The following is a 277880-nucleotide window of genomic DNA, read 5'->3' as shown; positions in this document are numbered from 1 at the left end:
GCTCAACCTCCCCATCTTTAAAATGGGCATGAAGAAAAAAGGGGCATGATAGGGACTTCCCTGGCGGCCCAGTGCTTAGGACTCTGCTTCCACTGCAAGGAGCATGGGTTTGATCCCCGGTCAGGGAGCTAAGATCCCTCAAGCCGTGCGGTGCAGCCAAAAAAAAAAAAAAAAAAAAAAAAGCCATGATAATGGCTTTGTCAGGTGCCCAGTGTGGCAAGGGAAGAGGGCAGATGACTCAGAAGCCCAAGGAGGTACATCCACCATGCTTTCTGCACTCCATGCTCCAGCTTGGGGTGGGGGGTGAGGGGAGCAGGAAGTCCAGGCTCCAATTTCAATGCTTGCTCCAACCTGTTTTCCTTGGATTTTCTCTGGGAAGTAGGTGAGGAGGCTGGTGTGGTCTAACATGACCTTGGGGGAGAGGGGACATGAGGAGCTGGAGCCTCAGGGGAAGAGAAGGAGAGGAGCCTAGGAGGAACTCCTGCTGGAGCGAGGGTGTGCAGGGGGAAGTGTGTCATGGCGCCGCCCACGCGTGCATCTGCCCCTGTGGGCCTCTGCGTTTGCAGGTAGGCATGGATGGGGCGGGAAGCTGTGTGTGATGTATGGTGTGATCTGTCTGCTCTGTGTGTGTTGGAGTGGGGTGTGTGCACATCTGTATATGCTAGTCTGCTTGTGCAGGTTTTTGCCTCCAGCTCTGGGTTGCTGTAAAAGGCAAAATCTGCTCTGTTTTTTTTTTTTTAATTTTTATTTATTTATATTTATTTTTGGCTGTGTTGGGTCTTCGTTTCTGTGCGAGGGCTTTCTCTAGTTGTGGCAAGCGGGGGCCACTCTTCATCGCGGTGCGCGGGCCTCTCACTGTCGCGGCCTCTCTTGTTGCGGAGCACAAGCTCCAGACGCACAGGCTCAGTAGTTGTGGCTCACGGGCCTAGTTGCTCCGCGGCATGTGGGATCTTCCCAGACCAGGGCTCGAACCCGTGTCCCCTGCATTGGCAGGCGGATTCTCAATCGCTGCGCCACCAGGGAAGCCCTGCTCTGTTTTTAAAGAGCAAGTCAGGAGGAAAAGCTCTCAGGAGGCAGGAACTCTGGATTCCTTCCTGTAAATTTAAATGGCTGTAAATAAAGGCTTCCCCTTTTTGGGGCTTCAGTTTCCCCAGTTCTGTCAGACCTCCCAAGCCTCTCTATGTAGTCACATTCAGTGAATTCTCAAAGGGTCCTCTCTTCGGGCTATGCTATCTGACAACCTCCTCTAAACCAGAATCCTTTTAGCTGAAGACCCTGTTTTCCTCTGCCCAGCTCCTTACTTTGGAGAAAAAGAGCAAGACCCCAAAGCCCAGGGGTCCTTGCAGCAGGTTACATTCAGTGAAATCCTGAGGGCTGCTCCGTCCCTGACCTAGTAAGTCAGATTGGGCTAGTCTGAGGCCCACCACTTCCACCCCAATAAATATGCACCTAACCCCCTCAACATCTGGTACTCGCTTTGTGAGTTACAGATTAATCTAGGTGAGCGATAAAGATAAAGGGGAGGGGAAGCCTGGGGCACGTGAGTCACCCCCACCTTCCTCGGGAAAGGCCAGCCTGCCCATCTCTCTGCTGCAGAGAGAAGGTGACATCTTGGGCTGCCCTGGGGAACTAAGGGGGACAAGAGTGTTCCAAACCCAGAGGGAGACTCACTTCCCTCTCCCACTTCAGTTTCTGGAAGAGGGATGGAGAGGATAATTTTTCTGGTTTGCAAGAGGCCCAGAGAGGTGTAGGAACTTGTCTAGGGTCACACAGGGAGTTACAGAGAATCTATGTATCCTGGCTGCAGGCCTTGCTTCTGAGCCTGGGCTTTCCCAGGGGTCGGGTGATGAGGAATAAAAGAGCAGAGAGGCCGGAGCTCTGGATCTCTCCAGTGAGGCGGGGAGGAGTGAAAAGCCGGGCCCCGCCCCTGTCCTGGGCTGCCTGCCAGTCTTGCCCCTTCCCTTATGCGCAAGGCAGCAGAATGAAGCTGTTATTAGACCCAGGGGAGCAAGGTCAAGGATAGGGGTAGCGGGTGGGAGCAGGAGCACTCTGGTCCACCGCAAGCCTATGTCTCTGTTTCCCTGTCTGGGAGCTCTCCTCTGTTCTCCCAGACTAGAAACCTCCACAGAACAGAGCTGGGGTCTCCTAGAGACTGACGAGGCCAAGGTTGGACCCTGACTGAGGGGTCACTGAGGGGCATTGAGACCCAGCTCCTGTTCCACCTGATGACCAAATGGTTTGGATGAAAAAGATAGATATGACATCCTGGCCTTTCCCTAGTCTCCCTCTCCACTGCCCCAAGGTCTAGAGAACCTCAGGAAGTCATTCCTGAAGTCTGACTGCAGAATCTCCTGCTGCGGGCTGTCCTCTCCTCTCGATCCTTCCCCTGAGACTTCTCTCCCTTAGGGCCAGCAGTGGGTGGCTGCCCTGTAATTAGCACCCAGACTGGGCTTGGATGAGGGGAGAGTATATTGGGGGGTCATACATACCCGTCACCTTTCTGGAACACCAGATGCAGAGCCTTCCACCACCTGTCCTCCCACGGCCACCTTCAGACCGCAGGCCTCTCAGAGAGCAGTTGTCCTGGGCCCCACCCAGGTTCAGGTTCCTGTCTACGCAATTCTGCCTGCCTTCAACTTCAGCTTCTTGCCTACCTGCCCTGCCCATTCTGCCTCCTAAATCCCAAATCCAAACCCTCTCATCATGTTGTACCAGGTCACTTTGTCTCCAGACTCCTCAACAGATCCCCACCTCCTATCTCTGGCTTTTATAAATACTGAACCCAGACCCACAGCCAAGCCCAGACAGGGATACACACAGATATGCACACAGAACCCCAGGGTCGCCCACATGTACACACAGACCTCCATGGGTACACGCATACACAGAGCCAAGAACGCACATGGATGCACACGACATTCGTATGGGAGGAAACGTGACTCATTAACGAGGCAGCTTCTGGAATGAACCTTTCCTTCTACATTGACTGTAATACAGTTTTCAAAGCCTGAAACATCTGTAATCTTGTCTGATTCTTTCAGGGGCCCTGGGTGTGTGTGTGTTGGGGGGACTCCACCTGAAACCTGCAGGAGACTGATGAGGAAACTGAAACTGAGGGGCGGGGAAAGGGAGCTGGCTCGGCCACCTGACTGGTCAGTGGCCAAGCGAGGCTTGGAGCTGAGCTTCTGGGTCTACAGGAGGGCTCTGCCCCCATCAGCCCAGCCCCTGTGGCTCTGGGCTCTTCCTCAGCACAGGGCCTAGGCCTCCCGTCCCATTCCTCTGCCTCCTCTCTGTGACCCTCTGCTGTCCTCAAAGGGTGCCGAGGGCAGCTCAGGGTGACACCAGAAGGTGAACACAGAGTCCCCAGGATATGGGTCAAAAGGTAGATTTTTCTCAAGTTCCAGCGGGACATCTGGCCGGAGGTGCCCCGGGGTGTGGTTTGTGTTCACAGGCTCTCCTCCATCTCGTCTGCCTGGAGACAGGGGGTGACTGTTGGTGCAGCAGGAGGAACTGCTTGCCCATCCCCCAGTCTGGGGACACTCATAAGAGGGTGATTCATCTCTGCTCTCCACTCCCCGTTCCTGTCCAGAGCCAGCCCCCGACTCTCAAGGCCCAGAAACAGGAATAGCATCCAGCAGTGGCCTAAGAGTGGGGGACACTCTAGACAGGGTGCTGAAGCATGGAGGGACCTGTGGCTCCCTGGCTTCCCTGCCCTCTTCACATCTCCTCCATATCCGCATGGCGTTTGAATCCAGCTCAACACTTAACGGGGGGGCTTCCCTGATGGCGCAGTGGTTAAGAATCAGCCTGCCAATGCAGGGCACATGGGTTCGAGCCCTGGTCCGGGAAGACCCCACATGCCGCGGAGCAACTAAGCCCGTGCGCCACAACTACTGAGACTGCGCGCCACAGCTACGGAAGTCTGCGTGCCTAGAGCCTGTGCTCCACAACAACAGAAGCCACTGCAGTGAGAAGCCCACGCACTGTAACGAAGAGTAGCCCCGCTCGCCGCAACTAGAGAAGGCCCGCACACAGCAACAAAGACCCAACGCAGCCAAAAATAATAAATAAATAAAGTAAATAAATTTATAAAAAAAAAACAAACACTTAACAGCAAGTGACTTCTCTCCAACTGTTAGTTTTATCATCTGTGAAAGGGTAAAGTATACACCCACTTCTGGGGGTTGTTTCACAAATGGGAGGAAGTACATTTTAAAAAAATAAATTTATTTATTTTTATTTTATTTACTTATTTCTTAATATAAATTTATTTATTTATTTATTTTTGGCTGCCTTGGATCTTTGTTGCTGCACGTGGGCTTTCTCCAGTTGCGGCGAGCGGGGGCTATTCTTTGTTGTGGTGTGCGGGCTCCTTCTCATTGCGGTGGCTTCTCTTGCTGCGGAGCACACGATCTAGGCACACAGGCTTCAGTAGCTGTGGCACACGGGCTCAGTAGTTGTGGCTCGCAGGCTCTAGAGCGCAGGCTCAGTGGTTGTGGCACACGGGCTTAGTTGCTCCGTGGCATGTGGGATCTTCCCGGACCAGGGCTCAAACCCGTGTCCCCTGCATTGGCAGGCGGATTCTTAACCACTGTGCCACCAGGGAAGCCCCAGGAAGTACTTTCTAAACTTGAAAAATGGGGACTCCCCTTGTGGCGCAGTGGTTAAGAATCCGCCTGCCAATGCAGGGAACACGGGTTCGAGCCCTGGTCCGGGAAGATCCCACATGCCACGGAGCAACTAAGCCCGTGCGCCACAACTACTGAGCCTGCGCTCTAGAGCCTGCGAGCTGCAACTACTGAAGCCCATGCTCCTAGAGCCCGTGCTCCGCAACAAGAGAAGTCACTGCAATGAGAAGCCCGTGCACAGCAACGAAGACCCAATGCAGCCAAAAATAAATAAATAATATTTTAAATAAATAAATAAACTTGAAAAATGTATGTCTGTTTTGGTCAGCCCCTCCCCCATCCCACTCCAATGCTCGGGAAGAGGTTAGGGGTTCAGGGAGGCCAGGGGGACTGTAGTATGACTTGTTTTCTATGTCTACACTCTTCTCCACTCCACTTGCTGACAGCAAGGCCCATGTCTCCTCCTCTGCTGGTTCAAGCTGCTCTCATTCAGGCAAAAAGAGTTTGGGGGGCAGGAAATGAAGGGCGTGCCACCACTACCCCTTACAGGGCCCCAGCCAGTCCCTCTGGTCCAACAGGCTGGCACTTGCGTCTTCAGCCCTTCCCTTGCCTGGGAACCCACTCCCCCAGCTCTGACCGCAAGGAGTCACGGCCTCCCACGGGGTGGATCGGCTGTCAGTCCCCTTCCTGGCTCAGCCCTCCTGCCCTCAGCCCTCCTGCACAGGTGAGACACAGACCTTGCTCAAGATGCGTTGGGAGGAGGTAGGGCCTCCGCTTGTGCCTCGTCCTGGAGCTCCCAGGCAGGCAGGCTGGCTTCCAGCCCGTACTCAGACTTTCCTTCCCGAAGCACAGGAGGGAGCCCAGATGGCGCTGGGTAAGCCGCGTGACTCAGGGTCAGGGCCTGCCTCACCAAGCTCAGGCTCTTCCTGTGAAGCCGAGCTTCCTTCTGTCTTTTGCTCCAGGGGGCGCCATTCACACTGACTACAATGAGAATGAGCCCCCTCACCCCAACACCTGCATCCAGTTGTGCAATGAGGTCCTGCTTCAGCCCCCCAAACTCAGGCCAGCCAGCCCAGCGCTTCTGGACAAGCATCCTCAGGCCCTGACCCCTCTTATTCCCAGATGACCCGAGGAGGGCTGACAGGAATAAGGGACCCTTGGAAAGCATTGCATCCTTCCCCCTCCTCCAGGCAGGGTCCTCTCAGGCCCACTAAGAAGCATAAAGCCCTACCCATACTTCCTCAGCTCCAACCCTAACCCATCCCAATATGCATGGTGTGTACATGTATAAACATGTGTGTACACACTAGTTATAGATAAGAACCAGTTTGGTGGGAGTATATGGGGTCATGGTCTTGAAGGTTGGACCTTGATTTGGGGTGAGGGGGCATTGGGAACTGGCTCTTGTTCCACTTGCCAAGCCATGTGCCTCATCATGGTACTGCATCCACTGGGGAAGTGGGAGGTCGCAAAGATGCTCTATGGTGAGCTGCAGTCCCAGGATTATAGGTGAGCACGTACACACATGTGCACATGTGTGAGTACATGTAAATGCACATGTGTAAATAGATGCTACTTACATAGATAGATCCACAGTTATGTGTGTGACCTGCCCCCTCAGGGTGCAACCCATGTGAACACCTATGTGAACTGAGTGCAAACACGTGTGTATATGGGGCGGGGGGGGGGGGAGGTGTGTGCTCTGCGTGCTGATGGTGGAGCTGCCCCATTTTTCTCCGGTTTCCAGGCAGGCTCGGCTGCTGGCAGGCCCAGGACCAGCAGGAGTGAGGATGGGGTTCTGTGGGCTGGGGTTCCCTACTTTCTTTCAGTGTTGAGGAACCACTTTGCCACTTCCTGTCCTGTGCAGCCCCACCTGGGGCAGTGAGGGGCTGAGAAGCATACCAGGGAGTGGGGAGAAGAGAGTGAAGCCTTGTGGGGGGCTTTCCCCCTTTCCCACAGTCTGGGCTCTGGCACCAGGAGTCCAGGGTTTTGTCCTGAGTCACAGATGGGCAGTGGGGCCTCTGGCAGGCACTCAGTGATGGCTCCCTGATTTACCCTGGGCCCTCCCAGCCCATGGGGTTCAGGGGGTACGGTGCTTCTTCCTGGGCCAAGGGTCACGGGTGACCTCTTGTGTGGGGATTACATATATATGTGAGCCTATGGCTACGCTCTCATGGGCAATGGGATCCCAGGAGCACGTGAACAAAGCTCAGGGTCTATAGGCAAGTATGGCTGCCAGCCTCGGGGGGTAGTGTGTGTGCGTGCACACCTGCATGTGCACCTGTGAATCTACCTATGTGTGTTGCCAAACCCTATCTCTTTGGGCATGAGTCGCCTCTGGAGCCCTCATTTGTGACAGCCATTCCTCAAGGGACAAGTCCCCTGGGCCCTTAGCCCACCTGGATTACGTCCCTTTGGAAAATGTGCTCTTCCCTGGCAAAGCTACCTTTAGAGACTGGGGTGAGGGCATATTTGCTCCCAGTCCTGTGGGAGTAAGGCCCAGGCTACCAGACCTCAGTTTCCCAATTATCAGATGCAGCATACGGAACAGGGTTGCCCCATGCCTCCCCTCAGATGGGACTGACACACCCACAGTTCAGCCAGCTCAATCTCTTAAAGGGACAGACTTGCCCCTGGCCAGGGATCAGCCAGAGGGGGAGAGGAGAGGGTTAAAAGCAGCTGGAACTCAGGACTTCCCCGGTGGTCCAGGGGTTAAGACTCCGCCCTCCCAATGCAGGGGGCCCGGGGTTTGATCCCCGGTCAGGGAACTAGATCCCACGTGTGCAGCCAAGTAAATATTAAAAACCAAAAAACAAATCGGCTGGAACTCACCTTGCTGGCAAGCATGTGGCCTGTGGCATGCCAGGACAACTGCAGCTCAGCCTCTGGAGCCATGTGCAAGATGCACGCAGGTACAAGTGTGACAGCTCTGTTAACCCAGCCATGTTCAACAGGCATGAGCAAAGCCATGAAAAATGCCCAGAAAGTGCGATCAGGCACATAGGACAGATGTCATGTGTGGACACAGCTGAGAACGGAGCGGGTCAAGACATGCAACATGTGACATGTACTAATTGCACAAGAAGCAAGGGCCGGTGTACTCTGGCTGGAACTCAGCACCTGTGTTCCTGAGTCCACCTGGGTCTGGACTCTGAGAGGGTCTCTTCTCCCTTGGGGCCCACAGCCTCCTCCCTCCAGGCCCCTGACTGAGGACACGCCAGGTCCAGCCATCGTGTAGAGCTGGGGCTAGTTCCTTTCCTTTCTCTCTTTAAAAAAAAAAAAAAATTTTTTTATTAGCTGATTTTTATTGGAGTATAGTTGCTTTACAATGCTGTATTAGCTTCTACTGTACAGCAAAATGAATCAGCCATACCTATACATATATCCCCTCCCTTTTGGATTTCTCTCCCACTTAGGACACCACAGTGCGTTAAGCAGAGTTCCTTTCCTTTCTGACATGTCTCCTCTCCCCTCCACCGTGGTGAGGATGGCCGCGAGGCTCACCGCGAGTGGTCCAAGGAGGTCTCTTTGGCGGCTCCTTTTCCCCCCTGAGCCCCCCTCCTGCGCGTGCCTACACCCCACCATCGGCTCTCAGACTCCACAATCCCGCAGTCTGGTCTCAGCCCCCAGACACCTCCTCCCCGGGCCAACACCAGCCCTAAAGGCTCCTCACACCACACACCCCTACCTTCCTTATCAGCGTCGCCCCAACCCAGCGTCCCCTCCAGCCTCCCTAGGCGAGCAGTGCGGGGTGGCCGCCCACTCCCGAGGCCGGCACCCGACTCGGCGGGCGGCGTTGCCAGCGGGCGGGGCGCGTGCCTCCGGCTCCTATAAAGGGCGCCACTCGGCGCTGACGGCCACTGCTGCTGCGTCCGCCGCCCGCCCGCCCGCCCGCCAGCACCGCCGCCTGCCCCAGCCATGGGTCGACAGAAGGAGCTGGTGTCCCGCTGCGGGGAGATGCTCCACATCCGCTACCGGCTGCTTCGCCAGGCGCTGGCTGAGTGCCTGGGGACCCTCATCCTCGTGGTGAGTGGAGGGAGAAGTCTCTCTCCAGCCCCACACTCCCCAGTGCCTCTGTTCACCGGAGGGTCTGTGTTTTTAAAGACAGCCTTGACCCCTCTCCCAGCTCTGATCCCTCGCCCCCAACTTGACCCCTTCCGGAGCACTCTTCGCCCATAGCGCTAACCCCCTCAGTGACTGACAGCTCCGACTCTTGCCAGGACGACAGCTGTTATGCCCCAGTGACAGCTCTGATCCTTTACCCTCTCACCAGTGACCCAGCCCACAGGCTGGGGACAGCAGTCACCTGTGCAGTCTGGGACCTCCAGCCCTTTCTGGCTTCCACAGCTCCCCAGGTTCCTAGAGTCCCAGCCCTGAGAGGCAGTGGAGGCAGTGGCAAATGGGCCCCTCTTGGGTTATTTGGGTCTTGGATGCCTGGCCCCTAATGAATAATTAAGCCTCAGAAAGTCCAAAAGTTGTCCTGCCGTAAGGACAGTTTGCCACAGGTTGGGGCAGAGGGCGGAGGCTACACAGCAAACAGCAAGCGGGAAAGAAGAAGGATCCTGAAGATAGGAGGCTGTGGAAGGCAGCTGTGCCCCAGGCACAAAGGACGTGGTGTCACTAAAGTTCCTCCCCTAGTGCTGAGCAACTCCCAGACAGATGCTGTCAGCTTCCATGCAGAAGCACTGAGTTACTCCCCGGGGCCTGAGTTACTGTACAGGTTCTCTGAGGGGGACGCTTCCCCGCCTGGGTTACTCCCCAGTCCCAGTTATTCCCTGGTTTTGCCAGTTTGGGTCTGGGTTGTTCCTGGGTGACTCTGCCCTTCTTGGGTCTGGCAGACACACCAGTTATGGGCTCCATTTCCTATCCCAGTTACTCTCAGATTTTCGGCCACTCTTGTGGTTACACCTGTTTCCCTCTGGGTTACGTCTGGGTTCATTTGCTCCGTTGCAGGGGATGGGGTACTCTGTGTCCCAGTTCCAGCCCTAGGTAACATAGACCAGCCGGCCCCCTGAGGACTAGCAAGATTAACTAGGGGCAAGTAGGGCTGGATGGCCCACCCGATGGGTGGTGGTGGTGGAGAAGATTCTACAGGGAGAGGAAAGCTGGACTCACCTCTGGCTTCCAGGAGCAGGAAGCGGGGAAGCCAGCTCCTGCCCCCGAGCCTTGTGTCTGATTTTTAGTGCAGCCCCCTGTTTGAGAGCAGCCAGGACAGAGCAAGTTGTCTTCCCTTCACAGAGGGGCCTCCCTATCTCCTCCCTAGTCTCAGTTTGCCTTCCCCCAAAGGAGCAGTCAGGCCTCCCGCTGAGCCCCAGGATCATTTGGTTTCTCCCTGACCACAGAAGGAGGGTGTTATGTCTGTGAAGGCTTTCAGGCTCAGGTGGCTGAGAGGCATTTTGTGTCAGTGCCCGAAGAGGAGAGGCCAGACCCGGGAGATGCCCAAGTGGTCGGTGAGGGCTTACCTGCATACCTCTGTGGGTTGGGGACCGAGAGCCTGCAGTGGCAGAATCAAGGCTGGCTTTCGGGCGAGGGAAGCCCCTTTCTCTGAGGCACCTAGTAAGGTGAGGAGAGGGAGAAGGAGCCGGGAGGAAGAGGAAGATTAGTCTCAAGGTGGTGGAACTGGCTCTGACAGCTTCTCCCTCCAAGGCCTCCTGGGATGGAGCCAGGTTTGGGCCTCAGGCAGGCAAGGAGCTGAGGCCAGGGCCGGCCAAGCCGGGCAGGGTGCCCCAGACCCTCACGTGCCTGTTCCAACACACATACAAACTTACACTCTCTGACCTTTGCTCTCACCTGCCTGCACACCTTTGCCCTGAATCACTGCTGCTGGCTTCCCCACTATCTCTTGGGCCTCGTGAAGGATGATAATCAAAATGCTTCACCACCCAGTACAGCAGGACACTGACCCTTTAGAAGGGACGAGGGCCCTTAGTGCAGGTTTTGGAAAATTTCTGCTGGATAGGCATACAAACTTTAGTTATGGAGAGGTGGGAGAGGAGAGCTGGGGCAGGGCTGGAGCAGCTTCGGGGGACACTTTGGGGGCTCAGGGCAATGGCTCTTTACAGAGGAGCTAGTACAGAAACATTTTTACATTTGAACAAGGGGAACCGACAAATAGCACATTCTGTACTTGCAGGACATCAGGGATTTTAGTCCTCTTGAATCCCCCCCGCCTAATTTCCGGCAGAAAGCTTAGAACCAATCTCCCCACTTCCACTGCTCTGGGGGTCCTGGACTACGGCTAGTGAGACTAGACAGATGGCTGTCTTTAGGACCTCCAAATCTGAGTGGGGAACCTGGACCTCGGAGGGCAGGGAGGTCAGGGCGAGTGGGGAGGGGAGGCTCTGGGTCAGGAACAGGTCAAGGAGGCTGAAGATCCTGAGAGGGAGAACAGGGAGAGGCAGGAGCTCTGACACCCCAGATTCAGGAGAAATGGACTCAAACTAACTTCTGGCTTCCTCCCTTTCTTTGCGCCCTCCCCCCCTCAGCTCTTCTTTGGGGCAGAGAGGGAGGCAATTGCAGGTGGGGGATGAGTGAGAGCCTTCCCACCCCTATGGACCAGGCCTGAAGGGCTGGGGGAGGAACTGCTCAGGTGAGAGTGTCCCCTTCCACCCACTCCTACTGAGAGTCAAGAAAAATCAGTGGAGATGGTTCAGCCATCTTCTGGGCTCAAAGTTGCAAACTTTGCTTCCAGTGCCTTCCATCGGACTCTGTTATTAGTAGAGTTGGGACATTGGGGCTAAGAGGGCATGTCTGCTTCTTCTGCAGGGTATAATTTCAGCAGGAGGAGGAGGGGTTCGATTCCAGGAAAGGGCTTCTCGCCCTCCCGTCCTCCCCATGAAGGCAGGGGGAGGTTGTTGGCTTCATCCCTGTCCTCTGGAGTGAGACTCACTGGTCCTCACCCTCCCTGCTTTGTTCTGTTTCCTGACACAGCTGTTTGGCTGTGGCTCTGTGGCCCAGGTCGTGCTCAGCCGGGGCACCCACGGTGGTTTCCTCACCATCAACCTGGCCTTTGGCTTCGCCGTCACCCTAGGCATCCTTATCGCTGGCCAGGTCTCTGGTAAGGCCTTACCCCACCCTCAGCCATCACCCCTCCACAGCATTCCCACAAGGTGTCCCGCTGGAGAATAGGGTGGGAGTGGAGGTCGTCTCAGAACAGGGCATAGCCAGGCCTTAGCTTTGGGTCCTTGGAAGAGAAGAGTGGTGAAGGAACTTGATACTTGGAAATTTCAACTCTCACCTTGGAATCAGAGATTAGTCGAGTTGGTCTGTTACATAGTCCAACACACCATTCTGTACAAGAAACCCTTCTCTGCATCCCTGCTCACCAGGGCCAGAGAGGGGGAGTATGGGGCGGGGGAGTCCTGGCCTCCCCACTGTGGCAGGCGGGGGCTAATAGGTTCCATCTCCCCTCTGCCCAGGGGCCCACCTGAACCCTGCCGTGACCTTTGCTATGTGCTTCCTGGCTCGTGAGCCCTGGATCAAGCTGCCCATCTACGCCATGGCTCAGACTCTGGGAGCCTTCCTGGGTGCCGGGATCGTTTTTGGGCTGTATTATGGTGAGCCTTCCCACCCTGCCTTCCTCCACTACCCCCTCCCTCTGGCACCAGGCCTTTCGATGACAGATAGCTGGGGCCTGCCCAGGCCCCGGGCTTATGACTCATTCACGCACAGGCCCCAGGAGGGGGTCATGAGGGGAAAGAAATGAGTCTGGCAACAATGGAGTCAGGCCCTCCACCCCTCCACTTTCCCACCCCTGACTCCAGGGTAATAAAGCAGCGATTACACTCACCTGTGACACTTGGGAGGGTGAGCCCAGCCTGAGAGGGGAGATGGGGCTCAGGCCTCTGCTCTCACCCACTTGGTATCTAATCTGTGACCAGATGCAATCTGGGCCTTCGCCAACAACGAGCTTATAGTTTCGGGCCCCAATGGCACAGCCGGCATCTTTGCCACCTACCCCTCTGGACATTTGGACATGGTCAATGGCTTCTTCGACCAGGTACGGGCTGGGGGTGAGTGAGGGGAACTCGGGGAGGAGGATCAGGCTGCCTCGGGTTGCTCATGGGCTGGCTGGGGGACAGGACTCTTCGTCTAGAGCAGATTCCTAGGAATCTGCAAATTTAACCAGCAAAAGTCTTAGCACCACTGCTCTGGAGAGCAGAGCACGGGAGATGCCAAGACTCTGAGAGTGGAGGGAAGTTGGACGATGGAAGGAGGGGCCGGAAGGTGGATGGGGGCTCTTCTCACCCTGTTCTCCCCACTCCCCAGTTCATTGGCACAGCCTCCCTCATCGTGTGTGTGCTGGCCATTGTGGACCCCTACAATAACCCTGTCCCGCGTGGCCTGGAGGCCTTCACTGTGGGCCTGGTGGTCCTGGTCATCGGCACCTCCATGGGCTTCAACTCTGGCTACGCCGTCAACCCCGCCCGGGACTTCGGCCCTCGCATTTTCACAGCCATTGCCGGCTGGGGCTCGGAAGTCTTCACGTGAGTGCAGTCCCCGCCAGCGTGCGCCAGCCCGTCTCCCCTCTGCCCTGCCCCACGCGTCCCTGACCACATCTGTCTGCCCCCAGGACCGGCAACCACTGGTGGTGGGTGCCCATCGTCTCCCCGCTCCTGGGTTCCATTGCGGGTGTCCTCGTATATCAGCTCATGATCGGCTGCCACCTGGAACCGCCTCCACCCTCCACCGATGAGGAGAATGTGAAGCTGTCCCACGTGAAGCACAAGGGGCAGATGTGAATGGGCAGGGGGCCTCCCGCCCACCCCCTCTCATGAGCATCCTTTGACTGTGCAGGGGCTGCTTCCTAGAAGCCCTCTTCATGACCCCGCTCCCAGGCTAAGAAGCTCCTTGTCTACCACCGCCCCTCTAGACAGCCCCCTTCAGGATTTTCCATCCTGAAGGAAATAGGACCCAATTGGACCGCTGGCCACTGCCTGGAAGCTGGTGGCACAGGGAGTAGGGCCAATCTAGTCCTTTGTCTCCCAAAGAGAGAGAATGGGCAGCAGATGTGTGCATGTGCGTGTGTGTGGTTTTCCAGATATTCAGGGCAAAGGACCAAGTGGAAAGGATTCTATCTGTGGGCGTGCGGGGGAGGCCCGGAGGGAGGGAGGGTGTCGTGTCCATCTATGAGTGAGGAAAGCACCAGGGGTCTGCGTGTTTCAGGGGCTCCGTGTGGAGGAGGGTCCAGGTACATGTGTTTCTTAGTATGTGTGTGTCTGCTGTTTTTTCTACATAGGGGGCTTCTATAGGCTTTGGGAGAGGTAGGGTGGGAATATGAGTAGGGCTAGGAGGAGGGGACCACAGCCCAGATGAGGAGCTCTGGCTATTCATACATAAGTAGGAGCAGAGTGATGTGTTTCTGTCACAATGGAGGCATGAGGCGGGTGGGGTGAAGTCCAGGTCATAAGTTTCACATCTGCTCTTTAAAAAAAGAAAAAAAGAAGTGTATATATATATATATATATATATATATGTGTGTGTGTGTGTGTGTGTGTGTGTGTGTGTGTTTGTGTATATATATATATATATATATATATATATATATATATATATATATATATATATATAAAAGATGTTACAGTTTTAGGGATGGGGGTTGGGAGACTCTAAATAGGCTCTTCATTTCTTTTTTTTTTTTTTCTTCACTCCTTTAATCCTCAACGCATGTACTCTTTTGCCTTTTATAAAAAAAATAATAAAATATATGCCAATTATGTAAATATCTCTCTGCTTGCTCTGCTGTTTTTCTGGCACCAGCTAAAGAGCTTCTGCTGAGTTTGGCCACAGATAGCCAGAGCACCCTGAGGGTAGTACTCAAACCTGCCCTAGGGGCAGGGGTCAGTCACACAGAGAGGTCAGAGAGCTCCTTCAGCTCAGCTTGAACTCGGCGTCCCACACTTTTCCCCAAGCTTCCATCTTCCTGGGAGCCCCCAGTACAATGAATCACATCTTCCCAACCCCTGCACCCACCCACTACCCCAGGAAGGCAGGCTGAAGCCTGGCCTAGGGAAGAACTTTCTCCCAGGCAGAGCTGCCCAAAGGACAGGACTGCTACCCAAGAAATAGTGAGCTCCCTGTTGCTGGAAGAGACCAATCAGACCGGGAACCTGTTATTGCCTTCTATACCTCGCAGCTGTTTGGGCTCTATCACCTTCAACTAGACCTTGGCCACAGCCCCCTGAGCAGCCTCTCTGACTCGTTTGCCCTGGTCAGTCCACACAGCAACCAGAGGGATCTTTCTGAAAACCCCTGCTGAAAGTGCGCCTCTTTCTACGGCTCTCCCCGCTACCCAGAGACAATTCAAATCCCTCCATCCTGCAGTCAGGCCCTCCAGGACCTGGCCCTGGTCCCTACACCTCCCCTCACAGTGCTCCATCCACCCCAGACTACTTTGTGTGCTCCTGTGCCTTCCTACCTCACTGCCCACTCACTGAAATCCTCCTGATCTGCTCCATCACCTCCTCCAGGAAGTCATCCCTGCCCTTACCCATTCTTTCACCATCTCTACAGTCAGTTGTCTGAACCCAGAGACCACAGCTGCATTCATTCGTGCCTCCTGTGCTTCAGTTCTTCAGTTCTTCAGTCTGAGGCACCCCTGTGTCCTGTAAGGCTGGGATCTGGGATTGGACTGACTCTGGTGCCCTGACTGAAGCCTGGGAAGCTCTGTTGGGAGATTACGTGCCCCTTCCCACCTCCTTCTCCTTCCTTACCGAATCCTCCTCAAATTTCACTGGGAATAAAAGGGAAGGCGGCCCCAACCCAAGCTCTCCTGCAGAGTTAACCACGTTGGGATGCCTGGGTCTGGAGGAGAACTGTGGTTTTTAGAGGATAAGCCAACTCTTGCTCCCCAGAGACGATGGCCCAGAGGGGGTGGGTGGTAAATGCATGGTCGCACAGCCTGGACCCTGGGCGGGTGGGGCTGGGGGGAAGGCAGTTCCATCTCAGGTCTCCACCCACTCGTCCCCAGCTCCCAGGAGGCGTGTCTGGAATGTTGAAGGGACCTGAGCCAGAGGGAGTGTCCCCTTCTCAGGCCCTCGGGGGAGAAAGGGCAAACCAAGGGAGGAGAATGTGTGCTTCAGAGTTTCACTGCAGCCACACCTGTCCCGCTTTGGGTACCCTCACTCTGCTATCCTCCCCAGCATGCCCCATGCCCTTTGTCTTCTCTTACTCTCAAATCCTGCAGTTGACCCTGACCAGTCAGCCCAGGGGGTGGTGGGAGGGCTTCTGGCCCAGTGGTGAACAAGTAGTCAGACCTGGATTCCAAGCCCAGCTTGGCCTCTCTCTAGCTGTGTGATACTGGGGTGGTCATTTTCTTTCCCTGAACCTCAGTTTCCTCATCTGTGAATTGGGAAACATAGAGAGGAGGAGGTAATGGAAGATAATAGTCAATAAATGTCAAAAAAATGATTTTTTTCTGCAGAACAGGGGAGGGGGGATGGTGGTGGTGGAGAGATCTGAAGGCTGTTTTTTAAAGGTCATTGAATTTAATATCCTCTTCCGCCTCAGATTCCTTCCACGAATCTGAAGTTCCTGAGAGGGGGGAGGAAGAACGGCGGGATGGCTTGCCGTGCCCTAACTTGAGGAGGGTTTTGGGAGGAATAGAAGGGAGACACAAGAGGGGGCCACCATGGGTGTAGAGAGCAGAGGAGCATGCAGCCTAGGGAACACGATGGGTGGAAGGTCAGACCGAGTGAGGAAGAGGAAGGCCTGGCCGAGAAAGAGGAAGGCCTGGCCGCCCAGTGACAGAAGCCAAGTAGCAGCATGACCCCTGGGGGCAGGAGCGATGCTTCCCACCTCCCCTACTCCCTTCTAAGATATGCCTCCTACCAGCAGTTCTGTCTGATAGCAAGTTCTAGAAAGAAACCTCTTCATCTCCTTCAGGAAAGTAGCTTAATCCGTTTTCCAGGGTGGACTTAGAGAGAGAATCAAGATCCCACGTCTCATCTCTGTCCCTTCTTCCTGAGCTAGTCCTCTCCACAGCTATCTTTGGAGGAGCTCATGGTTCCTTAAAGCTCTGACTTGCTTGCATTGAAATCCACCTCCCTGAAACCTGAGCTTGGTTTCCGTTTCCTTGTGTGCCTGCTTGTGTGTGCACACACGCAGCTGTGCACCTCTTAGTGCTGCAGGGTGAACCTATCTTCCTCTCAGTCTGTCTGGTATGGATCTGGGTCTGTGCCCCTGGCTGACCATGTCTCTGTCTCTTTCTGTGTCTCTATCCCTGCCTGACTCTTTGTGTCTGGGTCTTTCTATGTGTACTTCTAAGTGAACATCTCATGTACCTAAGTACCTAAGAGAGTCTGAGTGACCAGTCCCACTCATCTTACCCCAGGGCATACTTCCTCCTTAATTCCTGGTAATGAGCTCCCTCCTTCTTGCTAACTCTTTCCCCTTGATTTTGTTTGTCTAAAAGCCTGGGTGGGGCCCCCCCAGGCTTGGGGAAGCGTGGGTGGGGTAGAATTGGGTGGGGTGGGAAGGGGAGAGGAGGGACTACTCCACCTTGTACAGAGACCCCAGAGGCCAGAGACACCCTTGGTCCCCCACAGGAGGGTCTGTGAAGGTACTGGCCTCCTCATTGGGAGGAGGGAGCCTGTCCTGAGGTGGGGACACCTGGGAATGCTGGCAGTGCAAAGGAAGGAGAAAGTCAGGTGGGGAGCCTCCTTCACCTGCAACTTTACCGAATTCATCAATTCATTCATCAATGAATTTGGTAAAGTTGCAGGATACAAAATTAATATACAGAAATCTGTTGCATTTCTATAGACTAACAATGAACTAACAGAAAGAGAAACTAAGGAAATAATCCTATTTACCATCGCATCAAAAAGAATAAGATACCTAGGGAAAACCGTACCTAAGGAGGGAAAAGACCTGTACTTGGAAAACTATAAGACACTGATGAAAGAAATTGAAGACAGCACAAACAGATAGAAAGATATACCATGTTCTTGGACTGGAATAATTAATATTGTTAAAATGGCTATACTACCTGAGGCCATCTACAGATTCAATGCAATCCCTATCAAAATACCAAGGATATTTTTCACAGAACTAGAACAAATAATCTTAAAACTTGTATGGACCCTGAGTAGCCAAAACAATCTTGAGAAAGAAGAACAGAGCTGGAGGAATCACGTCCCACCTGACTTTCAGACTATACTAGAAAGCTACAGTAATCAAAACACTATGGTACTGGCACAAAAACAGACACATAGATCGATGGAACAGAATAGAGAGCCCAGAAATAAACTCATGCACTTTTTGTCAATTAATCTATGACAAAGGAGGCAAGAATAGACAATGGAGAAAAGACAGTCTCTTCAATAAGTGGTGCTGGGAAAACTGGACAACTACATGTAAACTAATGAAATTAGAACATTCTCTAACACTATATACAAAAATAAACTAAAAATGGATTAAAGACCTAAATGTAAGACCAGAGACTGTGGGCTTCCCTGGTGGCGCAGTGGTTAAGAATCCGCCTGCCAATTCAGGGGACACGGTTCAAGCCCTGGTCCAGGAAGATCCCACATGCCGCGGAGCAGCTAAGCCCACGAGCCACAATTACTGAGCCCACATGCCACAACTACTGAAGCCCATGCGCCTAGAGCCCATGCTCCGCAATAAGAGAAGCCACTGCAATGAGAAGCCTGAGCACCACAATGAAGAGTAGCCCCCGCTCGCCGCAACTAGAGAAAGCCCGCGCGCAGCAATGAAGACCCAACACAGCCAAAAAAAAAAAAGACCAGAGACCATAAAACTCCTAGAGGAAAACAGGCAGAACACTCTTTGACATAAATAGTAGCAATATTTTTTTTTGGATCAGTCTCCTAAAGCAAAGGAAATAAAACAAAAATAAGCAAATGGGACCTAATTAAACGTAAAGCTTTTGCACAGCAAAGGAAACCACTGACAAAACGAAAAGACACCTACTGAATGGGAGAAAATATTTGCAAATGATATGACTGATAAGGAGTTAATACCCAACATATATAAACAGCTCATAAAACTCAACATCAAAAAAATAAACAACCTGATTAAAACATGGGCAGAAGACCTGGATAGACATTTCTCCAAAGAGAACATGCAGATAGCCAAGCAGCACGTGAAAAGATGCTCAACATCACTAATCATCAGGGAAATGCAAATCAAAACCACAATGAGCTATCACCTCATACCTGTCAGAATGGCTATCATCAAAAATAACACAAGTAACAAACATCGGTGAGGATGTGGAGAAAAGGGAACCCTTGGGACTGGTGGTCCAGTGGCTAAGAGTCTGAGCTCCCAATGCAGGGGGCGGGCTGGGTTCAATCCCTGGTCAGGGAACTAGATCCCACGTGCATGCCGCAACTAAGAATTCGCATGCTGCAACTAAATATCCCGCATGCTGCAACTGAGCCTAAATAAATAAATATGTTTTTCCCAAAAAGAAAGGGAACCCTCATACACTGTTGGTGGGAATATAAATTGGTGCAGTCACTGTGGAAACAGTATGGAGGTTTCTCAAAAAACTAAAAATAGAACTATTATATGACCCAGAAATACCACTCCTGGATATATATCTGAAAAAACCAAAAACACTAATTCTAAAAGATACATGCACTCCAATATTCATAGTAGCATTGTTTATAATTGATATGGAAAAAGATATGGAAACAACCTAAATGTCCATCAACAGATGAATGGATTAAGATGTGGTATATATATTATCCATTCATCTGTTAATCTTAATCCATTCATCTGCTGAATAATATTCCATTATATACATATAATGGATACTACTTATACTATATGTATATATATAGATATAGATATAGATATATATACAATGGAATACTATTCAGCCATAAAAAAGAATGAAAATTTGTCCTTTGCAACAAAATGGATAGACTTGGAGGGTATTATGCTAAGTGAAATAAGTCAGACAGAGAAAAATACTGTATGATATCACTTTTTGTGTGTGTGTATGTGATGTGACTGTAGCAGTCTTTTATATTTGAAACTCAAGGAGGAAACAACTGTGTTCCAAAACACCTGAATAAGCAGGTCCAAAAAATGAAGGCATTTCATTTTAACTGCCACATTCACTCCGAAGCCCATTCATCTCCTTCAGCATCCCAAAGATTAAGCACATGTTCTGCTTAGCTATATAGTAAAGTGGCAAACACGCTGCACCACTGACATCACAGGACAGTTGCCTATAAAACTAGACTTCTGACGCTGGGGTCCAGCTTCACTTTCTCTTCATCTGGGAGGGCAGTTGTCTGAGCAACCTCTAGATCCTGCTCGAACTGCGCTGCCAACACTGAGTCCATGACCACCTCTGGCGGGGCGAGAGCAGGCATGGCGAAGAACTCCAAGTTAGGGTCTCCCACCAGTTTTCTAGCAAGCCAGAGGAAGGGCTTTTCAAAGTTGTAGTTACTTTTGGCAGAAATGTCATAGTACTGAAGATTCTTCTTTCGGTGGAAGACAATTGACTTTGCCTTAACCTTTCTGTCCTTAATACCCACTTTGTTGCCACCCAACATGATGGGGATGTTCTCACACACTGGTACCAGATCTCTATGCCAGTTAGGCACGTTCTTGTAAGTAACTCTCGATGTTACATCAAACACTGTAATGGCACATCAAACATTGTAATGGCACACTGAGCTTGGATATAATAGCCATCTCTCAGTCCACCAAATTTCTCCTGACCAGCTGCATCCCATACATTGAACTTAATAGGTCCTCTGTTGGTATGGAACACAAGGCGATGGACCTCAACACCCAATGTAGCTACATACTTCTTCTCAAATTCACCAGATGACGTTTCACAAATGTAGTTTTTCCAGTACCACCATCACCAACCAGTACAAGTTTGAACTGAACTTCGGGTTCTCCTTGGGCAGCCATCGTGATGTTACTTCTAGAAGCGTCTCCGCGCCTGTCTGACTGAGGGCTGGAAAGATGGCAGAAGCCTGTATGATATCATTTATATGTGGAATCTAAAAAATATAACAAACTAGTGAATATAACAAAAAAGAAACAGACTCATAGATACAGAGAACAAACTGGTGGTTACCAGATGGGAGATGGAAGATGGGGGAGGGGTAATATAGGGGTAGGGGATTAAGAGGTACAAACCATTATATATAAAATAAGCTACAAGGATATATCGTACAAACCAGGGAGGGACTTCCCTGGTGGTCCAGTAGTTAAGACTTCACCCTCCCAATGCAGGGAGCACGGGTTTGATCCCTGGTGGGGGAACTAAGATCCCACCTACTGCACGGCGTGGCCAAAACAAACAAAAAAAACCACACAAAAAAAGCACAGGGAGGGCTTCCCTGGTGGCGCAGTGGTTGAGAATCTGCCTGCCAATGCAGGGGACACGGGTTCGAGCCCTGGTCTGGGAAGATCCCACATGCCGCGGAGCAGCTAGGCCCGTGGGCCACAACTACTGAGCCTGCGCGTCTGGAGCCTGTGCTCCGCAACAAGAGAGGCCGCGATAGCGAGAGACCCGCACACCGCGATGAAGAGTGGTCCCCACTTGCCGCAACTAGAGAAAGCCCTCGCACAGAAACGAAGACCCAACACAGCCAAAAATAAATATAAAAAAATAAATTAATTTTTTAATTTAAAAAAAAAGCACAGGGAATATAGCCAATATTTTATAGTAACTATAAATGGAGTATAACCTTTAAAAATTGTGAATTACTATACTGTATACCTGTAACTTATATAATGTACATCAACTATACTTCAATTAAAAAAATAAAATAAAAACTAAACTAAACTATAAAAATTTTTTTAAATCAGAAGGAGGAACTGAGGCCCTCAAGGGGCTCACCTTGGGACACTGAGTAGAACGTCTGAGTCCTAAGCAGGCAGAGGAGTGGGTGTGTCCGCCCAGCAGCTGGGGGTGGCCTCCTCAGGCACTCAGTGTCTCCACACCTGGGGCCTTGGCCTTTGGTGCCAGGCTTATTTGCGGTAAGAAGGAGGATGGCAGTGGGAACAGAGACTCTGCCTGGTCTGGGCACTGTGGCTGTCCCAGAGAGGCACCCACCTTGCATAAAGGGGAAACTGAGGCCCAGAGTCTCACTCAGGGTCACAGAGCAGTGCAACAAAGCCTGGATTAGAACTCAGCTTACTGTCCCCAACCTGGTTGCCCTGAACCCCTTTCCCAGGCAGCACTTAGCAACATCTCAGGGAGCAGGGCGCCCGGGCCAGATCACCTGTGTTCCAAACAAGCCCTTCCCAGACATGGGCCCTTGGGCGTGTGGTCTCATTTCCTCCAGATCCAATCTCCGCCTGCTCTGTGCCCAGGGAGGTTGACACCTGTGGGCTGTGTCACCTGGGCCCTCTTGCCCTCTGGCTTCCAGGTGGGTTTGGTAAGTGCGAGGCACAGCTAGGAAATCAGAAGGCAGGACGGGTGTGAGGGGGTCGGGAAGAAAGTCTGGGTACCCACGCCTTTTCCAGGACTTTCACTGCATCCAGTAACACTGCTCTCTCCTCTCGCCTCCTCTGGCTGAGGACGGAATGGCTGCCCACTCTTAGTGCTTGGGCCATCCCTTGACCCTGCCCTGCCTCTGTAAATAGTCCCTTCCTAAACTCTCTTCAGTGAAGCCCTCTGACAATATACTGTTCCTGCTGGATTCCTGACAGGTTCCACCTCTCTACTCTTTAGTTTCTTCATCTGTAAAATGGGGATAATAGATAGTTCTACTTACCTCATTAAGTTGCACAAGGTGAGGATTGAATGAGTTAACACGTGTATGGAACAACGCCAGATGTAGCAGTGAGTGCTGTAGAATATAAAATAATAATAATACTATCACTGTCATGCTTCCTTCCTTGTGAGCTCCCAGTGTACTGTGAGGAGAGAAAGTGTGAAGCCAGGCTTGGAGAGAGATACCTGACTGTCCAAGGCCATCTCCTCCAGCTCCAGGCTGCTTGGCACTTCCATGGGACCTTTGTCAGCCTGGTTGTTTAGCCTCAATCCCTCCAACTCAAGTGGAACCAACTTTCCCTAGGAAGACTGGAGTCAGGCGAGATGAAACCAGAGCCCCATTCCTATCCTGGCTCTTCTCCAGAAAACTCAGGTTCCTGAGAAACGGAGAGGTAGGCACCCCACCATTTCGTGGGGCTCTGGGGATCTGGTAGAGGTTGAGAATGGTTGCGGTGATACATTAGGGGTGTAGAGGGAGAGGGTTGATCTCAGGGCGGCTGAAGACAGAAGCAAAAATCCCAATCTGTGTTTCCAAACCTTGTTTCTTTGCTACTCAGGAAATCCTTCCTCAGGGCTCACTGCCATCCTGCTTCAGCTCCCAGGACAATTACCATGACACTGGGGGTCTTTTCCAGCTCTCACCAATGCACCGGGAGTTCCAGTAGCTTTGGGAGGAGGAAGAGGGTCTGTGTGCCCCTACCCAATTCTGCATATGACCGAAAGACGGGAGGTCTGGGGGTCACTAATGGGGGGTCTTATGGACAGCTGAGGTTGCCAGTGGGGTGAGGTTATGAAGAGGCTGAAAACTGACTAATAACCTGACACCTCCCTGGACTGCCTTGGTCATACCTTCAGGTCAGATGTGATGTGGTGTGGAGAAGGGGTGGGTGCTACTCTTCTCTGTCTCCAGAGCTCTCTGGGGATAAAGGCTTAAACCAGATGCAGTCATCTCAACCAACTTCTCTGATCCTTGCTCTGGGAAGTCTTCTTGGCCCACTCCCAGGAACCTTAGCCCCTGTCTCTTCTCTGGACCCCCTTTGAGGAGTGATGGACTTTTGCCAGGCTTCCTCACTGTGCTCAGAGCCAAGGAGGCCTGACTGGGTGAGGGAAGGGAGGACTCTGGGAGTCCTGATAACCATCTGGACATGGTCCACCGCTCATCTCCATGGAGACACCCCACCCCCACCCCATAGCCAAGGAAGTACCTGGAATGTCCTGCCTCCCACCCTCATCCTTTGCCTCTCTGCTCAGGGTCACTGCCAGGGCCTGGCTGGAAACAGATGAGATGGGGGGAGTAGGGAGGAGACTGGCTTAAGCGGGGAGGCAGGCTGCAGGCTCTGGTCTGAGGGAGCTCCTTCCTAGGAGAGGTAGCCTTTAGCTACCCAGGGAAGTCAGCTCCCCAGTTCCAAGTCAGGGGTGGAGAAGGGAAACTGACCCCGGCCTGTGGACAAAGTCTCCCCTTTATTGGACTAAAGGTTTATAGCTTGAGCCACCTTTGGCCCTAAGAGGTGCGGGTGTGCCCACATACATGTGAGGCTGTGTCTGCTGTAACTGGTGAAGGACTGGAGGGGTTGTGCATTTTTTCTTAGTTCCCCAACCAAGGATTGAACCGGCCTTCAGCAGTGAAAGCTCGGAGTCCTAACCACTGGACCACCAGGGAATTCTGGGGGCTGGGGGTGTGTGTGCCTATTCACACAAGTGCATTTACACGCTCACTCACTCACCAACACACCCAGGCACACTCACTTCACATTCAACCCACCTATATTCATACATGCACACTCATACTCTGACAGTGACTCACACTCACCCATACTCTGGTGCTCAAACACACTTAGATACATTCCTGTACACCCAGTACTTCCACATTCAAACTCTGACGTGCACCTCCACTCCATGGCCTTACACACACATACTCTTACAGCCATGCACGCTTAAGTACACGTCAACACACTCACTCACAGTTGAATACACACTTACCCAGCTCGAAGGCACTCCTCCTTGCAGGTCGCCAGAAGCCACACATCTGTGCAATGAGTCTGATGTGTGTGTGTGGGTGAGTGCAGAGACCGGAGGTAAAGAGGTAGGCATCACAGGGGTCAGGATGTGGGCTTGGGAAGCCTTTAGGTGTTGAGGTCACAACCCAGATTTTCAGGGCAAAGGGTCAGGAAGCAGGAGGTTTAGAGAATGTGAATGAGAGTCCCAGTGGCTGGGCAGGGCACATAGTAACTGTTGACAAATACTTGCTGAATAAGAGAACAGCAGGATTGACTAAAACTCCCCATTTCCAGTTGGTAGAGCTGCCTGTCTGTGACACAGAAGTTTAGAATCCTAGGCAACCAAAGAATCAGGGCCATCTCACCCTCTGAAGTCAACGGCTCTCCATTCTCACTGCCATCCCCCAGAGCAGGAGGCTGAGTCTCAGATGCAGGTGACTTCAGACATAGAGAACAGACTTCTGGTTTCCAAGGGGGAGGGAGGTGGGGAAGGGATGGAGTGGGAGTTTGGGATTAAAAGATGCAAAGTATTATATATAGGATGGATAAACAACAAGATCCTACTGTATAACACAGGGAACCATATCCAATATCCCATAATAAACCATAATGGAAAAGAATTTTTTAAAAATCTTGTATTCCCCAGCCTTCAGAACTATGAGAAATAAATGTTTAAGCCAATAAATAAATAAATAAATAAATAAATAAATACAGGTGACTTACATGAAGCTACTAGGTCAGGCAGTGCCAGTCCAGACCTAGGGCCCAGTCTCAGGGGAAGCTTCTAAGCCCAGTGACACTTGAATGAAGACAGAAGCCACAGCAGGCCCAGCTGCTTGGGGATGAACAGAAAGTGACTAAGCTCTGGCCTGTCCCAGGGATTTGGGCCCTAGCCAGGAAAGATGGAGACCTGTTGGGGTCCCTTAAGGTATACAGGATCAAGAAGACCAGCAGAAACTCTGCAGAAAAGCCCCTGGAAAGGTCTCATGTATAAAGTAGTACCTCTGGTCTTTCTGCCAGAGGGCTTGGGTTTAATTCATTTGTTTGCTTATTATTTCATCAAATATTTATTGAGGATCTTTTTCATGCCAGGTTGTGGTAGATACCAGGATTACTATAATGAGCAAGATATATACAAGATCATATAGGATGCATCTGGGTGCACAAAAGAGGAAATCTGACTCGACCTGATTTGGGGAGCAGTGGTAATTCATTGGCTCAGAAAACTGAAAAATCAGAGGAAAACTTCAAGTGAGGCTTGATCCAGCACTCATTTCCATTCTGTTTTTCCTCTCCTCCTTCCATGAGGCGTCAGCCTCATCCTGAGCCTGTATTCTCTTATGGTTCCAAGATACCTGGCTCCAGGCTACATGCTTCTTGTTAATGTCCAGCAGGGAAGAGGGAGCATCACTGTCACCACAGTTCCAGAAAATACCCAGAGGCACACTCTGATTGGACCAGCTTGGTTTCATGCCCAGCCCTGTGTCACAAGCATGGCCCAACTATTTGGATTAGCTTAAGTCACATGTTCCATCTCTGGCCCCAAGAGAGATGTCAGCTGCATCCGAACAAAATGAATTACCAAATGGAAATGAGGACTGTTAGGAAAAGGGAAACCAGAGCCTACCAAATAGTTCCTGTCTTCATGGAACTTAAAGATGAATTAGTGGAGGAGACTACAAATACAATCAAACAGGTGAAATTGGGAATTGGGACATTTTACCAGAACAAAACATTTCTACGGGACTGGATACATAATTTGTGGGGCTTAGTGTAAAATGAAAATGCAGGGCCCTTTATTCAAAAATTATTTAGAATTTCAAGACAGCAACAGTATTAAATCAAGTCTAGGGCCCTTTTAAGGCCCAGGTCACCTGTCCATAAAGCCAGCCCTGTACCTCTCTATTGAGACCTGGAGGAGGAGAAGGAATCAGCCAGATGGGGTACTCCAGGTAGCAGTAACAGTTTGTGCAAAAGCCTGGTGGCAGGAGATCAGGTTCCCTGGAAAAGCTGGAGGGAATTCAGTTGCGGCTGGAGCTTAGAGTACTAGATGAGACTGGAAAGTGGGTGTGGCCATGTCGCGTAGGATACCGGTCATGGAGTATCTGGGAAACTGAAGCTTCCTAAGTCTCCTGCTTAGTGGCCCCGTGAGCCCATCCGTCACCAAGCTAACGGGCAGGGAGGAGCCAGCTGGGGGCCAGACCCTGCCTTGGAAGGAGATCAGATGCACAGTGAACAGATCAGAGAGGTAAGCGGAGTATGATGAGAGGCCTGGGTGTCAGGAGCACCAGGCTGCTCTGAGACCCAAAGCAAGTTCCAGCACAGAAGCTCTGTGATTCTCTTCCGGGGTTCCTAACAGTCTTAGATTCAGATGATGGAAGGAAGGAAGGAAAGAAGGAAAGGAGGGAGGGAGAGAGGAGGGAGGGAGGGAAGGAGGAAGGAAGGAAGGAAGGAGGGAAGGGAGGAGAGAAAGAAAAAGAAAGAGAAAGAAATTCCCTTTTTATAGCAGGTCTTAACGTTAGTAACAAACTGCTGAAGGCTTGGGGAGATGGAGGGAGTTTACTTTGCACAAACCCAACACATTCAAGTTGAGTATCGGGCACTCCTGTTCTTGGAAACCACGTTGGTGGTGATTTCTCACAGGCCCTTTATCCTACTTAGCATCCTAGCCTCTGGCCACATCACAGGTTTTTTTTCTCTTCTTACTTCCCCTCCTCACTTTCTCCCTCTGGATTGCTCACTATACTCTAAACTTTTTTGGTAAAGTATTCAGCTGAGCAAAAGTGTCACTAACACAGGTCCTGAGATTTCCTTTAATGGGACCCACTCTCCTCAGGTTTTAAAAAGCAGTCAGCCCTCCTCCGTTACAAGGGAATAGAACTCTCTCCCCATGGTGACTGCCATTTACTTGTCTGTCCCCGAGACTGAGCTTCATGGAGACAGGGAAACACAGGTCTGATTGCAAAAGCTAGCACCTCATATGATGCAAGGGGTTCAGTAAATATTTGCATAATGAATGAATGGGATTATTCAGATCTCCCCTCGAAGCCCACGTTTTTTCTCTCTCCTTCCAGGGAATGGTTATGACAAAGCATTAGAAGAATCAGCTGTGGAAGAAGCTGGTGGAATAGACAAATCCCCAGCTAGGACAGTTGTGGAAGCTGTATTCTCCAAGGAGAGGGAATTTAGGGGTTCTTGGTGGACCTCAGATTGGGGTGGATGTGTGCCCAGGACAGAAGAGGCAGAGGCAACACTAAGGTTTCTTGATGGGCCTGGACGTAGCCAAGAAAGGCACCCAGCCAGCCCCTCTGGCTGTGGCTACACCCAGAGATCTTATCTGGGGGCCGGCTGATGGATGGTCCTGAGTCATGAGACCTGCAGCCTAGAAAACAGTTCTGATGTTGAAACAGGCCCAGGGAGGGGGCACGGTGGGTGTCTCTACAGCACAGACATCTTCACCTCCCATATTTCGTGTCAACCCCGAGTCACCTTTTTTTTTTTTTTTTAATTAATTAATTAATTAATTTATGGCTGTGTTGGGTCTTCGTTTCTGTGCGAGGGCTTTCTCTAGTTGTGGCAAGTGGGGGCCACTCTTCATCGCGGTGCGCGGGCCTCTCACTATCGCGGCCTCTCTTGTTGCAGAGCACAGGCTCCAGACGCACAGGCTCAGTAATTGTGGCTCACGGGCCCAGTTGCTCCGCGGCATGTGGGATCTTCCCAGACCAGGGCTCAAACCCGTGTCCCCTGCATTGGCAGGCAGATTCTCAACCACTGCGCCACCAGGGAAGCCCCCGAGTCACGTTTATTGTCATCACTCATCTCCCATCCTGTCACTCATTTGCCACCCTCATCAGCATCCCTGCATCACAACCACTGCCGCTTTCTTAACCATGCTGTCACTTGACCCAGTTCTCATCGCCGTGTTACCTTCTCCAGATTGCCACCATCCCTGTCCCAGCCCCATGCCCAAGGCTGTTGCTATCTGAACCCACACTGTCTTCTTTATTAAAGGCCTTTACCGAACCCTGCCACTGGCTAGTTCCATTCCCATCTCCCTGTCACTTATTTATTTATTTATTTATTTATTTATTTATTTATGGCTGTGCTGGGTCTTTGTTGCTGCGCACGGGCTTTCTCTAGTTACAGCGAGCGGGGGCTACTCTTTGTTGTGGTGCACAGGCTTCTCATCGCAGTGGCTTCTCTTGTTGCAGAGCTCGGGCTTTAGGTGCCCAGGCTTTAGTAGCTGTAGCACACGGGCTCAGTAGTTGTGGCACGTGGGCTCAGTAGTTGTGGCTCACGGGCTCTAGAGCGCAGGCTCAGTAGTTGTTGTGCATGGGCTTAGTTGCTCCGCGGCATGTGGGATCATCCTGGACCAGGGCTCAAACCCGTGTCCCCTGCATTGGCAGGCGGATTCTGCGCCACCAGGGAAGCCCCTCCCTGTCACTTTCACTGTTACCACCTGTGCCTGTCATCCTCGTCATCCTAGTCACTGCAGCCCTTACCACCTGTCCCAGTCTCTATCACCTCTAAGTCCTCTGGACCGTCACCACCTTTCCCGGGTTAGTTCACCAGCACTGCCCATCTCCGCCACCGCCATCGCTGTCATCAACATCTTCCTGTCTCCAGCCCCTCATCTAGGTCTCTAAATGGGCTTTCCCCTCTGGGTAGACATTCTCAACATGGGCCCACCTCTGAGCCTTTGCTCCTGCCTTTCCAGCCTCTGGCCTCCTCTGGGTTTCTGTATCTGGAATTGCCAAGCTCTTTACCTTTGCTCTCTGCTCTGGCCAGGGTGCTTCATTTCACCATGTTGTCTGGACCCTGGGGCCATGCACTTATTCCCAGAGTATTGAAACAGTACTAGGTAGAGGCCTTACCAGGAAGCCCTGAATCTTCTCTGCCTATACCTGTGACATCTGGCAGTTCCTTCCACCCAAGCGAGACCTAAAATTTCCAGTTATTAAATTGACTATTGGGAATTCCCTGGCGGTCCAATGTTTAGGACTTTGTGCTTTCACTGCCGCGGGCCTGGGTTCGATCCCTGGTTGGGAACTAAGATCCCGCAAGCCCCGTGGCATGGCCAATAAATAAATAAATAGACTATTAGTTCCCTTTTTAAAATTCCTTGATGTTCCCTCCCTCAGACTATTACCTAACCCCCTGTGATACACTCTCAGAGCCCCCCAGTACCTTGACACCTAACACTTGTGATCAGCTACTTATTCATATAATCATGTGTTTAGGATCGTCTTGCCCACCAGATGGGACACTCTGGGAGGATGGTAGCTGTGTTCATCTTGGTCACTGTCAGGTCCCCAGAGCCTAGCACAGTGCCTGGCTTCTGGTAGGGACTCAGTGAATGTCTGTTGAGCACTTAACAGTGCCAGGCACTGTGCTAAGCACTATACTCATACTAACTTGTTCATTCCCTGTTGTATTTTGGTGTCCCTTTTCATTTTATTTACGTTTGAGCATCTCAAGGGCTTTTTAGCTGATTTGGCACTAGCACTTCTGACAAAGTTCAAGCAGAGAAGCACATTTCCAGTTACTCATCAGAAAGTGAGGACACTTAGAGAAAGTCAGCTACTCACAGAACAAGGAAAAGCACTGCTGTGATTAAGGCAAAGAAAATGGCGGCTTGTAATGTCACCTCTTGATTTCATCTTTCCGCTCTGCAAGGGAGGTGGAAGAAGCCAGGGGCTGATGGGAAGCGGGAGGGGCTAACACAGGAGGAGCACTTCTTCTGATCTCTGGAAAGCAATGATTAGATCCTTTCCTCACACCATAAAACTGGTGGTTTTGAGAGGTAAATAATATATAAAGGGTTAAAATAAACCTGGATTTTTTGGTATTATTTGTCCCCATTATTTCACTTTTGGGAATTTATCCTTGGGAAAATAATTGGAGATGTAGACAAAGCCTTTGCCCAAAGATCTTCATTGCCTTCTTCTTCAAGGTTATTTATGCCATTAAAACATTGAAATACAAATGTATATTTACCTATGAAAAAAATGAAATAGAAAATTTTAAAAGCTGGCAACAAACTGAATACCCAATGATAGAGGAGGATAGATTAAATAAAGTATGGTTTACCTCTTTGTTATTAAAATCATGGTTCTGAAGAGTTGATAATTATTCTATAATCATGGCATTAGGTGAAAAGGGCATTATACAAATAAGCTTATACAGAATTATTTTCAATTATGTCAACAGAGTACTGTACTTAGAAAGATGAAAGGATAAAAAAGTGAAAGGATTAATAGGCATTTTGTTGTTTCTGAATTGCGAGAATTTATTTTTATGATGGGCATTATTATTTTTATAATAAAAGCTCTGCATTTGTGAAGAAAAAAACAACAGAGAGGCAAAAATAATGTTTTATGTGAAAGTGTTAGTATTTTATAACCCTAGATTACTTTTTCTTTTAGAACTTTCTGTTTTTTAAAATATTTATTTATTTATTTTATTATTTATTTTGGCTAGGCTGGATCTTAGTTGCGGCACACAGGATCTTCGTTGCGGCATGTGGGCTCTTTAGTTGCGGCATGTGGACTCTTAATTGCAGCATGAGGGCTTCTTAGTTGCAGCATGCAGACTCTCAGCTGCGGCTTGCATGCAGGATCTAGTTCCCCGACCAGGGATTGAACCCAGGCCCCCTGCATTGCAAACACGGAGTCTTACCCACTGGACCACTAGGAAAGTCCCCTAGATTACTTTTTAAAAAATTTTTATTTATTTATTTATTTGTGTATTTATTTTTGGCTGTGTTGGGTCTTCGTTGCTGTGCACGGGCTTTCTCTAGTTGCGGTGAGCAGGGGCTACTCTTCGTTGCAGTGCACGGGCTTCTCATTGCAGTGGCTTCTCTTGTTGCAGAGCATGGGCTCTAGGCACGCGGGCTTCAGTAGTTGTGGCTCGTGGGCTCTAGAGCACAGGCTTAGTAGTTGTGACACACAGGCTTAGTTGCTCCGCGGCATGTGGGATCTTCCTGGACCAGGGCTTGAACCCGTGTCCCCTGCATTGGCAGGTGGATTCTTAACCACTGCGCCACCAGGGAAGCCTCTGCTTCTGTTTTATGTTTTGTTTTTTTGGCCCTGAGGCATGTGGAATCTTACCTCCCTAAGCAGGGATGTAATCCACACCCCCTGCATTGGAAGGCGAAGTCTTAACCACTGGACTGCCAGGGAAGTCCCTAAAGCATCTTCTGGTGGGACTCTGATATCAAGCTGTCTTGGTGAAAAGTTACTTGAGTATCTAGTTTACAGAAGAGATCTCGGTCCAGGAGGGGCATAGGGCATTCTGGAATGTACAAGAAAATATGTTTTAATGTCAGGGCTCCCTCCCCCTTGGCAACCACAAGTCTATTTTCTATGTCCCTGATTCTGTTTCTGCTTCATAGATAGGTTCATTTGTGTCATATGTTAGATTCCACATATAAGTGATATCATATGGTATTTGTCTTTCTGACTTACTTCATTTAGTATGATAATCTCTAGTTGCATCCATGTTGCTGCAAATGGCATTATTTTGTTCTTTTTTGTGGCTGAGTAGTATTCCATTGTATATACGTACCACATCTTCTTTATCCATTCATCTGTTGATGGATGGATGGATGGATGGATGGATGAATCCTTTTTACTGTTTTTGTTCTCTGCTGTTGAATACCTTAAAAGCAATGTCTACCAACTGAGAAGGATTCATTCCAAATGTGCCATCTAATTTTTGCAATTTTCTCCTGGTATCTGGGGCGCTTTGCCCAATGAAGGTCATATTTATCATTCTAGCACTTTCAGGGGCCTCAGGATCTGCATCTGTATAATGTCTGTAGGCCTGATAAATCCTTTCCAAAAATTCAGAGGGGTCTTCATTTGTTTTTTGCTGAATTTGTTGAATTTTGTTCAAATTCTTTTGCTTTGGTACTACTTTTTGAAGGGAAGCTCTGCCAAGACGCACTTATGGCAGTGGTCTAATAAGGGCATTCCTCCCTCAGTGGGGTTCCAGTCTGGTTCAGCTGTGGGTACTGTCAAGTGGGCTTCAGGTGTACCATTTGGGTCTGTTAGGTGGGGCTAGTACGCTTCTTCCCTGGCCTTATCAATGACCATTCTCCTTTCATCTCCTGTAAGCATTATATTGAGAAGAATGCACACGTCTGCCCATGAAGGGTGGTAGGTAGCAAAAATAGAAGTGAGGATCCTCCCTATAAGGAAGGTTGTGATCTTTCTCATTAAACAAGTCTGAGGTGGAGAAAGGACCATGCATCCATAGAAACCCAGCCAGCTGGCCATTTGCATTTAGACTTCCTACAGGATAACTGCGTAAGGGAAATTGCCCTGCCCCCGGGAGTGGCTCCTGGCCCTAATTGGGTGCCCTGTCATGTTTAGATGAGCAATACCAGACCAGGTCCATGTGCCTCAGGAACAAACACAAGATTTTCTCTTTCTTTTTCCTTTTTTTCCCCAAATATTTATTTATTTATTATTTATTTATTTGGCTGTGTCAAGTTTTAGTTGCGGCACGTGGGATCTTTAGTTGTGGCATGCAGGATCTAGTTCCCTGACCAAAGATCAAACCCAGGTCCCCTGCATTGGAAGCGCAGAGCCTTACCCACTGGACCACCAGGGAAGTCCTCACAGGATATTCTTTCTTTTTTTAAATTTTATTTTATTTATTTATTTTTGGCTGCATTGGGTCTTCGTTGCTACCCACGGGCTTTCTCTAGTCGTGGCGAGCGGGGGTTACTCTTTGTTGTGGTGCACAGGCTTCTCATTGTGGTGGCTTCTCTTATTGCGGATCATGGGCTCTAGGCACGCGGGCCTCAGTAGTTGTGGCACATGGGCTCAGTAGTTGTGACCCGCGGGCTCTAGAGCGCAGGATCAGTAGTTGTGGCGCAAGGGCTTAGTTGCTCTGCAGCATGTGGGATCTTCCCGGACCAGGGCTCGAACCCATGTCCCCTGCATTGGCAGGCGGATTCTTAACCACTGCGTCACCAGGGAAGTCCCCCGTAGGATTTTCTAATTGATGCCTATAAGGATGGGGAGTCAGTCTGACCACTTTCTGAGCCCCAGTGTTAGGAACTGGGTATAGGAATGGGAGGCTGTGGAAGGAGAGGATATCTTGGCATAGCGGCTGGAGTGCCTGGAACAGCCATCTCAGCCAGTAAGGCAACAAATCCTCACTCTCATCTCCTTCCTTTTTTAATTTTAATCACAGAATAGTTCTAATTGCAGGATTGTATAGAGCCATTCAAAGGCTACCATTCCTCAGTGTTTTATTGTAAAGCAATTGATCTTCTCTAACCATTAAAAGAATGCCTTTTTTTGCCTTGCCATCAACCAACCGGGCTGAGTTCTGGGCTGGAGCTTATTGATGATTTTAGGAACCAAGTGTAACCTTTCTTTTCTCCATGGGAATGTGCCTCTTTCAGAAAAGAACAGACAGGGTTTGGGTTTTTTTTTTTTTTTTCTGTTCCTTTCCTCTATTTGACATTAGTAAAAGTTTTAAACATCACAAAGGATTTGGCTATAAGTGGAGAAATGGTACCAAAACAAAATGAAATGAAAAACCCAAAGGACAAAGAGAAAACCCTAAATAAACCCTCAAGTTTGGTCTTGGGCTTTTACCTATCACAAGAACCATCAAATCAAACCCCATGCAATGTGACTCCTTGGAGAGCTGTTGGTTCCAGACCAATGACACAGGAGACCGCAAACAACATAATTAACATGGCAAGGGTGACAGTACACGGTACACAGGGTCCCAAGATAATCCTGCATAAATCCCTTGTGAAGATCCTTATAGGTACTATGGTCACACATTGTTCATCTTCCTCTTAGTTATGGGTTCATAGCTGTAATCAGACTACTTATCCAAAATGCACCCCAGAGGACTTTCTTTAGGGATAAATGAAACATTCCCCATCTTTTAAAGACAGAAATACAAGACAAACAAAACAAAAATGGCACACACAAATGCTAGCATCTAAAGAAACAAACGAACAAGTTCACATATCGGGTAAAAGTCCAGCAACTATTTCCTCTCTCCAACAGGGTACCCCACTCAACTTCAAAATAGCTTGGCTTATTCCAGAGAAAAAAGCCCCAAACAGAGAGTAATAAAGTTTCCGGCTGTACACAGTGGAGTGACTTACCCTACTGTATGGAGCCCATCAGCTTCCAGATGTTGATTCCTTGTTCCACCTGTCAAGTGCTGGGGCAGCTAGAGCTCCTTCAGAGAATTTTGAAGGGAAGATCCTTAGGACAAGTGATCCCAGCAGCTGCTTGGGCCTTACTTGAAAATTCCCCAACTGGGGCTGGCTGGCCGAGAGCAGCAGGGGTCCTGTCTGGCTTCTCCAAAATTTGTTACCAAGTCCAAGGTCGTACTGCTCACCACATGACAGGCCAATCAATTGAGAGACAAGTAGCGACTCCATTTGGAAAGCCCGCAAACTGAGAAGGTGGTGGACTAGTGTCCCAAAGAACCATATTGCCTGGGTTTGGATGCCAGTTTCTTTTATAGAGCAAAGAGGAGAAGGTGAGGAGGTAAAGTGAAAAAAGGGGAGAAGTTGTTGCAAATATTTCCTGGTTCCACCAGACTCTGGAGGGGATGTGTTAATTTCTTCTTTCCTGCAGCCATTCACAGGTGGGTCTGGTCAGGATGTTTCCTGTGAGCTAAACAAAGGACTATTTTTTGTTGTTTGTTTTTTTAAATTTTATTTATTTATTGGCTGAACTGCGTGGCATGTGGGATTTTAGTTCTCCGACCAGGGATCGAACCTATACCCCCTGCAGTGGAAGCATGGAGTCTTAACCACTGGACCGCTAGGGAAGTCCCTAAACAAAGGTATTTTAGCCTAAACTCAGGAATGGAAGGCGGGATTCCCAGAGATTGGCCATTATGTATACGTTCAGCTATAGGCAACATCCCTTTAGTGATTAACTTGTAGCAAAAGCAACAGAATACAAAGGTTAAAGTAAAATAAACAGATCCAATATGGACTCAGATTTGTTCTTCCGTGTTACATCCCTGATTTTCAGTTTAATTCTTCAGAGTAACCCCTCCTTACACAAAAAGAGTGTTTTGGGGGATGCCTTGATCTATAAAACCAAAAACCCTCACACACTTGATGGTATGTTTAAGAAATGAGGGAATTTGAGAAAATCTTATCAGAAATATGAAAATAGGGGCTTCCCTGGTGGCACAGTGGTTAAGAATCTGCCTGCCAATGCAGGGAACGTGGGTTCAAGCCCTGGTCCGGGAAGATCCCACATGCTGCAGAACAACTAAGCCCGTGAGCCACAACTACTGAGCCTGAGCTCTAGCCTGCGAGCCACAACTACTGAAGCCCGTGTGCCTAGAGCCCGTGCTCCGCAACAAGAGAAGCCACTGCAATGAGAAGCCCACGCACCGCAACGAAGAGTAGCTCCCGCTCGCCGCTACTAGAGAAAGCCCGCGCACAGCAACAAAGACCCAACGCAGCCAAAAATAAAAACAAATAAATAAATTTATATCAAAAAAAAAGATTACTGAGGTCTTGTTAAAATGACACTGGAACCAACTTGAAGACACTTCCAGTGGCCAAAGATGGGAAAATTTGAGCACCAAAATAATACTGAGTGTAATAGGTTGAAACACGACAAATGTATAAAATCAGTACATCATAAAGATGCTAATAAAAAAGCAAACTTCATTAAAAAAAAAAAACAATATGAAAATAAAACCTGATGATACACTAAGCCTGTGCCTCCTCCTTTGTACCCATCTCAGAGAGGAGCACCGCCCTAGCCAGAAACCTGAAAGTCATTCCACATCAGGCTCCTATACCCCCATAGTCAGTCATTCACAAGCCCAACCCCCTTTTCCTCCCTTTGTTCCAGCCACTACCATCTCTTGCCTTCACTACTGCAGCTGCCTCCTAACCAGTTTCTCTGCTCTACTCTTACTCTTCCCACCCCAAATTCATGCCTTCTGTGCTACAGCCATGCTGAGCTTTCTAATACACTAACCTACCCCTGCCACTCCCCTGTTTACAGCCCTTCAGTGGCTCCCCATTGCTCTCAAGAGCAAGGAGAAAACAGTCCATGATCTGGCTCAGGCTGACCTCTCTACCATCACCACACTCCCACCGTACTCCAGCCACACAGAATTTTGCTCTTGGCATTTCCCAGGCTCCCTCTGGGCCTTTGCATGAGTTGTTTCCTCTCCAGGGGGAACAATCCTTTCTGCTCCACACTCCTTTGCCTGGCTAACTAACTCTTTCTCACATCTCAGCTGTTAAAGTGAATGTCCCTTCCTCCAGGAAAGCTTCCCTGGTGACCCCGTCTGCCCAGCTTGGTTAGGTGCCCCTCCTCTCAACTCCTACAGGCCCTTGTGCTTATTACCTCTGATCTCTGCATTGTGACTTATTTGCTCACCAGCTTCCCTACATGCCTTGTAAACTCTCCAGTGCTGGGCCTATGACTTGTTCTTCATGGCATGTCCGGCAACCAGCACTTGGTAGGTCTTCCAAGGCTGATGAATGAATGAATGAATGAATGAGTAATTAATGAATCAAGTACACTTGTAGGAACTGATGAATACTTCTTAAGATGCTCAGAAGTAGACATTCAGAAAAAAGATGCCCTTGAAGGATCCATAAATTCTCCAAAGGGGATGAAATTGTCTTATGATCTAAGAAATAATGTGAATTTGATAGGCAAGAATTTGGGAGTGAATGTGTAGTTAGGAACAGTGGTGTAGTAAGTGAGGGGCAACGTGAGTGATCTACTCTTTCTGAAAGAAGTATTTTATTATTGACATTGTTTAGGATTGCTGCTGCTGCTGATAATAAGCAGACTGACTTTTAGTCAGTTCGGTTGTTTTTCAGTTCTCTGCAGGTCATGCACCCCCTATTGTTTGTCCCCAGGGAGGACTGCTCCCACCCCACCCCCATGTAGTATGCCACTGGTAAGGAACCCTGATTACTGGGTGAGCTGGTCTGTTTTCTTCCCCTCAGCACTGAGCTGGGAGTGATGTCAAATGTATCCAACTTCTCAAAATTCTGCAGGGCAAGGTTGTCCTCTGCTAGAATTGACACTGGCCTCTGACTCCTCTGGTACCCCCAGCTTCCTCCGGGGAGCCCTCTGAGTCTCCTGGCTCGTGGCTGTCCATGGCAAGGAGGCCATCCTGTGCAGGGATGGGAGACTATGCATAGGATCCAGCCCTGGATCTAGTCTTGTCCCTGCCACTGACCCACCCTGAGGCCTTGGGCTGGCTCTCAGGGTCCACACACTCAAGGCCCTCTGGGGGCCTCATTTTGCCCACTCATAAAACTGGGGCTTTTGGTGACCTGCTCCTCTCACTGACCTGAGTGAGACAGTCTACCACAGGGGACTAGCTAGGTTGGGTGTGTCAGCCAGCAGGACAGAAGGCGAGTCTGGACAGGTGGACAGTGGAGCCTGGGCCCCAGGATGGGGTGTGTGTGTATGTGTCGTGGAGAGGGGGTAGGCGAGGGCGGATCCCAGGCAAAGGTCAAAGATGGGAGAGGTGGCTCCAGCAGGTCAGCCGACCTGGCCTGGTGACGGCCTTCAGGAACTGCAGAGATACAAGCTGGGTTGGGCTAGGTCCTGGCTCTGCCGTGGGGTTGGGGAAGGGCTGGGGCATGGAGAACTACCCCTTGGTGAGATCACTTCTAAGGTGGGAGCCAAGGTCCCTTTCTGGGAAGGAAAGGTGGTGTCATGAAAGCAGGAAGGATTTAGGTGAGACTGCAGTGGGGGCAGGTGATGGTGGATCAGGGGGGATGAGGTGCCTCTTCTTGGACTGCTTCCCAGGAGGGTGGGGAAAAGTCATTCCACCCAGCCCCAGTGGGAGAGAGCTGTCTTGTTAGAAGGCAGGGCAGATAGACAGGATGACCTGGGGAACAAAGTAGCCTGTAGCTCTGAGCCAGGGTTTAGGGGATTCACAGTTGAAGAGGAAGCCCTGGGATATCTAAGGCTTGGTTCAGGCACCTGCCAGCCCTGGACCTTGGTTGTTTCTCTGTGAAATGGGGAGAATCTCCTTGGTCTTCGTCTACCAAAGACAAAATGTTTCCTGATCTGGTCACCAAAGACCAGGGAGTCTCCCTTATAAATTCCTTCTGAAGTGTTGGGGAGCTAAAACTCTGTTGAAATTTGGGCTGAGTGAGGTGGAGAGTGGAGAGCCTGGACCTGTTGGGGGCAGAGTGGTGCTTTAGGATATAAGTAGCCTGACCAGATATCCCCACCCAAAGGGGCCCACAGCAACTAGGCAACATTCTGACCCTGCCTTCCCAGACATTCTGGACCCCTGGATTAGGCCCCTCTCATCAGCCCACTTCCCTAATCCTGTTTCTTTGCTGCAGGATCCTTCCTCAAGGCTCCTCAGCCCTTCCCTGCTTCATTCCACAAATATTTGTCCAGCCCCTGTTATTTGCCAGGTATTTTCTAAGCCCTAGGGATTCAGAGGTGAACAAGATTGTTGGTTCTTGTGTCCAGTCCCCCCTCAGGGGAAAACAGGCAGGAAGGTAAGTGAGGTAGCTTTGCTTTTACTGGCTACTTGAGAGAGGCCACATGGCTGTGGGAACTCAGAGAAGCCCAGGGGAGGTCAGGGCCAAGGTAATGTAGACCCTGAGCCTGGAAGGGTCAGTGGGAGTTTGCCAGGGAGGCCATGGGGGACAGCCTCGTTCAGAGACAGAGGCAAAGGTTCTGAAGCCACTCCAATAGGCTTACAAGGGCCAATTGTTACGTTTTCAGGAATTTGGCAAACCACTTGTTAAACACAGCCATTATTAAAACGTAAACTGTATAAATGTATAATCACAGAAATTATTTTTAAAACAAAGGTAATAATTAATGAAACTTATTACTTCCTAATTGTTATTACATTTTATGCTCTTGAAGTTATTTATATCTACTGAATCTTTGGGTGGAGGAACTACCTAATGGTGTCCTGCTGCTCATCTCTATGTTGATAGTTTATAATCAGTCATGGTGGTAGTATTTGCATCATTGAAAAAAAAATTTTTTTTTTTCTGGCCGCACCACGCAGCTTGTGGGATCTTAGTTCCCCGACCAGGGACTGAACCTGGGCCCTCGGTAGTGAGAGTACAGAGTCCTAACCACTGGACCGCCAGGGCATTCCCTGCATCATTGAAATGGACTAACACTACATACAAATCAGGGCTTAATTTATGGTTTTGTTGATTGCATGGACCAGGGGTTAACAGACTACAGCTTGCAGGTCAAATCCAGCCTGTGAGCTAATAATGGTTTTTATATTGTTTAATAGTTAAGATACTTTGTGACACGAGGAAATTCAAAATTCAGCAATCGCAAATGAGGTTGTATTGGAACACAGTCTCGTGCATTTGTTTACGTACTGTCTGTGGCTGCTTTCACGCGGCCACGGCAGAGCTGAGTGGTTGAACAGGGACTGTATGCCCTACAAAACCTAAAATATTTACCGTTTGACCCTTAACAAAAATGTTTATTGACCCCTGTTCTAGACTTAAGAAAGCGATGGAGAAAACATTAACGCAGATGAAACATAAAAGTTTGTCATGTCTATGGCCATTACGTTGTGAATAGCACAAAACCTTGAGGAAACATTCTTCCAATATTTGAAGACCATCATCCATTTCAGCAAAAAAAGTCACATATCTTTGGTGAATGACTGATGTTTCAAATATGTGTCTTTGTTCTTTTACTTTTGTTTTACTCTTTAATGTAAATGAAAATATCAGCCAACATTAAGGTCAGAACTATGCTCGTTAGTCAATGATGTGAATGACTTTTTGCAGAATTGAATAGTAATCAAGCATTTGTTCATGATCTGATTTTGTCAGATCTTGGATAAATTGCAACCATAGATTGGCTACAGATATAAGGGTTGGCAAAAATCAAAGAGAGCATTCCATAGAGCAATTGATGCTGTAGAATTTACAATAAAGAACACTGTATATTTTAGTAGTATTTGTAAATTGTGTGCTATTTTACAGCTTTGTACCAATAAAATTTATGATAAATTTGTGTACGTATATAGAAGTACACATTATTTCTAGAAAGCCAGGTGTTAAGCATTTCCCAGCACACCGTGGAACAGAGGGTTCAGGCAGAAAGGGTCCAGGGGAGTCCAGGTATTCAGGGCAGAGTGAGAGGGGAGATGGTGAGGCTGGAGCACTGGAACAGGTGTGAAGGGCCTGTGAGCAGGGCTCAGGAGCCAGATACCATCCTGAGGGCTATGAGGAGCCACAAAAGGATTTTGAGTACAGGAGAGACCCCATTGGATCTGTGTTTAGATCATGTTGGCAAGTTGTGCGAAGACTGGATTGTTAGGGACACCTTATAAGGCACTGGATTAGTGGAGGGAGGGAGAACAGTCGCAGCAAACTCAGCACTTACCCTAGGCCAGGCCCTCTCCCAAGCATTTCATATGTGTTATTGCCTCCCTTTTACTGATGAGGAAACTGAGGCCCAAAGAGATTAAATAACTAGTAAGCGGCAGAGTTGAGATTTGAACCCAGGAGTCTGGCTTCAGAGACAACGCTCTTAACCATGACATATTTTCAGATGTGAAAGACAACGAGACTTGGAGTGATGTTTCTTAATATTAATGCATGTACAAAGTTGATCAATGTTTACAGATATGCTTGGCAGATAGCAGGAGCTTGAGGACATTCTTCAGACCCAGCAGGACTTGCCTTGCTGATAATGGTGTATGAGGAGCCAGGGTAGGTGGGCTTTACCAGCTTCCTTCATCTGGTGGACAGTACACTCACCTGGGCTACTCTGGCCTCCTGGTTCTCCCTCTGCCCTCAGCGAGCTCCCCGTCTCAGGGACAGACTCCTGAACAGGCATATACAGGTGGGACAGAGCCTGTCTGGGCCCAGAGTAGGGCTCTTGGCTCAAGTGTACGCAAGTTAAGAGGAGAAAGAGATGTGAATTATCATCAATAGGAAGGGCTTCCGTGGAGGAGGCATAGATAGGAGGCTTGGGTTTGGATGGGGAGAGGAAAGAGGATGGGTCCTGCTGGATTCGTGGTTTTTCTCCTTGGGCATCTGTATTTAACAGCAGAAGTTTGATGGGAGCCCTTGAGGCACAGTGACAGACAGCTAGCTCAGCTGCAGATATATATATATATATATATATATATATATATATATATATATATATATATATATATATTTGAAAGGACTAGAGGTGCCTTTCTGGCATGAGTTCTGGCTGAGGGTGTGGGCAGGAGATAATAAGGGTGGAAGCGGAGTGTTAGGGGGGCACTGTGGGTTGGTGGCAGGGCGGGCCCCACAAGGGGTGTTGGTCCCTCAAGGCCACAGCCGTCAGCTTGGGGCTTCCCATCCTGCTGGCTCAGCAGGTCCCACAGGTTGGCAGGTGACTCACCCCTCACCTTCACGTGACCGTGGTCCAGGTAGGGGCAGCGGGGGTATGTAGAATGGAACTGTGTATTCTTCCATATGGGGGTACACGCTGTGTCACATGCCCGAGTGTGAGATGTGTGCTCATGTCTGACTGTGCCTACAGGCCGTGTGGGATGTCCAAAGATGTGGGCCACAGGTGTGGAGGGTGCCCCACGAAGACTGGGGGTGGTGGTGAACACATAGCTCTTCGAGGGCACGTGTGCACGGGTTCAGGTGTCTCCCTGAAAGAGGGATGCGGCTCTGGAGCGTGGTGAGCCGTCAGCGAAGGAAGCCTGGGTGGGAAGCGGGTGAGGAATCTCCCTGATGATGCTCATTCTCCCCAAGGAAGGCTTGGCTGGACCAGCTGACAATGCCAGGCACTCTAAGCCCGTGCTGATGGCAGCGGCTTCCCTGAGCTCATCCCTTAAGCCCCCGGCTACAGGCCAGGATGGCCCCCCATCCTAACCCTGAGAGGGCAGGCACGCTCCACAGACCACAGGCAGGCCAGGAGCAGTGAGTGTGGGCATCCAGCCAGAGCTTCCTCTCACTCCCTCTGTGGGTGGGAAGGACATAAGGGTCCGAGTGGTGTCTGGTCTGCTGGGATACGGGGAGAGCACGGCGGGCTCAGGTTGCCCATGCCCCTGGTATGTGTGCTGGCATGCAGTGTGCGTGCGTACCCATGTCTGGGTGTGCTGGCCCCTGACCCAGCCCCCGGGGCTTGGTGCCACCTTCCCATCGTGCTCCATGATCTGAGAGATGCTTGACGTGGGGCAAAGAGCTTGGGCTGGGAGCCAGGAAGCCTGAGTTCTACCCCAAGCTCTCTTATTGACTTTGGAGAGGTCCCTTTACCCTCTCTGAGGCTCAAGTTTCCCTTTGTAAAATGTGGAGGGGCGGCAATCCCTGTGGTGCCACCTCACAGGCTGTTGGGTAACAGAGTCTCACGGAGGTGTTGAAAAGTCAGGAAGGCTTGGTTCTGGGGGCTTCACAAGGGGAATGTTTGGTTGAAGGACTAGGGGTTGAAAGCAGGGAACAACTTCCAGAGAACCTGCCCTCTTCCCTACAAGGGGTATTCAAACCTCCTGGAGAAATGAGGTGTTTAGAGTTCTGGGGCTGAACTTCAAAACAACTTAACATTACAAGCCAAGACCTGCCTGCAGTGAGCCTGGGAAAGTCTGTCCACCCATCCTTGCCCCTCCCAACCCTGCTTGCCTTGTAGGGGGGTGAACAGCAGATTCCCCCAGACCAAGGCTGGGAACCAGCTCACAGCTCTCCCTCTCTCATTCACCCCCACCCCACTCCCAGCTTGCTGTCTTTCAGGCTCAAATGCCCTGAGTTCAGACTTCTCATCCTGGGGCTGTAGGCTTAGCCAGAGCAGACAGCAAAAAGTCAACAAAACAAGAAAGGAAGCAGCACAGGTGACGTGGAACAGAAAACTTGGAGGCCACAGTGAAGGTGTGTGGGTTGAGCTGGATGGAGCCGTGCGTCCCTCCTAAGAGCAGGACCCTGGGACTAAGGCTGGCCCAGCCAGTCCCTCGTTCGGTGGGGGAGGAGGGGGCTCCTGGGGGGGGGGGTGCCTCCAGTGGACTCTCGCCAAAGGCGTCAGCTTAGGCCGCCAGCAGGGGTCGCTAGTGCCGCCTCATGAGTCTTGCAAAAAGGGTGTGATTGGGAGGGGGACGGGGTTCAACATCCCCTCCCCCTCAACCGCCCCCGTGAAGCCTAGGCTAGGTTGCCTCAGCTGCTGTGGAAAGCAGTTGAGAGGCTAACTGGGGGCCAGGGTTGTAGGTGCAGCAGGAGTGGAACAGGCTGGAACTAGAGCCGGAGCGAGGATCTCCCGGCTGTACGCCCTCCTCAGCTGTTCGCCCCAGGGCTCAGGGTCTCGGAGCCATGAATTCCTGGGGATACCCAAGACTTCCCCTCACCCCACCCCACCCCACCCACAGGCATAGCTGCCCTCCCTGACAGCCTATTTCTCTCCCACTCAGGGCAGGCGGAGCTCAGTTCTCTTAACATACATTTATTGTGCACCTGCTCTGCACAACATCCTGTGCAGGCCGGGGCATCCCCAGGAGGCTGCCTGCTCAAGGCCCTGTCACCCCTGGACCTGACTGCCTGTTGACTGAGCTGGCGATTGCCAGGTGCCTGGGGCAAGCCCCGCCCCCAGACCCTGGGTTGGGGGGCGGCAACCGGGAAGTCAAGTCCAAGAGCTGAGCGGGCCGAGCTGTAATGGGAAGCGCTGGAGACCAGATGCGCCCAGCTGGCTGGAGCGTCTTGAGATCTGGGTGGAAGTCTGTGGGCTTTGGTTTTGCTGTCTGCCTGTGGAATGAGCACGGTATCCTTCCCTACCCCATTCCCAGGCCCCACAGCCCTTCTAGCTTTGGCCCTGGAGTCAGGCAAGAGTCATTCAGGGCAGAAGGGATGGGGTGCAGGGTTCCTTTCCTCAAAGAGGCATCCTCTTGGGAGATTGGATTGACATATATACACTAATATGTAAAAAATGGATAACTAATAAGAAAAAAAAAAAAGAGGCATCCTCTCCACCACAGAGTGTTTACTCCCCACCAGGCACTCACCACCAACTCATTCTCCCAAAACACTGCGAGGTGAGGATTAGTATTTCCATCATACAGATGAAGACACCCAATTGAATATCTTGCTCAAAGGCACCCAGCACCAATTAAGAAGCCAAACTGGATTCAAGCTCAGGTCTGCTGGCTATAAAGTCTGAGTTAGGAACCACAGCTCACTACCTGGATGGGCGGAACCATCCCTGAACAGCCAAACCCCAAAACAGCCCCACACTCAGGCTCCCAGCCAGGAGGTCCCTGGGTTTTTCACTGCTCCTTTCTGCTACCACCTCACTCTTTCGTCTTCTCATGAAGCATCCCTGATCTGGACTCCCCTCTTTGCTCTGATTAACTCAGTACCTGAGATGCCACCACTATTAGACTCTTGCTTTCTTTTTTATTTTTTTTAAATAAATTTATTTATTTTATTTATTTTTGGCTATGTTGGGTCTTCGTTGCTGCACGCGGGCTTTCTATAGTTGCGGTGAGCGGGGGCTACTCTTCATTGCGGTGCACGGGCTTCTCATTGCGGTGGCTTCTCTTGTTGTGGAGCACAGGCTCTAGGTGTGCGGGCTTCAGTAGTTGTGGCACACGGGCTCAGTAGTTGTGGCTCACACGCTCTAGAGTGCAGGCTCAGTAGTTGTGGCACACAGGCTTAGTTGCTCCACGGCATGTGGGATCTTCCCAGACCAGGGCTCGAACCCGTGTCCCCTGCATTGGCAGGCAGATTCTTAACCACTGCGCCACCAGGGAAGCCCTGACTCTTGTTTTCTTGTGGGTTAAGAAATTGCTGCTCAGAGCTTCTCCTTTAAAATGTTTTACTGTAGAAGGATTTTTTGATATTGATTTAGGCAGAAATCAAAGGATGAAACCAGAAGGTGAATGGCTGATGGGGAACTTGACAGTGGTGGGATCAGGCTGCCACCCTCTGAACCCACTGACTGGTCAGCATCACTAAGCTTGGGGCAACTAGACATTATGTGTCTCTGGATGAAGTACAGTAGGAAGCACACAGCACTGTCCACAAAGGATTCCCTAACCCCCAAATTGATCCTATATAAAATTACACGATTAGAGCTAACTTCCTATATATTCTAAGAAATACAGGGGAGGGAGGAAAAGTTAAATGACACCACAAGGAAGCAAACACAAACCCAGAACTGTGACTTCCTATGGAACCACATTTACTCAACAGTGACAGTGACAGGAACAGAATGTGAACAGAACAGAAAGGGGAACTGGTCATGTTTAAGACAACATTTAACCCAGTGCAATGTGTTTGGATCCTGACTGGAACAAACCAACAAATTAAGATATTTGGAAACAATGTGAGTACTTGGTAATTCCATGGAATTGTTCATTTTGTTAGGCATGGGATTGTCATTATGTAAGTAAATGTTCATAGATTTTAGAGATGAATACTGAAGAATGCAGGAGTGAAATGCCATAATGGCTGGAATTTGTTTTAAAATACTTCATAAAAAAAAAAAACCCCAAAACATCTGTGACACCAGAATGCCAAAAGGTTGATGATTTTATTGGGTGAAGGTTATATGGACGTTCGTACACTACTTTGGTGCATGTTAGAAATTTTCATTTAAAAATGCTTTAAAGGGGTATGGAGCCTGCTTCCAGGCGTTGGGCCTGGGCATCTGAGCTGGCCTGACTGCTGGGAACTCATCTCTGTCCAGTCACGGCCTCCATCTCAGCTCCTCTGACATCCGTGTAGCTGGTGGGAATCCTTGTTTGGAACTGAAACATAGCGTATCGTCCCCAAGACGGGGCAGGCCCTCTGGGTCAGCCCAGGCAGACATAGGCAGCCCTTCTTCCAACTCCACTTACTCTGTAATCAGTCAAGCCTTCCTGCCCTCCATCCTCGTCTCTCCTGCCATGGAAACCTGACCAAAGATGCCCAGTCTTTGGGCTGAGGGACATCAAGAGGAGAGCTCAGAGTTGTAGGCAGAGGAAGGCCTCTGGCCCTGATACGGAGGGTGGGGGGAGAGATGAGGGCCGAGCTAGTGCCCCCAGCCAGATGAGATGGGAAGGGGCCAGAAGGCAAGACCAGCTCTCTGGATACCCTCCTTGGTGTGGGACAGGGCAATGGAGGCACCTAGACCATCACCAGAGCTGAACAAGTTGTAGTCTGTCTCGGGAGGGTCTCTCCCCCAACCTCTGCTGACTCTTCTAAATTCACTCAGCAACATGTCCTCATTTCCTTCCTGCAATTCCATCCGATTACAATGTCAACCACCGTCATATTAAACCACCCCTTCTGCAGTCACTGCTGCTAATTCTGCACCGTGGGAAACAACACTGCTGGGGTGGTCCTCCTCCCTGTACGCTCCATCCTTGTCTCTCCCATGCAGAGATGCATTAGGGCATCCTCAGGCCGGGCTAGGAGCCAGGACACCTGGGCTTGACTCACGCTGGACCTTCGGCTATGCCGAGAGCAGAAGAGACTGTGTCTACCTGCTCAGTCCAATCTGGCTCAGCTGGTACTGCAGGGGGCCAGCCTGGGCGTGGGAGGAACCTCCATTGATACTGGGAGAGGCCCGGGAACTGGGAAGGCCCCACCTCACCTTGGGCCCCTGTGTTCTACCAAGCCTTCCTGGGCTCAATGCCTGTGGGTGCCTGGGCCCAAGTCCCTGCCCACACAGACCTCTGAACAGTCCCCTGGGCAATCACTGTGTTCCTGGAATGCTGTAAATCAAATCCCACCTTCCCGCAGGCTAGCACGGTCATTTCAGAGCTGCTTTCCTGCTGAAGGGGGGCACATTGTGAGCGTTTCCTCGGGGTCTCTATTCCCTCTTTGTCCTCAGGGGAACATATATATGTGTGGAGAGGCCTCCAGATTTGGGCAGAGATGACAGGTGGGGAAGGTATCTCAGGGAGTAGCTGACCTTGCCCACCTGGGAGGAGGTAGGGAGACCGCTCCACTCGGGGAGTCGCCAGTGTGTTTGGGGAGATGGCGTAGTCACATCACACCCCGGTAGCCAGGCCCTCTGGGCGTGCCTCCTTTTTCAGGCTGAGCAGGAGAGTGGAGAGAGAGTAGCTTGCCTGGGGTTGCTGAGATAGGCTCTCTGCCCACACTGAGCCCCCTGTTCCAGATCAGATAGGGCACGTTTCTGCAGTGAGTTGCCCGCTGACGGGCACCGTGCTGACGCAGGCAGGAAAATATTAACCCAGAGGAATGGGCGCATGCTCGTGTGTGTACGACTCTGTGTGTTTGTGTGTGTGTGTGTGTGTGAGAGAGACAGTGAGTCCACAGAGAGGTTTTCACACTCAAGACCAGACATAGACATGCACATATACACACACACCTACTCATTCACACATATGTTCACATACAGATATATACAAAGATACAAATGTTTCTCACACATGCAAATTTCTTCAGTGTCATCTCCCAACTTCTTCTGTCAATGAGACCCCCTCCTTTAGGAAGCCTTCCCTGATAGCTCCAGCTCATACTAAAAAGTGACAGGCCTGAGCTCTATGCCTGGATTCTGATGCCAAATTAGGTAGCTTGATGAGGACTTTAGAGAGGAGCAGGCGGGGTTTGAATTCTGGTTCCATGACTTATAGGATGTTTGTCCTTGGGCAAGTGGTGGTGCCTCCTGACCCTGTCTGCCTCAGCCTCTGTCCACTCTTTCCTGGAGGCCCACGTATGACTCTGAGAAGGAAGGATGAGAACCTGGGCTCGGGGGAGGGTCTGGTCATTGAAGAGTGTCAGGGTTAAAGACCATCCTGGGTCCTGCCTGTGCCCCCAGCCCTTGCCAGCCTAGCCACCTAGCCCCCAGTTCTCCTAGCTTGGGTCCCTGGCCTCCTGGGCAGATCTGGATGTTCTAGTTCTGGGTGATCTTGGGTAAGTTGCTACCTTGCTCTGAATCTCAGTTTCCCTCCTTGAGTTTGAAAGGGGACACTTACCTGGGTGAGGATTAAGGGTCTTTTCTTTTTTGAGCAGTCTGAGAATTTTCAAGGCGTCAGGTGATTTCAGAGAGACCAGGGTTTGTTGAGGTACAGGCACTGCTCTCCCACCCCGCTCCCTGCTCCTTCAACCAGAGCTGCTCATTTCTTACTGATTGATACCACAGTGCCTGAGTTACATGGACTCTGTGGCTCCATGCTTCCACTGCAGGGGACATGGGTTCGATCCCTGGTCGGGGAACTAAGATCCTGTATGTTGCGTGGCACGGCCAAAAAAAAAAGTTCTTAAAAAAAAAAAAGTCTGGAAAATCCCAAGTGGAAAACAATTTGATTGAAAGCCAGTTTACATGATAAATAAGTTAATCAACTGGCATGTTAGTGGAAATAAATAGTTGAAATGATTCATTTTTTACACATTGATACTTTGGGGGACATTTGAGGGAAGTTCAGAGAAGTTTTAGTGTATCTGGGCATTTTTCTTTATTCTGATTTTTTAACATTTCTATTTGCATTTTTATTCCTAACCGGGTTTCAGCCAACTGTGTCTGCCCCATGCTATTCATAATAGAAAAGAGTTGGATACATTTAAAATTGGAGACAATTCTGTGCTGTACAGCCACATATATGACATGGATGTGGACCTACTGGCATGGAAAAGATATTCTTAATGTTTGAGTGAAAAAAGTACTTTACAAAACTTTATATAAGTTTCATTCTACTTATTGTTGACAAAGTGCGGGGCGGGGGAGGAGAATGTGTGTATGTGTATACATTAAAAAAAAGGATTAGAAAGAAACCTACCAGAATTTTTGTAGTTGTTGTCATGGAGGGAAAATGCTCTTTTCGCTTATTTCTATTTTAGGTAATAGAAGAATTAAAAGAAAAGAATCTGAGATTTTTTTTTCCATTTTTTAAAACTTTCCACTCCAATGATGGACAATTATACCTGCTTGACTTGTTTGGCTATGTGTTCATAAACATTTAAATTTTCAGTTAGGTTGAACATTAATGTCCCCAATCACTAGATCACATTAAAAGATATTTAGTGTAGTGAGTAAGAAAGGGGAGGTTGATGAGCACTGGGTTATTTCCAACCTATTTACTAGCAAAAGTAGTGTATTGCAGGCAAAATTAAAATAAGAAAACTGAATGACTTCTGAAAGAGGGACCAAATGCCTAAAGATACATCAGAGTCTGCAAAAATTGCCCTGTAGCACACTAATATTACCAATTCATTTCAACTGATTTATCATTTCAACCAAATTAGTTTTTGAGTTCATGGTCTGCTGCTGCCTTTGTAAACCTTTTCCTGGATCCTTTCTGGATGCCAAAAGTAGTGGGATGAGAGGACTGCATACCCTCCAACCCCATTTCACAGATAGGGAAACAGAGGCTCAGGGGCAGGGACTGAGCCAGGGTTGGGCAGTGAATCTGATGCCCAGCTGGGACTCAAACCCAGGTAAATGTGCAAGGGATCTGGCGGGGTCTTCACTGAAGCCAGAGCTAGGATACTTGGTTAAATTTGAATTTCAGAGAAACTATGGGTAATATTTTGTTTGTTTTTTCTTTTTTGTTTGTAAACAATGGGTAATTTTTTAGCATAAGTATGTCCCAAATATTGCATATATTGTTTCTCTGAAATTCAAATTCAAGACTGAACGTCTTGCGTTTTATTTGGCGGCCCTACTCAGAGCCCACCCTATGCAGACAGGACCCTGGGTATTCCCTGTCTGCCTGCACCATCCCCATTGGCCCTGGAGATCCCCCCAGGCTCTGTCTAGACCCACCTCTGACCCTAGTGCCCAGCCTCGCAGACCCTTTTGCTGCCTGTCTTCTCTCCATGGTTGAACTTTCTGCCACCTCAGCCTCCACTTCTTCAGCGCTGTGACCGTCCTCCATCCCGCCAGTTCACCAAGGCTGGCACCTCAGCACGCACCTCTGGGGCCACGGCCTCCCCGAGCTTCCAGTGTCCTCTTGGCAGCCTGGTGTCTGGGTTTCTATCTCCCTCCTCACCTGCTCCTTCTCAGTCCCCCTCCTGTCCCCAGAATCCTGGCCCTATCCCTTGCCCCACACCCTCGTGCTTCCCGGCGATCCCATCGACTCCTGTGGCAGATGCCCAGAGGCTGACATCTGTTCTCTTTCTCCAGCCTGAGCCTGGGCCCAATCATGCCCTGCCTGCTGGACACTCTGAGGCCTCAAGGACCCCAGACTGACTACTTCACTCTTCTCTTTGCTTAGCACCTTTCAAGGGCTCCTCAGGCCCTTGGTATAAATTCTGCCTCTGTGTCCTGGCAGACAAAGCTCTTCATGGTCTGTCCCTGCCCATTTCTCCAGCCCTCTGCAAACCACTGACAGTTCCCAGAACATAATTAGGTTTTCTCACAATCCCACTGGGCTTCAAATGACTTAAAATAACCACTACCGGGGCTTCCCTGGTGGCTCAGTGGTTAAGAATCCGCCTGCCAATGCAGGGGACACGGGTTTGAGCCCTGGCCCTGGAAGATCCCACATGCCACGGAGCAACTAAGCCCGTGCACTACAACTACTGAGCCTGCGTGCCACAACTACTGAAGCCCGTGTGCCTAGAGCCCGTGCTCCGCAACAAGAGAAGCCACCGCAATGAGAAGCCAGCGCACTGCAACAGAGTAGTCCCCTCTCTCCGCAACCAAAGAAAAGCCCGCATGCAGCAACGAAGACCCAACGCAGCCAAAAATAAAATAAATAAAATAAAAAACAAAACAAAACAAAAAAACCACTACAACCCCATCCTCCCTCTCTCATTTTAGAGGACTCAGTGCCCATCTCATCTCTTCTGGAGGATTCTTGCCCACCTCCAGGCTGGCTTAGCTGTTCCTGTATCCCCCTCTACCTTAACACAGTGTATCCTAAGTCACCTGCCGTTTTTTTTTTTTTTTTGAAGGTTGATTTTAATGAACGAAAATCTCTGTATAAAAACATTTAAACTTTATCAAATGCTTTAAAAATACACACACACACAGATCCAAATCCAATACAGAATCTTTTGAACATTATCGTTTTTCACCTCAGCATAACATGTAGAGGGATTTCTGGATAAAACTTTACATGTGAAAAAAGACCCATAGTCTTACACATGCACACACACAAGAGCACACAATCACAATCAGGAAGAACTAAAGTATATGGTAAGAATGCAAACAGGATGGGAATGAATTTCTTGTAAAGCTTATATAAAAGAACACTACATGAGTAAAAGAACTTTCTATACCAAGAGAAGATGCAGAGAGGGGAAAGAGAAAGCAGAGGTTAGTCTAACTCATTAATAAATAGTTTGAGAAGTTCCTTCAAGAACAGTGAATTTGGAGAGTTACAGATAATCCCTAGTTTTCACCACCTCAAATTCTGTGAATCTGATAACTGATGATGCTTTGAAAGTGTCTATGTTTTCATTTTTTTGTAGGTCTTGATTTGTTCATCGTTATTTAGGTGTGGTTTGTCCTTTTTGGTGTTAATTCCTCAGTTCTCACTCAGTGTTACATCCAATTCACCAGAAGAGCCACAGTAAGAAACGATGGCAAGCACAGAGGACTGCAAGGGTGGCAGTTATGGATGGCAGTTAATAAGAGCCAGACGGCCTGGGTTTGCGTTTCAGTGTCACTAGCTGCCAGCTGCCTGTTACTCAGCAAGCTCCCCGGCCACTCTATGTCTCCATTTCCTCATCTTCAGTTAGGGATCATTATTACCTACTTCATATAGGGCTATTGAGAGGATTTAAACAAGATAATCCATTTAAAGAATTTATCACACTGCCTGACACAACTAAATGTGCAATAAATGTTACCTAAAATTACTATTAGTCATAGAATTACAGGGGAATCAAAAGAAGAATTTTCTTCTTTCTCCGTATTTCTCTTTAATGAGGTTTTCAGAGGCAAAAAAGATCGAGGATCTAGTCTTATGAATATAGATGTTTGCTTTTATGTTAGAAAAAAAATTGACATGGCTCCATATCACAAAATTTAATTTAACATCTTTCCATTAAACATCACACAATTCTCATCATCATTACGCCCTACACACACCCTAAATGATGTGGAGTTTCTATTGATATTCAACAACAATAGGGTCCAGAAATTTTAAATGAGAAATAGCTGCAGAAACGCATGTTGGGCAGTAATCTGTGGGTGCCCTAAGAGCTTGGGCCAACACAGATGCCTGGGATTCTGCCTCCAAGGCCTGGACCCGCCCACACACAGTCAGATGGGTCAGGTTCCTGCAGCCCTTCAAAGCTCCATTTGCGACCCCCTTCAAGAGGGGAGTTCCCAATAGGTGAAAGCAGCAGCAGCCACTGAGGATGGAATGCCCCACACCTACTTCAGTATGATATGATAGCTATCACTGGTTTCTTTCATTGTGTCCAGAATAAAACAGGCTTCTTCCTGAAAGTTCTGTATCATCTCATCACGAAAGAGCACACGGATTCCTGTGGGCCCCGCTTGTAGATGTGGCTGATCTGGCAAAGGGGAAATGCTGAAAAGCCGAGCAATTTTTTCTGTCCGTTCAACAGCTGTCAGTTCTGCTAGGCAGACGGCACGGTAAACGAAGAAAGTACCATGTGAGTCTCCACCCGCACGCTTCTGCTGCTGTTGCTGCTTCCTCAGGTGCAAGGACTCCTGACAAACACAAATGGTTAGCCTTGGGCGCACCATCCGGCCTTTTAATGCATTAAAAAACCTGATTCCGGGCTTCCCGGGTGGCGCAGTGGTTGAGAGTCTGCCTGCCAATGCAGGGGACACGGGTTCGAGCCCTGGTCTGGGAAGATCCCACATGCCGCGGAGCAACTAGGCCCGTGAGCCACAACTACTGAGCCTGCGCATCTGGAGCCTGTGCTCCGCAACGGGAGAGGCTGCGATAGTGAGAGGCCCGCGCACCGCGATGAAGAGTGGCCCCCACTTGCCGCAACTAGAGAAAGCCCTCGCACAGAAACGAAGACCCAACACAGCCATAAATAAATTAAAAAAAAAAAAAAAAAAAGCCTGATTCCATCTGCAGGGCCACAGATTTGAATCACATCATCTCTAGTTAGTTTCAATAAATCTGCTCCTGAGAAGTTTGTAAAAAGCCTCGTGAATGTGGAAAAACGGTTTCGATGCAACCACTGCTGAGCCTCCTGAGGTGTGGTTGTCGGCAAGAGGTTGTCTGTGACTGGAGGGGGTGGCTCTGGCTGGTGATTTGGTGAACCATTTCCTTCCCCAAGAGAAAGACTGCTATGGGAACTGCTGAAGCCAGGTGATGGGGAATTATTGACATATGTGATCTCGGGCCATGGAGAACACTCTGTGAGTATAGTTGTCTTATGGGAAGGTTGATATTTCTCCTTCTCATGAGGCGTTCGTTTCTCCATTTTCTCCCTGTCTGTTTTGTGTTTTCTGTCTGCACCTTTGGGCTTGAAGACTTTGATCTGGCAGCTGGCTGAGTGTAAGTGCTCAGTATATTCCCCGTTCTCATTCTCCTTGAAGGTACTGATTTGTACTCGAAATGGCACTCCCTTCTCTCCACCATGTTTCCTCATAGTGAACTCTGTGCTAATACAATGCACCTGAATAAACACAGATGTCCTCTTTGCAGGGTCCCACAGGAACTCCACTGTATTTAGTTGGTTTGGATTAGCCCTAGGATCGATTATACCCACAGACATTGGGATATCTATGTCAAGAATTCTATCTCCATGTTGGTTCCACCTCCAGCCCTCCAGCTGCTGATGTTCCGTGTATTGTAGCCGTCTGTCATGGAACACGACACGGAATATACTCTTCACCATCTTGCCATTAATTTCTGGAAGTTCTCCAAGTTTCCTATTGTTTAGCATTCGGATTTCATAAGACTGGCCTTGATTGAGATATGTCAGGGTTTCATCATGGAGTTTCACTGTTGGGGAGGTGGCAGCACAAAGCACGTATTGAAAAGGGAGGATTTTATTCTCATTATCTGGAGGCAAACTTGACTCTTCTTGCTTAAAAATGGGCAATGCTAGGACATCACCTGTGCTCCCACGCCGCTTCTGCACCTTTTCCCCGCCCCTTTCTGTGGGAACCACCTGCCGTTTATCTGTCTGTCCCAAGACACAGGCAGGAGGGTGTCTGCTCTACCTCTGGGTCCTCAGCGTACAGCCCAGTAAATGAGCCCAGGGCTGGATCCCTGACTCCAACATGGATCCCATTTCCCTCCGTCACCAGCCTGATCCCAGCCCAATCCAGCTCTGCTCAAGTTCTGACCACATCCAAGACCCCAGCTTCACTTTTGACTCATACCTCGCCATGGCCTCAACAGCACACAAAGGAAAGGAATAAAGGCAGGTGCCCCTCACTACCAGGGGTACATCCCTACCTCCCTGAAGAAGGACTCAGCGTCCTGAGCCCTCTTCGAGTCTGCAGAGGGGAATGAGGGGCAGAGCCTCAGCCAAGGTGCTGCAGTGGAAGAGTTCGTTCCTTCAGGATGGTCTCTGACTGGGCAGCCTACCTCTGTCTCTCCTTACAGAGGGACCTGCTGCGTAAGTAGGCTTGGGGACCTGGGCAAGTAGGGGTGGGAACCTGGGCAATGCAAGTTCCAGACCTGACCCGGTCTATTGGCACCCTCTAGAGGAAAGTTCTATTACCAGAGCTGGCTTTGCAGCCAGATCCTATACCACCTCTCCACAAAGAGGGGCTGCAGGCCTCAGAAGCTTCTGGACCCACTGCCCACCATCCACTACTCCACTTGGCTGGTCTCCTTACAGTCTGCAGACCAGCAACCCCTCCCTTGTTTCTCAGCACCAGGTCACCTGCTCAAATCCCAAACTGGCCCATCTTTGGAGGCTCAGCTATTCCCTGGCTCCAGAAGTCCTCTCAGATGGCAGCTGGTGCTCTGGTTTGCTCCTGACCCCTCCTTGGTCACCCCATCTGCAGCCTTACATTCTGGTCCAGCTTGGCTCCTTCCCAGAGGCCTTGCTTGCTGCTTCCAAGGGAGGCGTCTTCCTGCGGGCAGGGCCTAGGGTTCCCCTTCCCCCACTCAGACGGGGGCTCCCAGAGGATGAGGCCCAGGCTCTGTCTCCTCCCCAACAGACTAAGAACCTCCAGAGAACCAGGCCTGGCTTTCTACCTCCCCTCTTAGACTGAGGTTTTCCTGCAAATATGGCTTATGTCTCTTCCTTCCCCTCAGACTGGGAGGCCCCTGAGTCCAGGGCGTGAGTGTCCCCTTCTTCCTTCGGGACGGGCGCTTCCTTAGGTCTGACCCAGGGTCTTCTCCCCAACCCTTCCACCTGGCTGTTGATCTCCAGACTTTTCCACCTCCAATCCCCTTTCTGTGCAGTTCTGACCACCGCGGGGGCACTCAGGAGCCTCTGGAGCCTCCCCCAGGTCTGGGGCCCTGGGAGGGCTTCCTTTGGCCCTGGGCTGGACCCTTGGCTTGGAGCACAGGTCCTTCCTCTGGGACCATGAGGCCCAGAGCACCCACCCCGAGCTCCACCTCTGACCTCACAAAGGCTGCCTCAGAACCTGGTCTCCGTGGCGCTGCTGGCAGGAGAAGGGATGTTATTTTGGGCAGTGCATCTGGACTTGGCTCAAGTGACAGGGGCCAAACCCCTGCCCCACTGACCTCTTCCCTGGAGCAGCAGAGCAGAGCAGTGCTCGGGCCACCCCGAGGAGGGCCGAGAGGCGGGCTCTAGCCTGGGGACGCAGGGACAGCGGAGCCCTCGCAGGGGCTGCAGCCAGAGCCTGAGACAGTCACGGAGGAACAAGTTCAAGGCCTGCTGTAACTGAGAGGCCCCCAAGGCAGACGCTGGGAAGCATAAGGCACTTTGGCAGAGTGAGTCGGGTTCCAGGCAGGGCTGGGACAGGGGGCCTCCCCTGGGACCCAGGCCTGGGAGTGCCACTCATGGGGACCACATGGGGAGGAGGTGACCGTGGGACTGTCTGGGGCAGGAACCCCAGCTGGGAGTTGAAGGCCTGGATATCCGTTTTGGTTTAGTCCTGAGTTGCTGCGTCATGTGGGCGCGTCACACTTCCTCTCTGGGCTTCGGTTTCCTTACCTGTAAATTGACCGCTGGGAGGCCCAGTGGTGCAGCAGAGACTGGGAGGATGTGTGGGGCTGGGCTGCCAGCAGAGCCTGGGGGGGTGGGAGTGGGGGGGTGAGTAGAGACTGGCGACACGGGACCAAAGCAGAAGGGATGCAGATCAGAGTAATGGGTGGATTTCTGGCTTTGCTGGAGTGGTTCCTCCCTCTGGAGTCCCCTCCTGAGAGGCTGGGGCTAGAGGGTTTCTGCCATCAGGGCTAGGGATGTGAACTTAGGCTACAGTTAGAGGGAAGCGGGCTAGAGAACAAGGGAGCATGCAGGATGGGGAAACTCCAGGGTTACCTTTGTGCTGTCGTTTGTGAGGAAAATGGGGATTAAAAGGGGGAATTTTCAGGAAAGGTGAGAGGGTAGATTTCGTTCTGAGGTGGGGGTTAGGACTAAATGAACTTTCAGGACCTCATCCTGTGTGTGTGTGAGTGTGTGTGTGTGTGTGAGAGTGTGTGTGTGTGTGTGTGTGAGTGTTTGTGTGTGCAAGGGGAGGCAGACAAGGCCCTGGAAAGTCACAGTTTAAGTCAGCAGCAAGAGAGCTTGAGGTTAGACTGAAGACAATAATACCCGCATATGTGAGGGTGGAGCTGCTGGGGGGAGGCTGTGGGCATCTCCACTGTCCAAAGCTGGGCTGCAGACTTGGGAAGGTCAGGAGGACCTCCGCAGGGCCTGGTCCGGGGGCCACGAGTCCGGGGGCCACGAGGCCGGGGACCAGCAGGGGTGAGGGGGTGGGGCTTCAGTGCCACTCCCCATTGGCTGAAGACACCGACCCCTCCTTCTCCCTCCCTGCCAGCTCGGCTGGGTTGAGGGGTTGGCCCTGGCAGGAGCTGTCCCTGTGGCTTCTCCCGTGGGGGAGCTGAGGTCTGATGGGAATGAGGGGCGAAGTTCTGAGCCCCCCAGCCCTAGTGACCTCTCTCTGGCTCCACAGCATCTAAAAATCTCAAAGACAGAATATGACTCAGGCCGACAGGAGGAAGCGGTAAGTATCCCACCCATTCCCCTACCCCAGCCCTCCCGTCCTGCACCCAGCACACCCCCAGGGCCCTCCCTGCCCCTCTCTCAGCCTCTCCCTCATGGTAGCTGATCCTCCCAGACTCCTTCCTTCCCACCCCGTACCAGCCCATGGGGCCCAGAAGAAGGGTCTCTCCCACCTGTGCCCATAGCCAAGCATGGGCTGGGCCCTGGGCTGAGGGGAGGCTCAGAAAGACCCAGATGAGGGTCAAGGAGTTGGGCAGTGGGTTCCAGCTGCCCCTGTGTAGGTTGTGTTCAATTGAACTGAACTCACTACCTCTCACCCGGTCAGGCTCAGGTCTCTTTGGGGTGAAATAAAAGCCAAAGTCCTTGCAATGGCCAAGGCCCTGCCTATCTCGTGCCCGTTTCCTCTCTGACCTTCCCCCACCCCACTCTCCCCTCCTTTCCTTTCCTTCAGACATGCTCAGAGTCCTTCAGTGACCATCCCCCCTGCCTGAAACGTTCTTTCCGCAGTTCCCCACAGGGCTCGCTCCCCTCCTCCCTGTCTTTTTTGTTTTTTAAATAAATTTATTTATTTATTTATTGGCTTCGTTGGGTCTTCGTTGCTGCGCGCGGGCTTTCTCTAGTTGGGGCTACTCTTCCTCGCGGTGCGTGGGCTTCTCACTGCGGCGGCTTCTCTTGTTGCGGAGCACGGGCTCTAGGTGCGCGGGCTTGAGTAGTTGCGGGTGCGCGGGCTTGAGTAGTTGCGGCGCACAGGCTCAGTAGTTGTGGTTCACGGGCTCTAGAGCGCAGGCTCAGTAGCTGTGGCGCACAGGCTTAGTTGCTCCGCGGCATGTGGGATCTTCCCGGACCAGGGCTCGAACCCGTGTCCCCTGCATTGGTAGGCGGATTCTTAACCACTGTGCCACCTGGGAAGCCCCCTCCTCCCTGTCTTTGCTCAAATGCCACCTTCTCAGTGAAGCTCACCCTGACTGCCCTACTCAGTCACTGCCCACCCCCTTTACCTTGCTCTACATTTTCCCGTAGGATGTACTACATTCTACCACACAGATGACCTACTTAGGACATTTCATCTCTGCCTGTCAGCTCCACATGAGCATGGATGTTGGTCTGCCTATGTGCTCTTGGATAGAGAGAATGAATGGGTCCCCTCTGTGCCGATGACATCGCTGTCTCTGCCCAGGACTCTCAGAGGGCTTTAGACCCTTTTTCCAAAGACCCACTGGTCCTGCAGGCAGCTCAGTCCCAGCTGAAAACAGCCTTCTCCACTCCTCTCCCGCCACTTCCTGTGGTCTCAGCTCAGTCAAGGATCCCCTTCTCCTCCAATGCTCAAGCCAGAAGTCAAGGCCTTGTCCTTGATATTCTGTCCCCCACGCCTCACATCTAACCACCAATCTGCTAAAATATGAAAGATATCCTCACTCCCACATCCCTACTCCCTCACAGCCACTTTAGGACACCACCTGCCCATTCTTCAAGTCTCTTCAGGCCTTGCCTCCCACCCGGGGGCTTCTTGCTCTGATGGTGTTATCCACCTCCTCCACTGGATGAAGCCATCCAAGGGCAGAGACTGGATTTTTACTTTTACCCCTTGTGCCTGACTTATAAGTAGCTGCTCAACAAACATTTGTTAAATGGATAAATATTGGTTAGCTGGTTAAATGGTTGGCTTGAGGTTAGTTGGATAGTTTGCAGCTGGTTGGTTGATTAGATAATTAAACGAGCTGGTTAATAGGAGAATCAGTTAGTTGGTTAAGTTGCTAGGTTGATGAGTCGAAGGGTTGGTTGGTGAGTTGTTAGATATTTAGTTCCTTGGTTAGCACATATTACTTAGGTAATTACCTCATTGGCTGTTAGTTTCTTGGTTTGTAGGCTAGTTTTCTTAGATGCCCTTTATCATTCTATACCCTTCTTTGAGCTCTCTCATCTATGCCCATGGGTCAGATGACCATCTATGATATGGTGACCTCCAAATGGGTATCTCTAAACAAGACCACATGACCAGCAGCCTCCTTACTGGTCACCTCTACTTAGCTGTCTAGTGAGCTCCCCAAACTCACCACACCCAGAAGGGGACCCCTCATTCTCCAGCCTAAGCCTGCAGCTTCTCTCATGTGCCTCACGCAGGCCATTGTGCTGCTCTAGCCAGAGCCTGGGGTCATCCCTGACTCTTCCTTCTCCGTTCTCCTCTCTAATAAGACACCAAGTCTGTCAGTTTGACTGTCTTCCTCTCACCACCGCCACTGCACCTTCTTGGCTTGGGCTGCCATCACCTCTCAGCCTGTCTGATTGCTCACCACGCCTCTACTCCTGCTGCCTTATTCCTGCCTCCAAAGAGGAGACAGTGCTTCTGCTTAAATCCTCCACCCCACGGCCCTCTGGGGCGAGGTCAGACTCCCTAACGTGGGCCATGAGGCCATCTGCTCCTCTCTGCCCATCTCGTGCCACTCTCCCTTCTCTCTCTGCAGCCCATTCTTATAGAATTCCTCTATACACCACACACTGTCGTAGCTGCAAGCCTTTGTCCAAGCATTAGCCCAGAACTTTCCCCAGCCTCCCTTGATGCTCCTTCATCTGGCCGGTCTTCTATTCTCGACCTAAATTTCCCTTCCTCTGGGAGAGCCTCCTACTCCCTCCTCTGGGTCATCTGCTTCCTCCCTGCAATCCCATAGTGCCCACTCTTCACTTGTGGCAACACTCTTTACACTTTTAAGTAAGTGCTTAGTTAATTGTTTGTCTTCCTAAGAGCAGGGATCATGCCAGTGTTCTTTACTACAGTCACTGAACATAGTAGGCATGCTAGGCATTCAATAAATCTTTGGTCCATTGGCTCCTTGGTGGTTGTCACTTACTGCGTCCTGCCTGCTTTGTGGTGAGGAGGAAGGGGCCAGGGCTCCAGAGCTCTCTTGGTGTCTGTGACTTCCTGCTTTGTCTGCCTCTCCTCTGCCTCTGTGGTACCTTCCCAGGACTGTTCTTGAATTCCTGCTGTCTCACTCAGGCTCTTCTTCAGGGCTGAGGAGGCATAGGGGCAAGGCGACCCTTATATGATGCTGCATGGGAGCTGCAGTTGGATGGGAGCCATTGGACCGACCATCCAGGCAACTCTACATCCCCCTCCATATGCTCAGTCCTGGGTTTGTTTCCCTGAAGTAAGGAAAGAGCAAGGACTAGGGTGGGTGAGAAATGAACATGGGGTCTCAGCCAGAAAAGCGGAAGGTGTTCTATCCATGCCTGGTTTACATTTCTCACTCCCTGTCCTTACTCTTTGCTGGTGTGAGGCTGGGGAAAGTCAGCAAGCTGAGGCAGGGTGCAGGTGATGTTGCTGACCCCAGCAGCGTGAGGAAGGTGAGGGTCACTTAGCGTGGGAGGCGGGGGAGGGTCACCAGTCTGAACAAGCACTGAGGCTGCACTTAGAGGCATCTGCACCCCTCCTCCTCCTCCTTAGCCTCCGGACACCGTCTCCTTCCTCACACTCAAGTCCTATTCCCCCACCACCAACAGAAGATAGAGCCTCTAACTCCCTTTTTCATCTGTCTATCCATCCAATCATGCACTTACTAAACAAACGTTTATCAAGCCTCTACCATGTGTCAGGCACTGTGGGAAGTTCTGGGGATCTAGTGGAGAGTAACAGATGAATTCTCAGTTTTCGTTCATTCAACAGTGTATATTGCACACCTACTATGTGCCCGGCACTGTGCAAGACAATGAGGATACACCAGGGAATAAGACACAGTCCCTCCTTTCCTCTGTCCCTCCCGTTCATTCGTTCATTCATTCACTCACTCACAAACATTCATTTGTGTTGACCTTGCTTCAGAGCCTGGTATACTCTGCTGTCCTCATCGTCTCTGGCAGAACCTGGGGCATGCTTCAGGCCTCGGTGCTGTTTCTAGAGCCCGGGAGCAGACTTTGCCACAATCTGTGCTGTTTGTAGAGCCTCACTGTTGCCAGCTCCTGCCTGATGCCTTACCTTTGTCCCCAGAGCTCTGGCCCCAGCAGACAGGCAGACAGACAGACAACTGAGCTCCACTCTCCTGCCTGCTCTCTCCCACCTGCTTCTCCCCTGAGGCTCTTTGGCAGCACAGATGGCGCGTACTGGCTTCCCAGCTGCCCCCTCTGCAACCTGGCCTCATTAGTGCGCCCTTCCCAATGGTCCAGTCCCCATCAGGAGGAAGAAGGGGCATGATCTGGATACCCCCAGTCCCTCTCCACATCCCTGGGACTCTCACATGCCTCTGATCCCAGCAGTACCAGCTGCCCTGGGCAAGAGGAGGTGTGTGGAGAGGCCACTGGGTTACCCATTAACTCAGCCATGAGTTGAAAACCCGATGGACTGTAAGTGCGCCTGATCTCATTTCTGCCCATGGGCTCGGGCTGCTGCTTCAGGTCTACCCGCATGTCCAAGATGGTCACACGGTCTGCAGTAACAAGGATGCAAGCAGTACTGCAGAAGGAGATGGTGCGTGAGTTCCTGGCCGAGTTCCTGAGCACGTTTGTCATGATGGTGAGTGGGTGGGTGGCACAGGGTGAGCAGGCTCTGAGGAAGGGGCCTCAGGAAGGTAGGGCAATCCATGACCCCCTCCCCACCGCTGGGCCCTGAGTCACACTGTCCATCCCCCGGCCTCTGAGCTACGAGCCTGAGGGAGAAGCATGGGAAAACAAGGAGAGAGCTCTGTCTTTCTCACCAAGTCTTTTTGGGAGAGAAAGGGCTCATGGTACGTTGGAGCAGAATGAAATCCTGGGCTGCTTGGGGGTGGGTGGGTCGGGGGGCATGCCTGGAAGTGGGGAGAAGGGAAGCGAAGAGCAAAGAGATTGGAGAGGACATTGAGGCTTTGAGAATCAATCCTGGGGGCAATGGGGAGGCGTCGAAGGTTTTCAAGCAGGGGAATGATATGACCAGATTTGGATTTTAGAAGGAAATTCTGGGCGCAGTGTGGAGCCTAAGCCGAATGGGCAAAGCTGGAGGGAGGGGAACCGAAGAGGCTGTGGCAATGACCTAGGATAGAGAGAGGGTGTGACCGGTCCAGGGATGGAGAAGAAAGCACACATCTGAGAGAGTTATGGAAGATGGAACCTGCGAGCAACAGATGTGGGCTAAGTGCTTAGGGGGCCGTTCCGCGGAGCCTGCGGCCCAGCGCAGGGCGAGGCGTGAGGTCAGTGTTAATGTGACCAGGTGAGGTGCCGGGGAGAAATCTCGGGGGTGCTTGGTTATAGAGGTCTGGAACTCTAGAGAGTGGCTTGGGCTGGAAGTAAAGAGTTAGACTACATCAGAATATGAATTGTGGTTATAAAAACTGTCCAGTGAGAATGTATAGAAAGAGAAAAAAACTGAGTTGAGGACAGAGCCTGAAGAATGAAGAGGAGCACACAAAGGGGCCTGAGAAGGAGTGACTGGAGGGGTGAGAGGAGAAGGGGGGGGACCCGGTTACAGAAGTGGCGGGGTCCACAAGGAGGGAGTGGTCAGCAGGGTGGGAGGCTGCAGACAGGCCAGAGAAGTGAGTGCTGATGCCTTCTTGTAGAGTATGGCAACCTGGAGGTCCCGGGGCACCTTGGTGAGGGCTCTTTTAGTGGATGATGGGACAGAAACCATATGCAAGTGGGATGTGGATTTTCTTGGAAACTCCCTGTCCCTCCACCTGCGTCGGCCCTGCCACTTATCCCATCCAGCCTCTGCCCTTAAGCTGTGGCCATGCTTGTTTGCACCTTACGAAGGCCCAGGTCCATGAAAAGAAGGGCTAGCCTCTGGGAAGGGAAGCGAAGGCGTCAGGAGCACGCCAGAGGCGGCAGGGGGCTGGGAGTCGGGGGGAGAGGATGAGTGTGGTTGTGTGTGCGTGTGTGAGTGTCTGTGCGTTGAGTCACGGGGTAGGAGACAGTGGGATCCACAGAGCCCAGGAGACTCTGGACACCTAGGTTCTTATCCTGATCATCCTGCCACTGAGTCACCAGCTGGCCTGGGGCAGGTCTCTCTGTGGCTCAGAGCCTGTCTTCTCAGACATTATTAAGTGTGTTGAATCAGGCCTCCATGGGCTTTGGAGCTGGGTTTGAATTCTGGCTCTGCTATCTTCTAGCTCTGTGATCTTACATAAGCATCTTAACTGGTCAGAACATTACTAATATCGAGCTGGCCAACTTGTGTGAAGAAGGTCAAGAGCCCGACACCCAGCGCACACATAGGACATATGTGTTGGTTGCTTGTCAAACTGACAAGCGCTCTCAGCTGCTCTCCCCTCCCTGCCTCTCGCTGTCTCCCCCTCCTCCATTACCTGCCCTCCTGAGCTGTGACGACAGCATCTGGATCCGCTCTTGCCTTAATCCAGGGCAAAGTAATTCATTTATGACAAGACATTCCAGCCCCATGAGGGCTGTTAAACCTTGGAACTGTGGAGACGGGAGGGTGCTTCCTCAGAGAGCTCTTAGGGAAAGCAAGCACTGACCACATGCATTCATGCCTGCCCACTGCCCACGTTTGCGTTTTTCTTCCTTTTATTGAGATTATTATTGAGCACTTACTGCATACCAGGCACTATAATGTTAAGCCCTTATGTGCAGCATCTTCCCAAATCCTCACAACAGCCCTGTAAGGGAGGTACTATTATTATCCCCATTTCACAGGTGGGGAGACTGAGGCTCCGTGAGACAAAGTCACTTGCCCAAGGTCACATTTTAAGTTAAGATGAAATCCAGTCCAGTCTAATATCCCCGTCTTGACCCTTCATCGCTATGCTCTGTCCCTTAGCTTAGCTGTGGATTTCTGACTGTCCCCCAGCTGAGGTAAGGCCCTCACTTTGGGTAGTTCAAGACCACTCTCCAGGCCTCGGTTTCCCTTGGGAGCAGAAACATTTGCCATTCAGTTGTTGTGAGGATCGAAGGGAAGTTACCCCCTTGTAAAAGAACTTTGTGAGGTTCATGCTCACAGAGGACATTGTGTTGTTGTTATTTTTAGGTGTCGGGCCTGTGTGCCAAGACGTGATGGCTTTTTCAGTTGATAGGAAGCTCAGTGAGTCACCAGCGCAAAGATTTCCTCAGAAAAGCTAGAGTGACCTTGGGCCCCATTTATTGCTGACAAGATAAGGGAAGCAGACTGTTCCACTCGGTTCCACTCTGTAACCTCCGGGGCTGTTGTCCTCCAGGCTGGGCCCGTGGCTATTGGAGGGACCGGGACAGGCTGGGCCACGTTCACTGACCAGAGAGGGTGGGCGCTGGGCTATCAGGGCCCTGGCAAACCAGCTGTAGTTGTCAGTAGTAGGGCTGGGGTTGCAAACTCGTGCTGTGGGGGGCCAGAGAGAGTCACCTGAGGGTGGTGGAGATGGTGGCTAACGGCAGAGTGCGGACCTATGCGAAGACGTGACTGCCACCACTCCAGCCGACCGTTGCCATGCCACGTAGAATGCGGGCCACTGTTGCAGAGCTTCTGATTTTGCGAGAGAAGCTGAAACTTCTGTGCGTGTGTCAAAACCAGATTATCCAAACAAAACGTGTGCTGGACAGCTTAGGTCCAGGGGCTGGTAGTTGGCAACCTTGACACAGGAGATCACGTGGGGTTTATTCACTCATTCATTATTTTTAGTAAATGGTTTTGAGCTCCTACTTGGAAATGGGGACCCTTGGTCTTCAGACCCTCCATGCCTGCTCCAACCCCTGCACCTCCTGACCCCCCAAGCCTGCCAGCCTGGCCTGGCCTTGCTCCCCGCCCCCAGCGCTACTCAGACACTTTGCTCGTCCTTTCCTCTCTCCTTTATCTTCAGCCCCTCCCTTTCTCAACCTTAACACACTCAGGTCTCTCGCCTAAAACAGCAGAACACAGAACATCCCTCCCTTCACCCCGTGACCCCCTTCATTTATCACACTCGCTCTCCCTCCCTTCTCAGGTAGGTTCTCAAAGGCATGTCTACCCTGGTCCTTTCAACTGTTCACCACCTACCTCCCTCACGCTTTCTGGGACCTGGCTTCTGACCCCATGGCCTGATGATACAGTGCTCACCACGCTACTCATGACCACTGGACAGTCACATCCAAAGGGGTGCTTTCCAGGCCTTCTCGCCCTTGACCCAGAGTCTGCACATGACCGTGTGGGCCACACCCTTCTTGGGGAACTCTGCTTCTCCCTGGGGTCCAGGGCACATTCTCTTTGTTCTTCCATTTCAACAGCTGCTCCAGCTGGGGTTTCTAACGCCCACCCCTGAGGGCTGACGTTCGGCCCTAGGTTCAGCCCTCAGCTGCCCACTCACCCTGCGCCCTCTCCCCGGGGGTCTTCATCCTCCCCGACGGCTTCAACTGCAGCCCTTGTGTCCACAATTCTTCAGGTTTTCTTTTTTCAAAAACTCTAGAACTGTTCAAAGGAAATACAATATGAGCTACATATGTAATCTAAAATTTTCTAGTAGCCACATTAAAAAGGTAAAAAGTGACAGATGAAATTAATTTTAATAGTTATTGTATTTAACCCATATACCCAGAATGTTACCAGTTCAACATGTAATCAATATACAATTATGAATAAGATCTTCTACATTTTCCTTTTCCTACTAAGCCTTTGAAATCTGGTGTGTGCCTTACACATACAGTAGATCTCAATTTGGACTAGCCACATTTCAAGTACATAATAGCCACATGTGGCTCATGGCCATCATATTGGATGACACGGGTCTAGACTCTGATTTCCAGCAGTTTGGACATCTAGAGGTCCCTCAAAGACAACATATCCAAAACACATAGACTTTTCAGAGGAGGTGCAGCCTGAATGTGGTCTTTTTAAAAAATTTTTAATAATTAATTAATTTTTTGGGCTGCATCGGGTCTTAGTTGCGGTGCGCGGGCTTCTCTCTAGTTGTGGTGCACGGGCTCCAGAGTGTGTGGGCTCTGTAGTTTCTGGTGTGCAGGCTCTCTAGTTGAGGCACGTGGGCTCAGTGGTTGTGGAGCACGCGGGCTGAGTTGCCCCGCAGCATGTGGGATCTTAGTACCCCGACCAGGGATTGAACCTGTGTCCCCTGCATTGGAAGGTGGATTCTTAACCACTGGACCACCAGGGAAGTCTCTGAACATGATCTTAGAGTGTCAATTTTTCAGGATCTAGGATCAGGTAGGTATTCCAGAGGGAGGGAGTGGCGTATGCAAAAACACAGAGGCATGAGAAAGCAAGGCATGCAGGGAGCAGTGTGCTTGTTTGCTCTGAGACTGGTATAGGTGACTGCTTACATTCAAAAACTGGTTCACCATGTGCAAGATTTGTACTTTGGACAAGCCACTCAACATCTCTTAGCCTCTGGTTGCCCATCTGTCAAATGGGGAGAATAATAGTACCTAATGCATAAGTTGGTTTAAGGGTTAAAGGAGGTGACAGATAGAACTTGCTGTCATATAGTAAGTGTTCAATAAATGGTTATTTTTCTTAATAATAGTAGTAATGCTATTATTAGTAACACTAGTGCTCAACATAGAGAACACTGGAGCAGATAAGAAACTGAGAGGCAGAAGGCATGAAATCAAGGGTCTTAAATGGTGGCTTACTGAGTTTGGACTTCATCCTAGAAATGGAAGGGAACCAGTGAACCTTTGAACAAAAGGCAGACATGGTCAGATTTTTGTGTTAGGTCACTCTGGCTGCAAGAAGGAGACTGAGTAAGATCTGGGAGAATGTAAGCTGAGCTGATTGTGTGTGGGGGAGGAGGGAGAGGACATCCAAGTTTCTGGCTTGGCCAACTGGGATGGGGGAGCATGGGATGAAGATCACACTTTCTGAGAGATGGTGAGCTTTCAAAATAGAGCTGGAGACGCTTGTGAAGCACCCCGGAGACTTCCAGTGGGTATCTGGAAATAGGGATCTGGCTCCCAGGTGGAGGTTTTGGGAATTAGTGCATCAGGCATATCTGAAGCTCTAGCCCTGGTAAGAAAACGCAGGAGTGACTGGGGTGAGATATGAAAAGGGCCAGGGTTAGAACCCTGGGATCATCTGTATTTTATGAGGCAGATGAAGGAAGAAGAATGTGGGAAGGAACTGTGGACCGGGGGAGGCTACAGAGGGAAAAGGAAAGGGGAGAGGGATGGAAGCCAAAGAGGAGGTACTTTCCAGAAGCACAGTGTGTTTAAGGGGGTGAAAGTCAGCACAGTCAAGTGAGACGATGCCTGAAGGGAGCTTTGGGCAATCCGGAGGTTGGAGCCCTCAGACAGAGCGCCGGTGTCCGTGACAGTTGGAAGCAGAAGCCGGGCTGAGGAGGGAGGGCAAGGGAAGGGATAAAGGAGCCAGCCAGCGGGTCCTTCCTGGAGCCTGACTGACATGGGAGGGGGCGTCCAGGAGTCCACAGGTGGACAGGGAGGCTGGCCTGAGGCGGGAGGCTTTACTTTCAGGAAGGAAGAGACCCGAGTGTGTGGCAGCCAGTCAAGGGGAGTGTGGAGGATACAGGCCAGGGGGAGGTCTCTGCAGAAGGAGAGAGAGGTGGGAGCAGGAGCCAGAGCTGAAGGGAAGGTGGATATAGAGGCAGGTGGGTGTTGTTGAGTGAGGGCCTCCTTTTAGGTCTCTAACCTCCCTGTGAAGGAGGTCAGTGGGCAGTGTCACCTGCTGAGATCTGGTGCTTGGGGATGGGCAAGAAGTTCAGGAGTGACGCCCGAGGGCAATGGGAACGAGGCTGGCTCCAGGGCTCAGTGTGTGGGGCTCTTGATGGTTGGAGGTTCCTGGCAGAGTCCAGATGTGAGGCTTGGAGATTCCTTGAAGAAACTCCCTTCGGGCTAGGCTGAAGTGTGAGAAGCTCTGAGGGGTCGAATCCACACCAGCCCTGCCCTCCCGGAAGCCCTGCCTCCTCCAGGACCTTCAGGTGCGCCTGGAGTCTAGGGACCCGGACATGCCCTTAAGAGCCCCTCACTCCACTGCCTCACTCCGGCTCCTTGCACAGCCCTCACCCAGCTCTCACTGGTCATGTCTGAGAGGCCTTGGCAGGGGCAAGGGGGAGAGGTCACGAGGAGGGAAGTCTCTGGAGGAGGGGGCGGGCAGAGGGTCCCCAAGGGCAATGCTGGGGAGGTCTAGCACGGGAGGGGCGGGGCCCCAGCTGAGCTCCGAGCGCCTCTCTGAGATTGGGGTTTCTGGGTGGGCAGCCCCCTCAGAGGCCCTCTCCTACAGGTGTTTGGTCTCGGCTCCATAGCCCACATGGTTCTAGGAGACAAGATGGGGAGCTACCTCGGTGTCAACTTGGGTTTTGGCTTCGGAGTCACCATGGGAGTGCACATGGCAGGGAACATCTCCGGTGAGTGGGCTGGGCCCCGCCTTGTAGGCATGGCCAGGTGTCCCCTGCGGGATCCGCCTGCCCCCTGCCGGCCGTCCCCTTCTCCAAGTCAGCCAGCGCCTTGCCCTCACGGGCCACGTGGAGGGAGAACACCCTGAGCCCTTTTCCTCTGCCCAGACGCTTCACGAGCCCACTTGTCCCCTCGTTTTTACTAGCTGGGTCAACTTAGGCAAGCGATTGAACCTCTCCATCCCTCACTTTCCGTAATGGCTAAATGGAGATGGTGGTGCCTGCCTCGCGGGGTCCTTGTTCGTGGAGTGGGTACGCTGCACGAACGCTAGCCGTTATTATTGTTGCTCTCAGTATTACTGATTAGTGTTGTTTGTTTCTACGCCGACACACTTGACCCTCCCTGCAGGGGCCCATATGAACGCGGCCTTGACCTTCACCAACTGTGCACTAGGCCGCATGTCCTGGAAGAAGTTTCCCGTGTATGTTCTGGGTCAGTTCCTGGGTTCCTTCCTGGCTGCTGCCACCATCTACTGCCTCTTCTACAGTGAGTGTCCCGCCCTGGGTTGTCCATCTCTGGCCTCAGCCTCCTCCCCTGAAATATGAGCTGATCCAACCAAGTGTCCTAGCCTGTGAAAATGTCTGGGAGAGAAAAGTCTTGGAGCTGCTCCCTGCCCTCCATCCTACAACCTCATCTCTGAGACTGCAGTGGGGTTTGGCTGGGGGCAGGTTTATACTCAATCTGTGTTTCCACAGCTGCCATCATCGACTACTCAGGGGGAAGGCTGACAGTGACTGGTCCCACAGCCACTGCTAACATTTTTGCCACCTACCTTCCTGACCACATGACCTTGTGGAGAGGCTTCCTGGATGAGGTCAGTGGTCCAGGGTGGGTGCCCCTCCTCAAGCCCTCCCCCACTCAGGAGGGGGCCAGCAGGCAGCCCCTCGTGGTGAAGAGGACAAGAACTCTGGATGGGGACTTGTCCTTGTACCAGGACATGTCTCTGCCAACGGGTTTGGGCTGGGGGCACTGCTGAGGCCCTATGGCTTGGCTAGGGACCCCAGGTGGCTGTCACGGTGTCGGCTGCCACGGTGTCTGCTCCCCAGGTGTTAGTGACAGGGATGCTTCAGCTGTGTCTCTTAGCCATCACGGACAAGGGGAACAACCCAGCACTGCAAGGGACACAGGCCTTGGTGATCGGCATCCTTGTTGTCATCATTGGAGCGTCCATGGGCATGAACTCAGGATATGCCATCAACCCCTCCCGGGACCTGCCTCCACGCTTCTTCACCTTCATTGCTGGCTGGGGCACAGAGGTCTTCAGGTACTGCCTAGTCCAGCCCACTCCTGTGAGTTTTCTGTGGGTTCCCTACATGTGGAGGGGTGGAGTGGCCCGGGAGCATCCTGCAGAGCTCCCAGTGGCCTGGGGAGGCAAGAGTGGGTCCTGACTTTCCTCCAGACCCTGCTCCTGGACTGAATGTCAACCCTGCCCCAGACCCGCCTCTGTCCCTGAATCAGGCTGAAGCTGGTCGGTGCCCCAGGCTCAGGGGCAACTCCCAGGTTAAGGTGGGGTTTCTCCTCTACTCTCAGGCCCTACTCTCTGTCTCGGCCTGAGGTAGATGCAGGTGCCATGCTGGGCATCGGCCCCCTAAGCAGGCCTCTGCCTCTTGCCTGCAGCACCAAGGACTGGTGGTGGGTGCCAGTGGTGGCCCCACCCCTGGGTGCCTACTTAGGTGCCATCATCTACTTGATCTTCATTGGCTCCAGCATCCAACGGGAGCCCCAGATACTGGAGACTCCCTCGACGTATGAAGACCGCAGAACACCTGTGTTGCCCAAGACCATGTCTCACCCACCCATGACCTCTTCCCTCACCCCTGTCTCTGTGTCCCCCGACAACAGACCTTCAGTCCTGTCCCACCCTTAAGTGACTCCATCTGCCTAGAGCACCTCTAAGTAAGACCATTTGTGACCCCATCCCCATCCCAATAAAGAAAGCCTTGTCTCACAGTGGCACCCCCGGTTCCTGGGTGCCTCCTGTAGTTGGGCTTCCCTCCTGGATTCTTCCAGGAGCCCCAGGGTTATGCCGTAGCCCAAGGCTGAGCATAGAGCTGAGAGGCCTCCGACTCCTTCCGGCCCTGGGAGCTGGGTTGCCCCTGGGGAAGAAAGTGGAAGGGCCAACCTGTGGCCTCGGTAAGAACGGGATCAGATCACAGGACACCGGACACAGAACAATGGACTTTCAGGCACAGGGTAGGAGGGGATAGCTTGGGGGAAGGGACACCAGCTAGCAGGTGGGGGTCAGTTCTGGATATACCTTGAGTGCCCTGGGATAGGACTCTACACTCTCCCTCAGTTCTGGCCAGTCCTTGGACCAGGCAAGGCAAGTCCCAAGTGTGTAGGTCAGAGTTTCTCAATCTTGTTTTCATTATCGCCCCCTCAGGAGCCTTTTAGACATTTCTTCCTTAATCACACAGTATTTTAATACCACAGATATACTGTATATCTGTTTATGTACTGTACATATATCTTTGCTTTATACAAAAAAAAGTAAGATTAAAAAAAATCTCTCCCTTCCAAGGATCCATTTTTTCTCCCATGGGAGCAAAATCTCCCCCACCCTTGAAAATGCCTGATGAAGACTGAAAGGAGGTAAGAGACTGGGCTCCTCTTCCTTCTTCCTGAGGCCAGAGCTCTCCCACAGTAAGGAGTTCCAGAGTTGGAGAGGAAGATGCAGAGAGGAAAATCCTTCCAAAGGGCACAGGAAATGGTCTCGTGGGGTGCAGGGGGACAGGTGCAGAGGTTGGGTGGCGGTGGGGCAGCCAGAGTCCACTGACCCTGGGGTGCAGAATCATCTGCGTTCTGGGACTCAGAAGGCAGCATCACCCATGGCTCCTGTCACTGATTGTGCATTTAGCCTTCCAACAATCATGGAGCTCCTCCTGGGTGCAGGCCCTGGGGATGAGGCTGGGTCTCTGCCTTCGAGGGGGGCAGCCCCTACTGGGGACAGGCAATCACAAGGAAGGAGCTAAGTGGTGAAGAGGGGGCTTGTAGCCCAGCCTCAGGAGGAGACAGAGCAGAATGGGGGCTGGGGGGGTGTCCTTCCTGGGGCTGGTTGCCACACTTTAAGGTAGGAGACAGCGGGCAGAGGAGGCTGGGCTTTCTTCTGGAAGTGTGGGCATGGCAAGATGAGGTTTAGAAAGTCCACCTGAGCTGCAGTGTGCAGGATGCTGGAAAACGGGGAGACTGGGGCCTGCAAGGGAGTGTGGTGTGAGGCTGCTCCAGAGGAGTGGCAGGGCAGCTAACAGGTCAGCGCTGGTGGGCGGAGAGGAGAGAAGGGATTCGCCTAATACCAAGGAGGTAAAACCTGCAGAACCTGGGCTTGGACTGGAGGAAGGAGTGGGTGAGGAAGAGGCGGGGGCCAGGGCTCACTTCCAGTTTCTGGCTTGGGCCCGGGGTGTTGGAGATGTCCCCACTGAGCGTGGGGCGTGGGAGAGGAACTGGTTTGAAGAGGAAGATGGTAAGTTGTATCGTGGACACATTGACTTTGAGGTGCCTATGGGACTTGGGCAAGAGGTGTGTAGTCTTGGGCAAGTTACTCAGCCTCTCTGGGCCTCGGTTTTCTCATTTGTAAAATGGGTCTAATAATATTACCTGCCATTTGGGTTGATGTGAATATCCAATGAAATAAAACATGTACAATGCTGAGGATAGTGCTTGGCACAGAGTAAGTGCTCAATAAACCATTGTGCCTTTTGTGTGGTCTGGAGCTCAGAAGAGAGTTGAAGCAAGAGATTGGGGAAACTGTGGTTGTGTGGATATAGCTGGGGCCGAGGAAGGGTGAAAGAAGGGTCAGTGAGCAGGGTCCTGGGAGCACAGCCAAGAGGCAGCTGTGAGGTGGAGTGGGCCTCTCAAGAGGTTTGGTTGACGAGGGGCACAAGCTGGGTGGTCAGGGGACACTGGAAACATCCCAGATGTCCATCAACAGAGGAACAGATACATTGCAGTCTAGTCACATTTAGTGGAATACGATACATCAGTGAAAACTAAGGCACAACAGCTACCTGCAACAACACGGGGAAAGTTTGGAGGCATAAAAAGCAAGGGAGTACGACACCTTATACCATTAAAAAACAAGCAGAAAGGAATATATTCTTTGGGTGTATGTATGTGATAAAACTACTTAAAAAAACAAAGAAGGGATGCTTCCTCCATGGAGATAGAGATGGGTGATAAGGTGGGGAGGAGCATGGTGGGCAAGCTATTAATAATTTTCTAGTTCTGGAGTTGGGGTAAATTTTTGGGTTTATTATGTGATTGTGCTTATAACATACAACTGTGATATATATTCATTCGTAGGTATCATGTATTCTAAAAGATGAAGAAGAAATAGCAATGGCATGAAAACAGGTGGTGGGAAGAGTGACAGGTATGGGACCCACTGAGATTAGGGGGCTGGGGGTGCAGGGAGGAAGGAGAGACTTGAGTGTGTATGACATCCCACGGTGGGAGGAGCTGAGCCAGGGAACCAGGGCTGGGAGTGGCTAGGGAGGGGCCCACAGCTGGAAATGCCAGCCAGCTGTCTCCCTCCGTGACCTTGGACGGGTCTCTTCCCCTCTCAGCCTCAGTGACCCTGTGAACACAGGGTGGGTGGCCACTCTCATTCCTGGTGTTCCAGAGCAGTGTGACCCTAAGGCCTCAGTCACAGACGGGAGGAGCATATACAGGCCCCAGGGTTCTGCTTCCTACCCGCCTCTGCCCCACTGACCACTTCAGCCTTCTGGCATCCTCATGTTCCCGGGAGGCGGCTTTGGAGGCAGGCCAGCCAGGGGGGTCTGTCCAGAACCCCTCCTCCTGTCCACTGCTCTGCTACAGATCTACACTAGGCCCATTGCCCATAACCTCCTGCAGACTCTCATCCCAGTGTCAGGCTCAGATGAACCCTGACCCTGGTCACAGAGCATTTCTGTGCACAGGGCACACACCCCTTTTGTTCTCTTGGCAGACTTTGGTTGACAGCCTACAAACGTGCCAGACACCGTTCCAGAGCCGAGGATGTAGGCACAATTAAGATGGAAAATGTCCTTGTTCTCACGGAGCTGACATTCTGTGCAAAATATGTGGTGTGTTTGTGATACACACTAAGCAGGAAAAGCAGGAAAGGAGGATAGGAATTGTGTGTGGGAGTGAAGACTGGAGAGCTGAGGAGGTAAATGAGTAAAGAACTGGAGGGGGTGAGGCAGTGAGCCATGTGGACATGTGGGGGAAGAGCATGCCAGGCTGAGGGAATAGCCAGTGCAAGGAACCTGAGGTTTGAGCATGGACGGACCATTGCTGGAATGGAAAGAGTGGGGTAGTGGAAGAAGACAAGGTCAGAGAAGTGGCGGGGGGGGGGGGGTAGGGTGAACCCAGCCCAAGCCTGTGGAGAGGTGAGGCCAAGGCTTGGGGCAGAGGTGAGGGAGGTCTCTGGAGGAGAGAGGGAGGTGCCACTGCAGGAGGGAGGGAACGAAGGAAGGAAAGAAGGAAGGGAGGGAGGGAGGGAGGAAGGGAGAGAGGAAGGGAGGGAGGGAGGGAGAGAGGAAAGGACGGAGGGAGGGAAGGAGGGAAGGAGGGGAGGAGGGAAGGAAGGAAGGAAGGAGGGAAGGAATGAAGGAAGGAAAGAAGGGAGGGAGGGAGGGAGGGAAGGAGGGAAGGAGGGGTGGAGGGGAGGAGGGGAGGAGGGAAGGAGGGGTGGAGGGGTGGAGGGGAGGAGGGGAGGAGGGAAGGAGGGGTGGAGGGGTGGAGGGGAGGAGGGGAGGAGGGGAGGAGGGAAGGAAGGAAGGAGGGGAGGAGGGGAGGAGGGGAGGAGGGGAGGAGGGGAGGAGGGGAGGAGGGGAGGAAGGAGGGAAGGAGGGAAGGAGGGAAGGAGGGAAGGAGGGAAGGAGGGAGGAGGTGGGGCGGGTGTCGTGGCGCCTTATGGGTCCCTGATCTGAGTTCTGCTCACACACACAGTCCCTCCTGTAACCACTCCCTGGCTGGACTCAGGAGGGACATTTGTGCAGCTCAGGGGGGCAGGCTGGGATGTAAGCTATAGGAGCTCTGGCTCCTCTCCCACTCTCCTAGTCCCAGACCAGCATGGACTGGCTGTGTGACCCAGACAGGACCCTTCCCTTCTCGGGGCCTCAGTTTCCCTATCTGTACAATGAGACTTGGATCTGTTGGTGTCTGGGGAGCCTCCCAGCTCTGACTTCTTCCAGCACTTCGAAGCCTCATGTCATGACCCCATTACTGTCCCCTGCCCCTATGCCAGCTGAGGCTGTGTTTGAGATGGGGACAGGGATGGGACAAGAATGATCCCCCAGGCCCAGGCCAAGCCCCTCCAGGGCTTTGCCGATGAAGGTTGGGTCCTCAGCTCGGTGGTCCTGGCCTTGGGAAGAGCCCCTAACTCCCTGTCCAGCCTGCTGCTCTCCCACTCAGGGCCTCTGAGGGACAGACACACACAGGCAGCACCTCAGTCTGGCTGGCCTCATTGTCCCTCCCTCAGATGAGGTCTTGCAGCCCAGGAAGAAGTGGGAGAAGCCATCTCGGGCTGGACCTTGGTGTTGGCACCCTCAGAGGGAGAAGGCTGTGGCCACTTAGAGCCATGCAGCCTGAGCTTGGCTCTGCACCCACCCCTGTGCTTAACCCAGAGTGGGAATAGGTGTGACGCCACCCTCCCATGTGCTGCAGGGCTCATAACCGTGGCAACTAAGAGCACAATGAGGCCAGCCCGCCCGGATCCAAATACCCGCTCTGCCACTCACTAGCTGTATGACCTTAGGCAGGACAGAAGAATAATAGCTCCCACCTCCCAGGGCTGCTGGGATGATGAAATGAGTTATGCCTGGCACATGGGGAGGGTGCGTACTGTTATCACTCTACACCGTCTCTTGGTCCTCATGTCACCACGCCCACCTGACACCCAAGGAATCTGGGAGCTGGGGAGGCTGGCTCAGTAAGGGGTACAGAGTAGGGATTCCAGTCCTTTGTTGATATGATCTCTGCCGGGTTTTGTTTGGTCTTTAAATTGTGAAATATATTCTGTAAACATATGTATAAAACATACAGGTACAGTTAAAATAACAGGAAAACATTAAAAAACAAAAACAAAATCTCTAAATAAACAAAAGAGCCCAAACACTCAAGTGCCCCCTACCGAGCTCTGGCAGGTTATTGAACCTCTCTGGGCCTCAGTTTCCTCATCTGCAAAATGGGGGTCACGTGGCCCAGGGAATGAGGTGCTTCAGGTTTCAGTTTTGCCATCAGCATTCCACTATGATGGAACAAGTTTACCAGAGTTCACGGTCTCCCCTTGGGTCTGTGTTCAGGAGCCAAGGTGGTGGGGGGAGGTGCTGGAGGGTGTGTGCAGGGGATGCTCTGGGCTCAGTTGGGGGCCTGAGTGAGTGATGGAGCTCAGAGGCTGAGAGATGAGACACACGGTTCAGAGCCAGGTACGCCCAGGCACACAGATGAGGTCATACATCTAGGGCTGAGCCTTTGAGTCCTCCAGGGACCCAACAGAACCCTTGTTGGCTGATAAAGAGGATTCCTCAGATGAGGGTTCCAACAGGCCCCTGGAACAGCCCTGCCAGGGCCAGCAAGTGTGTGTTCCTGCCCTCACTGCCCCGCCACATTCTTCCACCTATGCCCTGGCCTCTGGCCCCCGGTCAGGGTACATTAGACTGAAGATAAATTCCTGACGGAGGCCCAGTGCCAGGGCAGGGAAGACTGGATGGGGGAGACTGGTTGGAGACACAGGAGACAGTCTAGAGGTTGGATGTGCTGAATTAGAGGGACTTGTGGGACATCGTGGGAAAGGCACGGGCCTGGGCTAGAGAAAGAGCTTTGAAGCCCAGGGTGGCAGCTGAAGGCTTGCAGTTGGATGAGGTGCCCAGGGAGAAACGATGGAGCCCTGGGGAGCACCCATGTTTTAGAGACGGCTAAAGAGGAGGAAACAGCCAAGGCCCATGATCTCCCCAGGCCCCGGGAGCCCAAACACTCTGGGGCCTTAACTGACCTGTACCTTGGGGCCGGTTCCTTCCCTCAGGTGGTTCAGACGGTCAGGACAAGTGAGGGAAGCTCATGCCCTCCTGGGCAACATGGAAAAAAGCCCTAGAGACCCTCACTCCACAGCACTTCCCCGTATCACTGAGTCCTGCAGCTTCAGGCCCCAGCTCTGGCTCTGGCAATTTCTGATTCCTGCCCTGTCCTCAGCTCCCTGCCCTCTGGATGACAGAGTGCCCAGGGCAAAATCCTTGGACCTCTTCTCTTTCACCCTCCCTCCCAAAATGATTTCACCAGCCTTTAAATACCATTATATGCCAACAGCTCCCCAAATGAGATCTCCAGCTCAATCCTGTCTCCAGGCTTCAGACTCCCACAGACAACCGCCTACTGGACAGATTTTCGTCCTGCAAGCCTGCTCCTCCCACACTCTTTCCTATCCCAGTAAATGGCAAATTCAATCTTCCCGTTGCTCAGGCCCAAAACTTTGAAGTTTTGCTCCTCTCACACGCCACATCCCAGCCGTCAGCAAATCCTATAGGTGTTATCTGCAAATCGCACCTAGAATCCAACCACCTCTCAGCATTACAGCAGTGGTCTTCTGACTGCTCTCCCAGCCTCTCCGCTTGCTCTGACTCAGCCCTACAGTCTAGTCTCAATACAGCAGCTGGGATGATCCTTTCCAAAAATGAGCCAGATCTTAGCATTCACTCCTCTGCCCGAAGCCCTCCAATGACCTCAAGGCCCCTGCTGCTCTCTCCTTTATTCACCCCTTTTTGGCCTGGTGGCTTTGCTGTTCCTTGAAGGTGCATGGCATGTTTCTACCACTGAGCCTTCACCATGGCTGCTCCCTCTGCCTGGGATGTTTTTCCTCCTGTGCCTATACTGTGTCTATCAATAAGCAGAGAAAAAACAGTATTAAAAAAGATGAAAAGGTGATAAACTTAAAAGATATTGGTTATAAACTCATCTAAAAAGTTTTAAAGAGTGTTTTCCTGAGGCAAAGTCTAAGTACTTCCCTCGCCCCATGCCCAGGCTCCTGGTTTGGGGATACACACTGCCCCCTCGTGGCCACCGTAGGAAAAGGTCTCATCTTCTCGGGGTCTTCTCTACACTGGGACATGGTATAGGCTTCCCTCCCACTTGTCCTGACCTGCTGGGCCGCGCAGTCTTAGGGACTCCAGGATGAGCTGTGTGAGCTGCCACTGCTCTGCCCAGGGAGTGGGGAGGACACAGGTCTTGGGGTCAGACCTGGTAGGAATTTCAGATCCCCAACTCACTGAGTGGTCTTGGGCAAGTGATCTAACTTCTCCAACCTTCGGTTTCCTCATCGGGAAAATAAGGATACATACTTTATGGGGCTTTGAGGAGTAAAAGAGATGAGCACAGTGCTTGGTGTATCAAAAGTGCTCAAAAGCTATTAGAAGCTATTCTTCTATTAGAAATTCTTGGGAAAGTGTGGGTAGGTGAAGACCCCTCACTCCCTCACCCATGTGGCAGGCTTGGGGTAGGCGGGGGACGGGTGGGGGGTAACGGGGGAGGTGACTGAATGCCCCAGCCCTTGCCAGAGCAGCTTCACGACTGCTCTGTTCCTTCCCTCCCTACGCCCTGAGAGACAGTCCTGGGACAGGCTCCGGAGGCTTGACCATGCTGAGATGCCACATGACACTGGGAGACCCTCCCTACCCACTATCCTCCCAAAGGCTCGCGGCAGGAGGCAGCAACTATCACCCAGCTGACAGGTGGGAAAATCAATGCCCGGACACTGGAAGCAAACTGCTCAGGCACAGAGCAAGTTGAGGCAGCCAATCGGGGGTCCCGGCAGTTCAGCCGGGTTCTCTGCAGCAGGGTCTCCCAAGAGGCTGTGTGCATGAAACCAGGGGCTGAGGGCAGCCTAAGGCACTGGGAAGGACTCCAAGGGAACTGTGTGGGGAAGACAGCTCCCCCTTTCCTGAGGACGCAGCCCCTCCTGGCCTAGGTTGGGAAACCCAAGGCCTGGATTCTAGTTCTGGCCTGACACACAGCCCTTAGAGCCCTGTCCCTTCTGGCTAGGCCTTTCTAGACTGGGGTTGGTCTGGCTTAGAGAATGCCCTGGGGATCTGTGAGCTCTCAAAGGCCACTGGAGATGGTATGGGACACCTGTGCTGAGGCCACGTGGGGAGTTTGGGAGGTAGAACTTTCCCGATGGCTGTGGCAGGTGTGTGAGTGAGGGGACTGATGAAGAAGGCAGGTCTGTGAAGGGGAAGGAGCTCTGGCCTGGCCTGGCCATCCCTCCCCAGTTCTGGAAGAGGAGGCACACTGGCAGGTTTTCCTTAGAGAACAAGATCTCCAGGCTCTCAGGCATGAAGCAAGGCCGGCGCCACATGGGAAGGACTCCCCCAGACCTAAACCTCAGGACCCACTGTTTGAGACTCTGCACCTCCCCCACAAGACTGACATTCCTTCTTCCCCTCCCCTGGCCTCTTCCCCGGCCTGGCCAGGCCCTGTCCAGGACAGGATCCAGAGCGGCTTCACACAGACCCTGCAATTAGGAGGGCTGCTTTCATCTCCTTCCTGCACACAACCTCCCACCACACGCCAGACTGTACCACTGTTGAGAGGAGCCAGCCCTGCTAGACAAGCCAGAGGGAACTCCAGAGTTAAGAACTTGGCCTCTGGAAAGCTCTGGCCCCATGAAGAAACTCCTGTTGGAGGAGACTGTGGGGCTGGAAGGGTAGGAAGATACCACCAGATTCTTAGGGAGCAAAAGTGGGGTCCTGATGCCCACTGGCTCCCTCCACGTAAGGGGTGGAGGTGTCTTTTCCTTTAGCCCACACTAAATGTAATTTACTTTGATGTGTAAAATTTTGCCTAAGGTCACTGCTTAGTGAAGAATCCACCAAACACATGAGAAACAGCTTCCCTTTGCTGAGGGGTCTGAGGTCCCTTTGGTGATCCAAGGGGGGCTAGCTCCCTGCTGAACCCTGGCAGCCTATCCTACCTCCTGGATCTCCTGAACCTCTTCCCTCTTTGCAGCACCAACTCCCACCACCCTCTTCCTCTCACTTGGATCACTCTGGCAGCTCTTGGCTGCGTCTCTTGCCTCAAAGTTAGCCCTCCAATCCCTTTTACACACTCTGCCTGAGTAACAGCTCTAGGAACAGGGTGGGCAAACTAAGGTCATGGCCAAATCTAGCCTGTTTTTGAACAACCCACAAGCTAAGAATGTTTTTTTTTTTAATTTCTAAAAGGTTGGAAAAAAATAAAATTATTTTGGGACATGTAAAAGTTCAATGAAATTTTGATTTGGTGTCTATAAAGTGTTATTACAACAGTCATGCTCATCCCCTCAGCTACTGTCTGGGGCTGTGTGCACACGACGGTGGCAGAGTTGGGTAGCCACAACAGAAAGTCTAAAGTATCTGGTCCTTTACAGAAAACCCTTGCCAACTCCTGTCCTAGGTCATCAATCCAGCCATGCTGCTCTCTGCTTAGGATCCTTCAGTGGCTCCCTGTGGCTCTCTACAAACTGACCCCTGTCTACCTCTCCAGCTTAACAACTGTCTCTCCAGTTGTCTGCCCACTCTGGACAACTAATCCTTCCTCAAACCTCCCACAAACCACAGCCCCGGGCTTCATGCCTTTTACCTTTACTCAGCATGCCTCTCTCCTCCAAATGGCAGTCTACCATCTCAAGACTCAGCTCAAATGCTTCCTTCTGTTTTTGTTCCCCATCCAGGCGTCCTTCCCCTAAGCATGAGGGCTAATCCGTTCCTAGCATGCCACAAAAAACTCCTGGTACAGCCCTTCAGCTTTTAATAAACAGACTAATGACCTATTCGTGTCAGTCCAAACCATTTCATTTTATTTGTTCAGGTATGTGTCCCCCACTGGATTACTAACTAAAAGAACAGGCCATGTCTGTTTCCCACAGCCCTAGCACATGCTGGCATGGGTAGGGACGCAAGCATTCACCAGAAGTGCCCTGCTTAGCATTCTAATTTTTCACTTGGCTGGTATTATGGAGAAAGAAGATGCCTATATATTTTCCAGCTACTATAAACTTTCAGCACCTATAACAGACCAGGCACCTCCATGTACATTATCTCATTTAATCCTCACAACCCTGGTGAGTTAGGTGATATCTCCACTCCACCAAGCAGCCGCAAGCTGTTACGTGGCAGAGCTGGAATGTGAGATCAGGTCTCCTGCTTTCTGCTGATTTTGAGATGCTCTCAATGTACAGTTCACCCACTGAACTCACTGCTTGAAAGAAGTAACAGATGCTCATGAGCTTCCTGTTGGGTGTGGTGCCACTGACCCTCTGCTAAATGGGCTCAGGTAGAGGTGGTTTTGTAGTTCTCCATCTCTTCCCTCCAGTCACCTGTTCCCATTGCTGTACATCATGTCCTTGAAGGCAGATCATCTGGGTCAGGACCAAAGGGCAGCCCTGCTCTTCCTAGTAAAATTAAGTGCCAGGTTTGTGATGTCACTTCTCAATTCTCCTTCTGTTGCTCTGGGGCTTGTAGCTTGTTCTGGAGCAGAAGGAAGTTGTTGGAAGTCTGGCCTCCATGCTGGAGAGGTGCCAATGCAAAGAGAGCCAAACTAATGTAACTACTGATGTACCTGCCTTAAAAGGAGCCTGAAGAATGCCTCCAGTGGGCTGCTGGCATAAGCCCTGGACTGTCCACATGGTTTTTTGAATATTCAAACAGAGGTCCAGAGCTCAGAGACAGGGAAAGCCAATACGGCTGCTGCAGGCCTGGGAGAAAGCAACAGAGGAAAGGTAAGTGTCCCAGAGACTCTTTCTCAACCAGAGAGGCGGAGTTCGGGCTGCACTGGTCAGTACGCAGAGGCTGCAGTGCGAACCTGGGGGAAGGAGGAGCTCGCTCTGTGTCCTCCACCGCCACAATGGATAGGCTAACCTGTCTGTCACCACACAGGCTCAGCGATGTGCTATGAGAGGCCCTCCCCTGGACTCCAGAAGACGGAATTCTGTAAAGTCTCCCGACCGCTCTCCTAGGTCTGGAACTGATGGTACTGAGGACCACTAAAATAAGTTCAGTTAGGTAGACCTACGAGAATTTTGGACAAAAGACTCAGCTAAGACAGCTGGGTTTAACCACATGCGTGATTCCAGCTGTGGTGTACCAATTCAATGTTTGGTATTTTGGATTGAGAAGTTAGCCTATGTCTTTCCAAAGATAGTGATCACTTTGGATTAAAAAAACGAGGTGCACCTGATGCTGCAGGCATTTTCAGGAGGAGGATGGATAACTGGGACAACTGAGACCATGACTAAGGGACATTTTCAGGCTAAAATTCTGGTTTGACTAAATCAAGCCCAATGTTCCCCCAACCATCAGAGCGATCACGGTGGTGGTGTGAGGAGCCTCTGCAAATACGACTGAATCACTAGTGACCGTCCAGTCAGAGACATACTGAAACACTTTATACAGACAGAAGAGAGGACAAGGGGATTTCTGACACACTCATGCTTTGGATGTATCAGTTCAAGACAGTATGTGAGCTCTGAGTCCACCAGGCAGTTGGGAACAAGCATGATTTATCTGCTGGCAAACGAGTCTCCACCCCACCTAATCATTCTTTTTTCTAAGTGCATCTTGATCGCCTCAGTCCTGGACATCAAAGTAGTCAATTACTGGCTCCTTGGCTATCTTCTGTAAATTACTGCTCCCAGGATTCCTGAAAAGCAAACACAGAATGATCAATCTTTTCTTGTTTGGGGGAAACAGATTCAGGTCTTGGAAAGTTCAGGATCAGCTGATTTACCATGTGTGAAGCTTTGATAAGACAGTGGGGTCCACATGAGCTGGTAACTGTTGAAATTTGGTGATGGGCACACAGGGGTTTATATTAATATATTATATTAATACCATTCTCTCTACTCTAAAAATTTTCCACAATTAAGTCTTATAAAAAAAAAAATACAGCAAGCAAAGGAAAAAAAGAGATAGCATGTCATAAACAGGCCAGTAACGTTACGTCCCCCAGGTGGTACTGGACACAGCTGTGGAGTAACATGAGGAAACGCAGCCTGTGCTCCTGGGAGTCCAGGCCGCCTGCTTCCAGGGCTAGAGCGGGGCTGGTGCTGGGGAGCTACATGGCCCCAGGTGCTCCCGGCTGAGGCTGTGCCCAATGGGCAACACCTAGTTGTCCCGTCCAGTTCCAGGGGAACACAGATGGCTAGGACGCTCATGGTGATCTGGCAAACTTCCCTACCCAGAGGTTCTGTGTAGGAGGTACTGCTAGGCTTCTGTGTGGAAGGCCAGAACAGGAGGAGAGACCCCACTGTGTTTCCCAGCAACTTCCAGCAGTGTGGCCTTGTCACAGCAGGGCAGCCGGCCCCCTCCTGGGAAGGGAGAGGAAAGGAAGGAGGGATGAAGACCCCTCTCTGCTCCTGTCTGAGAAAACACCTGCCAGATTTGCTGCTTGCCAATGTGGTTTTCTTTTCTCTTTAAATCACGAACATATGTTTTTGTTGTAAAAATGCTTCAAACCATATATAAGCAGACAGAGCAAAACATGAAAGTTCCCCCCTTCACTGTCAACTCCCCCCTAGAATCCCACTTCCATCCCCAGAGTAACTGTTGTGGACCACATGAGGTTCCTAAATCATCTGGTGTGACAGACTGAATCCATTTCCCAGTGTCACCACCTACACCGCGGAAATTATGGCCAGTGACTGCGCTCCCTGGAGGGGGAAGTGGGCATTACAAACATCAAACTTGGGACCCCTCTGGAATGAACATATGTGTCCGACATCTCAGTCAAACCTTATATATCTGAACACAGCACCCCAAAGCCAGGCCCAAGGAGGCCGCCAATGGCTGGTACAGCCCAGGGCAGTTCAGCCCCTGCTGGCTTCTCTGCACAGACAGGGTTCTTTGGAAAGCAGCTGAAGAATCCTTACTTGTCTGTCTGATGTCTGTGATGAGGAATCGGTGGAGGAGGCCGTGACTGTGTCTCCTTTTCAAGTACACCTGTCAGCGTGGTAGGAGGACAAATAGACTTCCCTCTGATAAAAGTAAGAACACAAAGTATTGAAAAGTTAGAACTGTCTGTGGAGAGAGGCAGATAGCTGGAAATCCAGTCCGAGACTTTCACTGTGACGCTGCAGAGCACTCTCTGATATGACCCGTCTCCTCTCAGGCATGGTCAACTTTGTTTAACCCTTGTCCCTTTCACCCACCTCTGCTGGGCCTGCTACCTGCTTCCTCTCGTCTCACACTTGAGTTTTCTTTGTTGGGAGGTTCTTCCGACTCCCCCTGGTTCTGACAGTGATCTTAGGTCCTACTGTCCCCTCCTGGCCCACACTACTGCCTTGGTTTCCTCTAATGGCAAACACTGTTTACAGAGGATGCCTTGAGTCACAGGTCAGCATTCTTTCTGTTTCCATCACGCCAGGAGGACACAAGGGAAAAAGGGACAGATGTGATGGGCAGGTACCCACTCCAGGCCCTCAGGGTCTGACGTGGATTGTATCCTTTAGGTGTGTCTGGCCTGAGGACTGAGGCATGGGCTTTACTTTCTGGTTTGGACCTTTAGATCAGTCAGAATGGCTGGCCCAGAGGCAGACCTTCCACTTCATCTTCCAAGGAAGGAAGTAAGGAAAGCAAATATTGACCAGCCCTGTTTCCCAGGTCCAGCTTGCTCCACCGAGCAGTTCCTTCTGTAATGGCAAGATTCACCCACCTGACCGCAGTGACCACGACGTTGCGCTTCGGTTCACTGTCATAGCTCACGCTCTCCAGGCCGTACACTTGGGCCAGATCGTGGATGATCCGGCGGTGGTCTCTGTTCATGGGAGGGAAGCAGTGGCTCTTCTTACTATTCTTTCCCTGTATTGAGGGAAAAGATGACTGATTGATAAAAATCATCTTGAAAACAGGATATGTCCACAGAGGTCCTTCCCACCATCTCAGAACAGCCTGGGTCAATACAGAGACAGCTGAGTTTTGAAGGCCCACAGCACACAGCATTTCACTGACTGCTAAGCAAGCCGAGGGTGTGGGAGGATGAGGGCTGATGCATTTCCTTCATCTCCTCTGTGAGCCACATGGTAGCAGTTGGCCGGGGTTAGAGGAACAGAGGGCAAGTAAACTGAGACTTACACGGACAGTGCAATGGTTCCTCCTGTGGGGCCCGTAACTGGGGACTGAGTGATGTTCCCAAGAAATGACTAAATAAATTGAAGACTTATAAACAAGAAAATCTCACTTCCTATAAAAAGTACATTTACGCTAAAAATCATGAGTGTACAGATACAGACACGCAAGCACAGAAATACATTTGCTCAGGCTTCCTAATTAGGAGGGGAACAATGATTCCATTTTCTCCTTTGTGTTAGTATCCTGCTGGGAAGTGGGAACAGAAGGGAAGGGGATGAGGAGATGGCGGGAAGGAAACCCATCTTCACAAGATGTGGAGCTGAAGTAGCCACCTCACCCTCACCCACAGGCCCCTGAATGAAGAGGGAGCCACCGAGGGGCAGGCTGCCTCCAGGACAGCTTCACTCTCTTGAAGGAGTCTGTGCCACTACCCATTCAACTTTTTTTCCTCGCCCAAAGGTTTCTCTCCTGCCTCTGGGGTACTAAGAACCAGTGTGTCCCATTATACAATAGCCCTTCAGAGATCTGAGGACCGAGCATGTCTTCCTAAGTATCCCTACTGAATCCCCTTCATCCAGAGTTTCTTCACCCATTCTTAGGCACGGAGCTAGGATTTTTATTTACATTTAATATTATTGCAGGTATCTTTTCTGAACCAGGACAGGGTTTCCATGGATGTTATAATGTATGGACTTTTGGGAGAGATAAGGATCCTCAAGGCAGCTGTGACTCTTTCCTATAACTACTTTATACCGACAGTGTTTCCGGGACTTGACTTTTTTATCAAGCTGGCCTTAGAGACATGTACAACTGGATGTTTTCACTTCAACCTTATTCACAGCCTCCACAAGGGCTTCCATTTCCTTCTCAACGTCGCTGACAAACTTTAAGTCCTTCCTGAAATGAGAAATAACCACAGTTAATTTCATTTGTTTCTGATCTTCTGAGAATCCCTTCTACCCACCCTCTGCCTGTAAAGTGCAGGCAGTGGACAATGTGGGCAGAAAACCTGCAGAGGTCAGGAACTGTCAGATAACAGAAGGTTGAATGTGATGGAACAAAGGAAGAGAAAGTAAGAAAACAAATATGAGAAAAGGGAAGATGGAAGGAGAACTAGCCACCAGAGGGCCAGGAGACTGGAGGAAAATAAGACTTTTTACCACCCAAGTGAGGACCACCCATGTGATTAAGACCTGGGCAGACAGAGGTGGAATGCAGCCAGAGATCCTTCAATTCAGGCTAGTCCAGCCCTTGGGGGGTCCCGACTCCTACCACAGGGCCCAAACACACACACACACACTCTTTCTCCCCAAGTTCAATTCTTCAATGGGACAGTTTTGAGAGACCAAGAGAAGGATTTTTATTAAACATCATATAATCCCTTATAGATATATAAACTGGCTCAATCACAGAGGACTGCATATTAGTTACTACATCTTAAAAGATCAAACACTTTGGTAAGTCACAATTAAGAAAGTAGGTAACAACTTACATACCTAGCATCTTCTTTCAAACTATCACTGAATTTTGACCCTGAAGAACGTACGTTGAAAGGATCAGAATCATCACTGATATGAAATGCCTCTGCTAACCGCCTGAAAGTGAGAGAGAAGTAAGTAAATGAAAGGAAAGGAGGGGGAGGAAAACTATCTCATAGTAACAGAGTGCCCACCAGGTCCTAAATTCTTTATACGTTAATGATCTCATTTCAATAAACTTAATTATTAAGGAGAATAAGAACAACTTGGGACAAGATATTGAATTGTCTTCAAAGAACAAAAAAAATAAGACAGATCTAGATGGTTCTGAGCAAGCTGTAGGCTGATACTGGGGACTTAGATTGTTAGGTGAAGAGAAGGCTGAGGGAGGGAAAGCACTGGGGATGGTCAGTGGGGGATGACTTCCTCTGAGGTTTCACCTAAACATCAGATACATAGACAGATAATATTAAAATTAATATCACTTTAGAAAATAAAGAATTGCATTTACAACACAAGCTCTGCATTATTTTTAATGTATTTCCTTTCAGATTTTTCCTCTGTAATTTTAAGTAGTTGCAATCAGTGTATATAAAACTTTGAATCTTTTTTCACCTTATTATTATGTGATTAGCATTTCTCATATTACTATTTGATTTTCACACTCCCTGTATTAATAGCTGCATAATCTTCTAATTATATATATCACACATTTTACTTAAACAGTCCCCATTTAGGTTTCTTTTGTTCATTTGTTTTTTCTTGTTTTGTTCTTTTTCTTTTTCCGTTTTTTTTAAATTTATTAAAAAAATTTTTTTATATCCCATTTAGGTTTCTTCAACAGTTCTCCAGTTTCTCAATATTATAAGTAACACAATATCTCTGAACAAAAAGCTTTTGAGATTATTTTTCTGGAAAATGTTTCCAAGGTATGGGATAACTAGGTTAAATGGTATGGACATCAGACCCTTGATCATCGTGGTCTAAGGGCTCCACAGTGCTGCTTCTGTTTTGACCAGCAGTATGTGAGCTTTGTGTCACCTCACCAACATCCAGGTATGTATGTCATTTTTTTGTTTGTTTGTTTGTTTGTTTTTAAAGATAGATAAAATTCAGCTTAGCACTTAGTACAATTTTCTTTTACACAGAGATAGGGTTCTCTTACATGCTTCATGCCCATAAGAATTTGGTTTACTGTTGCTAGATTTTCTAATTTTTTAATAGAGGTTTAATTTTCAAATTTTTAAGAGAATTCCTAGGGGGGAGATATTTCGATGTTTTGATTAGCTGGACACTAATTCAAACACAAACACCAATAAAACATGTCTGTGGGATGAATATGGCCAGCCAGTTTTTCATTTTTGCAATGGAGCATATATTTGCAACTTTATTTTTTATTTATCTATCTATTTTTTATTTTGGCTGTGCTGGGTCTTCGTTGTTGGATTCTCTCTAGTTGCAGTGCGCAGGCTCCAGAGCGCGCGGGCTCAGTAGTTGCAGTGCATGGGCTTCTCTCTAGCTGCGGCATGCGGGTTTAGTTGCCCCACGGCGTGTGCGAATCTTAGTTCCCCGACCAGGGATTGAACCCATGTTCCCTGGATTGGAAGGCGGATTCTTAACCACAGGACTACCTGGGAGGTCCCTATTTGCAAGTTTAGATGGCATTTTCCCTTTCAAATTCACACTTCTTTTTTTTTTCTTAGGTCTGTGAGTATTTAAGAAAGAATCCTTACATAAAGGGTCATTATGTGATCATTCAAAGATCGAGGAGAAATTCAAAAGGCTTTCAGAAATGGCTAGTTCTAATCAATAACTGACATTTGCCGAGCATCTACTATGGTTTAGGCTTGTGCCAAGAGTTTTATGTATATCTTCCTTAATTTTAATGTATAATCCTCATAACAACTCAGGGAGGTAGATACTATTATTGTCACCATTTCCCCAAATATTTAAGAAAATTAAGGCTTGGAGAGATAATGTGATTTGCCCATGGTCACATTGCTAATTGATTTGTGAAGCTAGGATTCAAATCTGGGCAATCTAAGCTAGAGCTCTGGCTGGCTCTAACTACCATGCAATACTGTCTCAACTACACAAAGGTGCATTTCCATGTTTTTGAGACCTTCTGTGTATTCATCACAGCATTTCTGAATATTCAGGACTCTTAGTTCACATTTTGGAGTAGAGAACAATGTTACAGTTCTTAAGGGACAAGAGTTTTGAATAGCAGTTATTACAAAGTTACCATAAGGGTCAAACCAAGGGAAATTTGGGCAGTGCTATTAATCATCATTTTACCTTCTATACATTTAGCCACCTAAAGAAGTATTGTTAACAACTGTTGAAAGTCAAACTTCTAGGTAAAACAAAACTGCACTTTGACTGCATTTGTCTGTTTCTGCTTCACTTTTTATCTTGAAAAATTTTCAAAGAAAGATAAGTTACAAGAATATTACAATGAACTCCTACATACTCTTCAGCTAAATTCTCCAAATGTTAACATTTTCACAGAGCTATACCTTTAATCTTTGTTGGAACCAGAAAGTTTGCCAGTCATTGAATAAACGCCCCTTAATCTGATAAGGAGTATACTCAAATAACTTACAGCAAACATCATACATAGTGGTGAAATACTTAAAACTTTCCCTATGAGATTGGAGATAAGTTAGAAATACCTATTATCACCACCCTTCATTCAACACTGTACTGGAGGACTGCCGTGGTGGCACAGTGGTTAAGAATCCGCCTGCCAATGCAGGGAACACGGGTTCGAGCCCTGGTCCGGGAAGATCCCACATGCCACGGAGCAACTAAACCCGTGCGCCGCAACTACTGAGCCTGCGCTCTAGAGCCCCTGAGCCACAAGTACTGAGCCCGCGTGCCACAAGTACTGAAGGCCACACGCCTAGAGCCCGTGCTCCACAAGAGAAGCCACCACAATGAGAAGCCCGTGTACCGCAATGAAGGGTAGCCCCCGCTCGCCACAACTAGAGAAAGCCTGCGCGCAGCAATGAAGACCCAATGCAGCCAAAAAAAATAAAAATAAAATTAATTAATTAACAAACAAACAAACAAAAAAACACTGTACTGGAGGCCTAGCCAGTATAATAAGGCAAGAAAAAGATAAAAGTTAAGAATTAGAAAGAAATTAGAAGAGGACATGATTGTGTACATGCAAAATCTAAAAGAAGCTAAAGATAAGCTATTAGAAATAAGTAATTTAGCAAGGTTGTGAATACAGGTCAACAAATATCCACTGTATTCCTATATGCCAGCAACAAGCAATTAGAGAATTAAATTTTAAAAGTGATACAAGAAAAAATACCAGTTATAAGAGCATCAAAATACATCAAATAGCAAGGAACAAAATCTACTGAAAGATGTACAAAATCTATATAAAGAAAACTATAAAATATCATTGAGAGAAAACATGACTAAATAGAAGGATATACTTTGCTCATGGATTAGAGGCCTCAATATTATAAAGATGTCAAATCTCTCCAAACTGATCTATAAATTAAATACCAGCTCAATCAAAATCCCAGTAGTTTTTTTTTTTTTTTGCAAATATTGATAAGCTATTTCTAAAATTTAAATGGACATGCAAATGGCCAAGAACAGCCAAGACAATCTTGGAGAAAGACCATGTTTGAAGAGATATGCTACCAGTTATAAAGGTACAGTAATCAAGATAATGTGATACTAGCGCAATGGAATAGAATGAGTTCAGAAATAACCCATACATAATATGAATACTTGATTTAAGACAAAGGTGGCACTGCAGAGCACTGGGAAAAGGATTTCTTGATAAATGATGTTGGTCAAATGAATATTTGTACAGAAAAAAATGGAATCATCAACCCTCCTTATACCATGCTTAGAAAAAAAAAAAAAAAATTGTTCCAGGTCAACTGTAGATCTAAACATGCAAGGTAAAATAAGGCTCCTAGATAATAACACAGAATATCATCATGACCTCAGGATAGGCAAATATTTCTTAAACGACATAAAAAGTACTATTCACTAAGGAAAAGACTGATAAACTGGACTACATTAAAATTAGAAACTTCCGTTTATCAAGACACCAGTTAGAGAGTGAAAAGTGAAGGCACGGAGTGTGAGGAAAACATATATAAAACAAAGGACTCATATCCAAAATATATACAGAATTCCTAGTAATCAATATGAAAAAGACAGATGATACAATTCAAAAAATAAGCAAAGACTTGAATAGGTACTTCACAAAAGAGGATATCCAAATGGCCAACAAACATATGAAGAGGTGCTCAACCTCACCAGTCGTCAGGCAAATATAAATTAGAAGCTTAATGACATCCAGTTATACATCTACAAAAATGGATTAAAATGAAAAAGACTGACAATTCCAAGGGCTGACACAAACAGAGAGCAACGGAAAATACGACCCTGCTCGTGGGAGCGTAACTGGTACAACCATTTTGAACACTGTTCGGCAGAATCAATTAAAGCTGAAAATATGCATACCCTATTAATCAGCAATTCTACCCCTGAGCTTATATCCAACAGAGATGAGTACATATATACAGCCAGGCAAGTATAAGGATATTCTTAAAAGAGCATTACTTGTAATAGCCCAACACTGATAACAACACATATATCTATAAGCTATAGAATAGATAAATGATGATAAATTAATATAATAAAATATCATGCAGAAATGAAAATTAACAAAATGCTGCTACATGTAGCAACAGGAATGAACGTCACAAATGTAATGAAAGAAACCAGACAAAAATAATACAACAATATGATTTCATCATTTACATAAAGTCCAAAAGCAGACAAAAATAATCTAAACTGTTAGAAGTCAGGATAGAGGCTATATCTCGGTGGAGTGTAAGAGTGGGTTCTCGTAGTTTTCTATCTCTTGACCTTGGTGCTGATTACACCACTGTATTCCCTTTGTGATGACTATACATCAGTATAGAACTATACATCAGTATAGTTCTGATCTATATGAAGTATATTATACTTCAACATAAAAGTTCATTAAAAGAATTTTAAGCCTCTTGTCTCCATTGGAATCAGGAAGTCTGCCAGTCCCTGAATTAGTATGCTTTGGAGCATGTGATGTTTACACTTGCCTGAAACCACACAAGCTCATGTTTCAGAAATATGCTGAAATCACCTAACTGGTTTATCCTCAGACACTTCGATTCTTGATGATTGAATTTCTCCTGCTCCCCAATAGCAGCAAAAGACTCAGAGCAGGTGCTGAATGAATGCTTGAAGGGTTGCTCCCTCCCACTAATTTCACAGAGCTCAAGGACAATTAGATAAACAGCAGTTGAAACTACTTACTTTCTCCTTTCCAAGGCTGAACACTCCTCATCACACTCCAGCCTTGAGAAGCAAATGAAAAAAAAATTAAGTCAGGGTACAAGTTTCACAGCTCCTACTCAGCAATAAGTTCTTAGATGGTCAACCTGGAGACAGAACAGACTGGCCAAAACAATGGCTGAATGAGGTCCTTCTCAAGGACAGGTGCACAGGCCTCTGAGTTACGGGAGACTAGGAGTCCTCAGAAGGGCTTCAGAGTGTCCCCTGGCCGCTCAGCCCCCAAAATGTTCCTGCCGCCCCCGCGACAGCCCCACCTCCCTCTCTCGACACAGCAAACCACTCTGTTCTCTGTTCTCCTGTGGGCTGGAATGGACACGTCAAGGTCTCTGCTTCCTCTGGCTACTGTCTGCAGTGAGGCCCAGAAAAGCCTCCTCTGGTCTTAGCTGTATCCCGAGTAGGACTCACTGCATTGGAGTGGGTGTGGTCTCTTAATATCAGATGTCTGTTGAACACCTACTGTGTGTGTAAGGCTTTCCTGTTGCAGACTGACACAAATGAATGGTTCCTGCCCTTTGGAAATTAAGTCTAATGGGAGAAAGAAGGCACAGCTACACATTTAAAAAATTACCTGGCTTGGTGAATTTCCTTCTTAGTAATTAACTTGCTGATCTCCACTGAATCTCCAAGCTGCATGTCTGTTATTTTGGAGGCCATGGAAATAGCAGCTATTCTGAAGTATAAAAAAGAAAGGGAAGAAAGGTGCTGCAGTTTCACAAGAACCTCCCCATACCAGGCACACAGAACACTTCTTTCAAGGCAAATCGACCACTCGACAATCTGCGTGGCCTTGGAAGCCCATCTATTATGAACTATCCACATGTTTATGTGGTATCTCCTCGATTAGATGCTAAGCAGCTCCATAGGAAATGAGGTAATCCATTCCTCAGTACCCCCTTGAGCATCCGGGCCAATGCCAGGCACTCAGTGTGTATTCAAACACAGTCAATCTGATGTCTGCATACTCCTAGAGTCCCATCTCCATGGTGCATCTCTGCATCTATTCATCCATCCATCCCTAAACACCTCCACTTCTGTACGGTGTGACCACACAGGTCCCAAGATTTCAGGAGGCTGCAAAGACAACTCACAGAACAGTCAGAACCCCCCAGACCACAGCCGGAGCGCAGGACCTGGTCCTGGCTGTGCCCCAAGCGGTGGGACGCTGAAGCAATGCACGCAACTTCAGGACATCTTCCCTTCTGATCTCATGGTGTCATAAGACCAAAAGGGAGAGAGAGAGAGGAAGGAGGAGGAGAGAAACAAAAAGGTTATTTTACAAATTAAAGTTAGGGAAGGTAAGGTACATAAAGCAGTACTTTTTCTTTTAACCAGAAAAACTAGACTCAAGAAAATTTATTTAAAAAACCTTCCTTAAAAGTTGCAAAGATCCTACAATAAACTCCTGTATACCCTTTACCTAGACCCACCAATTGTTAACATTTAAGTAGCACTAACCTTTGATAAGTACTGGATGCTTCAGAGCAAATCATGATTTCTTTTCTTCGTCCACATTCACACTGCAGCTCTATCTGAAATAAGATTAACATGTAGCAACTTTCAGCCCACGGTAAATATGTGAATGGGCAGGTTTCACTTTTAAAGCCTCTCTCAAATCAAACCACGGCAGAGAATAGAGAGACAGTGAGTGGCTACCCTCCAAGATGGAGGAGCTAACCACACATGCAAACTGACAACGTGGTGGCTGACATGCTAGGAGGGAAGTGTCCAGTCGACAGCGCCCCTTACTGGGAATGACTTCTGTCCTTAATCCTGCCTGAAGGGGCAGGCCTAGAATGAAGTTTTTACCACTGAACCAGAGGTAGACACTTGACCCAGGACCAGCCAAGGTCTAATCGACTCCACTTCATCCCTCTGCTTTCACCTCCTTGGGGGGGAGACCTTGCTTAATCCCTCAAACCAGCTAAGTCCCTCACTCACATGTTCTTGTGGCACCCCCTACAAGGGGGTAACTACTCCTTCACAACATTACCAAAGTCACAGTTAATTATCTGAGTAATTAATTAGTATCTGTCCCTCAAATTAAAGGAACCACGTGTCCACTGTTCACTGGTGGAGCCCCAGCACCTACCACAGCATTACATCTTATACAAAATAGACACTTATGTATTTGTTGAATAAATGGAGTGGACAATCAGAGGCTCTCTTGAGAATCTGATCGAAGGGAGACAGAAACTGGTCAGGTGGCAGTGGGTACTTTCTGAATTAAAAGACCATCTCAAGCTTGGCAGATAGAAGTCTGTACAATTTACTCCACCCTTCTCTTGTTAACTTAACTTGCAGTTCCTTGCAACCAAAGACCCCTGGTAAGGATGTGTGCCCAGGTGCCACTGTAGGCAGTTCTGAACTCATCAGCAGCCCCAGAACCACAGTCAGTGCCCCACCAGGAGCCAGGATTACTCACCTTGGCTTTGCAAGCAGTCACAGGGCAGGGTGAGCTGAGGTGGCAAGGTGCCATACATGGGTGGCCACAGTCAGCTCTGGAGATGGTGCAGGGCTGCTTGCAGACCTCATCCACAAGACACTCTCCTTTGTGACAGAGTCTCTGACACCTGTGCATCCCACACGGTAGCGTGGCACCGCAGGGTAATCCGCAAGAGATATCAACCAGGTGACAGGGGATGTTGCTTCGTAACTAGGAGAGACAGAAGTAGCCAGATTCTCATCTCCATGTAGGATTTGGGGTGGATTTTAACTTCCTACTTAAACATTTCTGAACTTTCAAAAAGAGCATGTTTTTAAAAAAGTTATTTTTATCTGAAACAAAAATCAGGCTGTTTTTCAAAGTCTGAAAGGTTAGTTTGAAAAGAAAACAAACCTGAACCTTATTTAATAATGCTTGTTATGGGACTTCCCTGGTGGCGCAGTGGTTAAGAATCCGCCTGCCAATGCAGGGAATATGGGTTTGATCCCTGGTCTGGGAAGATCCCACATGCCGCGGAGCAACTAAGCCCGTGCGCCACAACTACTGAGCCTGCGCTCTAGAGCCCCTGAGCCACAACTACTGAACCCACGTGCCACAACTACTGAAGCCCGCGCACCTAGAGCCCGTGCTCCGCAACAAGAGAAGCCACCGCAGTGAGAAGCCCGCGCACCACAACGAAGAGTAGCCCCCGCTCGACACAACTAGAGAAAGCCTGTGAGCAGCAACAAAAACCCAATGCAGCCAAAAAAAACAATTAAAAAAAAAATGCTTGTTATGATCTAAAAGGATTTGTTTTAGCAGCCGAGTGTGACTTGCAACATAAACTTCCCAAGATGGGTAACAAGCATGTGAAACCAGATAACTAGGGAGTTTCCGAAAATTTTATGACTAACTGGGAGGATCAGGTGATCTTTTCCCTCTGCAAACAGCTAGGGCACTGAGTTCACAGAAACCCTGGGGGTGGGGGCACCCTTGGCTCATGGTTTCAAGACTGCTTGCAGGGCTGTTTTATGTAATTAATTACTCAACTCTCCTCACATCTCCCAACCCATGATCTCCATAGTTTTAGACAGCTCTGTCATTAAAAAAATTAAGAGGCAACAGACCGTGGACCAACCAAATCATTTTTTTTTCTTGAGAAATTGCCTCCATTCAGGATTCTTCACTCCAGGAAAAAGATGCTGGAATTTTATTCCTGTGGAACCAAAGGTTACTCTTACGTATTCACTCAAATTCTTTTAAGAACCCTCAAAATGAGGAATATACTTCGACTCTGGTGACACATAACTTGTACTCTTGAAGAGGCCCCCAAAGTCTAGGACGTACATGCTTTGGAATCAGTATTTTGGTAGAATGTAGTTCCCAGTCATTAAACACTCACCTACTCCACCACTGGAATAATTTGTGCACATGCTATGCCTTCTGTTGTCCCCTCCCCACATTACTTGCCTATCTTCTCACTGTCCTTTAGGATGTTACTTATGCTACTTCCTCCAGAAACACCTTCCCTGGGTAAGGGCCCCTTCTATCCCCTTCAGTACTCTGTACTTCCCACATTACTGTACTTTTTTTTTTTAGTATTTATTTATTTATTTGGCTGTGCCAGGTCTTAGTTGCGGCATGCAGGATCTTTTAGTTGTGTCATGCAGGATCTAGTTCCCCGACCAGGGATTGAACCCGAGCCCCCTGCATTGGGAGCACAGAGTCTTAACCACTGGACCACCAGGGAAGTCCCATACACTACTGTACTTACAATCGACTGTTTACACGTCTGCTTCCCGCCCCAGAGTGAAGGCTCCACAAGGGCAGAGGCGGCACCTGTCTTGTTCATTTCTGAATCACCCAAACCTAGCCTGTTACCTAGTACATAGCAGGTATGCAGTAAGTATTTGTTGACTGAAGTCCATCAACACTAAGATGACACATGGATGTCTTAGAATAGTTACTCTCAGAGGAAGTGAGATTTTTAGACGAAGAATAAATACCAAGGATTATGACTTGCGAACCACTGACAGGAAATAAGTGGAGAAAAATGTGTCCATCAAGATAAGAATACTGAAAGCATATTGTCATAGTTGTCAAGAGTTTCAAGAAATGTTGGCCAACATGTTACAAAGTAAAAAAAGCAGGTTACAAAACAGTATAATCTTCATAGAGTAGGGGAAAGAGTGTATCATACATGCCTGAAGTCTATACACCAGGATGTTAAGAGTATTTCTTTCTGCGTAGCAAAACTGTACTATCTTAACTGTCTACAATGAATATGCATTTTTAAGATAAACAAATCTTTTTAAAGTGTTTCAAAGTGTCTATAGTCAGCGGTGCCAAATATAGCTTAGACACTAAGAATAAGGATGAAAGTCCTTCATGGTAATGGCAGCAAGGAGGGGTAGGTTAGCCTGGAGCAAGGTGTACAGCCGATCACTCAGGATGGAAAGCTGTGTAGGGAGTAGAGAGAAGGAACGGTGGCAACTGGTGGAGAGCCCACTCTCACTCTTGGGATATTCTCACTGTAACACCTTTCCCCAGACTAGCAACCCCTCCCCATGCTGGCTAACCTAGAAGTTGTCTCTGAACACGGCTCATGCTCTCAAGGCCAACTGGCTGAGTTTCATTTGATTGTAACCAGATTAAAAATGAGAGCAGGGACTTCCCTGGTGGCACAGTGGTTAAGAATCCGCCTGCCAATGCAGGGGACACGGCAGGTTTAAGCCCTGGTCCAGGAAGATCCCACATGCCGCGGAGCAACTAAGCCTGTGCGCCACAACTACTGAGCCTGCACTCTAGAGCCCACGAGCCACAACCACTGAGCCCGTGCGCCACAACTACCGAAGCCCGCATGCCTAGAGCCCGTGCTCCGCAACAAGAGATGCCACCGCAATGAGAAGCCCGCGCACCGCAATGAATAGTAGCCCCTACTCTCGCCGCAAGTAGAGAAAGCCCGCGTGCAGCAACGAAGCAGCCAAATAAATAAATTTATTAAAAAATAAATAAATAAAATAAAAATGAGAGCAGAATAGACTCAGAATGCTACCTACTGTATGATTCCATTTATGTGATATTCTGAAAAGGCAAAACTACAGGGGCAGACAACAGATCATTGGTTGCCAGGGCCTGGGGGAAAGGGGAGAGTAACTATGAAGTGGCCCAAAGGAATGTCTGGGGGTGAATGAATGTTCCACATCTTGACTGTGGTGGTGGTTACATGACTGTACGAATGCTTTTGTCAAAACTCATAGACTTGTACACTCAAAAGGGTACATTTCATTTTATGCAAACTATACCTTAATGAAAAGAAAAAGAAAAGAAAAAAAGTGGCAACAGCAAATCTCTGCTCCTTGGAGTATATTTATTTTGAGAAACAATGAGGCTAACCCTCTTAACGAAATCCAATCATAAATCTCTGGTTGGAACAATGAACACTTGAGAGAGAAAACTTACCTCATGTTTGCCCATGCACCATTTCTGAGTTAGAAAAGTACAAGGGGGACACTTGTCCTCACTATGACAAGAATGATACACTGTAGAAAGAGAAAGGTAAAACTAGGAGTAATGTTTAAAATTAGGAATAATGTTTAAACATAGACTATTACACATATTATAATGGCATATGACATGGAACTTTTAAATTTCAGAGCTGAGTACTTTTTAAAATGGTCACTGGAAAGTAAAAGTAGTTGGCTTTATATTAAAGTGCTGAAAGATGAGCATGAGTGAGAAAAAGAAACCCAACTGAGGGGCGAGAGACACAGAAGCAGAGAAGGAGGCAGTTTTTCTACTCCGTCTCCTGTGGCACTGCCACATGGTCTGTCCACATTACTCAGCCATTCTTTTGGTCCTACCTTACACAGCAACTGCTCCCTTCTGTTCAGACATCTTTGTTATCTCATCTAACATGCTTCCTCTGACTCCTTTCAATTTCCTTACTGCCTGGAAGAGGCAGTTCATTCAAACTCACCTCCTACAGCAAAGTCTTCCTTGGCTGACCACACCCTGCCCTGAGCGCTCTTGCTCTCCCTGACGTCTTAGTTCTTACACAGATGGCTTGCTGCCATGCCATCTGGCCCTTCTTCATGTATTGGCTGGTTGTGTCAAATGTACTCAACTACCATCTTCTTCCTCTCAGAAACAACAGAACAACCTCAAGGTCATGAGGTTATTTTGACCTTCCTTCCTCTGACCCTCCCTCTATGTCTGACACCATGCTGGATATACAAGAAACACTGAAGAAAAGTTAAGTGAACGCTGAACGAAAGCAGGCTAAAACAAAACAACTCACAAATAGTTAAGTTCTCACTATGGACATCAATCAGCAGGATTTGGACTTCCTTTGTAACATCTGCAAGTGACTACAAAGGAAGTGAGTACAAGTGAGTGGGTGGGTATCTGCTTGGACATTAACTTCATGCTGCTGTGAACACCACAGCAAGGGCTTGCAAACTAAGCTGCGAGGGCCGCCTTAAGGTCTCCAGGAAAGGAGGGACTTTTCACTTCAGGAGGAATTTACTTAATTCTTTTTCACTCTATTAACTTAAAAAATTGAGAACTGCTTGTCTATTTGTCAGACTAAATCATATGGCCAGATTTATTGTAAGTATCAAATCCAGTGACTTAAATTATATCAGGTTTGCCTCTGGGACTTGGTAAAATGAAATGATAGGGCCAATATGGTCCTAGAGGAAAGCCAGTGACTAGACTGGACAGAAAATGGGTGATGTCAAGTAGCTATTTATCTGGTGTCTACAGCAGCCTATCACAGAAAAACTGGAAACAAATGTCCAGCAACATGAAACTGACTGAATCAGTTATGGCCCATCCATGTAACAGGACACTCCACTACCATCTAGAAAAATATTCACTGATAAGGAGATAGATTAAAATTACAATAATAAGAGGGAAAAAAATCCAGTTAAAATAAATTCATTAGGATCCCACTTTTATTTTAGGAAAAAAAAATGCAAATATATATTTTTGCCCATGGAAAAAGGCCCTGAAAAATACACACTAGGGCGTAATTCCTAAAAGGTAACATAAGAGATTATTTAATTTCAATCTTTTGACTTTATCTCTATTTTCTTTCTTTCTCTCTTCCTTTTTATGTAATAAACATATATTGCGTCTACAACAACAACAAAACCGAATTACTTTTAACTTTACAAAAAGATGCTTAACTTTGAAATATGCACCAGAAGTGGAGGCCACAAAGAAAGAAGACAAGACCAGCTGGGGATTCTCCCAACCCTTTGGGTGTGTTTGACATCCACAGAGTAAAGCAATGGAAGGCACTGTGATTCCCATCTGTGGCCCAGATCTCAGACCCATCTTTACAGAAGCAGCCCCTGAGCACAGGGAACAAGGAGGGGCTACCACAGTGTAATCTCAGAGCAGTGAAGACCATCATGCAACATCCTAAATGACACAGTGTGAGCAGGCTGTGAGGTGTGGAGGCAAGGAGACAGGACCCACCTGGATGGTCACATTCATGGACTCTGGCACAGGTCTGGGTACACTCAGGGGGCCTGGTACCACAGGGAACTGGAGGGTAGATCACTGACGCGCCACAGTGGCAGGTTAATTCATCGAAACCTGGTGAAACAACAGGTGAAACAAAACAACCCTTCATGAATTTGAGATGCGCACAAGATAATTACACACACACTTTTTTTTTTTTTGGCTTGTATTTTTAGAGGAGAATTTTTTGGGGGGCTGCTCTTTTAAAAAAGGTTTTTATTTCATTAAAGTTGAGCTGCCGGCAAAGTGTTCAATTTTTACTTGCAACAAACTTTAAGTCCATGAGTATCCCAAGACATTTTTACATGTATTTTATAAACAAAAGATCTACAGACCATCTCTTTTGACAGAACAGGAGACTTCCACTAAAGAAACAGATTCTTTTTTTTTTTAACTTTTTAGTTAGGAAAATGGATAGAGATTATAAAAGTCACAGGTAGTTAACAAACACAGAAAAATATGCTTTTGAATATAAACCTCAGAGAGCCACTGAAGCCATTAAAAAAAAATTCTTATAAGTATAACCAACATCTATCATGATAAAAATATGAAGTTCAGATGAAGCCAAGAGCTACATCTGAGTTCACTAGGCACAGTTCACAAGCCCAATCAAAATGAGAACTCACATGGGGCCTCCAACAAGCGGCCCACTTTGTCAAGAGCTCTCCTAACCCTCAGACCCAAAGGGGAGCTAGTTCTTCAATCCTGGTCCTCGGTAGAGGCTGGGTCTTTGGCCATGGTTCTCAACTAGGGACCAAGAGTCAGAAAGCCCAGGCCCTCCAGGATTCCTCTACCCACTGTTCTTCTCCAGTCAGCACTCTCCAGAAAACTCTTCAGAGGCTACACAACGTGGTGGAAAGAGCCCTGTAAATATAGCAGGAGACTTAGGCTTCTAGTCCTGGACCTACTTCCCACTTGTGCGGTGACTGTCGGCAGGTAACTTAACGACTCTGAGATTGCTTCCTTTTGGCCAAATGGGGATACCAAACTTTGACCTGTCCACTCAAAAGTTTATTGTGGGGGTGGGCTAATGTATGTGAAACAGCTAGGTAAAGAGTAAGAGGCTACATAACTTGTTTCTACAGAACTCCATATGTGTGATTTATAACAAAGCACTTAACTCCGTTTTGAAATATGGTAGGCCTAGTATTCCACAGAAGGTATGTTGGGAAACCCTGATCTAGGCTAATCTTTTAATGTAGCAGTTCTCAAACAGTGCTCAGTTGACCCCTAGGACTCCCTGATCCTTTCAGGGAGTCCACAAGGTCAAAATTATTTTCATAATAATACTTAGATACTATTTGCTTTTTTCACTATGTTGACATTTGCACTGATGGTGAAAAAGCAACAGCTGGTAATACTGCCAGGGCATTAGCGCAAATAAGGCAGTAGTGCCAAACTGTAACTGTTGTATTTTTCACTGCCACGTACTTAGAGTAGATAAAAAATGACAATTTCACTTAAGAAAGTCCTTGATGAAGAAGTAAAAAAAAATCTTGACCCTTAAATACATGTCTTTCTAATATTCTGTGGAACAAAATAGGGTATCTGCTTCAAGCACTTTTGTTGCACACAAAAATACAGTTGTCCCTCAGTATCCTGGCGGGAAGGGATTGGTTCCAGGACCCCCATGGGTACCAAAATCCAAGAATGCTCAAGTCCCTTATATAATATGCTGTAGTATTTGCATACAACCTACGCACATCCTCCTGTATACTTTACATCATCTCTAGGTTACTTATAATACCCAATGCAATGTAAATGCTATAAAAATAGTTGCCAGCACAAAACAAATTCAAGTTTTGTTTTTGGAACTTTCTAGAATTTTTCCCCTTGAACGTTTTCAACCCACGGTTGGTCGAATCTATGGATGTGGAATCCATGGATGTGGAACCCTCAGATATGGACGGCTGTCTGACCTCTGGTCATTTTAAAGAACTGCACTTTTCTGAGTCGTGAGCTGAATTGCTGAATTAACTTCTTTTTTCATAACACACCGTTTTCCTTGAAAAAGTGACCGAAAAACTATGATTATTCAGACTTGGGTATTTTGGCAGACATTGTATCAAAAATTAGCAGTGAGCCCATCACTTTAAGAAAACTGAATTTGCTGCCAACGATAACATTCAAGCTTTCAAGTGAAGATAGAATTTTGGAAAATATGCGTTTATCACTATGAGCTTGACAACTTCCTAATACTTTTCCCCAGAGTTTTCTGATGGGATTGGTAGTGTTATAATGAATGTGAGTTTTTAATATTATAACACAAGCAGACCCCATCTTAGGATCACTGCTTACATCCCAAGTTTCATACATTCAGGGACAACAGAAGAATAACCTTTTTAAAAGTCTCAATAGCTTTTCTGCTGTGGACGCTGCCGAGTAAGCAATCGTGGAAGCCTCCCCCCTCTACTGCCATCGTGTCTAAGTCAGTCTCCCAAAGAGCCCGAACAGCTGCAGAAGCTCTTCATCAGACGTTTGACTTTGAAACAACCGATGAGAGTCTGAGGAGCCACTCTGAGCAATGGGGAACGCTCACAGACTGTATGGTAACGAGGGATCCAAACACCAGGTGTTCCAGAGGTTTCAGGTTTGTCACGTATGCCACTGTGGAGGAGGTGGATGCGGCCATGGATGCAGGGCCACACGAGGTGGATGGAAGAGTTGGGGAACCAAAGAGGGCCGTCTCAAGAGAAGATTCTCAAAGACCTGGCGCCCACTTAACCGTGAAAAAGATTTTTGTTGGTGGCATTAAAGAAGACACTGAAGAACATCACCTAAGAGATTATTTTGAACAGTGTGGGAAAACTGAAGTGATTGAAATCATGACTGAGGCAGTGGCAAAAACAGAGGCTTTGCTTTCATAAGCTTTGATGACCATGACTCCGCAGACAAGATTGTCATTCAGAAATACCACACTGTGAATGGCCACAACTGTGAAGTAAGGAAAGCCCTACCTAAGTAACAGATGGCTAGTGCTTCATCCAGCCAAAGAGGAGAAAGTGGTTCTGGAAACTTTGGTGGTGGTCATGGAGGTGGTTTTGGTGGGAATGACAACTCTGGTGGTGGAGGAAACTTCAGTGGTCGAGATGCCTTTGGTGGCAGCCATGGTGGTGGGGGATATGGTGGCAGTGGGGATGGCAATAATGGATTTGGTAATGACGGAAGCCATTTTGGAGGTGGCGGAAGCTACAATAATTTCGGCAATTACAACAATCAATTTTCAAATTTTGGACCCATGAAAGGAGGAAACTTTGGAGGCAGAAGTTCTGGCTCCTATGGTGGTGGAGGCCAATACTTTGCCAAACCACGAAACCAAGGTGGCTATGGTTCCAGCAGCAGCAGTAGCTATGGCAGTGGCAGAAGGTTTTAATTACTGCCAGGAAACAAAGCTTAGCAGGAAAGGAGAGCCAGAGAAGTGACAGGGAAGCTACAGGTTACAACAGACTTATGAACTCGGCCAAGCACAGCGCTGGCAGGGCCTAGCTGCTACAAAGAAGACATGTTTTTGACAATACTCATGTGTATGGGCAAAAAAACTCGAGGACTGTATTTGTGACTAATTGTATAACAAGTTATTTTAGTTTCTGTTCTGTAGAAAGTGTAAAGCATTCCAACAAAGGGTTTTAATGTAGATTTTTTTTTGCACCCATGCTGTTGATTGCTAAATGTTAACAGTCCACGCATGAAGCTGAATAAATGTGTCTTTTAAAAAAATGTGCTGTGTAAAGTTAGTCTACTCTGAAGTCATTTTGGTAAACTTCACCCCAACAATGTGAAGTTAGAATTCCTTCAGGGTGATGCCAGGGCCCATTCGAAATTTATTTACAACCCGCTTGGGTGGAGAAGCCATTGTCTTCAGCTGAACTGACAGTTACTGTGTTGTGACCTGGAGTTTACTGTTAAAAGAGTCACCCAAGCAAAGTTATGGAGTTTTCTGGTTATTAATATGATTGTTGGCACATCCTATGCAATATATCTAAACTGAATTATGGTACCAGATAAAGTTATAGATGGGAATGAGGCTTGTGTATCATCCATTATCACGTGTAATCAATAAATGATTTAATACCCTCTTTTAAAAAAAAGTCTCAATATATCTGAAATACTAAGGCTTATTAATTCAGTAATCCATACCAACCTAAGAAAATCAATCACTCAGAATATATCATTTCTGACTTTCTAGAAAACTCTATATAATAAAGTATACAGTGAAGACACTCACTAGCTTGCCAGCATGTTTGGCAGTTCCCACGATGACAAGGTTCTTCACATCTATGAAGGCCACAGCGGAGTTTCCTCCCACAAATCAAAGGACACTTGTGCTCCTTATCCTAGGAGGAGAGATATTGATTGATTGATTGATTGCATGCAGGATCTTAGTTCCCCGACCAGACATCGAACCTGTGCCTCCGGCAGTGGAAGCACAGAATCCTAACCACTGGACTGCCAGGGAATTCCTGAGAGATTTATATATGTTTACAAAATTATCTCCATTTTATATTTTCCATAAACAAGATTAATAAAGAAGCTCTCCACAATTATAGATCGCATGATATCTGGAATTAGCTTCAAAATAATCAAAGGAGGGGGAGTAGGTGGGGATGTGAATGAAACAGGATTAGTCATGACCTGATCACTACTGAAGCTAGATGTTGGGCATATGGGACTCATACTTGTCTCTGCTTTTACATATGTTTGAAATATTCAGTAAGAAGAGGAAGTCTTTAAACTTTCAAACACAGGTTTATAAGTAAGTCTTGATACACAGAACAATTTCATCACTCTTCACACTGTCAACATAAATGCTAAAAATAACAATTGTGTATTATATATGTGTGTGTTTATATGTACTACTTAACTATTGGTACTGTGTTACCTTGTTTACACACACACACACGATAACACAGTACCCACTGCCAGGTAGTGCTTCCTTTACTTAGTTCCACAGAAGTGAATATTTCAGATAACTGAAACTTGTTCTTTAAAAAATGCCACACTCGGGACTTCCCTGGTGGTCCAGTGGTAAAGAATCCTCCTTCCAATGCAGGGGACGCGGGTTCGATCCCTGGTCGGGGAAATAAGATCCCACATGCCGCGGGGCAACTAAGCCCATGTGCCACAACTACTGAGCTCGTGCACCTCAACTAGAGAGCCCGTGTGCTGCAAACTACAGAGCCCACAAGCTCTGGAACCTGTGCGCCACAACTAGAGAGAGAAAACCTGCATGCCACGACTAGAGAGAAGCCCACGCGCCGCAACAAAAAGATCCCGCATGCCTCAACAAAGAACCCATGTGCCACAACTAAAACCCGACGCAGCCAAAAAAAAAAAGAAAAGCATATCCAAGAATGGAGGCCCCTCTTCTGGAAAAAAAAAAAAGCCACACTCATTTTGCCTACTGATCTGACCCATGGAATATATGAAACTTGAAGCCTGAGTTGCTAAGGCCAAGCCAGTCTGTGTGCTGGGACAGCATACAGTCTCCTGCAGATGACTACATGCTCATCCAGTGGTCTTGAGCTCTGGGGCCTGAGGCCTTCTGTCTTTCTTCTTTCCCTTCCTCCATGTTGCCATCAGCTGACTTCTTGACCTGGCTGAGGCCTAAAAAGACCCAGTCTGTCTCTCTGGGTAGCATTCTGACTGCTGCTCAGGGGCCTCTCCCAGTGATTTCCAAATCTGGGCTGCATTCTAGATGGCTGAGGCTTCCAGAAGCCCAGCCCCTAGATGAATGCAATCTGATAGTGCTTAACGATAGGTCCACTTACCACACAGCATATCTCGTTACATTTATGCCGTCCACATAACCGTTTCTTGTTACACCTCTTGTCACACATAAATGTAGCATCTGCTATGAACAATTAAGAAGAAAAAAAAGTCAGAGGATATGAACATTCATTCAACAAATATTTGTGTGACTACAGGCTGAAGAAATACAAACGTAATAATGTAAATAAATTAGTTATGGTGAAAATGCATACTACTTAAATATCACTTTTCACTTGCCAGTCAAAAAATAGAAAAGAAAATAGGAAGACTACCCAAGTGCCCACTGATAGATGAATGGATAAAGAAGATGTGGAATATATACAATGGAATATTACTCAGCCATTAAAAAAAGGAAAGAAATCTTGCCATTTGTGACAACATGGATGGGCCTAAAGGATATTATGCTAAGAGAAATAAGACAGACAGAGAAAGACAAATACTGTATGATTTCACTTATATGTGGAATCTAAGAAACAAAACAAATGAACAAACAAAACAGAAGCAGTGTAGATACAGAGAACAAACAGGTGGTTGCCAGAGGAGAGGGGGGTGGGGGGAAAAAAGAAACAGGTGAGAGGTACAAACTTCCAGTTGCAAAACCTATGATTCATGGGTATGAAATGCACAGTGTGGGGAATATAGTCAATAACTGAATAATATCTTTGTATGGTGACATAATGTAACTAGACTTATTGTGGTGATCATTTTGAAATGTATAGAAAAAAACACTATGCTGTGTAATAGGAACTAACATAGTGTTGTAGGTCAACTATACTTCAAAAACAAACAAACTCATAAAAAAGACATCATATTTGTGGTTATCAGAGGCGGGGGGTGGGGAGAGGGGGAATTGGAGGAGGGCAGTCAAAGGCACAAACTTCCAGTTACAAGATAAATAAGTATTAGGGATGTAATGTACAACATGATAAATATAATTAACATTGTTGTGTGTTATGTATGAAAGTTGTTAGGAGAGTGAAGTAAGAGTTCTCATCACAGACAAAAATTTTTTTTCTATTTCTTTCATTTTCCATCTATATGAGATGATGAATGTTCACTAAACTTATTGTAATAATCATTTCATGATGTATGTAAGTCAAATTATTATGCTGGGACAGGAATAAAGACGCAGACGTAGAAAATGGACTTGAGGACATGAGGAGGGGGAAGGGTAAGCTGGGACGAAGTGAGAGAGTGGCATGGACATATACACACTACCAAATGTAAAATAGCTAGTGGGAAGCAGCTGCATAGCACAGGGAGATCAGGTGTTTTGTGACCACCTAGAGGGGTGGGATAGGGAGGGTGGGAGGGAGACACAAGAGGGAGGACATATGGGGATGTATGTATATGTAGAGCTGATTCACTTTGTTATCCAGCAGAAACTAACAAACCATGGTAAAGTAATTATACCCCAATAAAGATGTTAAAAACAAACAAAAAATTATTATGCTGTACACTTTAAGCTTATATAGTGCTGTATGTCAATTATATCTCAATAAAACTGGAAGACGAGGGGGCTTCCCTGGTGGTGCAGGGGTTAAGAACCTGCATGCCAATGCAGGGGACACGGGTTCGAGCCCTGGTCCGGGAAGATCCCACATGCTGCGGAGCGACTAAGCCCGTGCACCACAACTACTGAGCCTGTGTGCCACAACTACTGAAGCCCACGCGCCTAGAGCCCATGCTCCGCAACAAGAGAAGCCACCGCAACGAGAAGCCTGCGCACTGCAACGAAGAGTAGCCCCCACTCACCTCAACTAGAGAAGGCCCGCGCATAGCAACAAAGACCCAACGCAGCCAAAAAAAAACAAAAAAAAAACAAAAAAAAAACTGCAAGAAGAAAAGGAAATAGGAAGACTGATTAATGTATGGAACAGGTGAAGGTGTGGAGAAAAAGGCACACACACTTAGTGAATGGGAGAATAAACTTTTGGAGTACATATGTATCTATCAAAAATTTAAGTGGTAATTCCATTTTAAGTAATGCTTCCTACAGATACACTTTCAAAAGTAGCTAGGACACCAAAAGCACAAGCAACAAAAGAAAAATAAATTAAATTTGATCAAAATTAAAAGCTTTTGTGCATCAAAGGACACCATCAAGAAAAGGCAACAACATAATGGGAGAAAATATTTGCAGATCAGTTATCTCGTAAGTGTCTAGGATCCAAAATTTATAAAGAACTCTTTCAACTCAGTAACAAAACAACAACCCAATTAAAAAATGGTAAAGGAATAGACTTTTCCAAAGAAGATATACAAATGGCCAAGTACATGAAAAAATGCCCAACATCATTAGTTATTAGGGAATGCAAATCAAAACCACAATGATTTATCATTTCATACCCACTGAGGATGGCAATAACAGTAATAATAATAACAGTAGTAATAAAAAACAGAAAATAACAAGTGTTGGAGAGGATGTGGAGAAAATGAAACCCTCATACATTACTGGTGGGACTGTAAAATAGTGTAGCTACTGTAGAAAACAATGTGGCAGTTCTTTTAAAAAAATTCTACCTATAACCAACATATAATCCAGCAATTCCATTTCTAGGTACATAACCAAAAGAATTTACAACAGGTTCTCAGATAAAAGCTTGTGTACAAATGTTCATAGTAGCACTGGTTGCAACAGTCAAAAGAAGGAGACAAACCAAATGTCCATCAACAGATGAATGGATAAACAAACTGTGGTATATATATACAACAGAATATTATTCAGTCATAAAGAGGAATGAAGAGTACTGATGCGTGCTACAAGGTGGATGAACCTTAAAAACATGCTAAATGAAAGAAGCCAGAGACAAAAGGTTACATATTATATGATTTCATTTATATGAAATACTCAGAATAATTAAATCCACAGAGACAGGAAGCAGATTAGTGGTTGCCAGGGCTGGTGGGGAGGGGTGAGTGGGGAGTGAAAACTTAGTAAACAAAGGGTTTCCTTTTGGGATGATGAACCCATTTTACAATTGATAGAGGTGATGGTTTTACAACACTGTGAAGGTACTAAATGCCACTGAATTGTACACTTTAAAATGCTTCACTGGGGACTTCCCTGGTGGTGCAGTGGTTGGGAATCCACCTGCCAACGCAGGGGACACGGGTTCGAGCCCTGGTCTGGGAAGATCCCACATGCCACGGAGCAACTAAGCCTGTGCGCCAGAACTACTGAGCCTGCGCTCTAGAGCCCGCGAGCCACAACTACTGAGCCTGCATGCCACAACTACTGCAGCCTGTGTGCCTAGAGCCTGTGCTCTCCAACAAAGAGAGGCCACCACAATGAGAAGCCTGCACACCGCAACAAAGAGTAGCCCCCGCTCGCCGCAACTAGAGAAAGCCCGCGCACAGCAACAAAGACACAACGCAGCCAAAAAGTAAATAAATTTATTAAAAAAAAGAAAAAACAAAACAAAACAAAAAAATGTTTCATTGTATGTTCTGTGAATATTATCTCAATAAAGGTGCTGAAGGCGCTGAAGTGTTTACGGGTGAAATAACGTTTGGGATTTGTTTTCAAAGTACTTCAGTGAAAATTAAAAATAGGAAGAAGAGGGATGGATGAAGAAAGAAGATGGGCAAAATGCTGATAACTGTTGATGACTGGTGATAGGTACATAGGGATTCACTATACTAGTCTCTCTACTTTCACATATGATTGAAAATTTTCATCGTAAGCTAAAAAAGTAACAAGATGGTTACAGCGTTCTCTGTAATGGGGAAAAATTGGAGACAACTTAAATGACCAACAAAAGAGCAATGGTGAACTATACTATGGCATATCCACATAAAGAATGTTCTCAAGAGGGAGAGCTATACACACTGACATGGAAAAATGTCTTTGATATATTACTGAGGGGAAAAAAACAAGTTCCAGAAAGTATGTTTAGTAAGAACCTAAGTTTAGCAGAAAAACAAAACCATACTAGCACATGTATACACCTGTATGAATATAGAAAAAGATCTGGACCCATACCCAACAAACTAATGATGTGGTTTTATCAGGGGAGTGGAACTAGGAGGGGAAAATGGGGTGAGGGTGTATTTCTACTTTTTACGTTATATTATTTTATCAATTTTTTAATTATTAAAAATTATGTATTAATATAGTAAGTTTTCCAAATTATATTTTTTAATTACCAAAATTTTGACTGTGGTTTTGAGGAAGATATTTCTGGTTATGTCAAATATTCAGATATTTGAGGCAGATACTCAGCCATTCTCCACCCTCCTCAGGCTAACAGAGCCTTAATTTTGTTCAGAAACTGGGCACCCACGTGTTCCTCCATTACAGGAGTGAATGCTAAATAGTGTAGCCTGTCATGGTAATTCCATTCCCCTTGTTAGTGAAGGGTTTGGGCAGGAACATGTGATAAAAAGCATACTGAGGGTCTTTCAGAACTGTCTTCCTTGTTCTCAAGAAGGAAGAGAAGAATCTCTCCTTCTTTTCTTTAGATGTTGCTAGGAGATGACTCAATGCGTGAAATTGCTGTAGCTAACTAATACCCATGAGGGGAAAACCAAGAAAATCACAGGAAGCTGGACTGGAGTCCTAGAATCACTGGGTTTGTAATTAACCAACCTTGGACTTGTTCTGCCTCCAGATTTCCTGTTATGAGAGACAGTAAACCTCCTCAGAGCTAAAGTCATTTTTCCTTGGGTTTTTTGATACCTGTAGCCAGAAGCACCTTAACCAATACAGCTTTCTTTCTGACCAGAATAAGAGCTTTTATTTTGTATAAGTTTATCTTCTATCACTTTTCCAAAACAGTTTTAAGGTGGTTTAAACAAAGACTATGTGACGGTTGGTAAAACAAGGACAGAACCATAATAAAGTGGAGTATCAGGATCAAGGACAAAGGAAGAAACAATATTCTAGGCCTAAACATTAAGAAGGCTGCTGGCTGAGTCCCCCTGTTCTAGGTATCCAACAGTCCCATCAAGCCATAAGGGGATCAAGCATCAGAGTCAGTTTTTACAAAGTTTGCTTCATTAGATATTATTTTCCTTCCCTTCCCATACCAACATTTTATTATGAAAAATTTCAAACATATAAAAAAGTTGAAACAAGTTTATAGTGAACACCTATATATGCCCACTACCTAGACTCTACCAGTAGTTGCTTTTTCTCATAACTCTCTATTCTTCCATCCAACTATCAGTTTATCTTAATTTTGGATGCTTTTCAAAGTAAGCTGCATACATGAATACACTTCCCCTGTATTTTACAGCATTTCATTAACTAGAATTCAATTTATGGTTCTTTTTTTTTCTTTTGAGGTAAAAGTTACATACAGTTAAATGCACAAAGTACCTTCACTGAATTCTGACATATAACCCATCCCCCTGTCAAGATGTGAAAAATTACCTTCACCCCCAGAAAGTTACCTCATGCCCCTTCCCAGTCATACCTTCGCTTTTGAGACTGGTACATGGAAGCTCCTATGGAGAAAGAAAAGGGAATAGTAACTACTTTAGGAATAAATGAAACAACACAACTGCAGCATAATGCTAAATGTAACATGCATATCCCAAATACCCAGTACTTCTCTGGCAGTCGCTTATTCACCAACTTCACCTATCGGGAGCTACGTTTACCCAGTCCCTGTAAGCTTTACTCCCAACAGGGCCCCAGGTCTAATGACTTTTCATGCAAATATAACATTCTTTGTGGTCTGACCTCTAAACTCACAGCAGATTACGTATTATAAAATCTGAATGAAAGAAGGACTGACTGCTAAAGGTATGCAAAGCAAAGAGAAATAACTGTCTGGCAAGGGTACAGACAGAAAAAGCCATAAAAAGCAGATATAAGAATTGAAAATATGTAACAATCAGTACCATCTGATGCAGGGACAAACAGCTCTACATACTCAAGAGTATCCCTGGCAATGCAGCTGAACTGTAGCAGAGTGGAATACAGAAGTCCTTTGCCATTCAAAGTTTTGCTACCCTGGTTTCAATCATGTGTGAATGGCCTCAAAGGTCTATCACATGTAATTCTGCTGATACATGTTCCTGAGTAACATGTGTGGGGAGGCTGCTGTGTGAAGGGCCAGTCACTTGGGAGAGAGTGAGCCTGGATGGCTGCCCAGCATCTACATCTGAATTTGGCTTTGATGTCACGGACAGGTTGCTATGTACTCAGAAATAAGCAAAATGATAAAAACATTTCTTCTCAGTGAAAATGACCCTTAAAAAGGGGGGCAGCTGCTGGAGTTGATAACAGACGTGAAGATGTCTAAGAAATTGAAGCTTCTTGGCTAGAAAAATGTTTTCGGTAAATCAATGAGTTGGCTCGGTTCTATGACATGAAAAAATTCCCCATATGCTCTCTAGAGATACAAAGCAAAAGTGACTCATGAAATTGCTTGAGTGAGTGCTCCAGTTAATACAAACACTGGATTGTACACAGGAAATGCTGGGAGTTTGGGGGTTTTGAGCACAAGCCACCATTCTCCTTGCTTGGCCCTACGATAAACCTTTCTCTGCTCCAAACCCTGAAGTTTTATTCGTTTGGCCTCACTGTGCGTCAGGCGCATGAACTTGTGTTCGGTAACAATTTTGGCGAAGCCAGCCCAGGGGTCTGTGCTCGTGCCGGGTCGACCCTGGCCAGAGGCAGCCCCTTCCCTGAGTGCCCAGCAGCTAGCTGCCGGAGCGCATTCATTCCAGGGAACTGGAAGGGACTCTCCCTGACAGGCGCCAGCCACCCCACAACATGAGGCTGTTTGGAGTTGAGAAAAAAAAAAAGAAAAAGAAAAAGAAATGACATGCTGGCGTGGTATGTACACCTGCAGGGAAAGACAGAACTCCCATAAATCCCTATACTAAATATGAATTACCAATAAAAACTTAAATACAGGGTTCTTTGTTAATAGGTAGTAAGATACAGCAAACATTTCTCAGACTCCTTCCAAAGTGATTAAAAGAGAAGAACTTCTGAAGCTTTAAGAAATAAGTTTCTATTTATCTAAAAAACTCACTTCCATGGAAAAGCCCATTCCATTACAAAAGATATTTCAGGAAAAATCTGGCTGAAAAATGAGGTAATTATCAGTGTTTCAAAGAGATCTTTCACTTTGTCAAATTGTTTAACAGAATTCATATTGATAGTGAGCTCCTCCAGCAATTTTAGAATAAGATTTTATTTGCAAAAAAAATTCAATTTACAAATAGCTTTTCAAGAATACACTCACTGCCATGGGATCCACTATTAGGGGAAGTGAGGAAAGAGAGTGAATGACAAGCAAAAAAGCACAGAGACAGAGAAAGGGATTGTTGGGGAGAAAGAAGCAAACTGACAGTTGTGTATCCCAACCCTGTTTGTAATTCTTGGTCACAAAGAGCACCTCCAGGCATTACTAAATTTATGATTACTAAATCAGAGTATCTTACAGTCTTCAAGCTGGTATTTACAAAGCATAAAATGGTCCTGTACCTGACATTCAAAATACCTTTACTGTCCTATGTATTCTGTGATTTCATTCAGAAAAAAACCCCACACATCCTCATACAACTTTTGTCACATGTAAATTGCACTACTTTGACAATTTTTTCTTTAATTCTGAAGCTTACTTATTAAGCTAGCTCCCAATTTATGGACAATATCCTCAGAATCATTTGCAAGTCAGCTGCTACCCAGACCTTGGGCTGTATTTAACAAACAGAATCAACTACTCAGAATTCTGTCTCTACCCAGGCCTGTGTTCTGCTGGGACAGGTGCCGATATGCACTGAAATGACCAGAAGTACATCAGAGAGCAGGACAGATCAACATTCAGTATGTTCCCCAAGTTGGATTACCTACAGACTTCAGAGGAAAGCTTCTTGCCTCTTCTGGTTACAGACATAGAAATGGGCACTAATTCCAACATGGTAAGATGACTTTTTATAATACATAGTCCAATGAAGTTTGTCCCAGGCAGAAAGCAGAGGTTGACAAAACAGTTGTACAGTGAAAAATTAACACTATCTGAAGAGAGGTCTGGCCTTTGCCATTGGCTTCTGGGAGATAATCTTGGAATATCATGCCTAATGGGAGTGTCATTGTTTCCCTGGAGCCTTGGGTCACCAGACAGTCTAATATGATTTAGGGTGCAGGCTGGCCACACCGAAAGACCAATGATGTGATTTAGGGCATGGGCTTTGGGTCACACAGTGTTAGTAGACTTTGGAGGGACTGGAGGCTGAGATCAGCTACATGGGCAGTCAACCATGCCTACATGATGCAGCCCCAATAAAAACTGACCACCCACTCTCCGGTGGGTGAGCTTCCTTGGTTGGCAATACTCCACACATACAATCACACACTGGTGCTGAGAAAGTAACGCTGTTCCAACTCCATGGGGAGAGGACAACTGGAAGCTTCGTATTTGGTACTTTCTTGCATTCTGCCCTACATGCTTCTTCCTTTGGTTGATTTTAATCTGTATCCTTTCCCTGTAGTAAATTGTAATCAAGAGTATAACAGTTTTCAATGAGTTCTGTGAGTTCTTCTAGCGAATAATCAAATCTTGAGGGTAGCCTTGGGGACCACTGGATTGCAGTTGGTATCAGAGGTGAGGGTGGTCACGTGGACTGTTCTAATTCAGCAATTGTCTGAACTCCTACAGTGGGTGTCAGAAGTGAGGGCGATCTTGTGGACTGTGTTCTCTCTAACTTAGTGAGCTAACTGCTTGCAACGGTGCTATTGTTCTTCTCTTCTGGCATCTAGCATTATCACACTTGTATTTGGTCAAGCTACTTGTATATGTGCCCTAAGCCTATTACTGGCCTCTGAGCCTTGCGTGCCATACCCCTTCATACCTATCCTACAACTGGTCCATAGTAGATATCGGTATACATTGGCTGGATTGAATGAATCATACACAGTATTAACAGAAATAAGCCTGAGGTTATTTTGATTCCTTCCCTCCCACAATCACCAATTTAAAAGGCATTGGGTGCTTCCCCAGTGGCGCAGTGGTTAAGAATCCACCTGCCAATACAGGGGACACAAGTTCGAGCCCTGGTCAGGGAAGATCCTGCATGCTGTGGAGCAACTAAGCCCATGTGCCACAACTACTGAGCCTGAGCTCTAGAGCCCGCTTGCCACAACTACTGAGCCCGCTCGTCACAACTACCGAAGCCTACGTGCCTAGAGCCCATGCTCTGCAACAAGAGAAGCCACTGCAACGAGAAGCCCGTGCACCGCAGTGAAGAGTAGCCCCCGCTCGCCGCAACTAGAGAAAGCCCGCACACAGCAAAGAAGACCCAATGCAGCCATAAGTAAACAAACAAACAAACAAACAAATAAGTAAAAGGCATTGGTGGCAACAACTCTAGCATTTTGTAGGATTTACCTTTGTTCTGAAAGAGCATCTGCAGGAAATAACTGATGTGCGAGAGCATGGTCCACAGTCTCCTTCATGGCAGCGCTTTTCACAAGTATGAATGAAATCTTTAATAAAAATGAAAAGAGCTGGGAATGAAAATTGCAACTACTCATTTTCAGACTCCCAAATTAACTAGCCACAACGGTCTTCCACCTCTGTTCCCTGCAACTCCATCACCAGAGTTAAGGGAAGAAGGATGCTATCAATGCCTCTTCCCCTATCTTCCCTTCACCTGGCAGGCTGAGCCTTTTCCAGCAAGGACAGGCCCCAGCATTAGTCACAGCAAGATGCTCTGGAGCACAAGATGCTCTGCCTAAGTCAAAGAACAGATCTTCTGACTCTTTATTTAGACCTCAAGTCTCCAGGTTAGACTCGGATCTCCTTAAAATTGTAGCCATGGGTGACTTACTGAAGTACTCTTGACTCCGAAAATCACCTGGGGATCATAAGTAATCAGAAACCATCATCCATAATCTAAGCTCTATGAATGTTTGGTGATAGGTGGCCTGCTAGTCATTCTGCTAAGCTAGATTTTAGGACAAGTCCTGTTTCAAGGACCCCATCAGGGATCATCCATAGTCTTTCTCAATGGCTGCTGTTTACATGATGTATTTTTTCCATCCTTTTACTTTCAGCCTAACTGTACCTTTGACTCTAAAGTCTGTTTCCCAAAGATGGCATATAGTTGGATCTTTTTAAAAAATTCATTTTGACAATCTCTGGTTTTTGTTTAATTCACTGACGGTAATGTTAGTATTGATATAGTTGGATTTATGTCTGCCATTTTACTTTTAGTTTTCTTTACATCTCATGTCTTTTTTGTTAACTTAATTCTCCTTCATTGCTTTCTTTTGCATTAAGTGAATATTTTCCAGTGTAACATTTTTTCCTGGTAATGGCATGTTCCATTATGTTTTGAGTTATCTTCCTAATGCTCTAGGGCTTATCATATGCATCTTATTAGAATCTATTTCAGATTTGTACCAACCTAATTCCAGTGAGATACAGAAGCCTTACACCCATATAGCTCTATTTTCTCTTCTCTTTTGTGCTTGTATTGTTATACATATTACATTTATATGTGTTACAAATTCAACAGTACAATGTTCAAATTATTGCTTTATATTATGCCTATTAAAGAAGTTGACAAAAGAAAGGAGAGCAAGTATGCATTTATAACTTGTTATATTTATCTTATTTACCATTACTGGTTTTCTTCATTTGTTCCTACAGATCTGAGTTACCATCTGGTATCATTTCCTTACTCCAGTAAAACTTTGATCCCACCCACCTCCTTTGTGCTGTTATTGTCAGATACATTTCTATATACTGTAGGCCTAACAATACAATTATATGCATATTTTATACAATCACTTTTTAAGTCAGTTGCAAGAAGAAATATGCACTTATACTTTCTTTTATAATTATGTAATTACCTTTACTCTTTGCTTTTTCTTGTGGATTTAAATTTACGTCTGGGTTTACTTGGTATCAGCCTGAAGACCTCCCTTTAGTATTTACTGTAAAGTACATCTGCTAGCAGAGAACTCTGTTTTTCTCTTTTTTGAAAGACTTTTCCTGGATATAAGATTCTTGGTTGGTAATTTTTTTCTTTCAGCACTTTGAATAGGTCATCCCACTGCCTTCCTGTTGTGATGCAGTGTTCTCCACTGTTTTTGATGAAGAGTCAGCTGTGAATCTTACAGTGGTTCCCTAGTATGTAATGTGTCATTTTTCTCTTGCTGCTTTCAAGATTTTCTCCTTGTCTTTGGCTTTCAGCATTTTTACTATGTGCCTAGGCGTGGATCTCTTTGAATTTATCCTACTGGAATTTGCTGAGTTTCTTGGATGTGTAGATTAATGTCTTTCAATAAATCTGAAGTTTCCCACCATTATTTCTTTGAATATTTGTCTGCTCCTTTCTCCTCTCCTGGTGTTCCCATTACACGTTTGTGTGCTTAAAGGTGTCCCACATTTCTCTTGAGGTGCTGTTCATTTTTATTCACTTCATTTTCGCTATGTTCTTTGAATTATATAATCTCTATAGATCTATCTTCACATTTATTGATCCTTTCTTCTGCCAGCTCAAACTTACTGTTGAGTCCCTTTAATGAATTTAAAATTTTAATTACTGGAAAACTCCAGATTTTCCATTTGGTTCTTTTTTAAAATTTCTATCTCTTTACTGATATTCTCTATTTGATGAAACACTGCCTTTATACCTTCCTTCCTTTACCTCTTCAGGCACGGTTTCCTTTAGTTCTTTGAATATATTCATAACGGCTACCTTGAAGTCTCTGTTAAATTTGACATTGGTCACTCTCACAGAAAACTGAAACAGAAAGTTTCTGTTACCTGTGGGGTTTTTTTTTCTGTTTGCATACTTTGTAGTTTTTTGTTGGAAACTGAACATTTTTGGTAATACATTGTTTGCAGCAACTCTGGATACTGCTTCCTCTTTCCACAGCTTGTTTTTTGTTGTTGTTGTCTACTTGTTTATTTGTTTTGTGACTTGGCTAAGCTATTTTAGGGAAGTCTATGTCTATTATAGTATGAAGCCATTGGTGGTGTTCTTTAGATGGCACAGCCTTGGGCATGTGCATGGTCACCCTGGGATGACAATGGTTTTAGCAGGGCTCTCTTTGACTGTCTCTTTCCCTGATCTCTCTGTTAAGCTGTCTGCCTCATTTGGTATTATACTCAGTCCTGAGGCTCCACTAATTGCTGGCTGATTGCTCTATTATTTTCAACAATGTCCTGGGGCATAAACTGCTCAGCAGTCTGATCCAATAAAATTTGGGCAGAGGTATCTTTGAGGCAAATCTGTGAGGTTTGTTCTGACCCCAGGATGGTTCCTCTTAGTTATTTCCTTCCCTGGGTCTCTCTGGTGAACCAGTTGGCCTATAGTTTAGCTGTTGCTCTTAATTAAGAGGAGCTATTGTTTTCTAAAGGGCCCTTAGGCCTGAACTTCCCCACACTCTCTTTCAAATTAAAGTCAGTTCCTTTGGGGAATATTTTGGAACTCTTTCCTTATGGACTGCTTCTCCCCCCACCCCGTCACTCAGTCACTACTATGGGTGCTGGGTGAGATAGCAGCCTCTAGTTTTCTTAGCTTTCTTCTCTCACTGTGAAACCTCTCTCCTACAAGTGAGCTGGGGTGAGGGTGACTGATGCCCCAGTACTCCTGCCTGTTGTGACTAGAGTAGAGCCTCCAATCTATGGGTGGGCTGTGCGGAGGAAGGGAGTCCCCAACCTGTCAGCTCTGCTTACCAGAAATTTAGCCTTTTCAACTTGGAGTTGGCTGGGTTGGGGGGAGGGGGGGTGAGAAAAGCTGGTGGTCCACTCCTCCTAGCAAGTAACCCTTGACTGGGAGCTGAGGGTAGATGAAGCCCCAATTTCTTGGGCACACCAATCCTGAGTGGAGCTTTTGTTGAGCTGAGCTGGGAAGGGGTGGGGAAGGAGAAAGTAGGTTGTGATTCAAATGACACACACTCTTGCTGTTCTTACTCAGTTTTAGTAGATTTTCTTCAATAAAAATTTCTTCATTTGATGTATGCCCACAGGACAATTTCCAGAGACTTTAAATGGTTGCTTTTTTATAGTTTTCCCCAGCTTTGCTTGTTTTGCTCCTCATGCTACCATCCTGAAAGCAGAACTCCACCTAGTCTTTTGTACTAAAGCTATGTGTCTAGGACGGAAATTTCCTACTGGGTGAGATACTAAGACCTAACAAGCTTTCTATAGATAAGCCAGGTCTGAATAAACATGAGAGCCACTGTTACCACTAGCCATGGGCTTTTCTTTGAGATTCTCAATCCAACTCACCTTAGTTCCTTAAAAGTGCTCCATGATTAAAACTCTGCTGAGGTATAGCAGTTACTCTTGAGTCCCTTGAGCTGGTCTTGTCCCACCCCCAGGTCTGTTCATACTGACAGTTACTGTCCTTCTCTTGCTCAAGTCCCTTTGTATTAACTATTTCACATTTCTTCTTTCTGTCAATGCCAACAAGCTATCTTAGCCTCTGGGTAGGATTTCTGGTCATTATATATGAAATTCTTACAAAACTGACCCATGTGCTTTCTGAAAAGGGAAGACCTTTACCATCCTTCTGGATTTGGAAGTCATCTGATCTCTATTTCACAGGGCTTATCTGAAGATACATTTTCACAGTAGACACAGAGAAGCAACAGACAACTGATTTTCCTGATGAGGTTGAAATGTATTAAAATATGAAAAGAGGGCATTTCTTCTTTACACATAATTTTAAAGTCAGATTGAGAAAAGGAATTAGGTAGGGTGCTCCTACTGGTACCTGGAAGAAATGTGAAATCTCTCTTTTTGGAAAAATGCAAACCAAACCTAAAGATTCTATCTTTATCACAGTTAGTTATAGGAACACATCTCTTATTCAGACTCACTTGCCCAATTTCATTTTTCTAAACACACAGCCTTTGAACACTCACTCAGGAGAGAAGTTGCCAAGTCACTGCAAAAATGTACACATCCATATCCCAAGGACTGCCTCAAAAAGTCTCTGTCAGAAGCTCAGACTATTACTTTATAGCTAATCCCAACAAACGTTTTCTGGTTTCTATATCCAAGTAATCAGAAGCCACAACTCAGAAGAAAGGGAGAGTCACTAAAGGTAGGCACATAGGCATACTGAAAGCATTCATAAGAAAATAAACAACCAAAAGCTTTAACAAATAAATAAAACAATTCAAACTGTACACTGCTATGGGGAAATCGCCTGAGAAACCTCAGCAAGCCCAGAGGGAATCAGTGTATTCAGCATAATACAATAACTGAGGTTCAGGGAAATGATGACTCTGGGTCAAATAAGGGGAAAGAAATTATCTTCAGTATCCTCTGTTTAAAGAAAGAAGGGAATGTAAATTTTAGAAAAATTTCCCTCCAAAATGATGCTCAGGAGGTGTTATCCTCAGCTATATGGGAAACCTAGCTGTAGAGAAAGACATTTCTTGAGTGGTTCAAATGAATGAACTTTAAGTGTACTTAAAATTTCAGTTCTTAAACACCTCACCCAGTTATTTTAAGATGTTTCTATTATACGAAAATGCTTCTAAACACTTGTTGAACCCTAAATTAGTAAAACGATACCTGGCATTCATACTAGTGTAGGCTGCTAAGAGAAATCATAAACACCCCAATGCCCACTCCCCCACAAAATAGTATCTAACCACAACTGTCCTGAGTCGGCAATAAAATACCCGAATTAGAAAGAGAGATCGTTTGGGCAAACGTGAGTTTTCAGAAGTATAATCTGAGGAGCAAAGAAAAAGTACCCACACAAACTTGATCATAATATTTAGAAAAACCTCTGATATTGTAACTGGAATTATGTACTATTTTGTTTAAGTAGCCATTGCTGCCAAATATTTACATTCATATTTTTAAAGACAACTTTATGCCTATTAATTACCTAAGGAACCACAAGGCAGAGGCTTGCCGCACACTTTTCCACATGAAGGGACAGGATCCATGCATGTTTTCCGACCGCTACTTCCAAGTTCTAGCAATTGGCTGAGAGGGGTTTGCCCACAAGGGCAACAGCGCACCAGCTGGGGGAGACGTGGGCATGGCTGGCAGGGCTGAGGGTGGCACACCTGTGAACACGTGTGGTTCCCACATTTCAAGTCCCTATTAAGAAAAACAACAGACTATTACATAATTGTTGCATAAAATACAGCTTTATTCTAACTGAGAAAAACATCAAACCTTACTTGCCACATATCTTTAAGCAGCCAAAGTCCCCAAATCCATCAGACTTTCCTATGTCTGTTCCACATAACTCGTCTCGGGAGGTGCTGCCACAGTAGCATACTTGAGGACATAATTTCAGAAACAAAAGATTAGTAATCTGTACAGGTGCTTAAAATATTCTAAACAATCTATAAGAAAACACAAAATGCTATTCACTAGTGTTGATTAGACCTGATGCAGAAATAAATGTGGCTTATACAGCAGCTCTAAGCCCCACTTAAGAGCTTCACCACAGGAAAAGAATTAAAAAGGCCTTATTAGACTCTGTCCATATCTCATGGTGCCCCAGCAGCACACCTCAACATGAGCATTAAAGTGAAGCAATCCTTTAAAGTAAAAGACTACTCTCTGGTCCATAAGGCCATGGTTGAAAACCATGGATTGTGAGGCTTTCTGGGGTCCTGCGGAGATGTTGCAGGAGATGGAAGCTAAACTGGTGGTATTTACGGAGGAGTTGATAACTGGATTCCATCCTCACTTCAACCAAGCAGCATAGATTTAATACTTCATATCCTGGGGTTCACATAAAATGCCTGGAAAAAGTCTCTGATGCTAAAAAGAAATTTAAAAATAGGCACAATATAAAATCCTTATTAATTTGTATTCTACTATTGTTAAATTTGAAGTAATCATGTTTGAGTACTGACAATGAGTAAAAAGTGTTTCAAATAACTTGAGACTTTTATTTACTGCATAGAGAACCCAGTCTAATATCTATAGATTTTTCTATGGGTTGAAGAAATAATGGGTTACTTTATTTCTTGAGATCAGCAATAAGTATGTGTTATATTTAAGGAGCTGGTTTCTAAAGCAAACTAAAAAAAAAAAAGTTTCTGACTAGTAAGTAACAAAGTCTGGTAAGGACTAATTTTCATCAACTTAGATAATTGGTGGAATCAACAAATTGGTAAAAAAAACCCTAGCAACTGAGAGCTTCTGCAAGCAGGCTTTTCTTTGCTAAGTTTCTGCTCAAATAGAACAGAGGCTTTTTTTCAGAGACATAAGATAGCTGTGAACTAAAGAATCAAGGGTCAGAAAACTGTGACAATAACATTCTTTTCAAGTACACATGGAACATTCTGTAGGATTGACCACATACTAAGGCACAAAACAAACCTCAACAAATTTAAGAGTATAGAAACTATTTCAAGCATCTTCTCTGACCACAATGGCATGAAACTAGAAATCAACCAAGGGAAAACAAATGAGAAAAAAACCAATTACATGAAGACTAAACAACATGCTACTAAAAAACCAATGGATCAACGAGGAAATCAAAAAGCAAACTAAAAAACAGCAAACTAAAAAATACCTCGAGGCAAAAAGTCTGCAAGTAACAAATGCTGGAGAGGGTGTGGAGAAAAGGGAACTCTCTTATACTGTTGGTGGGAATGTAAATTGGTACAGCCACTACGGAAACCGTATGGAGGTTCCTCAGAAACCTAAAAATAGAATTACCATATGATCCAGCAATCCCATTCCTGGGCAAATATCTGGACAAAACTATAATTCAAAAAGATACACGCCCCCCTATGTTCACAGTAGCACTATTCAAAATAGCTAAGACATGGAAACAAACTAAATGTCCATCCACAGATGAATGGATAAAGATGTGGCACATATATACAATGAAATACTACTCAGCCATAAAAAAGATCAAAATAATGTCATTTGCAGCAACGTGGATGCAACTAGAGATTATCATACTAAGTGAAATCAGAAACAGAAAGACAAATACCATATGATATCACTTATATGTGGAATCTAAAATGTGACACAGGGCTTCCCTGGTGGCGCAGTGGCTAAGAATCCACCTGCCAATGCAGGAGAAACGGGTTCAAGCCCTTGTCCGGGAAGATCCCACATGCCGCGGAGCAACTAAGCCTGTGTGCCACAACTACTGAGCCTGCGCTCTAGAGCCTGCGAGCCACAACTACCGAAGCCCGCGTGCCTAGAGCCTGAGCACTGCAACGAAGAGTAGCCCCCGCTCGCCGCAACTAGAGAAAGCCCGCACGTAGCAATGAAGACCCAACGCTGCCAAAAATAAAATAAAATTAAATTAAATTAAAATAAAATAAATAAAATATGACACAAATGAACTTATCTATAAAACAGAAACAGACTCACAGACATAGAGAACAGACTTGTGGTTGCCAAGAAAGGGGGGGTGGGGGAGGGATGGACTGGGAGTTTGGGGTTAGTAGATGCAAACTGTTACATATAGAATGGATGGACAAAAGGTCCTACTATATAGCACAGGGAACTATATTCAATGTCCTGAGATAAACCATAATGGAAAATATGAAAAAGAATGTATATATATGTAAAACTGAGTTACTTTGCTGTACAGCAGAAATTAACACAACATTGTAAATCAACTATACTTTAATTAAAAAAAATTAAGCATGTAGATCTCAAAAAAAAAAGAAAGAAAAGAAAAGAAAATTGTACAATAAAAACAAAAGTAGAGCCCCTGATCAATCAGGAAATAATCTGAGTACAACACTAAAAACTCTACTGTGCTTAGGCACAAGAGACAGAAATATGAGCTGATGACAGAAGAGTTGGGTGGAGTCACTGCTGGTGAAAGAGTATTAAGGAACCAAAGACAGTCTGCAGAAGGGTCTCTGTTGCCAGCCTGAACCTGCTCAGCATTTTTACCAACACGTGAATGAAGACCCAGAAGGAATGCTTATTAAATCTCCAGATAACGCTGAAAGTGATCTTAGGAGAATTACAATTCAAGAAGATAAATAAACTACACTGATGGCCAAAATGCTTTGCTAGATATTTAATATGGACAAACAAAAAGTCTTCAACTGGGTTTGAAAAATCAGCTACGTACACAAAAACAGAAAGGAAGAGACTGGGATCCATACAAATCTGACAAAAAAGTGTGATTCAGCCCAATATGTATCAAGAGCTAAAAATGGTCCAAATCAAAGGGACTCTCCCACACTACAATCTACACTGCTAAAACCAAACTGCCAATATATACTTAACTCCTGCCTTATCTCAAAATGGATTTGAGGCAGCATATAAGGATACATGAGATATATCTAGAGAACATAAGTTAAAAGATGTGAAAAGAAAAAGAAAAACAATGGTAAGGATAGAGAATGAATCACAGCTAAAAAGTACACACTATAAAGATGAACATTAGGTCAGTTATACCAGCTTCCTAAGATATAGTCTTTGAGGAAAAACAACTTCTTGGAACTAAGACCAGACAAGACTTTATTCCAAGAGGACCCATAGACAGAATACTGAATAGTACATGGCACAATTCCCTACATAAAATCCTTACAGTGCACAGCACAAAACATTTCATAGGGTTATTTCTTATTGTAAGTGCAAGCACAGATCAATAGCATCACACCAAAGTAAAATCTAATAAAATAAAACTATATAACCAATACACAGTAGCTCAGGATCCCTGAAGACTAGAGGCAGTCATAAAAACAGAGGAACTACACAATATGTGGTCCTTTGAGACTCACTTCTTTCACTTAGTATAATGTTTTGGAGGTTCATTCACTTCATAGCATGTATCATTACTTCATTCCTTTTCATGGCTGAATAATATTCCTTTTTATGGACATATCACATTTATTCCATTCATCAGTTGATAGAAATTTGTATTGTTCACACATTTTGACTATTACGAAAAATGCTGCTATGAACATATATTCACAAGTTCTGTATGGACATATATTTTCATTTCTCTTGGGTATATGCCAAGGAGTTGAATTGCTGGATCACATGGTAATTCTATGTTTAACCTTTAAAGGAACTACTGGACAGTTTTCTTTTTCTTTTTCTTTTTTGGCCACACCACACGGCTTGTGGGATCTCAATTCTCCGACCAGGGATTTAACATGAGCCATGGCAGTGAAAGCCCAGAATCCTAACCATTAGGCCACCAGGGAACTCCCCTGGACTGTTTTCTAAAGTGGTTATACTATTCTACCCTTATTGTGGTTTTAATTTACATTTTCCTAGTGTTTAAAGGTGTTAAGCACCTTTCATGTGTTTATTGACCATTAACATATTCTCTTTTGTGAAGTGCCTGTTCAAGTCTTTTGCTCACTGTGTGAGTTGTTCGTCTTTTTTTGGTTGATTTGTAGGAGTACTTTATCTTTTTCTTTTTCTTTGGTAGGAGTACTTTAAATATTCTGAATACAATCTGTGATTTATCAATTCATTTTCTTAATGTGATAAAGTTCAATTTATCAATTATTTTCTTTTACGGTTAGTATTTTTGCTGCTCTATGAAGTCTCTGCCTGATCCCAAAGTCATGAAAATATTCTCTTATAGTTTCGTCTGGAAACTATGTTTCTGGGTTTTACATTTAAGCCCATGACCCATATAGTATTAATTTTTGTGTAAAGAGTGAGACAGGGGTTGGGGGTCACTTTTTTCCCCCACATATACATCCAGCTGTTCTAGGACCATTTGTAAAAAGACTCCTTTTTCTACCGAATTAACTTAATATCTTGGTTGAAAATCAACTGACTGTATATATTGAGGTCTATTTCTGGACTCTATTGTCTTCCATTGATCTACTAGTCTACCTTTACACCAATAACCACAATGTCACAATTACTGTAACTTTGTAAGTCTTAAAATCAGGTCTTTCAACTGTTCCTTTTCAAGATTACTTTGGCCTTTCTGGGTCTTTTTCAAGTAATTACTGCAAAAAAATTTCACAAGCAGTTACTTTTAAACAGCATTAAAAAAATCTACCGTCCAAATTCTATAGGACAATGACCTATACTGGTATTATGCAACCAAAATAATGAAAACCATCTAGGGAGTTCCCTGGAGGTCCAGTGGTTAAAGACTCTGTGCTTCCACTGCAGGGGGCGTGGATTCGATCCCTGGTAGGGGAACTAAGATCCCACATGCTGCAAGGTGTGGCAGAAAAACCCCCCAAAAACAAAAAACCGTCTAATCATTCATGTATCTCCAGTTCTCTCTACCCAAGGTACCAGACCTAATAGAGTCTTTGTGACTACAGGCTTGAGACAAATCCATGTCATCAAGACAACCATAAATAAGGTTCCAGAAAAGTACCCAAGTACTGCTGGTTGGTGTGCTCACCACTTACCTTGGTTTAATATGATCCGACAAGGCTGGCATGGACCCCCATGGCACAGCTCAGCACAGTGGTGCCGACCACAATTCAAAACATTCCCACAAGGGTTAGAACAGTGGACTGAGATGGCCTGACCACAGCGAACTGTGTGCCTGTAAAAATAGATGTAAAGACAGCATTAGTCTAATGTTGGATATTGAGGTCCTATTTGACAGCTAAACTAACCTTCCCCCAAAACCTACTAAACCTTTTCTCTTTGCCCAGTTTCCCCTACTTTTCCTCTTTCCCTCTTCCAATCATTTCCTCAATTCCTCTTCCCTTCTCTACTCTTTCTTCTTTTTCCTCCTTTGCTTTCCTTATTTCCTATTCCACCTTTTTTCTCTCCCCTATTCCTCAATTCCTCTTCCCTTCTCCACTCTTTCTTCTTTTTCCTCTTTTGCTTTCCTTATCTCCTATTCTGCCTTTTTTCTCTCCCCTATTTTCTGGCCAGTGAGGAACTGAGGGCCTAAGTATTTGTTACAATGTGATTTCTTCTCTGAGTTGAAACAGCATGCAGGAGGGGAAAGAGCCTGGAGCTCCCATAGTATCTTACAGAGGTGGGTAGGGAGGTTGGGAGGTGTAGTTGTAATGAACATTCTTGGAATGAAAGCACAATGGCATTCTCCTGGGACCTGGCACTCTGGCATTTTAGGCAGTTATGATACTTAAGAACATACTGTATGTGACTTTGATTCAGGATGGGGAGATCATTCTGGCTTTGTTCTAATAAACATCCTGATTTTGCCGACTTGTCCGCTAGAAAAGGATATGAGGCCGCTGCTCTTAGACAATCATCTTCAGGTTTCTTTCCAGGGTAATGGTTTAGACCTTGGAGTCTACTCTCCCACAAAAAGTTTTATTCTATCCCCCTACTCCCACTTCAACTACATATTTTGTTTTAAGAAGTCACTGTCACATACATAGATGATCAGTTTCCAGTGCTCAGCGTCACAGCTAACACCAACCCCTTGAGGAAGACACTATTATTTCTACCATACGATAAGAAAAATGAGGCTCACCAAGAAGCAACTTGCCCAGGTCAACAACTAGTTAGTGGCAGAGCCCAAATCTGACCTGGGCTTTCTGACCCACAGCCCCTTGCATGTGACTCTCTGTAAGGCCACACTGCTACCCTTGTAAGTTCAGTAAACATTTAAAAAATGCTTATCACTGAAAATCTGCACTATCCCATCTCGTCTTGTAGTTCAGAAATCATTTTGCGGTCTTAACTGGGCCTCCGCAGCTATCAGTGATCCTTGCACTGATAAAGCAGGAAAACTTGCATTGTAACGAAAAGAGAGCGGGCTCTGGGGCTACTTATTCTTTCATTCAACAATATTCACTGAAAACCTAGACACCAGATACTATGCTAGGCACAGATAAGTGGCCCTTGCCTCCTGGACCTTAGCAGGCCTGGGTTCAATTCCTGGTTCTTTCACCCACTAGAGAGGTTAAGAAAAAAGTCCCTGTCACCTTGGCATTGCATCTGAAATGGGTAATCTCACTATTTTATAACTTCTTAATCACCTATAAGATTGCAGGATTAAGGCAGCACAGGAAATTACTATTTATGGAAAAGTACTATTTACACCTACCATTTATTAATGGTAGTAAATAAATACTATTTGCACCTACCTACTAATCTTTTATTTTAGAAATTCATACATAAACCATTAATGTGGAAACTGAAGTCTTCTTCAGAGTACAATTCTAACTTTACCTGGTCCGTCCACATTCACATGTTTTAGTCATAAATGCAGGGCAGGGTGGGCAAGGTCCAGGATGGCAGAGACTGAAAAAGAAAGGCTGTGATGAATAAATCATACCCATGTATCCAAACTTAAACAAAGCTGCCCCAGCTGGGCCCTACTATGAATATGGCAACAAATAAACTTCCTACGAAATGTTTTAGTATTTGTCTAAAGTTGATTAAACTATTTAAACAAAGATACCAACAATGTTTTTTATATAGAAAGAATCGATAGCAGTATCATCTTAGAATATTTAACGAGAAAAGTAAAGCCCAAGTCAAAATACTGGTTTTATTTGGGTCTGATAGTCAAAGATAACATTTCTAAATATGGTCTCAGCCCACTTAGTACAGTGAGTAGGGATAAAAAGAGTCTGCCACTCAGGATGGCCAATGGGGTCCTTTAGAGGATCAGAACCTGAGCAAAGTAACAGAGCTTAAATCTGCTAGATCCATGAGAAGTACAGACATTTTCTCATCAGCTGGTAAAGTGATAACCAGGTGATAGGCTAACAATGGGAACATTGAAAAGAAGGTTGCTTGGGGTGAGGGGAGGCATGTTGGTAACAAAGGGGAAAGGGACTCATGGAAAAAAACCGTGCCTAATTTTTGCTATAGGTCAGAATCAGGCCTCTGAATAGTATGCTTTTTATAGGAGCTATGCTATAAAGAGACCAAAGAAAAAATGAACAAAATGGAAATAAATTCTAATTCAAATAAATACTGCCCTCTTCAAAGCAGACACCCCTGGTAAATTACACACCTGTACAGAAATATCACTACTTAAAACATTTTGGGAACTTTGGGGGAGGGCAGGGGGGACACCTATGTGATGGCAAATCACAATCCTTTGGGAATTAAAAGCCAATCAGAGGGGACTTCCCTGGTGGCGCAGTGGTTAAGAACCCGCCTGCCAATGCAGGGGACACGGGTTCGAGCCCTGGTCTGGGAGGATCCCACATGACACGGAGCAACTAGGCCCGTGAGCCACAACTACTGAGCCTGCACTCTAGAGCTGGCGAGCCGCAACTACTGAGCCCATGTGCCACAACTACTGAAGCCTGCACGCCTAGAGCCTGTGCTCTGCAACAAAGAGAAGCCACAGCAATGAGAAGCCCGCGCACCGCAATGAAGAATAGCAACCGCTCTCCGCAACTAGAGAAAGCCCGCACGCAGCAATGAAGACCCAACGCAGCCAAAACTAAGTAATAAAATAAAATAAATAAATTTTAAAAAATAGCCAATCAGAGCCAAGTGTAATTAATCAAGTGGGCAACAGAATTTGCTATAAAAATCAGGTGTGCCTATGAAGTGGTCTGGTTGGATTTTTTATGTGACTACTAAATCAGTTATAATAATTCTTCAATGAGCTTTAAACACTGAAAACAATCCAGGAACATGTGCCCAGTCTCCTAAGATGATCCATTTTGACAGACAGAACCCACAGGAGACATAAGATTAAGCATGCTTCTTTAAGGATGAGTATCGTTATTCAACAGTTATATTTCACATGATATACCTCAACCCTTTCAGGTGAAATAATTTTCATGGCTGGACATTTAAATAACTTTATTTTTTAAAAATAAATTTATTTATTTTTGGTTGCATTGGGTCTTCGTTGCTGCATGTGGGCTTTCTCTAGTTGCCATGAGCGGGGGCTACTCTTCATTGTGGTGCGCGGGCTTCTCATTGAGGTGGCTTCTCTTGTAGAGCACAGGCTCTAAGTGCACGGGCTTCAGTAGTTGTGGCACACAGGCTCAGTAGTTGTGGCTCACAGGCTCTAGAGGGCAGGTTCAGTAGTTGTGGCACATGGGCTTAGCTGCTCCACGGCACGTGGGATCTTCCCAGACCAGGGCTCGAACCCATGTCCCCTACATTGGCAGGCGGATTCTTAACCACTGTGCCACCAGGGAAGCCCTTAAATAACTTTAGACTGATAGACAAACTGCTGGTCAAGTGTGGATGATTCCAGGTTATTTCAAATATCCCTGAGGCCTGGACTTAACCCCAGGTTCTCATAACCTTCAGAGCAGTGGTTCAGAACACTGCCTACATATTAGAATCATCTGAAAAAAACTACAATGCTTAGACCCACCCCAGGAGATTCTGATTCAATTGCTCTGAGGCAGAGACCGGGCACTGGTGTTTTAAAGTGCTCCTTAAATGACTGACCACCTGATCTGTATCACAGTGGTGTTCTCTGACAGTCATGACAGGGCCCCATTTCTGCTGAAGGCTTTCTAAAGATAATTCATGTGGAGGATTAATTTCTTGTTACTGCATTTACTAAAATGGCAACTAAGGGAAGGAATAGATGAGTCCCTGAGCTCTGACCTATGGAAGCAGTCAAAGGAAGAGGAAGGGCTGATTGTCCAGCAGATGGCAGACCATGCTGTTTAGCTCAGTCCGAATAGCTCTCCCCACAACGATATTCCCCAGCACCGTCCCTACATCTTGATCACAAGACCTGTGATCCAACCCTTGCTCCATACAATAGAAGCGAGGTACCAGTGGAAGCAAGTATAACACTCTGATGTCTGTTTTCTCTTAGATTTGGGTAATAAAAGCAAGTGTTACCATTTCTTGACCACTTACCATGTGCCAGGCTCTGTACCAAGTCTCTTTAGTGTGTTAATTAATTTAATATTCATAGAACTCTGAAACTATTTTTGATCTATCATTATTATCTTACAGGTCCAGAAACTGAGGCTCAGAGAAGTAATTTGTCCAACATCACATAACTGTTAAGAGACAAACCCAGGAATTAAACCTTTGTCTGAAGCCAAAGCCCATAGAAATTTATTTGTAACTGATCAACTGTTTATTATTGTGCATTTCTCTCCTCATCCGTAAAATGGAGATGATAAATATCTATACACCACTGGGCTGTTGTAAGGATTCAACGAGTCAGCTCTTGCAGAGTACCTGGCACAAAGCAAGTGCTCAGTAAATGATACCACACTGTCCCTCACCCAGTCCTGTTACATGGTAACCAGATATGTGTACTGAGAGCCGTAAGCAAAGCGTGTTCACCAGGAATCCCCAGGAGTCTAGTGTTCCAACTTACAGGTTACAGGAATGTGGGCAGTCCTGGCCAGGCTGTTTCTTTCTACACACCTCACCACAACTATGTGGAATTTCATTTCTGCTCCATTCAGGATTCTTTACCTTGCCTAAAACATATCAAATAGGAGAGTCAATGGTATAAACTTCAACTGCATCCTAGACTTTGATGAAATAATACAATATAGCCAGACAGCATGAAACATCAGGACGGTGTTCATTAGTTCAATAAACACATTGTCCTAAAATAAGAAGGTGAACGTAATGCTACTCATCAAAAGCTTCACTGAGTATGATAAATTCTGGATTACCTGGAAAAGACAGTCATTTTTACTGATGAAAATGTCACTTAAATTAATGGACACATTTAATCTAAGATTTAAACAAAACCTACAAGATAAGCTTTCTGTAAATGGGTCTTTGAACTGATATGGGAATATCTACTGTAAGGATCAGAAAGAGGGAATAAGGGAAGACAGCAATGCGGGGAGGGGAGAGGTAGTAAGAAATGGAAAGGACATCAGTCCCCCAGTATAGTAGGAACTCACCTATTCTAAAATTAAAATATAGGCATAAAAGGGTTGTAATTTTTAACATCTTTATTGGAGTATAACTGCTTTACAATGGTGTGTTAGTTTCTGCTTTATAACAAAGTGAATCAGTTATACATATACATATGTTCCCATATCTCTTCCCTTTTGCATCTCCCTCCCTCCCACCCTCCCTATCCCACCCCTCTAGGTGGTCACAAAGCACAGAGCTGATCTCCCTGTGCTATGCGGCTGCTTCCCACTAGCTATCTATTTTACGTTTGGTAGTGTTTATATGTTCATGCCACTCTCTCACTTTGTCACAGCTTACCCTTCCCCCTCCCCATATCCTCAAGTCCATTCTCTAGTAGGTCTGTGTCTTTATTCCTGCCTTACCACTAGGTTCTTCATGACCTTTTTTTTTCTTCCTTAGATTCCACATATATGTGTTAATATACTGTATTTGTTTTTCTCTTTCTGACTTACTTCACTCTGTATGACAGACTCTAACTCCATCCACCTCACTACAATTAACTCAATTTCGTTTCTTTTTATGGCTGAGTAATATTCCACTGTATCTATGTGCTACATCTTCTTTATCCATTCATCTGACGATGGACACTTAGGTTGCTTCCATGTCCTGGCTATCGTAAATAGAGCTGCAATGAACATTTTGGTACATGACGCTTTTTGAATTATGGTTTTCTCAGGGTATATGCCCAGTAGTGGGATTGTTGGGTCATATGGTAGTTCTATTTTTAGTTTTTTAAGGACCCTCCATACTGTTCTCCATAGTGGCTGTATCAATTCACCTTCCCACCAACAGTGCAAGAGGGTTCCCTTTTCTCCGCACCCTCTCCAGCATTTATTGTTTGTAGGTTTTTTGATGATGGCCATTCTGACCGGTGTGAGATGATATCTCATTGTAGTTTTGATTTGCATTTCTCTAATGATTAACGATGTTGAGCATTCTTTCATGTGTTTGTTGGCAATCTGTATGTCTTCTTTGGAGAAATGTCTGTTTAGGTCTTCTGCTCATTTTTGGATTGGGTTGTTTGTTTTTTTGATATTGAGCTGCATGAGCTGCTTGTAAATTTTGGAGATTAATCCTTTGTCAGTTGCTTCATTTGCAAATATTTTCTCCCATTCTGAGGGTTGTCTTTTCGTCTTGTTTGTTTTCCTTTGCTGTGCAAAAGCTTTTAAATTTCATTAGGTCCCATTTGTTTATTTTTGTTTTTATTTCCATTTCTCTAGGAGGTGGGTCAAAAAGGATCTTGCTGTGATTTATGTCATACAGTGTTCTGCCTATGTTTTCCTCTACGAGTTTGATAGTGTCTGGCCTTACATTTAGGTCTTTAATCCACTTTGAGTTTATTTTTGTGTATGGTGTTAGGGAGTGTTCTAATTTCATACTTTTACATGTACCTGTCCAGTTTTCCCAGCAGCACTTATCGAAGAGGCTGTCTTTTCTCCACTGTATATTCTTGCCTCCTTTATCAAAGATAAGGTGACCATATGTGCGTGGGTTTTTCTCTGGGCTTTCTATCCTGTTCCACTGATCTATATTTCTGTTTTTGTGCCAGTACCATAGTCTTGATTACTGTAGCTTTGTAGTATAGTCTGAAGTCAGGGAGCCTGATTCCTCCAGCTCCGTTTTTCTTTCTCAAGATTGCTTTGGCTATTCGGGGTCTTTTGTGTTTCCATACAAATTGTGACATTTTTTGTTCTAGTTCTGTGAAAAACACCAGTGGTAGTTTGATAGGGATTGCACTGAATCTGTAGATTGCTTTGGGTAACAGAGTCATTTTCACAATGTTGATTCTTCCAATCCAAGAACATGGTATATCTCTCCATCTATTTGTATCATCTTTAATTTCTTTCATCAGTGTCCTATAATTTTCTGCATACAGGTCTTTTGTCTCCTTAGGTAGGTTTATTCCTAGGTATTTTATTCTTTTTGTTGCAATGGTAAACGGGAGTGTTTTCTTAATTTCACTTTCAGATTTTTCATCATTAGTATACAGGAATGCAAGAGATTTCTGTGCATTAATTTTGTATCCTGCTACTTTACCAAATTCATTGATTAGCTCTAGTAGTTTTCTGGTAGCATCTTTTGGATTCTCTATGTATAGTATCATGTCATCTGCAAACAGTGACAGCTTTACTTCTTCTTTTCCGATTTGGATTCCTTTTATTTCTTTTTCTTCTCTGATTGCTGTGGCTAAAACTTCCAAAACTATGTTGAAGAATAGTGGTGAGAGTGGGCAACCTTGTCTTGTTCCTGATCTCAGTGGAAATGGTTTCAGTTTTTCACCACTAAGGATGATGCTGGCTGTGGGTTTGCCATATATGGCCTTTATTATGTTGAGGAAAGTTCCCTCTAGGGTTATAATTTTATAATCAACGTCACTCCACAAATTTTAGTAAGCCTATTCCATGAACTTAGTGCAGGGGCAGGATGAGTAAAACCGAGGTGCGGGACTCCTCCTTGCCCTTGAGCTATTCATCCTCACTTGGGCAATTTACACCCTAAATGAAGCCTGTTCCCAGCCCTTGGCCTCTGCTTTTCTCTCTTGTCTGTCTCTTTCAGAAATCTTATTCATGCTGTGTGGTTCAATACATCTAAAGGCTGATGAGTCCCAAATCTACATTTCTGCATTGCCCTGAATCCTCAGTTTCAGTCCTACATGTCCAACCGTCTGCTGAACATCTGGGCTTGGGGTTTCACAGTCACTTCAAATTGCCTATGTATCTATAGTCAAAGTTAGCATCTTCCCTCTTAGATCCCACCCTCTCCAGGGTTCCCTATCTGTTAGTGACACCATCACTGTCAAGAGTCACACAAACTCAAAAACTAGAGTCATCCTCCTTTTTCTTTCTATATTCTATTTAGTCACCAAATCTTGTCAATTTTCCTACATAGTGTATCTCACACCTCACCTCCCCCTCTACTCCTGCTGTTCCTCTCTACTGGCCAGAACCTCATCTCTAGACTATTAGAAAAGCTCCCCTGCCTCTGTGCTTTCTTGCTCCAATATGGTGCCCAGGTTTTCTCCTACCATCTCTCAATGGCCCAACCTCTTTTCCCTGACTCTCAATGATGTTTTTTTCCCTTCATCTGCCAGGGTTCTGCATTAGACTCCTTTTCACCCATTACCCTTTCACCTACTAGAATCTCATCTATTGCTCTCACCTGTGACTATCGCCCCTAATTCCTGATCTTTCTTCAAACATTCTAACTCCCTGGAGAACATCTTCCACTGGATGTCTTACTCCTCCAACTCAACACTTTAACTCCAACTGAACTCATTGTCCCCACCAAACCTGGTTCACTTGCCCTGCCCTTTTCTGTTCTTGGTATCACCATTTCCAAAAGCATGAAACTTTGGAGCCACATTTGGGTTCCTTCCTTTCCCACTGCTGTTAATTCCTGTTTACCTTTGAAATCTTATATCCCTTCATTTCTGTCCCACTCTAAAACTCATTGCAGACTTTTACTATTCTTCATCTGGGTTACTGTAAGTCCTCAAACTGTTTAGGTCCCAAAATACTCTACTCACTGCCACCAGACTAATCTTCATAAAGAATCAGGGAATTCCGTGGCAGTCCAGTGGTTAGGACTCTGCATTTCCACTGGAAGGGGCCCAGGTTTGATCCCTGGTTGGGGAACTAAGATCCCACATGCCTCGGCACGGCCAAAAAAAAGAAAAAAAAAATACACACACTGATGCCCTCAGTGTGGCTTCCCACCACCTGACAAATGAAGTCCCAATATCTAGGCCTGGCATGAAGAAGTCAGCCCTACCTTTCCAGTCATCTCACACTCCTCTATCTTCATAGATCCTGGGCTCCATAACTGGATGACTTCCTCTTCTCCCAGCAGATCCTAAGCCTTCCTGGTGTTAAACCTAGTTTTCAAGCCTGGTTCAATTCTACCTCCTTCAGGAAGGCTCTTAATCCTCCAGCCAGAAGTCAAACTCACCCCAAAGATCTCCCACAGACTTTGTAGTAGAACAGCAAGTTAACTGTGTCTTAAATTTTAGACTGTAAGCTCTGGGAAGTCAGTAAATAGTCTCATTCTTCTCTGTTTCTTCATGGTACCTGTTACATTAATAAGTTCTCAATAAAGTATATTAAACCAATGGTCTCCTTTTTTTATTCAGCTGCGTTGCATGGCTTGCAGAATGTGGGATCTTAGTTCCCCAACCAGGGATTGAACCCAGGCCCTTGGCAGTGAAAGCACAGAGTTGTAACCACTGGACTGCCAGGGAATTCCCGACCAGTGGTCTCCTTGAAGAGCAGAGTGGGGCAAAGTCCTCAGGTAAAATCAGGCCATTATTTGCCTTCCCACACCATTCCACCTCACTCAGATCATCGTGACCTTCATCCCCACATTCTTCTGCCTTCTTAGGGTCTCATATCCAATTTGTCAGTGAAGGCTTTAACAAGATTTTAAATTTCATTATGATGCTTCATGTTTAAAAATCCTTTAAAAATAAGGTAATTAAGCCTGGGTATTGGTCTTATTTGTCCAATTTTCGATTGATCTCTTGCATCCAGTTTCATGCTGCCTTTCCAGTAGTACATTCAAGAATATTCATTCCTTCAGCTAATACTAATTCAGTATCAGATTTTGGCAACAGAACATACAGGACCAACAGATTCTGGATAAGAGTGGCCAAAGTGGGAGAGGAGATAAGAAAGGGGAAGCTTCCTTTGGAAGCGGATGGTTGGGGTCAGATCTTAAATGACACAGTGGATGAGATTTAAAGAAAAGAAGGGGAAGAACACTGTAGATAGTTGAGTTCACAAAGTGATTGAGTCTAGAAGTGTTGATGGTCAGTGACTGACTCTTGGTGAAAGCTGGCAGTTAAGTAACAGGAAAGGAGAAATATGAGCAAATTAGTTAGAAAAATAAGGAGAGCAGGTAGAAAAGAAACAGAAAGAGCTAGTCATTTCAAGAAGTGAATGGTCAAAAGCATTAAGGGCTGCTGTGTGGACAAAAAGGTTAAGAATTTATAAATCAGCCCTGGATTTGGTCAGGAAAGGGTCATTGATGATTTCTGAATAAGTTTCAGTGAGGTAATGAGGACAGAAATAAAAATGCAATGGTTCAAGGACGGAAACAAATGGTTAAGAAATAAAATCTGAAAAATCGACAGCCAGATGGTAAAGGTTACCCATTAAAAGACAGGCAGGAAAGAGGAAAAAAAAAAAAAAAAAGACACGCAGGAAATAGGTTAGCAACAGATATGAGCATGTAGATCATGAAAAGTTTTTTTCCTAACACATGGAAGAACTGAGCTATTCAAATCCAGGAAGAAGTATTCCATAAAGAGGGAGGGCACAAGGATAGTTTGCAATGCTGGTTTACAGAAAATCTCTCTTTATTATAAAGAACAATGACTGATTTCTTGGATTAAAATAAAGTACACTTCACCAATACTCTACTCATGTTGCTCAAATCCAGAATTTCAAAGCTGTTACCGTTAGAGATGAGAAGAAGCCCATGTTTGTACCCACCTCTGCCATCTGGTCAGCTCTGATCTAAACTAAGATCAAGGAGACCTGGTGGGCATGATGAGAAGGCCCATCTCCAGAACAGTCTGCCAAGAACACAAAGGCCTGTGACTCTAGCTGTGTGACAGACCACACACATGTGATGTCTTACAAACTCCTGTAGCTCTGAAGTCTTATTAGTGACTTCTAAAACATGCCCAGCACACCGCCTCTCCTGGGCTGGGAACTGAGGTACAATAAGCAAAGTGGAAGAGACTCCAGTGTATGCAAAAAAACTCACCACAGAAACAAGTATAGTTATTAGGAACATGTGCAGAAACATTCTGACATGCAGGGCACCTCCAACCACTCTGGCCATCTGTCAAGAAAAATGAGAGGAAATCAAAATAATTTCCTTACAAAAGCACATGTAATTTAAGAATTTTTAAATCTATGGAAAGCCATAATATTGAAGCAGTAGTAGTAATTTCCATGTTAAGGATATCAGACATTTAAGAAACAAATTCACAATACTGAATTCTTTGCTTAAATATTGCATTTAGGCTTATATTTATAAGGACCTCAGATATCGCGAATACAGTGGGTATCCATTTCATTCCATTTTTTAAAATTGAGATATAATTAACATATAACATTGTGTAAGTTTAAGGTGCACAACATGTTGATTTGATACATTTATATATTACAATATGATTATTACCATAGTCTTAGTTAACACCTCCATCACTTCATAAAATTAACATTTCATTTTGTGGGACAGTGTTCTATTATTTTTAATATCAAAGTAAACATCTGAATCTTGGTTTGAAAAAAAAAGTAGGATAAAATACTTGAGTACATGCAGGAAAACTCAAATGTCTTAAATTAGAAGAGCCAAAGTTCAGAAAGCATATTTTTAATAACATTTGCATTATCCCTAAATACTAGTGTACTTTGGGAAAAGCCCACAAAATACTATGGAGAAGATCTGTTAAAGGCAAAGCAACTTCAAAATCCTAAGGGTAAATTAAACATTGTTTTCTATAAATTTTCTAAAGCAAACTATACAAGAAATGTTTTCTAATGAATAAGCTACAAGGATGTATAGTACAACACAGGGAATATAGCTAATATTTTATAATAACTATAAATGGAATATAACCTTTAAAAATGGTGAATCACTATGTTGTACACCCGAAACTGACATAATATTGTACATCAACTATAGCCCAATTAAAAAAAAATCGTTCTTTATAGTTGCTACTTGGATAAAAGCTACCATTTTCAGTAAAAGTGACTGATTTTGTTGTACCCTAAGTATATTTTAATTTGTTATGCTTAGCTGGTTTAAGATTTATAGCTTAATAATGGGCATCCAAAATATGTGATCAGGGCAACATACTCTCCCTGCAGATAAAACACTCAAGAGGAATTAAGTAGTATTTTTAAAGCTAAGTTTAAAACCTGAACATATCAAACGGGTGAGAATAACTACTCAGAAAAGAGAAATGACTGACCTGCTTGAGACGCTGGAGACCTTGCCCATTTCTTTATGCAGTTCAAATGAAACACATGGTAACAGCTCTGACAACTCCACACTGGGGCTGTGACACGAACCAATTCACAGCACACCATGCACTCATATTTTTCTGCGGTTAGCTGTTCAATTAAAGAACCTGTTTAAAAAACAAAACAGATAAACTCAAACACAGAAAAACATTCCTTAGTCAACCAAGGATCAGCAAGGCATTTGAGAGAATTCAAATGTAGAGATTTTAAGGGATGTATGATTCTGAGCAAGGTGACTGTTCAGAGTTTGAGGCCAGGAAGGGGCAGGAATATGCTGAGGTAGAGGACTTAGGAAGCAGACATTCAGGTAGAGATTCCCACAGTTGAGGAAACATTCCCAAGAAACTGCCCAGGATCCTAGCAGAATAGCCAAACGCCCCTCGTAACACACGGCTTGAGCATTCACAGGAGAAACATGCTATAGCACCTTGCCTTGCCCTCTCAATCTGGAAGGCTCTGCATCTACCACATTCATGGATTCAGGTTAGGGAGGGGCTCGTGAAGCTACAGTGGTCAGGTGCAAGAAACCTAAGCCTAGACAGGTTCCAACAACCCACGGTGGTGAGATGGTTCTAGTAGATGCCCTCAAAGTCTTTAGTTATTCACTCAAGAAAGACAGGCTTGACTCCTACCACAAGCCCCATGGTAGGATTACTAGACTGAGGGAGACACAGTCTCTGGCTCCAGAAGCTCAGCATCTATGAGAGAGACCAGCGTATAACATCCTAAGAATCCTCCCAGATTTATTCTTCAATACCTTCACCCACTTCCAGACTTTTCCTTCAAATACGATCTCAGCAAAATCTTTCTAAATCCCAAGTGTACCCAGACCTGAGAGTATGTGTGTGTGTATGTTTTTTTTTTTTGAATCCATATTTTTAGCACTTATTTCACAATACTATTTTATTTGTTATCAGGTGCAAGTAAGTTATAAGAATAAAACAACTAACCTTAAATACATCATGCCAAGTGTTGTGCTAAAGCACTTTACACATATTTAATTCTCTTAACAAGGATATAATAGAGATACCATTTTATAGATGAAGAAACTGAGGCTGAAAGTAGTTAAAGCACTTACCTAAGATCATATCACCAGAAATTTAAAAATTAAAATTCAAACTCATCGCCATCTGACTCAAAAGCTCACATTTTAGTCATTCCATAATATTAGCTCCCTAAGATTACTTTCTGTTTGTACAGTTCAGAGTCAAAAGAAATACACAACATCAAGACTGTAAGCTCTGGGAGGCAGGACCAAGGCCTCGTCTGCCTTGCTCACTGTAGTACATCCAATGCCTGGCATATACCAAACGCTCAGTAATATTTATTGAATGAATGGATGAAAGAATAAACGAGTATCATCTAGTCTGCTCCATAACCTCTCTCCTTTGAAAGTTTTAGGCTTTAGTAAAGTTTCTGGGATAGCTCTTTCCCTCTGGAGAAAGCCTGGAATAAAGACACTGCGAGTGACTGATTAAAGGGAAATCTAGCTGCTTTAGATACAGATGAACACATAATAAAATTGAATTCTATTATAAAAGCCGAGGAATCAGACTTAGATTCTTTCTTAAAAGTAGGAATACCCTACCCTGCATAGGTTAACATTTCTGAATAACAGAGTCAATTATATTTCCTACCAGTTACCATGCTACATGTGGAAGATTCTGGAGCGGTAAGTTAGGTAAGAGAGGGCTCATTAGAGAGTGAGATTAAGTTTGAGCCATCTATCTATGAGGCTGATTGGGGCAGAGGAATAGTCTGTGAGAATTACGCTTGTGGTGAATTTTATAGAAAATGCTTATTGACCATTCCAGAATAGGACTGAGTTAGAATTAAAGGACACAGAAAGGTAAGTGAAGTACGGAACACACCTGAGAACACTACAATTTTTACCCTGAAGACTGTCTTTTTATTTTACTGTTTCTCTTATTCATTAGTTTATTGCTTGTTAACTATTGTGATGTTTCTAAGTCCAGTCACAGTGAAATTTGACCACTAGGATGCACATACATTTAGTTATGTGGTGACAGTTGTCAACTTTGAACAGCCTACAAATTACTGCCTGTACAAAGCTGTCAACTTTGAATAGTCTACAAATTGCAGCCTTTCCAAAGGCTGTCTCTGTCATCCCATGTTCAGTATGTCGGCAAACCCTGCTGGCTCTACCTTCAAAATATATCCAGAATCCAACCTCTGCTGCTAACACTCTGGTCTAAGCCACTATCCACTCACCTGGATTATTACAATGGCCTCCTAACTAGTCTTCCTACTTCAGTCTATTCTCACCACAGCAGCCAGAGGGAGCCCGTCAAAATGCAAATTATTAACAGATGATACACTCCTCTGCTCAGAACTTGCCAATGGTTCCTACATCACATGCCTGTAAAAGCCAAAGTCCTTACAATGGCCTTCATTGCCTCCCGGTCCTCATCTGTGATTCCTCTTTCCCTAGGCCACCACTCTGAGACGACACTGCCTCCTTCCCAGCCCTAAACTAGGAGGCAGATTCCTGGGGGAAGGTCTTTACAACTTGCTATTCCCTCTGCCTAGAATACTGTCCCCCAGACATTTGTACAGCTCAGTCCCTCACCCGCTTCAGGTGTTTACTCAAAATGTGGTCTTCTCAATGAGGCGGTCTCTGGCCACACTTTAAAAACTGGAACCCCCCCCAAAAAAAACAAAAAAACTGTAACCCACTCCCTCAGCATTCCCTATCTCTTATCTTTCTTCACACCACTTAAATCTATCTATCATATATTTTACTTATTTTACCTTGTTTATTTCCTAACTCTACACATAGAAGGTACTCAATAATACCTGTTGTATGAATGAATGAAAATAATAAATAAAATAATAGTAAAAGGTTCTAGAAACATACTAGAAAGAGAAACAGTATAATTCTTTCACCAACATTTCAGTTTTATCTAAGCGTGTAACATATGTAAAACACGGTACTATTCTGGAATAGTTCTCTGCTAGTGAACTATCACATTTCAGGTGCAAGACTCTTGTCCATGCTGGATGCAGCCCTATCCTGACCACTGGCTCTTCTTCAATCCTAGGCCCTCTCCCACTAGGGCTTCTCCATCATTCCCCAGTCATGACTGTATCTTCTCTATACTTTTACTTTGATAGTATGTCAGTAAAGAGGGTGACAACCCACTTAAATAACCAGAAGAACAGAGACCTGTCTGGAGAATGGACTACAAACTTTTCAGATACACCAATAAATAACTGTCTTTAAAAAAACAAAACAAAACCTAAAACAATCCTGATCTGAAAAATCCAAGTGTAAAAAGACATTTTTGAGGCAAACAGGGAAATTCAATTGTGGACCAGGTATTAGATGATTTCAAGGAATTATCGCTAATTTTGTTAAGCACAATAATGGCACTGTGATTATATAAGAAAACGACCATATTTTTTTAAATAGATCTAACCTAAAAGTATATGAAGGTGAAATAACCTGATATCTGGAATTTACTTTAAAATATATCAGCAAAAAAAAAGGGGGGGAGGTAGAGATTGTTTAAATATTAATGCATATCTATTTATGGCATATTATATATTAATTTAAAATAAGGTTTACAAAGATTTCTTAATGAGTGGAAAAATTTTACATTATAATAAGCAAAAAAGAATAAAGATTATTTTTATTATATGATTTCAACTATGTAAAACTGAGCACTGAAAAATTCTTTAAGGAAACAGAATAAAAGGTTAAAGCTGATTATATCTGGATGGTGGGAATAAAGGTAAATTAACCTATCAACTTTAGTAAGCTACCTTATTTAAGGTAAGGCAGCTGTTTTTAAAAAGCTAATACAACGTAAGCATGATCAACCTGTTCAAGATGGTCTTGCTGAGTCTGAAGCATATGTCAGACATCACTTTTATTTATGTGAGTCTAAGGCCTATGGCAGAGCTTAGGGTCTGGAGGTAAAGGTTTAGAAATCAGTACAGCCCAGAGGCAGTGGTTTCAAAGTACAGAACTGGTTGTAATCTCCCAATGAAGCCTCATCAAGTAAGAAGAGAGGGCTGAGATAAAACCCTAGGAAACACCAACATTTAGGAAAGAGGTGGAGGAAGAGAAGCGTGAAGGACATAAACAAGAACAGTCAAGGAGAACAAGAAGGACCAGAAGTGTGTGGTATCAAAGGAGTCAAGGAAGTTACATTTCAGAAAAGACCCCTTTGTGTCCAACTCAAAGGGAAGTCCAGGATAATAGTAAGGACTGAGTCATTCGTGACCTTACCAGTAGCTCTGAGTCAAGTGGTGATGATGCCAGAGGACTGAGACATGAGTCAGAATAGGGAAAAGGACACAGAGTGCATGACTCTTGATGAGACTGAATGGAAGGAAAGAAACACTCCTGGGAGGTCCCGTATGGGGGAAGTTTTTCTTTTAGAGGGCAGGACAGACTCAGGAAGAGCTTCAGGTTGAGAACTTGGACTAGTAGATGTGGAAAGGTTGATGAAAGGAAATAAAAGAGATCTCAGAATGAGAGAAAAGGAGTAACAGGCACAGATGTCTCTGAGTTTGCTTAGAGAAAGCAAAAAGCTGAGAAAATTATGCCCTTTCTCAGTGATGACCTCCCCTTTCTCAGTGAAGTAGGAGGCAAGGAGGTCCACTAAGGTTGAGAGATCAATGTTAGGAAGGTTTGAATAAGTGCGGAAGAGGTTTGGAGTAGTCTTAGATGAAAATGGGAGGGACAGCTGCCCAAGGTCATATAAGGGGAAAAGGGCAGTGCTGAAAGCCAGCTGAGCTGGAGACCACTATTCAAAAATATTTACTGGGAACCGACCATGTACCAGACACTCTTTAGACACTAAGGATATACAGTGAACAAAACAGACAGAAATCTTCTGCCCTTATGAAGTTTACTATCTTGTGGTGGAAGGTAGCCAATAAACAAATAAATAATGAAAATAAGTAGTATCATCAAATAGCGGTAAGTGCTATGGAAAAAAATAAGCCAGGAAAAGAGGTTAGTGAAGGTCGGCAGTGGCGGAAGTATTATAGTTTTAAACAGGGTGATCAGGAAGGCTTTCCTCAGAGGGCGAGTGAATTTGCAGCAGTGCCAAATCTATACTGTTATACGATTTCCTGAAATGGCATTCTGTTATCCAGATAGGGTAGAAAAGCTAGACTGCAGCATCCATCCAGGGCTGGGATCCTGCCAAATGTCTTGGCAGAAGGCTAATACTTCAAATGACCTTCAATAAGGCCTAGCCTGAAGAGGGGATGAAGAAGGATGGAGACTGAACTGATAGTGGGTGGAAGAGACTGGGAGAGCCAAAAGGACAGGAGGTTATGGTCAGAAAGCAGAACACAGGACTTTAGGATTTCAGAGACGGGGCATCCCCAGGGTCATCTCCTTGGTAGTGGGTGTGGAGGTGGAATGGATATGAAGGTCACTGCAGGTGACAAGATCAAAGAACCTGAGGATGATATAACCCACATGATCACTGAAGTCACCCAGAACAACAGCAGGATTTATGGTAAATCAGTAGTTCTCAAACTTGAATGTGCATGAGAATCACCTGGAGGCTTGTTAAAAGAAGAGACTGCTGGGCCCCACACCCAGAATTTCTGTTGACTAACTCTGAGGTGAGGCCCAAGAATGTGCATTTCTAACAAGTTCCCAGGTGTTGCCGACAGCTGCTGATCTGGGACTATACCTTGAGAATCACTGGGGCAGAAAAAAGGCTAGATGCATTAATAAATGAGGCTGGGGCTGGGAGATTTGGAGGCTAATAGATGACATAGGTAAGGAGACATGGAAGGGGATGGAGAGAAGAGGTCATGCAGCATTAGCTTCAAAGGAGCAGGGATTCTGATACAAAGGTAGAAGAATAATAGTTTAGAAATGACACCGGGAAAGGAGTGTGCTCTTCCCATGTTCCAGAAACTAAGGTAAGTGGGATAAGGGAAAACAGCAGGCTCTGAGAGGCTGTAAAGGAAGTGGTGACCCGAGAGAAGGCCATAGGTCAATTAAGAGCAGGAGCAGAGCCAAAACAAATTAAGGATATAGGGGGTTTTGTTACTGCAGAATGAGGGATCCAGGCAGTCTGGGAGGACTGGGCAGTGCTAGGTTCTCTCAGTACAGAGTGAGAGTAAGCAAAGCCCACTCTCAAACAGCCACGGACACTTATATTTGGGGTAAGCCTCTCTTTCTATTCCAATCAAGCTTTCATCTCCACTACTCCACTAAAACTGCTCTTAGCAAGACCAGTAACCTTGAGGAAACTTGCTCAAGCTTCTTAGATAGCCTCATCCACCAGAGGACAGAAAGCAGAAACTGGAAGAACTACAATCCTGCAGCCTGTGGAACAAAAACCACATTCACAGAAAGACAGACAAGATGAAAAGGCAGAGGGCTATGTACCAGATGAAGGAACAAGATAAAACCCCAGAAAAACAACTAAATGAAGTGGAGATAGGCAACCTTCCAGAAAAAGAATTCAGAATAATGATAGTGAAGATGATCCAGGACCTTGGAAAAAGAATGGAGGCAAAGATCAAGAAGATGCAAGAATGTTTAACAAAGACCTAGAAGAATTAAAGAACAAACAAACAGATGAACAATACAATAACTGAAATGAAAAATACACTAGAAGGAATCAACAGCGGAATAACTGAGGCAGAAAATGGATAAGTGCCCTGGAAGTTAGAATGGTGGAATTCACTGCTGCTGAACAGAATAAAGAAAAAAGAATGAAAAGAAACGAAGACAGCGTAAGAGACCTCAGGGACAACATAAATGCAACAACATTCACATTATAGGGGTCCCAGGAGAAGAGAGACAGAAAGGACCCGAGAAAATATTTGAAGAGATAACAGTCGAAAACTTCCCTAACATGGGAAAGGAAAGAGCCACCCAAGTCCAGGAAGCGCAGAGAGCCCCATAAAGGATAAACCCAAGGAGAAACACGCTGAGACGCGTAGTAATCAAATTGGCAAAAATTAAAGACAAAGAAAAATTATTGAAAGCAGCAAGGGAAAAACGACAAATAACATACAAGGGAACTCCCATAAGGTTAACAGCTGATTTCTCAGCAGAAACTCTACAAGCCAGAAGGGAGTGGCAGGACATATTTAAAGTGATGAAAGGGAAGAAACTACAACCAACATTACTCTACCCAGCAAGGATCTCATTCAGATTCGATGGAGAAATCAAAAGCTTTACAGACAAGCAAAAGCTAAGAGAATTCAGCACCACCAAACCAGCTCTACAACAAATGCTAAAGGAACTTCTGTAAGTAGGAAATACAAGAGAAGAAAAGCACCTACAAAAGCAAACCCCAAACAATTAAGAAAATGGTCATAGGAACATACATATCTATAATTACCTTAAACGTGAATGGATTAAATGATCCAACCAAAAGACACAGGCTCGCTGAATGGATACAAAAACAAGACCCATATATATGCTGTCCACAAGAGACCCACTTCAGAGCTAGGGACACATACAGACTGAAAGTGAGGGGATGGAAAAAGATATTCCATGCAAATGGAAATCAAAAGAAAGCTGGAGTAGCAATACTCATATCAGATAAAGTAGACTTTAAAATAAAGAATGTTACAAGAGACAAGGAAGGACACTACATAATGATCAAGGAATCAATCCAAGAAGAAGGTATAACAATTATAAATATATATGCAGCCAACACAGGAGCACCTCAATACATAAGGCAACTGCAAACAGCTATAAAAGAGGAAGCGGCAGTAACACAATAATAGTGGGGAACTTTAACACCTCACTTACACCAATGGACAGATCATCCAAACAGAAAACAAATAAGGAAACACAAGCTTTAAATGACACAATAGACCAGATAGATTTAATTGATATTTATAGGACATTCCGTCTGAAAACAGCAGATTACACTTTCTTCTCAAGTGACCACGGCACATTCTCCAAGATAGATCACATCTTGGGTCACAAATCAAGCCTCAGTAATTTTAAGAAAATTGAAATCACATCAAGCATCTTTTCTGACCACAATGCTATGAGATTAGAAATGAATTACAGGGAAAAAACCATAAAAAACACAAACACATGGAGGCTAAACAATACACTACTAAATAACCAAGAGATCACTGAAGAAATCAGAGGAAATCAAAAAGTACCTAGAGACAAATGACAATGAAAACATGACGATCCAAAACCTATGGGATGCAGCAAAAGCAGTTCTAAGAGGGAAGTTTATAGCTATACAAGCCTACCTAAAGAAACAAGAAAAATCTCAAATAAACAATCTAACCTTACACCTAAAGGAACTAGAGAAAGAAGAACAAACAAAACCCAAAGTTAGCAGAAGGAAAGAAATCATAAAGATCAGAGCAGAAATAAATGAAAGAGAAACAAAGAAAACAATAGTAAAGATCAATAAAACTAAAAGCTGGTTCTTTGAGAAGATAAACAAAATTGATAAACCATTAGCCAGACTCATCAAGAAAAAGAGGGAGAGGACTCAAATCAAAATTAGAAATGAAAAAGGAGAAGTTAAAAGAGACACCGCAGAAATACAAAGCATCATAAGAGACTACTACAAGCAACTATATGCCAATAAACTGGACAACCTGGAAGAAACGGACAAATTCTTAGAAAGGTATAACCTTCCAAAACTGAACCAGGAAGAAATAGAAAATAGGAACAGACCAATCACAAGTACTGAAATTGAAACTGTGATAAAAAATCTTCCAACAAACAAAAGTCCAGGACCAGATGGCTTCATAGGTGAATTCTATCAAACATTTAGAGAAGAGCTAACACCCATCCTTCTCAAAGTCTTCCAAAAAATTGCAGAGGAAGGAACACTCCCAAACTCATTCTACGAGGTGTCCATCACCCTGATACCAAAACCAGACAAAGATACTACAAAAAAAGAAAATTACAGACCAATATCACTGATGAATATACATGCAAAAATCCTCAACAAAATACTAGCAAACAGAATCCAACAACACATTAAAAGGATCATACACCATGATCAAGTGGGATTTATCCCAGGGATGCATGGATTCTTCAATATACGCAAATCAATCAATCAGTCAATCAGTGTGATACACCATATTAACAAACTGAAGAATAAAAACCATATGATCATCTCAATAGATGCAGAAAAAGCTTCTGACAAAATTCAACACGCATTTATGATAAAAACTCTCCAGAAAGTGGGCATAGAGGGAACCTACCTCAACATAATAAAGGCCATATATGACAAACCCAAAGCAAACATCATTCTCAATGGTGAAAAACTGAAAGCATTTCCTCTAAGATCAGGAACAAGACAAGGATGTCCACTCTCACCACTATTATTCAACATAGTTTTGGAAGTCCTAGCCATGGCAATCAGAGAAGAAAAAGAAATAAAAGGAATACAAGCTGGAAAAGAAGAAGTAAAACTGTCACTGTTTGCAGATGACATGATACTATACATAGAGAATCCTAAAGATGCCACCAGAAAACTACTAGAGCTAATCAATGAATTTGGTAAAGTAGCAGGATACAAAATTAATGCACAGAAATCTCTTGCATTCCTATACACTAATGATGAAGAATCTGAAAGAGAAATTAAAGCAACACTCCCATTTACCATTGTAACAAAAAGAATAAAATACTTCGGAATAAACTTACCTAGGGAGACAAAAGACCTGTATGCAGAAAACTATAAGACATTAATGAAAGAAATTAAAGATGATACAAACAGATGGAGAGAGATACCATGTTCTTGAATTGGAAGAATCAATATTGTGAAAATGACTATACTACCCAAAGCAATCTACAGATTCAGTGCAATCCCTATCAAATTACCAATGGCATTTTTTACAGAACTAGAACAAAAAAATCTTAAAATTTGTATGGAGACACAAAAGACCCTGAATAGCCAAAGCAGTCTTGAGGGAAAAAAACGGAGCTGGAGGAATCAGACTCCCTGACTTCAGACTATACTGCAAAGCTACAGTAATCAAGACAATATGGTACTGGCACAAAAACAGAAATATAGATCAATGGAACAGGATAGAAAGCCCAGAGATAAACCCATGCACCTATGGTCAACTAATCTATGACAAAGGAGACAAGGATATACAATGGAGAAAAGAGAGTCTCTTCAATAAGTGGTGCTGGGAAAACTGGACAGCTACATGTAAAAGAATGAAATTAGAACAATCCCTATCACCATACACAAAAATAAACTCAAAATGGATTAGAAACTTAAATGTAAGACCAGATACTATAAAACTCTTAGAGGAAAACATAGGAAGAACACTCTTTGACATAAATCACAGCAAGATCTTTTTTGATCCACCTCCTAGAGTAATGGAAATAAAAACAAAAATAAACAAACGGGACCTAATGAAACTTAAAAGCTTTTGCAAAGCAAAGGAAACTACAAACAGGACATACAGACAACTCTCAGAATGGGAGAAAATACTTGCAAACGAATCAACAGACAAAGGATTAATCTCCAAAATATATAAACAGCTCATGCAGCTCAATATTAAAAAAACAAACAACCCAATCCAAGATTGGGCAGAAGACCTAAACAGACATTTCTCCAAAGAAGACATACAGATGGCCAAGAGGCACATGAAAAGCTGCTCAACATCTCTATATTAGAGAAACGTAAGTCAAAACTACAATGAGGTATCACCTCACACCAGTTAGAATGGGCATCATCAGAAAAACTGCAAACAACAAATGCTGGAGAGGGTGTGGAGAAAAGAGGACCCTCTCGCACTGTTGTTGGGAATGTAAATTGATACAGCCACCATGGAGAACAGTATGGAGGTTCCTTAAAAAACCAAAAATAGAATTACCATATGACCCAGCAATCCCACTACTGGGCATATACCCAGAGAAAACCGTAATTCAAAAAGACACATGCACCCCAATGTTCATTGCAGCACTATTTACAATAGCCAGGTCATGGAAGCAACCTAAATGCCCATCGACAAACGAATGGATGAAGAAGATGTGGTACATATATACAATGGAATATTACTCAGCCATAAAAAGGAACGAAATTGTGTCATTTGTAGAGACGTGGATGAATCTAGAGACTGTCATACAGAGTGAAGTAAGTCAGAAAGAGAAAAACAAATATCGTATATTAACGCATATGTGTGGAACCTAGAAAAATGGTACAGATGAACCGGTTTGCAGGGCAGAAATTGAGACACAGATGTAGGGAACAAACGTATGGACACCAAGTGGGGAAAGCGGCGGGGTGGGGGTGTGGTGGTGGTGCAATGAATTGGGAGATTGGGATTGACATATATACACTAATATGTATAAAATCGATAACTAATAAGAACCTGCTGTATAAAAAATAAATAAAATTCAAAAAAAAAAAAAAAAGACCAGTAACCTTCACATTGCCAAATCCAACAGTCAATGTGCAGTTATCCTTCTGTACTGATCAACAGCATTTAGCACAATTATCAGTCCCTCCTCCTTGAATTTCTTTACTTGGTGTTTAGAACATTTCACATCCTAGTTGTTTACTCTTTCTCCGTTTCCTTTATTGGATGCTCATTTTCCAGCCAAGCCTAGGTAGGCTCCATCCTCACTCTTATTTTGTCTAACTACACTCACACCTTAGGTGACCTCCTCTAGTCCACTAAACACCATCTCTACACTGACAATGCCCCAATTTAAACCTCTAGTCCAGATCTCTTCCGTGAATTTTATATCCAACTCTCTACTTAACATATCCATATGGTAGTCTAGTAGACAACTCAAATCTAATAAATTTAACCAAATTCTTTATCTTTCCTGAAGAAGGAGGAGACAAAGCAAAACATACGCAAAAACACGTTTTCCAACAAGGAAAGGCTAAGAAATTGTCACAGATTGGAGGAGAATAAGGACACATGCTGATTAAATGCAATGTGGTATCCTGGATTGGACCCTGGAGCAGAAAAAGGGTATTAGTGAGAAAACTGGTGAAATCCAACTAAAGTCCGGGGGAATTCCCTTGCGGTCCAGTGGTTAGGACTCTGTGCTTTCACTGCCAAGGGCACGAGTTCAATCCCTGGTCAAAAAACTAAGATCCCGTGCTTCCCTGGTGGCACAGTGGTTGAGAATCTGCCTGCCAATGCAGGGGACACGGGTTCGAACCCTGGTCTGGGAAGATCCCACATGCCACGGAGCAACTGGGCCCGTGAGCCACAATTACTGAGCCTGCGCGTCTGGAGCCTGTGCTCCGCGACAAGAGAGGCTGCGATAGTGAGAGGCCCGCGCACCGCGATGAAGAGTGGCCCCCGCTTGCCACAACTGGAGAAAGCCCTCGCACAGAAACGAAGACCCAACACAGCCATAAATAAAAAAAAAATAAAAAAAATAAAAAACTAAGATCCCACAAGCCTCGCTGGAAGCCTCGCGGCGTGGCCAAAAAAAAAAAAAAAAGTCTGAAGTTTAGTCAATACCATGGTACCAGTGTTAATTTCTTAGTTTTGACAAAGATGTTAACATCACAGGGAGCTGGGTGAAGGGTGTATGGGAATTCTCTGTTCTATCTTTGCAAACTTTCTATAAATCTAAAATTATTCCAAAGTGAAAAGTTTAAAAAACGAACACTGTTTTCCCCTCCCATGCGCTACCACTGCACTGTGCGGCAATTCTCGCCTTCCGCATTGCTCAGGGACAACACCCTGGCTGCATCCTGGACTCCTCTCATGCTCCCGCATCCAACATCCAGTCTATCTGTAAATTCTGTCAGCTTTACCTCCCAAATACACCCAGAGTCTAACCAATTCTTACCTCTTCCACCACTGATACCTTCATCCAAGTCTCCATCAAGTACCTGAATTACCACAACAGCCTCCTAACTCATCCCTTGCTTCCTTAGGGCCCATTCCTCACACAGCTGACTGAGTGATCATTTTAGAATGCTTGTAAGATCATCCCATGCCGTCTCCAAAAACCTCCCAGCTGCTTCTCATCTTCCTACTCGGAACCAAATCTAAGAGCCTCACGTGACCCAGCCCCTGTGATTTCTCTGACCTCCCCTAGTGCCCACCTCTTCATTGCTCACAACGCCCCCCTCCCACCCCAATCTACACTTGCTTCTCTCTCTGCCTGAAATGCCCTTCCCCAGAGAGCCACGTGGTGCACTTCTGCACTTCCTTCTGGTCTATGTTCAAATGTCTCCTTATCAAAGAGACCAACCTATGTAAACTGGCGCCCCTGTTACCCTGTCCTCTTAAACTGCTTTATGGGACCTCCCTGGTGGCGCAGTGGTTAAGAATCCACCTGCCAATGCAAGGGATACGGATTCGAGCCCTGGTCCAGGAAGATCCCACATGCCGTGGAGCAACTAAGCCCCTGTGCGCCACAACTACTGAGCCTGCGCTCTAGAACTCACGAGCCACAACTACTGAGCCCGTGTGCCACAGCTACTGAAGCCCACGCGCCTAGAGCCCGCTCTCCACAAGAGAAGCCACCGCAATGAGAAGCCTGCACACTGCAACAAAGAGTAGCCCCCGCTCGCCACAACTAGAGAAAGTCCACACGCGGCAATGAAGACCCAATGCAGCCAAAAATAAATTTTTAAAAAACCCTGCTTTATATTTTAGCTCTTATCATCACGTGACATATTAAATATTTAAGTGCTTTCTACCTGTCTTCCCTACCAGAATGTAAATCTCATTAGTGCTGTATTCCCAGTACCTAGAACAGTGCTTGGCACACGGCACCTGCTCAATAAATATGAATAAAGAGGTCTCAAGAAAATGCTGGGATGTGAAGCCAGAGAGATTTGTTAGGCAGAACTCTAAGATGGCCTCCAAGATTCCCAGCTCTGTGTGCGCATGCCCTGGATAATCCCCCCTCAAGTATGGGTGGACTTGATCTAATCAAGTGAGCCCTTTTAAAAGAGTCTAGTGATCAGAGACAGAAGTCAGAGAGATGTAAAGAATCTGTAGCAGATTCTTTCCTGTAGGCTCTGAAGAAGCAAACTACCATGCTGTGAAGAGGGCCATGTGGTAAGGAATTGCGGGTGGCCCCTCAGAGCTGAGAGTGATCCCCAGCCAGCAAGAAAATGGGGACCTCAATCCTACACCCATTAGGAACTAAATCCTCTGAACAACCAGTGAGCATCAAGAAGGACCCCACACATCAGATGAGACTGCATCCCTGGCCAAATTTCAGTCCTGTGAGACCCTGAGTAGAAAGCTCAGCTAACCCGTACCCAGACTCCTGACCCACAGAAACCATGACACAGTAAAGCTGTGTTATCTTAAGCCACTACATTTGTGGTAATTTGTTATGAATCAATAGGAAACTATTAACCAGCCTTGAGAATTCAAGAACAACTCTGGTATAACATTGCCTTTGTTCACACACAAGTCGAGATCCCAAGAAGGACTGCCTGGTGAAGCAAATGAGAACTAGAACTATAGGCCTGTGTAAAAACAGGCCTGGGCAGGTGGTGGCTCCCTGTGTTAGGCTGTATGTCACATTAAACTGGAGGGAGACCAGAATGGTGAAGGTCCATGACAAAAAGCTGGCGGAATGAAGCTATTTAGCCTGGATAAAATATATACTCAGGGTAAAATGAGAAGTGTCTTCAAATACTGCAAAGAGCTGATGTGCAATGAGTGGGAAGGAAGCTGTGAGGAGAGAGACTAGTTGCTGTGTAGTTCCAGAGGACAGAATTTGAACTAGGAGATAGGAAATATTTACAGGAAAGAAGTTTTCAGTTTAATGTAAAAAAGAACTTTCCAACAGTCAGAGCTGAGTACCTACTGTGTTCTAAGAGTTGTGTTAGACAATAGAGATACAAAACTGAAAGGAAAAATATGGTCTCTGCTTTCAAGGAGCATATAAACTAGTGGAGGGCACTGACACATAAACAAATGATGGTTTCCAGTGGTAAGTGCTATAAAGAAGCATGTGTACGTAAGGGAAGGACATATCACAGAGCTGGAAAAGATTAATGCCATCTGTGGAGGTGACAAAAGGTTTTCTGGACATGTGACTAAACTATAGCTTTTGAAGAATGAGTAAGAATTCACCAGTGAGCTGAGTAGTAGACAGTGTAGACAGAAGGAGCCACATATGCAACAGCATGGAAAGATGACAGTATAGAGTCCAGGGAGTAAAATGTGGTGGAGACTGAGGCAGCAGAAGATGAGGCTGTTGGGTTAGGCAGAAGGCAGAATCTGTAGGTGACGAGAAAAAGTGAACAGAATTAAGCAGGGGATACGTGCTTCAATACGTGTTTTAGAAAGATCACTTTCTGAGGCTGACGTAAGAGGTGAACTCAAAGAGAAAAACTGGAGATGGCAAGATTAGTTAGGAACTGTTGCAGATAAGCAGACAAGAGATGATGCAGGCTGGAACCAGGAGAGGCAGTGGAGATGTTACCACCCCCTACTTGTGCTTTCAGAATTCAAAACAAATCTTGTAACCAAACATCTATACCACCCATACTTGCAATTTTTAAATTCCTTATTTGTTAAGAAAAACGTTCCTTACCTGTTTTTGCTTATGATATATAAAAACTAAGTAAGTGGTTACCTATTGGGGAGGGGAGCAGGTGGTGGCAGGACCGAAGGAGATGATGAACAAGGATAGAAAGAGACTTTTACTATGTACCTTTTTATATTTTCTGGTTTCTAAATTGTATGAATATATTACCTATTCAGAAATTTTTTTAAAAAAAAAGAGAGAGAGAAAACATTTCCACCCATTCAGGTAGGTTTACCTGTATGTGTTTCCACATTCTTTAGCATGTGGTTCTGTTTGCCTCGGGGGAAAGATGCTACCTGAGGATCCTGCCTCCTTACAGCACATTTCTCTGGGTCAACCCTTCTCGAAGACTTGCTGGCAACTGCCAAGTTCCCATTGTCACAGGCAGATTTTGCTGGTCTTTCATTGAGATTTTCTTTTGGAACGGAGGCCATGTTGCTTCTGGATCCTGCGTTTGTTTGCCGTTGGCCCTCCTGTTTCAGTAGATTCCTGCCTGGTCGTGGCCTGGCCCCCTCCACTTCCCAGGGAGGCCTCTTCTGTGGGTATCTTCTCTGCTCGCTGCGCCTGGCCCCATACCCATCCGCTACTCCTTTTCTAGAGGATGCATCTGAAGAATCAGGGTGGATAACCCCCACAGGTTTGGTGTTTTCAGGTCCCGCCTCCTCAGGTTTGGGAGTCATTCTGTGACCCCACTCACTTTTGAGTTTCCCCTTGACTTTTGGTCCTCTACCATAGTTGTATACAAATTGGGTTGCCTTTTTGGGTTTTGCTCCCCTGGGATCTGCACCGACAATTTCCTTCTCACTCTCAGAAGGGCTGTGCTCTCTGAGGTCTGTCCCACTCTCTGACTTGGTCACACTTTCTAAGCCAGCTGCATCTGAGGTCTGGTCAGTGAGACCCTGTGCTCTCTTGACTCTGATATGCTGCTTTTCACTCCTCAATTTCTGCCAAGGTTGATTTGGAAGGCCATGGCTCTTGAGTGATTTATTAGTAGCATAGGATTGGAAAGAAGTCTGTTGACTCTTAGGCTTGCTTCCTGAAGGATAACTGTGATGAACAGCAGAGATGTCATCATAAGGGACTTGCCTGGAAAGGTGACAGGGAGGTGGTGAACTATAATTTCTTCTACCAATTTTATTAGAATCTAGTCTCCTTTGACTCCCACAGTTTAGACCAGCATTTTTTCTCTCCTGAGGAATGAACTCAGCAGCGTCCGTATTGAATTTAAAAGTACCTAGGACATAAGAAACAGACATGCAAGTAAAGAAATTAATTGGTCACTCATGAAGCCCGAAGACTGTAAGCCATATCTAAAAGTTACTTTCCTAGGGACTTTGTATAAAACAGTCTCTATACAAGGTCTATGTTTCCTGTGAAGGTGGTAGGTTCAAGGTGCTTGTGGAAGACTGATCATCTCATATCCAGCAGCCTCACCAACAGATACTGCTGAATTGCTAAGTAAAACTGCTCACCTGGGCTATCGGGTATTATTTATAAACGCGTTTATCTTTGGCGACAAATGTAAGGTCAGCAAACAGTTCAGGGGTGAGACATCAATCAGCAGGTTCAATGTGGTCTTTCAAAACTCTAAGGTAGCATTAAGTAAACAGGCTTTGGAGTCAGCCAAAATCAGTTTAAAGTCTGGCCCTCCAACTTATAGTATGAGCTTAGGGATACCACCTGATTGCTTTTAGCCTTAGTTTCCTCATACATGACAAAAGTTGATAATACAATTCCAAAGGGTCATTGTGGAATTTAAGTAAGACTTCACACAGACAGTACTTAGCAGGATGAGTACATCTCATCTCTTCCCCCCAGGAATATATTTTAGGTTTTCCATATACAATCTCTGTAATATGGTCCAGAATTCCAGAGTCTCAAAAATTAAGCATATGTCCCTTCAACCTACTCATTTTTTCTCCCTAACATGCTTCTTTATAGTCAACTCAGTCCCTGAAGTCCAAAGATGAAATGATTTGCCTAAGGATACAAAACCAGTTAGTAGCAAAGTCAGAACTATGTGTAGCACAGAATATTCTATGAATCAACAGGGCCTGGAATTTGCGTTTAAATCCCTGCCCATCACTTGTGTCTCTATGCAAGTTACTTAATCTCAATAATGGAATAGTAAGAATCCCTACTTCAGAGAGTTGCTATGAAGATTAAAGCAAGGTTAGTAACATGCATAAAGTGGTTAAAATAGTGCTTTATTATTGCCGTTAGGACTACAAACGATCTGAAACACAGACTTGACCACAGATGGGTGCAGTGCACAGTCTGCGGGTTTCAGGTTTAATAATAAGCCCTAACATTTATTAGGTACTTAACATGTGTCAGGCACTATTCTAAGCACTTTGCATATGTTAACTCATTTAATCCTTACATTCCTGATGAGAAAATTGAGACACTGTAGAGAGTAAGTAACTTGCCCAAGGCCACAGGGGTATTCCAAAGCAGATTCAGGATTCCACCCCAGGCTACATGACCCTAGAGATCACACTCTAATACTATGCTCCAATGTGAGAGGTTGGGCGGCCCATATCACAGAAACATATACTTAAGAACTGAGCGAGATCATAAAGGTCACAGGGTAACCTCTCTCTCAATCCAGGATTTGTCCTTAAAGCTTTCAATGGGCAGAATTCTGGGGGTGGGGTGGAGGGCTTTACAAAACGGCAAGAGGATTAGACAAATTCAGAAGGTGGCAGAGAAGGTGTTCCAGAAATATGAGAGATAACTTAAAGGGAGGAATGGGTAGATTAGACCAAGTGGGTATTGTGTAGTTTTCTTCTGCTTGAAGAAGCAAGGCTGTAAGAGGGGCAGAAAAACGTCAGTAAAGTTGTCCAGAATAGCCTGGTAAAGGATGGGAAGAGGGTGTTTTCATGTTAAGCTGCAAAGAGTTGATGCAACTTGAGAATCTAGACAGGGCAGCACCTATTCATATAAAGTATGTGTTCCACCAGACATGAGGCAGTGGGCAAAGCCCTCCAAAAGATCCTTAAGAGACATGAGGAAGGGGAATAGGGCACAGGAAACTGAACACAAAGATCTGAGACACCTTTATTTTTTCACTATTTTGAGCAGCTGGAAGTTAATAAATAGGCTGTCTCATCCCCAAGGCTTGGCTATAGTGCAAGTGGTGCCCAAGATAAGATAAGATCAAGATAAGATAAGGTAAGATCCAAGATAATACCATGGTAGGTGACCAACAGGTGGGTGGAGCAGACTAAGGGAAAATCCAACTGTAGATTATAGAGTCCAGAGACAAAGTTGGCACTGGAGAGTCTGCCCATGGGCAGAAAGATACCCCTTGGACTGGGCTGGTGTTCCAGGACAATAGCAGGTAAGAGAATTAAACCTTGAGTGGGGATGGAGGTGTGGGTTAGAGATGATGCTGAAATAAGAACATGGAATAGGAACTAAGGCAAAAACAAACTAAGGCACAGGAGACAGACTGGGGAGGTCTTTGGACTAGGAGACTTTGCCTCAGTAGGTGGGGCAGAGGTTGTAACCGGGGGCACAACACCATAGCCCCAAACTATGACTCACAGCTAGCCCCACTCAACTCTGCTTCAAACATTGAACGGTGTAGAAATGGGCCAGAAGTGAGCCTAACGATAGGAAGACCAACGGATCCAATTTAGAGGATCTGGGGAAAAAATGGGTGGGAGAAGAACAAAACACCAGCCTAACAAGGTCCCTACACTCCAAGATGAATTAATACCTAAATCAGGACTAGGGTACACCAATGCAGTGTGTTATCCAACTTTTTTGACCAAGACCCACAGTAGTAAATACATTTTACCTGCCACCAAGTACACAAATACACATATACTCTTCTCGGTGCCCCAACAGCTGGTAGGTAGCAGAACGAAGACTCAAATTCATGACTGTTCACAAACCTCATGCTGCAAACTGCTGCCCTGTTTTTCAGAAAGAGTGGGTCATGAAATCAAATCATGCAGTGGGTTGGGACAAGTATTTCTTCAAACGAAATATGTAGTAGAGTGTATTGCATATAGTAAGGAAAACCACTGCTTCCTGAAATTTTTGGTTCGCTTTTACATTTATGTCTGTGTGCACTGAGGTCACCATGTAAAATATTCCTTTTCGGTCACTGTCCAAAGAGTTGGGAAAACAAAGATCTAAGGTACCCTGAAGGAAGTGTTAATGGATGTTTTATTAACAGCCAAATGAGGCTGTCTCTGCACACAAAGGCAACTCCGGGAGAGGAAGTAAGCTAACAATTGTGTAACAGGTACAGCAGCGGCGGGAACCTTCACAGTAATTGACTTATTTACTCCCCAATTCACAGATGAGGAAAACGAGACTTCACACTACGAGTTCGTGGCAGGCTGACACTGGAAACCACGGGTGCTCGGCTCGCGCACGCGCCGCTGTCCCAGGACGCACGAATACATCTTAAGCGCAGCGACCAAACCCGCCGCGCGTCGAGAGCCCGACACCGTCACGGGCGGTGACCCGGCCAACGCCCGCCTGTCGGATATCACTGCCCTAGGAAGGCCGGAATGAGCCCTGGAGAGAGCGGGACACCTACATCGACTCAGCGGGACAAACCCATTTTCCTTAGAAACCAGGTGCCGGGCTTCACCACGCAGTCAAGGATGGTTAAGATCTCGGTTCGCACGACGCGCGTGGCTTGGCCCTTCCGAGCCACTATCTCCAACCCTAGTACGCGCCACTCTCGCGATACGAATGGCCGGTGCCCTAGGACTCGTCACTGACTCAATTTCCGCTCCTCGAGAGGGGCCCAGTCCCGCGCGGGCCAGGACAGTACCTGAGACAGGAGGCGCCTCCGCCATCCCGTGCCGCAACACCTAAAGCGAGCCCTGCAGCCCAGCGAGCGCTGTCACCCGGTCACGTGCCTTGGACTTCCGGCGCCGCGAGAATATTCGCTTCTGCGCGCCCGGTAGACGGCCACGGAGTTTGCGCGGCCTGAGTCAACTGTGCGGTGCGTCCGTGACGTCAGACAGGCGCGCCAGGCTCCGGGCTGAAGGAGGTTGCTAGTGGCTGTAGGTGGCTAGGATCCCAGGAGGGTAGGCGGGCCCGGACTTGCGTAATCAATAGTTTTCCTTTTGAGAGTCCCTGTGCTCTCCTGCTACCGTGCCCCACCCAACCAGCTTCACCTGGTTTTCTGGAGTCACCTCAGACAGCACCTCCTTACTAGAGTAGTTTAGGCTTAGGATGAAAACAAAAACTAAGTAGTCAAAAGGCGGTCTGGGAAAAAATACCTGCAAAACAAACGATCAAAGGCTAACATACAAATAGCTCTTATAAATCAGTTTAGAAAACGAAAAACCATTTATTAGAAATGATAAAGGACTTGAACGGGCAGATGGACACAACGTGAGGGGGGAAAAGTTTGGAGGCACTGATAATTTTTAAAGTGCAAAATGTTTTGAGTGAATGTGTGGCGTTCTATTGTTTGTGTGTTTTGTTGTTGCATTACTCACTAGAACACAACGTTTAAGTGTGAAGCATCTGCATTTGTAAAGTAATTCACCGGTCCAGGCTTCCCCAAGAACACAAAATAGTCATTCATTCACATACATTCTAATGCCTATTTTTGTCTTACGCATTGCTCTAAGTGCTGGAGGTTAATGGTGAAAAAGACAAACATGGTCTCTGCCCTCAATGAAGTGCATTGTCTAGTAGGGGAGGTTAAAACTAAGTAATTTATATTTACAAACTAATAATTTGCGTTATGAAAGAAATAAGTAGGGTAGCAGTGATAGAGACTTACTAGGATCTGCTCCAGAAAAGGTGGCCAGCTTTCTTTGAGTAGAAGGACAGATGAGAAGGGTAAGCTATGTGAAGATTCAGAGGGAATAGCATGTGCAAAAGCTATGGAGGAAGGGAAGCGCTTGAAGTGTTCAGGTTATTGAAATATTTGCTGGAGAGCAGTAAGCAAGGAGAGTGGCACAGTATGAAACTGGAGACGTAGGTAAGGAGATCACGTGGATCACCTGCAGGCCATGATAATGGATTTTATTCGAAGAGCAACAGGAAGTTAAAAGGTTCTAAGCAAAGAAGTGGTATTGTTACCTAACTGAACACGGGTCTGCTCACTCCATGCGAAGCAAAGCCAATCTACTGACACCAGGTTTTGGTGAAGAAAAGTACAGTGCTTATTGCAGGGCGCCAAGCAAAAGAGTGAGAGACAAGCCTCAGATCCACTCCAACTTGGTTTTTGAGTTAGGGTTTTTTTCGTTTTGTTTTGTTTTTTAAAGGGGAAGATAAAAGAGGCTGGGATTGATCATCATCTGGTGACATTTCTTAATCATAGTTTCGGGAGTCAGGATGTCTCTGGTTTACAAGTCTCTGGGCTGGTGGTCCATGGCTTGGGAGCTCATCTTGTCCTGAGTTTGTACGTTAATGATCTCTATAATAGCGATTTTAGTACATTAACAATGTTACTGACAACAGCAATTTTCCTCATCTGATTCTAGTTGATTAATGTTCAGTTAGCACAGGATGGAGGTCAGAGGGAACACAAGAAAGGGAATAAAGTCTTGGATAGAGAGATTAATCATAAACTCAGTAAGGGAACTTGGTTTTAGGGGCACTCAGTTTCAGTATTTGAATTACCCTTAAAGATTTCTCATGCTCCCAGGCGAAGAGTGAGTTGTGGGGGAGCAAGAATATAAGTGGGCAGAAAAGTTGCATTTTTGTATTATGTTAATACAGAAGATGGTGGCCTTGGACTAGAGTGACAGCAAATGTGATGGAGAGGAGAGGGCAGATCTAAGGTATATTTGACATATAACCATTATCCAGCTCCCAAATGTTTTTTAAACCAAAAGGTGTGATGCGATAATCTCATTGTTCTGTTAATTTGAGTTTCTCTGATTACTGAGTCTGAACATTTCTTAGTGACCTTTTGAGTTTCTCTTTTTAGATTGCTTATTCACATCCTTTGCCCATTTTTCTGTTGGGGTTGCTCAGTTTTTCTTGCTGATGGTTTCTTGTATATTGTAGATATACAAGACTTGTATATCTTGTCAGTTTTAGACATTTCAGCTGTCTTCTATTATGTCCATTAGCTTTATCCTTCATTGATAAAAGGATTAAACAGAAATCCTTAATTTTGACAGATAAGTTCATCAAACAAAAAACCTTATCGTCCCCTTTAGAAATTACCAGTTGTATCAGTCTGAGTCCAGTCAGAAGAGAGGAACCACATAGTAATTTAAACAGGGAAGGTTTTATTTATTTAAAGACTTATTAACTACAACAAGGGATTAGAGTAATAAGGGACTGACTAGTAAAGAAGTGAAAGAGAACTCTAAAAGAATACAGGATTAGCAATGTAAGGAAGAGCCACTTCCTCTAGGGCTGAGATAAAGTGTCCAGTGAAGATCACCCCAGAGCTGAGGTGCAGACTTTGTTAGAGGGGATGCGCCTATGGCTCACTAGATAGGGAAGCTGCTGTGGTGCTGCACTGGTGGAAGTTGCCAGAAATCTACCTTATATGGTGCTGGGGAAAGCCATTCTTGGGGACGTGTCTCACAAGAGGCCGTCTACTACAAACCACTTTGGGGGGGAAGGTGCCAGGAGAAATTTCTGGCTGCTGGCCATCATACACTGAAGAAACCAGGTGCTGAAGCACAGGAACCAGACGCTGGAGAAGCTGCCTACAGCACAGAAGCCTGCCCAACCCGAACACTAGAAACAGGAAAGGAAACCCTTTCCTTCTGCAGTATTTGTCTGTTGCCCTCTACTGACAAACTTTAATACCTGCCAGCTGGTAAAGGATAAGTATTTAAAGGGCCCAAATCCATTTCACAGAGCAGGCAAAAAGGATAAATTTGGAACTGAAAGTCAATAATTCATAACTGGCATACTAGGGAACCCACTCATTATTTCCAAAACTTGTCAATAAATGGAAGTAAGCAAGCGTTTATCCTGCCTTTCCTATACAAACAGTGCTTCACCCCACATACCAAAAGTTATGACAAGCAACGAAAGCAGTGCTCAGGTGGGAATTTATAGCTATATATACTTACATTAAAAAAGAAATCCAAACAATGGAATATTATTCAGACCTAAATAGAAATGAGCTATCAAGCCATGAAAAACACATGGAGGAAACTTAAATGCAAATACTAAGTGAAAGAAGCCAATGTGAAAAAGCTACATACTGTATGTTTCCAACTACTGTATATGACATTCTGGAAAAGGCAAAACTATGGAGACAGTAAAAAAAAAAATCGTGGTTTCCAGGGATTAGAGGGAAGGAAGGGATGAACAGGCAGAGCACAGAGGATGTTTAGGGAAGTGAAACAACTCTGTATGATACAATACTATAATAGTGGGTTCACTGTCAAAACCAATAGAATGTACAACACCAAAAGTAAACTCTAATGTAAACCATGGACTTCGGTGATGACGAGTCAATGCAGGTTCATGAATGGTAACGAATGTCCCACTCTGGAGCAGGACGTCTCTAGTGGGGGAGGTTGTACATGTGTGGGGACAGGGCGTGTATGGGAACTCTCTGTACGTCCTGCTCAATGCTGTTGTGAACCTAAACTGCTCTAAAAATATTTGTTTTGTTTTTAATTTTTCGGCTGCACCGCTCAGCCTGTGGGATCTTAGTTCCCCGACCAGGGATTGAACCCACACCCCCTGCAGTGGAAGCGTGGAGTCTTAACCACTGGACCGCCAGGGAAGTCCCCTTAAAAAGATTTATTAATAAAGAAGATAGATCTCAAATCAGTAGCCTAACCTTCTACCTTAAGGAACTAGAAAAAGAAGAGCAAACTAAACCAAAACAAGTAGAAGGAAAGAAATAATAAAAGTCAGAGCAGGAATTAATGAAATAAAAAATAGAAAAACAATAGAAAAAAATCAACAAAAACAAAGTTGATCCATTCACCAAATACATCAAAATTGATCAGCTTTTAGCTAGACTGACCAAGAAAAACAAAAAAAGAGAAAAATTCAAATCACTAAAATTAGAAATGAAAGAGGGGACATTACTCCCAACCTTATAAAAATAAAAAGGATCATAGGTAATACTATGAACAAGTGTATGCTAGCAAATCAGATCACCTAGATGAAATGGAAAAATTCCTAGAAATACACAGACTATCAAAACGGACTCGGAATTCCCTGGCGGTCCAGTGGTTAGGACTCTGTGCTTCCACTGCAGGAGGCCCAGGTTCGATCCCTGTTTGGGGAACTAAGATCCCACAAGCTGTGTGGCGTGGCCAAAATAAATAAATAAATAAATAAAACGGACTCAAGAAGAAATAGAAAATCTGAATAGACCTATAACAACTAGAGATTGAATTAGTAATCCAAAAAAAAAAAGCTTCCCACAAAGCCAGGCCCAGATGGCTTCACTGGTGAATTCTACCAAACGTTCAAAAAATTGGCACCAATCCTTCGAAAACTCTTCCAAAAAACAGAGGAGAAAGTAATACTTCCCAACTCATTCTCTGGATGAAAACTCTGCCTTAGGGCAATCATTGCCTATCTCTTCATTGCAGGAATTTATGGCAAGTCAGACTGCTTGTCCATGAAAACAGGTTTGTCCTGATCAGGCACCCTTGGGCAGTGGTTCTTAACGTTAGCTACACATAAGAACTACCTGGGGAGCTTTTAAAAAATCCAAGTGCCCACACTGTCTCTAGATATACTACATAAGAATCTATGGGGGTACGACTCAGGCAGCAATAAAACAAACCAACTCCCTATGTGATATAAGAATGTATAAAAGGAAAGCTAAGGGATATGGATAATAGATGTAGAAGTGCCAAACTTCTCTCTACTGGATCATTCCAGTCTCCTCCACCCTTGTTAATCTCCCAGGGCTGCTAGATTACAACCTAAGGAGACCGCCTGCACTCAATTCTGCTTCTAATGCTTAACTGACCAGTGATGCTAACTGGTGGTAGCTATAGCAGTGATCACCAGAGGGCCCCTACCACAGGATTTATCCTCTCCACTTTCCTTAAATTTGCTGGGATTGACGAAGACCAGGTCCTGGCTTTTGGTCTTTTCCCAGTATAGCAAGAATTAGCAGAATGACAAAGGTGTTAAGGAAGCTCTGAAACCGAGTACCCCTAAAACCAAGTTCCCCTACCGAGTTTATCCCCTACCTCTCTATGCAAAATTTTATTCCCTTTCTTGTCCCCTCTGACCTCAATCCTGTGCTAACTGAACGCTAATCAACCAGAGTCAGATGACTAAAATTGCTATTGTCGGTAACATCATTAAGGTAGGGACTCAGGTTGTTCCTCCAGGGCAAAATGAGCTAACAGACCCACCCAACCCTGGTCACGGACCACCAGACCAGACTCGTAAACCATAGGCGTCCTGACTCCCAAAACTACGATTAAGAAATGTCACAAAATGATGATTAACCCCAGCTTCTTTGTTCTTCTCCTTAAAAAACCCCTAACTCAAAGACCAAGCTGGAGTGGATCTGAGACTTGTCTCTCACTCCCTTGCTTGGCACCCTGCAATAAACCCTGACTTTGCTGCAAACACCCACTGTCAGTTTGGCTTTCTGTGCCGTGGGCACACGAGCGCATTGATCGGTTACAGCTCCAGGGAGGGGAAACTGTATGAGCAGAGGCAGGGAATCATGACTGTATGGCAGATGCAGGAGAACTAGAACAGGACTCTTACTAGCAAGTGACAGGAACCCAATTCCAACTAGTTTAAGCAGAAAAGGGGGTTTGTTGGCAGAATTCTCAGTTCACAGAACTAAAGGAGGAGTTGCAGAGACTTGGAGCACTCTGAGAATCTCAAAGATCAGAAGTCAGGGCTCAGTGCCATGAGGATTCTTTCGTTCTGCCTCTTGGCTGCTCTCTCGACTCAATATCTCAAACTTCTCAGACTGATAAAGAGTAAAATAAATAAATAAATAAATAAAGGAAAGCATTTCCCCTTAGAAAATTTGAGGGATGAACTTCAATAGGCACAAACCTGGTTACAAGCCCACTCCCATAGTGGAAAAGTAAAGGTAGGGCTACTCTAATTGGTATTTTTCCAATAATCACACATTTGGAATTGGGGAGGCAGTTCTCCAAATGAAAGAGAATGCTGTTCTGAAAAGACTAAGCAATAAACCATTACAGAGAGGCAGGGGCCAATAGGCAGCTTTTTAAGCCCTGCTGGAGGTGTCAGGGAACCAGGACTTGATGCAAGAAGGGAAAGCAGGTCATTTATTCGCAAAGGCTATGTGAGGGATGTCCAAGCCAAAGAGAGTTGAAAAGAGAAAAGGAGGGGCTGGATTTGAGAAACACATAGGGGTTAAAAGCAGGGTTTAATGATTAATTGAATGTGTAGGATGAAGCAAAATGTAGGCATCAAGGACAACTCAAGAGCTTTCTGTTTTGAATGATGGAGGATAATGGTTCCATTAGCTGAGGCAGGGAAAACAAGAGGTTAGGTCTGGGGGAAAGATAATGGTTGTCTTGGCCATTTGAATGTGAAGTGTTTGTGGGCTTCTGGAACATCCAGGTTACTCTTAGGCAACGAGTGGATATAAACAGGATTCTGAAACTCAGGGGCAAGACCAGGGATACAAGTATAGACGTAGAAGTCAGCAGTTAAAGCCATGAGAATAGCTGAGATTATTAAATATAAGTGAGCAGAGAAAGAAGTACTGTGGATAAAGGCTGGACTCCTGAGGAACACCAACATTATATGGTTGGAGAGACGAGAATTTCAGAAAGGAATCTTGGAGGGAATAGTCAGAAGAATAGAAGAACCACAGAGTACCATCACAAAAGCCAAGGGAAGAGAGACTGGTAGAATGATTGTTCACTGGTATCCAATGTACTAAAGAGGTCTAGCTGGAGCACTAAATATCACCCACTAAAACTGGCAATATATGGGTCACTGATTTAACACTGGCAAGATAAGAAATAAAGCAGGAACGTTGATTGAGTGTGAAGCTCAGGGTAATGAGCTTAATTTGGATATTAGATTTTAGGTAGTGGTGGGGTGTTTAATTTGGAATACCTAGAACTGAAAATAAGAATAAGGAAAGAGGTCTGGGCTAGTAACAGTTATTTTGAGGCATTAGTTCATAGGTAATAGTTAAAATCATGGGTGTGAGTTATCTCAAGGAAAGTATGAAGGGTAAGAAGTCATCCCAGATTGGAACTATAATGGAAGAAATATTAAAAGGGCTGAGTGAGAACTTGTAAGGAAGCCAAGGAAGGTTTCAAGAAGGTAATGATGAATAGTGTAATGTTTGCTCCACTGGAAGGCTTCTTTAAGGGTGAGGTTAGTGGGGGTGGGAGAGGGTTACATCCGTGTCTCATCCTCACCTATAACTAGACAGTGAAGTTTTGAAGAGAGGAGTTGTGATTGTTTTTGGTATCCCCTAGGTTGGTATAGAGACTCTACAGGGCTGGTGTTCAATAAATGTTTACTGGATTGATCTGCTGACACGTGAAAGGCTGGTGCATGTGACACTGTGAGGCAGCCAGTGAGGCTGGCAGAAGGGAGGATGGATCATTAAAGACCCTGAAATCGAGCAGGAATTTGGACTTGCTGTAGCACTCCAGGCACCTCCCAAGAAGGGAATAAAGTCCACTTTTTTTTTTTTTTTTTGCTGAGCTGCGCAGCTTGCAGGACCTTAGTTCCCCAACCAGGGACTGAACCCGAGGCCATGGCAGCGAAAGTGCCGAGTGCTAACCACTGGACTGCCAGAGAACTCCCAACCCCAGATTTTTAATTGTTAATAATCCCTCATATGAGACGTGGCAGTTAACAAAGTACTCAAGACAATCAATTATTCCTCACAAAAGCCTGTGAGGGAAGCATGATTTTACTAGTAAGGAAATAAAAATTTAGAGGTGTGAGTGGGCTACTTAGTAGTTATTAGATGCAGACCCAGGGCCCAAGCCTGGATTGCTCCTTGCTCTTTCCACTATACCACAATGTTGCCAGTTAAATTCGATTTCTGTAGTGGAGTTTTTAGGCTGAGTCGACATTAAAATTATATTAAATTTGATTTCTGTAGTGGAAGTTTCAGGCTGAGGTAATACTATTAAAATTACATCCTTTTGAAAAATATTTATTGAGTATAAATAAATGTCCTATACATTAAATATCAAGAAATATTCATTATTGATTACAAGTCCACTGTAATACTGAATGAACCACAGAATCAAAATAGCCACCCATGATACAGTAGTGATAATTCCATTCCAATATTGGACACAGTAATGATTTACTCACAAGACACAACAAAACTCACCAAAAAAGGCCATCACTTTAACCAACCTATAATACCACAAGAGAAAATGGTTTTGAATCATAATATGGACAGTCCCACTAATCTCGTCTTTGTCATCAATTTATCGGGTCAATTTGAGATTGTGGAGATATGCTGTCATAGAACTTAAAGATTCCCATTTCCTTGGTTTTATCTCAAAATTATTATTAAGGAATGAAGTTATACATACCCAATGATAATTTTAAGTAAGTTAGTCTTTCGTAAGAGAAAAGGAATAAAAATTTAGTATGAAGAAAAGCTTCCTTCAAGCAATGAGTCTCTTAACGGAAAAAAAATGAAAGCAATGTAATTAACTTTTCCTCCAAAGAAAGGAAAGAAACCTAAATCTGTTATGGCAAACTTGGAAAGATAAATATTTCCTAGTCCCAGAATATGCGTTTATTTTACATGATGTACTTGAATGATGCAAGTCTACGAAGCAGGGATCTGTGGCAATCCGAATTCATCCACCAAGACTCCGTCCTGTGAAAAGGAAGAAATGTTTAGTGCCACTATTTGCCAACTGATAAAAAAAGAAAAAGATTACAAATATTTAGTAGTCAAAACTCATTTCCAAGTGTTTAATCAATGAAAACAAAAATCCCACCGATAAGATGAGAACAAGCTGTTTTATGAAAGGTAAAGGGGGAAGTGATAAACCAGGAAAAGAAGTAGAAGGGATCAAAAGGGATGACTCTTTGCAGAGTACGGGAAGAGTACAGAGAGAAAGAGAAACCTAAGAGTAAACCTAGAAAGGGGAAAAGGGGGCTGGGACTGTCCAGGAGTGAAGGCAGAGGAGTGAGTGCTTGCCTCCAGATTCCCACTTTCACTCTGATCCCAAAGTGAACCAATACCTTTCGTAGCCTCACCAATCCTTTTATTTATTTAATTATTTTTAAAAATTTATTTAATTTATTTAGTTTTGGCTGCATTGGGTCTTTGTTACTGCACGCGGGCTTTTCTCTAGTTGCGGAGAGCGGGGGCTACTCTTCGTTGCGGTGCGTGGGCTTCTCATTGCAGTGGCTTTTCTTGTTGTGGAGCATGGGCTCTAGGCGCACGGGCTTCAGTAGTTGTGGCTCATGGGCTCCAGAACGCAGGCTCTGGAGTTGTGGCGCACAGGCTTAGTTGCTCCGCGGCATGTGGGATCTTCCTGGACCAGGGCTTGAACCTGTGTCCCCTGCATTGGCAGGCGGATTCTTAACCACTGCACCACCAGGGAAGCCCGCCTCATCAATCCCTGAAGGAGCGGTGCCCTGGGACAGGCAGTCACTTCCATACCACACTTTACTACAAACTTATATGCAGTGACACCACTATCAGTTCAGAAACCATACCTCAACAGCACATTTAAGTCAGGAATCTGTGACCTTCTAAAAGTGGAAATAACACACATCCTTCAGGGACCTGTTACCAAGGATTTGAAAAGATGGGCTATGGTAGTGTTGATAAAAATGATTTTAGGTATGCTGAGAAAAAGCAACCTCACTCCCAATGCAGGGGGCTCGGGTTTGATCCCTGGTCTGGGAACTAGATCCCACACGCATGCTGCAACTAAGAGTTCGCATGCTACAACTAAGGAGCTGGCGAGCCGCAACTAAGGAGCCCACTTGCCGCAACTAAGACCCAACGCAACCAAATAAATAAACAAATATTAAAAAAAAAATTCAGTTATAAGGGACCTGAGAAATTACCTACTTTCCCACCTGTTTGTTCCCCACATTGCACAGGTAGGAAAAACATGAGGTTCAGAGAGAAGATATGAACTTCTAATTTGCTCAAAGTCACACAGTGAATAAAGGCAGAGCTGAGACTGGCTCCCACTCTAGGATTCTGTCAACTATACTGTGCACCTCAATGTGCACGTTGGGAGTAGGTAAACACCAGGACTGTAAATGACCAGTGGCAACAGAAAAAATGACATGTGATACCAGAAACTCAGATGGGGTAAACAGGATTTTATAAGCAGCAAAATTTTATCTATTTATAATGACAAGCATGTAGATTTGAACAGGGCTTTAAGTTCGCAAAGTCCTTTTACATACAAGATCTAATTTGATCTACACAACAATTATGTGAGATAATTACAGTTATCTGCATTTTATAGATGCAAGGAACAGAAAAGTTCAAAACAGCTAAGTGATTTGCCAAGGTCTCACAGTTAGTGGTTTCAATCTCAGGCTTACACCCAGATGTCCTGATTCTTTTTCCTTGTTGAAGTAGAATCTTTCTACATTAAGTTTTATCCTTAAATTATGAATCCCTAGTTCAAAAAAAAATCCACCCTATTATTGATCATCGTGTCTGGAGTGGACCTTTATTTTATGCTGCCACCCCGCATGGTTCATGCATATGTTGCTGCTGCTTTCCCAGGAAATGTCTAAAACCCAATAGCACCCAGTCCAAGCTCACAAAAGTGATTATGTATACTATACAAATTGTCATTGAATAAAACCATCCCTGGCCCTCAGTGACACTATTTATGTAGCCTATCCACAATCCAATGTGGGAAAACTGGGCTTTCAAGGGTTCCCAAAATAATGACAGTCTTTCCTTGTTCTTACTTAAAAATACCTTTTAGATTCCCAGACCATTTTGCATAGAAAATAAAACAGAAAAAGCTTTCACCTTATTCTTTGTGTCAGTGGGAACACCTTCTGGAATTGCAGGTGCAGCTGCTGCTTCATCCAAATAAGAACTGTCTTCATCAGCCAGAAGCTCATCGCCCAGTGCATCCAACTCTGAGATTGAAATAGTCAATATTTCAAAAAAATGTAAGCAAGAAAATTGGCAGCTAATGTTAAGAAAGTTGGCCAAATTATTTGCAATAAGATGAAAACTTAGCAACAAAGAGAAGGGATTATTAATTTCTATTTTCAAAATAAAAGATGGCCATTGTAAGAAATTTTCAAGGGAACTGGTGTGGTAAAAATCCATGAAAAACAAAAATTAAAATAAAACAAACAAACAAACAAAACCATTCCCCACAGGTTTATAAGGCCCAGTCTTCATGAGAAGACTCTATAGTTATCGGTTGGCCAATTCAAATTAGAAAATCCTGATGATAACAAATGTAAAAAATCCTCTCCCATTTATTGATGAACTTGAAAGCCGGCAGTAAAAGGAGGCATGAGATTGTTGTATAGTGAGTGACCATTACATGAGATCAGGCTTTAAAAATAAGTCTATGGCAAAGTGAGTTGGAAGTGACCAGGGGAAATGGCAACAGCAGGTAGAGACTCATCAGAGGAAACTTAAGATGAGAAATAAGAAAATAAAGAAATAAACGGGGGAAAAAAGGTTCTAGGCAAAACAGAACATGGAGAGAAAGAAGAAGTAGTAATGGGACAGGGGAATCATGCAACAGAAAACCCAGTGTGGGGTGGTCCTGCCATCTACCCAGTTGCTCATGCTAGAAATTGACAAACACCTCTGACACCTCCCTCTCTCTCCACACCCAATCAATCATTAGGTCTTGTCCATTCAACCTCCTAAAATTTCTTCAATATGTCCACTTATCTCTGTTTTTGCTACCACCACCATAGTCTCAGCCACCACAATTTCTTAAATGGACTACAGGAACAGTTTCTAAACAACTCTCTGTGAGGCCACTTAACAACCCCTTCCATTTTGTCTTGCTACCCTCTGCTCATCCTTCAGGTGCAATGCCTGTCACTGACTCCCAAATAGGTTAGATTCACTGGCTATGTGCTCCTATGGTACCCCATACTTCTCCTTCCCAACAGTTTGTGCTCTTATAATTAATGAATTACTTGAAACAAGCAGTTTCTTACCCCTGCTAGAGGAGAAGCTTCATAAATGCAGGGATTGTGTTTGTTTTCTTCAAGGCTGAATCCCCAGCGTCTAATACAGTGCCTGGCATATAGTAGATGCACACTAAGTATTTGCCAACTACTGTTTCTTGATCTGCTTCACTGTTCTGAGGGAGAGGACTCCAGCAGGAAAATAAAGAGAAAAAAAATCAAAAGGAAAATGGCAGGGAATGGCAGTGTTTGGATACCAAGCACCAGGTCAGCAAAGGCCTTTGCCTAGACATTCCTTCAGAGCTTGTCCATCCCAGAGTTGATGGGGTATGCAAGTCTGATATGGCTGCCTCTCAAGCTCTTTGCCCAGAGACTATACCATAAAGTCTCAGGGAACTGCTGCAGAAATTTTCTCTAACATTTGGGAGAAAAGGTCCCAGGCAGTCGCTCCTCTCAGATGCTAAAGCTACATATACATTGCTTTTCCTATAACTTACCTGCTTCTAGGTCATCTTCATCTAATTCTGGGGTGCCGTAACTACGACTCAGTGCTTCTTGGATTTCATTTGCATCTTCCATCATATCCTCTAGCTGGTCTTGTAGATCCTACAAAAATATATGACAGGATTTTTTTTTTTTTTTTTTAAATTATTTATTTATTTATTTATGGCTGTGTTGGGTCTTCGTTTCTGTGCGAGGGCTTTCTCTAGTTGTGGCAAGTGGGGGCCACTCTTCATCGCGGTGCGCGGGCCTCTCACTGTCGCGGCCTCTCTTGTTGCGGAGCACAGGCTCCAGACGCGCAGGCTCAGTAATTGTGGCTCACGGGCCCAGCTGCTCTGCGGCATGTGGGATCTTCCCAGACCGGGGCTCGAACCCGTGTCCCCTGCATTGACAGGCAGATTCTCAACCACTGTGCCACCAGGGAAGCCCTATGACAGGATTTTTATTCATTTCTTACCATTTTTCTCTAACTACCCCCTGTCCCTATTCTCTCCCCTGAATCTCAGAAACGAGCAATGGCCCACATAATCTTCCTATTTTTGGTGGTAAAATGTAAACTTAAAAATAAAGAATAGAATTGGTAATCTTGCATTTGAATTTAAGGTGCTTCACGGAAATCCAAACTTCTATTGCAAGAATAGATGCCCAATCAGCTCTCTCATTACAGAAAGTTTGCTTGAAACATGAAATCAAGCAACATTTACACTATCAAAATTTTTCTAGTTAATAGAGAAAAAGACGTAATTGAGACAAGCAAAGTACTCTTCTTGAGTCAGCCAAAAACTGACTACGCTGTACAGGGAAAGGAAGCAGTAGCAGAAACAACTGGGTAGTACAAAAAAGTTGTACTGAGCCCACCCTGGATGGGGAAACAGAAATGTAATCAGGATAGGCTTGATACCTGAGACCAGGCTGGTGAAAAAAATTGATTGAGGGCATAAATCTTCTGGGAATTATCTATTTGTACTTAACTAGGAGACTATTACAAGGCCAGAAAGAATGTAAAACCAACCTGAGAAGTGCTATAGCATAATAAAGGGCAGTTAGTATAATGGTTAGAAGAGCAGACTCTGGAGTCAAACAAATCCAAGCTAAAATTTGGCCATTACTCAATGAAAAGTAATGTCTCTTAGCCTTAATTTCCTCCTCTGTAAAATGGGATTATTAATAGTCATTCTTCATAGGGTTATTATAAGGATTTATTACAATAATATATGTCATAATATGTGTCAAACACTAGGCACTTAATACTATATATCTTCTACTGTGTTAAGGATGTGCAAAACAATATGTTTTTCATATACTGAAAATTCCACATAGAGGGGAATGGACTAGTGTTGATAACACAGAGGGTCCAAATCAGCACCACTTATCCTTCAGAATTTCTAGAGCAATGCAAAACATTTAAAACCTCCTTCCTGGCCCCCAGATTAGGTTTGTTTTTCCATATAAAGGGTATAAAATAAAGTGGAGAAAAACATTTTTTTAAAAAGAAAATGCTTTGCTTTTCTGCATTTCCAAGTGCCAAACTACTGTACATATGTAACAGTCTGCTATACAGAGAAGCACTGGCTGAAACAATAATTAAAATAGAGTGAAAATAACATAAACTAATCAAGTTGAACTTATATTATGCTTTTACATGTCAAGACAAGTCTGCCAAAATCATCTATGGATAGGATTCCTAGCAATAGACTCTAGAATAGACACAGAAAAGAAAAAAATCATCACAAAGAATTAGCAGGTTCAGTTCTGGAAAAACAAACAAAATCAATACAAAACAAATACAAGCACTACACTTGATGTGCAGAAACTGGGAAACAAAAAAGACAGAAAAAGGGGAACATACATACATAGAGGCAAATTTTCTGAATGAGCACTATAAAACAGTGAAAATGTTTTACAAGTAAAGTATTTTAGGAAAACAAATGGAATTCAAAATATCTAGACCAGCCAAAGACACGTACCCATACACATCAAAAAGTTACAACGAAAGGGGCTTTCCACCTGTCATGCAGGCAAATCTATGAGGTGACAGGAGAAGGATAATTAGATGGGGAGAGAGCCAGACAACCATAGGTGAAAGACGAAGAAACATACAAAAAACCAGAAAGATCAAATTTCTTTTTTGTTCATTAAATAGCACTAATTAAAACATAAGGAACCCGAAAAGCAGAAAATAAAATTCAGTTTCATTGTATTTTATTATCAAATAATAATATACAAATAAGACAAGCATACTCAGAACACTTTTCTCAGTGAATCTCCTGGAAGATATCACTAAGCCTAAATTCTTGTAAGCAGAGACTGGTGTGGAGGATTAGAAAGAGGGTCCCGGGAAGTATAAGGAGGGGTGCTGGAAAAGAGCAAGATGGGAGGAATGCCTTCACTTACTAAAGACCAGAACTACCCTACCAGAGAATACGTCTGCAGAAGCAGTAAAATGCTGGGGACACAGTAAATATTCTACCAACAAATAATGCTTCAACTGGGCAGAACTGCTTTATCTCCATGAATGGCCTCTAGTTCATTTGTTCATCAATCATTAAATACTTTCTGAGCACCAACTACGGACAGGCATTGTTTGGGGCACTGGGGATACAATAGTGAACAAAACTGAGTCCATGCCCTCTTAGAAAGAGACATTCTACTCAGCGGGTAGAGGGAAAGAGAACTATCACATACGCAGAAAGGAAGCCTTTTCCTCAGGCCAGTCACAACTCCTTCTGCTAACCCTGTTTGCCATCTGTGCTGTTCAACTGAGACAGGCGAGAGGAGCCAAACTCTTAGGGCTCAATGCCCCAGCAAAAACATGATCTCAAAAAGAAATGCTAATTTTAAGGACCTAATGACATTATTATTAAAAATCTAGGGACTTCCATGGTGGGCCAGTGGGTAAGACTCTGTGCTCCCAGTGCAGGGGGCCAGGGTTCGATCCCTGGTCGGGGAACTAGATCCCATCTGCCGCAACTAAGAATCTGCATGCCGCAACTAAGAGTTCACAGGCACAACTAAGAAGCCCGTATGCAGCAACTAAGAAGCCCGCGTGCTGCAGTGAAGATCCCGTGTGCTGCAACTAAGACCCAGTGCAGCCAAAAAAAAGAAAAAAAAAAAAAAACCACTAAAGAAATGGGGGTAGGGGATCAAGAGGTACAAACTACTATGTATAAAATAAAATACATAAGCTACAAGGATATATTGTACAACACAAGGAATACAGTCAATATTTTATAATAACTATAAATGGAATATAACCTTTAAAGAAAAAGATGACTCAAGTTCTGGGGATCTAAAGTACAGCATGGTGGCTATATTTAACAATACTTGCAAGTTGCTAGGAAAGTAAACCTTAAATATTCTCACCACAAAAAAATAGTAATTATGTGAGGTTATGAAGGTGTTAACTAACTTTATTGTGGTAACCATTTCACTATATATATATATACGTATCAAATCATCATGTTGTATACCTTCAACTTACACAATGTTATATGTTAAGTGTATCTCAATAAAACTGGGGGGAAAAAATATAAAGAGAATTACTAGAAGAGGGAACCAATTCTACACCAGGAACCGTGCTAAGCACTTTATGTGTATGTCCTCATTTTACACTCGGGACAATCCTGGTAGATGAGCAGCAACATCACTACTTTACAACTGAGGCAACTGACTAAAAATCATTAAGTGAGTTAGAAGTAAAAGGAAACTGGGTGCTTATTCACTGGGTGCTTATTATGTACCAGGCATTGTGCGTTTAGATACACCAACTCATTTATTTCATCCTAATTATAACTGTATGTGGTATTAGGATCCTTAGCTTAACAATGAGGAAAGTGAGACCTCTGGTACCCTTTCCCAAAGTTACTCTATTAGTAAATGGCAGAACCCAAGATTCAATCCCTCTCCTGTGCTCTTCCTATCACATACACAATCATTTTGATTCTTTTAGAAACAAGTGTATATTCTTGGGGAAACCAGTACACATCTCACCTCAATCTGGTCGATTTTCACTTGCTTGTATGCTTTCTTCATTTCCTTTACACCCAGTTTCATAGCATCAACCTAAAAAAGGAAAGAGAAAACACCATGTCTTAAGAAGCCGTGTTGGTTAAACTGTCTTTTAAAAACCATGGGAAAAGAGCACAGAGTACAAAAATAAAATAAAACCATGGCAAAGGTGTTTTGGGAGTACCGTGGTCTTGGTGTCCTTCAATGACTGGATGGTGTAATTGGCTTGTTCCATGTTAAATGACTGTTGGGCAAGATTGTCCCGCTGCTGCTCATACCTTTTTAGAGTCAATTGAGAAGGATAAATGTGAGCCAGATAGAAATCCTCAGGAAGAAAGTGTCTCTAACACAAAATAAGAGAATTTTCTTAAAAACAATAACAAACATTAAAAAATTAAATATACAGAAAAATTGGGAAAAACAATTTAATCAATCTAACACAAACATCATTTGATGTCCCTCCAGTCTTTTTCCTCTGTATATATTTTAGTTACAACACTATTTTCCACTTAACATTATTATTATTACTGCTGCTTTCTACATTGCTAAGAAGTCTTAATACATGTCTTTATAATGTTTTAGATTATGTCCTATGCTAAATTCCCAGAAATGGAATTCTTGGGGGAAAGGGCAAGACTGTTTTTAAGGCTCTTCATACATATAGTGAAACTGTTTTTCCAGTAGACTGAACTCCTTGAGGACAGGTATGATATTTTATTAATCTCGTATCCACAAATAGGTAATCTATCCAACCTAATATAGTACCTGGCACTCCATGTTTTTTTAAAATAAAGCTTTATATCAACTTATAATACTGCCTCAAAGACTTATATCACTATTCGAAACCATCTAACCATCAACCAGAAGAAAAATGGTCAATGATGCAGGCAAATGGTGGTGGAACATTATTACCCCGTTAAAAAGTATACTGTTTGGAAAGAATATTTAGAAGAACAAAAATACTCATGATATAACATTAAGTGGAAAAGCATAACCTATATACACGCCATTTGTTATCTTCTAAAAAATTATATGCACACATACCATGTATGCACAAGCAGAGAAAGAAACTGTAAGAAATTAGCATTTTAAAGGTGGTTATTTCTGCTAGTAGCAATCTAGGTAGATTTCCTTTTCTTCTACTCATGTTTATGTACTTGCCAAGTTTCTACAATGAATAATATCCTTTTATTAAAAAAAAAGTTACCTAAAAATTGCAATGCTACCAATTAGAGAGGTAACAGTTTTATCACACTCTCTCACCACTCTAGGCATTATAATTTCTTTTTCTAATTCTGTCTAATCTAAAAGGAGTAAGATGGTGTCTGATGTCTTATAAAAAGTTAGTTTATAAATAGGAATAGAGATATCAACAATTTTTCTGGTTCTTTATTAGCTGATTACATCTGACCTCTATAACCCTGCAGAGGGTCTCATCAGCTCACAAGGGTAAGTACCAAAGATACTCTTGGGCTTCTGCTCAAACACTGGGACACAGTCACCTAAAACAAATTAAGGACCGTTAAATCTTCTGATGGGAGGGAACAAATATTCAAGATTCCCAATTTTACAGACAAACAAATAAAAATTAAAAAGGCACACTCTAATTAAATAAATGGGAGAATCAAACTCTATAGATCTGGGCAGTCCAATACAGAAGCCACTAGCCACACATGGCTATTTAAATTGTTAAAATTAAATAAAATTAAAACTTGAGTTCCTTAGTCACACTAGCTACATTTCAAGTGCTCAATAGCCACACATGGCTAATAGCTACTGTACTGAAGAGCAGAGATACAAAACACCTCCCATCAAAGCAAAAAGTTCTATTTAAATGGACAGTGCTGCAACAGATGTTGCTGAACATGCAGGGGGAGAAAAACCCAGCTAACTGTATGTGTAAATGAAATTTGCAATTAACTCAAGAATGCTTATAAAGTGGTATGAAAACCTAGAGGAATGGAAGACCATTTCCCTTTTGGTTAAACCTGCTAGAGGAAAGGAGGTTATGCTTATAACTTACATCCGCTTTTGCTTTAGAACCCGCAAGGCTTTCTGCTTGACCATATTCTAGGGAGAAAAGCAGATTTTAATGAAAGGAAGTAGAAAATATACATACGGTAAAAAAAAATCTCCCATATCCTCACATACCTACTTCCTCTCATCTTCAAAGTAGACACAGTGGCTCCTGGATTGTTCACTTCCCAAGCAGGCTTTAAGCCCCAGCTTGTCTCAGTCTTGGCATCCCACATCTCAGTGTACTGAAGTACATTTCCTTTTCCTAGTGCATATTATCTCTACTCCCAGCCCCAAGAGGGCCGATTTTGTATATCTAGGTGCCTTAGGGAGATTCCCAATTTGCACAGTCTGCTATCCACTCAAACTCAGCATGCCCAAACTCCTCAGCCTGCTCTCACCTTGGAAATGACTAATAATGGCCCTGCCAGTCTCTCACTTCTCTAGGTTGAGAACTGTTACACCAACCTTACCTTTCCTCTCTCTGTTGTGTCTTCATGCACTGCCATCTTAGATTTTCAGAACTCACTTTTAAATTGATTCCTCTCATGTCATTCTTATGACTACCACCATGGTTTAGGCTTTCATCTCCTCAAGTCTAGGTGGGCTTTCCTGCCTCTGGTCGCTCTTCATTCCATGCCATCTAACTAAGATGGCAGAGAAAATCCTCCTGTCACTTCCATTTCTATACTGTTTTATAAATCATTTTATTTGTCTCCTCCAATGAAGAAGGAAAAGCAGGTATTATTACTTCCCAGATGATAATAATACCTAACATTTACTGAATGCGTCTATGTACTAGACACAGTGTTATGTAGGTCACATGAATTACCTCATTTAATCTCACACTTTAAAGTAGATATCATCCCCATTTTACAGATGGGAAAACTGAGGTTCAGTGATGCTAAGTAACTTGCTCTAGCTTGAATGTCTAATAAGTTACAGGGATGGGAAAAAAGAAGACAGTTCTACATTCACAGTCCATGCACTTAAATATACAACTCTATGTTTCTACCCAACAGAAGAGGAAAATAAAAAATGAACTGACTTTATAAAGGTCACAGCTAGTAGGTAGTGATGGTATTATTAATAGAACACTGGTACTTTTTTCCCAACATGCCACTCCTTAACCAGTCTATTATACTTACCTAACTTGACTAGCCTGGCAACTCATTATTCCTGAGCAGGCCCAGCTCTCCAGGTAGTATATAGCACCTTCTCAGTAGAATATGCTAATTCCCACGTACATGCTTCTGGACATGTGACCAGCATCTTCTTGCCACCAGGTCAAATCCCAGCCTTCCTCTCATATATGGCTGCTAACTCTCCTCCCTGAAGGATACACCCTCACATATGTTTTCTTATTAGACTGTGAGCATCTCTTCTGCATCTCTCACCAGCCCTTACCACCAGTCCCTACTTCCACAGGTGCTCAAGTTAGGCTGTCACAGTACCTTCTTCAGGTGCTGCCTACCTTACCTTTGCAGGACCCTCTCTCATCTTCTTGATCTGATCCTTATACTTCACTAGTTCAGCATCCAGCCGAGAAATCTTCTTGTCAATAGATTCTGCCCTGCTGTCCACCTTGAGGGGAAAAACATCAAAGGCAGTAGTAGTTATGGCAATACATTTACATGAAAAGTGGCAGGAGAGGAATGAATATAGAGGAAGAAAGGAAAAATAAAGAAGAGGGACTTCCCTGGTGGTGCAGTGGTTAAGATTCTGCCTGCCAATGTAGGGATCACGGGTTCGATCCCTGGTCTGGGAAGATCCCACATGCTGCGGAGCAACTAAGCCCGTGCGCCACAACTACTGAGCCTGCGCTCTGGAGCCCGTGCGCCACAACTACTGAGCCCGCATGCCACAACTGCTGAAGCCTGTGCACCTAGAGCCTGTGCTCTGCAACAAGAGAAGCCACCGAAATGAGAAGGCTGCACATGGAAATGAAGAGTAGCCCCTGCTCACTGCAACTAGAGAAAGCCCACGTGCAGCAACGAAGACCCAATGCAGCCAAAAATAAATAAATAAAATTAATTAATTAAAAAAAAAAAAGAAGAGCATATGGTGAAAGGTGGAAAACAGTGATTCCTAACTGTTGGTGGTGGGGAGATTCTCAGCCAGAAACACTGGAGAGCTTTTATAAACTATACTCCACCCCCTAAATTCTAATATTCCAGGGTCGCTCAAGTGTGCTTGAGCAGAAAAAGAATTTGAGAATCACTGGGCTTAGTGGAGATTTCCCTAAAATCAGAGGCTTGTCAGGCTGAGGGCTCAAGCAGGAGGTGTGTGAAATGGGTTAGTGCCCAGTGGACCCCGGCTAGGGCTTAGATCTAATGCTATTCGCTTGGATAGAAGGTGGCGGCTTAATGTCAGGGGTCAGAGCTCTGAATTTTGTGTTACTGAGATCCAGGATTGGGGTACAGATATGTTGAGCTAGGATATCAAGCCGAGGGCCCTGACGTGGGAGAGGGATGAGGGATGGAAGAGGAGTTAGGGGTCAGGCTGGACGAGGTGGGAAAGCTGTGTGGGCCTATGGCTGGTAGGGGTGAGGAGGTAAGGAAACAGCGAGTGGACACGGCACTGGGCACCAGAAGGGGTGGGGCGCAAGAAGGGCGAGACAGTGATGGGTTAGGGGTTCCTGGTTTGTGGAGTCAGCAATGACTTGGGTAACAGGAAAGAAAGTGGGGTGGAGAGAGCTGAGATGCAATGGGTCCGGGACCCAGCAGTAGGCGCCGAAGCCGGGGGTGGGTGCGGTAGGGGGGTGTCAGGGTCCCTGAGCCTAGTTATGCGTGTCTAAGTGCCCACCGTGCCAATGCAGTCAGTCAAGCTGGGCGGCGGAGCCTTGGGTTTCGCTTTCCCGAAGAATCGGTTCATCTTGGGCGGCCGCGAAGACAACCCAAACACTGGAGCAAAACCAGAAACGGAAGCAGAATCACCTCCGCCTCCGACTTGACTTCCGGCCCTCCATGCGCAAGCGCAATGTGCCTATTGGCGTTTACCGATCCTTTTTCCGGATTTTCAGCTCGGTCTTCCGGGGAAGAACTGCAGGAGGTTGGAGGTGAGGGGCGAAGAGTCAGCAGGGGGCGTGGCCTCGGTGGCGGGCGTGGGCGCGGCCTCAGATAAGCCAGGCGGGGCCTCGTCTGAGTGGGTGGGGCCCGGGGGCGGCGGTAGCGGAATAGAGCCTGGCGGGAGCGGGGCTGCTCCGAGGGGCGGGGCCGGCAGGCCCGGGCGGAGCGGGAAAGTAGCCGGGAGGGGTCGCGGGGCGCCGCGCTCAGCCTCCACCGCTGGGTGGGCAACAAGCGCGGGTCTGGCGGAGCGCGGCGGCTCTCGGAGATCGCGAGGCGACCGGGAGCGGCTGGGCCCCCGGCGGCGCGCCCCTCGGCTGGGCCGGGAGCCGCGCCAGTCGGTGCCCCCAGCCGAGCGCGGTCCGCCTCCCTCCCAGCGATCAGCCGTCCGGAGTGTGACCAGAGGGCATGCCGGATCCACCAGGGGCGCCGCCGCCTGCGCTCGCAGGCCGCGGGTGAAGAAGAAAGCACGGCCTCGCTCGGCCCGGAGCGAAGAGGTGACCCGGAGCGAAGAGGTGACCCGGAACGAAGAGGGGTCCCGGAGCGAAGAGGCGGTCGGAAGCGAAGAGGTGGCCCGGAGCGAGGAAATGGCGGCAGCCGGGCTCAGCGTGACCGTCACCCACAGTGAGCGCGGAGTGCGAAAGTCCGGCGGGGTCTCTGGGTTTGGCCACGTGCCCTCCCGAAGCGTGTGTCCTTGTGTTCGTCTGGCGTCCGGAAGCGTGGGATCTGGTTTGTGTCCGTGGGGCCGGCTTTTGTACGGATCTTTTGTTCAGCACACCTTTCCATGTGGCTGGTGTTTTGTCTCAGGCCATTTGTTAGATCCTCGATGTCCGTGCTTCACATCGTGGTCCTGGTTGTATGTGTTAGTGTGTGCCTGCGTAGTTATTGTGCGTCTTTGTGCCTGGCTCTTTTTAGCCATGTTGTGTATGACTGCTGTGTGTCTGGACACCTACGTGTGTGCGAGAGTCTGAACTCTTGTCTGCTTTTTGAGTGAGCCATGGGTTCAAGCGTACACTCTGGGCACCCTTTGGGTCTGCCTACTTTTGGAGTTGACACAGAACTAGACAAAGTTCTGTGTCGAGTTCTCCAGAGAGCTGAGTCCATGAGGTTTCCTCAGGACCAACTAGGGGAGACCCCAGGGCCTCGGAATCTGGTGACCAGGATTCTAGATAATTCAGGTTTAAGTGACCTTGGGATGTCTCCTTTCTAGGCAGCTGGTTTCTACTTCACATAGAAGCAGAGTTGGTAACACCTGTCCCACTCACTACATGTGGCTGTTGAGTAGGCTTAAGGCTTGGCATGATGCACCGGCACAGGCTACCTCCTTATTGTCCACATACCCAGAAAAGAATTAGCACCTCTGCTCCAAAAAGGAATTTCTGCTGTTTGAGTTTATTCATTCATTTGTCTATTTACTGGGCACCAACCATGTATGTGCCCAGGTGTCCCCAGTGGGAGAGACCTGGAGGAAAAACATTTCCTTGCCCATTACAGCAAAGGAGACAAAAATAGTTCCTTGCCCAGTACAACACAGAGTAGAGGACAGTCAGGCCACAGGATGCAGATGGCTTGTGAAGAAAAGCACGGACTTTGAAATCAGATAGATCTGAGGTCAAGTTCTAATTCTAGAGTTGGATCTCATTAGGCAGGTCTTAATTGGACTGAACTCATAGTTTGCTTATGTGTGAAATGGGGAATAATAGGTAGTACCTACTTCATGGGGTTGTTCTGAGAAATAAGATCATGCATGAAATGAGCCTAGTCAGCCCCTTATGCATGTTAAGTGCTTAAAATGTTAGCTGATATCACTGATATTGTTAGTTACTATAATAAAGGAAACAAAAATCCTTGAGCAGGCCTTGAAGGCTGGGTAAATAAAGTGTCAGCCTATATTGGTTTGTGTGAAAGAGTTTTCTTCAACACTTTTCTCTCTCACCAGGCAATGAGAAGCACGATCTTCAAGTTATCCCGCAAGAGGGCTGTAGTGAACCAATTGTCCAAGACCTGGCCCAGGTTGTTGAAGAGGCCACAGGGGTCCCGCTGCCTTTTCAGAAACTCATATTTAAGGGTAGGTATTTCTCTTCCAGCTTTGAGCCCTCATTGCTAAAAGGCCTATTTAAAACTGCTTAACTTTAACTAATAGTAACTCTCAGTTTTCAAACTAGGACAATTCTTATTTGCTTGTTAATTCATTCATCACTTCAACAAATATGTATTGAGGACCTACTATGCACTGGACACTTGTAAACATTTGAACAGGTATTAGAGTTGAAGTCACATGAGGGTGGCAGAAATATTACCATTTTTGATGAAACACATGGGCAGTCTTCCCTGGCCAAGTTAGATCCTCTTCCCATTGTGTGTTCAGATGGCACTCCCTACCACTTTTGCATAACTTGTATTGAAATTCCTATTAAATAATTGTCTTCATAGTCACCGAACATCTGATTTCTCTAATACAATAACAAACTCCACGAGGGCAGAGATATTGCTATGTGTCCAATGCTCGGCATAGTGCTGGCACAGAGAAGGTATTGAACAAACTTACCAGGGCCTGGATGTGGCAGGCCCAGTGGATGATGCTGATTTCTGCCAGGACACACCCACTCCCATCCCCATTCTCTGGTCTTCCCATTCCCATGGGAACCCATTATTTTGGTATCTGATGAGGCTAAATTTATCCCGTTTGGTGCCAGTCGTAAAAAATTTAGTGATGGGAAGCATTCATATTTGTACTTCATAGTACAGCTCCTTGTCTTTTCTTTTTAAAAACATTTCGTTTTAGAATTATAAAGGCAATAGAAATCCATGTTTCAAAATAGAGGAAAGCACAAAAAAGAAAATGTCCTCCTGGATAAAACCCCTCATAACAATTCAGTATATTTCTGTCCAGCCTCTTTTTGTTTGTTTGTCCTGGTATCCCAAAGTGTGGGTTCTCATTTGTGGCTGTTTTTTTTAGTTGACAAAACTAGGATCACTTCTAGTGATCTTCTTATAACACTGGGTCATCAACATGTATTATGGCATTGAAGTTTCCTGAAAAAATGAGCTTTGATGCCTACAAAGTCTTCTGTTGTACTGATGTATAGTTAATGCGTCCCCTATTACTGAATTTTTGGCTCTTTCCAGTTTCTCACTATTATGAATAATAGTTATTGTATAACAGTTTTTGTGCAGGCACATGTCCAGTTATGTGTTAGGGTAAATATCTAAAGTGAAGTTACTGGGTCAAGAAACCTTCTAAAAAGCGTATACCAATTCATCCTCTTCTCATTAGCGAGCACACTACTTCCTATACCCTTGCTGAAATCTATTTTCACTGTTGTGCAATTGTTGCAACTTGACATCACTTTCTTCTTTGTTCAGGAAAATCTCTGAAGGAAATGGAGACGCCATTGTCAGCACTTGGAATACAAAATGGTTGCCGGGTCATGTTAATTGGGAAAAAGGTAAATTGCTTTTTCCACCAGAATACCTCAGAATCAAATGACGAAGGTCTTTTATGCATGTTTCTGTTTAGAAGGCCAAATTCGGGACCCAGGGTTGGCACTGGTGAAGTAGCGCTCTCTAAACAAATGTAGTCTCTTTTTGTTCCATGGAGTTACCAGTTCTCATACCCTCCAGCTCCTGTTGGTTAGGGCTTTCACTCTGGGAATTAGGAGTGGTTATGCTGCCTCAGTAATGTGGCTTTTGTGTTGGTGGTGGAATCAGTCTGGTTAAAATAGTGCCTGAGGCAGTCCCTACTCACTTGGAGGGGAATTTGCAAGAGAGCGTTTTGTTAAAATAAACCTGTAGATTTTAAAAATAAGTACTCTGCAAACTTCAGGAGCCTCTCTTCCTTTAACCATTGTTTTTACTAAAATCTCACACAAGGATAAACCCTCTTTGGCTGGAAAGAAAGGTTCAGACTAAAGAGGTGACGGAGAAAAAGAGCCAGTTGGTGAGAAAAGTAGGCCCTGGGGTGATGAGAGAGGGCCATGGCCAGCCCTGCATTGTGACACAGTGGAATTGTTGGTCCTGTGAAGTTCCCTTACTTCGAGGGAGGTGGCTGATTCAGAGTGGAGAGAGGGCAGAGATTAGCAAAGTGTGGAGGCAAGGAAAGTCTAGTCCAGACTTGGAACTGCCAGGAGACTGGCACTCAGTATTTGGCCACAAAGAAGAATGTGAACAATTTGGGGTAGTGTAAAAGCAGGAAGCTGCTGGCTACCAATTAAGGTGAGAGAAGGGGAAATAATCTAGATTTCTTGCTCAAGGGTCAGGGAGAATGGTGATGGGCAATGAGCAGAACCCAAGGGTTGAGTTCGAAGAAGCTTTAGGACCCTCAGTTGGAGCTGTCCTGGAGTATGTGGAGCCAAGTCCAATTCAAGTCTCTTCTACCTATTTTGGGCTGTGTAACTTTAAGTTACTTTACAGTAACCTCAATTTCATCATCTGAAACAGTACCTCCTTCATTGGATTGTGGTAAGGCTTAAACAATAATACAGGTAAAGTGCTTAGGGTGATACCTGGCATAGAGGGGATGCTCAGTAAAAGTATTCATCATCATCATCATATTGAATGAGAGAGCTCAGGAATTCCATTTAAAGAAAGGGTAGAATTCCACCTGTCTCACCGTTCTGGACTCCTCACAGGCATTCACTGTAATTTGTTAACACTCCAGGCTTCAGTCCAGAATCTGTTGGTAATCAGCTCCAGGCTGAGGTTGAATCTGGCACATGGATCGGCTTTGTTCTCTGAACCCAAGCCGTCAGGGCTCTCTTGCCAGAATGTGTACCTGATACCGTCTCTCTATCTAGTCTAGAGTCTTTGTAGATAGAAAACCTTCATGTATAACCCTCCAGCTTGCCTTCTAAGAAGCAACAGAGTCAAGATGATGTTTTCTAGGTCAGTGGTTTAACCCACTTGTGGTCAGATTTTTTTTTCCTGACAGAAAAAAAAGTTACTGACTTCATTTTATTCTTAAACATTTTAGAACAGTCCAGAGGAAGACGCCGAACTAAAGAAGTTGAAAGATTTGGAGAAGTCTGTGGAGAAGATAGCTGACCAACTGGAAGAGTTGAGAAAAGAGCTTACTGGAATCCAGCAGGTAACTCTCTCCGTGGACTTTGTCTTTCTGCCTTCTATGGAGATACAAATGTGTGGTTACGAGGGCGGACTTTGTTGTCAGACTCCCTGGGTTCAGACCCTGGCTCTACCCTTTCTGTTACTGTGGGCAAGTTTGCCTTTGTCTCAGGTTCCTCATCTGTAAAAAGGGAGTAATGATGGTACCTCCCTCTTAGGGCTGTTGTGGGGATTAAATTACATAATTTGAGCCTGACATATACTAAGTGCTTTGTAAGTGTTATCATCACTGTTATTTCCAAACCCCAGCCAGCATCCATTTGTGCTCCTAGGAGAACACCTGCTGTGCTAGGATCATGTATTGTCTAAAATAGAATAAGTAGCTTCTCTCAGTCTAGTCAGTTATAATGTATTTGGCAAGGCAAAGAACATTGTGTTGATGCATAGAAGGTCCAAGTTGAGCATGATCTTGGGGTGGGCGTGGGGGTCATCCTATTCAATTCCTTATAGTATTAGAGGTGGAGTACTGAAACCAAATAAGGATGAGGAACAGCCGCAAACCACATACTTATTTTTGATCCCTTCATTTTATAACATTTATGGATGTATGTTTGTGTTTTAATTATAAAAGTAATACATGCTGGGCTTCCCTGGTGGCGCAGTGGTTGAGAATCTGCCTGCCAATGCAGGGGACACGGGTTTGAGCCCTGGTCTGGGAAGATCCCACATGCCGCAGAGCAACTAGGCCCGTGAGCCACAATTACTGAGCCTGCGCGTCTGGAGCCTGTGCTCCGCAACAAGAGAGGCCGCGATAGTGAGAGGCCCACGCACCGCGATGAAGAGTGGCCCCCGCTTGCCGCAACTAGAGAAAGCCCTCACACAGAAACGAAGACCCAACACAGCCGTAAATAATAAATTAAAAAAAAAAAAAAAGTAATACATGCTGATTGTACATAGCTTTTAAGAAAACATATGGGCACTAATATGAAAAATAATAATTACCTGTAAGACCCCCAACTCAAAGATAATCATTACTAAAAACTGGAATCTATTTTTTCATCTTAAAAAAAATTGGTATAATGTTAGGTACACTTTGTAAATTGTTCCTTCATTGGTTTAAAAAATTGAACATTTTCCCATGTCATTAAAAATGATCATACGTAACCAAATCACTTTGCTGTATACCTGAAACTAACACAGTACTGTAAATCAACTATACCTAAATAAAGAAAAAAAGTTTTGACTGAAAAAAAAATGGTCATACTTTTCAAAATTTGCATAGTATTTCATCATATGAATGGATCATGGTTTACCTAACCAATTCTCTATTATTCATCACCTAATGTTATTTTACCATTATGCATAATGCTTCCTCTTTTTTTTTAACATCTTTATTGGAGTATAATTGCTTTACAGTGGTGTGTTAGTTTCTGCTTTATAACAAAGTGAATCAGCTATACATACACATATATCCCCATATCTCCTCCCTCCTTTGTCTCCCTCCCACCCTCCCTACCCTACCCCTCTAGGTGGTCACAAAGCACTGAGCTGATCTCCCTGTGCTTTGCGGCTGCTTCCCACTAGCTATCTATTTTACATTTGGTAGTATACATAAGTCCATGCCACTCTCCCACTTCGTCCCAGCTTACCCTTCCCCCTCCCTATGACCTCAAGTCCATTCTCTACATCTGCATCTTTATTCCTGTCCTGCCCCTAGGTTCTTCACAACCATCTTCTTTTTTTTTTTTTTTTAGATTCCATATATATATGTGTTAGCATATGGTATTTGTTTTTCTCTTTCTTTTTTTTTTTTTTTTTAATTTTTATTTATTTATTTATTTATTTATGGCTGTGTTGGGTCTTCGTTTCTGTGCGAGGGCTTTCTCTAGTTGCGGCAAGCGGGGGCCGCTCTTCATCGCGGTGCGCGGGCCTCTCACTATCGCGGCCTCTCTTGTTGCGGAGCACAGGCTCCAAACGCGCAGGCTCAGTAATTGTGGCTCACGGGCCTAGCTGCTCCGCGGCATGTGGGATCTTCCCAGACCAGGGCTTGAACCTGTGTCCCCTGCATTGGCAGGCAGATTCTCAACCACTGCGCCACCAGGGAAGCCCCTGTTTTTCTCTTTCTGACTTACTTCACTCTGTATGACAGACTCTAGGTCCATCCACCTCACTACAAATAACTCAATTTCGTTACTTTTTATGGCTGAGTAATATTCCATTGTATATATGTGCCATCTCTTCTTTATCCATTCATCTGTCGATGGACACTTAGGTTGCTTCCATGTCCTGGCTATTGTAAATAGAGCTGCAGTAAACATTGTGGTACATGACTCTTTTTGAATTATGGTTTTCTCGGGGTATATGCTCAGTAGTAGGATTGCTGGCTCGTATGGTAGTTCTATTTTTAGTTTTTTAAGGAACCTCCATACTATTCTCCTTAGTGGCTGTATCAATTTACCTTCCCACCAACAGTGCAAGAGGGTTCCCTTTTCTCCACACCCTCTCCAGCATTTATTGTTTGTAGATTTTTTGATGATGGCCATTCTGACTGGTGTGAGGTGATACCTCATTGTAGTTTTGATTTGCATTTCTCGAATGATTAGTGATGTTGAGCATCCTTTCATGTGTTTGCTGGTAATCTGTATATCTTCTTTGGAGAAATATCTATTTAGGTCTTCTGCCCATTTTTGGATTGGGTTGTTTGTTTTTTTGATATTGAGCTGCATGAGCTGCTTGTAAATTTTGGAGATGAATCCTTTGTCAGTTGCTTCATTTGCAAATATTTTCTCCCATTCTGAGGGTTGTCTTTTCGTCTTGTTTATGGTTTCCTTTGCTGTGCAAAAGCTTTTAAGTTTCATTAGGTCCCATTTGTTTATTTTTGTTTTTATTTCCATTTCTCTAGGAGGTGGGTCAAAAATGATCTTGCTGTGATTTATGTCATAGAGTGTTCTGCCTATGTTTTCCTCTAAGGGTTTGATAGTGTCTGGCCTTACATTTAGGTCTTTAATCCATTTTGAGTTTATTTTTGTGTATGGTGTTAGGGAGTGTTCTAATTTCATTCTTTTACATGTAGCTGTCCAGTTTTCCCAGCACCACTTATTGAAGAGACTGTCTTTTCTCCATTGTATATTCTTGCCTCCTTTATCAAAGATAAGGTAACCATATGTGCATGGGTTTATCTCTGGGCTTTCTATCCTGTTCCATTGACCTGTATTTCTGTGTTTGTGCCAGTACCATACTGTCTTGATTACTGTAGTTTTGTAGTATAGTCTGAAGTCCGGGAGCCTGATTCCTCCAGCTCCGTTTTTCTTTCTCAAGATTGCTTTGGCTATTCGGGGTCTTTTGTGTTTCCATACAAATCGTGAAATTTTTTGTTCTAGTTCTGTGAAAAATGCCATTGGTAGTTTGATAGGGATTGCACTGAATCTGTAGATTGCTTTGGATAGTATAGTCATTTTCACAATGTTGATTCTTCCAATCCAAGAACATGGTATATCTCTCCATATGTTTGTATCATCTCTAATTTATTTCATCAGTGTCTTATAGTTTTCTGCATACAGGTCTTTTGTCTCCTTAGGTAGGTTTATTCTTAGGTATTTTATTCTTTTTGTTGCAATGTTTCCTTAATTTCTCTTTCAGATTTTTCATCATTAGTGTATAGGAATGCAAGAGATTTCTGTGCATTAACTTTGTATCCTGCTACTTTACCAAATTCGTTGATTAGCTCTGGTAGCATCTTTAGGATTCTCTATGTACGGTATCATGTCATCTGCAAACAGTGACAGCTTTACTTATTCTTTTCTGATTTGTATTCCTTTTATTTCTTTTTCTTCTCTGATTGCTGTGGCTAAAACTTCCAAAACTATGTTGGATAATAGTGGTGAGAGTGGACACCTCGTCTTGTTCCTGATCTTAGAGGAAATGGTTTCAGTTTTTCACCATTGAGAATGATGTTGGTTGTGGATTTGTCATATATGGCCTTTATTATGTTGAGGTAGGTTCCCTCTATGCCCACTTTCTGGAGAGTTTTTATCGTAAATTGGTGTTGACTTTTGTCAAAAGCTTTTTCTGCATCTATTGAGATGATCATATGGTTTTTATCCTTCAACTTGTTAATATGGTGCATCACATTGATTGATTTCCGTATATTGAAGAATCCTTGCATCCCTGGGATAAACCCCACTTGATCATGGTGTATGATCCTTTTAATGTGCTGTTGGATACTGTTTGCTAGTATTTTGTTGAGGATTTTTGCATCCATGTTCATCAGTGATATTGGCCTGTAGTTTTCTTTTTTTGTGTGACATCTTTGTCTGGTTTTGGTATCACGGTGATGATGGCCTTATAGAATGGGTTTGAGAGTGTTCCTCCCTCTGCTATATTTTGGAAGAGTTTGAGAAGGATAGGTGTTAGCTCTTCTGTAAATGTTTGATAGAATTCGCCTGTGAAGCCATCTGGTCCTGGGCTTTTGTTTGTTGGAAGATTTTTAATCACAGTCTCAATTTCAGTGCTTGTGAATGGTCAGTTATATTTTCTATTTCTTCCTGGATCAGTCTCAGAAGGCTGTGCTTTTCTAAGAATTTGTCCATTTCTTCCAGGTTGTCCATTTTATTGGCATAGAGTTGCTTGTAGTAATCTCTGATGATCCTCTGTATTTCTGCAGTGTCAGTTGTTACTTCTCCGTTTTCATTTCTAATTCTACTGATTTGAGTCTTCTCCCTTTTGTTCTTGTTGAGTCCGGCTAATGGTTTATCAATTTTGTTTATCTTCTCAAAGAACCAGCTTTTAGTTTTATTGATCTTTGCTATTGTTTCCTTCATTTCTTTTTCATTTATTTCTGATCTGATCTTTATGATTTCTTTCCTTCTGCTAACTTTGGGAGTTTTATTGTTCTTCTTTCTCTAATTGCTTTAGGTGTAAGGTTAGGTTGTTTATTTGAGATGTTTCTTGTTTCTTGAGGTAGGATTGTATTCCTGTAAACTTCCCTCTTAGAACTGCTTTTGCTGCATTCCATAGGTTTTGGGTCATCGTGTTTTCATTGTTATTTGTTTTTAGGTATTTTTTGATTTCCTCTTTGATTTCTTCAGTGATCTCTTGGTTATTAAGTAGTGTATTGTTTAGCCTCCATGTGTTTGTATTTTTTACAGATTTTTTTCCTGTAATTGATATCTAGTCACATAGCGTTGTGGTTGGAAAAGACACTTGATACGATTTCAATTTTCTTAAATTTACCAAGGCTTGATTTGTGACCCAAGGTGTGATCTATCCTGGAGAATGTTCCGTGCGCACTTGAGAAGAAAGTGTATTCTGTTGTTTTTGGTTGGAAATTCCTAAAAATATCAATTAAGTCCATCTTGTTTAATGTATCATTTAAAGCTTGTGTTTCCTTATTGGTTTTCTGTTTGGATGATCTGTCCATTTGTGTAAGTGTGGTGTTAAAGTCCCCTACTATGATTGTGTTACTGTCGATTTCCCCTTTTATGACTGTTAGCATTTGCCTTATGTATTGAGGTGCTCCTATGTTGGGTGCATAAATATTTACAATTGTTATATCTTCTTCTTGGATCGATCTCTTGATCATTATGTAGTGTCCTTCCTTGTCTCTTGTAACATTCTTTATTTTAAAGTCTGTTTTATCTGATATGAGAATTGCTACTCCAGCTTTCTTTTGATTTCCATTTTCATGCAATATCTTTTTCCATCCCCTCACTTTCAGTCTGTGTGTGTCCCTAGGTCTGAAGTGGTCTCTTGTAAACAGCATATATACGGGTCTTGTTTTTGTATCCATTCAGCCAGTCTATGTCTTTTGGTTGGAGCATTTAATCCATTTACATTTAAGGTAATTATCGATATGTATGTTCCTATGACCATTTTCTTAATTGTTTTGGGTTTTTTATTGTAGGTGTTTTCCTTCTCTTGTGTTTTCTGCCTAGAGAAGTTCCTTTAGCATTTGTTGTAAACCTGGTTTGGTGGTGCTGAATTCTCTTAGCTTTTGCTTGTCTTTAAAGGTTTTAATTTCTCCGTCGAATCTGAATGAGATCCTTGCTGGGTAGAGTAATCTTGGTTGTAGGTTTTTCCCTTTCATCACTTTAAATATGTCCTGCCACTCCCTTCTGACTTGCAGAGTTTCTGCTGAAAGATCAGCTGTTAACCTTATGGAGATTCCCTTGTATGTTATTTGTTGTTTTTCCCTGCTTTTACTATTTTTTCTTTGTGTTTAATTTTTGATAGTTTGATTAATGTGTGTCTTAGCATGTTTCTCCTTGTTTTTATCCTGTATGGGACTCTCTGCGCTTCCTGGACTTGACTATTTCCTTTCCCATATTAGGGAAGTTTTCAACTGTAATCTCTTCAAATATTTTTTCAGTCCCTTTCTTTTTCTCTTCTTCATCTGGGACCCCTATAATTCGAATGTTGGTGCATTTAATATTGTCCCAGAGGTCTCTAAGACTGTCCTCAATTCTTTCATTCTTTTTTCTTTATTCTGCTCTGAGGTAGTTATTTCCACTATTTTATCTTCCAGGTCACTTATCCGTTCTTCTGCCTCAGTTATTCTGCTATTGATTCCTTCTAGAGAATTTTAAATTTCATTTATTGTGTTGTTCATCATTGTTTGTTTGCTGTTTAGTTCTTCTAGGTCCTTGTTAAACATTTCTTGTATTTTCTCCATTCTATTTCCAAGATTTTGGATCATCTTTACTATCATTTCTCTGAATTCTTTTTCAGGTAGACTGCCTATTTCCTCTTCATTTGTTTGGTCTGATGGGTTTTTACCTTGCTCCTTCGTCTGCTGTGTGTTTCTTGTGTTCTCATTTTGCTTGACTTACTGTGTTTGGGGTCTCCTTTTCGCAGGCTGCAGGTTCATAGTTCCCGCTGTTTTTGGTGTCTGCCCCCAGTGGCTATGGTTGGTTCAGTGGGTTGTGTAGGCTTCCTGGTAGAGGGGACTAGTGCCTGTGTTCTGGTGGATGAGGCTGGATCTTGTCTTTCTGGTGGGCAAGACCGTGTCCAGTGGTCTGTTTTGGGGTGTCTGTGACCTTTTTATGATTTTAGGCAGCCTCTCTGCTAATGGGTGGGGTTGTATTCCTGTCTTGCTAGTTGTTTGGCATAGGGTGTTCAGCACTGTAGCTTGCTGGTCGTTGAGTGAAGTTGGGTCTTAGCGTTGAGATGGAGATCTCTGGGAGAGCTTTTGCCATTTGATATTACATGGAGCCGGGAGGTCTCTGGTACACCAATGTCCTGAACTTGGCTCTCCCACCTCAGAGGCACAGGCCTGACACCCGGCCAGAGTACCAAGACCCTGTCAGTCACACGGCTCAGAATAAAGGGGAGAAAAAAAGAAAGAAAGAGAGAAAGAAAAGAAAATAAAGTTATTAAAATAGAAAATAATTATTAAAAATTAAAATTAAAAAGTAGTAAAAAAAAAAAAAAAAGAGAGAGAAGAATGAAAGAAGGAAAGAAAGAAGGGAGCAACCAAACCAAAAAACAAATCCACCAGTGATAACAAGCGCTAAAAACTATACTAAAAAAAAAAAAAAAAACGGACAGACAGAACCCTAGGACAAATGGTAAAAGCAAAGCTATATAGACAAAATCACACAAAGAAGCATACACATACAAACTCACAAAAAGAGAAAAAGGGAAAATATATATGTATCTATATATTAAAACAAAAAAAGGAGGAAGAGAGCAACCAAATCAATAAACAAATCTACCAATGATAATAAACTCTAAATACTAAACTAAGATAAACATAAAACCAGGAACAAATTAGATGCAGAAAGCAAACCCCAAGTCTACAGTTGCTCCCAAAGTGCATCACCTCAGTTTTGGGATGATTCGTTGTCTATTCAGGTATTCCACAGATGCAGGGTACATCAAGTTGATTGTGGAGATTTAATCCGCTGTTCCTGAGGCTGCTGGGAGAAATTTCCTGTTCTCTTCTTTGTTTGCTCAGCCCCTGGGGTTCAGCTTTGGATTTGGCCCCGCCTCTGCTTGTAGGTCGCCTGAGGGCATCTGTTCTTCGCTCAGACAGGGCGGGGTTAAAGGAGCAGCTGCTTCTGCTTCGGGGGCTCTGGCTCAGTCAGGCCGGGGGGAGGGAGGGGTACGGATGCGGGGCGAGCCTGCGGGCGGCAGAGGCCGGCGTGACGTTGCAAACAGCCTGAGGCATGCTGTGAGTTCTCCCAGGGAAGTTGTCCCTGGATCATGGGGACCCTGGCAGTGGTGGGCTGCACAGGCTCCCGGGAGGGGAGGTGTGGAGAGTGCCCTGTGCTTGCACACAGGCTTCTTGGTGGCGGCAGCAGCAGCCTTAGCGTCTCATGCCCATCTCTGGTGTCCACTCTGAGAGCCGCGTCTCATGCCCATCTCTGGTGTCCACTCTGAGAGCCGCAGCTCACGCCCATCTCTGGAGCTTGTTTAGGTGGTGCTCTGAATCGCCTCTCCTCGCGCCCCCTGAAACAATGGTCTCTTGCCTCTTAGGCATGTCCAGACTTTTTCCCGGACTCCCTCCCGGCAGCTGTGGCGCACTAGCCCCCTTCAGGCTTTGTTCACACAGCCAACCCCAGTCCTCTCCCTGGGATCTGACCTCCGAAGCCCGAGCCTCAGCTCCCAGCCCCCACCCGTCCCGGCGGCTGAGCAGACAAGGCTCTCGGGCTGGTGAGTGCTGGTTGGCACTGATCCTCTGTGTGGGAATCCCTCCGCTTTGCCCTCCGCACCCCTGTGGCTGCGCTCTCCTCCGTGGCTCCGAAGCTTCCCCCCTCCGCCACCCGCAGTCTCCACCCGTGAAGGGGCTCCTAGTGTGTGGAAACCTTTCCTCCTTCACAGCTCCCTCCCACTGGTGCAGGTCCCGTCCCTATTCTTTTGTCTCTGTTTTTTCTTTTTTCTTTTGTCCTACCCAGGTATGTGGGGAGTTTCTTGCCTTTTGGGAAGTCTGAGGTCTTCTGCCAGCGTTCAGTAGGTGTTCTGTAGGAGCTGTTCCACATGTAGATGTATTTCTGATGTATTTGTGGTCTCCACGTCTTACTCCTCCGCCATCTTGAAGCCATAATGCTTCTTTGAATGTCCTCGGACATAAATCTTTTTTGACCGTTTCCGATTTTTTTGGTAGAATAAATTCTTTGAGTTGGAATTGCCAGCTAATATATACTACATGTTGTCAAATCTGCATCTGTAGCCTTTGGCTTTGATCCTCAGAGATCCCTGCTGTCCACCTGTTGTCACCAGCTAACTGGTCATTAGGCCAAGCATTGTGAATAAACAGAGAGACAATTTAATAAAAATAATGTAAGTGCTGCCATTTGTTAGCATACATACATCTGTGTCAGGAATTCTATTAAAGGTCTACATATATTTCTCTTTATCCTCATGGTAACCCTCTGGGGTGTGGGTATCATGATCTCCATTTTAAAAATGAGAACACCGAGGCACAGATAGGTTAAGGAACTTGCTCAAGGTCACAAGCCAGTACAGTGCAGTCAGAATTGAAGCCCAGGCCTATCAGACTCTAAACCCTGTGCTCTTAATGTCTGCTTCTCGTGTGCGGGTAGACAGTGGTGACTGGGGGCTTCGCCAGAGCCAGGCCTCCGCAGGCATTTGTGACCCCAGTGGACCATGTAAGATAGACCACGTAATGGCCTGCAGCCTACTACAGCGCTTGGGGTAGCCCAGGGCCGGCTTTTCTGTTTTTCCCAAGAGGTGAAGTTGCGGGCCTGAGGTCTGGCCCAGCCTGTTGGGGAATGTGGACTCACGGTGTGGCTGCTTCATCAGTGCCTTGGCTTGGAGTTTTCCATCAGCCTCAAGGAACCCTTGCAATAATGCATCATTCCTCCACAGGGTTTTCTGGCCAAGGATTTGCAAGCTGAAGCTCTCTGCAAGCTCGATAGGAGAGTAAAAGCCACAATCGAGCAGTTTATGAAGATCTTGGAAGAGATTGACACACTAGTAAGTAAATATTCAGCTGAGAAGAACTAGTTTCCTTTGACTATTTTTCAGTCAGTTTCACTCTTTCAGTATCGCACTCACTGCCTGAGGGTATTGAGCACCTATCGTGTACCAGACACTGCTAGGTCTTTGGTGAATACACAGAAAGGTAAGTTGGTGTCTGATTTCTCCTGTCCCACCAACATAGGGCTTTTGTCATATTATTTATGTATGTATGTATTTATTTATTTATTTTGGCCATGGCATGCCGGATCTTAGTTCCCCGATCAGGGATTGAACCCATGCCCCCTGCATTGGGAGCGCAGAGTCTTAACCACTGGACTGCCAGGGAAGTCCCTGTCATTTTTATTTATGTATGCCAGTAGCATCTAATCCTCAGGAAGCTGGGACCCAAATGGTCCATGATCTCATGGTTAGAGAAACACAGGGCTTAACTTTCCTAACACACATGTGTCTGACATTTCACTGAGCTCATTACCTGTACAGAATTCAGTCAGACCCAGCTCCTGTGAGGCTGTTGGGAATCATCGATGCCACGCTCCCTCTTAGAGATGACACAATAATGATATCTCTAGCCTAAACTACTCTGCTTGGGATTCTTGGGGGGAGGTGGTAAAGAAGAAGCAGAAAAGCACTGTGCTTCTCCTGCCACACTGAGCTTATGGTCCAGCCAGGACACAGTATCCATGCACAAGAAACAGTGAATGGACAAAGTCCATGTTATAGATCTATGGCCCCGGCACCAAGAACAAAGGGAGCTTCTATAGGGGTGAGAGCCATGGGGAGGGCCATGTAGGGTACAGATCCAGGGAAGTGATTCCTGAAAATGCATGTCATTCACATTAGTGACCTGTGGCCTGTTCGGTATACTGTAGGTATTTCTGACGTGTTCTTATGTCATTTTCACTGAGGATTATTTATACGTCAACTTATTCTTCCGTAGGTTCTGCCAGAAAATTTCAAAGACAGTCGAATGAAAAGGAAGGGTTTGGTGAAAAAGATTCAGGTGAGTTGTGTGGTAGGGCATCACAAAGTGTAATGTGTTGGTGCATGTATCTGTTCAAAGTAGGGTAGAGTACAAGTGTGGTGTGGCCTCTCTTTGGTTCTTATATCTCAGCATGAACCCAGAACCTAAGAGAAGAGCTCCTTTCATGTCCCTGTAATTAAATTCGGATTTAAACTAATTGGGAGGGAAGATGGCCGGAGAGCAGATAGGACTGACATGTTATACTGATCCGATGGACAGGACCCCCTGAAATCGTGCCCTTGCAGTGGCCTGGCTTCCTGTCCTCAGCACCCTTTGGGGGTTGTTGGCATAGAGCACTGTCAGAAGCCCTGGTCCTGTGCTTCCTCTACCTCCCCCTCCTTCCTCTGGAGCCCAGGCCATCTCCATCCCTGCACACCTGTTTCAGCCTGAGTCAGTCGCCCAGGGGTTCCCCAGAGTTGCTGGACAAAGAGCCTCTTGCGGGTGGGGCTGGCAGGAGTGCCTTGCCCCGAGTGGGCCCTTACTGCTCTGCATTTACCTTGTAGGCGTTCCTAGCTGCGTGTGATACAGTGGAGCAGAGCATCTGCCAGGAGACGGAGCGACTGCAGTCCACAAACTTGGCCCTGACTGACTGAGGTGAGGCAGAGAAGGCTGTGCTGCCTTGAAGAACAGCTCCACCAGCTCTGCACTCTCCGGAACAGAAGTTATGTGCTTTCCCCGGGGCTGCTGGGGACAACTGGCTGATTGCCAGGTTTCCTTCTCTTATACCTGCTCTCAGTGAACGAGTATTGTCTGTGCAATCTTAGCGCTCCTGTCGGTTTCTCGTTCCGTCTGTGTATATCTGTGCTGTCCAGCAGCCCACCTTGTCTGGAGAGGGCCTCCTCTGCCCAAGTCTTCCCAGCTTTTTTGACCTTTGGATGCTTTCTTTGGGCTGGTGAGAGCTCTCATTTGTCCTGGGGTAGTTCTGGGTTTATCAGCTATCCTGTCTTCAGATACATGAGGCCTTTTTGCCCTTATGATCCCATAGTCCCATCTGTGTAAACCAGAATCACCAGGAGGCTACATCTGGTCAGGAATGTTAGTAATGGCTCAGAACAGGTGTTTGGCACACAGGTAGTCCAAGTATCTCTCATTATGACCTAATTCTGGAACAGCTGGCTGGGTTGTGGGTTCATAGACCCTGTCTTCAACCCCCAGTGACCCTGACCAGTCACAGGCCGTGAGGTCTCAGGGGGCCATTCCTGGAGTGGGGCCTGTGGTTGATCCTTGGACTTCCTTGTCCCCAGGCAAATCTCTAGGAAGTTACAACCCAGAGTTGACTAAGTCTCTGCTCGAAACCGGGTCACAACCATGGCTTAGGAGGGGCAGAGAGGAGAGGCAGAGTGAGTAATAAAGCAGGCAGGTAGTGAGGGCCACCATAAACTTCTCAGGAGTTCCTTCAAAGACATTTCTGTTAACCGTACCCTTCTGAGATCTACATGTCCTTCGAGTTCCTTCGAGGCTGTTTTTGTCTGTTTTGTGGCCTTTTTCCCCTTCATTGTTATTTAAAAAATAAAACAGTTTATATATACGTCAGCAAGCAGAAGAGTGTTTAGACTTTTTTTTCCTTTTGGTAGATGAAGTATGGGAAGCAAAAGCCTTCTGAGGTTCTAGTCTAGTTATGTTATAAAGTTGAGAGTGGCCCTGGGTGCTGGAACGCTTAAACAGGTCAGCTGCCGTCACCCCATTTTTTTCACACAGTGCCCAGGAGACAGGCTTCCAACAGGCCACTCTGAGGCCAACCTTCTTTGGCAGAGAGGGAGTCTGTGAAGTCCCAGGCATTTAGGGCTGCGTGGGTGGGACTAGGACAAGGTGGTGGTTAGGGGTGGACAAGTGGACGAGGCTCGGGGCCCGGCCCGCCCACCCCCAGCTTTCATCAGAGCAGTCCAGGATTTCTCTGTTTCTACGTAGTAGCTGTGTGGCCTTGGGCCACAGCGCGTTCCTATGTGCCAGATACCACTCTAAGTTCTTGAGGTGTATTGGTCATTTAATCCTCACACAATCTAGGAGGTAGACAGGTACTATCCCTGTTTTATAGATGAGCTCAGGTAATTTGCTCAAGATCACAGAGTAAGTGACAAAGCCAGGACACAAACTGGGCAGCTTGAGTCCGAGCCCAAGTCCTTAACCTCTACCGGTTTGCCTCCCAACTGACATGGGGTTGCTCACACCCTCTCATTTTCTCTTTTCCTTCTATTTATCTCCCATGTTGGCCTCTGCACTTCCCCTCTGGCCCTCTGCAGTTCATTCTCCACAGAGCAGCTGAGTGATCATGAAGTACACATCTTACCATGTAGGTCCCCTGCTTAAAAACCTCAGTGGCCCCCATTTCTCTTGGGATAAAGGCCAAGGTCCTTACCCTGCGCCCTTCTCATCTCGGGCCACTCTCCTGTTTGTTCTCTGCTGTCAGCCACTCTGGTCTAGTTCAGGCCCTCAGGTGCTCTGTGCCCTCTCCCGACCTTGGGTCTTTGCACACGCTATTCCTCTGCTTGGACAGTTCCACGCCATCCTTCCCTTACCCCTACCCCTGTCCTAGGTGACTCCTGTTCATCCTTCAGAACGTAAATGTCTCTTCATGGAGAAACCTCACCTACTACCATCTGAGAACATCAAGCCCCCAGGTGATATCCTGTCACAGTTTGTCATGACTTTTTATGATAAACAGCATTTATCATGGTCTATGATGATTTATTTGTGGGATTATTTGATTAATATTTGCCTTTATGCTAGACTGTGAGTTCCTTGGGTTAAGGAGCTTCTTTGTCTTGTTAACAGTGTATTTCAAGCACATTGTCTGGTTTATATTAGATGCTCAATAAATATTTGGAGAATGAATGAATGTTGACCGCACACATTAATAGTGAAATTTCCACTGCTGCACTCACCCACTGAAGCTCCGTCAGCACTGGGATTTACAGCATCCGCTAGCCATTGTCTTATTTAAGGGTGGGCTGCCCAGCAGATGTGCAGGGTAGTAACACAGCCCACTCACATAGATCTGCACATTTACAGGGCATCTCTGCCTATGAACAGGGAAGGAGTACGCCTCAGTTGCCCACTTCCCCGTAACATGATCAGTCCTGCTGCAGGGGAACAAATGGGGCTCTGTGATCCCACAAACATCCTTCAGCCTCACAGAGCAGGAAGAATTCTCCCACACATTTTCTGTTCAGTCAGTTATTTCTGCTTATCCTTCAAGGCACAGCTTAAAGTTTATCCCCTCTGAGAAGCCCTTCTTCATCTGGTAGTCAGGACTCTTAGTTGAAAACACCACAAACCTATTCCAGAGAGATTGTTGAAACAGAAAATTTGTTGGTAGGATGTTACCTCATATAACTTTGGGAAGTTCAAGGGCAGTTGGGCTTCAGGAACACAAATGCTGCCTGAAATTTCTCTCTGTATCTCATTGCATGTCACTACCAGAGAGGAACTGCCTCTGTTTCTTTCTTTCTTTCTTTTTTTTTTAACATCTTTATTGGAGTATAATTGCTTTACAATGGTGTGTGTTTCCTTATTTCTGATTTGAAAAATCTGGAGAATAATCTTCTGGCCAATCAGCAGTGGCCATGGCAGCAGGGTCACATGCCATAGACAGGCCTTTGGGGCCCACACTTACATTTCAGGGTGGTTCCCAGAGACAGGGCCACGGTTTCCACATCTGTAAAGTGGGGAATTAGGTCTTTCTTTCTGTGTGGTGTTCTGGCACATTGCTCAGGCTTAACCTTTGTGATTCCTCATCGTGTGAGTGGAAGCCTGGGAGGGGAGGGTCACTGAGGAGAAGCTTGGCTGAGCTCTGCCACTTGGGTCTAAGAGGGGCTTCCCACTTAGGGCAGAGACTTAGATGTCACCAACATCCACTCTTCCTACACTAAGTGAACTACTAATTTGCAGCTTAGCACGTGGCCAACCAGATAAAATAATATTTCCCAGTCTTTTTGCACTAGCATGGCCAAGAGACTACATTTTAGCCAATGGGTTGTGTGTGCATCTTAGGGAAGCATCGTCAGATGCAGTAGAGTGCCCTTTCCCCCTCTCTGTGGGCTGAGTATAGACATGATGGTTGGAATTGGAGCGGCTATTTGGACATTGGGGTGGAAACTGATAAGGATAGCAGAGTATAATATAAAAGGAGCATGAAGTTAGCATACTACATAGGTCTGTGTGTGAGAGAAATTAACTTCTATCCGTTTAAGCCACTGTTATTTCGGCTTTTTGGTCTCTTACAGCCAGACTTAATCCTATACCAACCCTATGCAGGTGGGAAACAAGTTTCTATTGTCAATAGCCATAGAAGGGCCTTACAGGTGACCTCTCAGTCCCTGCTACCTGCAGACCTGTCAGCAACAATTCCTGCCCAGGCTCCCATTTCAGTGGTCCAGGGAGTGCTGGTTCCTGTTCTCCCTGCCCCCACTTTCCTCCCAGTGTGTGTCTTCCCGCCGAGCATTTCCTGCTCCAGCTGCCTGCCCTGGAGCAGGAATCTGAGTCTGTGTGACCCTGCTGCTGCCTGCCAGGCCCTTCTCCACTCTCTTCTGCCCACCACCTCCACCACTACCGAAAGGCTCCTCCTGTAAGCCTTGGCCAAGAGCGGGTATCTGACATATACCACAGGCTGGGATCTCTGTCTGTGATGGGATTTCCCAATGCTACGTGTCCCTGTGGGCCATTGTGTGAGTGCCTGTGAGCTGTGTGTGTCCAGTGTCAACATACTGAACAACCAGTCAGAATGGATGTTGACCAAAAGAGCAGGGCAGGGTCTGGACGTGATCCTGCTATGGTGGCCAGGGTGCAGGGGGACACTCAAGGGCTTGGGGCAGCACCTGTTGTCAACAATTACAGACCTAGTTCAGTATTGTAATGAGCAGTCAGATGTATGATGAACACCACCGGAATATCAGCCATGATAGTGTCGACGTGTGGGGGGGGGGGGTCTGTGTGTGTGTGTAAGTGAGATTTGGGGTGCTGGTACAGCCCAGGGAGAAAACTGTGAGGGGTATGGGACCCTCCCAAAGGCTGTTCGAGGCTGGGCCTTGCAGTGGCAGAGGGTACAGATTTCACTTAGGTTCTTGACCTCAGTGACAGGCCAGGCTGGGGCACACAGGAGCACTGGATAGAGCCTTGGGGACAGGGATTGACTCTCAGAGTCCTGACCCCCTCGAGAAGGCAGAAGATGCCTGGGACCTCTAGGGGAACATGTGACAGGGTTGAGGAGCACCAGAGTGATGGAGAGGACATCAGATTCAGAGTAGGGAGGACGGCAAAATTACCCCCATGCCAACCACCTCCCCAGGATCCCCAAAGACACTGACCCACTTGGCCGGGTTGTGCTGAATCTTTTATTTCATGTCACATCCTCTCTATGCCCACCACGGTTCTCCAGCCTGAAGCTTCATGGCTCAAGGGGCTCCTGTGGGGTTAGCATTTGCCATCGTTCACGATCTGGATGTCCTGTCTTTTTTCTAGGATCACAGCAGACAAGGATGAGGCCACCTCCTCAGGAACCATAATGTACCCTTCAGGAACCCTGGCCCAGTCCAGACCCCCTGCTGAGCTCTGCCCACCCACCCAGTGTACAGTGCGGGGGAGGTCCCAGGGCTCCCTGGGCATATCCTTCTACAGCTTTTCCCTCTGTACACCCTCCCCCCGGGCGGTTTCAGCTTCCTGGGCTTTCAACCACCTCTGCATGCTCTTAGCCGCGAATCTGTCTCTGGCCTGGACCTCTGTCTTAGACTCCAGGCCTGTTCGCGTGATTGTCCATTGTACATCGCCGCTGGGATGTCTCAGAGGCTCCACTGTCCAGGAACATCATCGCCCCACAAACCTGCCACACACACCCTGCCCCCCGCCACGTGGCACCACCAGCCACCCAAGCCTACAAGTTAGAAACCAGCATGTTGCTCTTGCTTCCTTCCTGCCTGTCAACCCCTCGCATCCAATCTCACAGCTTGTCGATTCTACGCCCAATGTAACCCTAGGTCTTTAATTATCATGATCGTTTTCCAAGTTAGGGCAGTGTCCATCTGTCTAGAGTATCGCAGCTTCCAAAGACTTTCTTCTCTTCTGTGTTCTCACTTAGCTCTGGCCGGCTCAAGGTCTTATGAATGAAGAAATGAGACCAAATAGGAGATCCGATGTACCAAGGTCATGTTCTGGCCCTGCTCGCTCTAGATTCATTTCTTGCCTCTCCCCCATTCTCCTTTAAATGAGAATGTACTCCAGCATACCCACCTTCTTATATTTCCTCAAATATAAACTTTCTTTCCTTTCTAGATCTTTCCAAACTCATTTCTCTACTTGGAATTACCTTCCCTTGTTTCTTCTTTTTCCTACCTAATTTCTACTTATCCCTCAGGGCTGAGCTGAGGTGTCACCTCCCCTGGGAAGTCTTCCCTGCCTTGTCCTTGCCTGGTACCCACAGTACCCTGTGCGCCCCCATCTGGGCCTTTAGCATTCTATGCTGCCGTTGGCTGACCTTCAGCTTGGCTTCCCCCTTAGAATGACTGTTTGCCCCAGGAGCCGGTAATGCTGTCTAGCTTATTATGCCCTGTTGTATCCCCAGTGCCCAGCACACAGTAGGTGTTCAATAAATAATTGTTGGCTGGAGGAATAAATGAACAAATAAGGTCACCTAGTCAGTCGGGGGCAGAACAAGGAAAAGAGCCCAGAGTTTCTACCCTCACCCCAAACCCCCCACCAGTGGGCTTTCTGCTTGGAACCATGTGCCTTCTTTTGATTTATACTTGACAGTCTTACTCTGTTATGGGCAAATGTTGGAGGACTCTTCCCAGGCCAAGTGTGAGTGAAGGAAGAAGCAGGTCAAGTCCTGCTCCTTTCAGACTCATATGCACCACAGATGGGGCCCACCCAAGCCAACCCAGGGGAAGGTGGGGGGGTGGACTTACATCCGAGCCAAGCAGAGCTTGCATTCACTGTCATACGTGACCCCGTCAGTGCCACAGACCGGGTCATATATCTAGGGGTAGACTGGAGATTCTGCCATGTGCTCACAGATGGGCTGTGGAAGAGAGGAAGGGGGAGGCTCTCAGGGATTTGGAGGCAGAGAGGAGGGACCTGGGGGCTCTGCTTGCAGCCAGGCGGGGATCTCCACGGAGGAGCCAGATTCAAAAAGGCCCCAGTGTGGGTCCAAAGAGCATGAAACCAACCACTCAGGGCCCTTTGGCACGTTTGCTTATGTGTGTGTACACGACCGTGGGTGTGTACATAAGTGTGTACCTATATCTGCTGAGCCCAAGTAGGCGGGCATCCAGGTGAGTGCCTGTCTTTATGGGCTCACACACTCCTCACGGGGTCTAATAGAACCCTGCTGCTGGTCCTATTGAGGACCCCGGGAGACGGAGCCACCCATCATTCCTAGGAGGCCCCGCCTCCCTGGGGGCTCCTGAACTCACCCTGGCCCGCATGACCTATCAGGCCCCTAGTATGAGAAGGCTGGAGAAGTGGGACTTAATTGAAGCTCAGTCTGAGAGGGTTTCAAGCCAGCCCTGAGGTCAGGGTCAGAATTGGGTCAGGACTAGGATTGGGGTCTGGGGTAGGGATAGGGTGAGGGGGGCAGTGCCCTGCAGCAGTGAAGGCCCCAGGCCCGAGAGACCTGAACTCTGCACTGATTAGCCGTGAATCTTTGGCAAAGTGGGTGGGCCTGCTCAGCCTGGAAGGGCTAACCTGGGGAGCATGCAGGCTCAGGAGGCCACCCTGGCCACTGCGGAGCCACTGAAGGTGTATGAGCCCGAGTGTAAAGAAGAAGAACCCTGGTTTCCCAGCATGGATGAGAGGGCTCCCCTCTGCAGAAGGAAGGCCGGATCCGCAGCCCTGAGGCCAGAACCGCAAGCAGCTGCCTTACCATTCTTGAGAAAATGAACTTTGCTGCCCCGACACTGGCACTTCTGAAAGGCAAAGAAGTAAGAATTAGGTGATATTGGCTCTAGGCCCCAGGTCCAGGGGCCTGAGGACAGCTTCTTTGGGCCATCTGTCCCAGCCACCACCCAATCTGGAATTCCTCAAGGTAAGGTAGTGAGTCACCAGACAGGGGCTCCCAGAAAGCTCATGTGACCTTGTATTACAAGAACTGAGACAGAAAGTCTAGAATTAGGGAGATGAAAGTCCAGCCTGTTCGTTATTAGTCAGATCCCACTGGGATTGTTATGTTCCATACAATAGCAATGAAAATAATTCAGTTACTGTGTACCAGGCCTTGACAACACGTGATCTTGACTACTATTCACGGCTTTCTCAAGCCTGTGTAACAGGCAGGAGAGGAAGCAGTGGTCTGCGACCCCCAGAGGCACTCATTTCCTCAGCTGCCAGGAGTATTGGCTGCTCACGGCAGAGTCCTTTCCTGGGAATTGCCCTCAGAGAATGGAGTTGCCTTGCCCAAGGTCGCATTCCCAACCCAGGAACAGCTCGCATCCAATGTCAGGGTGATGTGGGTACAACGGTCTGAACTCCTCATCTCTGCTCAGAATGATGCTAATGGGCCATCCCAGCTCCACTGCATCACAGTCAACATCCCTCATCCCTCATAGGTGTTACCCCCTGAGCACTCCCCAGAGTCTGCTTCCCGGGGAACTTGACCAGCTTATGAAAGAGGCTCGCAGGTAAAGCAACACAGTTTGTTAAGGGCAGAGCTTGGATTTGCACATGGATCTGTCACTCCACACACGCAGTCATGCCCCATGGCCCCTCGAGGTCTGGACAAACTTCTTACAGGACACGAGCAAATTGCGATGTGACTGGCAAGCGTGACAGGTGGATGAGGGAACGGGAGCTGTATCTAAGGCCACAGGTGTAAGGAAAGGTATCCATGTAAATTGAAGAAGGGCAGGCTGCTTCCTGAAGTCTCCGAAGGGCTGTCATGGGGCCATGGGAGAGATGAGCTCTTCTCAACCTCACAGGGCAGAGTTCATCTGCGTGAGGAGGCTGCAAAGAAGCAGGTGTGGGTTCCAGAATTTTCTCTCAGTGGGAGCTATGCCTTAATGAAGGAGGCTGTCTCCAGAAGTGGAGAGCTCTCTATCCCTAGAGGTGGGCAAGGCGCTGTGGTTTTAGCTTTTCCTGGAGATGCTATTACAAGAGATTTCCAAGGCAGAGAGGAAGAAGGGAACCAAAACTGACCTCTGATGCACTGTTGAAGCGTCAACATGCAAATCTAGCCTTGTCACCACACTGCTCAAAACCCTTCCATGTCATAATTACCCAAACTGGAAATTATCCAAATGTCCATCAACAGACGAATGGATAAACTGTGATACACACGTACAGTGCAATACAACTCAACAGTAAAAACAAGCCAATAACTGATAACATGCAACACCATGGCTGAATCTCAAAAACACGCCTAAGAAGCCAGACACAAAAGACTCCACACTGTATGGTTTCATCTGTGTGACATTCTAGAACAGGCAAAAGAATGTATGGTGGAAAAAAGTCAGAGCTGTGGTTGCCTCTGGGGCGGGGGTGGGGTAGGGCAGGGATTGACTGACATGAGGGAACTTTCTGGAGTGATGGAAATGTTCTGTATCTTGGTAAGGGTCTGGGTTACACAGGTATATGCCTCATCAAAACTCATTGAATAGGATTCATTGAGTGATAAGACTTGTGCCTTTCGTGGTGCATAATTGTTAGTGGGGGAAAAGCATTAAAAAAAATATAAAGCCTTTCCAAGGCTCCCTATCATGACCACTAAGCCTCTTCATGTTACGTTTAGGGCACCGCATGAGCTGATCCCAAACTTCCCCTGGGCTCACTTCCTCGTACGCCTCCCCATGCCCCTACGCCCCCGCCATTCCTCTCTGCTCACTCTTCTGGAACAAGCTCTGTGTTGGCTTATGCTGGTCCCTCTGCCTGAAATGTCCTTATTCTCCTTCTCCTCCTATTGACTCAGACCCTCCTTCCAAGACGCAGACCACCTCCCAGTGAAGTATTCCCTGATATCCCCCAGGGTTTCCTGAGCAGGCCTGGACTTAGGCTTCTGTTTTAGTCCGTTTGGGCTGCTATAACAAAAATAGCATAAACTGGGTGGCTTATCAACAAACGTTTATTACTCATAGTTTTGGAGACTGGAAGTCTAAGGTCATGGTACCGGCAAACTTGGTGTCTGGCAAGAACCCTCTTCCTGGTTAGTAGTCGGTGCCTTCTCACTGTGTCCTCACGTGGTGAAGGGGCGAAGGAGCTCTCTGGGGCCTCGTTTATAAGGGCACTAATCCCATTCATGTGGACTCTGGCTTCATGACCTAATCACCCCCCAAAGGTCCCACAACCCAATACTATCACCTTGGGAGTTAGAATCTCAACATATGAATTTGGGGGGCCGCAAACAGCTAGACCCTAGTAGCTTCTTTCACACCACTGTGTGCTCACCCACTCACCGGGTCACTCCTGCCTTCCGATGGACCTGAGTGCCTTGGGGTTCCTTTGTCTCTGCCTCCAAGTGGCAATGCCCTCCACACAGTGAGTGTCCAGGATTTGACCACTAATGTGCATTGCGGGGGAGAAGTTCAGAACCCTGTGGTGTCAGAGTTTCTTCCTGGATGACGTGGGAAGTTGCATTTACCCCCAGACTGCCCTTGACCTTGGCCCAGTGTGCCCCTTCCTCACACAGCCCGGGCAGGAATCTGCAATGGGCAAAAGGACTCTCTTTAGGGCAGCCTCTTCAGTGTTCCCAACAAGAGAGCTGCTGAGGGAATGGATGCCAGGCTGGGAGTAAGCAGGCTGTGCCAGGCCAGTCTGCAGACCCATTCTCTATTGCGTCAGCCCCTAGTCTATGTCCCCAGCTGGGGAAATGGGTTTGAGACTGGCCATGAGGCCAGTGTCCCTGGGGTCCTGCTGGGCCTTGCTCTGTAACATCATGACTTTGTCCAGGTGTGTCCTAAGTAGTCTCCCTGCTTCCCCTTTTAGTCTGTTCTCAACTTAGCAACCAGAGCAAACCTTTTAACACATAACTCTGTTCATTACCCTTCAGTGTCTCCCATTTCACTCAAAGGAAAAGCCATGTCCTCACATTGACCTTCAAGGCCTCACCCAATATAGTTCCCAGTTGCCTGTATCATCTCTTCTCCTATCTCTCTGCACCCCGCCCCTCACTCTCTTCTAGCCCCGCTGGCCTCCTTGCCGTACCTCAAACGCTTCAGACATGCTCCTACCTTAGGGCCTTTGCACTGCCTGTTCCCTCTGCCTGGAACCCACTTCTCTTAGATACACCCATGGCTCACTCCTCTGCCTCCTCCAAGCTTTGCTCAAACATCAGCCTCTCAGAGAGAACTCCTCCGATTTAACATTGCACCCCCCTCTCAATCCCCATCACCCTGCCCAGTATTTTTTTCCTTAGCCTTTATCACCTTCTAACATACTGTTTAACATACATTGCACCTATGTTGTTTATTGTTGGTTCCCCTCCCTCAGACTCCACTGGATTTAAAGACCTATCAGGACAGTTCTTTTTCTGGTGTGCTCACTGATAAGTTCTAAGGGCTCAGAACAATGCCTGATACCCAGCAGGTGCGAGACTGCAGAGGCGCCCTAGGCCCTGAGCAGGCCCCACTCCTGCGGGCATGTGTGTAGCCCAGGGCGAGGGCTCCCTTGTGCTCACAAGGCTGCTCTCAGCCCCACAACCACAGCCTGTCAGAGCAGATGGGAGCTAAGAGGACCAGGCCAGGCTTTCTTCAGCACCCACCACCCTATAGCCACCAGACTTGCCTATCTCCCCAGAGATAAGACTTCTCCCTTCTGCCTCCCCGATCTCTAGCCCAGTAGTTGCTCAGTGCAGCTTTGAACTAGAACAACCTCCTACTTTATAGCTGGAGAAACAGAGGCCCCAAGAGGGGAGGGGACTTTTGCAATTTTGGGACAGAGTTAGGATTTGAACCCGGATTTCTCTTCTCCTAGCCCAGGGTGCAGAAAGAAGGTATATGCAGAAAACCAAGGCCTTAGAGGGTGCTCCAGGCCCTGCCTCTGCCCCACGCAAGCTCACCTACCAGCACCAAGCCACAGAGAATCCAGGCTCTGCCTACTCACCCGTGTCCACAAGGAAGAGGGCAGCCAAGGCCAGGGTGAGCACCCACAGGTGGACAGCCGTGCTGATCCTGGGCTGACGTGGCCTGAGTGAGCTGGGGCCTGGGCCAGGGACGATGCGGGCCTGTTTATAGGGCTGATCCCCACCCTTATCTTACCTGAGGCCAGATGGAGAGGCCGGAGGTGTCACCTATCTGCACCTTGGCATCTAGAAAGGGTTTGTTCTCTGCAGAGACGCTGAGCTTGTGGTGGCCTGGGGCGGGGTCTGGGGCTATGGCCAGCAGATTTTGGAAGTGAGAAAAAGTTTGGACAACTTGCAAAGCTGACTCCAGCCCGAGGGCTGAAGCAAGAGGCAAGAGGCGGAGGGAAACTGAAGTAGAAAGAGGAAGACAGGGGCTTCCCTGGTGGCGCAGTGGTTAAGAATCAGCCTGCCAATGCAGGGAACACGGGTTTGAGCCCTGGTCCGGGAAGATCCCACATGCCGTGGAGCAACTAAGCCCGTGCGCCACAACTACTGAGCCTGCGCTCTAGAGCCCACGAGCCACAACGACTGAAGCCCGCATGCCTAGAGCCCGTGCTCCGCAACCAGAGAAGCCACTGCAATGAGAAGCCCGCGCACCACAATGAAGAGTAGCCCCCCCCCCTCAACTAGAGAGAAAGCCTGCGCACAGCAACGAAGACCCAACACAGGCAAAAATAAATAAATAAAATAAATAAATTTATTTAAAAAAAAAAAGAAAGGAAAACAAAGAGAGACTAATTCAGAGAGACTGAGACAGAGATATCAAAAAGAGAACAAAAAAGCAGCAATTGGAAGGAGGTCGGAGGCAGAGAAAAGGGGCTGGAGTCATGGGTTCCTTTGCCAGTGCCGACACTAACCAACTTCGTGAGCTCAGAAAAGCCGCTTTTGTTAAACTGGACCTCAATTTACCCACCATAAAATGGGGAAGATAATTCTGGCTCTGTCTCCCTCCTAGGGCTGCTGTGAAGACGAGAGTGGTGATAGCAGATGGGAAAACACTTTGCAGAGTATGAAATGAGGTATAAATAGAAATAGAAATTATTCTTTTCATTTATTTTTATTTCTTTTTTTGCACCATGAAGAGGGTACAACTGACAGAGGAAAAAAAGGTAAAATAAAACATATTGTAAGGAAGATGCCCTCACGCTTCGCATGTAGTCTATGTCCTTTTACATTTAAATGGGTTAAATACAGATAACATTCTGTTCAGGAAAAATCAATATCTAGGGGACTCCCTTGATGGCGCAGTGTTTTAGAATCCGCCTGCCAACGTAGGGGACATGGGTTCGAGCCCTGGTGAAGGAAGATCCCACATGCCGCAGAGCAACTAAGCCCGTGTGCCACAACTACTGAGCCTGTGCTCTAGAGCCCGTGCTCTGCAACAAGAGAAGCCACCACAACGAGAAGCCCGTGCACCGCAACGAAGAGTAGCCCCCGCTCGGCACAACTAGAGAAAGCCTGCGCATAGCAACGAAGACCCAATGCAGCCAAAAATAATTAATTAATTAATTTTAAAAAAAGAATTAAAAAAAGAAAAATCAGTATCTAAAACTTCCCCTTACTTATACAGGTATATGACTAAGATATTTGGTTATCTGTTTTCAAAGATTTTTTTTTTTTTTAATTAATTAATTAATTTTTGGCTGCGTTTGCTGCACACAGGCCCTCTCCAGTTGCGGCGGGCGGGAGCCACTCTTCGCTGCCGTGTGTGGGCCTCTCACTGCGGCGGCCTCTCCTGTTGCGGAGCACGGGCTCCAGGCGCGCAGGCCTCAGGAGTCGTGGCCCGCGGGCCCAGGAGCTGTGGCTCGTGGGCTCCAGAGCGCAAGCCCAGCAGTTGTAGCGCAGGGGCCCAGCCGCTCCGCAGCACGTGGGATCCTACCTACCGGACCAGGGCCCGAACCCGTATGTCCTGCATTGGCAGGCTGATTCCCAACCACTGCACCACCAGGGAAGCCCCAAAGAATTTCTGATTTATAAAGAGAATAACAAAATTTTATTTACATATGCATTTCTCTAATTCGTTTAGATCCGTGATTTTCAGCTCCATCTGCAGATAAATTTCCCTAGGGAGAACTTTAAACTACAGATGCTGAGCCCTACTCTGAAATATTTGAATCAGTGTTTTGTTTTTTTTAAAAAACCTTTTTACTTTGAATGATTTCAAGCCTACAAATAGGTCGTAAAAATAGTTAAATGAATCAATGGGAAGGATTCTTGTTCAAGAATAGCCCCTTTGGGGGCCACAGGCAGCCAGACAATCACCCTCACAGGCTGTTAGAAGCCTGGGATCCACAGCCAAGCCCAACCTGAGGTCCATAACTCAGCTTTGAGATCCTCCTGCCCCTTCTCAGGAATGTCTCTGAGGTGGAAGGATAGGTGGCAGATGTCCTTCCATTGCTTAACTGGGCAGAGCAAATATTTAACCGTGATTTCCTGTCCTAACATAAGAACGCCATCTCATAAAGGAAGGGGAATTTTAAAGGTCATCTAGGTTCTGTCTCCTCTTCCACTCAGACCTTCCTACAGCAGCCCCACCAAGATGCCATCCATCCTCCAGTGATGGGGAGAAGTTTCATTGTTGGATGGGTTTTTCTTAAGGTTTGATTTTTAAAAATATTTTTAGTGAGGTATAGATGATGTAGAATGTTACGTAAGTTTCAGGTGTACGACATAGTGATTCACAATTTTTAAAGTCTATACTCCACTTATAATTATTATAAAATGTTGGCTATATTCTCTGTGCTGTACAATATATCCTTGTAGCTTATTTATTTTATCCACAGTAGTTTGTACCTCTTAATCCCCTACCCGTATCATGCCACCCCCTTCCCTCTCCCCACTGGTAACCACTAGTTTGTTCTCTATATCTGTGAGTCAGTTTCTGTTTTGTTATGTTCATTAGTTTGTTTTATTTTTTAGATTCCACATATAAGTGATATCACACAGTATTTGTCTTCATTGTTGGATGGTTTTGAACAGAGCCCTTCCTCACACAAGAGGTCTGCTTCCCTGTCTAGCCTCCTGTACCTGCACGAACCCCAGATGAGCACCTCCAGGCTGAGCAGGTCCAGCCCCTTGCCTGCCCCCACCCTCGCTTTTGTTTTTTTTGGCTGCTCGGCATGCGGGATCCTAGTTCCCCAGCCAGGATCGAACAAGTGCCCCCTGCAGTGGAAGCGTGGAGTCTCAACCACTGGACCACGAGGGAAGTCCCCCCACCCTTGCATATGATGAAGCTCCTGGGTCTCTCAGCATTGCTCACCTGGTCCCCAGGTCTGTCTGCCAGTGTCCCAGGTTAGAGTGAGAAGGGGACAGAATGGAGCAAAGGAGCTTGTCACCTCCCTTGTTTTGGACCTTAGACCTCTATGATTGTGGCAGGAATGGCTGCTAATGGTTTTAGCTGTTCAAGGGAACAGAAAGCTTGAATTCTGCATCCTCCAAAGTCCAGAGTAAAATCAAGGGCAGCCTGTGGGCTGCCAAGCCCACCTACCATTCCCCGCTGCCCAAGGTCTCTTTCCTCAGACAAACACCTCCTAGATTCACTCACAGTAACAAACTTCCTAATCTGTCCTCCCACCAAAGTGTGAGCCTGACTCATATCCAACTGCTATTGGGCAACATCCCTGTGGATGTTAATGTATCCAAATAAACCTCATTCATTAATTTGAAATTCACCCATTCATTCAACAAGAGTTTAATGAGCAGCTGGGTGCCCAGCTCCATGCTGAGTGTTTGGATACAGCAGGGAATAAGTCAGACACAGTTCCTGCCCTCAAGGAGCTTGTGGTTAACTGAGTGATTGGTACTAAATGAGCAGCGGAACTGTATCATCACTGTTGGGATAAGTCCCATGAATGAGACACGCTCAGTGCTTTAGGAGGATCCAAGACTGACCTATCCATCTGGGAAATCAGAGAAGGCCACAGGGTGAGTGGGCGGGGCAGGCTGTAGCAGAGTGGAACAGTGTTGCAGGCAGAGGGAACAGAATGTATAAAAGCCTTGAGGCAGGAAGAAGCTTGGCACATCCAGGGAACAGAGAGGCCAGTGTAGCCAAGGTGACGTCAGTGAATAGAGAGGGGCATGAGACAAGCCTGGAATGGTCAGGGGGGCCAAATCACTGGCCCCCACCTTCCAGCTGTGGAATCTGGGAGCCAAGCCTGCGGCCTTCTTTGCTTTTCCACTAAGTGTATAGGTTCTGCTTCCTCAATAGCTCTTGGCGCCGTCCCTCTCCACCCAATGCCATACCCTGGGCCTGGCCACCCTCATCTCTGACCTAGACTATCTTTGGCTACCTCAGTAGTCTCCTAGCTCATATCCCTGCCTCCTCACCTGCCACTCCAAACCACTGCACACAGCGGCCAGGACGAGCTTCCTAACATGCAAATTGGACCAAGTCACCCCTGCCCAAAGCGCTGTGATGGTGCCCCCTGCCAGCAGGACAAAGCCCAGGGTCCTCAGCTTGTTGTTCAAGGTCCTTCAGCCTCTGATTCCAACCTACATTTTCAGCCTCATCTTTGCCCAGCCCCACTCTGGACCTACACTTCTTCAGTTCTACTGAACCCTTTGCATGATTTATTCTCTCTGCCGGCAATGCTGGGTCTCCCATCTCTATCCCCCTCAGCCCCATCTTATAAAAACCAGCTCAAATATCCCCCTCTTTTGAAACCTTTCCTACTGCCCTCCACCAGCCTGGGCAAGGTCACTGCTATCCTCCTGAATGCCCCCCTCCCACTGCCCCTCCTTCCTCCATCAGTCTTTGCCCCGTGCTTTCATGGCATTTGCTTATCCACCTTGCTCATAAAGCTCTCTGGGTGCCCAGTCCTGGGCCTGGCACACAGTAGGTGCCCAGTAAATACTGAGTAACAGTTCCAAGAGGGGGCAGAAGACAGTGGGTCCAAGGACAGAGATGGTCCCAGCTTTGGAAAAGAGGGAGCAGTGGAGTGAAGGCAATTGCTATCCCCACCGGTCCCTCCATGCTCCTGGGAGGTCGTGAGAACCCTAGAGAGGCCGCTGACACAGGCCAGACCCCAGGTGGCACAGCCTGGGTCAGAGTGCCCGGTGCGTCTCTGCAAAGGGGCTGTCTCCCTCCAGCCTGAGCCAACCCTCCCTCACTACCTGCTTGCTCTAGCTTCTCTGGGATGCAGAGAGGTACAAGGAGAGAGTTCTGGACCTTGAACTCTCTCCTTGTACCTCTCTGCATCCCAGAGATCTAAGTTTGTTCATTCCTTCAACAAATATGTACTAAGTGCCTACTATATTTCATGCACTATTCTAGTCACCAGGAATTCAGCTGTGAATAAGGTGGAGAAAGTCCCTGCCTTCCATGTGCTTATATTCTAGTGGAGTGACAGACAACAAAGAAATACAAAATAAGCACATGATATGTTATACAGAAGAGAAATTATGGCGTAAGGGGAGAATGTGACAGAAGGGGAGGAGGCTGCTTTTAGATAATGACATGTGAGCAAGAAGGAAATGGTCCTGCAGAGATCCGGGGAAAGAGCCTGCCAAGCGAAGGAACGGCAAGTGCAAAGGCCCTGGGACAGGAGCGAGCTTGGCATGCTCAGGAAGTAAGCATCAAGGAGTCCATTGTGGCTGGAGTGGAGTGACCAAAGAAGTGAGTGCCAGGAGTGGAGGGCCAGCTCATACTTAGGTCTCAGCACAGCCACCAACTTGTTGGATGAACTTGGGTGCCTCCCTTCCTCTCTTTGGGCCTGTGCATGTGTTCCCATCTGAGAAATGGGCCCGCTGATATGTACCACCACCAGCCTGACTCCCAGGGCAGCTGTGAGGGCCCTGAGGAGGAGAGTATGAGGGGAGATGTGTGCAGCCACTGTGATGCCAAGGAAGTGCCTTGAGTGGGGATTCCTGGGAGCAGAGCCGAGGTCAAGACCTAAAAGCCCTGGGCACGTACACAAGTGCTGGGATCAACACAGTAAGGACAGAATGGGGCTCAGGCAAGGGAGCCGGTGATTCCTCCATCTCCTGCTCCAGGTCAGAGTGAAGGCCTGGGACATGCACACTGGCTGAGCTGACACACCCCAGCCTCACCCAGCAGACTTCACCTCGACTACTGAGACTTGGACTGGCGCCCAGCTTTTCTAGGAATACAGCCCCTCCTTGACGACGGCAACCCAGGATCCATTAGGTCTGAGTCATGAGCCCTGTTGATAGGTGGTGGGGACAGAGGCCTTGTTTGGCTTAAGGTGAATAAACTGAACTCAGTCAGGTCTTGGGCCTGCCAGATGGTATGGCCAACACAACCAGCTTGTCCCTGGACCATCTTACCTGGCCCCTCAGCCCACATCCTGCTCCACCCTTCCGCCGCCTCAAGTGCCCCTACCAGCCCATCTACCTGTTGTGAGCAGCAGGAATGGGTGTGGGCACCCATTCCAGGGAGGCCTGGTCTGGACACAGCCAGCTCCACAACCTGTCTTATCCTGGGCTCCTCAGCCACCCAACCTGTCCCAGGTCTGGCCACTTCCCATTCCACCTGGTCCAAAGCTGCAGGACCCAACACGATGGCAGTGGGAGGAAAGAACACCCCTCTACTCCTTTAAGAGGAGATTTCATCTACTAGTTTGGAATCTGACTCCAAGGAAGACTCAGTGATGGGAATGGGCTGAAGTCATCTCTCCATGGGGACACCCAGCCTGTCATTCAATGGACACTAATGGAGCACCTACTGTTGGGTACCTGTCATTGTGCTGGGTCCTGGAACCACAGAGATGAGTGAGACTTGTATCTCTATGCTCAAAGGGCTTGCAGTTCACAAGTGGTGGGGAGGTGGAATGGACACATGGACACTTGAGCCATATTTATAAAATGCTGTGGTTGGGGCAGTGATAGAAATAGTGAGAGAGAGATTTCATGGACCCCTCACTCAATCTGTCCAAAAGTCCACTTACCATCTCCTCTCTACCCAGAGATGTCCTACCTCTCAGTTCTTCCATCTGGGTAAAGAGCACCATCATCTAAACCCACGCACCTATGGTCAACTAATCTATGACAGAGGAGGCAAGGATATACAGTGGAGAAAAGACAGTCTCTTCAATAAGTGATGCTGGGAAAACTGGACAGCTACATGTAAAAGAATGAAATTAGAACACTCCTTAACACCATACCCCAAAATAAACTCAAAATGGATTAGAGACCTAAATGTAAGACCGGACACTATAAAACTCTTAGAGGAAAACATAGGAAGAACACCCTTTGACATAAATCACAGCAAGATCTTTTTTGATCCATCTCCTAGAGTAATGGAAATAAAAACAAAAATAAACAAATGGAAAAAAAAAATAAAAAAAAATAAACAAATGGGACCTAATGAAACTTCAAAGCTTTTGCAAAGCAAAGGAAACAACGAACAAGACAAAAAGACAACCCTCAGAATGGGAGAAAATATTTGCAAACAAATCAACAGACAAAGGATTAATCTCCAATATATATAAACAGCTCATGCAGCTCAATATTAAAAAAAAAAACAACCCAATCAAAAAATGGGCAGAAGACCTAAATAGACATTTCTCCAAAGAAGACATACAGATGGCCAAGAAGCACATGAAAAGCTGCTCAACATCACTAATTATTAGAGAAATGCAAATCAAAACTACAATGAGGTATCACCTCACACCAGTTAGAATGGGCATCATCAGAAAATCTACAAACAACAAATGCTGGAGAGGGTGTGGAGAAAAGAGAACCCTCTTGCACTGTTGTTGGGAATGTAAATTGATACAGCCACCATGGAGAACAGTATGGAGGTTCCTTAAAAAACCAAAAATAGAATTACCATATGACCCAGCAATCCCACTACTGGGCATATACCCAGAGAAAACCGTAATTCAAAAAGACACCTGCACCCCAATGTTCATTGCAGCACTATTTACAATAGCCAGGTCATGGAAGCAACCTAAATGCCCATCGACAGATGAATGGATAAAGAAGATGTGGTACATATATACAATGGAATATTACTCAGCCATAAAAAGGAACGAAATTGGGTCATTTGTAGAGACGTGGATGAATCTAGAGACTGTCATACAGAGTGAAGTAAGTCAGAAAGAGAAAAACAAATACCGTATATTAACGCATATATGTGGAACCTAGAAAAATGGTGCAGATGAACTGGTTTGCAGGACAGAAATAGAGACACAGGTGTAGAGAACAAACGTATGGACACCAAGGGGGAAAAGTGGCACAGGGGGGTGGTGGTGGTGGGATGAACTGGGAGATTGGGATTGACATATATACACTAATATGTATAAAATAGATAACTGATAAGAAGCTGCTCTATAAAAAAAAAATAAAGTAAAATTCAAGAATTCAAAAAAAAAAGGGCACCATCATCATCCAAGTGGACCTGGGCATCCTGCTGAACTTCTCCCTTCCCTCTGCATTCAGGGAATCAGGTCTTACCAACTTCACCTCCTCCGCATTGCTCAGAAGTCGATTTCACCTCCTCCAACTCGTCCTCTATCTGCTTCCTGAGCAATTTCTTTCTGAAATGCAAAAATGAACATGTGATCCCTCTCTTGAAATTATGCAATTATTATTATCAATTCAATTAAAATTATTCAATCTCATTGACTTGAGGATGAAAACCAAACCCTTTGGTATAGCATACATGTTCCTCCATGACTGGGCCTTTGCTGGCCTCTCTAACTTCATCTCTGGCCATTTAACCCTTCACTGCATCAGACAAAACCACCCACCAGGCTTTTATGCCTCCAAACCTTTGCTCATGCTGCACCCTCTGCCCAGATGCCCCTCTATCACCTCCTTGGTACTCTCTTCCCGAGCTCTCAGTCCTCCTCAGTTTGGGTCCCTCATCTGTACAGATATACATCCCAGTAGCACCTGTAATGTTCCCTGGCCCTTTCTTGCTTATGTGACTGTCTCCAATATTTCCTAAGAAAGAGGAGTGGAGGACATCTGATTCGCCTCATATCCCCAATACCCTGCACAGGGCCTGGCATATGTGTTGATTATATGAATACATCTGGGACTGAATGCAACTTCAGGACAGCAAGGAGCCCAACTTCAGATGCTCAGTCAGCTGGGCTTGAGGGCTTCAGAGAGCTCTGAAAACCAGGCTGAACTCCAGTTGGCCCAGTGGGTCCAGCCACTGACCACACTGTGCTATGTCCATATGGGAACAGAAGTGGCACTCTATTCCAAGGGCCACATTTTTTCTAGTTCTTGGCCCACCTGGCTGGGCTCCCAAGAACCCAAAATCTCCTCTAAACCCTAGATGTGGTACTTCATTCCAAAAGCCATCCTAAGCCCATCTTTAGGGCTCACAGACAGCAGCTTCAGTACCTGCCTTCTCTCCTGGTACATGGAATCCTGGCTCGATCGCCATCAACTAGAATAAATTTTTTGGCCAGTCCTCACCCTAGGAGTGACCTGGGGTCACAAGAGATCTGGTGTTCTGGGACCATGTGTCATCCAAACAATTCCATTCACAGGCATAGCTCAGAGCTCAAGTCCTCTGAGCTAACATATAAAACAGCTTAGAACAAAGGCTCATGAAATTCTCCTTCTCCCCTTCCAGAGCTCTGATGGTCTTTAGAAAGAAGACCATAGGTTATTATGGCCAGGTGCAATGTGACACCACTCCAGATCACTATTAATCTGATAGGGTCCATGGGTTGCAAGCAACAGAAACAGACTGCAAAATGGGGATTTTCCAGAAGAGTGTGTGGTGGTCTTAGGTTGGACTCACTCAGGAATATATCACCCTGAGATTTTAGATTCCAAGCTGTTTCCTGGGAGGTGATCCCAGGAAGCACTGGTAGGAGAGTGAGACTATGCAAGGTGGGAAAGGGAAGGGAACCAGTAGTGTGCATTACTGAGGTTCCATTGTGGGAAACCGGGACTCAGTACAGCAGTCCTGCCCCAGGCTGGGACAGTGTGTGGAACACATCTCAAGTTATTTTCACTGAAGGGGGTGGGACCTGGGATATATATTCACCAACTATCATCAGTCACCAAAGGCTGCTGGAGGGAGGTCCTTAACTCTCCAGCCCTACTGGCCTGCCTCTCTTGTGTCTCCGAGCATCCAGAGAAAGCCTTCTGTCAAAGGATCTCAGTGGCTGTGAATGAAGCACAGATACGCATAGGTATGGTGAGTGTCGAGGAGATGTGGGTGAGGCACTGACAACGCCTGCTACCGGAGCTGCACGAAAAATTAGAGAAAAATCGGAAGAATTGGGCCCTTAAAACCTGCCAGAGTTCACTTCCTAACCAGGGAAGGTGAGATATTTTGATGAACGGTCCCACAAAGATTGGATCCAATGGGGGACAGTAGCTCTCCAAAGCAAATTGGAGAAACTGTTACCAGGAGAAGGAAGAATGTTGCTAGTCAGACAAAAGCCACAGATGTCACTAATTCTTCCCCATAGGCTGATCCCTCACCTGTAGGATCAATTCACTCTCAGGACCCCAGGACTTCATAAGGCTGGACCCACAGGGAAGTGACGAAGTCTCCTGGATATGGGAGTACTACACAGAGGTTCACTTGGGTCAGTTGGAGTGCTGATTGCTGAGTCCCCTCTGGCCTGTGCAACGCCTTACAGGTGAACCAGGAGGCATTGGTGCCATCAGGGCCTGGGCTCTGGAGTCTGGACACCTTGCGTGTGCAACCTTGGGCAAGTCATTTCACTTCTGAGCGACTGCATGTTGGTGTGTGGAATGTGGTCATCTCCAGGGGTTGCCATTCACGTCATACTCCATGGATGCTGTAGTGTGAATTGAATTGGAGTGGTGGCAGATAAGTAGCCAGCATCCTCAGTGGCAACCTCCACAAGCCATGTGACATGTTTTCAGGACCCTGCGGTGTGCTGTGGCGCTCCAGAGCTTTGTTCCCTATCTCCCACTCCCATGTTTCTCTTTGGGGGCTGCAATCACACTATCCTGAGGTTACATTGTCCTGGATGTATTCATACAGTCTCCTGCTGTAGACAGGCTTACTCTCCAAAGTCAGAATGCAGTGTGCTTACATCATCCCAACTTTGTGGCCTAAAAAAACTGAGAGGGCTTCTCTCTCCACAGCCTCCTTCAGTGTATAAAAACCCAAGAGAAGACTCTGACAGGACTGGATAAGTCATGAGCTCATCTCTTGGGCCAATCAATGTGGCCAGGGGATTGGGCTTCTTTGGTTGGCCAGGCTAGGGCCACATGTACCCTGCTCTTACCAAAGGAGCAAGATAAAGCCATTAGCGATCCATCTTTTGGCCTGGTGAAAGACAGGAGCTGAGTCCAAAAGGCTAAAATCCTCAATGTGGGTCCTGGAAATTCTTTCTTTTGTGAGACCCTCCCTTCCATGTCCAATGTCCCCCTGGTGATGGTGCACACCCTCTGGAGGCAGTGAGCTCACTTCCAGTCAGGGGCTGTGTTGGGCTGCACCCCACAGGCCTGCAAGCCCTGTACTTGCCCAGCCTCAACGAGACAGGAGGGAAGGGGGTAGGGCACAACCATTAAAAGAATGACACAAACATTAAGAAGAATAGGATATGACAAAAACTGGTTAGAACCAACTAGGCCCAAGATGGCAGAAGATTCAACTTGCAGTAGACCTTGAGCCTCATTAATACATGCTCATTGTAATAGGTCAGCATATGCCAAACTACACACCCACAGGTGCCATGACAGTTCATCTTTTCTCTGTGTCCTCACATGGTAAGAAGAAGCAAGGGAGCTCTTATGATCTGATCACCTCCCAAAGGCCCCCCTCCAAATACCATCACATTAGGGATTAGGTTTCAACATAATAAATTTTGGCAGGACACATTCAGTCTATAGCATGAGAGAAAGAACAGTTACAGGGCCTGCCCCAATATATGTTTCTGGCACCCTCAGTGGCCCCATCCAACTGATGGAAAACATCAGTTTTATCTTCTGACCAACAATAGTCTATGTGGGAGGGGCTTCCCTGGTGGCGCAGTGGTTAAGAATCCGCCTGCCAATGCAGGGGACATGGGTTCGAGCCCTGGTCTGGGAAGATCCCACATGCCATGGAGCAACAAAGCCCATGCACCACAACTACTGAGCTTGCGCTCTAGAGCCCACAAGCCACAACTACTGAAGCCCGTGTGCCACAACTACTGAAGCCTGTACACCTAGAGCCTGTGCTCCGCAACAAAGAAAAGCCACGGCAATGAGAAGCCCTCACACCGCAATGAAGAGTAGCTGCCACTCGCCACAACTAGAGAAAGCCAGCACACAGCAATGGAAGACCCAACGCAGCCAATAAATTAATTAATTAAATAAATCTATTAAAAAAAAATAGTCCATGTGGGAATGTGCAAATCCCATGCTGAATACTTATTTTGTAGGGCCGGTGGCCCTAGAGACCTATTGTCATTCACTCTTGTCTGTGTGATAGCCAATAGCCTCCAATTTCTCCATAGGCTCATTTTAGTGAGCATAAAATGATATCTCATTGTGGTTTTAATTTGCACTTCCCTAAAGACTAATGATGTTGGACACTTTTTCATGTGCTTTTCGGCTATTTGCACATCTTCAAGGGTCTGTTCAAGCCTTTTACCCATTTAAATAAATTGGGTTGTACATCTTTTTCTTTTTTTTAAACAACAGGAATTTATTTTTTAATAAATTTATTTATTTATTTTTGGCTATGTTGGATCTTCATTGCTGCGCATGGGCTTTTCTCTAGTTGCGGCGAGCAGGGACTACTCTTTCTTGCAGTGCGTGGGCTTCTCATTGTGGTGGCTTCTCTTGTTGCGGGAACACGGGCTCTAGGTGCTCAGGCTTCAGTAGTTGTGGCATGCAGGCTCAGTTGTTGTGGCTCACGGGCTTAGCTGCTCCGTGGCATGTGGGATCCTCCGGGACCAGAGCTCGAACCCGTGTCCCCTGCATTTGCAGGCGGATTCTTAACCACTGTGCCACCAGGGAAGCCCCAGGAATTTATTTTCTTACAGTTCTGGAGGCTGTAAGTCTGAGACCAGGCTATAATCTTACAATGGGATAGTACTCAGCAATTAAAAAGAATAAACTAGTGTAGTTCATCTTTGTAAACAGTTGCTGGTGAATATGCAGAATGATACAACTGCTTTGGAGCATTATTTTGGGGGTTTCTTAAAAAATTACACATACATCTTCCTTATGACCCAGCAATTCCACCCAAGATAAATAGAAACATATGTCCACACAATGACATATGCATGAATATTCATAGCAGCTTTATTTGTAGTAGCCCCAAAGTGGAAACAACCCAAATGTCCATCATCTGGAGAATAGAAAAACTGAGAAACATCCATACAATAGAATACTACTCAGCAATAAAAATGAATTAACTCTTTATATGTGCTATAACATGAATGAATCAAAAACATGATACTTCCCAAATGAAGGCAAACATAAAAGAGTACACACTGTATAATTCCATGTACATGAATTTCTACAACAGGCAAAGCTTATTTATAGGAACAGAAATGGATCAGTGTTGCTTTTAGGGAAGGGTGTGGGGAGGATTTCCTGGGAAGGGCAGAAGGGAATTTTCTGGGGTGATGGCAATGTTCTATATATTGTTTGGAGTGATTACACTGAAGTATACAGTTGTCAAAATTCATCAATTTAAACATTTAAGATCTGTACATGTCATAGTATATAAATTATATCTCTTTTAAAAAACTGAATTAAGCCTCAATTTATTTATTTATTTATTTATTTATTTATTTATTTATTTTATTTTTTGGCTGCATTGGGTCTTCGTTGCTGCGCGAGGGCTTTTCTCTCTAGTTGCCTCGAGCGGAGGCTGCTCTTCGTTGAGGTGTGTGGCCTTCTCATTGTGGTGGCTTCTCTTGCTTCTGAACACAGGCTCTAGGCATGTGGGCTTCAGTAGTTGTGGTGCACAGGCTCAGAAGTTGTGGCGCACAGGCTCAGTAGTTGTGGCTCACAGGATTATTTGCTCTGTGGCATGTGGGATCTTCCTGGGCCAGGGCTTGAAGCCATGTCCCCTGCATTGGCAGGCGGATGCTTAACCACTGTGCCACGAGGGAAGTCCCTATGCCTCAATTTTGGATTGCTATCACCAGGTGGCAGTGGAAACTAATTTCTAAGAGTCCAACTGTAAAGTGTGTGCAATGCCTAAGATCTGTAAATCATTCTATTAGTGAGTGTTCTTGAAAGCATGAGGCACAGTTCTGTAGGCATGAATTTTAAATTTCAATCAGTAGTATTGTGCTGGAGGTCTCTTTGTGTTTCTTACCCTCCCCCTGCCCCATTCAGCACCGTGTTTTAAAGATCTATTTACTCTGTTGTGTGTCTATCTAGCTCATTGCTCCTTACTGTGACAGAACATTCCAGTGATAGATGCCTCATTGTGTCCAGCCCTCCAATCACCACAAATAACTTTGTGATAAAATATCCTCTTACATGTTCTTTATGCACCTGTGTGAGAATTTCTCTAATGATATAGCCAGGAGTGGGGTTCTTCCCAGCTCCACTCATAATATTTATTTATCTGTACATTTTTATCCCCTCTATTTCATAAATTCCCCCAAAATTCTTTGTGCTAAAACAGCTGAATCCAGGCAACATCCCAAACTTTTAAATTAAAGGAAATGTATGCTGTGAGTCGTTTTATTTGTATGTCTCTCTGCAAAATGTGTAGTGCTCTTTGTGATGTCGTTTAAATTTACAAAATAGTATTGTTGACTAAGATTTCTTTTTATAATTTATTTATTCATTTATTTTATTTTTGGCTGTGTTGGGTCTTCGTTGCTGCATGCGGGCTTTCTCTAGTTGCGGCGAGCGGGGGCTATTCTTCGTTGCAATGCACGGGCTTCTCATTGTGGTGGCTTCTCTTGTTGTGGCGCATGGGCTCAGTAGTTGTGGCTTGCGGGCTCTAGAGCACAGGCTCAGTAGTTGTGGCGCACGGGCTTAGCTGCTCCGCGACATGTGGGATCTTCCCGCACCAAGGATCGTACCCGTGTCCCCTGCATTGGCAGGCGGATTCTTAACCACTGAGCCACCAGGGAAGTCCCTGTTGACTAAGATTTGAACCTCCAAATTGGTAATCGTGGATTATCTTCTACTGAATAAATTTCTCCGGATTCTTTGTGGTAAAACAGCTGAATTTAAGCAACAGTCTAAATTTTAAATTACCGGTGATGTTTTAGAACAAGAAGTTTTCTCAACAGTGGCACTATTGACATTTTGGGCCTGATAATTCTTTGCTGTAGGGGGCTGTCCTGTGCATTATAGGATGTCCCTGGCTACTACCCACTAGATGCCAGTAGCATCCCTCCTCCCTGGTTGTGGCAACCAAAAATGTCTCCAGACATTGTCAAATGTCCAATGAGGGGGGCAAATCACCTCCAGTTGAGAACCACTGTTTTATGGTAAAAAACTCTGGGATTCACTTGGGACCCTTTTGCTAGACTCTCCCCCCCTTTTCATTTTTAATAAATTTATTTATTTATTTATTTTTGGCTGCATTGGGTCTTTGTTGCTGCGCGTTGGCTTTTCTCTAGTTGCGGCGAGAGGGGGCTACTCTTCGTTGTGGTGGGTGGGCTTCTCATTGCGGTGGCTTCTCTTATTGTGGAGCACAGGCTCTAGAGCGCAGGCTCAGTAGTTGTAGCGCATGGGCTTAGTTGCTCTGCGGCATGTGGGATCTTCCCGGACCAGGGCTTGAACCCACGTCCCCTGCACTGGCAGGCAGATTCTTAACCACTGCGCCACCAGGGAAGCCCCCCCCTTTCTTTTTGTCAGTTTATTTCAACCCTAATCTCAAGTACAGACTTGTATTACATGGTCATTTAAAAAATGTCCATCCCTGCTTTCTAGCTGGAATAACGTTCTTTCTGGAGATACTTACCAGAGCCCTTAGTCTCTTAGTGGACTGAGCACCAAGTAGTCTTTGCTAGGTTTCCTGGCTTCCCTGTCTCAGACACTAAAGTGCATCAGAGGAGGAAGAGAAAGTCAGAATTCTCCTTGTGTCCGGCTCCCAGAGGAATCCAGAAGAGCAGGTAGAACCCCACAGTGACTGATAAGATCTTAATAGTCTGTTGACCCAGTCTGCAAGGGGAACAGAAAAAGGGGGTCTTTCTTTTTAGTTCTCACATCCTGTCCCCTCCTCTCTCTAGATCTCTCTTTTTTTTTTTTTTGGTTGCACTGGGTCTTAGTTGTTGCAGGTGGGCTCCTTAGTTGCGGCTCGCCAGCTCCTTAGTTGTGGCATGCATGTGGAATCTAGTTCCCTGACCAGGGGTCGAACCTGGGCCCCCTGCATTGGGAGCTCAGAGTCTCAACCACTGCGCCAGCAGGGAAGTCTCTCTCTAGATCTCTTTTGTAACAATTTTTATCTACAGTCCTTGGATAAGCACCCAGAGTGATGACTGTCCCCTATATTCCTCAGCACACTAGCACTGTAACTTTCTCAGGAAAGTTCTCTGTGTGGGAATTTCCTGGTTGTCCAGTGGTTAGGACTCAGCACTTTCACTGCTGAGGGCCCGGTTCAATACCAGGTCAGGGAACTAAGATCCTGCAAGCCGAGCAGCGGCTCAGGAAAGTTCTCTGTGGTCAAATAAGTGAGGGCAACACTGCCCACTGAATCCCTGTCTCGGACACTGGCAATGACCATTAGATTATTAAAGGCATTGAGAAGCTCTTCAGATGTCTTTTTTTTTTTTTTTTTGGCCGTGCTGCACGGCATGCAGGATCTTTCCTGACTAGGGATTGAATCCAGGCCATGGCAGTGAAAGTGCAGAGTCCTAACCACTGGACTGCCAGGGAACTCCCTCAGATGTCTACTTTTAACCTAGCATTTCCCAGATTGACTACAGAACTTTCCCATTCCTCCTCCATTGTTTAACAAATATTTTTCGGTATTAACACCCCCAGAACTGGTGTCCCAAGGAACACAGTTTGGGAAATGTTGTCTTAGCTATTAACAACCTACATCTTTTGTAAATTGCCTTCAAAAGCCATTAATGCGTTCATTCATTTATTCAAAATACTGTTGGGCATCCACCATCCTAGTATGAGGACTACGAAGATTACTCGTCCAGGCAGCCCCCCGGTGGACAGATGAATCAGATCGTGTCAGTAGATATGTAAAGGTCTGAGCCAGATGTTGGGGAAACAGTGGAACCCAGTGATTAACTCTGACACTGGAGTTCTGCTAACCTTCACAGATCAGGCAATACCTCGCTAAGCCTAGAATACAAGATCGAGTCCCTTAATCCTTGCAGTGTCAGGGGCTTGTTAGAAAGGCAGAATCTCAGGCTCCACGTTGGAACTACCAAGTCAGAACCTGTGCTTTAACAAGATCTCCAAGGGATCTTTATGTACATTACTGTTTGAGAAGCACTGCCTTAAAATGAGCACAGTCTCTGACAAGAAAGTAAACAGAAACAAAATGCAGTTCTGTGTGATGTCTTGGCCAAAGGCTGACCTAGCAGCCTCCAGGCCAGGCCAGTCAGACAGGATAGGAAGGGAAGATCGGCAGAAGCAACGAGTGTCTTCTTTCCTCTCCTCACCCTCACCCAGCAATGACTGATTCAGCAGGTAAGGCTACAGGCATGTCATCCGGTAGCAGGGACAGGTAATGAGGCCATACCTGTGGTCCTTCCTGCCTAGGTGTCTGCCATGACTGGGTAGGCATAATGGGTTTGACTGGGAGGAAGGGAAAGAGTAGGGTTTGGAGGGGAAGGGGATACTTCCCGTTACCCTCCCAGAGATACCATCTCTGCTCTGGACCAGACAAATGGCCAGCCACAGAGCCACAGAGCCCAGGGTTCACGGCTCAGGGCTCAGGAACTTTAAGCATCTTCCTCTTGATCCTCAACATTTGTTGAGGGAGGAGGTACAGGGAGGGTTCATGGCAGCCCGACCCATTGGGCAGGAAAGAAGTTCAGGGCGAGCGCACCTCGACGCTGAGCAGGTGGCCTGGTTTTGCAATCTCTTTCCCTCCACAGGTCATGCACTTGTCTGGGTGTAGCCCTGGGCACTGGTGGGGCGAGCTCTGTGGGCTACAGTGAGACTGAGGGCAGGCTGGGCCTTTGCTAGGGGCCCTGGTGAGGACCCGGGGGAAGGCTTTTCCCACAGACTAGGCTGTGATGGGTGGAGGGCGACTAGCCCAGGGTGGGGGTAACTAAGGGGAAGGAAACTGAAAACCACAACATAAATAACCACAATGAAGGGGAGCAGAATATGCTATTTTGAGCTGTAAGCACTTGAAAAATAGCAAATGTAGGGAGAGGTTTTCTCTGAACTCTCCTTATCTGCCTAAAGATAGATCTTCCAGAAGAACTCATTTGTCATAGAGTCCCTCCCCGGTGGTATCATCAACTAGGGAAGAGTGACTCTTATCACAGGAGAGGAGACTAGAAGTTGATAGCACACCCAGAAGATAAAATTTGTCATGAACTACCATATCTTCAATCTAAGGGCCCATTCATCTATCCTTAAAATCATTTCCCCTCACCTGAGAGTCCTACATTCGCTGCCCAACACCCCTCTTCCCTATTAAGATGGTATTTAATCCTGAATTCTAAGCCACCTCAGGGCATTCGTTATTCATTTCCCCCTGGGTATCTCCAATGAGGTATACATGTTAATCAACTTCTGTTTGTTTTTCTCTTGTTAATCTGTCTTTTATTACAGGGGTCTCAGCTAAGAACTCAGAAGGGTAGAGAAAACATTATTTCTTCTCCCCTACAACATCAAAATACCAACACCAGCACTGCCCCTGCCCTTAGGAGGTCTTATGTGTGATGCATCTCCCAGCAGGGGGTGCCTCTCTGCACCCTCCAGGGGCCAGAACAGATGAGGTGAGCACCCAGTGCCTGAATACACCAGGATGAAGACTTCTTGCTATTCTACCTAGATACTCCAAAGGTAAGTCACGCAGCAGTAGACAGAGATGGGATAGGGAGGTGGCATTTCAAGCAGAGGGAAGGGCCCACACAAAGGCCCAAAGGCAAGACCACACTCACCTGGGTGGGAAGAGGGATCAACTTACATATCTCCATCCAGTTCTGATGAAGCTGGCCCTATTGTGTTTTCTACTCTCCAAGGACACCATTCATACCCTGTGCCTGTCACTGTTGGTAGAGTCCCTGTTTGTTCCCCAAGGACAGGACTACTTGTGACTCACTTTGTTTCCCAGCAGCCCACTACAGGTGGCCCAACCTAACCCTGACTGTAAGACTAAGAGCTCCCCATAGCTCCACGGTAGGTGCTCAGGACGCCTGGATCCGCTGTAGCAACCCTGCTCCTGCAGGCAACCTCCTCAGAAGGGTACCTGCCTCACCACCTCCTACTCTTTTCTGAAGAAAGGGTTAACTTAGTTGTTTGCTGAGGTTCCTGACACAAACCAGGCCAAGGCGTATCTGGGGGCGGATTCCTTGGCTGGGACTTGCCAGGGTCAGTCTGGTTTGTTCCTGATAACGTGAGCAGAGGATGATGTATGTGTGCTCTAAAAAAACCAAATAAAATTCTGGCTGCAAAAGTAATTCATGCTCATTGTACAAAAATTGGAAAATAAAGAAAAATATAAATGAAAAAATAGATACCACCTTTAATCCCACCACCTAAAGGCAACCTCTTTATACATTTTGGTGAATTCCTTCCAAGTTTTTTTTTTCCCTATGCATATATGTGTACATATTTAACATAGCTGAGATCATACTGACTATGAGTTTCATGCCTTCCTTTTTCACTTGGCAGTACATTATAAGCTCTTACTCATTTGCTGTAATCATCATTAATATTCCATCCTACCCGCATATAATTTAGTTAGCTATGTCCCTGTAGTGGTTACAGATTTATATCACACTTCAACTGGGAATGTGCAGAAAAACTGTGATTTCTATATTCTTCGTCTCTAGCTGATCTAGTCTCCTGCACAACTTCCTACCTCCTTAAGAGGGAAAATGAACAGTGGGTCTAACTAAAGAATAATCTGAAGAAATAATTTGAATAGCCTGCCTTTAGGGTTTTATCTTTCTATGTGACCCCATTTTGCATGTCAGAAACCTCAGTCTTCCTCTTTGCATCTTTTCTGTAACAAATTCTAACCCCTGCTCCTCCTGCCTTCTCATGGATATGGAATTGGCCAGGGTCTCAGCAGAAAACAGATGGCTTACTCAACGCAGTCACTGAAGAGTTTCATAATGGGACTACCTACAAAGATGCCAGCAAGCCTAAGGTAACACGTAAGAAATGGCGAAGCACTCAGGACCAGAGAGTGTGAGGGCATTACCACCCCTAGTCCTGGGAGCAACGGCAAAAGCTGCAGCTGTGAGAGCGACACCGTCGCACAGGAATTTAGGAGGAGGGATGCAGCCATGGCCTCCCCCGTGGTCTGGCTGAGAGGGAACTAGGGGAGTAATGACTCTGACATCTCCCTCCACCTGCCCTCTATCTCTTTTCAGGGCTTCCCATTGGCCCGACTGAATGGGAAGGCAGGGGAACAAGTATTCTGCAGAGGTCAACCTCCCAGTATACAGAGAGGGTGGAAAACGGTGGACAAAGGATTTGAAGGGGAAAGTGAAGAATAACTAGCCCACGTGATTTGTGCTGAGGAGGAAAAAACCAAAAGAAACAGGCACGTTAATACTTTTCGTATCATATCTATTATTGGACTTCCAAGTTGCTTCTTATTTTCACTTTTATAAATAATGTTTTTTCAGGGCTTCCCTGGTGGCGCAGTGGTTGAGAGTCTGCCTGCCAATGCAGGGGACACGGGTTCGAGCCCTGGTCTGGGAAGATCCCACATGCCACGGAGCAACTGGGCCCGTGAGCCACAATTACTGAGCCTGCGCGTCTGGAGCCTGTGCTCCGCAACAAGAGAGGCCGCGATAGTGAGAGGCGCGGCGCGCGCACCGCGATGAAGAGTGGCCCCCGCTTGCCACAACTAGAGAAAGCCCTCGCACAGAAACGAAGACCCAACACAGCCATAAATAAATAAATAAATAAATTAAAAAAAAAAAAAAAGAGGTCTAACCTCATTTAAAAAAAAAAAAAGTAATGTTTTTTCAAATGGGGACATCTCTCAAACTCGAAATTTTCTACTGAAGTTAATATATAATGAGAAGAGGTGCAGGGTCTCCCAGAGTCCAATCGTATTAGTTAAGTCTCTCTCTCTCTTTTTTTTTTTTGCCGCGCTGCTCAGCTTGTGGGATCTGAGTTCCCCAACTAGGGGTTGATCCCGGGCCCTGGGCAGTGAGAGCACAGAGTCCTAACCACTGGACTGCCAAGTTAAGTCTCTTTTGTTTATAAGTTACAAAAACACACCAGAGCTAGATTAAACTGAAAAAAAAAGAGGGGGACATTATATCAGGATTATTAGGATACTAGAGAGTCTCCCAAGGCCCAGTGGACTTCAGGAGTATGGGAACAGCAGCTACAAGGAGCAGCTGCTCCCCCTCGGGCTGAGGCAGCCCACACCACCATCCCACCCTCATGGCTAAGACTCAGACCTTGTAGGAGAGGGTGTAGCTGTGGTTCATGGGATGGTAGAGAAGTCACTATGGTGCTGCACTGGCAGAGCAGAATATGCTGGAAATCCACCCTCTAGAGTGCTTGGGATGTATTTACTGGGGCCCTTCTTCTACAAAACCACCTGTAGCAGGAATGCGAGGGGAAGCTGGGGCGTTTGCATGATGCTGGCCACTGTGCACCGTAGGAGCTGGATGCTAAAGAAGCCATCTGTCCTGCAGAACGCTGATGCAAGACAAGTCACTTGCATCGCAGGAGCTGGATACTGGAGAAGCTGTCCAGGCTGTAGGAGCCAGGTGCTGCCTGCCACAGGGGCCTGCTGAGCAGAGCACACCGGAATCCGGAAGGAAAATCCCTCCTACAATGTCTCTCCAGTGCCCTCTACTGACAAAGCTTAACATCGGTCAGCTCGCAAAGGAAAAATTTTGAGATGATCCACTACATTTTTGCAGGGCAGACAATGAAGATTGAATTTGGAGCTGAGAGGCAATAGATTGAGAAATAGCACAATCCCAACTCCATATGCCCATAGGAGGGACGATGACTGATCCAGCTGGTGCCACCCCTGGATTGGTCAGTCACCTGTGCTGAGAATGCAACTGCATTCATAAAAAGAGAAGCAGTGAGCATGGACAGGCAGGAGCAAGAAAGCCAGCTGGTCACCAAGCAGCCTTCGGGCTCTCCAGGGGAGAGAAACAAGCATCTCAGTCATTAGGGAAATTGTCTGTCCTATAGATCAGGGACATTTCATCAAGCTTCACCATGGTTTGAAAAAATACTCCTCAAGACTACCCATTTTCTTTTATTCAAACATGCAGCTCTCCAAGAAACCTTCTGATGTTTCCTCCCATCTACACAAAACCAGATGAGGGACAGATTTTGGGCAGTGGCTACGTATTCTGCTGTTTGAAAAGGGATATCATCCACCATAATCTAATAAATCAGCCTTTGATGTTATCAGCCATGGGTGTTATTAGTGAAAGTCTGTCACCAAGAATCTGCTCTTATGTGGTGCAGTAAGAAGTAAGGTTCTGACCCTGAGGAGCTGAGAACCAGGTTTTGGACTCGAGGGACTCAGTCAGGGTGTTCTCCTGAAGGACCTGCAGCCTACATCCTACACAACATCGCTGCTAGCACATTCCCCAAGGAAGAACCCTGCAGAACACATAATTGGACATGGATATATCGAATTCTATAAATGTCCAAACAACAACCAACCTTCCTTCCTCCCTTCATAAATAAACAGCATATTTACTACTGAGCCACCACTGTTTTTTTTTTTTTAATTAATCAATTAATTTATATTTTATTTTTGGCTGCATTGGGTCTTTGTTGCTGCGTGTGGGCTTTCTCTAGTTGTGGCGAGCGGGGGCTACTCTTCGTTGCGGTGTGCGGGCTTCTCATTGCGGTGGCTTCTCTTGTTGTGGAGCACAGGCTCTAGGCACATGGGCTTCAGTAGTTGTGGCGTGCGGGCTCAGTAGCTGTGGCTCATTGGCTCTTGAGCACAGGCTCAGTAGCTGTGGCGCACAGGCTTAGTTGCTCCGCGGCATGTGGGATCTTCCTGGACCAGAGCTCGAACCCATGTCCCCTGCATTGGCAGGCGGATTCTTAACCACTGTGCCACCAGGGAAGTCCAACAACCATTCTTTAGTTGCTGGACTTTTGGGCTGTTTCCAGTCTTTCACTAATTTATGTAACACAGAGGTGAATGTCTTTGTGTTTAGTGTTCTTTTTGCTGTTGTTGTTTTGTATTTCAAGTGATTCCTTTAGGATAGATGATTGGATTTGGAAATACATTGGTGTCAAATCGCATCCTCTGCTTTTTTGGGGAGAAGAGCATGAACATTTTACAGACATCTGAGACCTACTTACTGCCCAATGACTTCAGAAATGTACCAATTACAGTCCCACTAGAGGCCATTTCAGGACATCCTGACTGGGAGTATTACAGTTTGAAATGTGTGCATGCGTATGTGCGCATACATATGAAATCTTGCTTTCTTTACACTTCTTTAGTTAATATTGGGGTTGGATGTTCATCCCACACTTGTTATCTCTTGTCCTCTTTTGAGAGTATTCTGTTCAAGTCCTTCACAGTTGAGAAGTATTTTATTTCAATCTCTGGGGAATTTCATGTCCCAGATTCTCTGTTCTGCCCTCTTTTGGTTGGAGAGGGGCTCTTTTCCCACCTGTAAATCCTTTGGAAATTCCCTTCTGAAGTCAAGTTCCTTTGGCATAGGAGGACAGGCTTGGGTGGCTAAGAGCTTCCATGGGGCTGGAAACAAGTGTATGGAAGTCTGAAGTCTGCAGAGCCAGTTGAACTTTCATCCCTGGTTGGAGAGTTTTCAAACAGAAGGAACTCGTCTCTATATAATTTTCTTTTCACTTTCCATTTTTAAACACCCCAGAGGGACCCTGGGTGATTTCCTTCTCCTTATTTAACTCAAATTGAATCTCTGAATAAACTATGTCCCTCTTAGGAGCCTAAGACACATATTTAGAGGAAATGTGTCATTTAAAGTGCTTTTTTTTTGAAGTCATGTGAGGAATTATCAGAGTAAGAATCTCCTCACCACCCTCTGTGCTCTGTGCCTTTTTTAGCTCAGAGCCAGGAGAAAAACTTTCTCCTCTTCCTCCCCCCCTCTCCTTTTCCCTTCTGAGCCTGACACAGAAGAAACTTGCACACAGGTGGTAAGTGGCAAGCATAGGGCAGTTGCGTGTGCTGAAGTAAGTGTGGCACATGCGGGAGTGTGAGAGGTGATAACACGCATTCATGTGGGGAGTGAGGCTGAGCAATGATAATCAAGGGAGCTCTGGGGAGAAGGGGCCATTTGTGGTCACCTTAAATGATGAACAGGATTTTGAAATATAGTAAAGGAGTCAGCTAAGTTTCTATCAGTTTCTACTCTGGCCTCACTGGTAGGTAGAGAATCCTGGTTCTCTGTGTTGATGCCAGAGACAGTTATCCATCCATCCACCATCCATCCTTCCATCCATCCATCCATCCATCCATCCATCCATGCACACATGCATACATCATCTGACATTTTATTCATTCATTTGTTCATTCTTCCAATGCTCCCTCCATCTTTCCATCCATTCTTACGTTATCTATCAAGGCCCTACTCTCTGCAGCACGCTGAAGGCAAAAATATTTTTTTTTGTCTTTTTAAAAAATAACTTTATTTATTTATGTATTTTTGGCTGCGTTGGGTCTTCGTTGCTGCGCTTGTGCTTTCTCTAGTTGCGGCGAGCGGGGGCTACTCTTCGTTGCGGTGCTTGGGCTTCTCATTGCAGTGGCTTCTCTTGTTGTGGAGCACGGGCTCTAGGCATGTGGGCTTCAGTAGTTGTGGCTCACGGGCTCTAGAGCGCAGGCTCAGTAGCTGTGAGGCATGGGCTTCGTTGCTCCGTGGCATGTGGGATCTTCCCGGACCAGGGCTCGAACCCGTGTCCCCTGCATTGGCAGGTGGATTCTTAACCACTGCGCCACCAAGGAAGTCCCGGCAAAAATATTAATAAGACAAGAGTTTAGCTTTCAAGGAGAACATAGGCTAGTGTTAGGCTGGACAACTTAAAAATAGATCATAATACTGTGCAATAAGTCCACCCTATAGGAGTTTGTTTAAAATACGCCTCTATGAATGTCCCTTTTCCCCCAAAAGCCTTACCTGACCACTCAATCTAAAATAGGTTCTTGTATACTTACCTGGCAGGGGAAATACCACAATCAAGAAGGTGGTATTTCCCAGGGCAAGTCTCCTCCGTTGCACTCCGAGTGTGCCGACCCTTGCAATTTCCCCAAACGTGTGAAAGAAACTCAGTTGCATAATTTGTGGTCGTGGGGGACTGCGTTTGTGCTCTCCCCTTTTAAAAAAAAAAATTGGAAAAATATAAAATAGGTTCTTGTTACTATTCTTTTTCATGATATTTTTTTCTTTTCCTTTAGAGTGTTTATCACAATTTGTTAATATAATAATATATTTATTTGCTTAATTTCCGTCTCCCCAGTTGACTGTATACTCCATGGGAGTAGGTTCTATGTCTGCTTTGCTTACACTGAATACTCAACACCTGGTCCCGGCTGGCACACAGCAGGCCCAAAGTAGACATTTATTGAGTGAGTTAACAAATAAGCACTGACCGTACCCAGGCATGATGATTTCTTGCACTAAACCAGTGGTTCTCAAAGTGTGATCCTTGGACTAGCAACATCAACACCTGGGAACTTGGTTCGGAGTGAACATTCTTGGCTCCACCTGTTCGTTCACAAACTGGTCCCATACCCAGAGGGCAGGGAGAGACCAAAGAAAGAGGCAGACCACTCCAGGCTGGTAGGTGGCAGATTTAATAAGCAAGGGTATTTACTTACGACGCTTGTCTTGGGCGCCTGCAAGACGAGTAGATCCCTGTACCTGCCCACCAAAACCTTCAAGTTAAAGAGACCTTAACTGGATTCAGTCATATATTCAGTCCAGACAGTCTCAACAATACCTTTCTTTTAATTTATTTTATTTATTTATTTATTTGGCTGCCGTTGGGTCTTCTTTGCTGCGCGTGGGCTTTCTCTAGTTGCGGCGAGCAGGGGCCACTCTCTGTTGCGGTGCACGGGCCTCTCACTGCGGCGGCTTCTCCTGTTATAGAGCACGGGCTCTAGACGTGTGGGCTTCATTAGTTGTAGCACGCAGGTTCAGTAGTTGTGGCACACGGGCCTAGTTGCTCCGCGGCATGTGGGATCCTCCCAGACCAGGGCTCGAACCCGTGTCCCCTGCCTCGGCAGGCGGATTCCCAACCACTGCGCCACCAGGGAAGCCCAACAATACCTTTCTTTCTCAAGGCTACGTCCTTGAAACAGCTCCCACAGTGGGAAAGTAGGCTGAGCGTACATTCCAAAGACAAAGGGTGTGGGCGGAGCCTGCGACTGCCTGAGTCCAGCTGGTGGGTCAATCAGTGGTCATGCCCTCTCGATTCTTCCTCCAACACCAGCCCAGACCAGAATAGAATCAGAAACTCTGGAATCAGCAGTCTGTGCTTTAACAAGCCTTCTGGGTGATTCTGATGTAGACTGAAGTTTGCAAGCACTGTACTAAAGTGATAAACCACCATTCTCGTCTACCGTAGACATCTGTGGATTTTAGCACAGAGATAAGAGTAATTATGTCTGGACTGGGAAATACTTCATGGAGAAGGTGACATTTTTAAGGAAGCCTCAAGCTAGATAAGCCAGGGAAAAGCAATTCAGGCAGAGTACTGTGTACCCAAAGGCACATAGGCATGGATTAGCCTGGCCTTTGGAGGAGTCTATAAGTAGTTCTGCGGGAGGGTCCCGGGCATGGCAGGGAGATGAGGACGGAGATGGAGGCAGGCGCCTTGAATGCCAAGTTTCAAGCAGGTAAGTAACTTGGTACCCCGTTTCCCCTCCCCACGGCTGTCCAGACTGGCCTGAGTCAGACTTCCGCGGGCTCACTTCCCGTCCCCGCCTGCCTTTTTCCTCCCTCCCTCTTCTCCCTATTCTCCCACCTCCTCCCTTCCCCTGGGGGTGAGACGGCCCTGCTTCCAGGCCAACTCCACTCCTCGCCGACCCGTCCAACTCGCTGACGTCAGCTGGGCCGGGCGCGCCTCGTTGGCGGCTTTGGAGCCAGGCCTGGCCCCACCTCCCGGCTTTGGGGGAAAGCTCAGGATGCTGGTCTGCGTCGAGGGAGCCGCGCAGGCGCACTTGGTACAGGGCGTCGCGGGGCTTTCAGGGCTCGAGAGAGAGTCCCTTCCTCCGGAGACACCTTGCTTCCGAGGGAGGGGTCCGTGGTGTCAATGTCGGTTGCTCGGGACCCACGCTTGCGTCATTTAGCGCCACCACCCCCAGGGGAACTGGCTCCCAGTCTGCGCCCTCTTCTCCGCGACCGACCGCGCTGGTGACTCACAGCAAGACTGGTCTCCAGGGTCCTCAACCCAACGGTGCCTGGAGGCGATGAAGGGTGATAACAGACTTCCTAACAATAGGTACTGTTTACCGAGCACTTCTTAGTGTGCTGGCACTGAGTCACCTGCACCTTGTAGTTCTCAACTTTATGCAACCCAGTGCCCTTTTCTTATAATACGTTTCAGTGCCACTTCAGCATTTATAGATAATGTAACCAACCTACATCCCAGTTCAATAGTATTAAACCACAAAATGCCACAATTAGTGTAAAGGGGGAAATAGAAAGAATTTATAATAATAGAACATACAGTTCATGCTCACTTGGGCAGCACACATACTAAAATTGGAACCATACAGAGAAGATCATATACATACATACATACACTTGTTTTTTTCAGCAGGGAAATGCTTGGGCAGACCCTCACTAGAAGATATAATGAAGTAGTTATTCCCTGCCAATCTGCAACAACTGCAAATGCAACCCTCACTGATACAGATATGTTATATTAATGGCTCAAATACCACCAGTACTGTTGCCATTGCATTATGCTTTTCTGCAGTGGTGAACTCTCCTGCTGAAAAGTTCCAAATAAAACAGAATCCAGCCTTCCCTTGATTGACATGGTGCCCTGCTGTCTTTTGTTCGCCCCTCCAGATCCATTCTCCCCAGGGCAGAGACCACTGGCACATCATATCTCATTGAATCCTTACAAACACATTTGGACTGGGTATCATTATTTTACACATGTGGAAATAGGCTCAAAGAGATCAAGAAAGCTGCTTAGGTCTGTCTGTGGTGGGTCTTGAGTTCAGACTCGGATGTGACTGGATTTAAGGCCTCTGTTCCTAATTGCAAAGCTGCACTGCCCCTTTGCAGTTTGGGTCTTTGTCAGAGTCAAAGGACAGAGAGAGTGCTAGAGGAGGTCAGGTCCAGTTCTCATAGAGAAGAGGGCCTTCACCAGAGTTGTACTAGTCTAGGTATGCTGGGCTATGGATGATAAAATATAGCCTCAAAATTTCAGTGGCTTGGAATTCCCTGGTGGTCCAGTGGTTAGGACTCCGCGCTCTCACTGCCGAGGGCCTGGGTTTGATCCCTGGTTGGGGAACTAAGATCCTGCAAGCAGTGCGGCAAGGCCAAAAAAAAAAAAAAAAAAAAAAAAAAAAACTCAGTGGCTTAACATACAGTAAAGATTTATTTCTTGCTCCAGTAAAGTCCACAGCAGATCTTCTTGGTAGGGTGACTCTCTCCTGGGCAGCTCTCCTCCAAGCGGTGAAATCAGAGATTTGGCCTTCTTCCATTAGGAAGCTCTGCCACCTCAGAGCCTTTTGCTTCCAGCCTCACAGATGAAAGGGAGAGGGTGTGGAATATTACTTGGTATATTTTATGGGCAAATGTGGAGGTGGCATGCATTTCTTCTACCCTTCTCCTATGGGCTGAACTCAATCACATGGTCCACACCTAGATGCGAGGGGGCCTGGGAAATGTAGTCTGTGTTTGGTGAGCAGAGCCATGTCTCTGCAGAAGTGTCAAGCTCTTCCAGTCTCTATACTAAGAGCATTAAAAAAGGAGGCTTAAGTTCAAGTGTCATCTTTTTTTTTTTGCTATGAATACCTTTTACTGAAATACTGTAGGACTTACTTTCACAGTAAGGTACCTAAACTGTTTCTAACACAGGAGCCAAGTAACATCCAACTCTCCATGTACAGCGTCTTGTCATTTCTAGAAAAATCCTTTCACATTTTTAAAATCAGCTTCGGCTAGAAGGCCTGGGGTAATGGTTGAAGCCCAGAGTGTCTCTGGAGATGCTGCATGAGAGTTTTCATTGCTGCTTCGGAGGCTGGGAGCCCCACTGGCCAATGAGGAGGCCAGAGCCCCACCGACAGATGAGGAGGCCAGGCAAGATGAGCTGGAACATGTGCGGGGAGCTGGGTTCTGCACTTATTCAGACTATGGGTTTCTCATCCTTCCTAGATGGGCTCTGGAAGATGGTCTCTTTATGTTTACATGTTGTGCTGCACCTCACAGGCCTACAAGGCCTGTGCTTGCCCTGCTTCAAGACTGAAGAAAGAGCCCGGAGTCAGCAACAGAGACATCAATGGTTTAATGATGGGGGAGCTTATACATCTGAAGCAAGGTCCTGGAGCGACACCCCACCATGTGCAGCAGATGGCAGGCAGGACATGGCGGCAGTCTTCACTCCAAGTGTTATCTTTGCTGTTGATCTGCTGAATGACCATGCCTCGTATCCTGCCCCCTTTCAGGGCCCTAGTTTCCTCATTTGTTACATGGTTATGGAAGCCCAGCCCTCAGAGCTGCATGATGACCAGATGTAATTGGTAGGATAGAGTGCTGGTTGGGGGAATTCATGGAGAGAGCTGCCTCCTCCTGAGGTCTGACCTTGCCTAATGACTCTCCTGACTCCACTTTCCACCTTCTGCAGCCAGGAAGGCCCAGCAGGATCTCCTGGTTGTTGAGGAGGCCTTCCCTGCGAAGCCGCAAGTGCCCATGGTCCCTCTGAACACTGGCATTGTTGGGGAAGAATGGTTCTGAGTAATTAATGAAGAGTGAAATCCAGATACTAGAATCTACCAGAGAACTCCAGCAAGCGCCCTGGAGACCCAGTGGAGGCCCCAGAGAACCTGGCATTAATCCAAGGAGATGCTGGAGCTGTGGCCGAGGAACTGGGCTGGTGTGTGTTGGGGAGCCCATGCTCACTTCAGTGGTCGTCCACAGTTTCGTCTGCCCCGAACCTCTCTTCCAGGGGTCAGCTCTACCACACCCAAACTACAAGGTTGCAGTGGGAACTGTCATGTTTCTACAGTAGGCCCCTGGCCCCTGGTCACTTGATTGGTCCAGGGTCAGGCACTTGACCCACACTGGAACAATAATTTTTCTGCTTGGGAATTTTGGAGAGAGAAAGAGCTATCTTAACTTCTCTCCAGCTAATTGGTCCAATAACATATAACTCTTAGGTTCTCTTGACAGTCATATTTTCCTCACTGTGTGGAAGTAACAAGCAGGGGAAGCTGGTCTGATGAGAGAGAATGAAAGATGAGGAGACTTCCAGTGGTGTCTGAGTTTCTGATTCTGCTCCATTCCTGAGGCTAGGCTGTAATCTAGACTCTGTGATATCATTAAAATTAAGTTTCCCCTTTTTGCTTAAGCTAGTTTAGATAGATTTTGTTGTTGTTGTTGTTATTGATCCAAAGAGCTAAGGAATAGTATGAACTTCCTTATCAAACACATTTATTCATTCAAGAAATATTTCTGGTGCATCTACTATGTTCCAGGTACTGTGCAAAGTACTGGAAATTTGGGACTTCCATGGTGGCGCAGTTGTTAAGAATCCACCTGCCAATGCAGGGGACACGGGTTCGGGCCCTGGTCCGGGAAGATCCCACATGCCATGGAGCAACTAAGCCGGTGTGCCACAGCTACTGAGCCTGCGCTCTAGAACCCACAAGCCACAACTATTGAGCCCACGTGGCACAACTACTGAAGCCCGTACGTCTAGAGCCCGTGATCTGAAACGAGAAGCCACCACAATGAGAAGCCCGCGCAACACAACGAAGAGTAGCCCCCTCTCGCTGCAACTAGAGGAAGCCCACGCGCATCAACGAAGACCCAATGCAGCCAAAAATAAATAAATAAATAAATAAATTTATAAAAACAAAACAAAAAGCCCCCCAAAACCCTCAAAGTACTGGAAATTTAACGATGAATAGGATAGACGTGGTATATACCCCCAGGGACCTTATACTTGGAGGCTAGGGCAGGACAGACCAGGAACAAGTACTATACAGGTAAAATCCAGGTTTATGAGAACTGTCAAGAAGGAAAAAATTTTTCCTCTACCTTTCTCGGCTCTTCTGGCTGGTCTAAGAATTAAATTGACACAAGACAATAACAGGAGAAAATCAAATTTAATTACTTATGTACAGGAAATCCACATTAACATGAGAGATTCCAAATACAGGCAGCATGAGGTATATATGTCATTCTGGACTAAGGAGAAGGGAGCACATATCTGGGACTTCAAAGGGAAGGAAGGCAATTTGTAGGAAGATGAAAAAAGAGCAAGTGTTTGTTAAATGTTTGCTGGGCCGTGTAGAAACAATGGGACAGAGAGAGGAATTTTAACAAACAGACTTTGCTAGTTTCCTGCCTGTCTACCACACCTAGTTCATATTATACTATAGATAGCTCTGGTGATAGTTCTCTTTCCTGGAGAAGGCCCTCTCTCTGAATTCTTTTAGGTAGTTAAGGGGGAGGTGAAAAGAAAAAAAAGAAAAAAACTTCCTGAGTCTTTTGTTTCTTCCTCATGCCAAAGAGACGTATTCTGGGGTGGTAAATTTTGCTCCCCTACAAAATATATCACAGGGTTGTGAGAACATACAAGCTGAGAACTGAAGGATGGGGCAGGGGTTGGGTGGAAGAAGATTGGAATTAGGATGTCGAGGAGGGAGAGCATTCCAGGCAGGAAGAAGGGCACGAGTGATGACAACTGCATCATGAACCAGCATCCTCTGGAGAGAAAACAACACTCCAGCTGAGCTGGACTAGCTGAGGGGCCTGATTTTTCACCTCCCCCCATTTTGAGCCCTCAGGTAATACATTGCTAAGAAGACTCTTTCCTTTTCCCCAGAAGCAGCCTAGCAGGGACCACTCCCTCCTGTCCAGACTGTTCTATTCCTTATTTATTTATTTTTTATAAATTTGTTTATTTATTTTTGGCTGCGTTGAGTCTTCGTTTCTGCACACGGGCTTTCTGTAGTTGCGGAGAGCGGGGGCTACTCTTGGTCGTGGTGCGCGGGCTTCTCATTGCGGTGGCTTCTCTTGTTGCGGAGCGTGGGCTCTAGGCACGTGGGCTTCAGTAGTTGTGGCACACGGGCTCAGTAGTCGTGGCTCGTGGGCCCTAGAGCGCAGGCTCAGTAGTCGTGGCGCAGGGGCTTAGTTGCTCTGCGGCTTGTGGGATCTGCCCGGACCAGGGCTTGAACCTGTGTCCTCTGCATTGGCAGGTGGATTCTCAACCACTGCGCCACCAGGGAAGCCCTGTTCTATTCCTTATTGAGCTGTTGCATGGGGAGAAACACAAAACACTTCCAAGAAGGCCTTGACACACTGAACATGATCTGTATATGCATTCTTCCCTTTCATTCATACCCCTTTTGGCAGAGAATGCTAACTTTCATCCTAATAGCCATTATCCCCACCTTACTTACTCCTATGTTGGGGGCACCATGTATCTGGCTAATGAAACCACATTTCCCAACCTTCCTTGCAAATGGGGGTGGCTAATGAGAGGTCAGTGGAAGTGATTGGGTGGGATTTTGGGAAAGCTGTTTAAAGGAGTTAACTCAGCAAGCACCCCTTTTCCCTTTCCCCTGATTCTTCTTTCTTTGTCCCTGGGACATGAATTCGATGGGTGGAGCTCCAACAGCCATCTTTCACTCATGAGGTGATCTTGAAGATGGACGTCATGTGCTGAGGATGGCAGAGCAGATGACAGATTCCAGCTTCTGAGACCTTGTAGAATCCCCATACCAGCCTGATCTGCCTGCAGATGGTTTATCATATGAGAGGAAAATAAGTCCCTATCTTGTTTAGGTCACTGTTGTTATGAATCTCTTACCAGCGGCTGGACAAAATTCCTCATTGGTGTAATCCTAAAAGCCCTCTTGTAATTCAATTTCTCTCCACTAAATAGTCCCCAAGTCATCCATTCAATCATTTATTCATTCGCTCACTCAAACACTCTCTGATTGAAGATAGCCATCCCATATTCTAGAATCAGATGAGATTATGTGGGTGTAAAAGAGTGTTGTAGATACCAAAGCGTTAAACACATATTAGATTGTGTTATTATTTTAATTAATATTATGATTTGTTGTTGCTCAAGTGTCACAATTAAGAAGATTTTAGTGTGTAGCAATTTGCTAGAGGGAAACTCCCATTAAGTGGTGTGAAATTCAGTTCTATTTGATGTTGTAAATAAAAGAAGCAAGGGGTAACCCAGTGCAAGTGCTTCTCAAACTTTAATTTGCACAGAGCAATACTTGAGGGTCTTATTAAAATGCAGATTCAGACTCAGGGGGTCTGAGGTGAGGCCTCAGATTCTGCATTTCTCACAAACTCCTGGTTGAGGCTGCTTGCCGCCCTGGACCTTCGAACAGTGGGGACCTAGGAGATCTTTCCCTGTGCTGGAGAAAGAAATGATGAGAGAGGAGAAAGGGAAGCTAAGGGCAGAGAGGAGAGCATTTCAGAAAATGGGAAACAGTTTCTTTTAGAGGCTCTATCTGCAAGCAGGTTGGTAACTTAATAAAAACCAGGAACTGTGCAGACCTTATTTTGTTTAATTCTTACAACCATATATAAGAGGAATTCTAATTCTTAGTCTAGTGGAAGCTCAGAGAAGTTAAGGGATATGACCAAGGTCACACAGCAGGTCAGTGGCAGGGATGGGATTGCCACCCAGGTTTTTCAGAGGCCAAAGCCTGTGTTTCTTTCCAAGTCCCTTGCTAAAATTCCAGGGGTACGTTTACTCCTTTTGCTGAATTATTCCTCCTCACCCAGGAAATACTGATCAGGGGAGGAGGACGAGGCTGCCCTAGGGAACCAGGCCCCCGGTACTTGAATGTTTGGCTCAGCTCTAGTTTATCTGAAAGGCTTTCTGTGGCTGCTAAGCTCTGTATTTTTTGAACACTGGGACCTTGGTAGTGGGAAGTAAGGCGGGTACCGGTGGGATGTTTCTAAGTTTTGCTGGACAATTTCCATTTCGTAAGCCCGATCTCCTTTCTGGAGGTTGCCGTGGTCCAGAGCAGCAGGAGTATGTCCTGGGAAGTGGAGGCCACAGAGGTGAGAGCAAACCCTGCTCCAGCTCTGACCCGGGACCCTTGCTTTCTCCCTGGATGCCTTTGAAGGACTACTAAAACCTGACAGTTTGGCCCAGCAATCAGCAAACCGGCAAGTGCCAGGCCCCAGTGAGGATCCTTGCTTCCTCCCAAGATAGGAGATAAATGGGCAGTCTGTGTCCCCATAAAAGTTCCGCCACTCGGGGTGGAGCCTCTGCCATAGGCTCCCACTTGTGGTGCTGTTCCCCAGGGCTCGGGTGTAAATCTGAGCCATTTCCTTCTCCAGTTTCCCACATGTGACTAGCCTTTGTCTAATTCACCACCGTGGGGAGCTGGGGAGGGTTCCGTGCACAATAAATCTTTCATTGGGAAGGTAGTTTTATCATTAGAAAGGATGATGCTAAAAAAAGAGAGGATGTAAGTGACTAATGTGTTCAGGGATGATGAAAGGAAGGGCTCAGGGTGAGAAGAAAGGGATGAGGCTGGGATCGCAGAGCAGGGTTGAGGAGGTGTGGGTGGAGAGACTCATGGAGACATGCCAGGAACGCCAGTGCAAGGCCTGATTGCAGAAGAGCATGAAGGAGCTTCCTGGTGAGAAGAGAAACCAGGATACATGGTGTGGTTCCCTCTCCTCTCCTGAGGACTGGCTGTGGTCTGCTTGGACATTAGCTCCACCGTTGTGCGGAGGCTATTGGACGCACTGGTTTCAGGTCTCGGATCCAGTCACAGCAGCAACACCAGAAGTGGGGACGGAGGGGCAGCAGGGGCAGTCGTCTCATGGAGTGATGTCCAAGGCACCCTAGTGTGTAGTGTCTGAAGGGGAAGGACTTAATTAAGGGACCTCTCCTGCTCCCTTAATTAAGGGAGAGCAGGGACCTCTCCTGCTCCCAGGCTCCCCCTCAACCCTCATTTTTGAGACAGCATCAGCATTTCCAGGGCAGTGAAGGCCAAAGCCACCAGTTGGGCTGCAACACTGAGTGGTATTGGATATCCCAGATTACCCTAACTCTGGCTGGTCTAGTCCTAGAAGCAGAGGAAGGCCAGGAAAATGTTCCCTGGAGCCCATGGCCTCCACTGTCTCCTGGCCACCACCCTCTTAAGGGCCATGCTACTCTAAATAGTTGATGATCTTGCTGCCTCCACTTCCTTGATTCCCATTCTTCTGGCACTCTACAGTGTAGCTTCTGTCCCACCTCACCCCACTGCACTGAAACTGCTCCTACTAATGGCATCAGCAATCGGAAGCCAAATCCAGGGGCTACTTCCCAGTTCTTACTTTTTCTTTAAATTTTTCATTTACCTGTTGATTACAATTGTTTCTTCTTGAAAAATCTCAACTCTAGGGTTTCCTAACTGGTGATCCATGAGTCCCTAGATTGTCTTAAGAAACAACATGCAGTCTTTAAAATTTTTATACCAAGTGTTGTACAAATCTGCATTTTTCTAGGGAGGATGGTCCAGGGCATTTGTTGGATTCTCAAAAGGGATCAGTGATCTGCCAAAGTGTCAAGAACCAGTGCCCTTGAAATCTGTATTGGTTGGAATTAAGTTCTGCTGGCAGTGATCCAAGATAACCGTGGTTGATTTGTTCTTCATGTATACAGAATCAGTCATCAGAGCTGGAAGGGTGACTCTTTCTACCTTTGCTCTGCCAACACCAGGGTGTAGTCCTCAACCTCATAGTCCAAGATGGTGCTCCAAGCAGCATGTTGGAAGGAGGGACAAAGAAGAATATAAAGGACATGCTCTTGCTGTCTCTCAAAGATTCCCAGGAGCTGCTATGTGACACTTTTGCTTTTATATTACTGGCCCAAACTTAATCTCGTGGGTCACATCTATCTGCAGAGAGGCTGGGAAACGTCCTTATTCGGGGTAGTCTATTGCCATGGATGAAAGGGAGAATAGATATTGGGGGGCAGATATCAGCACCTGTCAGAGCTTCTGTGACACCACCAGTGGTGGATACTGTGATTCACACAATATCCCTTTCTATTTCTTTCTAGTTTAAGCTGGGAAGACACACTACCTAGATTCCCTTGCAGCTGGCATTCCAAATGTGATTTAGGAATTGCTAATTAAATGAACTTGCACAGGACTTGAACCTGGAGCTCAGTGGAGAGAAGGATCAGGTGAGGCATCAATTTTGCAGGCGTGGATTGTGGCAGACTTGTTTCCTGGTCACTAGCTTCCTGTTTTAGCAGCTTCCTGTAGCAGAGTGTTCGTGGCTTCTTTCCTGATCGTGATGACAGAGGCATGGTGATCCTGAGGGCTTACAGTTATCTCTGGAAGCTTTGTTTTAAGTCTACTCCTCCAGGCCTTCCAGCAATATTGTGAGCCAAAGCTTGGCAAATTTTAATGTTCATATTGGCCTGAGGATCCAGCTGAAGGGTAGATTCTGATTCAGTAGATCTGGAGTGAGATCTCAGATTCTGCATTTCTCACAAGCTCCTGGGTAATATCTGATGGTTAGGATGAATTTTTTTTTTCTGCACCTCGCAGCTTGTGGGATATTTAGTTCCCTGACCAGATATCGAACCCGGGTCCTCGGCAATGAAAGCGCAGAGGCCTAACCACTGGACCGCCAGGGAACTAGGATGGATTTTTAGTAGCTCAGTCCTAAGGTGTCCTCTGCTTACCTACATCTGATCGTAAATTCATTTCTGCTTTAACTACCTATTGATGGTTTCTGATTCCCCTAATTCTGTGACTGTTTCTTCCTTGTCTCTTTTAAGAGATCTTCTTCCTGTGTATTTTAAAAAATCGTTATTTATTTATTTTTTATACAGCAGGTTCTTATTAGTTATCTGTTTTATACATATTAGTGTATATATGTCAATGCCAATCTCCCAATTCATCCCACCACCATCACTCCCCACCCAGCCCCGCTTTCCCCCTTTGGTGTTTCTACGTTTGTTCTCTACATCTGTGTCTCTATTTATGCCTTGCAAACTGGTTTGTCTGCACCATTTTTCTAGATTCCACATATATGCGTTAATATACGATATTTGCTTTTCTCTTTCCGACTTACTTCACTCTGTATGACACTCTCTAAGTCCATCCATGTCTCTACAAATGACCAATTTCATTACTTTTTATGATTGAGTAATATTCCATTGTATATATGTACCACATCTTCTTTATCCATTCGTCTGTAGATGGACATTTAGGTTGCTTCCATGACCTGGCTATTGTAAACAGTGCTGCAATGATCACTGGGGTGCATGTGTCTTTCTGAATTATGGTTTTCTCTGGGTATATGCCCAGTAGTGGGATTGCTGGGTCATATGGTAGTTCTATTTTTAGTTTTTTAAGGAACCTTCATACTGTTCTCCATAGTGGCTGTATCAATTTACATTCCCAACAACAGTGCAAGAGGGTTCTTTTCTCCACACCCTCTCCAGCATTTGTTGTTTGTAGATTTTCTGATGATGCCCATTCTCGCTGGTATGAGGTGATACCTCATTGTAGTTTTGATTTGCATTTCTTTAATTATTAGTGATGTTGAGCAGCTTTTTATGTGCCCCTTGGCCATCTATATGTCTTCTTTGGAGAAATGTCTATTTAGGTCTTCTGCCCATTTTTTGATTGGGTTGTTTGTTTTTTTAATATTGAGCTGCATGAGCTGTTTATATATTTTGGAGATTAATCCTTTGTCCGTTGATTCATTTGCAAATATTTTCTCCCATTCTGAAGGTTGTCTTTTCGTCTTGTTTATAGTTTCCTTTGCTGTGCAAAAGCTTTTAAGTTTCATTAGGTCCCATTTGTTTATTTTTGTTTTTATTTTCATTACTCTAGGAGGTGGGTCAAAAAAGACCTTGCTATGATTTATGTCAAAGAGTGTTCTTCCTATGTTTTCCTCTAAGAGTTTTATAGTGTCCAGTCTTACATTTAGGTCTTTAATCCATTTTGAGTTTATTTTTGTGTATGGTGTTAGGGAGTGTTCTAATTTCATTCTTTTACATGTAGCTGTCTGCTCTTCCCAGCACCACTTATTGAAGAGACTGTCTTTTCTCCACTGTATATCCTTGCCTCCTCTGTCATAGATTAGTTGACCATAGGTGTGTGGGTTTATCTCTGGGCTTTCTATCCTGTTCCATTGATCTATATTTCTGTTTTTGTGCCAGTACCATATTGTCTTGATTACTGTAGCTTTGTAGTATAGTCTGAAGTCAGGAAGTCTGATTCCTCCAGCTCCGTTTTTTTTCCCTCAAGATTGCTTTGGCTATTTGGGGTCTTTTGTGTCTCCACACAAATTTTAAGATTTTTTGTTCTAATTCTGTGAAAAATGCCATTGGTAATTTGATAGGGATTGCATTGAATCTGTAGATTGCTTTGGGCAGTATAGTCATTTTCGCAATGTTGATTCTTGCAATCCAAGAACATTGTATATCTCTCCATCTGTTTCTGTCATCTTTGATTTCTTTCATCAGTGTCTTATAGTTTTCTGAGTACAGGCCTTTTACCTCCTTAGGTAGGTTTATTCCTAGGTATTTTATTCTTTTTGTTGCAATGGAGAATGGGATTGTTTCCTTAATTTCTCTTTCTGATCTTTCATTGTTAGTGTATAGGAAAGCAAGAGATTTCTGGGCATTAATTTTGTATCCTGCTACTTTACCAAATTCATTGATTAGCTCTAGTAGTTTACTGGTGGCATCTTTAGGATTATCTATGTATAGTATCATGTCATCTGCAAACAGTAACAGTTTTACTTCTTCTTTTCTAATTTGTATTCCTTTTATTTCTTTTTCTTCTCTGATTGCTGTGGCTAGGACTTCCAAAATTATGTTGAATAATAGTGGCGAGAGTGGACATCCTTGTCTTGTTCCTGATCTTAGAGGAAATGCGTTCAGATTTTCACCATTGAGAATGATGTTTGTTGTCGGTTTGTCGTATATGGCCTTTATTATGTTGAGGTAGGTTCCCTCTATGCCCACTTTCCGGAGATTTTTTTATCATAAATGGTGTTGAATTTTGTCAAAAGCTTTTTCTGCATCTATTGGGATGATCATATGGTTTTTATTCTTCAATTTGTTAATATGGTGTATCACACTGATTGATTTGCCTATATTGAAGAATCCTTGCATCCTGGGATAAATCCCACTTGATCATGGTGTATGGTCCTTTTAATGTGTTGTTGGATTCTGTTTGCTAGTATTTTGTTGAGGATTTTTGCATCTATATTCATCAGTGATATCGATCTGTAATTTTCTTTTTTTGTAGTATCTTTGTCTGGCTTTGGTATCAGGGTGATGATGGCCTCGTAGAATGAGTTTGGGAGTGTTCCTTCCTCTGCAATTTTTTGGAAGAGTTTGAGAAGGGTGGATGTTAGCTCTTCTGTAAATGTTTGATAGAATTCACCTGTGAAGCTATCTGGTCCTGGACTTTTGTTTGTTGGAAGATTTTTAATCACAGGTTCAATTTCATTACTTGTGATTGGTCTGTTCGTGTTTTCTATTTCTTCCTGGTTCAGTCTTGGAAGGTTATACCTTCCTAAGAATTTGTCCATTTCTTCCAGGTTGTCCATTTTATTGGCATAGAGTTGCTTGTAGTAGTCTCTTATGATGCTTTGTATTTCTGCGGTGTCCATTGTAACTTCTCCTTTTTCATTCCTAATTTTATTGATTTGATTCCTCTCCCTCTTTTTCTTGATGAGTCTGGCTAAAGGTTTATCAATTTTGTTTATCTTCTCAAAGAACCAGCTTTTAGGTTTATTGATCTTTGCTATTGTTTTCTTTGTTTCTATTTCATTTATTTCTGCTCTGATCTTTATGATTTCTTTTCTTCTACTAACTTTGGATTTTCTTTGTTCTTTCTCTAGTTCCTTTAGGTGTAAGGTTACATTGTTTATTTGAGATTTTTCTTGTTTCTTGAGATAGGATTGCATTGCTATAAACTTTGCTGTTAGAACTGCTTTTGCTGCATCCCAGAGGTTTTGGATCATCGTGTTTTCATTGTCATTTGTCTCTAGGTATTTTTTGATTTCCTTTTTGATTTCTTCAGTGCTCTCTTGGTTTTTTAGTAACGTATTGTTTAGCCTCCATGTGTTTGTGTGTTTTATGTTTTTTTCCCCTGTAATTTATTTCTAATCTCGTAACGTTGTGGTGGGAAAAGATGCTTGATATGATTTCAATTTTCTTAATTTTACCGAGGCTTGATCTGTGACCCAAGATGTGATCTATCCTGGAGAATGTTCCGTGCGCACTTGAGAAGAAAATGTAATCTGCTGTTTTCAGATGGAATGTCCTATAAGTATCAATTAAATCTATCTGGTCTATTGTGTCATTTAAAGCTTGTATTTCCTTATTAATTTTCTGTCTGGATGATCTGTCCATTGGTGTAAGTGAGGTGTTAAAGTCCCCCACTATTATCGTGTTACTGTCGATTTCCTCTTTTGTAGCTGTTAGCACTTGCCTTATGTATTGAGATGCTCCTATGTTAGGTGCATATATATTTACAATTATTATATCTTCTTCTTGGATTGATCCCTTAATCATTATGTAGTGTCCTTCCTTGTCTCTTGTAACATTATTTTAAAGTCTATTTTATCTGATATGAGTATTGCTACTCCAGCCTTCTTTTGATTTCCATTTGCGTGGAATATCTTTTTCCATTCCCTCACTTTCAGTCTGTATGTGTCCCTAGGTCTGAAGTGGGTCTCTTGTAGACAGCATATATATAGGTCTTGTTTTTGTATCCATTCAGCGAGCCTCTGTCTTTTTGTTGGAGCATTTAATCCATTCACATTTAAGGTAATTATCCATATTTATGTTCCTATTACCATTTTCTTAACTGTTTTGGGTTTGTTTTTGTAGGTCCTTTTCTCCTCTTATGTTTCCCACTTAGAGAAGTTCCTTTAGCATTTGTTGTAGAGCTGGTTTGGTGGTGCTGAATTCTGTTAGCTTTTGCTTGTCTATAAAGGTTTTGATTTCTCCATCGAATCTGAATGAGATCCTTGCCGGGTAGAGTAATGTTGGTTGTAGGTTCTTCCCTTTCATCACTTTAAATATATCGTGCCACTCCCTTCTGGCTTGTAGAGTTTCTGCTGAGAAATCAGCTGTTAACCTTATGGGAGTTCCCTTGTATGTTGTCGTTTTTCCCTTGTTACTTTTAATAATTTTTCTTTGTCTTTTATTTTCGTCAGTTTGATTACTGTCTCAGTGTGTTTCTCCTTGGGTTTATCCTGTATGGGACTGTCTGTGCTTCCTGGACTTGGGTGGCTCTTTCCTTTCCCATGTTAGGGAGTTTTCGACTATAATCTCTTCAAATATTTTCTTGGGTCCTTTCTCTCTCTCTTCTCCTTCTGGGACTCCTATAATGTGAAAGTTGATACATTTAATGTTGTCCCAGAGGTCTCTTAAGCTGTCTTCATTTCTTTTCATTCTTTTCTCTTTATTCTGTTCTGTGGCAGTGAATTCTACCATTCTGTCTTCCAGGTCACTTATCCGTTCTTCTGCTTCAGTTATTCTGCTATTGATTCCTTCTAGTGTAGTTTTCATTTCAGTCATTGTATTGTTCATCTCCGTTTGTCTGTTCTTTAATTCTTCTAGGTGTTTGCTCTTTAATTCTTCTAGGTCTTTGTTAAACATTTCTTGCATCTTCTTGATCTTTGCCTCCATTCTTTGTTCAAGGTCCTGGATCATCTTCACTATCATTATTTGGAATTCTTTTTCTGGAAGGTTGCCTATCTCCACTTCATTTAATTGTTTTTCTGGGTTTTATCTCATTCCTTCATCTGGTACATAGTCCCCTGCCTTTTCATTTTGTCTATCTTTCTGTGAAAGTGGTTTTCGTTCCACAGGCTGCAGGATTGTAGTTCTTCTAGTTTCTGCTTTCTGTCCTCTGGTGGATGAGGCTATCTAAGAGGCTTGTGCAAGCTTCCTGATGGGAGGGACTAGTGGTAGATAGAGCTGGGTGTTGCTCTGTTTGGCAGCCATCAGTAAAACTTTAATCCGCTTGTCTGCTGATGGGTGGGGCTGAGTTTCCTCCCTGTTGGTTGTTTTGCCTGAGGTGACCCAGCACCGGAGCCACAGGCTCTTTGGTGGGGCTAATGGTGGACTCTTGGAGGGCTGACGCCAAGGAGTACTTCCCTGAACTTCTGCTGCCAGTGTCCTTGTCCCCATGGTGAGCCACAGCCACCCCCTGCCTCTGCAGGAGACTCTCCAACACTAGCAGGTAGGTCTGGTTCAGTCTCCTATGGGGTCACTGCTCCTTCCCCCTGAGTCCTGATGCACACACTACCTTGTGTGTGCCCTCCAAGAGTGGAGTCTCTGTTTCCCCCAGTCCTATCGAAGTCCTGCAATCAAATCCCGCTAGCCTTCAAAGTCTGATTCTCTGGGCATTCCTCCTTCCGTTACCAGACCCCCAGTTTGGGAAGCCTGATGTGGGGCTCAGAACCTTTACTGCAGTGGGTGGACTTCTGTGGTATAATTGTTCTCCAGTTTGTGAGTCACCCACCCAGTGGTTATGGGATTTGATTTTATTGTGATTGTGCCCTTCCTACAATCTCATTGCAGCTTCTCCTTTGTCTTTGGATGTGGGGTATCTTTTTTGGTGAGTTCCAGTGTCTTCCTCTCGATGATTGTTCAGCAGTTAGTTGTGATTCCGGTGCTCTCGCAAGAGGGAGTGAGCGCATGTCCTTCTACTCCACCACCTTGAACCAATCTGTTCTTCCTGTGTTTGTCCCTTAATACTGGTGTATCCCAAGACTCAGGATTAGGATCAAACTACAAACTCTTCCTGCATGATCCCCTTCATTCTCCAGGCTTCAATCACTATCCGTATGTTTCTCAAATCTTTATTTCCAATTTGTACTCTCTCTTTAGCCCCAGATTCTAGTATCCACAGCTGACAAGAGCTGAGTTGTACAGACAAGTAGGACATGAAAGAAAGCTCCCATGGTCAAATAAATTTGGAAAATGCTGGGTTAAATAGAATGAAATTGACTTTTTTGCTGAGGTGCTCCTAGAACTGTTAATGTGCTATTATGCATTGCAAGTGTTTAAGAGGGAGTGTGTAATACCCCGTATTTCTTAAACTTATTTGACATCTGTATTGAACATAATCAATACATTTCCTCAGATTCTCTCAGCCCTGCCTGAGACCTGGACTCCTGACTTTTTGCTTTTCCTTAACTATTTAACTGTAGCCAGGGGTGTAGTTCTGTGGCCAACCAGCTGCTGCTGCCTGCATCTTGCATTGCTTTCCATCCCTTCAGCCTCTCTTCCCTTTTATATCATTCTTGAGGCTTTGGTTTTGTGCCTCCATAAAAAGCCTGAGCATATAATCTTTGCCTCAGGCTCTGTTTTCTAGGGAACCTGGGCTAGTATAACCTGCAACAGACCCCCCCCCCTTTTTCCTGGAATATTGGCATCTCCTGGAACTTGGGGTTCCTAGAACACACTTTGGAAATGCTGCATTGGTTATTTTTCCCTGGATATCTGCAGGCACCTGAGACTCAGCATGTCCAACTCCGAATCAATCTGTTTTTTTTTTTTTATATCTGTTCCTCATTTGGCCTTTCCTGTCTTAGTGACTGCATCACATTTGCTCATCACCCAAGTGACCTGGGTGTTGTTCTTGACTCCTTCTTTTCCTCTCCCATCCAATCTGTCACCCCCTCTTGCTTCCTCCTTTCTTTTTCTCATCTAATTAACAATTATTCATTCTTAAAGAGACAGTGTAGATATCATCTTTTTACCCTGTCTCCTCAGTCTGTTGGGGTCTGGGTGATGTACCACTCTGAGTTTTCATAGGCCCTTAAATTGTCTCTCTTACAGCACTTTTAACACTGTATGGTAATTGATCTTTTAAAAATGAATCTGTCTCCCCCACCACCTTTGGTGTCTTATTCAATTCTTAATCCCCAGCACCTAGGATAGAGAATTTACTGATTTATTGATTGATGGGAGTGGATGAGGCAGGTGGGAGAGAGAGAACTCCAATTTGTAAGTCCTCAAAGGGAGGAAAAATAATTTCCCCTCTAACTTTGTGAGTTCTTTGCTGAGACCTCTGTAATAAAAACACAGATTAACAAGAGAAAAGCAAAGAGAAGTCTATAAACATGTATACCTTATGCATACATGGGAGATCCCCAAGGGAAAATAAGTGACTCCCTGAGGTGGCTTAGAATTCAGGATTATATACCACCTTAATAGAGAAAAAAGAGGGGGAATGTAGGACTCTCAGGGGAGAGGAAATGCATTTTAGGAAAGATGAATGGGCCCTTAGAAGAATAGAAGGGAGGTATGATAGTTTGTGACCAAGTTTGTCAGCATGTTGTATCAACTTCTAGCCTCCTTTCCTGTGATAAGACTCAATCTTCCCTGGTCAATGATGCCTCTAGGGAGGGTATTTGTGACAAATGAGTTCCTTTTGGAGGATCTATCTTTAGACAGACAAGGGGGTTCAGAGAAAGCTCTGCCTGCATTTGCCATTTTTTCAAGTGCCTACAGCTCAAAATAATCAATATACCAAAGGAGTATATTTTGGGGTAGCATGTCCTGAACTCCTGCAGTCACATTTTGGGGCAGCATATTCTGCTAGCCTCATTCCCCACCTTTGAAAATTCTTCAAGAAATTTCACAGTCTAGAAGCTGAGTTGGTAGATCTCATTGAACCAGTCTCTTAGTCCTGAGAATAGGTCAGTTCAGTTAAACAACTGTGCCTCATTCCAGGAGGTGGTATCTCAGGTGGGATACTAGCAGGTATTTGATAAGAGGCATTTCTTTGGAAACAAAACAAATAATAGTTGGAGCACACTATAAGTAAGTTTCTGAGTCCAGAAGGCAGCCATGAGAAGATTTCTAGATATTGGGCTAGAAGCACCTTTCACAGTTTGTTTCTGATGATGTCATTGGGTGTTCCAGTGAACTTTCTGAGTGACCCAGACAGCAACAGACATGAAGGTTGTCCATACATGATCTGTTGTGGTGTTATCTCTGAGGTTTATATCAAGTTGTCCAGTTTCAGCTTCCAGGGCTTTTGGAAAAGGGAAGTTTTTGTTCTTAGTGATTCCAAGTCAGAAGGGTGAAAGAAAATTGCAAGCATTAGTTTGGAGAGTTTTAATCAGATATTAGAGAAAACTAGAATTCAAGAGCCAGTCCAGTTTGCAGGTAGATAACAAAACTTCAAAGACAATGCACAGGGCTAGAATCTCATACCCACAAGGATGTGTTATAATTTTCTATTGAAACATAATTTTTCTCTGTACAATCACCCCCATTTCTAGCAAAGGTAATCACGGTAAGATGAATCTGTTTGCAAAATAAGTCTAGTCTCACTAAACTTGGCCTGATTATTTACATAAGTGCAGCAAGAATAGCAATTGACCATATAGGCTCTTTTAAAATCTGCTTTGTTGGAACTTTCATAAGGAATCTCTGATTGGACTTTTAAAAGACTTTCAAGGCTAGGAAGCCAAGCCAAGAACTCATCATCAGACTTCACATGCATATCTATGTGCTCCAAGTCCCCAAAATATCCTGAGGTTCCTGGGTCTGCCAGGAATTGATCTTCCTTACTCACCTGGTAAGGCTGGAAACCATGAAATCAAGGAACCAGGAAATTTCTCAGAAGGGGGCTTAATAAGCATTGGCTCCTTAAAGTCAACCTTATTTCCTTAAAGCTGTCTGGCCATATCTGATTCTATGTACATCATTCTCAAATTTGATATCCTAGTCAAAGCCTTAGTAATATAACCAATGTTTCCAATTGTGTCCTATCACAAGGAGAACAGATTCTTATGAAACTTACACAAATAGTTATATTGCCATGAAAATAAGAATACTCAATAAGAGTCTGAATTCTGGAGGGATCAGATAGGGAGAAAAGATAAATGCCTCAATTCTGTTTACAAAGGTACACTTTACCAAATTGCCGTAAATCATAGATAGCTTAAGAGAAAAGAGAAAAGTTTTCTTAAATCTAGAAAACAAAACATTAAAGAACTAGCAATGTTTCAAACAAAAAGTCATAATTATTGTAATCATTCTCATCAGTTTATTCAGTCCCAGGTAATTAATTCTTGTTTGCTTGATCTTGAGCTAGTAGTTTTATGAATCATTCTGTTTTTCCATTAGAGTTCTGGAAATTCTTACCCAGTTCAGTGGTATGATCTCAAAGTTATTGGAAACTGATATTCTAGAGTACTTATCAAAGTCCTTTCCATGAATATGAAGACAAAGTGTTTTTGGATCATAGCTACTTGCGAAAGCTTTCAGGAAACATCAGATTAAAACAATAACTGTCTGTGACTGACCAAAAGACTTAAAAATGGCCATGGTTAAAAACCTGATGAGAGTTCATTTAAACACAATTGACAAGGAAATTTGGTTATTTCTGTGTCGTACAACATTTTAAGATGATAACTAGAGTTATGACTGATAACATACCAGGACATACCAGATTCTAGGAATTTCATATAATTTCTGGAACACCTATACTGATAATATAACACCCATACAAATATAACTTAAGAAGGTTAAACATTATTACTTTTTTAAAAATAAATTTATTTATTTTATTTATTTATTTTTGGCTGCTTTGGGTCTTTGTTGCTGCATGCAGGCTTTCTCTGGTTGTGGCAAGAGGGGGCTACTCTTCATTGCGATGCGTGGGCTTCTCATTGCAATGGCTTCTTTGTTGTGGAGCACAGGCTCTAGGCACATGGGCTCCGTAGTTGTGGCTTGCGGGCTCTAGAGCACAGGCTCAGTAGTTATAAGCCCAGCACTTATTTTTCGTTAAGCCAATTAAATAGAGCTCTTTTACAAATCAATTTTGGCACCACCATCCAGAGGTGGAAAAATATCACATATACATAACATACATGTAAAGACATACATAAACATACAGACAAATGCAAACTGAGATCTTACGGCTTTCATTTAAAAATTTTAGCCATATGTCAGGTACATTAATTCAAAACTCACTAGTACATGAAAGAACAGTTGGATCCAAATTGTGTTTCTGGCAGATGAATATGTTAAGGTTACTCACTAGATGGCTAAAGTTTTCACTTGTATTTGTGGAGAAGACTTTTAAGAGTTTTCACTTTCCCAACTTCCAAAAGCTCCTGTTTCCTTTTTAGCCCCAAGTAGTTGCTTTTATAGGTCTTTGAGCCCCTTGAGAGCCCCTGATGGAGGGTATGGGGGCCTAAAGTTCAAGTGACTGTAGGGAGTTGAGGGGCTGAAGTGGGAAGGGGAAGGTCTGGCAGGGTGGACAGAGGGCTGGAGGAGGTAGGAGTTTGAGGGGGGACATAGCAAAGGATTCAAGGGAGCTGAATAGAAGATGGAAGGCAGCAAAAGGAGGAAGGAGGAGCAGAGGATATGGGAAGGAAGAGGTCTTAGAGGAGCCAGTCTGGGGAGATCTTCAGTTTTCCCAGTGAAGTTTCAAATTATCCGTAGCAAAATCATGTCAACAAAAAGGAAGTGGACACAACTGGCAGAGAATGCAGTCAGCAGGGGTTCGAGAAGAGGGTTTCAGTTGGGACTTCCCTGGTGGCACAGTGGTTAAGACTCCGCACTCCCAACGCAGGTGGCCCGGGTTCAATCCCTGGTCAGGGAACTAGATCCCACGTGCATGCCACAACTAAGAGTTCGCATGCCACAACTAAGGAGCTGACAAACCGCAACTGAGGAGCCCTCAAGCTGCAACTAAGGAGCCCACATGCCACAACTAAGACCCAACACAACCAAATAAATAAAAAATAAATAAATACTTAATAAATTGAGTAAGAGGTTGCTAAAGAAAAAGAGGGTTTCGGTTGACCAGAAAGTCCTCATGGGAGGAACACGATCAAATAGAACAGAGAAGTCTTTTAAAAAAAAAGCTTCTCAGCTGCATCAAACAGGGAGGTCAGCTCGGTGCTTTGTGACCACCTAGGGGGGTGGGATAGGGAGGGTGGAAGGGAGATGCAAGAGGGAGGGGATATGGGGATATATATATATATACATATAGCTGATTCAGTTTGTTATGCAGCAGAAACTAACACAACATTGTAAAGCAATTATACTCCAATAAAGATGTTTAAAAAAAAAAAAAGCTGACCGGCCTCGAACGTCCCGGCGGGAGGTTTTTCTACATGAGTGGAGAAGGTAGATGTTGCAAGTAGAAGAGATACAACATTTTTTTAGGATGTCTGAAGATGAAGAAAAAGTGAAATTACGCCGTCTTGAACCAGCTATTCAGAAATTTACTAAGATAGTAATCCCAACAGACCTGGAGAGGTTAAGAAAGCACCAGATAAATATTGAGAAGCAACTCTGCTCCAATATCCGAGAAATGGAGAAGCTTTGTTTGAAAGTCCAAAAGGATGACCTTGGACTTCTGAAGAGAGTGATAGATCCTGTTAAAGAAGAAGCATCAGCAGCAACAGCAGAATTTCTTCAGCTCCATCTGGAATCTGTAGAAGAACTTAAGAAACAATTTAATGATGAAGAAACTTTATTACAGCTTTCTTTGACCAGATCCATGACTGTTGGTGGAACATTTCACACTACTGAAGATGAAGCTGATCCTCAGAGTATGACTCAGATATATGTGTTGCCTGAAATTCCTCGAGATCAAAATGCTGCAGAATCATGGGAAACCTTAGAAGTGGACTTAATTGAACTTAGCCAACTGGTCACTGATTTCTCTCTCCTAGTGAATTCTCAGCAGAAGATTGACAGCGTTGAAGACCATGTCAACAGTGCTGCTGTGAATGTTGAAGAGGGAACCAAAAACTTGGGGAAGGCTGCAAAATACAAGCTGGCAGCTCTGCCTGTGGCAGGTGCACTCATCGGAGGAGTGGTGGGGGGTCTGATTGGCCTCCTTGCAGGCTTCAAAGTGGCAGGAATTGCAGCTGCACTTGGTGGTGGGGTGTTGGGCTTCACAGGTGGAAAATTGTTACAAAGAAAGAAACAGAAAATGATGGAGAAGCTCACTTCCAGCTGTCCAAATCTTCCCAGCCAAACTGACAAAAAATGCAGTTAAAAACCAAACTTCAGTATTACTGGCGCCAACATGTCTATCCTTTGCTGCTGTTGGACACTCAGTCAGCTTTTGGAACATGATTATATCAAAATAGTGGCTATAGATGCTCAAGTGGGATTGAACTGTGATAAGTGGATATATTTTGTTGTTTGCTGGGGTGTTAATGGGGATGTTAGAGATTGAGGAGCCTGGACTGAGGGTGTACAATATTTGTCAGGTAAAGTTTAAGGACTGCCAGGGAACAGATTTTTTACCTGGAAATGTGAAAACCCAACCATAACTTTGATAAGGACTTGTGATGTGTGAACATGTTGGGTTACGGAAGGATAGTTTTCAGAATAGTTTCTTCCATAACCCTGACTTGGAGACTCCAAGGCTAAGCATATTGTAAATATGCTTCTTTATGTCCTAAATATAGATTTTTTAGGCATTTTAGCAGAGAAAAGAATGGAAGTTCAGCTTTTCGTATCAAATAGGGAAATCAGGATCTAGCAAGGTGCATGAGTAAACTGCATAACGGAGTCTATTTGGTGAGCCCTATTGCAATTTGGTCTAACAATATTTTCAAGTGAAGGAAACAAATAGTGTAAGAAAATGGAAAGAGAGGCCCAACTTCTCTTTCAGATATCTTAATTTATGACCCTGGCTTCTTCTCTGAACTCTTTTTTCTGCCTCTCTGTAAATAAAGAACACAGAGTCTCAAGTGGTAGACTTATAAAGCCAGTCACTAAGCTTGCTCTGTCAGCCTGTCTCTTAACACCTCAAATATCTAGTCCCCTCTGCCTTCCCTCCCTTGTAATTTTGAAAAGTTCTTTGACTTATGGGGTGAATTCTACCCATGTGTAATGCAGACTTCTCTCATAATCTGTTTGTTTGTTTGTGTTTTTTTTTAAACATCTTTGTTGGCGTATAATTGCTTTACAATGGTGTGTCAGTTTCTGCTTTATAACAAATGTTTGGGGTTTTTTTTTGTTGTTTTTGGGGTTTTTTTTTTTTTTGGTATTGGCTGCCATCTTTGTTCATCCTCTACTGTAACCTCTAGGTAAAAAAGAAAGTGAGAGGAAAAAAAAAAAAAAAAAGCTTCTATCAGGCTCTGAATATCAGCTTCCAATTAGGCCATCTTCTGACCATAGAACTCTTTTAAAAACATCCTTTCGATATCTTATTTTATCAGATTTCAGCCAGGACAAACAGTAAATATTTCTGACAATATTGAACTTCTTTTTAAAACTTCTCTCTTTCCCTTTTCTTTTATACCAAAGGTATAACTATCAAGTGACTCAAAACCAAAACTTTTATGAGTTAACTATGGACGCAAGAGCTGTCCTGAAAAAGGGTGCAAAAGATGCAACTCTCCCAAGATCCAGAACTACTCACAAATATCGCTGGAAAGAAAAGGCTTAGCTCCCCTGCAACAGGAGGCTAGCTGCAAATGGGGTGTGACCCACAGTCTTGTCTGGCCACATTCAAGGTGGCTTAGAAGTCAGGATTAAATACCATCTTAATAGGGAAAGGTGAAGGGGGATTTAGGCCTAAGAGGAGAGGAAATGATTTTTAGGAAAGATGAATGGGCCCTTAGAAGAATAGATGGGAGGTATGATAATTTGTGACAAAGTGTGTCTGGATGATTTATGGCCTCCTCTCCTCTGATAAGAGTCAGTCTTCACTAGCTGATGCTACCCCTGGGGAATAGATTTATGACAACTGAGTTCATTTCATAGGAAGACAGGAGGTTCTGTCTTCAGACAGACAAGGGGAGTTCAGAGAAAGCCCCTCCTTGCATTTGCTGTTTTTCAAGTGCTTACAGCCCAAAACAATCAATATATCAAAGCAGCATATTTTGGAGTGGCATGTCCTGAACTCCTACAGTCACATTTTGGGGTGACATATTCTGCTACCCTTCAACCTCCATCTTAAGCAAAACGGAAGTATTCTGAGATGGTGAGAAGTACATGTTTGCTCTGCCCTGGGTTAAAGTGGCTGGAAACTACATTTTATAATTAGCTCCAAAGCACCATTCAAAGATTTTAGATAAAGCGTTCAAGCAGGACTACTGCCACACACTCCGACATAGCCAGAGGTGCCCAGCTCTCAAGGAGGCACCCACCGTAAGGATCAGCCCTTGCAGGAACTTGAGAGTGATTGCATCCAGAAATGGTGGGCCCTGGCACCTTATGTGCCTCACCCTAGTCCTTGGGCCTGCTAGCAGTTAAGCTGGGAGATTCACTGACTCATGATGAAGATCAGAAATTCATGTCTGTTGTAAAATAAAGTTCCATTTAGGGAAGTGTATTAGTTTCCTCGGGTTGCCATAACAACATTTCACAAACCAGCTGGCTTAAGACCGAAGAAATTTATTTTCTCACGGCTCTGGAGGCTAGAAGTCTGAAATCAAGGTGAGGGTAGGATTAGCTCCATTTGAGGTTCTGAGGGGGAACCTGTTCCATGCCTCTCTCCTAGCTTCCCATGATAGCCAGCAATCCCGGCGTTCCTTGGCTTGTAGATGCATCACTACAGTCTCTGCCTGCGTTTTCATGTGGCCTTGTCCCTGTGTCTTTCTGTCTTCACATGACTGTCTTCTTCTAAGGGCACCAGTCATACTAGATTAGGGGCCAGTCCTACTCCAATGTGACCTCATCTTAACTAATTACATCTGCAATGACCCTATTTCCAAATAAGCTCATATTGTTGGGGTTAAGACTTCTACTTTTTTTTTTTTTTTTGAGAGGGGATGACACAATTGAACCCATAACAGGGGGGGAAAAAAAAGAATTTTATTTTACATCAATTTTGGGAGCTGCTTTGTTCTAATTACCCTTATTTTTGTTTAGAGCAGGGGTCACAGGCTGGTGACCCAGGGCCAAATTTGGCTTCCAAGAGTGTTCATTAGGTCAGGGTCTCCACCATTCCCTAGTGTCTTAAGCTGGCCACTTCACAAATTTGCATTACCTGAGGGGCCCTTGAAGGCATCTGCATAAGTGACCCTTAGTTTAGAATTTGCTATCTCAGAACATCTTCATTGTTTTACCGTCTTAGCCTCAGAACTACCCTGAGAGGCAGAACAAATGTGTTCCCATTTCACTGACCAGGAAACAGGCTCAGAAAGTAAAGGTGATCTGCCTGGATCACACTGATCACACAGTTGGAAGTAGTGGAGCTGAGTCTCCAACCCAAGTCTCCAGCCTCCCAGACGCAGCTTGAACACTGATCAGGCCCACATCTCCACATCTCCAGCCCTGCAAGGCAGCAGTGGCTCTCAGGACCTGCCTTCCACCCCATTTCCCCAGCTAGATTTTCAGAGTAGCAAATGCCACTAGCATTCTTGAGTCTTAGAGACTTTTTAAAAAGCAGGCACATTCCTGGAGGAAAACCTTTGTAGATGTTCCTCTCAGAGAGAAGAAAATATAATAATGTGCTGTCTGAGTTAAGGGCAGTCTGGTTTTGAGCTTGGTCAAACTTTCCTTCTGCAAGTATGCAAGAAAAAGGAGTGAAAGGGACCACACCCTCTCTTCTCTTATTCTGGAATTCCTATTAAACAGGATGGCAGACCTTCTAGATCTATCCTCCATGCTTCCTAACCTTTTTTTTTCTTTTTTTCCCCTATGGCAGCATGAGGTTTTTTTTTTTAATTAAAGATCCAGATGTGGAACAACCTTTGGGGGAGGGTGTCACTTAGGGGTCCCCGTTTCACCAGCCCCACTGTTTGGAGAAGTTGCCTTCACAGAGGCCAGTGGTTTTTCGACTTCCTTTTTGGTTGTTCTTTTGAGAACTTGATACTTGTTCTGGGCCCCCTTCCTAGAAATATGCACTTACAAATGTAAGGAGATGGAACAAAACTTCTTGGAATTTCCCTTATGCTCTGTATTTTGAAATTTTATCATAATTAATCCAGGTGTAGGTTTTTTTAAAAAAAACCATTCTTGGTGCTCAGTGTGCCATTTTACTGTGAAAGCTTACTCCTTTCTTCACCTCTAGGAAGTAGGACATAATTTACTTCTTTTTTCCCCCCTCCATTCCCTCTGTTCTCTCATTATGGAATTCCTATAAAATAGGATGGTAGGACTTCTGGATCCATCCTCCATGCCTCCTTCTCCCCCCTCCCCCAACTTTTTTTCTATGCCAACATGAGGTATTTTTATTAAGAAATAAAAATAACTAAATGAAATCCCTTAAGTCCCTTTAAGACTTGGCCCTGCTGTGTGCACAGTAGTGCTGAATAAACATGACCTCCTTCTTCTTCATTCTCAGCACCTACATCAACAAGCACATCAGCAACAACGATAGCTAACATTTATTGGCACCTTAGTGTGTGTAAGGCAATGAGCAAAGTACTTGACACATTACCGTATTTAATTCCCAGAACAACCCTATGATGTAGGTATAATTATTGTCCCTATCTTACAAATGAGGGCACTGAAAGCCATAAAGCAGAGGTTGGCAAACTACAGCCAGTGGGCCAAACTGGCTGCTGCCTCTTTTCTTTTTATTATTATTACTTTTTTTATTATTTATTTTATTTTATTTTATTTTTTTGGCCATGCCATGTGGCTTGTGGGATCTTAGTTCCCAGACCAGGCATCGAACCCAGGCCCCGGCAGTGAAAGCACCAAGTCCTAACCACTGGACCACCAAGGAATGCCTATCTAAATTTTCTTTTATATTTCCCAACTCTGGTCTTTTGAACTGCATTTTGGGAGAATTTCTCCACTTGATCTTTCAACTTTGTTTTTCACTCTTCAGCCATATCTATTTTGTGATCAGTCCATTGAATTTTTATTTGGAAAACTGAGTTCTTAAATTTCCGAAATCCCCACTTGATTCTTTTTAATACGTGAAATATCCTTTCACATTTCTTGTGAACCTATTAATTACACTTAATCTGAAGGCTTGTTCTTTAGTAGTTATTAATTCTGTTTCTTGATGTTAGTTTTTCTGATGGTGGATTTTGATGGCCCTCTTTCGTAGTCTTGACTTTACTCAAATGTGTAGTTTTCTAGATGTTTGTCCATGTTTTAATTGTGCATTCTTGTTCTTGTCTGTTCTGTTTACTGAGTCTGCATGTAGCAACTTGGTGGGAGGAGTGGAACGTGCTGGTTGGGTATCGATGGGGTATGTAAGGAAGAAGAGGACCTGCCTTGTCTTTTGGGTACGACAGTCCTCTTCCCTTCCTGGGCATTAGTTTTTTGGGACAAGACCTTGCCTCTGGTCCAAGAGCCTATGCTCAGTGGTTTGGTCTGGGGTGAATCCCCCCTGCAGCTGGCTGATTAGTACAAATGTGAGGAGAAGGGGATAATTTCATTAGATACTCCAAATGCAGTTTCCAAATTAACCATCCCAAGGAATGGCCCAGGGCCCATTAAATCTGAAAGTCTGAAATTGAAGTTCTTTCTTAATATTTCTACTTTTGTGCCAGGCTTCTTGTGCATGATTTTTTTAAAAATTTATTTATTTTTTGGCTGCATTGGGTTTTCATTGCTGTGCATGGGCTTTCTCTAGTTGTGGAGAGCAGGGGCTACTCTTTGTTGCAGTGCGCTGGCTTCTCACTACGGTGGCTTCTCTTGTGGAGGAGAACGGGCCCTAGAGTGCATGGGCTTCAGTTGTTGTGGCACGTGGGCTCCGTAGTTGTGGCTTGCGGGCTCTAGAGCGCAGGCTCAGTAGTTGTGGCGCACGGACTTAGTTGCTCCGCGGCATGTGAGATCTTCCCGGACCAGGAATCGAACCCTTGTCTGCTGCATTGGCAGGTGGATTCTCAACCACTGTGCCACGAGGGAAGTCCCGATTTTTTTTTTTAACCAATGTCAGTCTTCTCTTTATTATCTGCCTTTGGTGTTAAACTTCTGTACTCCCCTGCCCCTGCAAAATGATAAATATTCATCTATCTTCTTCTTTTACTATTTTTATGATTTTATGTTTTACATTCAAAGCTTTCAGCCATCTGGAATTTATTCTAACATCAGCCATGATTTAGAGCTCTAACTTAATTTTTTTGGTGAGTAAGTTGTACCCACCATGCTTTCCATGAGTGGGCTCTTAAAAGGCAGCTCATGCCACTCTCTCTGTTTGTCACTACCAAACGTAAAATAGATAGCTAGTGGGAAGCAACCGCATAGCACAGGGAGATCAGCTCTGTGCTTTGTGACCACCTAGAGGTGTGGGATAGGGAGGGCGGGAGGGAGGGAGGCAAGAGGGAGGAGATATGGGGACATATGTGTATGTATAACTGATTCACTTTGTTATAAAGCAGAAACTAACACACCATTGTAAAGCAATTATACTCCAATAAAGATGTTAAAAAAAAAACAAAAACGGCAGCTCAACCCCCAGAGTTCCATAAAAGCCTAAGAGCTAAGAATAGAAAAGCTAGGACTATACCTCAGTCAGATCCTAATCTCTGCTCCATTACTGCTCACTCTGGGACTCTGGCAGAGCTCCATTCTCCTTAGGGAAAAAGCTCTGGCCAATGATGTAAGGCCGAGAGTGCTGTGGCAGTGAGAGAAGGATTTGCAAAGTACCCTCTAGAGGAGGTTAATAGTTGCTGCGTCCCTGCCACCGGGCATGGCCTCATGGGAAACAGTTGCTCAGCCTTGCCAACTATTGCAAGGGACCCCAAGCCCTACTCCTTAACTGTATTTTCTTTCTTTAACCCCCATGTCCTTTCCTGACTCAAAGCCCATCTCATGCTGCTCCTCTGTGAAGCATAAGTGCTCTTCCTCCTGGTCCCCACTGCATTTTCCACAGATCTCTAGTGCAGCTTTTGCAATTGTTTGTTGATATGTCAATTAGTTAACAAATAAAGTAACTTACCTGGTACGAAGGATGCTATCTGCCACGTACAGGAGACAAAACCCAAAACACCAGAAGATAGAAGATGCTGCTGCCCCTGTAGTATTTGCTGGGGCCCCAGGTGTTTGTGGCACCGTGGTTGGCACCATGGAGTGGCTCTGATTTTAATTAGGCTGCCTGAAGCTGAGTCCATTCTTTTTGACAAGTGTCAGGTCCTGGAGAGAGCAATAAGAATCAACTTTTTCTCTTTCCTCAGGGAACTGATAACCTGGTGTATAAGTGTGTAGAGAGAATCTTGGAAGAAACTTCAGGAGAGGAAGAAACAAGGCCATCAAAACCTTCAGAGCGAATAAGGAATAAAGTTGAGTTGAAGAATGCTCCCTCATCTATAAAATATGTGCACCAGCTGTTCTTGTGTGCTGAGTGTGTGTGAGGCTCCAGACTCTTTTTTTTTTTTAAACATCTTTATTGGAGTATAATTGCTTTACAATGGTGTGTTAGTTTCTGCTTTATAACAGTGAATCAGTTATACATATACATATGTTCCCATATCTTTTCCTTCTTGCATCTCCCTCCCTCCCACCCTCCCTATCCCACCCCTCTAGGTGGTCACAAAGCACAGAGCTGATCTCCCTGTGCTATGTGGTTGCTTCCCACTAGCTATCTATTTTACGTTTGGTAGTGTATATATGTACATGCCACTCTCTCACTTTGTCACATCTCACCCCTCCCCCTCCCCATATCCTCAAGTCCATTCTCTAGTAGGTCTGTGTCTTTATTCCCGTCTTGCCACTAGGTTCTTCATGACCTTTTTTTTTTTCCCCTCAGATTCCATATATATGTGTTAGCACACTGTATTTGTTTTTCTCTTTCTGACTTACTTCACTCTGTATGACAGACTCTAACTCCATCCACCTCACTACAAATAACTCCATTTCGTTTCTTTTTATGGCTGACTAATATTCCATTGTATATATGTGCCACATCTTCTTTATCCATTCATCCGATGATGGACATTTAGACTCTTAACACACCTTATCTCATTTGATCTTCATGAAACTGGGTGGCATTATCAGTTGCATTTTGTCGATGAGGAAGCTGACTGTCAGAGAGGTGAGATGATTTACCTGTGGTCACCGCGAGGAGGCCACAATCAGAAGCCCAGGTAAGGAGGGGGTTAAGTTCAGAGAGGAGAAGGACCCACCCTTGGCTGTTTGTACTCCCTCTTCCTCTCCTCCTTCTGCTTGGAAGTACCTGGTGGGGCTGAACAGAATTTTCAGTTTTGTTCTCTGGGCCTTTGCTCTGTGGTTTCCTCTGCCTGCACTGCCCTTCACAGCACTTCTCCTCTGGTGAAATCTTAGCTTTCTCTTAGAGGCCAGCTCCAATGTCCTTGTCCTGGTAGGGCCTCTTCCCCCTCCTCCTCCCCTTCCTGTAGCCCTTCAGGCAGGGTCCAGCCAGGCTCTGGTTCATGAGGTACATATCTCCCCAAAGCCTGCCTTCCCCCAGGCTGTCCTCACCGAGGAGAGACAGACTCAATACTTTTTGGTCTCTCCAGGGCCTAATACAGGGCCTGGCACACATGCTTGTTGACTAAGGGCAGGAAGAAAACCAACATTTTTTTGAGCAGTGTCAATGTGTCATTCTCAGAGCTTGTGCTGTTCAGAATTTACCCCTCTAAATCCTCCCCTGGAGATTATGTGAAACTTAGACAATAACCACAGAAATGCTCATTCCTTTGACTTGTCTTTTGCACTACTTCCTTGGGAATTATCCTTTTTTTTTTTTCTCCAAAAGATATTTTACACTTTGAGAATTAACTAAGAGAAAGTTTCTTAAAATACGTATAATATAAAATTTACCATCTCAACCCTTTTCAAATGTACAGTTCAGTAGTGTTTAGTATATTCACATTACTGTGCAAAATATAAGATGAACTTTTTCATTTTGCAAAACTGAAAGTCTATACCCATTAAACAACTCCCCACTCCCCACTCGTCCCAGCCCCTGGAAATGACCATTACATGTTGTTTCCAATGTGATGTGTTAATTTGACCACTCCAGATACCTCAAGTAAGTGGAATCATACAGTATTTGTCTTTTTGTGGCTGGCTTATTTCACTTAGCATAATGTCTTCAAGGTTCATTCATGTCATAGCATAGGTCAGAATTGCCTTCATTTTCAAGACTGAATAATATTCCATTCAGGTGTAGTTTTTTGTTTGTTTCTTTTTGTTTAATTTTCAACTTTTCTATTGCTCTTCAGTTTCTGTTTTTGCTATTTCTAGTTTTACTGCATTGTGATTAGAGAATGTTATCTGTATTTATCCTACTTTTTGAAATGTACTGAGATTTTGTTTGTTTTTCGTGGCCTTTCATGTGGTCATTTGTTAATGATCTCATAAAGAGTATATTCTAGGTTTTCAAGGTACAGAGCTTGATATCTTTTAATTTGATCTACCTTACTAAGTTAACAAATCAAGTCCTCCATATGCTTACTTATTGTATGATTTATTGATCAGTCATGGGCTAAAAGAGGTGAGTTAGAATTTTCTACTATTACTGTATTTCTGTCCATTTCTCCATGTACTTCCTATTGTTTTTGCATTATAAGTTCTGATACTATATTTTTGGTGCATAAATATTGATGACAGATCTTCATCGTGGCTCTCAGCCTTTATCATTACAACATTTTCTCCTGTATCTTGTTTTCTGATTTTCTGTGAATTCAGCCGTGTCTGATGTTAATACTATAACCCTTGGGTTTTTTTTGTTGTTGTTGTCGTTGCTTGTATTTGCATATGTGGTATTTGTTTTGTTTTCTATTTTTTCCTTCTCTTTTACTTTCAATCTTTCTGAGGAGCACTATTTTAGATGTGTCTCTCACACATGGCACTAGTTAGGTTTTATTTTATGAGTCCATGAGCTGTTTCTAAAGAGTGAGGTGATCAGGTCGAAGAAAGCTTTTAAAGCTCTTGACCCTCATGGCCAAATAATTTTTTCACTGGTTGGACCGCTTTGTCCTGTCGCCAGCGTTTAGAAGCAAACCATCTCCCCACCACTGCCAGCATGACTATTACACGGCTGCTTAGATATTTAATAGGTGAAAATGGGACCTCATTGTTCTTTCATGCTTTTCTTGGCTTCATCTAATTCTACTTTAAGTAAATAAAGACGGAAGAAAAAAGGAGTTAAAATGAAACATTCCTTTTCAGATATCTCCAGTGAGATTAAGATGGGTGGTGGTGTTTCTTATTCCAGATTTCCATGACATTGGACCAATCACTTGCCACAGGTGCCTCAGCTCAGGCCTTGGATCTTCCCAGGAGAAGTTGTGTAGGTTTCTTCCTCATAGCCCTACACCTTGCTTTCCCGCCTTCTGTAGTGAATAGGCAATTAACAGAACAGGAAGATATAGGGCCTGGAGCTAGGTTGAGTAGATTTAAATCTCAGCTCCATCTCTGCTATTTACTAGCTGTGTGTTCTATGGCAGTTACTCAACCTCTCTGTGCTTTGGTTTCCCGAGGTAATAATTCTCAAGGGTAACAATGATTACAATAGTAACATAGTAACACCTGTTGGGGTTGTTGTGAGGAATAGTTAAGTTATGCAAAGCACTCAGACAGGATTATTACTGTTGGCTCTTCCTCTGGGAAATACCCATTTACCATTCAGCTAGGGTGGTTTTGGTGGAAGCATTTCCTTCTTCCATGGCCCTGCTTCCGGATTAGCCACTGCATTTAGTCTTAGGCCAGGGGCAGGCTCCTGACACAAGCAGAGCCAATCAGAGTCCTTTCCTGGGAACTCTGAAGTTGGGACATGAGAAAAGAAGCCTTTGGTGCCTTTCTGGTGGGGAAGCTCCCCGAGGTGAGACCCAGGCTCCTGGTAGCCATGTTTCCAGCCTGTGAAAGGAGCCCAGCTTCGAGAGTGAGGCTGACTGACCAGTGGAGAAAAGCTGACATTAGAGATGGCAAGAGTCTGACATTACTGGAACCCTTAGTTTTGGCTGTCTCCAAAGGCACCGTATGAGCCAATGAAAGTCCCATTTTCTCTAAGATTGCTTGCATTGAGTTTCTGTCACTGCAATCAAAAGAGTTTTAATACATTTCCTACGGCACCTTAGGACAGTACAGATCATGGGGTCTCCTGTCCACCTCTCTCTGAAAAGCCCTCCCTAAGACACATGTGCACACGCGCACACACTCACACAGAGTCATGGCAATTGCCAGCTCCTAGGAGAGAGCTGTAGTTCCTTCCCCGCCTGCACTGCCCGCGCAGGCCTCTACTTCTCCACACACACCAAAAGACAGCTGCGCCAGTGCCCAGGCCCGAGGAACTACACTTGCTAAACAGGGTGTTATCCCGGAAATCTGTGCCCTTCTCTGTACGCTCCTTGTCCTTTTCTTCACTGCCCTATTCAGTAACTTTGCAAATGTATAAGGAGCACCTGCCAAGAACCAAGTCAGGCCTGGGGCCCCAGAGAGGCAGTTCCTGCTGTCAAGGAACCCGCAGGCTGTGGGGGCCATCAGGCCGTCAAAAGACTGCTCTGATAGAGACAGTGGGGTGAGTGTTGAACAGATGTGCTTGGCAAGTGCCGCAGGAGCTTAGAGGAAGCTCTGTCGCTGGTTGCCTGGGATGGTCGTCTGGCTGATCTTCCCGCCTCGAGGTTCTCCCCACCCCAGCCCACCCTGCCCACTGCCGCCAGAATGTCTCCCCGAACAGATGTGCGACTGCCTCTGCACCCCGCAGGCCTGAGCCCACATGCCTTAGCCTGGCAAAACCCTAATCCAGATATTGCCTCAACTTACTTTCTCAGCCATGTTGTCCACTGTTCCCCGTTCACAAACCTTACCCACGAGTCTAACCGCGCCACTCACCTTCACCAGATGCATTCAGTGTTTTCCCACCATGGTGCCTGTCCTCACTCTGTTCCCTCTGTCTCCCATTCCTGCATGTCCCGGCTGTACACACCTTCCGAGGTGTGGGAGGGCAAATGCGTTTCGTGTGCCTGCTCTGATCGTCTGGGCTGTGTTGCTGTGTTAAGAAGGATTCTGTAGACATACTTGGGCTCAGTGAAAGAGTAGGGGATCAGTCAGCAAAATCTACCATGGCCACCAAATTGGGTGTGTGCTGGGGATGGGCGTGGGAGGCAGTGGGTGGTGATGAACCGCACACCTGGATGCATGTGCACTTTGTTCCAGGTCCAGGTCTTATGCATCTCCCCATCCCCATAAAGACTTCCTTGCTCCTACAAGGGAAATTAACTTCTTTCTCTTCTGAACTTTTATAGCCTTCTCTCTGTGCCACTGTAAGAGCACTGGTTTCTCCTACCTTTTTATGGGTACATCTGCTTTTTTTCTATTTGAGGGGACAGATGGTACCCTATGGAGCATGGTACAAGGGAGAGATTCAAAACACATTAACTGAATGGATGGAACCATGTGGAGCACTAAGATGGACGTACAAAGGGCTGCAAGGGGCCCATCCTGAGGAGCTGGCCTTCCCCATGGGCCTCGGCTGACTCTGGGGATGGTGTTGTTACAGATAAGTTCTCACTCCTGAACCAACTTCCTGCACTGCTGCTTCTGTCTGACCTGCCATCTGCTGTCGTCTTGTGCGTCTGTGACCATGAGGTCTGAGCTCCCAGCTTCTCTAATTCATTCCTTTACTCACTAAACCATGGCGATGCCTCCTCGGTGGCCAGTTCTGTGCTCGCTGTTAGGGGCCCAGGGACGATGTCCTGCCTTTTATCAGATCACTGACCTGGGGAGAGTGGGGCAGAGGTGGTGGAAAGACGGAGACCTGAGTCGTGGGATCCAAGGAGAAGCAATGTGGACCCTAACACAGGAGTAGGGAGGGTGCTGCGGGAGAAAAACAGAGGCTTCTGGGGCGGGGTGGGGGTGGAGGTTGTTGATACATCCACATCCACCAAATTGCCTCTTTCTCTATGATCCTCAGCACCTCATGACTGGGTTGCCTGATTGTCACTGCAAGCTCTGTGCTCCCAACTTTCAGGGCCTGTATAGATGGAGTCAGGAAAAAAAATTTTTTTTTTCACATTTACTTATTTATTTATCTGGTTGTGCTGGGTGTTACTTGCGGCAGGTGGGCTCCTTAGTTGTGGCTCGCGGGTTCCTTAGTTATTGTTTGCCGGCTTTTTGGTTGCAACACGTAGGCTCCTTAGTTGTGGCATGTGAACTCTCAGTTATGACATGCACGTGGGACCTAGTTCCCTGACCAGGGATCGAACCCGGGCCCTCTGCATTGGGAGCGCAGAGTCTTATCCACTGCACCACCAGGGAAGTCCCAGCATCAGGAAAAATTTAAACAGCCTCAGTGCATCCTACCACTCCCCATCCCACACAAACACTCAGACCTCAAGAGCCCAGCGCTAATTACCATTCCAGGCCTGAGATCCTCATGCCACCCCCTGGACTCCTTTGAATCTCCTTTGCTGCTGTTCACACTGGGACTCTGGGCCCAGGTAACCACCCGCGCTCCTGAGCTGCATGGGGGCCCTGGTGCGCCTGTGCCCTGGTGACCACCATGGGCATCTGTGATGTCCCCAAATTATTATAGGGGCTCCAGAATGATTGGCAGATTCGCTCAGGCTGCTCTGTCACTCTGGGTTTCTGGTGCCCACCTCCCTCACCCTCCTACCCACTTCCCCTGCTCCTCACCCCACAAATGTGTTTAGGCTGCAGAGCCAGCTGCAGAGCTATATAGCACTGTTGGCAGGAGATGGGCTGGCTCGAGAGCTGCCTGGAGGGGAACGTGGCAGATCACATTTCTTCAGCTCGTGCCAAATATTATTCAGATGCAGCTTTTCAGACAGACACAAATTGCTCATCCAATAAACACAGAAGGGCTAATCCCAAGACATTTATCAGAGTGGGGAAAGATGAGAGAAAAGACAGACGCAAGAGGCCTTTGAGAGCTGGCCTGGTGTGGCTGGCCTGAGGGGAGGTGGGGAGACCTCCAGGCACTCCTGGGGTTTTCTTCCTAAGGGCCTGAAACCCAGCACCAGGGCTTTGGGATTTGCTTTCATCGTGACATACAAAGCCGGCGTTGGTGCATACACTTCCCCATGGTCAACAGAGTGGAAGAAATGAACACAGGCCAGGGTGCCTCTGTGGGTAGTCAGCGCCCACCTCCAGTTGTCAGTGGTCGTGGGGATTAGCTGTCTGCAGAGGCTCCGTACACTTCCCCACCACGTACACAGAGAAAGTCCTCAAGGCGTGCTGTGATTGTTCGCGGAGTTCTCAGGAGACAATGCTCCTGGCCTGGAATCTCTTACTTCTGGCTGACAGGTGTGAGGGCACAGCTAATGAGAAACAGGTTGAGGGACGCAGCTGACCACGATGGCAGGGGACCAGAGACATGGGGGCCCCCCATCCATTCCAGAGCGCTGGCCAAGCCATTGAGGTCCTTTGCGCATCCCTTTCTGCTAGGCCCTTCTAACGGGCCCCATGAGCGTTCCTCTTCAAGGATTCTGCCCAGAAATGAAAGAAATCAGGCCCTCCTCTGAGGCCCCATCTCAGAGCCCAGGGAGAGGAGGACCAGGTGAAGCCTCTAGAGTCAGGCTGGTCCTCCTACTGTCTGTGCCAGGGTCTGCACCAAATGTGCCCAGCGGAGAGGTGGGAGTGCCCATTGGAGGGAAGAGGCATTGACTAGACCAGGGTGAGGGCATGGGAATAGTTGCCAACATTTATATAGTCAGGGACTATTCTCACTTTTCTCACAGCAGCACGATGAGCTAGCTGTACTATTATTGGTACGACTTTCCAGTGGGGCACTGAGAGGTTAGATAGCTGCCTAAGCTCACCCAGTTGGTGAATGGGAGGCCTCAGAATCTGTGCACTTAACTTGCCATACTGCCTGCAGGCCTATGGAGAGATGCAGTGGTTTCAGAAATGCCAGTTGTATGGGAATCCTTAGGAGAGCAGGATTTGGAGGCTGGAGTCCCCAGACCTGGGATGGTGCCTTTGAGGCACAATGCTAGGGCAGGCTTCCACTGAGGTCCTGGGGGCTCTATAATTAGGCTGATTAACTCTCCTGGTTTTCCCACAACTGAGAGGGGTCCTGGGATGTGGATTTTCAGTTTTAAAACTGGGGCCACTATGGGCAAACCGGGTTGTAAGTTGATCATCCTACCTGTAACAAAAGGGCTGGGCTTGGATCATTGCCTTCAGGACCAACCTGCAGGCCAACTTCCTCCTCACACTCCCAGGCTAGAGACTGACAGAGTGACGTGCTGATTGGGAAGGTGAGCAGAATAACAGCCAGCTGGCAGCAGCTCTTTCCAGACACTTAGGAGGGGGGGACTATAATATCAGGTGGCAACAAAGCAGGGACACTGCAGCCCTCAGAACCTAGTGGGAACAGGTGCCTTCTGGCGTGGCCAGTCTTACACAACTAGGGAGACTGGGAAATGCCCAGGTGAGGACTGGCAGGCAGGCCAGGAGGCTTCCAAGGAAGTCTGGGCAGGGCCCAGCTCACTCTGCCTGCCGGGAGCAAGTTTCTATTCTGGTTCCTGAAACTTCATTCCTGCCAGGAATGGTCTCTCCTCTACTCACCTGCTCGGTGACCCACATTGACCTGCATTCCTAGGCTCAGCAGCCCTTACCTTTCACCCTCTCCGATTTTGTCCCCACTTGTTATATGACCATGGCTCTTTGTCAATCTCTTTGATTGTAAAGATCTGAAATTCACTCGTGCAATACCAGGAAGATTCCAATAGAAGGAGAATGGATCCTGAGGCACAGGATCCATGGGCAGGAGGGACAAATGGGGCAAGAAGCCTCGGGAACTTGGGCAGTAATCACTCTTCGCTTCTGGGCCCACTTCTCTTTGTGGTCTGTATAAAGCTGGAAGACATTGCAAGAGATTGTCCAGCTGCTCAAAATAAATTTGTTTCCTGGCCAAATGAAGTCAATCCAAGGCACTAAGAGAACTTCCAAATGAGATTGCTCAATCCCTGTCAGAGATTTTGGAGGATGAGTGCAGTAGGGAGAAGTCTGGAACATTGGTCACGTGCAGATGATCTTCCAGTTTTGAAAAAGGAGGGGTGGTAGTTGGTTTCTTTCTGTTACTTCAAACAGACTTAAGGGGAAAAAGGGAAAGGGGATTTGCCAGTTCACAAAACCGATCAGTCCAGGGAGAGTCTGATATGGCCATAGCAGGGCACACCCCCCTGCCTCCTTTTTGGCTTCTTAGGCAGGCTCTTTCTGCATGGTAGCTGTAGGGGGCTGAATAGTGTACCCCCCAAATTCATGTCTACCCAAAACCTCAGAATAGATTTTATTTGGAAAGAGGGTCTTTGCAGATGTAATTAGTTAAGGCAAGATTAAGGTGGACCCTATTTACAGTGATTTGTGCCCTAATAAGAAGAGGACGCATCAACAGAAGAAAAAGATACACACAGAGAAGGCCGTATGAAGACAGAGGCAGATTGGAGTGACGCAGCTAGAAGCCAAGGAATGCCAAGGCTGCTGGGAGCCACTGAAGATAAAAGAGGCAAGGAAGGACTTATTCCCTAGAGCTTTCAGAAGGAGCATGGCCCTGCTGACATCTTGTGTTTGGACTTCTAGCTTTCAGAACTGTGAGAGAGTAAATTTCTGTTGTTTTAAGCCAACAAGCGTGTGGCAGTTTGTTACAGGAGTCCTAGAAAACTAATACAATACCCTCGGCAACTCCAGGCTGGCCACCCTAGAGTAAAGGAAGAGCCTTATTTCTCAACACATACAGAAATTTGGGGGCAGAGGGGATCTTTGCTTCCTGAACGTATCACTGTGGCCAAAGGGAAACAGTGCTCTCATTGGCCAGATATGAGTCCCACATCCATTCAGGGGACCGTGGTGAGGTTAGACTATCCCAACCACATGGGGAAGAGTGGACATCTTTTACCAGAATGAGGAGTGAATACAGGGAAGACAAAATTAACACCTGTCCATTACAGGGAGAAAAAGTTGATTCTGCAGACTATGCTCTCATCCAACAATAGATTTTTTAAAATATAAAGGAAGTAGAGGGACTTCCCTGGTGGTGCAGTGGGTAAGAATACGCCTGCCAGTGCAGGGGACACGGGTTCGATCCCTGGTTCAGGAAGATCCCACATGCCGGGGAGCAACTAAGCCTGTGCGCCACAACTACTGAGCATGCGCTCTAGAGCCCCTGAGCCACGACTACTGAGCCCGCGTGCCACAACTACTGAAGCCTGTGCACCTGGAGCAACAAGAGCAACAAGCTCCTCAACAAGAGAAGCCACCACAATGAGAAGCCCGCACACCGCAATGAAGAGTAGCCCCTGCTCGCCGCAACTAGAGAAAGCCCGCGCGCGGCAACGAAGACGCAATGCAGCGAAAAATAAATAAATAAAATAAATTAATTAAAAAAAATAATAAAGGAAGGAAAGATTTCTCAGAACAATTCAGGGCAAGGACAATCAAATTTCTTTTTTGACAGGTCCCTGAACTGACCGATCACAGAGCTGCATTTGATAGCCTGTCTGTTAGTAAACTGGGTCTTCAGTAAGGCTTTTAACAATCTCTGCCATGATATCCTTGTGTGGATAAAATGGGAAATATGGGTTAGATGACAGTATGATTAGGAGGAAAAGTAAACTGCTCAATGACTGGAGTGAACCTATGTCATTACATTTGTCCACTCAGCATGCAAACCCGTATCTTATTTTGCAAGAATTTTCTAATAATAACAATTTAGTACTGGAGGGCTGTAGTGCCCTGCCTCCCACCATGGAAGCAGAAAGGGGAAGATTTTCCTTTTCACTTCCTTGCAGCCAGGGCTCAATCATGTGAATTGGGCTCAGCCACTCCCACCAAGGACTTTTAATTTTTAGGAGGTGAATTTAAGGGGCAGATGTAGTGTAGGAAGTATTCATGGCAACAGCAGCAGCAGCTTGGCCAGTCCTGAAGTGGTGATGTTGAGTGTTCCCTGGCAGTGGTGGCTGTGGCAGAGCAGTGGTGTAATTAACTGTTTATGCAGTCAAAAACCTTGATTGGTACAAGGACTGTTTTTAAAAGGATTCAAGTTTTCACTGTTCCAGGATTTGTCTTCAGCCCTGTCTTTAACATGAACATCAAAAAGTGAAAGTTGTGTTAGAAGGCATTGGTGAAAGTACAGTATTTGGGACTATGGAGGTGAGTGATGGTCCTGTTCTCTTCTGTTGCTGAGACCCCAGCTGGAATGTTGAATTCAGTCCTGGGCACTGCTCTTTTATGGAGGAAAGTGACAGGCTAGAGCCTGGTCAAAGAAGAATGATCAAGACAGGGAAGGAACTCAACCATGAAGCATGAAGAACAGTAGAAATGATAGGTATTAGTCAGCCTAGAGAGGAATTGTCTTTAGGTTGGGAGAAGGCATATGTCTGATCTTTTTAAATAAGTTAAAGACCATCAAGGGACTTCCCTGGTGGCACAGTGGTTAGGAATCTGCCTGCCAATGCAGGGGACACGGGTTCGATCCCTGGTCCAGGAAGATCCCACATGCCGTGGAGCAACTAAGCCCGTGTGCCACAACTACTGAGCCTGCGCTCTAGAGCCCATGAGCCACAACTACTGAGTCCGTATGCCACAACTACTGAAGCCCGCACGCCTAGAGCCCACGCACCGCAACGAAGACTAGCCCCTGCTCCCCGCAACAAGAGAAAGCCCGCACGCAGCAACGAAGACCCAACGCAGAAAAAAATAAAATAAAAATAAAGACCATCAAGTGAAAGAGGATTCAGTTTATTCTCTGTGGCTCCATGTAACATAGCTAGCATCACTGCTACTAGCGAGTTTCAGCTTAATATGAGAAGGGTTTAATTTTTGGGTCCGTGATATCCACAACAGAGCAGGCTGCCTCATAATATAGTGAGTTCACTGTCGCTGGAGGTGTGCACACAAAACTGGATGAACTCTCAGAGAGTATATTGTGTTGGGGGATCCTACTGTGTGTGGGTGAAGGAAGAGTTGGTGTCCTTCCAACTTCTCTCCAATTCTTAAATCTGATCAAGTCCATAGGACAGGTTGGGAAGGGCAGGAAACTGGAGGTGGGGAGACCAGAGGAATTGCAAATTGTGAGTTATTAAAAAAAAAAAAAAGGAATGGAAGATTGCATTATTCTGAATTCTTCACCACTCCCTGTACCCAATCCCTTTGCCATGTGACTTTGAAGTCCCTCCCACTAGAGATAGAATACACTTTCTTGTCCTGCTAATGTTGGGTTGGCCAAGTGATTTGCTTTGGCTCACGGAGTGTGAGTAGAAGTGACCATTCCAAGCATAGTCTCTAAGAGGCATTGGATTTTTTTGCTCACCCATCTTGTGCTTTTGCCATTACCATGTGAAAAACATGCCCTTGGTAGGTATCACAGAATAGAGACACATGGAGTAGACTCATCTAGCCAACTTACAGACCTAAAGCCTTAAGCAGAGCTGCCCCAGCTAACACATGGACACGTGAGAGAGAAATAAATGCTTTATTGTTGTATAGCACTTAGATTTGGTGGTTATTTGCTATGTAGCATCATTATGGCAATAAGACAGATCGGATATTCCAACAGACTTTCAGATACAGTATTGAAGGCAGTTCTCAGGCTTCTGCTGGCCTTTCTAGGATCTGAGGAAGTAGCACTTGAGGGAAGGAACTCATCCCAACAGATTGTGGGTATATCCTGTCCTGGGTATAGATGTTGCTGGGAATGGATGGCCAAGGTCACTTTGTGGGGCACAGACCCAGTGCTGGAGGCACTTTGTGGGTTTGGGGTAAAGAGTGAGAGGAGGAAGCCAACCTCACTTCAGGTCATGGGAAGAAGTCCAGCTGGACACTCAAAAGAAAGTGTGGATGGGAGTACCATCCTGAGAAACAGTTTGTGTTGTGATGGATTAAAGATGACCACAAATTCTTTACCACATCTCTCATCAAGAGGTGAAGTCTATTTCCCCTCCTCTTGACTCTGGGCTGGCTCTGTGACTTGTTCTGACCAATAGAATGTGGCATATGTGTCACTGAATAACTTCCAAGACTTGACCTTAACAGATCTTCCACTCCCTCCTATGCATTTGGAATATGCCTTCTTAGAGTCTAGCTGCCATGCTGTTAGGAAGCCCAAGCAGTCATGTGGAGAGGCCCACATGGAGGAAAACTGAGACCTTTGGCTAAGGGTTCCAGCTAAACACCCAGACAGCAACCAGCACTAACTTTTAGCCATGTGAATGAGGCCATTTATACCTTCCAGACATTCTATTACCCCAGCCAACACTATATGAAGCAGAAAACCACCTAGTTTTTCTAAGAAACCCCAATCAGGGTTTTTGACTGCAAAAACAGCTTACTCAAAGTAAACTAAAACCTAGAGAAAAGATTAATTCTAGGACACTCCCAGTAAAGTTTGGATAAAGTCAAGAATGTGACTGTGGCTCTTTACGATCTCACAGATTTCAAGCAGTGTCTTATAGACTTCTCAGCTAGACAAAAGTGCTTCTAAGAATCTTAAGGATTTGTCCCATAGTACCCCGACTCACAGCCTAAAGAAGGGAGGAACTTATCTTAAGGTTTGGGGATATAGTTTTTGTCTAATGGAGTGAAACTCAATAAGGTTCATGGGAAATGCACAATATTTTTGTTTGTTTATTTTCTTCCCCTCCAAGAGAATTGTACCAGCATAAGTACCACTAGCTTGGACTAAAATAGGCAAAGACAGTTCAAAATGAAATGAGGACACTGGGCACTTAGCAAAGCAGCCTGAACAAATTACTCTGCTGCAAACAAGGGAAAGGAGGAATGACCCAGAGGATGGAGCCAAGA

The 277880-nt window shown here is 45.7% G+C and overlaps 8 protein-coding genes, 1 non-coding gene and 2 pseudogenes across 15 annotated transcripts; 6 read left to right on the top strand and 5 right to left on the bottom strand.

Moving 5' to 3' along the window:
* Positions 1 to 8513: 8513 nt before the first annotated feature.
* AQP3 (aquaporin 3 (Gill blood group)) lies at positions 8514 to 14350 on the top strand. The gene is made up of 6 exons (XM_061200494.1): positions 8514 to 8654; positions 11559 to 11685; positions 12047 to 12184; positions 12509 to 12627; positions 12897 to 13114; positions 13201 to 14350. The coding sequence occupies exons 1-6, from the start codon at positions 8547 to 8549 to the stop codon at positions 13367 to 13369; spliced, it is 879 nt and encodes a 292-aa protein (XP_061056477.1). The 5' UTR covers positions 8514 to 8546; the 3' UTR covers positions 13370 to 14350.
* Positions 14351 to 19828: 5478 nt separating this feature from the next.
* LOC133097355 (GTP-binding nuclear protein Ran-like) lies at positions 19829 to 20540 on the bottom strand (annotated as a pseudogene).
* A 32036-nt stretch (positions 20541 to 52576) lies between these two features.
* LOC133097354 (alpha-globin transcription factor CP2-like) lies at positions 52577 to 57465 on the bottom strand. Its single transcript, XM_061199218.1, has 4 exons — positions 57456 to 57465; positions 56272 to 56348; positions 53243 to 54318; positions 52577 to 52940 (listed from the first exon to the last, which is right to left on the bottom strand). Exons 1-4 carry the CDS (start codon positions 57463 to 57465, stop codon positions 52577 to 52579), a joined length of 1527 nt encoding a protein of 508 aa, XP_061055201.1.
* A 4177-nt stretch (positions 57466 to 61642) lies between these two features.
* AQP7 (aquaporin 7) lies at positions 61643 to 70512 on the top strand. Of its 3 annotated transcripts, none has more exons than XM_061199261.1 (6): positions 61643 to 61783; positions 68390 to 68513; positions 68911 to 69048; positions 69258 to 69376; positions 69609 to 69826; positions 70180 to 70512. In XM_061199261.1, exons 1-6 carry the CDS (start codon positions 61643 to 61645, stop codon positions 70427 to 70429), a joined length of 990 nt encoding a protein of 329 aa, XP_061055244.1. In that variant the 3' UTR covers positions 70430 to 70512. The 3 variants fall into 3 exon arrangements, with proteins under 3 accessions (XP_061055244.1, XP_061055245.1, XP_061055247.1); XM_061199262.1 differs by having other exon boundaries at positions 61647 to 61783; positions 68956 to 69048; XM_061199264.1 differs by having other exon boundaries at positions 61706 to 61783; positions 68412 to 68513.
* Positions 70513 to 80350: 9838 nt separating this feature from the next.
* Positions 80351 to 158344, bottom strand: NFX1 (nuclear transcription factor, X-box binding 1). Of its 5 annotated transcripts, XR_009702091.1 has the most exons (25): positions 158214 to 158338; positions 153651 to 154649; positions 137880 to 138038; positions 136664 to 136741; positions 130338 to 130443; positions 127241 to 127312; positions 125494 to 125633; positions 120343 to 120442; positions 120042 to 120259; positions 114566 to 114663; positions 110636 to 110666; positions 105215 to 105297; positions 103672 to 103780; positions 99402 to 99521; positions 97377 to 97456; positions 93915 to 94145; positions 92948 to 93021; positions 92061 to 92162; positions 91454 to 91495; positions 86132 to 86230; positions 85466 to 85532; positions 84220 to 84365; positions 83438 to 83542; positions 81130 to 82209; positions 80351 to 81038 (listed from the first exon to the last, which is right to left on the bottom strand). XR_009702091.1 is itself a non-coding variant. In XM_061200490.1 (24 exons), exons 1-24 carry the CDS (start codon positions 158236 to 158238, stop codon positions 82137 to 82139), a joined length of 3357 nt encoding a protein of 1118 aa, XP_061056473.1. In that variant the 5' UTR covers positions 158239 to 158338; the 3' UTR covers positions 80351 to 82136. The 5 variants fall into 5 exon arrangements, 4 of the variants coding, with proteins under 4 accessions (XP_061056473.1, XP_061056474.1, XP_061056475.1 ...); XM_061200490.1 differs by having other exon boundaries at positions 80351 to 82209; XM_061200491.1 differs by having other exon boundaries at positions 80351 to 82209; positions 105215 to 105294; positions 158214 to 158337.
* On the top strand, positions 99116 to 102819 carry LOC133097962 (heterogeneous nuclear ribonucleoprotein A1-like; annotated as a pseudogene).
* Positions 158345 to 166503: 8159 nt separating the features above from the next.
* CHMP5 (charged multivesicular body protein 5) lies at positions 166504 to 179911 on the bottom strand. The gene is made up of 8 exons (XM_061200489.1): positions 179771 to 179911; positions 178445 to 178549; positions 176973 to 177019; positions 175134 to 175227; positions 174932 to 175003; positions 170938 to 171046; positions 169305 to 169417; positions 166504 to 167162 (listed from the first exon to the last, which is right to left on the bottom strand). The coding sequence occupies exons 1-8, from the start codon at positions 179837 to 179839 to the stop codon at positions 167112 to 167114; spliced, it is 660 nt and encodes a 219-aa protein (XP_061056472.1). The 5' UTR covers positions 179840 to 179911; the 3' UTR covers positions 166504 to 167111.
* Positions 179912 to 179931: 20 nt separating this feature from the next.
* BAG1 (BAG cochaperone 1) lies at positions 179932 to 198886 on the top strand. The gene is made up of 8 exons (XM_061199217.1): positions 179932 to 179946; positions 179988 to 180654; positions 181970 to 182098; positions 183397 to 183479; positions 185003 to 185116; positions 194920 to 195027; positions 195971 to 196033; positions 196558 to 198886. The coding sequence occupies exons 1-8, from the start codon at positions 179932 to 179934 to the stop codon at positions 196645 to 196647; spliced, it is 1269 nt and encodes a 422-aa protein (XP_061055200.1). The 3' UTR covers positions 196648 to 198886.
* Positions 198887 to 201463: 2577 nt separating this feature from the next.
* SPINK4 (serine peptidase inhibitor Kazal type 4) lies at positions 201464 to 215059 on the bottom strand. Its single transcript, XM_061199216.1, is given in 7 exon segments — positions 201464 to 201500; positions 202789 to 202800; positions 202951 to 203063; positions 203907 to 203946; positions 208069 to 208171; positions 208260 to 208409; positions 215026 to 215059. Coding segments are annotated over 7 exon segments (489 nt in total).
* An 18195-nt stretch (positions 215060 to 233254) lies between these two features.
* LOC133098508 (U1 spliceosomal RNA) lies at positions 233255 to 233423 on the top strand. The gene has a single exon (XR_009702203.1). It is a non-coding gene; the product is annotated as a U1 spliceosomal RNA (small nuclear RNA).
* A 22968-nt stretch (positions 233424 to 256391) lies between these two features.
* On the top strand, positions 256392 to 257402 carry LOC133097264 (syntaxin-17-like). The gene has a single exon (XM_061199166.1). The coding sequence runs from the start codon at positions 256417 to 256419 to the stop codon at positions 257290 to 257292; it is 876 nt and encodes a 291-aa protein (XP_061055149.1). The 5' UTR covers positions 256392 to 256416; the 3' UTR covers positions 257293 to 257402.
* The last annotated feature ends 20478 nt before the right edge of the window (positions 257403 to 277880 follow it).

The sequence above is a fragment of the Eubalaena glacialis genome, chromosome 9, assembly GCF_028564815.1.
Source record: "Eubalaena glacialis isolate mEubGla1 chromosome 9, mEubGla1.1.hap2.+ XY, whole genome shotgun sequence".
NCBI classification, from domain to species: Eukaryota; Metazoa; Chordata; class Mammalia; order Artiodactyla; family Balaenidae; genus Eubalaena; species Eubalaena glacialis.
This window is presented reverse-complemented; position numbering and strand designations above follow the sequence as displayed.

Coding starts and splice junctions, on each gene's coding strand:
- NFX1 (XM_061200490.1), bottom strand. CDS start 158,238: ATGGCGGAGGCGCCTCCTGTCTCAG. Junction 154,650..158,213: donor GGAGGCGCCTCCTGTCTCAG/GTACTGTCCTGG, acceptor CTTATGTCCTAG/GTACTTTTAAATTCAATACG. Junction 120,443..125,493: donor TCGGATCATATTAAACCAAG/GTAAGTGGTGAG, acceptor TATGTCCTCAAG/TATGCTACTGTGGCAGCACC.
- LOC133097264 (XM_061199166.1), top strand. CDS start 256,417: ATGTTGCAAGTAGAAGAGATACAACATTTTTTTAGGATGTCTGAAGAT.
- LOC133097354 (XM_061199218.1), bottom strand. Junction 54,319..56,271: donor TCCCAGCGGTCAATTTACAG/GTAAGGAAACCG, acceptor GTCTTGGGACAG/ACAGATAAACGGCAGGTGGT. Junction 52,941..53,242: donor GGCCCTGCAGATGGAATCAG/GCTTTTTTTTTT, acceptor GCCCGGAATCAG/GTTTTTTAATGCATTAAAAG.
- CHMP5 (XM_061200489.1), bottom strand. CDS start 179,839: ATGAACCGATTCTTCGGGAAAGCGAAACCCAAGGCTCCGCCGCCCAGC. Junction 175,004..175,133: donor TGAAGGACACCAAGACCACG/GTACTCCCAAAA, acceptor TTCCTTTTTTAG/GTTGATGCTATGAAACTGGG. Junction 171,047..174,931: donor TGAAAATCGACCAGATTGAG/GTGAGATGTGTA, acceptor ATATTTTTGTAG/GATCTACAAGACCAGCTAGA.
- AQP3 (XM_061200494.1), top strand. CDS start 8,547: ATGGGTCGACAGAAGGAGCTGGTGTCCCGCTGCGGGGAGATGCTCCAC. Junction 8,655..11,558: donor TGGGGACCCTCATCCTCGTG/GTGAGTGGAGGG, acceptor TTCCTGACACAG/CTGTTTGGCTGTGGCTCTGT. Junction 13,115..13,200: donor TGGGGCTCGGAAGTCTTCAC/GTGAGTGCAGTC, acceptor GTCTGCCCCCAG/GACCGGCAACCACTGGTGGT.
- BAG1 (XM_061199217.1), top strand. Junction 182,099..183,396: donor TCAGAAACTCATATTTAAGG/GTAGGTATTTCT, acceptor TTCTTTGTTCAG/GAAAATCTCTGAAGGAAATG. Junction 195,028..195,970: donor TGGAAGAGATTGACACACTA/GTAAGTAAATAT, acceptor ATTCTTCCGTAG/GTTCTGCCAGAAAATTTCAA.
- AQP7 (XM_061199261.1), top strand. CDS start 61,643: ATGGGCTCGGGCTGCTGCTTCAGGTCTACCCGCATGTCCAAGATGGTC. Junction 69,377..69,608: donor GGAGAGGCTTCCTGGATGAG/GTCAGTGGTCCA, acceptor TCTGCTCCCCAG/GTGTTAGTGACAGGGATGCT. Junction 69,827..70,179: donor TGGGGCACAGAGGTCTTCAG/GTACTGCCTAGT, acceptor TCTTGCCTGCAG/CACCAAGGACTGGTGGTGGG.